This window comes from Dendropsophus ebraccatus, chromosome 12, assembly GCF_027789765.1.
Source record: "Dendropsophus ebraccatus isolate aDenEbr1 chromosome 12, aDenEbr1.pat, whole genome shotgun sequence".
NCBI lineage: Eukaryota > Metazoa > Chordata > Amphibia > Anura > Hylidae > Dendropsophus > Dendropsophus ebraccatus.
The window spans coordinates 14,890,478-15,178,835 of NC_091465.1; the positions used below are offsets into that span (position 1 = coordinate 14,890,478).

Sequence of the window (288,358 nt, forward strand, 5' to 3'; positions counted from 1 at the left end):
CACCCAGTGCTGTCCTGTAATAATATCCATCACCCAGTGCTGTCCTGTAATAATATCCATCATCCAGTGCTGTCCTGTAATATTATCCATCATCCAGGGCAGAACCTGTAATAATATCCATCACCCAGTGCTGTCCTGTAATAATATCCATCACCCAGTTCTGTCCTGTAATATTATCCATCATCCAGTGCTGTCCTGTAATATTATCCATCATCCAGTGCTGTCCTGTAATATTATCCATCATCCAGTGCAGAACCTGTAATATTATCCATCATCCAGTGCTGTCCTGTAATAATATCCATCATCCAGTGCTGTCCTGTAATATTATCCATCATCCAGTGCAGAACCTGTAATAGTATCCATCATCCAGTGCTATTAGATCAGCTCTCTCAGGGTTTGTCAGGTTTCCTCTTCTGTGATTCATGCTGCCCGCCAATGAAGTTGCAGCGGTGGCCATATTGGTTGTCCCCCAGGTAGAGGGGGGGGGGGGACACTAGATAGAGACCCTTCCAGGATTTATAAATTAGGGTTTGCTGGATGTCTATCCTGTACGGTGACGTCCGTCCTTACTCTCTCAGCTTACTGCATCTTCTATCTGTTCCAGTTTCTTCCTTAGTGTGTCTCATTGTACATTTGTTGCCGTTTTCCCGTTTTACAATTATATACGTGTGATGTAAATAAATATATATATATATATATATATATATATATATATAGTATCATAGGAACATGCTTTTCTGGGATTATGTTCCCATTTCTTTTGCTTCTAGATGAGGGTAAGTGCACATTGCTGAAAAGTGACGGACACTTCTTCATGCAATCCGCCACTCGCGCCCGCGCGTGTCTCCGCCCGTGTCATAGACTCCATTCTATGCACGGGCGGATTCCTTCCTCCTTCCAAAGTATGAACTTGATCATTCTTTGGAAGGAGGAAGGAATCCGCCCGTGCATAGAATGGAGTCTATGATACGGGCGGAGACACGCGCCCGCCGCAGTCCACGAGCGGGCGCGAGTGGCGGATTACATGACGAAGTTTCCGTCAGTTTTCAGCAATGTGCACTTACCCTCATTTAGAAGCAAAAGAAATGGGAACATAATCCCAGAAAAGCATGTTCCTATGATACTATATATATTTATATATATATATATATATATATATATATATATATATATATTTACATCCGCGAGTGGCGGATTACATGACGGAGTTTCCGTCACTTCTTAGCAGAGTGCACATACCCTAAATGTAGATTGTGAGTCCCTGCGGCCAGGGTCCTCTCTCCCTATGTACCTGTACATTTACATAACTTGAGTTTATTTTATGTTCCGTGTGTTAACCCTTTATTATACAGAGCTGAGGAATCAAGGGAGCTTTAAAGGGGTACTCTGGGCGGAAGGGCTTTTTTTTACTATGGCTGAGGAAGAAGTGGATAAAAGCAACATTGTTCACCTACCTCCCAGGCTCCAGCGTTGGGTCCCTGGGTTGCGCTACTCCAGTCTCTGGTCCTCGGACGCTTCCTGGTCTATGACTCTGCTTGGGATGTGACGTTTCAAGCCCGGTCAGCAGCTGTAGCAGGGTCCCGTCTCTGGCGCTGAATGGCCGAGCAGGCTTGAAACATGCCGTCTCATGCGGAGTTGTAGACCAGGAAACGGCGGAGGACTGGAGCAGCCTAATGCAGGACCCAGCACTGGAATCGGGGAAGTAAGTGTATATCGTTGCTTTCATCCACCATAGGGAAAAAAGCTCTCCAGGCCCGGAGTACCCCTTTAAGAATAAATGCTAATAATAACTGACAGACTGGTACATTGGAAGAGAGGTCCCCGCCCGGAGGCTAAGGCTAGGTTCACACTGCGTTTTCAGCATCCGTTTAACAGATTCGTTTTTTTTAACGTCCAGAAAAATAGGGTCAGCAACGTTTTTTGGTCCGTTTTGGTCCGCCAAAAAAAACGGATCCGTTTTTTTTATAATGGAAGTCAATGGAAAAACGGATGCACACAAATCAATCCGTTTTTTGCAATCCGTTTTTCATGCGTTTTTTGCAAAAAACGGATGCGTTAAACGGATGCTGAAAACGCAGTGTGAACCTAGCCTTACAAAGACCACGTGATAAAAGTGACGCAAGTCATATAAACCAGACTTGTACACTCACCGGCCACTTTATTAGGTACACCTGTCCAACTGCACGTTACCACTTAATTTCTAATCAGCCAATCACATGGCGGCAACTCAGTGCATTTAGGCATGTAGACATGGTCAAGACAATCTCCTGCAGTTCAAACCGAGCATCAGTATGGGGAAGAAAGGTGATGAGTGCCTTTGAACGTGGCATGGTTGTTGGTGCCAGAAGGGCTGGTCTGAGTATTTCAGAAACTGCTGATCTACTGGGATTTTCACGCACAACCATCTCTAGGGTTTACAGAGAATGGTCCGAAAAAGAAAAAACATCCAGTGAGCGGCAGTTCTGTGGGTGGAAATGCCTTGCTGATGCCAGAGGTCAGAGGAGAATGGGCAGACTGGTTTGAGCTGATAGAAAGGCAACAGTGACTCAAATAGCCAACCGTTACAACCAAGGTAGGCAGAAGAGCATCTCTGAACGCACAGTACGTCCAACTTTGAGGCAGATGGGCTACAGCAGCAGAAGACCACACCGGGTGCCACTCCTTTCAGCTAAGAACCGGAAACTGAGGCTACAATTTGCACAAGCTCATCGAAATTGGACAGTAGAAGATTGGAAAAATGTTGCCTGGTCTGATGAGTCCGATTTCTGCTGCGACATTCGGATGGTGGGGTCAGAATTTGGCGTCAACAACATGAAAGCATGGATCCATCCTGCCTTGTATCAACGGTTCAGGCTGGTGGTGGTGGTGTCATGGTGTGGGGAATATTTTCTTGGCACTCTTTGGGCCCCTTGGTACCAATTGAGCATCGTTGCAACGCCACAGCCTACCTGAGTATTGTTGCTGACCATGTCCATCCCTTTATGACCACAATGTACCCAACATCTGATGGCTACTTTCAGCAGGATAATGCGCCATGTCATAAAGCTAGAATCATCTCAGACTGGTTTCTTGAACATGACAATGAGGTCACTGTACTCCAATGGCCTCCACAGTCACCAGATCTCAATCCAATAGAGCATCTTTGGGATGTGGTGGAACGGGAGATTCGCATCATGGATGTGCAGCCGACAAATCTGCGGCAACTGTGTGATGCCATCATGTCAATATGGACCAAAATCTCTGAGGAAGCTTCCAGCACCTTGTTGTATCTATGCCACGAAGAATGGAGGCAGTTCTGAAGGCAAAAGGGGGTCCAACCCGTTACTAGCATGGTGTACCTAATAAAGGGGTTATCCAGGCTTAGACAAACATGGCTGCTTTCTTCTGAGTGTGAGGTTTTGCAGGTTTCAATTTTAATGGAAACAAATGGAGCAGACTTGTAATACCACACACAACCTGGGGACAGGGGCAGCGCTTTCTTTGTAAGAAAGTAGCTGTGCTTTTTGTAATCCTGGATAATCCCTTTAAGCTGTATTTACATGGCCTGCTATTATTATTATTACGGAGATGCCTGTTCGTTATAATCTTATTGCCTCCATGTTTTCTCTTATCCGCTGCTCATCTCAGTATAACAGGTGGCATTGTCTCTCCCGTCCGCCATCACCACCCTGGACCACTGAGTGGGGAGAGAGGCTGATTATCACTACGATTGCTGCCATCATTAATCCTCCTCCTCCTCAGTAAGCAGTCGATGCACCGGGGCTCTCCACGGTCTCTAGGGACCCCCAACACCTGCGACTATCCATCCCCTGCTGAACACCGGGATATTTATAACCTCTTGTTGGGAGTTTCAGGTGGAGACAGCACGGAGCACAGATTGATGGCTGTACAGTACAGTGCTGGGGAGGAGGGGCACTGACCACCAGGGAATGGGGGGGGATTCCAGATGACGGCCCTTTCCTGCATAATGTGGACCACCACGCTTTTGTGTACAATTAAAAAAAACGGATATGTTGCACTTTACATTTTTTTTTTTTTTTTATATAATGTACAAAATGTGTGAAAAAGCAAAGGTGACAGAGCCGGAACGTTCTGTATGAGGAAAAGGAAAAACTGATATCACTGAGAGATTCTGATGACAACACTTCCTGGTCCTGAATTCCTGAATCAGTGTTATCATAGGGCAGGGGTAGGGAACCTCAGCTCTCCAGCTGTTGCAAAACTACAACTCCCATCATGCCTGGACAGCCGAAGGCTGTCCAGGCATGATGGGAGTTGTAGCTTTTCAACAGCTGGAGAGCCGAGGTTCCCTACCCCTGTCATAAGATCACTGGGGCAGATTTGTCAAACATGGTGTAAAGTGAAACTGGCGCAGTTGTTCCTAGCAACCAATCAGATTCCACCTTTCATTTTCCAAAGAGTCTGTGAGGAATGAAAGGTGGAATCTGATTGGTTGCTTGACCATGGTGTAAAGTGAAACTGGCTCAGTTGCCCCTAGCAACCAATCAGATTCCACCTTTCATTCCTCACAGACTCTTTGGAAAATGAACGGATATGTGTGGGGACGATGATTCAGATACGCACAGGGGGGGAGATTTATCAAACATGGTGTAAAGTGAAACTGGCTCAGTTGCCCCTAGCAACCAATCAGATTCCACCTTTCATTCCTCACAGACTCGATGGAATCTGATTGGTTGCTAGGGGCAACTGCGCCAGTTTCACTTTACACCATGTTTGATAAATCTCCCCCACTGTGCGTATCTGAATCATCGTCCCCACACATATCCGCCAGGACCTCTGGATTGTGTATAATGGCAGCCAGACCGCCGCGCCATATCGCCAACATCTGTAGAAGCGTCATCAGTCATGTCCAGTCCACGGGCCCTGTAAGGAGCAATGAGCCCTACTATTAGTTACCTGAGCAGAATTGCTATTCTAGTCCCTGGGGAAGTGATTATCAGTCCCAGTGGGAGGTAATAGCGGCCATATTGGTTGTCACCCAGCTCTCCCAGCTGTGATAGTATGGCAGTGGAGGTGACTCAGGGTGGGATATTATAAGGGGGTACAGGGGGATACTCAGCAGCGGCTCCTGTGTGTGCAGTGGCGTCTCCTGGATGTGATGAGGCGGACTGCGGCTCGTGACTCGGGATAAAATGCTTTTGTTTTCCTGCATTACTGGCAGCGACAACTCTTCATACTGTGCTCAGTGATGGGGAAAATGGGAAATCATTGTAGAACATCGCAGAGCTGTGGAGGCGCATCCTCTGCTGCCGGCAGAATCAGGCATGATCAGAGTGGGGCCCAGTATCACCCAGCATAGACGGTGCACAGTATCACCTAGTATACACAGCGCACAGTATCACCTTGCATACAGATCACACAGCATCACCCTACATACACAGCGCACACAGTATCACCCTGCATAGAGTGCACAGTATCACCTTATATACACAATGCACAGTATCACCTTGTATACACAGCACACAGTATCAGGCTATGTTAACACAACGTAAGCTCCGCAGTAATCACGGCCGTTGTTGCAACGGCCGTGATTAGTATAGCACTTACGTTGTGCTGAAGGCTGAGAGAATCCCGGACGGAGTGTATACACATAGGGGGACATTTATGAAGTCTGGCGTTTTTTACGCCGGACTTATAAATGTCCCAGCATCTCCGGCGCTATGGAGATTTATGTAGAGGCGGACCGCCTCTACATAAATCCCGTGCGCGTCCGTGTGCACAGCCGAAAACCTGTGCCACCTGAAAGGTGGAGTAGGTTTTCGGCGTATCTTTGCGCTAAAAAAATGATAAATCGCGCGGACTCTGAGTCCGCCCCCCCCCCCCCGGAACGCCCCCTCCACACCCCCTCCCCTCCCCCCCCCCCGGCGTACTCGGCGTGAAGTGCCGATATGCGAATATTTTATTCGCAAATCGGCCATTTGCGAATAAAAAAATACGCAAATCGGCACTTTCCACCCAAAATCATCCGTACGACGGATGATACATGTTGCCCATAGTATACACTCCGGATGGGATCCCTAGCGGTGGCGTAAGAAACTGACATTTCAGTTTTCTGCGTCCGCTATTCACTGAATAGCGACTGCAGAAAACCTGTCAGGGAGTTCGGATGCGGGCGCTCACAGATTCCCCTGCATCCGAATTCAGTGGCGCTAAAGATCATCTTTTCTGACACTGGCCGGGTCACGTAACAGCCGGTCTCATACAAAGTGTGAACATAGTCTCACCCTGTATATACGATGCACAGTATCACCCTGTATACACAGTGCAAAGTGTCACCCTGTATATACGATGCACAGTATCACCCTGTATACACAGCGCACAGTATCTCCATATTCTCAGGTTGCTCTCAGTGAACAAGAACACTATTGTTGACAATGAAAACTCCATTCTAATCTACAGCTGAGGCACCAAGTCTGGACAATCCCCCCTCTCTACCTCAGACTGATAGGTAAAACCTGCACTGGTACATTGTAACAAAATATCAGGAAAGTTTTTGCATGCCTCATGTTAGGGTGAAAGTGTTTCTGGAAAAGACGTTAGATGTAGAAACTTCTGTACAGAGTCCCACACCCGCTCCCCTTATCTGCAGTCTCCTCTGCTAATACATCCCCCCCTCCCATTTGTTCCCTGCGCTTATCGGCCACTAACACAATACTGAGAAGCAGTTATTTGCTGGAAAATGGTGTAGCTATAGGTGGTACGGTGGTAACAGTCAGGGCAGGGCCGTATTTACCACAAGGCACCCTCGGTCCGGTGCCTAGGGCAGCACCTTTCAGGGGGCAGCAGCAGGGAGCACGAAACAACTTTTTAAAAAATGTTTTATTTTTTTTTGTCTTTTGTCATAGTATGGCGGTATTGGTCAGGTCTTGTATGGTGGTGTTATATAGTCACAGTATGGCGGTATTGGTCAGGTCTGGTATGGTGGTGTTATATGGTCACAATATGGCGGTATTGGTCAGGTCAGAGATAACAGTCAGGGGTGTAGCTATAGGGGGTACAGGGGTAACAGTCAGGGGTGTAGCTATAGGGGGTACAGGGGTAACAGTCAGGGGTCTAGCTATAGGGGGTACAGGGGTAACAGTCAGGGGTCTAGCTATAGGGGGTACAGAGCTAACAGCAACAACATAGAAGATATGGGTAGGGAAAAGACCACCTGCTCCATCTAGTCTGCAATTATATTATTTCCTTTCGTATTATCTTATGTAATATGTATACCAGGTAGGTTTACATTCCTTTATTGTAGATTTACCAACCACATCTGCTGGAAGTTTGTTTCAAGTATCAACTACTCTTTCAATAAAGTAATATTTTCTTGTGTTGCTCTTGATCTTTCCCCCAATTACCTCTGACTGTGCTCCCTTGTTCTTGTGTTCAGATTCTTTCCTCCAGAACCGTATGTAGCCCTTTTAAAAAAATATAAAGGTTTCCATCATGTCCCCCCTTTCTCTTCTTTCCTCCAGACTATACAGATTTTTCCTGATCTGTTTTATGCCTCACACCCTCCACCATATTTGTAGCCATCTTTGGACCTGTTCTATTTTATCAATATCTTTTTGTAGCTGAGGTCTCCAGAACCAATACCAATATATATATACAGCTATACAGCATACCATAATATCCAGAATATGATTTGCTTTCCCTAACACCTGGCTGCACTGGTGACTCATTCTATGGCTGACAGAATTACTGCCCCTAAATCCTTCTCCTTCTCTGAAGTCTTTGATAACACAGAACTGCCGATATGAAGTTCTGATTGAGGATCCCTTTACCTCTAATGCATTATTTTACATTTGGAGACATTGAACTTCTATTAAGGGTACAAACACACACACCGTATACGCAGCAGATAAGCAGCAAATACGCAGCAGATCTGCAGCAGATTTGATGGTGCAGATCTGATGCTGTGTTCAGTTATTTAGATCTAATCTGTTGTGTGTTTGTTGCGTATTTGCTGCGTATCGCAGCAGTAAATACGCTGCGTATACGGTGTGTGTGTTTATACCCTAAAGCTAAATCATGTTCCATATTACTGACACCTCCAGGAATATCAACCCTATTGCACATTATTGTGTCATCAGAAACAGACAAACCTTATCTACCTCCCAAACCTTCTCCAATATCACCACCCTTACCTACCAAACCTTCTTCTATATCACTATCCTTACCTACCAAACCTTCTTCTATATCACTATCCTTACCTACCAAACCTTCTCCTATGTCACTATCCTTACCTACCAAACCTCCTATATCACTATCCTTACCTACCAAACCTTCTCCTATGTCACTATCCTTACCTACCAATCTTCTCCTATATCACTATCCTTACCTACCAAACCTTCCCCTATACCACTATCCTTACCTCCCAAACCTTCTCCTATATCACCATCCTTACCTACCAAACCTTCTCCTATATCACTATCCTTACCTACCAAACCTTCTCTAATATCACCACCCTTACCTACCAAACCTTCTCCTGTCACCACCCTTACCTACCAAACCTTCTCTTATGTCACTATCCTTACCTACCAAACCTTCTCCTATATCACCACCCTTACCTACCAAACCTTCTCCTATGTCACTATCCTTACCTACCAAACCTTCCCCTATACCACTATCCTTACCTCCCAAACCTTCTCCAATATCACCACCCTTACCTACCAAACCTTCTCCTATATCACTATCCTTACCTACCAAACCTTCTCCTATGTCACTATCCTTACCTACCAAACCTTCTCCTATGTCACTATCCTTACCTACCAAACCTCCTATATCACTATCCTTACCTACCAAACCTTCTCCTATATCACCACCCTTACCTACCAAACCTTCTCCTATGTCACTATCCTTACCTACCAAACCTTCTCCTATATCACTATCCTTACCTACCAAACCTTCTCCTATATCACCACCCTTACCTACCAAACCTTCTCCTATGTCACTATCCTTACCTACCAAACCTTCTCTTATGTCACTATCCTTACCTACCAAACCTTCTCCTATACCACCACCCTTACCTACCAAACCTTCTCCTATGTCACTATCCTTATCTACCAAACCTTCTCCTTTATCACTTTCCTTACCTACCAAACCTTCTCCTATATCACTATCCTTATCTACCAAACCTTCTCCTTTATCACTTTCCTTACCTACCAAACCTTCTCCTATGTCACTATCCTTACCTACCAAACCTTCTCCTATGTCACTATCCTTACCTACCAAACCTTCTCCTATGTCACTATCCTTACCTACCAAACCTTCTCTTATGTCACTATCCTTACCTACCAAACCTTCTCCTATACCACCACCCTTACCTACCAAACCTTCTCCTATGTCACTATCCTTATCTACCAAACCTTCTCCTTTATCACTTTCCTTACCTACCAAACCTTCTCCTATGTCACTATCCTTACCTACCAAACCTTCTCCTATGTCACTATCCTTACCTACCAAACCTTCTCCTATATCACTATCCTTACCTACCACACCTTCTCCTATATCACTATCCTTACCTACCAAACCTTCTCCTATATCACGACCCTTACCTACCAAACCTTCTCCTATATCACCACCCTTACCTACCAAACCTTCTCCTATGTCACTATCCTTACCTACCAAACCTTCTCCTATGTCACTATCCTTACCTACCAAACCTTCTCCTATATCACTATCCTTACCTACCAAACCTTCTTCTATGTCACTATCCTTACCTCCCAAACCTTCTCCTATGTCACTATCCTTACCTACCAAACCTTCTTTGTTCAAGTCTTGTTCAGTGAGATTGTCTAGTGAAAAAGGCCCTTTACTTCAATTATCAATTAACTATCAGCTCTATATGCGGAACAATTGAAGGATTTCCTGAACTCCAGATGGGTGATATTCACAGCACCACCTTCATCCAACACTTTTGTGAGATAGAGAAATTGATGAGATTAGTCTGACATGATCTGCCTGAGTAAAGCCATGTTGGTTTGGATCCATCGAACTGTTGATTCTTAGGTGATATTTTGGAAGCATTTCTATAATTTTTTACTAATACAGATGTTAAGCTAACTGGTCTGTAGTTCCTAGGCTGTTCTTTACTACCCTTCTTATTAATGGGTAGAACACTAGCTGTTCTCCATACATCAGGAACATCTCCTGTAAGGGGGGATTGGTTATACAGATCCGTCAGGAAGGCAGCACAGATCAGACAGTCTGGTGTGGTACCTGGAATCACTTGTAGAACTCTTCACTGAATAATAGTGAAGCTTCATTTCCATATAACCGTATGCACCTTTATGTTAGAAATGTCCCTCAGTGATCATTACCCACCCCCTTCTTTAATCTCTGGGGGATATTACTGAGCACTGACATCCATATGACTTATGGGATCCTATACGTATATGAACATGTAGAATGTGATGAGACGTCCTGAGCTGTGTGACTGTTCAGGATGTTGCATTTCCGGTGACACTTCAGGATCTGTGAGGTCACAGGTGACTCCCCCCCCCCAGCTGTACCTCACAGGTATAGCTCACACTTGAGTCATCTCACTGTAAACATGGACACGTCTACAGAACGAAGTTCCCGTGCCAGGAGTGTCACCGCCCTGTGGCATGTGTGTCTCCTCCTTCACACCTTCAGAAAAACTCATGGCCTCAGGGAAGGTGAATGGACTATTTACATTGTGTAATTGGAGCTAAGTCGTCACATGTAAGTGTTATGGAGCTCAGTTTAGGCGATGGGGGAGGATTGTAGATACAGTGCATGCTATGCTCCTCACTCTGGGCAGTAAAACACTCAGAAAGGTGCCACTATGACAAAAAAATACCCCATTGTGTGTACACAACCTGGCAGACTAAAGAATGAGAAGGCTTAGGTGAGTTGTGGAGGTTAGTGATGGACACTAGTGAGGCAAATGGTTCCTCCACTAAATCCTGTGCTGTTATTATTTCCATTGAATTGTAAGGAACATTCTGGAACATTTGGTCTTGTACATTGCAGTCAGTGCACATTCCTTGCCTCTCGGTCACCATTGTGTTTAGAGAATATTCAATCAGTGACTATTGAAGAGAGACTGTCACCTTGAAGCGAACCTTCCACTCCTGAGACACTTCACAAAGATGGCCGTGACCTCGGCTACACTCCCGGCAGACCCTCAAAACTCATAGCACGTCCCCCTGTACAATGCATTCTCATCCTGCAGACACAATGGAAGGAAAAGTCTCTGAATCAGAGGAAAATCTATGAATCTCCATTAGAGACTAAAGCGATGGGTGCATTTACATTCTCTCCCGTGTTCGGATCAGTGGCAGGTGGTCTCTTAGGTTCCAAAAAGTCTTGTGTCCACTTTCCACCTCATCTTTAGTCACATCAGCTCTGCTTCTTCCATGGCATTCTAGTAAACACAGTGTGAAAAGTATTCCTTAAAAGGCAAAATAAAGCGTAGTCTACAATTACTAAAGTGTGTACGAATTCCTTAGAGAGTTCAAGATTTCAGCTTGCTGTAATTCAATGGTATCCTTTACTGTTTACTTCCTGGACTCATTACAATTACAGTACAATTATCTAGTCCTAGATATAGTCTTCTGTCCAAAACACTATACTCTGCCCCTTGTGTATCTATATCTTTATTAGCAAAACAACATGCTGGCTGGCCTAAACAGAAAACTGCAAAACAGCAAATGCTAAGACATGTGGTTAAAGATAGATATTTAGAGTTGCCTAATGCCCGTATTCCACAGGTCGTTTAGAGGAGCAAACGAGCGCTCTCAGCGCTCGTTTGCTCCTCGTTCCCCGCTTGCTGCCGCCGCTATTCAACGCGGCTGCAGCGAGCGGGTGAGTGCGGGAGGGGGCGGCGGGGAGCTGCGGGGGGGCTGCCCGGGGGATCGCTGATCGTCCGGGCAGCCCATAGGATATTCAACGGAGCGACGACAGCAGATCGCTGCTATATCAGTCGCTTGTTTTTCAACATGTTGAAAAACAAGCGACTGCAACGATCAGCCGACATGAACGATGTCGGCTGATCGTTGCACTCTATTCTACCGGACGATTATCGTCCATAGCGGCCGAATACGAACGATAATCGTTCCGTGGAATAGGGCCTTAACTGCTACAGAAAAAAATGAGGTTTTTAATATGGTATTGTGAACCATCCCACCATGATAAGGTGACCTCAGAGGGGTGGACCCTATACTGTACATTGGCCCCTCCTGGGCTAGTCACTGGGCATGCAGGATTCAGCTAAGCTTCAATGGGTGGGATGGGTGGAGTGCACAAACCAAGAGAAGGCACCCACTGCCCCCACATGCAAGACAAATCTTACGAGCAACACCTTGTTTAAAAAAAAAAAAGTTTTGTAACCGGGCCAACTCATGCATATGGGGGCCTTCTGACTCTCTTCCAGAAGAGGATATCAGGTGAGAAAGGGATCAGGCATTTTGGATTTCAGTTGCCTATTCCTTTTGTTCTCAATGAGAGTCCGGAGAACGTACAGGTGTCTTCTGTCTTCTTTTGGAACTATTGACTTCAATAAGGGCTGCGCTGCAATAACCCAGCGTCACCACTATACAATGAATGGGGCATTTATGTGTTTACATGAGTTAGCTTAGCTAGGCTAATAGGGTGGGCCACACACTTTTATAGCTAGCCATCAGCAATCTCTCATCAGGAGGTACACTGCCTAAAAGTAGCCTCTGAAACTTTTTATAGGGCAGTGGGAGAAACACTTTTGCTCCCTATTGTAGCAAGAACCAGCGTGACTTTTGTATCTGAGTACATATTTTTACACCTTCTTATACGCATCTTGTCAATGCTTCATAGAAGAATTAGTTCACAGGATCTTTGTCTACTTGGTTAGACAAGTTTACAGCACCAAGATGATTCCAACACAGAGGTTTCCGGCTCCCACTGGCCTCAACCAGCTTTATTTGCATCTCATTGTAAGGACATTTACATCAATAGTACAGAAAAATAAATCCTAGACCGTCTGGTAACTAACTAAACATGTCAATACACATTGACTACACAACGTACATTGGTCCCAGCCAATACTAAAGACGTCTACAGGCTGCTTCTACCTCTTTCCCAGCCTGGGATCCCTGAGTAAATTACATTTTCTTAATGAGCCTTCTCAAGTGGAAGCTAACAAGATTACAGCCCAAAGCCTGGACTTGCCCTATTAGATGGAATGGAACCTTCTCTTCCCGTTTCAGCATTTGACCATCCTCTTCCTCTTAAGACGTTTCATGTATCTTATTAAAGTTTACTTGTCATTACAGAAAACTGACAAGTCGCAGGCACACGATTTATTTCACAGGGTGCGGGGAGGTATTTAACCTGGTCAGTCTCTCTTGCTAGTACTTGGCAGGCCTGACGCTGTCAATCTGCAGTATGATGAGGGCAGGCACATATGGTGTTAGCAGACGGGTTCTCCGGTTGACAGTCCCTGTAGTAAGAAAAGTCTTAGCCAACTACCGTGTTTCCCCGATAGTAAGACACCCCCGAAAGTAAGACATAGTTGGACTTTCGGGGGCTGGGCTAAAGTAAGACATACCCCGAATGTAAGACATAGTACATAGGGCGGTATTTTTGTACTTTTATGTCCCTGCGCCCGTCCTGTCAGAGGCTCGCACGCGCGCGCACACACACACACGCGCGGCCCGGCACGAGCGCTGCACGTCATGTGCAGGGACGCCGGTATTGGTGCGGGAGCTGAAGGAGCAGCAGGGCCCAGGTGACTGCCCGCACCGCCCCCGTCTGGTCCAAGCGACCTTCCCCCCACCCCCCGTGCGCGCACCTGTCCGCCCTCTCTGAGGCCCCGTCCTGCCGCACCGTCCATGCGCCCACCACCCGTCCGGTCCGGCGTCCCTGCTCACTGAGGGGAGTACAGGACAGCCGCCCTCACGTGCTGCTGCTCCTCCAGCTCTGACATGGCCGCCTCCCTGCACACACAGGACAACGTGTGACAGCTGACCTGTCATCTCATCCCCTCAGTAACAGTACAGGATAGGAGGAATAATGGGCTGCAGCAGGCGGGATAACTTATAGCTGTGTGTGTTATCCTGCCAGCTGCAGCACATCCATTCCTCCTATGTTACAGTCCTGCACTGTTACTGAGGGGACTACAGTCATACACCCCTGTCCGCCCCCCTATACAGTCATACACCCCTGTTTCCCCCCCCCTATACAGTCATACACCCCTGTCCGCCCCCCTATACAGTCATACACCCCTGTCTCCCCCCCCTATACAGTCATACACCCCTGTCCAATATAAGACATACCCCAAAAGTAAGACATAGTGGGACTTTTGGGAGTAAAAAGAACGTAAGACACTGTCTTACTTTCGGGGAAACACGGTAGTAGAGGGACATCACAGTGAGGATTTACACGCTATGGTACTATGAATGGTTTTCTTCAGAAATCCTTGCTCCGGGCACCTCTATTGTCTTGTCCCCCCCCCCTCCCTGTTAATGGGCCTGAGACTGCATGAAGCTCCGCAGTCAGACTCCTGTACACATCCTTAGGGCCCTATTCCACACGACCATTATCGTTCGCATAATCGTTAACGATAAACAATCTCAAACAACCTGAAATCGTTCACCTATTTACACGGAACGATGATCATTAATTATGATTGTTCTTGCGGTCGTCTTGCTGTCGCTATTGCAAACGACCGAACGACGTCTTTTTCCATGCGAACAATTTGTGAACGAGCAACAATAAAAATAGGTCCAGGTCTTATTAAGCGATCAACGATTTCTCATTTGTCGTTTAATCGTTAATTGCTATTCAACAGAACGATTATTGCTTCATTCCAAACGATTTAACGATTATCCGAATGATAATCGTCCCGTGGAATTGGGCTTTTAGTACAAGGCATCGCAGCAGTGATTTCCAGTTCAACCCGGAGCACCTTCTCTCACTGTCGCACTGATACAAATACTCCATTGTGTGTACTGGGCTGTGAAAAAAAAGTTGCACAAACACAAGATGACTACAGGTGGAGGCCCCCAAGGTTAGCAGATCTCTTTACAAGAAAGCCTGGCCATAGACCAAAGGACATAAGAAATCTTGCATTTCTTTACTTCCTATGGAAATTCATCAGAAAAATGTCATGACTCAAAGAAGTCAAAGGGGTTTCCCAAACTTCCCTCAACAAAGATTGGTCATTGTGTAATGGAAACTTCAGTATCTTTATAATATACGTTGTTGTTTTTTTAAAATTATTCATACATTTTAGGGATAAGAGAACAGCAACACTTCTTGTTTAGAAGCTGATGGTTTGTTACAGTGTTAGGCTAAGTTCACACAATGTATGTAACGGAACGGCCAGTCTCTGAAAAGATCATCCCGGCCAGTACTGCAGTACCAGTCGAATGATTTCTAGCCCTGCAGTGTTCCGATGCGGATGCATCTGTGTGCGCACGCATCAGAACTCCCCACAGCACACTATGGAGCGAGTGGCCAGAGCCATTGGCTCTATAGTGTGCTCTGACAGGGTTAGCGGCTGCAGAAAACTAAAATGTCAGTTGTTTGCGGCGCCACTAGGGATCTTGGCTGGAGTGTATACTATGTGTATACGCTCTGGCCGGGATCCCATAGACGGCAAGGTAATGTATGTGTGAACATAGCCTTATCCTGCATTTCATGTACTAAACATCTTCACGTCGTCTATGTAATAAGCAAATAAAACCAACTTCCAGGAGTTAGCATGTACACTACACTGGCAATGCTTACAGTCTGCCCCCTGTAGGACAAACATAGAGAGCAGACATATTTTACACATGAGCTCTCTGCTGCCACCCAGAGGTGTTCATGAGCACTGCCACTAACCACTTGGCGAGATGCTCAGTAAGTTGGTTTTAAGTACTAGGTTGGAATTTGGCACAGATATGACACTGAGGTCACATGTTCACCATGTGAGTTGCTATTATAACAGGACACAGGCGGGAGGTGTTAGACGCCATATACACAATGCAGGCAGTGAAAGGGAGTTTTCCTCTGTATATATCCCCGCTTCACTGAACATGACACGCCATCCTCTGCCAAAATATCTCAGGAAATGAAGCGTTACTTCCGCTGCCATTGTTAGGTGACATCTCATCTGATATTTGGAGCATTGCTGCTGACCAGGACAATACTAGTGAGCAGGACGCAGGCAGTTCTGTCTGCCAGATGTCCACTATGGGCCATTACCTGCTGCATTAATTCCTTCACTGATGGAATATTTAATACTAAAATCCAATGAAGCTGTGTCTAGGGTTTTATTGCATCTCACAGACTGGATATACCCAGGGGTAGAGAAAGCAAGTGACCCTTGAGCATGAGGAAATGAAGAGGAAACATCAAGTTTCAGTCCTTATTTAAAGGCGTACTCCTTCAAATCAACAGATGCTAGAAAGTTATATAGATTCATAATTTCCTTCTATTAAAAAAAAAAAATAAAAATGTAAGGCCTTCCAGTATTTATCAGCTGCTGTGTGTCCTGCAGTCTGACACAGTGCTCTCTGCTGCCACCTCTGTCCATGTCAGGAACTGTCCAGAGCAGCAGCAAATCTCCATAGAAAACCTCTCCTGTTCTGGTCAGTTCCTGACATGGTCAGAGGTGGCAGTAGAAAGCACTGCGTTGGAATACCCCTTTAAAAGCTTTTAGGGTATACTGCCACTATTACCGCAAGATATAACAGACATTGGTCTCCGCATGCAGTAAACACAACAACATGCCTGGGGTCTGAACAGCAAGTATTCTTTGTGTAAAGTGTCCAAGAGAATGTATCACAGTGCTGACCCTATCACTATAGCACGCACAGTATGTCTACCCTTGTGACTAGCATTTGAGCCTTACTGGCTCTGTAGTCACAAAGAACAGGAAAGAAACATTATACCTTAAAATAGTCCGCAAAACACAATTGCGGTTAATTTTAGCTGCGAGCAGACACGAGGTGACGGATCTGCAGCTCAGCAATCAGGCGTACATTGTCCTCAGCAGTTTCTGCAGAGGACAATGGGATCAACATTGACTCATTTCTAGTGAAAATCACCATCCGACAAGAGCTTTCCGAACGAGCGAGCCAAAGTTACGATCCCTGAATGATCGGAGCGGCGTCATCAGTAATACCGCGCGCTCCGATTATAGCGAAAGTGATGGGGGAGGGTCATTAAAGGGGAATCTTATATTCACATTTTGCCACTTTTAGGGACCATTTTAAGGGAACTTGAGAAACAACGCTTTGCAAACCAAAGTACAGACTGTGACCCCATATCGGCAGCCAAAGTGTCTCTAATAACATTTCCGCATTTCGGCTGTATGGACATGGGCACAATTTAACAAATTTTTAACACCCGTATTATGCCAAAAGGGGCAGACCCCAAACAGGTCTGAAGATTATCACAACTGGGGCAGCAAGCAGGTCACACTTCTATTATAAAATCCCTTGAAATAAAGGTGTCCCACTGAGCCAACAATGCACATCAACACAGAGACTGAGGGCAATCATGGAGGTTCAGCCAGCGTTCATGTTAGACGTATGTTCAAATGCACTTACTAGGCTTTGCTTCCACTAGCCAGAATCCTGCTCCACACTGATGATGGGCAAATAACCCATAACAGCTATCCATGGATGGATACCTGGCTTGGGTATATCAAAGTCATCTTTGACTGTGGCTTGTTGGAAGGTGGTTTCCTTGACTGGAGATCCCTCTTGGCCCCGCTGTTCCTTCCCGGTAGAAGCTCTGACTAGTTCACTGATGTTGAGAAACAAGTGATGGTGTCTGCATTATTTTTGTATATTTGCATGTTAGACGTATGATCACCACTAGATGTCTCACTTCTGCTGTTCACTGCCTGTTGTTAGTAACAGCTAGAACAAGACAGAACAATGGAAGTGAGGATGGGGCTTAGCATGTGCTATGTGCAGAAGAAAGACGGACAACATGGTGTGGGTGCTTGCAAGCTGAGCGCCTCTGCTTTCTCTTTACCGTACCTAAAAGGTAAATAACGGCTTCCCTCTTTTATAACCACCCATACAGTTCTAGTCAGCTGTCCTTAAATACCAGTGTACCTACGGCTGTAAGTACACAGTGTAGCAGTGTTATCTTTTTTCTTTCTGCTAAAATAGAACCATGCGAAACCAGTGCATCAGTAACCCCTTCTTCCCTCCATATGCTGATAAGATTAACTTTTGTTTTGTCAGACTTTATGAAGCTGGACTTTCCCCGGGATAGGATGGTTCCAAATTGTGAGTTAGCAGCTGCAGTTCTGCTTAGAACTTAAAATCACAGACACGGACAGCTGATGTACATATCAGTAACATAAGTTGGGGAAGCGCCCCCTTTATTGTTTCGTGTTACCTTTTATAGACAACATATGGGGCGGTACTACTCATGCGCAGTGTATTCAAGTATTGGAAATCTAAAGGGGTACTCTAGCAGGGGGGCACTTTTTTGCTGGGACCGGGGAGGAGGTGGCTGAGGGAAAAGACATCCACTCACCTCCCCGGTTCCAGCGGCGGGTCCCGCATTGCGGCGCTCCGGAGGCGGGATCTGAGCGGACTTGAAACGGATCCCGCCTCCTTTACTGACTGGCTGAGCGGACCTGAGACGTCACGTCTCGGGCCCGCGCAGACACCAGGAAGCGGCCGGGTACCGGAGCGCCGCAATGCGGGACACGCCGCTAGTACCGGGGAGGTGAGTGGACGTCTTTTCCCTCAGCCACCTCCTCCCCGGTCCCAGCAAAAGTGCCCCCCCGCTAGAGTACCCTTTTAAAGGGGTTATCCAGTGCTATAAAAAGATGGCCACTTCAGAGACAACACAACTCAATGGAACTGAGCAGCAAAACCTCGTCCAAGCTGGAGACAAGAGTGGGACTGTCTCTGGAAGAAAGTGGCCATGTTTTTGTAGCGTGGGATAACCCCTTTACATATGCGTTCACATTCTTTTCTTCCTTCCAGACCATCTTTCTGTCACGCTCTGTTCATCTGCTAATTCAGAGACCTGTATATATAGGTGCAGTCCCACAGGTCACGGTGGCAGCAGGTAAAATCACATCACCTAGCCTTATCAATGCCATGGAGGTCTATATTGTGTAAATCATTTCCAGTATAATTGCCCGAAGGTCTGAAGAAGAGGTTGTTTCAACCTCAAAACGCCTTACTTTGTGCCAATAAACTTTTAGAATCTTCCATTGAATCTGGTGGCCACATACCCCCGCTACAGTCCCTGACTGCTTCCTGGTCTGAGTGGGGACCCGGGTCGTGATGTGTGTGGCGGGGCCCCACTACGGTCGTTGACTGGATGAGTGGACCTCACACATCACAACCCAGGTCCTCGCTCAGACCAGGAGGTGGTCGGGGACCGGAGCGGCGGTATACGGCCACGAGCGCTGGAGCGGGAGAAGTATCCTCCCCCCAGCACTTGCTAAAAATGGGTCTGGCCAGACTTCTCCTTTAAGGGTTAACCAAACAAATTTGTGCAGGGTCCCAGAGGTCAGACCCCCAGCAACCACTCATTTATCAGTTATTAGGTGGCAACTTTACCCTCCTCTATGCCACATAAGACCAGTATTATAGATGGACCCCAGGCACAGATATTGCCCCAATTGGCCCCCACATCCCGGTGGGGCCCCTCCTCATCAGCCCCTTATTACTTGTTATTTTCCCACTTCCTGCAGTTCCCCCAGCGTCCTGTAGGGGCGCATCGTCTCCAGTTCCAGTATACGTGCCCAAGTATCGTGCTCTCTGATTGGTCGACGACTCGTCTCTATACTCGCTATGGCCGACCTGAATAATATATAGATAATACGTGTAAAATCCCCGCTAACCCCGGTATACCGATCATTACCGACACAGTCCGGGCCCGGGGACCGGCTTCCGACACATTCACCGACTTTATAAGCCTACGTATAGACATAAACGTTGTTACTTCCTACGGAGACCGGGACCTATCAGCGGCCGCTATTCAGTGGTTGCTAGGCAGATTATGCTAATGCGGGGAAAGCCACCATCTCTGCAGCTACCATTCTGAGGTAAGGACGGGTTGGGAATTTCCATTTAAATAAAGAAATGTGAAGGCGGTAGCGGGGCGGCCCGGGCGCCGGGGGCTCTCATACACCCCGAGGTAGGTCGGGGAGCGGGTATAACCGGCGGCCACCGTGTCGGGCACCTTTCGGGTGATATTGGTTTCCTCCTCGTCCCGCTCTGTGCTGTGGGCTGGTGCCGGGGTTGTTGTCGTTTTAGTCCCACCCAAAATGGCGACACAGCTTCCTTCCCCTGTGCCCCGGGGCTGTGGGCGCCTCGGCCGGAGCATAGCGGCCGCTAGTGTCCGGGATGGGTGTCCCTGGTGCGGGCGGAGCGCCCGGCGGAGCGATGTGGTGTAGGCCTCTCACCCGGGGTCGCCCCGCCGCACAGCGCCTTGTGGTATCGTCCATCCCCCGCCCCCTTCGAGCTGATGGGACGCCGCATCTTACCCGCACCGGCCGGGGGGAGCTGCGGGATATTCGGGGACTGTGAGAGCGCTGCGGCGGGGATGAGGCGGGGGGCCCGAGCTGCTGTCCGGCCGGGAACGGTCCGGGCGGGTACATGGCGGCTCCGCTGTTGGTGAAGCGGCAATTGGGGCGGTGGGCGCCCCCAACCTGCCGGGTCCCCCCCACCCACCAAAAGATGGGGCTGACCGCTGCCTCACAGAGCCTTCCCGCCGTCCTCATCCTGTCAGCAGCAGCTCAGCTGTCACCAGGGGCCCAAAGTGTAGAACACCTGGGGACCATGTACAAATAGGCCCCTGCGTGTCGTGATAGAACATCAGGGACCCCATGTATCGTGATAGAAGATCAGGGTCCCCATGTATCGTGATAGAACATCAGGGTCCCCATGTATCGTGATGGAAGATCAGGGTCCCCATGTATCGTGATGGAAGATCAGGGTCCCCATGTATCGTGATGGAAGATCAGGGTCCCCATGTATTGTGATGGAAGATCAGGGTCCCCATGTATCGTGATAGAACATCAGGGTCCCCATGTATCGTGATAGAACATCAGGGTCCCCATGTATCGTGATAGAAGATCAGGGTCCCCATGTATCGTGATAGAAGATCAGGGTCCCCATGTATCGTGATAGAACATCAGGGTCCCCATGTATCGTGATAGAACATCAGGGTCCCCATGTATCGTGATAGAACATCAGGGTCCCCATGTATCGTGATAGAACATCAGGGTCCCCATGTATCGTGATAGAACATCAGGGACCCCATGTATCGTGATAGAACATCAGGGTCACCATGTATCGTGATAGAACATCAGGGTCCCCATGTATCGTGATAGAACATCAGGGTCCCCATGTATCGTGATAGAACATCAGGGTCCCCATGTATCGTGATAGAACATCAGGGTCCCCATGTATCGTGATAGAACATCAGGGACCCCATGTATCGTGATAGAACATCAGGGACCCCTGTGTATCGTGATAGAACATCAGGACCTCTGTGTATCGTGATATAACTTCAGGACATCTGTGTATCATGATATAACCTCAGGGCCGCTATGTATCATGATATAACCTCAGGGCCGCTATGTATCATGATATACCATCAGGACCTCTGTGTGTCGTGATGTAACATAGTGGTGGTCCCTATGTCTTGTGATGCAACCCCAGGGCCTCTGTGTCATGATATAAGTTCAGGGGCCCTATGTGCCATGGTGTGATCTCAGAGCCTCTGTGTGTGTCATGATATAACAGGGGTCACTCTCCATGTGGCCTCATATAAACCCAGGGCCTCTGGATATCACAATATAACCCCAGGACCCCTGTGTCACCTGTAGGAATAGGGGCCCTTGATGTCATTGCTGGCCCTATATCCTGCAGTCTAAGCATCTTCACAGGAACTGTCTGGCTCTCAGCCCTGTCCTGTCTGACAGCTGGTTGCTATGGATATCAGTGTTCCTTGTAACCAGCCTGGCACCACATACTTTTCTAAGTTCATACATGTGGGTGGTGAAGTCACTTGAGATGGAGTTCACCAACCAAATCTAAAAAATAAAAACATCCATTATACACAGTGTGGACCCAGCATTAGTGCATTGTGACCATACACTGGCTTAGAGACTCTTTCACCCATTTCTTAAAGGGAATCTGTGAGCTCCTGGGCCCTACCTAAGATGCTGGCCGTCCCCTGGTGAGCATGGTATCTTTTGGTAATTTGGAGTTGTTTGTGCCGCACATCTCACCACTCCTCCCTCTTCTTCATGAATAATCAATGCTGCCCGGCCTCCTACTCGCTCAGCTGTCAGCCAGTGTCTCTGATTGCAGATCAGTCCTCTGTAGGCAAGTTATGACTGAAAGAAACACTCAGAAATAGTTGAATCTCTGAGACCAAATGTGTTGGAGCTGTGGTCTAGGGGTATCTCTCCTGTCTAAAGACCACCAGCAGTTCATTCAATGGTTCAAATCCCCTGATGGGAAAAACCTTTTTTTTTCATTATTGTATCATTTTTAAGGTTATGTTTACACACAGTATTTCACAACCAAAACCAGGAGTGGATTGAAACTGCAGAAAGGTTATGTTCACACACTGTTGAAATTTAGTAATTTAATGGCAAATAACGGACATTATTTCAAAACAATGGCAATTACTTGCCATTAAATGGTGGCCATCCACTTCAACAGGGATTTGAACCAAACAATGAACTGTTGGTGGTCTCTAGAAAGGGAGTTGCCCCTAGACCACAGCTCCAACACATTAAGGATATAAACCCACACACCGTATATGCAGCGTATTTACTACTGCGATACGCAGCAAATACGCAGCAGATTAGATCTAAATAACTGAACACAGCATCAAATCTTCACCATCAAATCTGCTGCGTATTTGCTGCGTTTTTGCTGCGTATACGGTGTGTGGGTTTATACCCTTAGCGTTCAGAGATTCAACTGTATCTGAGTGTTTCTTTCAGACGTAACCTGCCTACAGAGGACGGATCTGCAATCAGAGACACTGGCAGACAGCTGAGCGAGCAGGAGGCCAGGCAGCATTGATTCTTCATAAAGAGGAGGGAGGAGGGAGTGATGAGGCGGCCAGAGTGCGGCACAAACAACTCTGTGAGAGTTCCTTACAGTTGGAGATGTGAGATTGTACTTAATCCACTGCACGGAAAATTACCAAAAGTCACCATGCTCACTAGGGAGCTGCCAGCTACAGCACACTGTCAGTACCTTAGGTAGGGCCCGAGTGCTGACAGATTCCCTTTAAAGTGTAACCATTTTAAGGGTAGCTTCACACGTACCGTATCGCTGCGTTTTTAACGGTGCGTCTTTAACGCTGCGTTTTTGCTGCGTTTTTTACATGCGCGTTTTTATTTTCACATGATTTTCATGTGAAAATCAAAACTCGCATGTAAAAATCGCACCAAAAATGCAGCGTTAAAAACGCAGCGATACGGTACTTGTGAAGCTACCCTTAAAACTTTTGACATGTCATAGCAACATGTCAGAAGTGTATATCGGTCGGGATCTAAATGCTGAGAACCCCGCCAATAGCTAGAACGAAGGGGCTGCCGTGCAGGAGTGTGCGCTCTGCCCCTTCATCTCTGCTACAGGGAGCTGAATCCTGTAGACTGCTGGTAGAGATGGCAATTCCGCTGCGAGTATGTAAGTGCATTGACGGGGAGGGGATCTGCATCAGATTTCGATGTGAACTCACAGTGGGAAATCCGCTGCAAATCAGTTACGTATGAACCTACCCTAAAATTAAAAAGTGAAGAAACTTTATAAATGGATGTCTGCCACTATCCTTATTTTGAAATTTTCCTTAAAAATGAAACATTTGTAATGTTATGTACACAGTGACCCCACCATCAGAATAGTGAGTGCAGCTCTGGAGTATAAGGGTGCGTTCACACCTACAGGATCCGCAGCAGATTTGATGGTGCAGATTTGATGCTGTCTTCAGTTATTTAAATGAAATCTGCTGCGGAGTGTGAATGTACCCTAATACAGGATGTAACTCATGATCAGTACTTGATAAGTAATGTATGTACACAGTGACCCCACCAGCAGAATAGTGAGTGCAGCTCTGGAGTATAATACAGGATGTAACTCAGGTTAAGTGGTGTATGTACAGTATATAAAGAAAAGTCAGGGCCCCAGCCATTCAGGTGAATTCAGGTGTTTCATTCTGTAAAAGAATGGGTTGTTCCGTAGAGCTCCCTGATACCTGGTACTGTTAGAGATTTACACTTCAGCAGCAGGTCCTTAAATTTCCTCCCTCCTAGATTTTTCATCATCAGCTGTGACTGATATTATTGAGAAGTAGAAGCTTTCAGAAACCAAAGCAGGAGACCATGTGAGGTCGCAGAGCAGGGTCACAGAGTTCTGAGGTACAAAGTGCAGAAAAGTCACAAGCACTTGCTGACTACATAACTGCACAGACCAAACCTTATCTTGCATTAAAATCAGCACAAAGACTGTCCTGGTGGTAGCTTCATGTTGTGGGTTTCTATGGCTGAGCAGCCGCATGCAACCCTAAAGAGGTAGGGTTGCAGGGTTGGCAGTGATTTTTTTTTTCTTTAATATAGATTTGTAATTTACTTCTATTTAAAAATCTCCAGTCTTCCCATACTTATCAGCTGCTGTATGTCCTGCAGGAAATGGTGTTTTCCTTTCAGTCTGACACAGTGCTCTCTGCTGACGCCTGTGGCCGAGACAGGAAAGGTTTTCTATGGGGATTCCTATAGAAAGCCTCTCCTGCTCTGGACAGTTCCTGTCTCGGCCAGAGATGTCAGCAGAGAGCACTGTGTCAGACTGAAAGTAAAAAAAACATTTCCTGCAGGACATACAGCAGCTGATAAGTATGGGAAGACTCGAGATTTTTAAATAAAAGTAAATTACAAATCTTTCTGAAACCAACTGATTTGAAAGAAAAAGATTTTTGTTGGACAACCGCTTTAAGGCTGGGTTCACACTACGTATATTTCAGTCATTATTGTGGTCCTCATATTGCAACCAAAACCAGGAGTGGATTGAAAACACAGAAATGCTCTGTTCAAACACTGCTGAAATTGAGTGGATGGCCGCCATTTAACGGCAAGTATTTGCTGTTATTTAAAAACAACAGCTGTTGGATTGAAATAATGGCCGTTATTTACTGTTATATGGCGGCCATCCACTCAATTTCAACATTGTGTGAACAGATCCTTTCTGTGTTTTTATTCCACTCCTGGTTTTGGTTGCAATATGAGGACCACAATACTGACTGAAATATACATAGTGTGAACCCAGCCGCCAATCTGTTATACCTGCAAATGGGGCAAACAGCGTATATACAGCTCTTCCCCCAGAGCCCACTCCCCATATAGTCAGATCAGAGACCTTTATACTGGCTGGAGATTGTACTGCATTCATTATATATTACACTGACGTTGCACTTCTCTACAAGTTATTAGTTTAATACATCCGTCTGGTTATTACCGCGCGGGTTTATGTGGGATTCAGCTTAATGTGTTCCAAGAGGATGAAAGTGAACTGTGCAGAGATAGAGGCGAGCGCTGCAAACCACAGGAGCCTGCTTTATTAGAGTGGTGGATGTGCTCAATAAATGTCTCCTCACCGAACATCACTTTATGTTGTTATCAGGCTTAGACACGTTGCAGGTCACGTGTGTCGTAGATCCCAGAGCATGGTATGTTGACTGTCTCACTCCTATAGATCCCATTCCTTATGTACAGCAAGAGACATGATTGGTGGTATAGATTAAGTTCCATCCACCAGAGCCTGATCCACACTGAGTGATACTGGGGTTTCTCAGGAGCCCCTCATCCAGCACAGCTAGGCTGGAGCCTCACCTTTTGGTCTGTTCTCTTTGAAGGCTATAACATCTTTTTGTAGTCACTGACAACTTTTTATATGTTGCTGCTCATGGTGAGACTAACAATTCCTTCCATACTTGTTATTATGTATTAAGTCTTCTTCCCCCAGTTCTCAGCTGCTGCTTCCTGCAGAAGACACACAAACCTGTGTGTGAGTTTTTCTCTCCGTCTCCTCCCCCCTTCCCTTCCGAGACGGCTGATGTAAACAAGTCCCTATCTGCAACTTTGTAATGCCGGGAGGATTAATCATGGTAAGTTCATCAGCAACTTGACCTCAGATTAACCCTCTCCGCATTAAAAAAGAAGCTACAAAGTTGCAGATAAAGCCGTCTTGGAAGGGAGGAGGGGGAAACGGAGAGAAAAGCTCACATACAGTTTTCTGTGTATTCAGCAGAGAGCAACAGCTGAGAACTAGGGGAAGGAGACTGAATAGATAACAATTAAGGAGGAAATTGTTAGTCTTACCATGGGCAGCAGCATATAAAAAGTTATGTTTGAGTGAAATACCCTTAAGGTGGTTGTGATGGTGTATGTGAGTCACAAGACTTGTTAGAAGAGGTTGGTCTGCATGTTACTGGTTACAGGGTTTTCTGTTATATTCCGGATGGTAGGATTAATAGTTTTCCATATGCATTCACTTTTTCATAGGACTTCTCTCCCAGCATGAGTGTTATGGCGGATGGTGCGCGTGTCTGTGCCGCCTGGATGTGGATATCTGAGTCCATCCTCTGCCTTTCTCCCTCTCAGCCATTTTCCTCCCATCTACTCTGTGGTGAGGAAATGAACGGCCATCCTTCCCGGCAGGATTTATGGGGAGGCGAGTAAGCGTGGCAGATGGAGAAAAATGAGCGAGTCAGACGGAGCACCTAGTGAAGATAAACCATGGCTGGGCCTGAGCATGAATCAGCCCCGGAGCGGCCTGTGCCTATAGACGGAGGGAGGCTTCATGGTTCAGGGGGCTGCCCCCTTCACTATATTGTATGTTTTATGGACAGAGACCATAGTACAGTCTACCTCAACCTGTAGCTTGCCAGTTGTTGCAAAACTACAACTCCCAGCATTCCCTGACAGTTCAGGGCAACAGAATCTTTCCCTTTTAATCTGATTCATTTCCACCATGATGTTTTATATATCCTCTGTCTGTACATACTGATGGATCCTCCAGCACTTGGTGAGCTCTTGCGCTCGGCTGCTGGTTCATTGTCTGCGGCCTCATCCATCTTGCGGCTCCTCAGATGATGCAGCAGTCAGGCAGGTGCAGCCGCAGTCTCTGTGTGGGAGGCTCCTAAAGGATTTGGGTTTTCTACGCTCGTCTGCTTATTGCTTTTTCATTCCAGTCATGATGTCTGCCATCCTGGGAGCCACAAACCAGCAGCAGCTTCCAGCCCTGGGCTCCAGCAAAGCTCCTGTACCTATATGTGTGCACTGCAGCAAAGCCAGTGCTGTATCCATCTCCTAACAGGAGCCCTCAGAGGTTCCCTGAGCAAGAGACAGTTCACATTACTTCTATATCAATCAGTCGCCTAAATGGCAGTTTCCTAATATACATTCTTTCCTCTTGCAAATCCACAAACTCCCAGCATGCCCTGCTAGCATTTGATGTGCCCATTGGTGCATTTTTTTCCCCCCAAACGTTGTCTCTTTCCATTTGTTGCAAATCCACAACTCCCAGCATGCCTTTAACAGCCTATGGCGCCCCAACCAGTGCATATTATTTACCAACCTGTGTCTGTCTTGGCTGTAGGGGCATGCTGGGAGCTGTAGTTTTGCAAGAGACGCAGGTTGGGAAACACTGATGTAGATGACTATTGTCTGCACTGAGCAGAACGATCTCTCCTTCCTCCTGGTGGATTTGCAGGGTAGTTTTCTCTATTCTGCTGGTGGATTTGCAGGGTAGTTTTCTCTATTCTGCTGGTGGATTTGCAGGGTAGTTTTCTCTATTCTGCTGGTGGATTTGCAGGGTAGTTTTCTGTATTCTGCTGGTGGATTTGCAGGGTAGTTTTCTGTATTCTGCTGGTGGATTTGCAGGGTAGTTTTCTCTATTCTGCTGGTGGATTTGCAGGGTAGTTTTCTCTATTCTGCTGGTGGATTTGCAGGGTAGTTTTCTCTATTCTGCTGGTGGATTTGCAGGGTAGTTTTCTGTATTCTGCTGGTGGATTTGCAGGGTAGTTTTCTCTATTCTGCTGGTGGATTTTCAGGGTAGTTTTCTGTATTCTGCTGGTGGATTTGCAGGGTAGTTTTCTCTATTCTGCTGGTGGATTTGCAGGGTAGTTTTCTCTATTCTGCTGGTGGATTTGCAGGGTAGTTTTCTCTATTCTGCTGGTGGATTTACAGGGTAGTTTTCTCTATTCTGCTGGTGGATTTACAGGGTAGTTTTCTCTATTCTGCTGGTGGATTTGCAGGGCAGTTTTCTGTATTCTGCTGGTAGATTTGATTTGTAGGGTGGTTTTCTCTATTCTGATGGATTTGCAGGGTAGTTTTCTCTATTCTGCTGGTGGATTTGCAGGGCAGTTTTCTGTATTCTGCTGGTAGATTTGATTTGTAGGGTGGTTTTCTCTATTCTGATGGATTTGCAGGGCAGTTTTCTCTATTCTGCTGGTAGATTTGATTTGTAGGGTGGTTTTCTCTATTCTGATGGCTTTGCAGGGTAGTTTTTGATCTCTCCTGGACGCACACAGTTTATATAATGGAATTGCTATGCATGCACTTCCTTATGAAGGTGGAGGCTCCTGCAGACAGACCTGTTTATATTGGGCATCTCTTGCACCTGCTTGCCAGCCCTCCGGGTCTGATCTATGGAGGGAAAAGAGCGCTATCTGCGTGTTAGTTTTGTGGTGTACCCTATGGCACCATTACTGAGCCATCATCCTCGCCCTAGCGAGCAGGTAAAGGGTGCATATAGCTATATATCGCAGCAGCAGCCGCCATAGCATCAGCAGCTTATCTTATTAGGGATCCATTTGCAGCATCCCGGCTCTTGTCGTCTTTTTGCTGTCAGCCCAAGTTTTGCATGAAATGGTGCGAGCGCGACCGCTTCTGTCCTGAACCAATCAACATCAAAAGAGTGATTAAAGGCGGCAGATGGAGTGGTTCTGCTCTGTACAGGAGACGCGCTGGTGGAATGAGATTGCAAATATTTCATCAAATATCAGGCTTTTCATCCTGAACCGTGTTCTACGCCGAGGTCTAAAAATAACAAGTCTTCACTCAATATAATCAAAAGCCCTTGTCAGATGGAGGCTCCCCGGCTGCTCATCACAATGGGGAACGGCCGGGAAGCTGCACTTGTTGTGTGAGATTAGGGAAATAAAGTTAGGAGATCCTGACAGTCGGTGCATCGCCGGGATCACATCTAACACACCGGTATTGGCCATGGCGGGGGACCGATATCTGATGCATCAGTGTCTGACCAAGTGTTCAGTACATAAAATTAACGTTTTCTACTGTCATTTCCTTTCATATCTGATAACAACAACTCCCAGCTTGCCCCGACAGTGTTCAGTGTTTCCCACCAATGCATTAAACTCTCCAGCTGTTGCAAAGCTACAACTCCTATCATGCCCTGACATCTGGCGGCATACCCCACTAGTGCATCATATTTCCCAACCTGTGGCTCTCCAGCTGTTACAAAACCACAGCTCCCAGTTTTCAGGGTATGCTGGGAGTCATAGTTTTGCAACAACTAGAGAGCTACCGTTTGGGGGACATTCCCCTGGTCCATCCAGCAAAGTTCCAGAGATGTGATTTACTTCTGTTTAAAAAAATCTCAACTCTTCCAGTACTTATCAGCTGCTGTATGTCCTGCGGGAAGTGATTTATTCTCTCCAGTCTGACACAGTGCTCTCTGCTGCCACCTCTGTCTATGTCAGGAACTGTCCAGAGCAGCAGCAAATTCCCATAGAAAACCTCCTCTGCTCTCCAGACTGGAAAGAATATGCCACTTCCTGCAGGACATACAGCACCTGATAAGTACTGGAAGACTTGAGATTTTTTAATAGAACTAAATTACAACTCTCTGGCACTTGCTTGAACCAGTTGATTTGAATAATAATTTCGCTAGATAACCCCTTTAAATGAATTTCACTGCATTCGCTTAGTTCTGTGGTATTTTATACCTCACTCTACTAGTAAAATGTATGTATACAAACCTGCAGCACAAGACAATAACTATGTTTGGGAAAGCTGGGTTGCAATATGGCTCCCATAGTGGTAGAGCTGAGGGAAAGATGATGGAATCCATTACTCTCGATTGGGCACTTACTCAGCTTTCTCGAACTCCTGTATGATGTCTGCTTATAGGACTGTAATGATGGAGGTAATATCATATGGCTGGGATGGTTTGGTTTCTGTAGATCTTCTTTGCAGTCTGATCTCACTGAATTTCACTCTTGCAGCCATGTTGCTGATACTGACTACACCGTGTACGACAGGAGACACTGTGGACAGATGAGATCCTTACATTCAGATCCCGGGCTGGAGAGAAGTCGCTAACTGGAAGCTTTTCATTCACAATGGATTCCAAGCAAGAAAGCCCTCATGTGTGGCCTCCAGCAGACGACCATACGCCTACTACCGCCCAGGTAACCATCCTCTTAATCACCTTCATTACATATTTTGTTTGTGGCATAAAGGGGACAGACTAGGAGAACTCACGCCTGCTTTACCCTGTAGATAGGATTTTAACCTTTTGTCTTTCTTGTTCTGCAGGTGCATCTAGTTCCTGATGGGGGAGCTGTGGCTCAGATAGTATACAGCAACGACCAGGAACGGCCACCACAGCAGGTGGTTTACACAGCAGATGGCTCCTCATTTACTTCAGTGGACGCCTCAGAACACACCCTAGTGTACATTCACCCAGTGGACGGGTCACAGGTATGGAGTACAGCAAACATGACCATGATTTCTATTTCCATTCTGTTTGTGGTTCCTTCTTCAAGATGCATCACAGGAAGAGTTGAGCGAACTTTGAACATGCTCGAGTTAGGGCCCTATTCCACCGGACGATTAACGTTCAGATTATCGTTAAATCGGTTGAATCTAAACAATAATCGTTCGGTTGAATAGCAGTTAACAATTAACGACCGAACGAGAAATCATTGATCGCTTTATAAGACCTGGACCTATTTTTATCGTTGCTTGTTCGCAAAACGTTCGCAGATTGTTCGCATTGAATAAGACGTTGTTGGGTCGTTCGCGGTAGATACGAACGTAATAGCGAAGAAAAAACAATTGCAAATACGATCATAAGTAATGATTATCGTTCCATGGAAATGAGTGAACGTTTTCAGGTCTTTCGCAATAGCGGTCGTTTGAGATTGTTAACGATTATGCGAACAATAATAGGGCCCTTAGTCTGAACCCGAGCGTGCAGCATTTGACAAGCGATTATCGCCTGTAATGGCCGATAATCAGACAAATACAGATAATAATCACTTGGTGTAATAGGACCTTTACTTGAGCATGCTCAAAGTTCGCTCAACTCGAACTAAACGTTTCTCTCGGCCGTCTTGGGAGTGGAGTGTACTGCCGTGCACTATCCCCAGCTCTATCACGCATATGCAGAGGGTCTCAGGAGCGAAACACAGAAAGATCAGTAACTTAACATGTTTGAGGAGATGTTCGACAGTAATGTTGTTAAAGTTTTACGTATATTAATATAAAAGCAATCTGTATTGTTATTTAGACTCTTTTTACGGACCAGCCCCAGGTTGCGTATGTCCAGCAAGATGCCACCACCCAGCAGGTAGTTAGCCTTTATTACCTCCTACTGGTTTGTGCACCATGTGAATATATATGTGTGTGTTGTCAGTGCTACAGGTCTGTATTACATCCTGTTTTATATTGCAGGTTACGGTGTTGCTTCCTGCATCACAGAGCATGAATGCTGCCAACCTGGCTATGCTCAGTAGTGTCCCCGAATCTGCTCAAACCATGACCTTTGAACCAGTGACACAGGTAAGGGGTCACAATAAGTGTTGAGCGTACTTCCCAAACTGTTCGGGTTCGGAAACATTTTCTGACCCTGAGTGCTTGGAATTTGACTCTCAGCATCTGGAGAAATTGAATTACGCCCTATGTGGACCCCCCACCAGAATTCGTGACGTCATCACAGGGGGGGATGCCTGTCCCGACTGATGGACTGGCCGCTCAGCCAATCAGTGACTGAAGCAGCGCCCCGCCCCAGTCACTGAGTGGCTGGGCGGCTGGTCCATCAACCGGGTCATAAGGTGGAGACCCCGGAGCCCAGCGTTGGTCCCGAGGCCGGAGGCTGGATTTTGAAAATGCCCAGACTTCTCCTTAAAAGTAGCTGTAAATGGTGACAGTTGTATGTGTCTTCTTCTGATTTACAGCCGACGTTGTCGGTGCATGATGGCAGACTACCTGTGGATAGTGTGGAAAGTACAGCAGACATGGCTGCACTGCAGAGCTCAAGTGCTGACTCTCAAGCAAAGGATGATGATGATGAAGAGGAAGATGATGATGATGAAGATGATGATGATGACGACGACGAAGAAGACGAAGATGAAGGGGAAGATTCAGATATAGATGAGTGGGAGCCAGATCCACCCCGACCATTTGATCCCAATGATCTGTGTGAGTTGTTACACTGCTGAATTATTTTAATTTACATAAAGCAATAGGAATGAGACTGTGTTGTATACGTTGTGTTCCGAAAGATGAGGCTGCGCGGTTATAATCGTTCAGCTGACTCCATGTATCTAACCTGTAACATGCCCGGTCTATCCGTGTCACTTTGTAACTTGTTGTCTTGTGTCCTGCAGGGTGTGAGGAATGCAATAACGCCCATCCCTCTGTGTGCCCAAAACACGGAGCCCTCCATCCAATTCCTAACCGCCCCGTTCTAACCCGAGCTCGAGCCAGTCTGCCACTAGTCTTGTATATCGATCGCTTCCTCGGAGGGGTTTACTCCAAACGCCGCATTCCCAAGCGCACACAGTTTGGGCCTTTGGAAGGACCTCTGGTTAAAAAGTCAGAGTTGAAGGATACGTACATCCATCTGAAGGTTGGTGACTATCTGTGGGGCACAGCAGCAAATAGCAGAGGGGTCTTCAATACATGTCCTGTGGGTTAGAAGACTTTCTGTTTTCTTTTCTATTTTATGATCTAGCAAAATTAGCTCCCCCCCACACACACACGTTCTGACAGATTAGATCTTATTGAAGTGAAATGGATCCATTAGAGGGAAACAGAAACATCTAACCTGCTGATATGTCCCTATAGTGCATAGGGCACTTAGGATAAAGGTCAGTCTCTTGCCTTAATCCTCAGCGCAGTTTTTTTAAATTTTGGAACAGATATGTAAATGAGGCAGTTCGGTGCGCTGGGGGAGGCGCTGGCACCCTGAGTGCACCGATCCGCCAATCTCACCCTTCTTATAAATATTGGGCCTGCACTTTTCAGTGACATCATGAATATTCATTAGGGGGGGAGGGTCAGTTAGGACAGATCGGTGCACTGTGGATAGTAGTCTCACTCCCAGTGCAACAAACTTCTTAATTAGCATATCTAATAAACTACAAAGTTCCCAAAAACTGCGCTGAGGATCAAGGTAAGAAACCAGTATTTATTAGCTGCTGTATGTCCTGCAGGAAGTGGTGAATTCTTTTCCGTCTGTAGAGCAGGAGATGTTTTCTATGGGGATTTGCTACCACTCTGGACAGTTTCTTTCACAAACAGAGGTGGCAGCAGAGAGCACTGTGTCAGATTGGAAAGGACAGCAGCTGATAAGTACTGGAAGACTTGAGATTTTTTAATAGAAGTAAATTACAAATTTCTGGCACCAGTTGATTTGAAAGAAAATTGGTCAGCTACCCCTTTAAGTCCATTCCTGTTCTTCTTTTTAAAGAAAATACACAGTCGAAATGCCATAGCAAAAAGCCTATCTCTCACTGCACAGTGGGGTGTAAAGCAATCCTTTAGCAATACAGAAGATTTACTTAACAAACTGTTTTTATTATTTAGGTTTTATTAAATAATTCCCTGGAGCCTCAGGAGACGTATCAGGAAGACCTGTGGTTTGATTTGTCTGAGGAAAGTCTCTGTAACTGGATGATGTTTGTACGCCCGGCGCAGAATCACTTGGAGCAGAACCTGGTGGCCTATCAGTACGGACAGCACATCTATTATACCACCATTAAGAATATTGAGCCCAAACAGGAGCTGAGGGTAGGAAGCCTCCTTGCGTAGGTGATTGGGAGCGTAGACACATAAGAAGCAGGGGGCGCACACTGTCTGTGCTTAATACTAGACAATATAGTGCTTAGAGCATGTACTGTGCAATAGACGGTTCAGCATTACAGATCTCTCAGCTGGGAGCAGTTTTATTACACCACATTAATCATTGATGTTCTTTCTTATTAGGTTTGGTATGCTGCCTCATATGCAGAGTTTGTAAACCAGAAGATTCACGACATTTCACAGGAGGAAAGGAAGGGTAAGCCGACACATGCATCTTCTCACATTTCTGAGCTCTCATTATAAGTGTTACGAAGTGTTGACTGAACCAGTGATCATGTACAGAAAACAGTGTGCGGCTTGTCCATATGGAGTATGTATTTGTAGACTTTGCCGGAAATAAGGATCCAACACACTGGTTCTGTCCTGCTGGAGATAAGCGGCTTCATGCTGCATATGCTTGGACAGCCAGGTCAGGTTTGCATATTAACCGAGTTGTCTCAAGATTTAACATTATCACCTATCCACAAGAACGAGTGATCTTTGGGTAAGGATCAACCTTCACCCATCAGCTACTTATCACCTATCCCAGGGATAGGGAACCTTGGCTCTCCAGCTCTTGCAAAATTACAAGTCCCATCATGCCTGGACAGCCAAAGCTTTAGTTTTGGCTGTCCATGCATGATGGCAGTTGTAGTTTTGCAACAGCACGAGAAACAAGGTCCCCATCCCTGACTTATCCTATATATGATTGCTTCCTTGGAGGTTTGTCTGCAGTATAATTTCAGCTTATATTATGTGTGTACATTAGGAGTGGGTAGTAGTCTGCGCAGGTGATTTATATTGTCCTTTAATACTTTAGTTCTGAGAGAGCAAGAGAAGAATTGGCCTTGTTATGAGTGCAATCGACGCTTCATGAGCTCAGAACAGCTGCAGCAGCACTTAAACTCCCACGACGAGAAACTGGATTTCTTCAGCAGGTGATTGCAAATGTTACTGTGATAACCTGTGATTTGTAGGGGTGGGGGGGTCATTAAGACTGGCATATCTGTACGCTGCTTTTGCGCCTCTCAGTACACCCGCCAAATCTGAAACTGCCGTGCAGCAGCCCAAGGAATGTACACAAGTTTAGGTGTAAATCATAGTACCTCAGGTGCAGAAGAAGGCCATGCCCCCTTAGTGGCTTGCCGTATCCCCCGCCCACCTGCCTGCCCATCAGACAAGCAGGGCATACTTTATCAAAAAAGTGTATATTTTTGTGCAAACCAGCTGTTCAGCGCAGAAAAGTGTAACTTTTTGCTGATGTACACCGGGTGGGGGGATGATAATACCCAGTAACTCAGGAGCTCTGAATCCGTTTAAATCTTGGTGCTACTGCACTGACACAGCTGCACGGATGTGTCAGTACAGTGGCGCGAAGATCTAAATTGATTCAGACCTCCCAGCATTATCATAAATGTCTTCCATGCATGTAATGCCTTAAGACCGGCGTCTCACGTGCCTGTTTTAAGTAATCCCCTGCCGGTCTATGGGGGCGCTTGTGCATACCTTTACATAAATCCCAGCCCATCTGAGCCTCCCATGTACCTTTAATGAAATCTGACTTTGCTCAGAGATGCCATGGATTGCAACTGCAATTTACTCTTGCATGCCGGCATAAATTGAGACAAATGTGGTGAGTGCCAAGGATACTCCCCTTAACGTTCACTGCAGTCTGCACCTGACACACAGAATGACCCCCATGTGTATGTATTCTATGTAGCTTGTGCAGATTACTTGTGTATTACTGGAGACGTTACACGTTGCTACGGGGGATATATTTTTTTTCTGTCCTACATATACAAGTCCTGTGCTGCTTGGTGTTCGAATTCAACTAAACAAATTAGTAATGTTCCATTACATGTATCTCTAAAATACAAGGGCGAAAGGACGTGGCCGAGGTAGAACAAGAAGGAAATTTGGACCCGGAAGGAGACCAGGGAGGCCTCCAAAATTTATGCGCTTGGACATTACAGGCGAACACAGAGAAAAGTGCGGACTTGGAAGTCAGGTACCTGTATAAAACGCTTCTAACACAGACATGCTTCTTATATGATGGCTCTAGATTGAAACGTGATGACGAGGCCTGGTTATTGTTATACACAGCACAAAATGCAGGTTAGATCAGAGCCAGGAATATATTGGGTAGTAAATATGGTTATATAATTGATGCTGCTGATTCTGTCATTGTAGCAGTAACGAGGAGCCAGCATCATGGTGACCAACATTGTCTCTTCTTAGATCAAAGCTTCTTCTGTCTCAGCCTCTGTTTCCTTCTGTTTCATTTTTGCTGTGTAGATTACCTTGAAGCTAATCTGTGCATACTTACCATGTTTCGGGGCGGAAGACACTTCTTTTTTTTGTATTCTTCTCAGCTCACAGGATTTTTTCTTTTGTCTTTCAGGACCTTTTGCACTTCCAGAACAAGCGGCCACAGTATGAGGACAGTAGTCCGTCCACGATCAATGGCCTTGACCAGTCAGGGCTTTCCTTGGGTCCAACAACGCAAAGTACCATGGATCCCCAGACAGAGAGCCAACTCCTACAGCCTGCTCCGACTGTGCAGCCCATACAAGCCACATCTCAAAGTTCCTTGACAGCCGAAGACATGCGAAGAGCCAAGCGTATTCGGGTATGAACCATGTTTTCTGGAAAATGATGCATCATTTGTAGCAACATCGAACAAAATAGCCTGTTGTTACTTCTCTTTTTACCTGCCCTGATCCACCACAGCTGCCGTTCACATGGCAATGGGATACTACTATGGCCAGAGACTGAATGAGCAGGCATTTTCTGCAGGGTCGATACCTCAGAGCAGGGACTGAGCTCCAATGCAATAGCAGGGTCCTGACAAACACAGGGGAACTGTACTATTGGCTATTCTTTAGGCCTATAGCGTTAAATAGAGAAACCGCACACGTCTGAGTATGGCGCCATTCTTCAAGGGGGACTCCCATTATTTGGATCAATGGGATCCCAGAACTTAGACCTTCACAAGCAGACAGTCATCATATATTATTTCTTTACTATAGATAGATGATGGGAATACCCCAGGCTGCCTGCTGTTTTTTTTTTGTCTGAATACATCTACAATTGTGTGTGTATATAAATGGCTAAGAACAGTGTTTTGCTAATAGAGCATCAAACCCCCTACTTCCCTTCTCACGTACAGGTTTTTATCGTGTAGCTTTATACCTCCCAGCATCAACCACAGCAGAGCTCACCGTATACTGTGGATCCCACAATAGCATTTTGCCCTCAGGCCAGCCTCAGCTCAGACTTGTTGTCACTGTCCCCAGACAAGTATACAGCTGTAACCTGTCTTTCTCTCTCCACATGCTGACCTGTCAGCTGGAGCTGCAGGTAGGTTGGAACATGTTCACCCACTATTTATAATAGTGAGGAAGGCCAAATCATAAGCACATTACATTCACTTTATTTAGTAGGTTTTCACGGTGCCTGCTCTGTCCACCGTTCACACCTCACTTCATTATCTGGTGCAGTTTTAAGTAATAAATACTTTTTCTCTTTTTTTTTTTTTTTGCAGAATGCCGCCCTGCAACATCTGTTTATCCGAAAGACATACCGACCATTTAAATGCCTGCAATGTGGGAAAGCCTTCAGGGAAAGAGAAAAACTTGAGCAACACTTGCGCTTCCATGGCCGTGACGGCAATTGTCCTCTGACCTGTGATATCTGCAACAAGGGCTTTATCAGCACCAACTCACTGGAGAACCACATGAAGTTCCATCTGGACCAGAAGACCTACTCCTGTATCTTCTGCACAGAATCCTTTGACCGCTTGGATCTATTGAAAGACCACGTGGCTGTGCATATAGTGGACGGCTGCTTCAGCTGCCCAACCTGCAAAAAACGCTTCTCTGATTTCATTCAGGTCATTTGCAATTTACTTTTTTTTTCTTACAGCAAATCCAGAACATAACTAAAATTGTTACCCTATGTTATAGGTTACGTCATATACTCATTGCTTCTTTGTGCTTTACCAGGTGAAGAAACACGTGAGGAGCTTCCATTCTGAGAAAATTTACCAGTGCACGGAATGTGATAAGGCCTTCTGCAGACCGGACAAGCTACGGCTACACATGCTCAGGCACTCCGACCGTAAAGACTTCCTCTGTTCCACATGTGGCAAACAGTTTAAGGTGATTGATTGTATATGAAAAGACCATGAGCCTCCAACCCAGTCATGGCAATGATTTCTCCCACTGTACACCCAAATTAAATTTTACTTTCTCTTCAAAGGGAAACTATCAGCAGATTTGTCCATACAATACTGATATCTCCCTTTAGCTGCATACCTTCTTTTCTGGCACCACTTTTGCTATATTTGCATGTCTAGCTGAATATGCATAGGAAGGCGGGCGGTGAGGAACACTCTAAGTGCCCCGAAAAAAAGCTTACATTTATTTCATATGTCATTTTCAAAAACGTCGGCGCCAGAAAAGGGAGGTAAGCGGCTACAGGGAGATAGCAGCAGCTTTGTATGGGCGAACCTGCTAATAGTTTCTCTATAAAATATATATTGGGGAATTTCTAAAGTTATTGAATATAATTAGAATAATAAAATTACACACTTTAGCTCCCTGTTCATCACAGGTCTCCAGCTGTTGCAAAACCACAACTCCCATCCTGCCCCAACAGTAGCTTTGCAATAGCTGGAGAGACACAGGTTGGGGTATAAGGTGTAGTAGTGGCATGTACCAGAGGCTGTCTGGGCCTGATGGAAGTTGTAATTTTGCAATAGCTGGAGAGACACAGGTTGAGAAACACTGCTTTACATGAAGAAACATTTAAGAGTAGACAGCGTCTGAAAGTCAACATGAAATCTACACAGGACTTCTTGATGTACATGAATATCAGAAACGGTCAAATAGAGCAAAGCCACTGCAGCAGCCTGACATGGTCTCACTCATGGTCTCTCTCAGTAAGCCATATTACACAGCACGATAAGCGAGTGCCGACTTGTCAGGACAGCACTTGCTTCCTCCTTGTTCCCCCACTCGCTGTCTGTGCACCAACCGGAGGGGGGGGGGCACGGGGAGCTGCGGTAGGGGCTGTCTTAGATTCTTAGATTGTCTGGGCTGCCCATTGAAGTCAATTATCCTAGTATGGACGATATTCGCTTGGTGTAATAGGGCCTTTGTACTCCCAACTACACACTACAGCTGGTAAAGAATTAGAGTTAATGAAGATTTCTGGTTATTTCAGAGAAAAGACAAGCTAAGGGAACACATGCAACGTATGCACAACCCAGAGAGAGAAGCCAAAAAGGCAGATCGCACAGGACGCACCAAGGCCTTCAAGCCACGCATTGCCTCTACAGACTACGAAAGCTTCATGTTCAAGTGTCGCGTGTGTATGATGGGCTTCCGGAGAAGGGGCATGCTGGTAAGGAAGATATGTACTCTACTTCTGGTGACTATTCTCTGTTGTCCGATCATTAACACTTACATGTTCCTGTTAAACATTAGGTCAATCATTTGTCAAAAAGGCATCCAGAGATGAAGATAGAAGAAGTTCCTGAGCTCACATTGCCCATCATCAAACCCAACCGGGACTATTATTGTCAGTACTGTGAGAAGGTAAGTCTTAATGTCTCTCTACATCATCTCAGCGTGGTAGAACGTCCTGACTAAATAGTAATCTTTCTGGACAGGTTTACAAAAGTGCCAGCAAGAGGAAAGCGCACATCCTGAAGAATCACCCGGGAGCAGAGCTGCCTCCTAGTATCAGAAAGCTCCGTCCTGCTGGGCCTGGAGAACCTGACCCCATGCTAAGTACTCATACCCAACTAACTGGGACAATTGCAACACCCCCAGTTTGCTGCCCACACTGTGCCAAACAATACAGCAGTAAGGTAAGATTGAGTCTCTCTTTTGACTGCAAATGCTAATGTGTTAGGCTGGAGCTGCATAGTAATAGTCCTCAGATACTTAATAGTCTGTGTTCACATATCTGACTCCTTTATTTCAGACCAAGATGGTTCAGCATATACGTAAGAAACATCCAGAGTTTGCCTTGTTGCCCATCAGTACACAGACCACCATGATTAGTGCAGCCCCCACAGTGCTGACAGCAGATGGCACAAATGGAGAAACCGTGGTGGTATGTAACTGGCATGTAATGTTATCAGTAAAGCATGAAGTAAAGCATGAAGATGCAGAATTCGCCTCTTTACTCACTGCTGTGCAGAGTATTGCATTACACAGCCCTCTAACCATCATATACATGTGTTTTCCAACAGACAACAGATCTTCTGACACAGGCGATGACTGAGTTATCCCAGACTCTGACTACAGAGTACCGAACAGCCCAGGGTGACTATCAGCGCATACAATATATCCCAGTGTCACAAGCAACAGCGGGCATGCAACAAGCGCAGCACATACAGCTCCAGGTGGTGCAGGTTGCTCAGGTAAGATCTTGTCCATATGCCCTCACTAAGGATACATTTATACGTTCTGTAGGCTGTCCGTAGCCGCGAACCCATAGCTACTGGTATCACTATGGTAGTGAATCCGTAGTTCTCAGCAACACACAGACTTATTTATTAGAGAATAGTGCTGCAATAGCAGGATAGCAGGTCTGTACCACAACCTGCCCCCTTTTTGCTCGAGGTTCGCTCATCTCTACACACAGCCCTTGCTACACAATTATTGAGCCATGTATTGGGGTCAGTTAGGTTACATTACTGATCGACTGTGTAATACAGCCCTAAGAGGTCTACTGGCATGATATAGTTCTGCTACTGTGTCGTGAATACACATACTGTATGTTAGTTTTTTTCTTTTACCTCCTGCTCAGGCTCCGTCACCCCATCAGACCCAGCATTCCACTGTAGACATGGGGCAGCTTCATGAATCCCAGGGATTCAGCCAGCATCACATCCAGGTTCAGCAAATCCAGGTGACTGAACCTCCCCCAGGCACTCAGGCCTCCTCTCAGGTGATCTGCAGATTCTTGCTCTAGAACAGTTTGAGCCTGTCCCGCCTCTCTACAATAATGTATTGATGGAGGTTTTTTTGCTTTACATCTCTCAGGTAGGGGCGCAGACTCTCAGTCCCTCATCACAGGAAGCTGAACAAGATGTCAGTCCGTCACAAATGCAGACCCCGACCTCCCAAACTCAGACCAACTCCACGGTGCAACATGCCTACCTTTCTAGCGGATGGAACTCTTTCCGGGGTTACCGTAAGTTGTTTGGGGGTAGACATAAGACTGTGTCTATTGTTCCTGGGTCCTACAACTATACAATAGAAGTATATTAGGCTTTTAGGTCAGCCATAATAGACTGATGAGCATGATGACCTCAGACACCAGGGTTCATTTATTTGTTGCTCAGTTTGCTTTGCTTTATCTTATAGCATCGGAGATCCAGATGATGACACTACCTCAGGGTCAGTATGTCATTACGGAGGCAGCTGTGGGCACCCCTGTTACTCCTGTAAACAGTGGGCAGGTTAAGGTATGTCTGTGCTAAATGTATCGCCCACTCCTTCTGGTAGACGTCATGTCCTTACACTATGTTTCCTCTTCTAGACACACTACGTAATCTCTGATGGCCAGACCGATCTGGAGATGAAGAAAGCCGCTGCTCTAACAGAGGAGGTGACAACCAACCAAGATCACCTGGAGCAAACATCTGCCAATCCATCTCAGACAACACAGTACATCATCACCACCACCACCAACATGAACGGGAGCAGCGAGATGCATATTGGCAAGCCCTGACGTGAGGCTGCACACGAATCACTACAGTGATGTCTCTTCAATATGTGTTCTGATGGCTCAGAGCGTGTTGCAGGGATGCCCTCAGGCGCAGGTTTCAGTCACATGACCTATGACAATCCATTATGTCTTGCTGCTTTTGAAGGATTCTTAACTATGACGATTTGCAGCAGTGATTGTCACACTGGAAGCTGTCACTTTATTTTGAGGGTTTCCAGGCAGCGATCTGCAGGTTGTCAAGCATGGCATCGCCTTGCCTTCTCTCATTCCATTTTCTCGGGCCTCCATAGCTGTACATAAGAAAAGGCAATGTGCTTCTATTGTGAGAGAACCAGTTCTGTGGACGTCTGTGAGATCCGGCCGAGAACACAGTGCAAACTGTACAGAATGTTTTTAGACAGTGCCCGATCATGTTATTAAAAGCAGAAAAGGACGGTCATATGGCTGCTCCTCGGGACTTACTGGAGTCACATGTTTAGTATTTGGAGGATTTTTTTTTTCTTCAGAAACCTGCAGGATGCCGAGAGCTCAGTTTTATCAACTGGCATTAAATGCATTTTCAGATGTTGGTGACCAAGGCTTCACTTACATGAGGTATTTGTGAGGTGCCACATTCCCCCATATATGTGATGAGACTTCTATGGGGAGCAGCAGTCGCTGTATGCGTGTTACTGACAATACACAACAGTTGCAGCATCTCCTGTGCTGTACTCTCGCTGACTGAACAGGGCACAGGTCAGTGACGGTCATGTAATAGGAACCTCCTGGCCCATCAGAGCCACTCTGCACTCCTTCTGCCTCCTTCCTGACAAGGTCCGGACATGATGCCATTTCTGTAAAATAATTTTATAGTCCTAGAATAATTGTAAAGTCTGTCCCCAAAGTGCAAGATACTGTGAAGACTCCGACCTCTAGAGCTCTGTCTACGACTAGGACACGAGGAAGGATGGGCGGAACTGGAAAGTGTTTTCCGTCTGTCTGAGGTGTGTCGCCGTTCTCCGTTTCTCAAACAGGAATGTATTTTAACAGTTGTAACAAGAAAAGTATGAAAACATATTCCTCTATTCCATGTGTTTTCAAGTATATTTATAAGTATTTATTTTTACCTGGGCCCCATCCTGCTGCATTCAATAAAAATTCTTTTCCATCATGGATTCGGTCCCTGACAGTCATTGTGATGTCTCCTTAAAGGGGTACTCCGGTGAAAAAAAAATTCTTTCAAATCAGCTGCTGTCAGAAAGTTATTCAGATCTGTAATTTACTTCTATTTTAAAATCTCCATTCTGTCAGTATTAGCTGCTGTATGTCTTGCAGGAAGTGATGTATTCTTTTCTGTCTGGCTCAGTGCTCTCTGCTGCCACCTCTGTCCATGTCAGGAACTGTCCAGAGCGGCAGCAAATCCACATAAAAAAACTAACCTGCTCTGGACAGTTCCTGTCATGGACAGAGGTGGCAGCAGAGAGTGCTGTTTCAGAGATGAGCATGTATGCAGACTAACAGGAGAAGTGGTGGGAGCTAGGCAGGTATACAGACTGAGGCTATGTTCACACTACGTAAAAGTACGGCCGTTGTTGCAGGTATGCAGACTGACGGAGGAGTGGTAGGAGGGGAACTAGGCAGGTATGCAGACTGACAGGAGGAGGAGTGGTGGGGGCTAGGCAGGTATGCAGACTGACAGGAGGAGGGAGTGGTGGGAGGGGAGCTAGGCAGGTAAGCAGACTGACAGGAGGAGGAGTGGTGGGAGGGGAGCTAGGCAGGTATGCAGACTGACAGGAGGAGTGGTGGGGCCTAGGCAGGTATGCAGACTGACAGGAGGAGGAGTGGTGGGGGCTAGGCAGGTATGCAGACTGACAGGAGGAGGAGTGGTGGGATCTAGGCAGGTAAGCAGAATGACAGGAGGAGGAGTGGTGGGGCCTAGGCAGGTATGCAGACTGACATGAGGAGGAGTGGTGGGATCTAGGCAGGTAAGCAGAATGACAGGAGGAGGAATGGTGGGAGGGGAGCTAGGCAGGTAAGCAGAATGACAGGAGGAGGAGTGGTGGGATCTAGGCAGGTAAGCAGACTGACAGGAGGAGGAGTGGTGGGAGCTAGGCAGGTATGCAGACTGACATGAGGAGGAGTGGTGGGGGCTAGGCAGGTATGCAGACTGACAGGAGGAGGAGTGGTGGGGCCTAGGCAGGTATGCAGACTGAGGAGGAGGAGTGGTGGGAGGGGAGCTAGGCAGGTATGCAGACTGACAGGAGGAGGAGTGGTGGGAGCTAGGCAGGTAAGCAGACTGACAGGAGGAGGAGTGGTGGGGGCTAGGCAGGTAAGCAGACTGACAGGAGGAGGAGTGGTGGGGGCTAGGCAGGTATGCAGACTGACATGAGGAGGAGTGGTGGGGGCTAGGCAGGTAAGCAGACTGACAGGAGGAGGAGTGGTGGGAGCTAGGCAGGTATGCAGACTGACAGGAGGAGGAGTGGTGGGGGCTAGGCAGGTATGCAGACTGACAGGAGAAGAAATTGAAGGACGTAAGACTGTGTGCAGACTGAGTAGTAGAAGGAAGGCTTGGAAGTACTCCCCAAACTTGTAGAAACATAGGTTTATTCTTTATATCACAATAAAATCCATGAAGACAGAAAAGCAGACAAAGACGCCCATCACATACGAGTGACAGCTGTTTTGTGCAAGCAGCGCTGCATCAGACTGAAATGGAGTACAATATCCCACAGTAGCCATGTGTTCTTGTCATTTGGCTAATAGTGAAGGTATGGCTCCTACCTTCATGCTCTGCGCCGTTCCCGTGCTGTTAAATGTGCCTGGTAAGCTGTAAGGAGCACTGGGGGTGTAGTTACTGCCCCTCTGAGCACCAATCTGACCGGGCCACCTCCATATATATATATATATATATATATAGGCTGGGTTCACACTACTGTTTTTTGTGCAAAAAAAGATTTAAAAAAGTATGCCTTTTGTGGGCATCCATTTTGATCCGTCTTTTTTTTTTTTTTTTTACTTCCATTATTAGAAAAAAAGGATCGTTTTTTTTTTTTTTTTTTTTTTTTACGGGCACAAAAATGAGGTTGACTACGTTTTCGTGTACATAAAAAAAAAAAACATCCCTTTTTTTTTTTATAATAGAAGTCAATGGAAAAATGGATCAAAACGGATGCCTACAAAGGCATACTTTTTTTTTTCCATGTTTTTTGCAAAAAACAGACAAAAAAAAACATTGCAAAAATGTAGTGTAAACCCAGCCTTAGAGGAGGACTCTAATGATTAAAAGGATACACCACTTCCCGCAGGACATACAGCAGCTTATAAGTACTGGAAGACTTGAGATTTTTTATTTTTTATTTTATAGAAGTAAATTACAAATTTCTGGCACTTTCTATCACTAGTTGATTTGAAAAAAATTTTTTTATTGGCTTCTGGATAAACTTCATCTGTGTTGAGTTGGTGAACTCGGCAAAAATAAAATTAAAAAAACAATGTCTGAATCATGTTTTATTTTATCACTTCAAAATTATGTTTTAATGACTCTTGGAAGGCCGGGATGGAGAATGAGGAGGTGGTGACCAAAAAATCACTGTGGTGGAAAAGGGTAAAAGTAACCAAGACAAATGCATGAAAGTAGAGATGTCTGTGATGCCCTAATAACCTTACACTGGAGGGCACAGATACACCCAATAAATGCCCCCAGCCCAGTTCACCCTATTACGATAGACATTAGTTACGATCGCTTACTCCATCTGATCCCAGCAAAACGAGGAATGATTTGGAATTACACTAAATAATTAGTGAACAAATGCGGAATTACAGCAGGCGATTAGCGATGATTTTAGGTTCAGATCTAAATGAACGGCGACATGAGAACGATTTTTGGATTGTTACCTGCAAACAAACAGGACGAAAATCGTTAAAATTTTCTGCGTGATAACCCCCCCCCCTGTAATAGGGCCCTTACTTTGCATCAGTATTTCCTCACCTGCCTAAAACTATTGCACAGTACTTGTATATATGACTTATGTGTTCAGTGTACGATCACTATGATGGTTTATCGCAAAGCATGCCGGGGATCCTAGGTAAGTTAGTGTATTTGTCAATGTTTTGCTAACTGGCGCCCAGACCGATTACTGTTGACCGCGGCATCTAGAGTTAGGGCCCTATTCCACGGGACGATTATCGTTCGAATAATCGTTAACGATCTCAAACGACCGCTATTGCGAAAGACCTGAAAACGTTCACTCATTTCCATGGACTGATAATCGTTACTTATGATCGTATATGCGATCGTTTTTTCTTCGCTATTGCGTTCGTATCTACTGAGAACGACCGAACGACGTCTTATTCAATGCAAACTATTTGCGAATGTTTTGCGAACGAGCAACGATAAAAATAGGTCCAGGTCTTATAAAGCGATCAACGATTTCTCGTTCGGTCGTTAATCGTTAACTGCATTTCAACCGAACGATTATCGTTTAGATTCAAACGATTTAACGATAATCTGAACGATAATTGTCCGGTGGAATCGGGCCCTTAGACAACCACTGATGGTGAGTGTCTGATGAATATACCAAATATACGCCCCATTAATCCAATGGAGTTCAGGGGTCCTGATAGGTGTAGTGTCTATTGTAGGGCCTTTAAAGGGGAACTACAGTGAAAAAGAACATGATACCAAGATCTCTAGAGACATGGACTGAGGTAAACATGCTGAATAATGTTTGAATCACCTGCAGCCAGGGGGGGTGCAAGAACATAAATAATGTATACTTACCCATCCCCATGTTCCCCAGTGCTGCTTACCAATTTCTGACAGCCGCCGGAGCTCCTGCTGCTGAAACGTCATGTACCTACCTGATGGATTGCCCACTCAGCCAATCAGCGACTGGGGTGGGACACCACTGCAGTCACTGACTGGCTGAGCAGGCAATCTCGGAGGAGCTGTGACGTTTCGGCAGCTGGAGGCAAGTACGGGACATACCTGGATGCCGTCTGAAAAGAATCGTTATGTAGACGACATCTGCACCAAAAAGTCCAGGGTTATTCTGATACATGTTTATTATATGAAGATGACACAATACTGCCGGCTATCACATGACACAGCACCGCCACCAGCTACAATATCAATCACATTGATCATTACTGAATATAAAGACATTATTGTCCATTATATTTACACTCCTTTGTTTCTATTTAGCAGAGTTTCCCCCTCTTTGTGCAGCCTGCAGTGTAAAGAATGGAGGGTTTCAATCTGGATGCATATATATGTTATATTATAGCCTGGTTCCTATGCCGATTATAGACGCCATGCTCCTCTTCTGCAGCAGGTCCAATTTTATCCAAAGCCTACTCCAATAGGTGCTGAAATGCTCCAGTTTATGTGCTTCAGCCATTTAGGCTTTTTAAGCTTAAACCGTCTCACATCTCTGGGACTCTCCTGAAAAAAAGAAACATATAATCCCTCATTACATGGTTGTTATCACTTTATCAACAAGCGTAGTCAATGAGAGTAGTCCAAGAATGCTTATCCGTGTGAAGAATTCCCTCCAGGATACAACCCTAACCTATCCCTGTCTGTAAGTAGGAAGAAGGAAAGTGAGAGCTCCTCCGGCCTGCACCCTGCTCTTGGGAATTGCAGTGCTAAAGAGACAATTGGGTGTTTTCCCACCACTGAGCTCAGCTGCTGTCAGGTCCCTACTACTACAGTCTGTTACAGGTCCAGGAATGAACTTGATCATTCTTTGGACGGAGAAAGGAATCCACCTGTGCATAGAATGGAGTCTATGACACGGGCGGAGACGCGCCCGCTCACGGACTGCGGCGGGTGGATTGTGTAACAGAGTTTCTGTCTCTATTCAGCAGCGTGCACATACCCTATGGGTGCGTGCACACTACGGATTCCGTCGCTCGTACCCGCACGTGGGGGCGCGCATCTCCGCCCGTGCCATAGACACTATTCTCTGCATTCCGCCAAAAGAAGTGACATGTCAATTCTTTCGGCGGAATTCCGCCGCGTGCAAGTACTAGGGAAGGAATCCACCGCGGGTCATACGCAGGAATTCCGTAGTGTGCACGCACCCTTATTGTGGATAGAGGACACTGGTCGAGCTGAGTAACCACAAGTCTAGGGACGTGTATTTTTTTTTTAACAATCCAAGTATTGTACCGTCCCTCTTGGGAGATCTATAACCATAATTCTTATCTGCAGTTGAGGGTTTTTCAACTCAATCCCCTTGAAATGAATGGAGCTGAATTGCAATACCACGCACAACCTGAGGACAGGGGTGGTGCTATTTTTTCAAGAAAGTGAAAAAGCAGAACTATTCCCTTTAATGTTTAGAGACTAGACGGCCATCATCCTGCAACCAGATCCGGCCATGTTGGAGTGAGGTTTTTGATGTGTCAATCATCTCAACCTTAGAGGTAGCAGTCCCCATGAGCTGATGACCCCCAATATTGTTACACCCTCTAATCTATATAGAAAACCAGCAGTGAAGAAGCTGAGGGCACAGATATTATTATTTCCTATAATTATAGTCTCACCATCTTTGCCCAGTAGATGTTGGCATTGCTGCAGAGAAGGCTCACGCTCATCCCCACGTCTATAGGGTTAGCTGCCTGCTCCGGTGTAACGCTATAGGTGATCTGATCATCACTTGACGGGTCCTGGGCAAATAATTGAGATGTGTTATACAGAGAAGAGTTAGAAAGTGAGTGAGGCAGATATTTGGTTGTGTCCCCTGCCCCCCTATAGTCGCAGCATTACTGACACTTACATTGGTCTTGGCATTATCCATCAGTGTGAGTATATCCTGTATAGATGGAATCTGGGACCTGTCCATCCTCAGCACACAACACACGTTGCTGCTTATCGTTCTGATCCCAATAAGATTCTATGTGGGAAAAAAGATATAAGTGCAAGATGTATATGCAAGCACAGTATATATAGGGTGGATTTTCTAGAGTACAGGGGATCTGGCTTCTCAGGATGCTCCCTACTTGGGGGGCTAGGTACTAGGCATAATACCTATAAGGGGGGGGGGGGCGGTGACTGTGAATACTGACTACAGGGGGGACCTGGTGACTGTGAATACTGCCTACAGGGGGGATCTGCCTACTATGGATACTATCTACAGGGGGCTCAAGCAACTAGGGATATCACCATGGAGGGGGGGGGGGACCGACTTAATGTGGCAAATTACCCTACTGCGGGAACTGTTGATATACTGGACTGACTTATCTACCACCGATGGAGGGACACCAAGGAGGGCATTTTTATAATATGGGGCACTATATGTGGGTAAAGGTAAGGAGGCAGGTGGAAGGATGTTGAAACCTAAGATGTTTATCTGGCGGGTTCTGGAGAAATGAGTCGTGGCTGTAATAAATCATCTTGAAAAGGTAAAGTGAATAAAGGAATCTGTGAAGATGTCACCTGAGAGTCACTGGATGTAACTGCATTGTAATCTCTTATAGGATCTACAGTGTCTGTGGTGGTAGTGGTCATCTTGTGGTCGTATCATTTAGGTATTATGTAGTAGTAGCATGGGTAATATCTTCATGTGTACAGCATTTTTTCTTTAGTAGCATATACATTTAAAACTTTACGTTTTGACGTCCGCATCTCACCCTCCTGTAATCATACAACGCGGTGACAGAATAATTTTTGCTGCTGACAAAAATGGCGGCAATGTTTTCTTGGTCGTTGACAGAAATTGTCTGCTGAACCTTCTGACCGTTTCTGTCATTTAGGATCAGCGTCACCATCTGCAGGAATAAAGGCGTCTATCAGCCACAGACTAGAAAAGTCCTGGGGATAAAGTAATAATTGTCTGTGCTCAGATTTCCTGCCGCCCCCTGTATGACTGGTAACACTCACCTTCTCCTCATGCTTCTGCGTCATGTAAACGCCGATTAATGTCGCAGCCGCAATGATCCCGATCAGCAGCACCACAAGTCCAAGACCCACAATGCACCACTTCCTGGACAATGGGCCCTGACCCTTATACATCTGTGAGAAGAGGAGAATACACGGGCAGATATCAATGATTTGTGAGATTTTCTTAGTACATATGAGGGTTATGCAATGGAACGGATCCAACTAGAGTAGAAACATGGCCTAGTCTGCATAGTAGTTCTGTGCATACTACCTAATACTACACGCAGAGTACCTAATACTACACGCAGAGTACCTAATACTACACGCAGAGTACCTAATACTACACGCAGAGTACCTAATACTACATGCAGAGCACCTAATACTATATGAAGTGTACCTAATACTATATGCAGAGTACCTAATATTACATGAAGAGTACCTAATACAACATGAAGAGTACCTAATACAACATGAAGAGTACCTAAAACTACATTCAGAGTACCTAATATTACATGAAGAGTACCTAATACTACATGCAGAGTACCTAATATTACATGAAGAGTACCTAATACTACATGAAGAGTACCTAATACTACATGCAGAGTACCTAATACTACATGCAGAGTACCTAATATTACACGCAGAGTACCTAATACTACACGCAGAGTACCTAATATTACACGCAGAGTACCTAATACTACATGCAGAGTACCTAATATTACACGCAGAGTGCCTAATACTACATGCAGAGTACCTAATACTACATGCAGAGTACCTAATATTACACGCTGAGTACCTAATACTACATGCAGAGTACCTAATACTACATGCAGAGTACCTAATACTACATGCAGAGTACCTAATATTACATGAAGATTACCTAATACTACATGCAGAGTACCTTATACTACATGCAGAGTACCTAATACTACATGAAGAGTACCTAATATTACATGAAGAGTACCTAATACTACATGCAGAGTACCTAATATTACATGCAGAGTACCTAATACTACATGCAGAGTACCTAATATTACATGAAGAGTACCTAATATTACACGCTGAGTACCTAATACTACATGCAGAGTACCTAATATTACACGCAGAGCACCTAATACTACATGCAGAGTACCTAATACTGGGCACTTTTTTGTTCACTATGGGGGACATTTATGATACAGAAAACAGAACAGGGAGGGGTCATCATCAAATAGCAACAATACTAAATTCTGCTCAAATAACAACCTTACACATGGAATATGTCAAATGTCCTATCAAATGATTTGTCAGCTTAGACCATTCCCACCATATGTGGGTCATTGTAGTCCTATCTCGCCCACACCTCCAACACAGCTCTAAAACCGTAATGCAGCAATGCCGGGACCCTGTAACACCTAGACAGTACCTTATAAATCTAGCTATAGAAGGTTAACCTCTTAAGGACGCATGACGTACCCGTACGTCATATGTCCACAAGAGGTGTTCAGAGCGGGGCCGCTCGACCCCACTCTGAACCGCCGCGATCCCGGGTGCCACGTGCCCGCTAATCAGGTAATCAGATGCAGCTGTCAAAGTTGACAGCTGCATCCGATTACCTTCTGCAGCCGTTCCCTGGTGTCTAGTGGCGGAGATCGCCCCCCCCGGGACGTTGTCCCGGAGGAGCAATATCCGTATCTTCAGCCGGCCGGGGTCTCCGCCAAGATGCGGCTGATCCTGACTCGGCACTCGTTTGGCGAAAGCAAACTAGTGCCGATCTCATTGATCTTTGCTGTATAAGTATACAGCAAAGATCTCAATGAGAGATCAGTGCACTTATACTAGAAGTCCCCCAGGGGGAATAACCTTAACCCCAGGGGGAATAACCCTAACCCCAGGGGAATAACCCTAACCCCAGGGGGAATAACCCTAACCCCATGGGGAATAACCCTAACCCCAGGGGGAATTACCCTAACCCCAAGGGGCTTCTAGTATAAGTGTAAAAAAAAAAGTGTTATTATTAGTAAAAAGCCCCCTCCCCTGATAAAAGTTTGAATCACCCCCCTTTTCCCATGTTATAAATAACTAAACATGTTTGGTATCGCCGCGTCCGTAATTGCCCGAACTATTAATTAATCACATTCCTGATCTTGCACGGTAAACGGCGTAAGCGCTAAAAAATTCCAAAGTGCAAAGTTGCGCATTTTTGGTTGCATCAAATCCAGAAAAAATGTAATAAAAAGTGATCAAAAAGTCGCATATGCGCAATCAAGGTACCGATAGAAAGAACACATCATGGCGCAAAAAATGACACCTGACACAGCCCCATAGACCAAAGGATAAAAGCGTTATAAGCCTGGGAATGGAGCGATTATAAGGAACATATATTTGTTAACAATGGTTTCAATTTTTTACAGGCCATCAGATAAAAGAAAAGTTATACATGTTGTTATCATAACGACTTGAGGAACATGCATAACAAGTCAGTTTTACCCCAGGGCGAATGGCGTAAAAACAAATAAAAGAAATGCGTTTTTTTTGTTCAATTTCACCACACATTGAATTTTTTCCTGCTTTCGCAGTGTACTTTATGCAAAAATTCAGCCTGTCATTGCAAAGTACAATTAGTGACGCAAAAAATAAGGGGTCATGTGGGTTTCTAGGTAGAAAAATGCAAGTGCTATGGCCTTTTAAACACAAGGAGGAAAAAACGAAAACGCAAAAATGAAAATTGGCCTCGTCCTTCAGAGGTTAAGGGCAGAGATAAAGTGCTTTCTCCCACTCTGAGGGTGAAAATGTCCGGTTTAAAGGGGTCGTTAATAAAAAAAAAAAGTTATTTTAAATCAACTGGTGCCAGAGATCTGTAATTTACTTTTATTAAAACATCTCCTGTCTTCCAGTACTACAGCTGCTGTATGCCCTGCAGGAAGTGCTGTATTCTTTCAGTTCTGATGCAGTGCTCTCTGCTGCCACCTCTGTCCATGCCAGGAACTGTCCAAAACAGCAGCAAATCCTGCTCTTACGACCGAAAAGAATACACCTCTTCCTGTAGGACATACAGCAGCTGATAAGTACTGGAAGACTGGAGGTTTTTCTGGAGAAAGTTATTTACAAATCTCTGGCACTTTCTGACACCAGTTGATTCGAAAGAAATTTTTAGAGGTGAAATACCCCTTTAATTCCCTTTCCCAACCAGGCTGGAAACCCAGCCTCTGACCAGGTATGGGCTCAGTCAAAAGTTTATATATGAGAGATACAGTCTGACTAGGCGCCTCTTTGCCACTCACCGTTCCTAAAAAGAGGAAGCTCCCTGTACAGATTACATTTTTGAACAGAGGTGCCATAATAATGTTGCAATTGTAAATACTGCAATCGGTTCTGTTCAGGGATCAGTGTTTCATACGTGAGTAATACTAATATTCTATATACTGTATATTATATTACTACTATTCTATCTGCTGCATATTATACTACTATTCTTCTATATACTGTACTTCATATTACTACTATTCTATCTGCTGTATATTATACTACTATTCTTCTATATACTGTATATTATATTACTACTATTCTATATACTGTCCATCATATTACTACTATTCTACATGTTGTATATCATATTACTACTATTCTATATACTGTATATTATATTACTACTATTCTACCTGTTGTATATCATATTACTACTATTCTATATACTGTATATTATATTACTACTATTCTACCTGTTCTATATCATATTACTACTATTCTATATACTGTACATCATATTACTACTATTCTACCTGTTGTATATCATATTACTACTATTCTTTTATATACTGTATATTATATTACTACTATTCTATATACTGTACATCATATTACTACTATTCTACCTGTTGTATACTATACTACTATTCTTTTATATACTGTATATTATATTACTACTATTCTATATACTGTATATCATATTACTACTATTCTATATACTGTACTTCATATTACTACTATTCTATCTGCTGTATATTATACTACTATTCTTCTATATACTGTATATTATATTACTACTATTTTATCTTCTGTATATTATACTACTATTCTATATTATGTATATTATATTACTACTATTTTATCTGCTGTATATTATATTACTACTATTTTATCTGCTGTATATCATATTACTACTATTCTTCTATATACTGTATATCATATTACTACTATTCCATATACTGTGCATCATATTACTACTTTTTCTATCTGTTGTATATGATATTACTACTATTCCTCTATATACTGTACATTATATTATGACTGCTCTCCTACATACTGTATGGTATAGGATTATATTCTTATATATGTCTCTTCTTACTTACAGGCAGCGTCGTATCGAGCTGTGCCGGCGTCTTCTTCTCCATGGCTGTTCTGAATCCTCTGAAATACAGGTGTATATAGGTAGCGTTTTCCTTTAGAAGGAACGTGGACTGACGCTTATCATAACATTTTTATTGCTAGATCCCTATACATGATATGAAATTCACTGAAAATTTTTAGAAGAAAATAAAAGAAGAGAAGGAGCAGGGAAAGGAAGAAAGGAGTGGAGGAACATTACCACGTAAAGGTGCATTTAAAGGAGAAGTCCGACCTCAGGAAAAACTGCAGAGCACAGGTGGACAAAACCAACTATATGACCTCTTCCTGTGCCTCTCCAGTGCTGGATCACCGCTCCGGGACCCCTGCTCCTCCGGAGTACAAGTATTTATAGGTAGAGATTTGTATCTGGTGTTTTCCTTTAGAAGGAACATGGACTGACCCTTATCTTAAAACTAATATTGCTTGATCCATATATATGATATGAAGTGAATTGAAAACATTTATATGGTAATAAAAGAAGAGAAGAAGCTGGGAAAGGAGACGAGGAGGAGAAGAGTGTGTGCTTAAGGTGTAAACCAGCTTGTTCACTGGCTGGTCTGATGTTTTGTGTGGCCCATACAATGCATGGCCGTCAGCTGTACAGGATGTGCGGCCAACAATAATGCATTACATGGGCCACACCAACAATCCAGTTTTCATTTGTGCTGGCCGCAATATCGAAAACCAGTGCTGATCAGAGTTCGGTGTTTGCTTGCTGTAGCCCATCGACCTGTGCAAAGAGGCCTTTACCCACAAGGTGTTCTGCAGATCAGTGTCCAGTCCTTGGCGTCCAGTAACTTAGCGTCCAATAACTAAAATCCAGTCATTCTCTTGTGTACAGAAGCCACATGTCTATTCAATGGTGTCCTGTGGTTCTATGTTCAAGCATTGGTGTCCACTGCATTATTGCCGGGCCCTGGTGTCCTTGTGTTTTTGTACTTACAAGTACAAGTCATTCATCACAAGATAAGTAAGCTAGGAGTTTCCTATTTTTGTCACCAAATTCAAAGATGGACGTATTTTCAGGAAGGAGCGATTTTTTAGTTTTCTCCTTCAGAACCACCAGTTCTGTCAGGCCCTGGTGACGGGGGCTCCTATAGGTAATGGAGGGGTCACCAGTAAATCTCCTCTCAGTCACCCCCACCTGCCTATAACATTAGATAGATTTGTTGTTGGGATTTTCTGATGTTTCGAAATGTTCCGAGATGGAGGAATTCAGCGGGTTGTGCAACATCCCTGATCTGTGTACACACTGCTAAAGCTATTACCATTTAGTTGGCTTATTATACCAAGCAAAAAGAATTGGCAAAGACTGCAAACAGTAACAGAAGAGGAGGAGAGCACAGGGTTAAAGGAGAAGTCAGGCGAAAATTTTTATTAAAGTATTGTATTGCCCCCCAAAAGTTATACAAATCACCAATATACACTTATTACGGGAAATGTTTATAAGGTGTTGTTTTCCCTGCACTTACAGTACTACTGCATCAAGGCTTCACTTCCTGGATAAAATTTTCACCAGACTTCCCCGCGGCCTTCCAAAACCCATCACTATATGTCCCCCAGGAAGAAAGTGCTGAGTGTGAGAGTATAACCTGGCTAAACCTTCCTATAGAACTGCAGCTGTGCACAGGGGGAGTGTGACACCTAGTCAGTAGGGGATCACAATAGGGGCGTTTCGGGCGGTAGCCCGGAGCCCTGAGCTCCTGGGGGGCCCATGACCACCCAAAAAGACTTATACTTTCACTGGTATATGATTGGCCTGTGATTGAGCAGCACCATGCAGGAGGGAGCCTGCAGTTTATCCAGGAGCTGATGAAGAACATGATACCAAGATGGCCGCTCTAGAGACATGCTGCAGCTGGGAGAAGGACTGAGGTAATGGTGGAAACAAAACAATGATTTTATGACACTACTGGTGTAAGGTTTATTGGGCAGTCACCTGTCAATCAGCAGCTGGAAGGCGGGGGGAGGGGTGTGGTAAGAATCCTATTCTCCAGCATATTAGGAGAACGGCTGAACAAAATCATGTAAGTAATACACCGATCTGTTCGGCATTTCTGTCACTAGTTTATGCTGCCCTCATTAAAGGCGGCATAAACCTAGTGACAGATTCCCTTTAATGTTTACAGACTAGACAGCTTGCGTTTTATGTATGTGTAATTGAATGTGATTGAAGTATAAAGCTGGCCGGGCCAGTATCGAAACCAGATTCTGCCAAGTTGAACTTTTTGAAGTGGCATTCATCTCAACCTTGGAGATAGCAATCATAAGCTGCTGACCAGCAATGAAGAAGCTGAGAGCACAGATATTACTACAAATATTACTATATCAGCTGGAGATTATAGTCTCACCATCTTTGCCCAGTAGATGTTGGCATTGCTGCAGAGAAGGCTCACGCTCATCCCCACGTCTATAGGGTTAGCTGCCTGCTCCGGTGTAACGCTATAGGTGATCTGATCATCACTTGACGGGTCCTGGGCAAATAGTATGCGTTATACAGAGAAGTCTTAGAAAGTGAAATCAGCTTCATGGCCGCCCACTCATGGTCTCATTATTTACATAGAAACTTATCTCCAGCTTAGGCCCCAATGATGCCGGATTAGAGGCATTTTACTCTGTATATAGAAAGGTGTCTCTGTTTTTCTTGTGGTACATGAGACCATTGAGTCCTGGGGCAGATATTAGGTTGCGGCCCCTGCCCCCCTATAGTCGCAGCATTAATGACATTAATGTCTTGGCATTATCCATCAGTGTGAGTATATCCTGTATAGATGGAATCTGGGACCTGTCCATCCTCAGCACACAACACACGTTGCTGCTTATCATTCTGATCTTCTGTTTGGGAAAAGGATATAAGTGTAAGATTTATATGCAAGCACAGTATATATAGGGTGGATTCCTAGAGGGTGAGGGCTTGGATACTAGGAGTGCCCCCTACAGAGGGAACCTGGCAACTGGGATAACTACCTACAGGGGGAATTGTTGACTAGGATGACTACCTACAGGGGAAATTGGCTACAAGGATTACCTGGCTCCCAGGAGGAGTGATTGCCTACTACGGACCTGTTGTAGCGTGCGGTGTTCCTTACACTGTCGTGGTGTGAGTCTCCCAGCACTGTGCACTATGATAAATGACATGATAAATTGCTATGATATGATTAAACCAAAACCCATGTAATAGGCAACCCCCCCAATATTGCCCCATGTAGTAGCCAACTCAACCAAAATTGCCCCACATATTAGCCAGCCCTCCCAATAGTACCCAAATAGTAGCCAGCCCCTCAAGTGTCCCATATAGTAGCCAGTCCTCCCTAATAGTATCATATAGTAGCCAGCCTTCCCCCATAGTCTCTTATATAGTAGCCAGTCCTCCCCAATAGTCTCTTATAGGCATGGACGAACCCAAACTCTCGGTAATGATTCCCGCTGTCTGCCCGCTCTGTGCCATAGCCATAGGCTGTATCCCAGTTTTCCAGGCGGTCCTCCCGCTGTATCCACCCGCTCCACAGAGCGGGCAGACAGCGGGACTCTGATGCTGAGCGTTCGGGTTCATACGAACCCGAACCTCAGAGGGTTCGGACGATCCCTAGTCTCTTATATAGTAGCCAGCCCAAAAATAATGGCACCACGGGCCAGATTTGGCCCGTGGGCCAGAGTTTGACATGACTGCTCTAGAGAGATGATTTTAATGGCTGGATGAAATCATCTGTGCCGAATAGAGGGGAAAAAATGAAGTGAATGACGTCACTGGATGTAACTGCACTGTAATCTCCTGTAGGGTCTATACTGGCTGTCGGTAGTGATCACGGTGTGGCGGTATTATGTAGTAGTAGCATGGGTTATAATAGTAGCATGTTTCTTTAGTAGCATATATAATTTGCTATTAATGCACTGAAGACACGCTCTGACGTCTACATCTCACCGTCCTGTAATCGTACAGTACAGCAGCAGAATAATTTTTTCCATTCACAAAAATAGCGGCAATGTTTTCTTGCTTGTTGGCGGAAATTGTCTGCTGAACCTTCCGCCCGTCCCTGTCATTTAGGATCAACGTCACCATCTGCAGGAATAAAGTCGTCTATCAGTCACAGACTAGAAAAGTCCTGGGGATAAAGTAATAATTGTCTGTGCTCAGATTTCCTGCCGTCCCCTGTATGACTGGTAACACTCACCTTCTCCTCATGCTTCTGAGTCATGTAAACGCCGATTAATGTCGCAGCCACAATGATCCCGATCAGCAGTACTGCGATGCCCTAGCCCCTGGGTGCCACTTCCGCAGTACTGGTGTTATGAGCGGGCAATGACCGGGGCAGCTGCAGGGGTTATACTTGTCACGGTATAGGCCTGAGGGCAGCACAGCTGTAGGGCCGGTCTGTGGAATCTGCGGGTGATGATGGGCATGCGATTCTTTGCTGCACCTAGTCAGGGCACCAGTTAGTGGACACCAATGCCAGGGTTCAGTAACAGCGGTTTTATTATAGATGAGGTAACTAGTAGCAACAGTTCTGTCCGGATGCAACCGGGTATATAGCAGGCTTTGGCAAATAAAGCAGGAGTGGTGCTGCATAGGCTGTGAGAATACGTGCCGGATGATGGGAGTAGGAGTATGAGAGAAATAGCGTTGCTGGGTAGTTTACTGGAGAAGAATACTTGCTGTGAATCCTTGTAGCGATGAGGAGAGATAACGGAATGACACCCAGATGAGAGAGAAGACTCCGGACACTTGAGCAGGCAGATACAGCCGAAGACTTGAACAAAGCAGAGCACTCGATCCACACTTCTAGTGGTGAAGTGGGAGCTGCAAAGAAGAAGTCCAACTCCTCTGAGGTAGGAGAGAGACGACACACACCCTCCTTGCTTGGAAGCAGGGGGAAAACCAACTTGTTAGGAGGAAGTGGGAGGTCACATGGTTGCTCCTGCCAGAGCTAGTCGGCCATTGGAGGAACCATGGTTACAGGGCACTGGCACGGTCACGTGATCAACAGCCTTGCATACCACTGTACAATGCAATAATACACAGGAATACATGAGAATACACATGAGAATGCACATTACCAGAGAATACTAGGGGAAAACCAGCAGCAGCTGCAGTGCAAACACTTACCAGAACAGGCATTGACACAGCAAGAGAAATGGCCATAATAGGAGTAGTAGTCCTTGCGTGTTCTGGGATACTGCAGTACCACAAGTCCAATACCCATAATCCACCACTTCCTGGACAATGGGCCTTGACCCTTATACAGCTGTTAGAGAAGAATACACCAGCAGAAATCAATTGTTATTAAACTGGATTTTTTATGTTATGCAATGGAATGGATCCAACTTCAGCAGAAACATGGCCTAGCACCTAATACTACATGCAGAGCACCAAATACTACATGCAGAGCACCTAATACTACATGCAGAGCACCTAATACTACATGCAGAACACCTAATACTACATGCAGAGCACCTAATACTACATGCAGAGCACCTAATACTACATGCAGAGCACCAAATACTACATGCAGAGCACCTAATACTACATGCAGAGCACCTAATACTACATGCAGAACACCTAATACTACATGCAGAGCACCTAATACTACATGCAGAGCACCTAATACTACATGCAGAGCACCAAATACTACATGCAGAGCACCTAATACTACATGCAGAACACCTAATACTACATGCAGAACACCTAATACTACATGCAGAGCACCTAATACTACATGCAGAGCACCTAATACTACATGCAGAGCACCAAATACTACATGCAGAGCACCTAATACTACATGCAGAGCACCTAATACTACATGCAGAACACCTAATACTACATGCAGAGCACCTAATACTATATGCAAAGTACCTAATACTACATGCAGAGCACCTAATACTACATGCAGAGCACCTAATACTACATGCAGAGCACCAAATACTACATGCAGAGTACCTAATACTACATGCAGAACACCTAATACTACATGCAGAGCACCTAATACTACATGCAGAACACCTAATACTACATGCAGAACACCTAATACTACATGCAGAGCACCTAATACTACATGCAGAGTACCTAATACTACATGCAGAGCACCTAATACTACATGCAGAGCACCTAATACTACATGCAGAGCACCTAATACTACATGCAGAGTACCTAATACTACATGCAGAACACCTAATACTACATGCAGAGCACCTAATACTACATGCAGAGCACCTAATACTACATGCAGAGCACCTAATACTACATGCATAGTACCTAATACTGGGTACTTTTGTGTTCACTATGGGGGGATTTATGAAGACCAGCATACTCGTACAATGGTCTTAAATTAGGCCCCGCACCCTTTTCCACGGCCGGATTTATTAAGAGGCACACGTCCGTAAGTGAATCCGGCCGGCCAGGTGCCCGACATACCAACTCTACACCTGCTTCCAGCATCTGTAGATTTGGATCATTATTTAGCTCTTCTCCACCTTGCTGCTTCCTTGGTGGGGGGGGGGGGGGGGGCATACAGCAGGCATACGCCAGGGAGAAGGGGTGAAACTGCGCCTTCGCCCTGGCGTACGTCTCGCGCGTGACTTTCATAAATGTCCCCCAATGTGTTTAATCACTATATACACTAAGTATCTGGGCACTGTATATAACTATTTATCTGAGCACTGTATGTAGCATTTATCTGGGCCCTATATAAAGTATTTCAGCACTGTATGCACTACATATCTGGGCACTGTATGCAATATTTTTCTGCACTAATTATTAGTGACAGCTTTCTCTTAACGCACACTCATCAAAGGAAATCTGTGAATCACTGTGTGTATATCATATTACTACTATTCTTCTATTTACTGTACATCATGTTACTACTATTCTTCTATTTACTGTATATCATATTACTACTATTCTTCTATTTACTGTATATCATATTACTACTATTCTTCTATTTACTGTATATCATATTACAGTGTTACCTCGGTTCTCGAACATAATTGGTTCTGGAAGGCTGTTCCAAAACTGAGCAGTTCGAGAACCGAGCTGTAAATTCCCATAGGGAACAATGTTAAACTGATTAATTGGTTCTTACACTCCGTGGGTCAGGTGCAGAGCACCCGGCCCACAGAGCGTAAGAACGCTCCATGTTCACAGGAACAGTGAGAGGCAGGAGCGGGCGGCTATTTAAACTTGCCGCCGCGCTCCTGCTCCTTTCAGCTGCGGGGGACACCTTGTAAAGAAGTGGGGAATCCCATTATAATGAGGGGAATCCCCGCTTCTTTACAGGGTGTACCCCGCAGCTGAGAGGAGCTGCAGCGCGGCGGCAAGTTTAAATAGCCGCCCGCTCCTGCCTCTCACTGTTCCCGAACACCTCTAACTGTCAGCTGAACATCAGTTCAGCTGACAGTTATCCCCCTGGTTTTGTTCGGATACCGAGCAAGACTTTAGGGGGAAATTTAGTTCGAAAACCGAATTGTTCGAATACCGAGGTTTTACTATACTACTATTCTATATACTGTATATTATATTATGACTATTCTATATACTGTATATTATATTACTACTATTCTATATACTGTATATCATATTACTACTATTCTATATACTGTATATTATATTACTACTAATCTATATACTGTAAATTATATTACTACTATTTTATATATGTTTATGTTTTGGTTTAAGAACTCACAGTTTTTCAAAATTGTGACTTGGTTTAAGAGCATTGCTTTGGTGTAAGAGCTCCCTGTAATGGGTGGGAGGGGGAGTGGGGGAGGGGCATGGTCTGCACAGGGTGGTCTACAGCTCTGTACTCTGACCCAGGAAGTCTCCCTCACCTTCCAAATCACAGCAGATCCACTTCAGGCTGGGGCTTACATCAGGGGACAGGACTGTGGAGGTAATCTCTCCATAGCTGTAACCCCTCTCTCCCCGGACAGAGAGTGCTGCATGTATGTGCCCACATCTGTCCTGCTCATTCCTTCATGCTCCCTGCAGTCTCTGTCCGCCCTTGTGTTTCCCATCCTCTCCATAAATGTAAAGTAACTTATAATATCAAATATTCTGCTGTTTCTGAATGTGTGTTTAATCTGTTTTACATGTTATTCAGAATAATAAATCATTTTTTGGGGGGTGTGGAACCGATTGTCTGCATTTCTATGATTTCTTATGGGAAAATTTGCTTTGGTTTAAGAGTGGATTTGCATTACAAGCGCGGTCCTGAAACGGATTATGCTCGTAATCCAAGGCACCAGTGTATATCATATTACTAATATTCTATATAGTGTATATCATATTAGTACTATTCTATATAATGTATATGATATTACTACTATTCTATCTGCTGTATATCATATTACTACTATTCTTCTATTTACTGTATATGATGGTACTACTATTCTATCTGTTGTATATGATATTACTACTATTCTATCTGTTGTATATGATATTACTACTATTCCTCTATATACTGTACATTATATTATGACTGCTCTCCTACATACTGTATGGTATAGGATTATATTCTTATATATGTCTCTTCTTACTTACAGGCAGCACCATATTGAGCTGTTCCGGCGTCTTCTTCTCCATGGCTGTACTGAATCCTCTGAAAAACAGGTGTATATATAGGTAGCGTTTTCCTTTAGAAAGAACGTGGACTGACGCTTATAACATTTTTATTGCTAGATCCCTATACATGATATGAAATTCACCAAAATATTTTATAAGGAAATAAAAGAAGAGAAGGAGCTGGGAAAGGAAGAAAGGAGTGGAGGAACATTACCAGTAAAGTATCAATGGGAAAAAAGTTATTGCTCTTAGGGACATTTATCAAACGTTCTTATTGTAAGGGTCCTATTACACTGGCCAATGATGGCTCAATCAATAATGTAAATAAGTGCCAATCTGTTAGATCGGCGCTCATTTAATGAGCCTATTGCACGGCTTGATGATCATTTAGCATGGGCTGTATATATATATATATATATATATTATTAGCGATGTCCATGCTCTCCATGCTCCTGGTCTTCTGCTTCCACCCGGTGGAGCGGCCAGTGATTGGCTCAGACAAGCCTCTGTGAAGCTACAGCCATGGCACCAGGGAGGAAGCGCCGCGTGTATCTAGAATAGAAGGAATAGAAATGCCAAGTCATTCATCACAAGATAAATAAGATAGGAGTTTCCCATTTTTGTCACCCAATTCAAAGATGGCCGCATCTCTAGGAAGAAGCAACTTTTTAGTTTTCTCCTTCAGAACCACCAGTTCTCTCAGGCTCTGGTGATGGGGGCTCCTATAGGCAATAGAGGGGTCACCAGTATCCTCTCTGTCACCCCCACCTGCCTACACCATGACATAGTTAGATCTGCTGTTGGGATTTTCTGATGTTGCAAAATGTTCTGAGATGGAGAACATCACCGGGTTTTGCAACATCGCTGACCCGTGTACACACTGCTGGATTACCATTTAGTTGGCCTACTTTACCAAGCAAATAGAATTGGTAGAGAATGCAGAAAGTAACAGAAGAGGAGGAGGAGAGCACAGGGTTAATATTCCTGGCGGCCTTTGAAAACCCATTACCATACATCCCACCAACCCAGTATATGCTAGTCTATGTGCGGACAAAATGGTTACCTATCATAGTGCCCCAAAATGGAGACAACAACACAATCTACAACAACTAGACTATGGGGGACATTTATTAAGTCCAGCGTTTTCTGCGCGGAGTTCAGTATGGAGATTTATGTAGAGGCGCACCGCCTCTACATAAATCCCGTGCGCACCAGTGTGTGCGGCAGGAGACCTATGCCAGCTCAGAGCTGGCGTAGGTTTCCTTATCATTTTTCGGCAAGAAAAATGATAAATAAAGCTGACCCAGAGTCCGCACCCCCCGTTCCGCCCCCTCCACGCCCCCCTGGCGAAGCTGTCGCAAAATGGCCAGATGCAAATATTTATTCTCAAAACGGCCATTTTAAGCCGGAAAAATGCAACTTTTTCTTTTGATATTTTCCCCCTATAACTCTATTGTGGGTTTTTTTAACATTTTCAAAATTAGAATTTCACTATTTCACAGATATTGGCACCACACAAGTCAATAAATAACATGTATCTCATGTCTACTTCATTCTGCCAGCAAGACTTAAAAAATCCCAATTTTAGGGATTAGTTCAGATGTGCAGTGGCTTTGAGGGGCATAACATTAGAAACTCCCATAAATCCTCACTAGTAAAAACTGCATTCCTTAAAGTGAATGCACCATGCTCAGCGCCGTTCTTTGGACGTGCACCAGCCCAACTCTATGCACAGATGCTACACCTGTTTTCAGGTTGTGTGTGGTATTACATTTTTCCAACAGTTAAAGGACCATTATTCTATGGGACTATATTAATACACACAGTGATCAGACGTCTCCAAGGAACCTGGGCAGTGAGAGTTATGTGGGATAATAGGCTAAGAACCATCTGAGCTGGTTACTGGACACATTGATGGTGAAAGTGAAGGAAGTGAAAAGTATAGGAACAGGGTCATTATTCGGGGTGTATAGTTTTAGTGCCCCCAATAATCAACAGTAAACAACAAAACATATTTTCAATGCATATGTCTTTAAATAACTCAACCGTTTTGGGTCCCAGTACAGAAAAAAAAAGAATAATGTCGAATGACCAATTTGGATTTGTGAGTGGAATTTTTTTTGCGGCTCGGAGGATCAGGAAGTTTCCTGAGCGCCATTTACTCTTCGTAAAAACATTGCAAAACCATAAAGCAAACACTCTCTGCTAAGTCAACACTATAATAAGATAAGATATCAAAATACTTGGAGCTAGAAAATGTGTTTATGAACCTAACCAGGAACAATCAGCTGTGATATTTATGTCCGATAAATTGACCTGGGTCAGAGGTATACAATGGACGAACCACCAACACATAGATTGGAGGGCTTCAGTTTATCCCATTGTACGTAGCCCACTCCCGGAAGGGAAGCTCCGATAATGTAAGGCCCCGTTCACACTATGGAATCGGCGACGAGATTTCATGCGGAAACCCCCTGTGTCGACTCAGTGCTGAATCCTTCCTTCTATCTGTTTGAATGGGATGGCTTGCCCGCCTTTGCTCTCCGCGCCTCATGTCGATTCTTTGAGTGGAGAGGCACGTACAGTGGAGGCAGGTGAGCCCTCTTATTCAAACACATAGAAGGCAGGATTCAGCACCAAGTCGACTTTCCGCATGACATGTCGGCACCAATTCCATAGTGTGAATGGGGCCAAACTGGGCCTAACTCTCCATACTAGGACAATCACATCAAGGTACAATTGCATCATCAGAATTACCACAAATGGGTCATTTGGATCTATATTTTTTTACTGCCCCTCCTTAGTTCCTGGGTGGTGAAACTGCTGACACCTGACACGTGGCACTCTATATTGTACGTATAACGTTACCTGCCTTCATGATGCCATAAGGATGAAAGGCCTTCCCGACAGCCCTGACTGCCATGACGGCCCCACCATTATGTTGTAGTCGGACCATAGATGACATATAAACTTAGTAAGTAATTTTCACAATATGGTAATGCGGGTTACAGAAGATTTCAGCACGGTATCAAAGGAACTCCGGACAATTTCTCCTATGCCTATTCACGAAAAAACTATTACTGTGCAAGACTTTAAAAATCTGCTTGTAAGGAGGATGAAATAGGTTGAAAATAGGTTCAGGCTGTATCTTATCAATATACAGGCAAAAAGGTATAATGAGATAGGCAGCAGGGCCCCTGTGGGCCAAACATAGTCCAACAGTGACTAGATTCTATTGCCCACATTCATATGTTTATTTTGAAGAGCTCCAAAGCTTAAAGGAGAACTCCAGCCTCGGGACACCGCTCCAGTCACTGATTGGTTGAGCGGCCAGTCCATCAGCCGGGCATTTTCCCCAATTCATTACGCTATCACAACCCTGGCAGGGATCCCGATGCTGTTTCCGCCGCTCACCGCGGGCATGGGGAAAGGTAAGTTCCTACTCCTAATCAAATCCCCCCCCCCCCCCCGCCAGCTGTCAGATTTTAAAAATGCCCGAACTTCTTCTTTAAAGCTCTCTTACACAAAGTGATTATCGGCCTTACTTGGCCGACAACTGAACGTTCAGGCCGATAATCATTTAGTGTAATAGGACATGCTAAAAGACAACAATAAGCACAATGTCAGCTGATGGCTTCAACATGCAGAAAGACCACAATACTGAGATCCCCTCCTGCTTTTCCCCATCTGGGCGTGTAATAGCACAGGCAGCGAGCAGGGGAACGAGGGGGAAGCGATCGCCGACCTGACAGGTTTTTGTCTGCCAAATTTAATCTGCCCTGTGTCCATCTGCAACTACGTTTGCTCCATTAAAGTCAACACAACAACTCAATCTGATTTTGATATAACCACAAGATATACACTAATATACTGTAGCTTTTATATACACATATAGGTATAACCTTCATGTTCTGTACGCTTTATTACCCTATAGCTTGAGAAATAAATAAAAGTACCAGATTGATGGAACTTCTGTATTCTGAGTAATTTTCCTGGTGTAACTGTGGTTGTGTCATACCGTCTCCTCCAGACCGGCCAACCATAACTCATATTGTTACCTTCATCTATATCGACAGAACCATAAGCCTCTTATAATGGGCTGTATATGGTCTGTAGTTTGGCAGCTTACAACTTCCCTTTTCTTTCTAAACTTCCTATTTTTTTGGTTTCTAACATATTGGGACATGGCCAATATCTGGTGTATAATAATTTTCCGTATCTGCCATAAGATCACTCGGCATTCTCTCATTCCTACTTGGTGTATCCACTAACCAACACTAAACCACCAGACACCAGGACTGGACACCGATCTGCTGGGCACCTTGTTGGGTAAGTGACTGCTCCAGATCTATTACACCTTGTGGCCACATTTAGGCAGTGACGGTTATTCACTCATCTCCATCATATGTGACAGCTGATCCTGTAATAACAAATGCAGATTACCACTTACAGATAACCCAGAACGTCTGCAGGGTCCATACTGCCATGGAGAAGAAAATAGCTGAACAGCTTGATATAATGCTGCCTGTAAGTAAGAAGAAGTATATATATATATATATATATATATATATATATATATATATCACTACCCAGACTAAGGACCTTTCACTTCATCAGTAATCCTGTCCGTAAGTGCAGATACATAACCATACACACTTGCACAGACCCATTGATTGCAATGGATGGATCACGGTCCATTTAAAGTGGTACTTTCAAATCAACTGGTTTCAGAAAGTTATATAGATTTGTAATTTCCTTCTATTTAAAAATGTCAAGTCTTCCCATAATTATCAGCTGCTGTATGTCCTGCAGGAAGTGGTGTCTTCTTTCCAGTCTGACACAGTGCTCTCTGCTGCCACCTCTGTCCATGTCAGGAACTGTCCAGAATAGGAGAGGTTTTCTATGGGGATTTGTTGCTCTGGACAGTTCCTGACATGGACAGAGGTGGCAGCAGAGAGCACTGTGTCATACTGAAAAAATATACCACTTCCTGCAGGACATACAACAGCTGATAAGTACTGGAAGTCTTGAGATTTTTAAATAGAAGTAAAATACAAATCTAGATAACTTTCTGAAACCAGCTGATCTGAAAGAAAAAGATTTTCACTCGATGATTCGGGGCAACTATGTATGTGTAAAAGGGTCCATAGAAATCAGTGTTGTCTGCAATTATGGATCTGATGTATGAAAGGGACCTGAGGCCTAGTACTATAATATCTCACACATCCACTAACTCTTATGATTTGTGCCGGTGTATTCTCCTCTTCTCACAGATATATAAGGGTCAGGGTCCATTGTCCAGGAAGTGGTGGATTATGGGTATTGGACTTGTGGTGCTGCTGATTGGGATCATTGCAGCTGCCACTTTAATTGGAGTTTACATGACGCAGAAGCATGAGGAGAAGGTGAGTGTTACCAGTGATACGGGGGGCGGCAGGAAATCTGAGCACAGATAATTATTACTTTTTCATCCATTATTATAGTCTATGACTGATAGACGTCCTTTATTCCTGCAGATGGTGACGCTGATCCTAAGTGCCAGAGACAAGACGAAACCTCAGCAGACAATTTCTACCAATGAGCGTGAAAACATGGCCACCGTTTCTGTCAGCGGCAAGAATAATTCTGCCACCGCATTGTATGATTACAGGAGGGTGAGATGTGGATGTCAGTATATAGAATATAACTGAAGGGCTAAGCAGTCCTATGTAAACAAGGCTAGATCACTGTATAACGGAGCAGTCTATTGAGATAGATAGATAGATAGATAGATAGATAGATAGATAGATAGATAGATAGGAGATAGATAGATAGATAGATAGATAGATAGATAGGAGATAGATAGATAGATAGATAGGAGATAGATAGATAGGAGATAGATAGATAGATAGATAGATAGATAGATAGATAGATAGATAGATAGATAGATAGGAGATAGATAGGAGATAGATAATAGTAGGTAGATAGATAGATAGATAGATAGGAGATAGATAGATAGATAGATAGATAGATAGATAGATAGGAGATAGATAGATAGATAGATAGATAGATAGATAGATGATAGATAGAAGATAGATGATAGATAGATAGATAGATAGATAGATAGATAGATAGGTAGATAGATAGATAGATAGGAGATAGATAGATAGATAGATAGATAGATAGGAGATAGATAGATAGATAGGAGATAGATAGATAGGAGATAGATAGATAGATAGATAGATAGGAGATAGATAGATAGATAGATAGATAGATAGATAGATAGATAGATAGGAGATAGATAGATAGATAGATAGATAGATAGATAGATAGATAGATAGAGTGTCGGACTGGGGTACCTTGGGCCCACCAGGGAATTTATTTCTAGGGGCTGACCCTACATATACCAGTTATAACCAAACCTTTGCACAGCGCTGTGTATGTGACCAGCAATGCTGGCTCACTGCTGGTAGCTTGTCAGCCACTCTATGCAAACAGTATAGGATGCCACATAAGTATATTGAAAGGAGAAGTCCCATTAAAGGGGACCTCCGGGTAGAGGTTAAAAAAAATGAAACTTCTGCAGAAGCATATAGCATTACTTACCTATCTATTCCATTTTTAAAACTACCAAAAATCCATTTGTTTTGGAGGTTTTGTTCTGTTTTGTGTTTCTACCTGTATTTTGTATTGTGTATTCTCTACCTGTAACACCACACAGCACGCTGTATTCTCTACCTGTAACACCACACAGCACGCTGTATTCTCTACCTGTAACACCACACAGCACACTGTATTCTCTACTTGTAACACCACACAGCACGCTGTATTCTCTACCTGTAACACCACACAGCACGCTGTATTCTCTACCTGTAACACCACACAGCACACTGTATTCTCTACCTGTAACACCACACAGCACTCTGTATTCTCTACCTGTAACACCACACAGCACTGTATTCTCTACCTGTAACACCACACAGCGCTGTATTCTCTACCTGTAACACCTCACAGCACACTGTATCCTCTACCTGTAACACCACACAGCACACTGTATTCTCTACCTGTAACACCACACAGGACGCTGTATTCTCTACCTGTAACCCCACACAGCACACTGTATTCTCTACCTGTAACACCACACAGCACGCTGTATTCTCTACCTGTAACACCACACAGCACGCTGTATTCTCTACCTGTAACACCACACAGCACACTGTATTCTCTACCTGTAACACCACACAGCACTGTATTCTCTACCTGTAACACCACACAGCACGCTGTATTCTCTACCTGTAACACCACACAGCACGCTGTATGCTCTACCTGTAACACCACACAGCACTGTATTCTCTACCTGTAACACCACACAGCACGCTGTATTCTCTACCTGTAACACCACACAGCACACTGTATTCTCTACCTGTAACACCACACAGCACACTGTATTCTCTACCTGTAACACCACACAGCACCCTGTATTCTCTACCTGTAACACCACACAGCACGCTGTATTCTCTACATATAACACCACACAGCACGCTGTATTCTCTACCTGTAACACCACACAGCACGCTGTATTCTCTACCTGTAACATCACACAGCACGCTGTATTCTCTACCTGTAACACCACACAGCACTGTATTCTCTACCTGTAACACCTCACAGGACGCTGTATTCTCTACCTGTAACACCACACAGCACACTGTATTCTCTACCTGTAACACCACACAGCACGCTGTATTCTCTACCTGTAACACCACACAGCACGCTGTATTCTCTACATGTAACACCACACAGCACACTGTATTCTCTACCTGTAACACCACACAGCACACTGTATTCTCTACCTGTAACACCACACAGCACACTGTATTCTCTACCTGTAAAACCACACAGCACACTGTATTCTCTACCTGTAACACCACACAGCACACTGTATTCTCTACCTGTAACACCACACAGCACACTGTATTCTCTACCTGTAACGCTGATATTGGAATAAAGTAAAGATATTTTTGAATTTTTTTTTCTTTTCATTTCCACGCACAAATTATGATCAAGCATCTTTTATCTTTGAAGTTGAGCCCCACAATAAGGCTCTGATCCTCTCTGCCATTTAGAATCATTTACTTGTGTTATTGCATCATTGTTGTGAATACGCTGCAGTACTGTAATGAGACTCCAACATGTGTGAACACAGCCCTAATTTCACTGCACACTTCTGCACAATTAGAGAAATCAGTGCAACACCTGCTTCTGGCCGGTCAGAGATGGTGAATCACTCAGGGGATTGGGGGATCCAGCCAAGCCTCCTGTGACATCACGCCCTGCCCCCTGTCTGCATCATCAGCCTGATCTCAACAGACACACACAATGTGAGACAGAGGCATGGAAGATTTGTCTCCTAAGGGAGGATAGCAGAAGGAGCAGGAGACAATGTGGATTTGCACAGGGGCCATTTTTTTTCACTTCCTGGATTTCTACCAGCTACCAGTGGGGCAGAACCATACAGATACGGTAATACATTGTATAGACACATATATTTACCTTTTAATGTATTTTTAATAGAAAACAAGTTTTTCTTATCCGGAGTTCCCCTTTAAACTGACAAATCTCAGGCACGCAGGAACATAATAACGAAAGTATACTTACCTGTACCCATGCCCTCGTATTTTTTTGCACTTACGCTGTTTACTGTGCATGATCAAGAATGTGATTGTTTGATAGTTCGGGAGAATATGCAAGCGGCGATACCAAATATGTTTATTTATTTCTATTTATAAAATAGGAAAAGGGTGGGAGGTATTTCAGTATGAATTTTGGGAGTCTATGTAGAACAGATGGTATAAAGTGGCCTCCATCATAACTATATGGGAAGGTATGGAGGTCATGGAGCAAAAAGAATAAAAACGTCGTGTGAACGAGACCTTAATATGGTGCATTTTTACACTGTCTAGTTTAAGTTTCCACTGTCAAGCTAATTGACTTCTCTATACTACTTTTGGGCATTTGTGCAGGTGATAGATCTGTGTAGCAGGCAGATGTCCAGCTTTATGACTCTGCAATATGTGATGGATCCCCAACTCCCCCAAGTTAAACCAAAGAACGCAAAATAAAGACACAACAGATTGTAATCAGGTGTCAAAGGGGCCCAATTTTATTTAAAATTACATGACACTGAAAATGGCAGACCCCCGACTCACGAAGAGTCACCCTCCAGCACTCAGGCGAGGAAAAACCCCCTGTGGGGGAAACCTCGAGGGAGCCATGGCTGGAGAGCTGCCCCTCCCCTGGGCTTAGAGGGTAATACCATACTATAAATATAATAAACTGGATGTGAGAGACATGAGGCTGCAATATCTGTCACCTTATTGATGGCTAGGCGGCTGTATCTCTTCTCCTTCACAGATCCAGGTCCCCTGCTAGAACCTCCAAATTTCATCAAGGGTAGGGGGCAGTAAATTAGTCAAACTCAAGGTCCTCTGGCGCATCCAAGATGGCACTGATCAGGGCGCGGTGCATTGCTTTATGGAACCTTCTTTATGACATCACACATATGACATCACAGTGCATGGTTGCCATGGTTACTGCAGGTAAACACATCTGAAGCATTAACCCATTAATGACTGGCAATGCGCTTTACTGCAGAGGTCACTAAACACACTTGTGACCAAGCAAACAGCTTATGGTTAGGCCACACTAAGAACACTAAATAAGATGGTTTGATGTGGCCCATAGCAACCAATCACAGCTCAGCTTTCGTTTCTCAAATTACAGCTGAACTGTGATTGGTTGCCATGCACAATTTAGACGGTCTAATCTGCCCATAGCAACCAATCAAAGCTCAGCTTTAATTTTATAAGAGCTTGTTAATATATGAAAGGTGATCTGTGATTGGTTGCTATAGGCGAATCAGATTGTGTTTTGTCATTGCTGTAGAATCTTATGATGATGATGATGATGATGATGATGACGACTGAAAACACATGACATCAAGCTTCCCCATAATGCTTTGCAGTCAGCCCTTCCTCTATACCTTCCAACTTTTTGGAGGGACACTTGTGGTTCACAGACATTTCCATACACAGTTTAGAAAACCACTGGTATACGGTTATATACGGCGGATTTGTTAACGTGAATGAGACAGCTGACAATCTGATTTTGTTGTATGTGGAAAGGGCAGCCAAAGAGTATTACTACATATCCCAGGCTGTCATAGGAAATCGGTGATCACCCGATTCAATGGAGAAACTGCACTGACTGTACAAAAGGGGCTGTCAAGTTGTTTAAAAGTAAAATTGTCCACAGTATTAAAGGGGTACTCCAGCAAAAAAAAATATTTCAAATAAACTGGTGCCAGAAATTTGTACTTTATTTCTATCAAAAAAATCTCCAGTCTTCCAGTACTTATTAGCTGCTGTATGTTCAGCAGGAAGTGGTTATTCTTTCCAGTCTGACACATTTATATCTGCTGCCAAAGTAAGTAACTGTCCAAAGTAAGTTCCTGGCATGGACAAAGGTGGAGGCAGAGAGCAATGTGTCAGACTGGAAAGAATACACCTCTACCTGCAGGACATACAGCAGCTGATAAGTACTGGAAGGCTTAAGGGGTTTTTAGTAGAAATAAATAAAAAATCTATATAACTTTGTGACACCAGTTGATTTGAAAGATTTTTTTCTTAGCTTGACATCCCATATCCTATGGATTTTAGGGGCACCACCTTGGGCCCACCTGGGAATTTGCTACCTGGGGCCCACCATACCTTACACCAGATATAATAAGCACCAAACCTTTCACATTACTATAGTGACTTTGCACAGAGCTGTGTATGTGACCAGCGATGCTGGCTCACTACTAGTAAATTGTTAGTCAGTCTATGCGAACAGCGTAACGTGCCACTTAAGTTTCTTGAAAGGAGAAGTCCCATGAAACTAACAAATCTCAGGTAGGCAGGGGGGTGCAGGAACATAATAAAGAAAGTATATTTACCCATCCCTGTGTCCCCGAAGGTCTTCCTTAATGTGCCCGCTCAGCCAATCACTGACTGGGGATGGACACCGCTGCAGTTATTGACTGGCTGAGCAGGCAATCCATCAGGTGAGTATGTGACATTGAGCTGGGGCCGTGACATACACAGAATCTGTTCAAAAATGACTGAAAAACTTCCAGCAGCTGTGGGAGAGAGCGCGTTCCAGGGGCACAGGGACTGGTGAGTATAGTTTCTTTATTATCTTCCCACACTCTACTGCCTGACTATCATTTGTTACGAGACTTCTGTCAGCTGTAATTCGCGTTCCAAACTGCTGACACTGTTAGATGCTGTTAGGTCAAGAAGACACATGGTACCTTACATATATTTGTCTGTGCTTCTATAGCATAGAAATTAGTTTTTATTCTCTGGTAGAAAGAGTAAGACAGGGAGGGCCACCTCCTGCCAGGGGCCCACCAAGGGGTAGGGCCCACCGGGGGATTCCCCTGTTCCCCTGTAGACCAGTCTGAGCCTGGATAGATAGATAGATAGAAAGATAGATAGATAGATAGATAGATAGATAGATAGATAGATAGATAGATAGATAGATAGGAGATAGATAGATAGAATAGATAGATAGATAGATAGATAGATAGATAGATAGATAGATAGATAGGAGATAGATAGATAGATAGATAGATAGATAGATAGATAGATAGATAATTAGGATAGATAAATGATAGATAGAAGATAGATAGATAGACTGCACTCACATTTCTATTTTGTTCCCACACAGAACCTCATTGGGATCAGGAAGATGAACAGCAAGGTGTGTTATGTGCTCAAGTTGGACAGATCCCAGACTCCATCTATACAGGATATACTCAGACAGATGGACAATGCCAGGACCCAAGTAAGTGTCAGCAATGCTGTGACTATAGGGGGGCAGGGGCCACAGTCCAGTAGTGGATTATAATAGGTCCTTTTAGGGCGGTAAAAGACTTTCAGTGGTGTACTGTCTCCTGGCTACAGTTCTGCCATCATTTGCAAAAAAAATACTGCTTTTTTACCGCAATTTTACACAAATCAGGGTATCATGACATTATCTATCCCGTACTATGAACACCATGCTAGTGCTGCCATCGTTACAGTGGGGTTTGGGGTCCAGGCTTGGTGAACAGCCCGGGGCCTATGGTAAAGTTAATCTGTCCCTGCCACAGTCACATCCTGGTCCTGTTTATATATATATTAACTCTTCTATTATTTTCTCAGAACGCATCCAGTAACACCCAGTTCACATACAGCATTATACCGGAGCGGAGAGCAGACCCTACAGATGTGGGAGTGAGCGTGAACACTCTCTGCAGCGATGCCGACATTTACTGGGCAAAACTGGTAAGACGCTCATGGAGATTTAGGTTTTCAGTCCTGGATTATAATGTCCAAGCTTTGTAGTTACATAGTAGTCGTTGCTCTTGCAGCCTGTGGTTCTCCAGTTCTTATTGTTTATTAAAAACTCCTGGTAAAGAGTGATAAACTGAAGAGTTATTCCCATTAGTCCACAGGGCTGTGGAGTGGAGGGGAGGGGAGTGGGCTGGGATTGTCAGGCTTAAAGGGGTTATCCAGTGCTCCAAAAACATGGCCACTTTCTTTCAGAGACAACACAACTCTTGTCTCCAGTTCAGGTGCGGTTTGCAATTAAAGGCGTTATCCAGCGCTACAAAAACATGGCCACTTTCCCCCTACTGTTGTCTCCAGTTTGGGTGGGGTTTTGAAACTCAGTTCCATTGAAGTAAATGGAGCCTAATTGCAAACTGCACCTGAACTGGAGACAAGAGAGGGGGAAAAGTGGCCATGTTTTTGTAGCGCTGGATAACCCCTTTAAGCTCCATTCACTTCAATGGAATTGAGCAGCAAAACCCCACCCAAGCTGGAGACAAGAGTGATGCTGTCTCTGGAAGAAAGTGGCCATGTTTTAGTAGCGCTGGATAACCCCTTTAAGACCCCATGACACTAAACAATAAGTTATTAGTAAAGCATTTCGGTATTTCAGTTTGTGTTTGATGATGACAAATAAATCACTTGAAAGTTACATTCGTTTTCATAACTGTGTTCTGAAATGAGGACAGAATAAAAAACGTGATTATTCTGAACAGCCAGCATGTTCACTTTAATGACATATGAGGATTTTGAGCCTGGGGTCATACAGACCCCATGGTACCAAAGCAGTGTTTTTTTTTCATGGTTCCACAGCAGGGTTAAGAATCTAACACCCCCCCCCCCCCCCCCACACACACACACACACCGCACACACACACGCACACACACACACACACACACACCGCACACACACACACACACACACGCAAACACACACACACACACACCGCACACACACACGCACACGCACACACACACACACCATAAGAAGAGATTTCTTGCCTCTTTCATATTTAGGGGGTGTTCATTGATAATATTCTCATCACTATATAATCGGAGATCGTATGTTTCTTTTCAGGTCACTCGTGAAGATGTGGGGCTGCTTGGATTGACCTTAACATTTACATTTGCTTTTTCGATTTCCATTGGGATTTGATGAAAAGAAAGAAACAAATAATACTGCAATGTGTCTATGATCTAAAACACGCTATATATATATATATATATATATATATATATATATTTATATGGTAATGCTGCTTCACTGGTTCATCCTCATGCTTTGCTTTTGCAACCAGCTTGATACCCTCCATGCTTTACCCTGCAGGCTGCATCTTTACAAAACAGAAGCAATAAATTGAATTATTGGGGGTGATTAATCAAACTGGTACTGGTTGCCCCTAGCAACCAATCAGATTCCACCTTTCATTTTCCAAAGAGTCTGTGAGGAATGAAAAGTGGAATCTGATTGGTTACTACCATGTTTGATAAATCTTCCCCATTGCCTTTATTTTTAGCTGTGATCAATGTGATTTATATTGCTGGCGGCGATGTGTGGGTACGCTTTCTTGCAATGTCATCTGATTTTATAAAATTACATTTATCTGGGTAAAGCTTCTTAAAAGGATCTTTCTTTGGAAATTTCTCTTGAGCACACCAGCACCTATTCCCCTGACCAAGTACCCTCTATGTCCTCCTCCCAGAAAACTTTCCTCTGGGTAGGATAGCTATGGTTAGCTTTATGTAGCCGGTATTGTGCACTGTGGGGTGAATCTGCAGTAACATGTATAGTATAGTCAGAGCACTGAGAGTGATTTCTGCTGGAGCTCTGGATTAGGCCTCATTCACACGTTCGGTGATTTTTCCGGGCCGCAAAACCTTCAGTTAATTTTTCTTTGTTCCGTCGAAAATTATGCGTAATTGCATCCGCGTAAAATGCGTAAAATGTGAACAGTGCTAGTTTACTTAGATTTGATCTGTGTTTTTTGATGTCCCCAAAAAACACAGATCCTACAGACTTCTATCGGTAATCCGTACCACAATCTCAATCCGCACTAGGACAATTTTTTTGCGGTACGGACTGCAGACTGTGTGAATAGCCCAATAGAAATCAATGGGCAATTAGTTGATCCCAGATTACAGATCGGCAATCACGGATGACTTTGATTAAGGCCATATACTATATTGAGTGATGCGGGAGCTTGTTTACCTCCCTGTCACCCTGAGTGGCATGGAGAAGCCATTGGGTTATACTGGCACATACTGCTTATGTACTGATGTCCCTGGGTACTGACAATTGAAATAGAAATTCTTTTTGACTGGTGTGCAGTATTAGGCTATATTCACACTGCGTATGAGTCCGGCCGCATTTTGTACGCCGCCGAACATGTGCGGCTGAAACTACGGGCGTGGGAAAAATCGACATGCGGACGGATGTGTACGAACCGCGAACATACGCCCGTAGTACAGTTATGCTTCCCTGGCTTGTTTCGAAGCGATCTGAAACAGGTCATTTACTTGGAAATCTTCGCCCAGCCCAATAAAACTCACAGAACCTTTTGGATCGAAAAATCAAGTTCAATTTGGCTGAAATAAGTACTTCGTACGGGACCGCATGGAAATCCACGGCCGTGAGTTGGAACATTTCCGTCCTCAAACAATGGTCTTGTTCATTTTTCACGGCGCTGCATACGATCCGGCCGTAAGCTCATACGTAGTGTGCACTGTGCGTATATCGTATACTTTCAAGCGAACGCATCAACCTCAAAACTATGTGCGTATATTCGTGGTTCGCACTACGGCCGGACTCATACGCAGTGTGAACATAGCCCTATGTTGTGCAATGTATGCAACTTTCTTGACATTTTCTCCTGTGTTTAGGAAGACACGGATGCAAGAATCTGGAGGCACCCTGCCTGACAGCTGACATTATTACTGAGGTGTAACAAATAAGAATTCATATGTACACATAATCTCTGTTGCTTATTGCAAAGACCATGTTTATTCTGATACATTTTTATGAACTCATTTGCCAACATAATACACACATCTATCACATGAGGTTGAAAATAAAGGTGTTAAAGCAGTACTCCGGAGAAAAACTGTTGTTTTCAAATAAACTGGTGCTAGAAAATTATGCAAATTTGTAGGTTACTTCTCTTTAAAAAAAAAAAAAAAAGTAGGTCTTCCAGTACTTATCGGCTGCTGTAGGTCCTGCAGGAAGTGGTGTATTCTTGCCAGCATGACACAGTGTTCTCTGCTGCCCTCTCTGTCCATGTCAGGAACTGTCCAGAGCAGGAGAGGTTTTATATGGGGATTTGCTATTGCTCTTTACAGTTCCTGACATGGAAAGAGGTGGCAGCAGAGAGCACTGTGTCAGACTGGAAGGAAACCCCCACTTCCTGTAGGACATACAGCAGCTAATAAGTGCTGAAGGACTTCAGTTTTTAAAGAGAAGTAAACTTAAAATCTGTATATAACTTTCTGATACCAGTTGATTTGAAAACAATTGTTTTTCTCTGGAGTACCTTTAAGTCAACTTAAGCTTTAAGGTTACAAACCCACTTGCCGGATCTGCAGCGAGTCTCCTTGCTGCGTTTTTGCAGGGAGACTCGCTGCAGATCCCGGCCCTATACTTTCAATAGCAGAGAAACTCGCAGCAGGGATGTACATCCCTGCTGCGATTTTGTCTGCAGCCCGCCCCATTAACCCCCCGGCCGCCGGACATTATACATTACCCGGTCCCCGTTCCTGCTTGCTTCGTGGCTCCTGGTGTCTTCACGGCCTGCCCGACCAATCAGTGCGCTGCGGCGGGGCAGCGCACTGATTGGCCAGGCGGAACGTGCCGGGAGCCGCTGAAGCAAGCAGGAGCCGGGATCAGGTAATGTATATCGCCCCCGGCCGCACGATCGCCCCCAGCCCTGCAGCCCCCGGCCGCACGATCGCCCCGCAGCCCCCGTGCGGCCGGGGGCTGCGGGGCTGCAGGCGATCGTGCGGCCGGGGGCTGCGGGGCTGGGGGCGATCGTGCGGCCAGGGGCTGCGGGGCTGGGGGCGATCGTGCGGCCGGGGGCTGGGGGCGATCGGGGCGGGCAGGATATACATTACCTGATCCCGGCTCCTGCTTGCTTCAGCGGCTCCCGGCACGTTCCGCCCGGCCAATCAGTGCGCTGCCCCGCCGCAGCGCACTGATTGGCCGGGCGGGCCGTGAAGACACCGGGAGCCCCGAAGCAAGCAGGTATGGGGACCGGGTAATGTATAATGTCCGGCGGCCGGGGGTTTAATAGGGCAGGCTGCAGACAAAATCGCAGCAGGGATGTACATCCCTGCTGCGAGTTTCTCTGCTATTGAAAGTATAGGGCCGGGATCTGCAGCGAGTCTCCCTGCAAAAACGCAGCAAGGAGACTCGCTGCAGATCCGGCAAGTGGGTTTGTAACTTAAGTCTTGCATTTTGCAAAGTTTTCTAGCCCTCCGGATGCAACCTGCAGGGTAAAGGATGAGGGTTTTATTCTGGTTGCATAAGCAAAGCAGAACAGGGTTTATGTTACACCTGGATTGAGCAGCTGTCTTAGTGATATTTATAGCCTGGTTCCGATGCCGATCATGTGTCTTCCCCATACATAAAAGCTGCAGGTGCTATTTCAATTGTTATTTGAAATTGAAATTGTAATTGGTTTGGTAGTTGTAGTTGTCGAACACGACCCTATCAGCACACACCGACTCGCATGTTCAGGATTCATCTGGAAAGAAACGGATATAATGATTACTAAATAATGTAGAATTAAGTGAGAGCTCAGCTGTGAGAATGGTAGAGCCCTAAGGAGCTCTCATCCCCCACCTATCTGTGTTCCGATTCAGTTCCACCCTGTGCAGTCTGTCTGCTTTCTACACTCACCATAACCCCCATGCCCCATGTTACTACATAGAGATTTGAAGTGAAGTCTTTCAAGTTCCAGGACGGTTCAGTGTACAATGATTAAGGACTATGTAAATGGCAGAACAAATTGAGCCTGACTATTCCCATAATCCCAGCTGCCTTTCTGTTTAGTCCCAGTTTTTCAGTGGCGACTAAACCCTGTAGGATGGGAGTTGGAGATAGGTCTTGCATATATATCTAGTATATATATATAGTTTAAAGGGGTATTCCACTCAAGCATAGCTTTTAATATGTTGCTGCCCATGGTGAGACTAACAATTCCTTCCGTACTTATTATCTATTCAGTCTCCTTCCCCCAGTTCTCAGCTTCTGCTTTCTGTTAAAGACACAAAAATCTGTGTATGAGATTTTCTCCCTGTCTCCTCCTCCTCCCCCTCCCTTCCTAGATGGCGGATGTCCCTAACTGCAACTTTGTAACAACTTTGTAATGCCAGGAGTGTTAATGACAGTAAGTTCATCAGCAACTCTTAACATTACAAAGAATCTACAAAGTTGCAGATACAGCCAGGGACTTGTTTACATAGCCTGTCTCAGAAGGGAGGTGGAGACAGAGAGAAAGGTTCAAACGCAGATTTCTGTGTCTTCAGCAGACAGCAGCAGCTGAGAACTGGAAGGAAGGAGACTAAATAGATAATAACAAGTACAAAAGGAATTGTTAGTCTCACTGTTGGCAGCAACATATGAAAAGTTATGCTTGAGCGGAATACCCTTTTAATTTATCAATCACAAGAAAATCAATTACTATGTTACTACATTAGCTGGAGCTCATAAACAGGTTTATAATCCCTAACCTCCATGAGCAGGCGTCTTACCGATTTTGCCCAGAGGATGTCAGTATTGTTGCAGAGAATGTTCACTCCCATCCCCACGTCTGCAGCGTCTGCTTTCTGCTCCGGTGTAACGATATACGTGATCTCATTGCCACTGGATGAGTTCTAAGCAAATAGTAAGAATGTTATACAGAGAAAAGGCTAAAAACTTACACCAGCTTCATGGCCGTCCCTGCAACAGTGTCAGATCATACCTTATGGGCTCCTCTATTTGGGAAGTGTAAATGAAAGCCTATTGTCGCCTATAATGTCCCATTGAAGCTGGATTCAAAGGATATTACTCTATACGATGAGCCAGAAGTCTCAGCACACCCATAAAGGGCCAGTTCACACGGAGTAAAACTGGCGACATTCTGTAGCAGAACTCTCCGCTGCGGAATCCCACCAGCCTCCGTGTCATACAGGCAGTCTATGGGAGGGCTCGCACCTCCTCTCTCTGCACAGAAGAATTGACATGTGAATTCTTTCAAGCGGAGAGAGGAGGCATGCGAGTCCTCCCATAGACTGGCAGTATGACACGTAGGCTGGTGGGATTCCACAGCGGAGAGTTCCACCATGGAATTCCACCAGTTTTACTCTGTGTGAACTGGCCCTTATTTCAGAATCCGAGCAAGTAATGGGTGAGGGGGCCTATTTTTTTAGGCTCTGTCTGGACCATGGCTGCCATCTTAAAAGCTGCTATATTGGATCAAGGCCAAATTTTTCCAATGGGAAGGTGGAAGTCAGACTTGCAATATCTCTTGTGGATCGAAAATTATCAAAAACAATTGGATTCAGCGCCTTTGGTTCTGGGATCAGCTGAGCTGTCCATGGTGCTGAACACAGAGCTGTCCACGGTTCTGAAGAGTGAGCTGTCCATGGCAGTGATTTTCAACCAGTGTGCCGTGGCACACTAGTGTGCCGCGACACATGGTCGGGTGTGCCGCGGGGAAAGTTCCCCAAACTATGGTGCCCCTGTGAAACAGGAGAAAACAATGGGGGAGAGAAACCTGGGGATGGGGGAGAAACAGGGGAGAGAAGCAGGGGGGAGAGAAACATGGGGATGGGGGAGAGCAGCAGGGGGGAGAGAAGTTTGGTGGAGAGAAGCAAGGGGGAGAGAAGTATGGTGGAGAGAAGCATGGTGGAGAGAAGCACAGGAGAGAAGCATGGAGAAGAGAAGTACAGGAGAGAAGCAGGGGGGAGAAGTATGGTGGAGAGAAGCACAGGAAAGAAGCATGGGGGAGAGAAGTACAGGAGAGAAGCAGGGGGGGAGAAGTATGGTGGAGAGAAGCACAGGAGAGGAGCGGGGGAGAGAAGTATGGTGGAGAGAAGCACAGGAGAGAAGCAGGGGGAGAAATATGGTGGAGAGAAGCACAGGAGAGAAGTAGGGGGGAGAAGTATGGTGGAGAGAAGCACAGGAGAGAAGCAGGGGGGAGAAATATGGTGGAGAGAAGCACAGGAGAGAAGTAGGGGGGAGAAGTATGGTGGAGAGAAGCACAGGAGAGAAGCAGGGGGAGAGAAGTATGGTGTAGAGAAGCACAGGAGAGAAGCATGGGGGAGAGAAGCACAGGGGGGAGAAGAAAACAGGCCCAGGTTTCACACTGAGTGAGTATAAATACATTTAGAATCTATATTATTAACTATATGTATAATATGTACTGTATTAGTGTAATTTTTTTGCCATTTTGGTTGGTGGTGTGCCCCGGGACTTTTTAAAGTATAAAAAGTGTGCCGCTGCTCAAAAAAGGTTGAAAATCACTGGTCCATGGTGCTGGGTCCGCAACACTGGTACATTGATGAAGAAGCACAATAGAGATTGGATAAAGGGACAGCAACCTAGAAAGTTATGATTGTACCAAGTCTGTATGTAACCATTCAAGGATTTGACCCCCTCCTGGTAGGAACTGGTAATACCTTGAGTTCTTGTACATGAGTGTGTACATGTGTGCCTGTCTCTGTCAGTCCTGCTCTGTACCACTGGGCCTAAGGCCGGGCCTAACTCCTCTCTAATCAGGAAACCTGCAGGCATATCACCCACACAGGACTAGGGGGCCCCGCCTATACTGAGACCAGGATGTGACTGTGGCCCCTGCCTATACTGAGACCAGGATGTGACTGTGGCCCCTGCCTATACTGAGACCAGGATGTGACTGTGGCCCCTGCCTATACTGAGACCAGGATGTGACTGTGGCCCCTGCCTATACTGAGACCAGGATGTGACTGTGGCCCCCGCCTATACTATACTGAGACCAGGATGTGACTGTGGCCCCTGCATATACTGAGACTAGGATGTGGCCGTGGCCCCTGCCTATACTGAGACCAGGATGTGGCCGTGGCCCCTGCCTATACTGAGACCAGGATGTGGCCGTGGCCCCTGCCTATACTGAGACCAGGATGTGACTGTGGCCCCTGCCCCCCTATAGTCACAGCATTGCTGGCACTTACATTGGCCTTGGCATTGTCCATCAGTGTGAGTATATCCTGTATAGATGGAGTCTGGGATCTCTCCATCCTCAGCACATAACATAGACTGCTGTTCATTGTCCGGATCCCAATAAGTTTCTATGCAGGAACAAGATATAAATGTGAGTGCAATAAATATACAAGGAGCGAATTGTATGTAGAGAGTATGCTGAATATTACACCTGGGTTATTATGATTTATATATGGAAACTATTGGAGTCCACATGGACTTCCACAAACGACATGCTGCAGTGTATTGTAAGAGCTGCGACATGCTGCAGTGTATAGTAAGAGCTGCGACATTCTGCAGTGTATGGTAAGATCTGCAAAATGCTGCAGTGTATGGTAAGATCTGCTATATGCTGCAGTGTATAGTAAGATCTGCAAAATGCTGCAGCGTATGGTAAGATCTGCAACATGCTGCAGTGTATGGTAAGATCTGCGACATGCTGCAGTGTATGGTAAGATCTGCGACATGCTGCAGCGTATGGTAAGATCTGCGACATGCTGCAGCGTATGGTAAGATCTGCGACATGCTGTAGTGTATGGTAAGATCTGCGACATGCTGCAGTGTATGGTAAGATCTGCGACATGCTGCAGCGTATGGTAAGATCTGCGACATGCTGCAGCGTATGGTAAGATCTGCAACATGCTGCAGTGTATGGGAAGATATGCAACATGCTGCAGTGTGTGGTAAGATATGCGACATGCTGCAGTGTGTGGTAAGATCTGGGACATGCTGCAGCGTATGGTAAGATCTGCGACATGCTGCAGCGTATAGTAAGATCTGCGACATGCTGCAGTGTATAGTAAGATCTCCGACATGCTGCAGTGTATGGTAAGATCTGCGACATGCTGCAGTGTATAGTAAGATCCGCGACATGCTGCAGTGTATGGTAAGATCTGAGACATGCTGCAGTCTATAGTAAGATCTGCAACATGCTGCAATGTATAGTAAGATCTGTGACAAGCTGCAGCGTATGGTAAGATCTGCAACATGCTGCAGTGTATGGTAAGATCTGCAACATGCTGCAGTGTATGGTAAGATCTGCAACATGCTGCAGTGTATGGTAAGATCTGGGACATGCTGCAGTGTATGGTAAGATCTGCGACATGCTGCAATGTATAGTAAGATCTGTGACATGCTGCGATCTGCAACATGCTGCAGTGTATAGTAAGATCTGGGACATGCTGCAGTGTATGGTAAGATCTGCGACATTCTGCAGCGTATGGTAAGATCTGCGACATGCTGCAGTGTGTGGTAAGATCTGCGACATGCTGCAGTGTGTGATAAGATCTGCGACATGCTGCAGTGTGGGGCTCACTAAGAGCTAACCCTCAGCTATTCTATGTGTGGTAGCCGGTAAGGTGCGGGGAGTTTTTGGTCGGTGGTCCCCCTGCCGTGTCAGCTGGTACGGTGAGTCGGTCTAGGGTCATGGTAGCCTGGAGCTGTATAGGACCCACCCCGGTGAGGTGTTTGACACCTCAATAACACCATTAAAGATTTAACCCAAGTGTACAGGTGTGTGCAGGTGCACAAGGAGTAGGCCAGAGTCCAATGCTTTAGAAGAATAAATCAATTTACTTGAGAGAACGTAGTGCAATACAGGGAAACTACTTTGGTGAAATACAGTCCAGTGCAATACAAAAAGTATGCTACAATCTTGCAAGTGACTCAGGTGCTCGTAGTTGAGGTCGAGATAAGGTGCTTTGGAGAAGTAAGAGCTTAGAGCGAGTAAAGGGGTTGCCTGAGGTACCAATGTAGAAGTGTACTGTGTCTGGAACAGTAGAGGTGTGTAGAAAAGATATAAAGAATACTCATACTCATGGATGAACTCTATTTTAACCGCCTTTTGCCCCCTACTTGTGGGCTACTCGTCCTAGGTGGGTTGTACAAGCCCCAGGCCAAGTTATCTGGGCTAAGCTGACTTCCAAGACTTCCCAGTCGTCTGGCACTGCGCAGTGGAATACGTAGACTTTCCATACTTTTTATTCCACTGGGGTCAGTTCATATGAATGCTGAGGTAACTGCCCTGCCCTGTTCCTAGCGTTGACAAGGTGTTCCCTATGCGGCTTCTCTCCCCCTCTAGAGTTCTAGCACTCCATAGCGGTTCTGTTGCTCATAAGGAAGAACTGTTGCTTGCTTGCATATTCTAGGAGCAACCTCCTGTGTTCTAGGAGGATGTCGTTTTTGGGATTTTAGATGTTTTTAACCTGTTTGTAGCCGGATTGAATAAAGCTATTTTTGTATCATATCTTAGGTGTGCGCCTCACTTTCATATCCTATGTTCTTCTTTCCCTCTTCAGTTCATGCTTGTATAGTTGAGTCCCTGTCAGAGGACCTGGCTTAACTCCAGCAGAGACTTGTCCTTTCTACAGGGATCCAACTAACCCTGCCTGTGATTGGTGGGCTGTGTGTGTGCAGAGAGAGAGCAAGCAGAAGATAGACTGAGGAAAGGTGAGAAAGCACATGCACCTGTGAGTGGGTAATGGACAACATGTGACACACAATAGTTAGCCCTTAGTATACTTCAGCTGTGCATAAAATAAGCTACATACAAACACAATAGTGACACCTAGTGAGAAAAACACTAACTGCAGTAAATACCTCATCCCACTTGTGTGAACCCAAGGTAGTTACCTTACTCAGGTGCAATACAGGTTTAGGTGCCCGCACCGGGTCACCACATATGTAGTGACAACTTACCCTCCTGTAATCATACAACACGGTGGCGGAATAGTTCCTGCTGCTGACAAATATGGCCGCCTTGGTCTCCTGTTCATTGACGGAAACTCTCTGTTGAATCCACTGCCCGTCCCTGGCGTTAAACGCCATCGTCACCACCTGCAGGAATAAAGAGGGTCTGTTAGCTATAAGCTACAAAAATGGGTGGAAAGAGTAAAAAATTATGTGTGGTAGGATTTCCTGCCATCCCCCGTATCACTGGTAACACTCACCTTCTCCGTATGCCTCTGCGTCATGTAAACTCAGATTAAAGACACAGCCACGATTAGCAGCACCCCAAGTCCAATACCCACAATCCACCTCTTCCTGGCCAATGGGCCCTGACCCTTATGCATCTGTAAGAAAGAAAAGAAATATTAGAATTATTAAAGTGGGTATGTGAGATTTTATAGCGGTATGTGAGGGTTACACAATGGAAAGGACTCCAGAGGGAGCACGGCCTGAGTCTGGGTGGTGGTTCTCTACACCACAAATATGAGGATCTAGTCCTCATTAAAGCGAATAATTTATTTTTCTATAACCTGGTCAGATCTGGCACATAATGGCAGTCCATTTTTCAAATTGGCGCTCGGTTCCCGCCATCTGCATTGGTTTCTTAATATACAATTAGGGACGCACCGGACGTGGGCCCGGCACCCCTAGGTCTCCGATATCTCCTCCCCGGGTGATGTACCTCCTTCAAAATCAAGTCTGGCCACGACACCAAGGGGATGGGATCAGGTTTGGCTCCAGGTTTTGGCGGGCCCTTGGGCAACAGAGCTCTAGTGGGGCCCTCAGCCATCCACACACTATGCACAGTCACTTGAGACACCACTAACATACACAAACACACATTACTGACACAGACACTTACTGACTGACACACATTACTTACTGACACACACATTACTCACTGACTGACACACATTACTGACTGACACACCGTTTTGCCCAGCCAATCTCCACACTGTAAATAGGTTGAGGACCTTCTGATCATGTGATCACCCTGCATTACAGTGAGCGGGCTGAACATCCGAACACCGGGCCCCCCCTCCAGCTCTGGGCCCCTGGAGGTGTTGGGGCTCTGGTACTTGTCCGGGTAAGCCCAGTGCTGATGCCGGCCCTGGAGGGGATATCAGTGAACTGGGCCCGCCTCCAGTGCATTGAGCTGCTCTAATATTGAGAAACCAGGAGAGGAGAGATGGGGTCTGGAGACCAAGCTTGGAAGAAAAGAGGAATAAGGACTGGAGACTAAGCCATCAGGAGAGAAAAGATAAGGAATGGAGACCAAGTTATCAGGAGAGAAAAGATAAGGAATGGAGACCAAGTCATCAGGAGAGAAAAGATAGGGACTGGAGACTGAGCTGCCAGAAAAGGAGAGAGAAAGGCTGAAGACCAAGCCATCAAGAGAGGAGAGAAGTGGTCTGGAGACTGAGCAATCAGGAGAGGAGAGATACAGGCTGGAGAAGGAGGAGGAGAGAAAGGGCATAGAGGCCAAGCTGTTGTTACATCTACTGTATATACAAGTACTTGTCTATTTACTGTACATAATTATATAATTCATATTGTTCTATGTGCTGTATGTATTATCCATATATGTAAATTTCACAGTATTATTACTTGTCTTTTATATATTGTATATTATGACTATTCTGTTATACACTGAATATTATATTATGTTATTACTATTATGAACTTATATACTGTGTTATACATGGTTATATTTCTCATATATGCCTCTTAGTACTTACAGGCAGGTTCATGTCGAGCTGCTCGGTCATATTCTCCATGGCTGTAGTGATGGATGCCGCTGGTCCTCTGGGTTATAGGTAGAGCTTTGTGTCCGGTGCTTTCCATCTTCAGAAACTTGGACCGAGTCTTATCATTCACTTGTCAAGGTTTCATAACATTTATACAGTAAGTAACCAAAAGACAAGAAGTGGCGACAAAGCTGATAAGGAAAGTGAAGGAGCATGAACGAATATACGGCATCACTGTCATTTCATCAAAGCCGGGAAGTGAAGTGTCCTACTGTGTACTTTGCCCATGTAACCCATGTACAGAGCCTGTGTATAAAGCTAAGAGAGGGCAATACATTGAGGCTGGGTTCACACTACATATATTTCAGTCAGTATTGTGGTCCTCATATTGCAACCAAAACCAGGAGTGGATTAAAAACACAGAAAGGATCTGTTCACACAATGTTGAAATTGAGTGGATGGCCGCCATATAACAGTAATTAACGGCCATTATTTCAATATAACAGCCGTTGTTTTAAAATAACAGCAAATATTTGCCATTAAATGGCGGCCATCCACTCAATTTCAACATTGTGTGAACAGAGCCTTTCTGTGTTTTCAATCCACTTCTGGTTTTGGTTGCAATATGAGGACCACAATACTGACTGAAATATACGTAGTGTAAACATAGCCTGAAAACGTATTGGCACTATAAGGATGTCATAAAGGATAGAATGTACACATATTTGGAATCACTGTGTACAGGAGAATGTTGAACAGAGCGGTGTATTACTTACATCATTCTGTTTAGCCGTTCCCCTAATATCCAGGAGAATAGGATTCTTGCCACACCCCTCCCCCCACCCTCCAGCTGCTGATTGACAGTTGACTGCCTATACACAGCATGGATAGATAACTGCCAATCAGCAGCTGGTGGGTGGAGTTTTCTGCTTCTCATGAATATCCAGGACTACTGGGCTCATGCACATAATGGAGAGGACTACTTACTGTCCATGTTATTAAGGAGATATCTCTGGATCAGCTGCGCAGAACAATGTAACTGATGCATCATTCTGTTCAGCTTCTCTGTCACTAGTTTATGCTTCCCTGAGATAGGACACCATAAACCTACTGACAGAGTCTCTTTAATGTTCACTCCCCTGCGTCGTATAGTTTACCATCCATTTCTGGGTGTCCATTGAATTATTGCTGGGCCGTGGTGTCCTGGGGGTCCCTGTTGTGCTCTGGTCATATTTCCTGCCACTATCACTGGCTACTAATCTCCCTATTTTATGCACAGAACACCACTCCCATCATCCCTGACCACAGGGCCTCACACAATCCTGGGTTCTCACATCTGGTGGGTGGCAGAGCTGTCACTGATACAATGATTCCACTGTTTGCAGATGTTTTTCCATCACACATATCTACAGGTAGAATCAGGATAACTCCTATCCGGTGCCCGAGACTCATCACTCATCAGACACAGCAAACAATAAGAGATTATCTCCGATTACCAGAGGAATAACAGAGACGCCGCACCCCAAACATCACCTACTCAATCCACTCACCCCACACAATGCGCCTCAACCCGCGCAAACTTATTGATGTACAGGGGAGGATGGAGGTTTCATAATGGGACATTATCCTCAGCGGCTCCACCTCTGACTGAAAGATTTCCTTTATATCAGTCAGTATAATAAGGATGTCATCTATGGAACGACTCCATCCCGATCACTTGAGCAAACACGACCATATATCTCCCACCAGTCTAGTAATAGACAAGCCAATATGGGGGCACAAGGGTTCCCCATCATAGTGCCCTAAAGTGGAGAAAACCCGCCCCACAAATTAATCAATCAATTATTAATTGAATGAGATTGCAGAACAATGCGGCAAACAATCTCTAAAGGCCGTATTACACGTAGCAATTATCGTTTTAAGATTTGCTATAATAATCAATTGCTGCCGATAAATAGCGATCTTGTAGCGAACAATTCTGCATTTATTACATTCACCAATTGTTGGTTGTTATGAACTATCGTTTTCACGTTATTATTCAGTCGTTAATCGTTCCTCAGGTCAGCCCATGTAGCATGTTTTATCTGCAAATGACTTATTACACGAACAATCAGCAAACTACCAGCGATAATTTTTCAACATGTTGAAAGACAGAAATGAACGATTTTTCGTTAATCGTTTGGTCGCCGGTCGTTATTAAACGGACAGATAATCATTCATTTTCAATCATTATAGTGAGTTTTTAAACGATAATCTCTCTGTGTAATAGGACCGATTGATGATAAACGATCCCAAACGAGATTGTTTATCGTCATCCTGAAATCGTTCACCATATTACACAGAATGTCGTTGTAACAATCGTTACTTTGATCGTTTACTCCATCTGATCCCAGAAAAAGCAAACAATGTGGAATTACACTGAACGTTTAGCGGACGATTAACGATGGGTCAGATCTAAATCAACGATCAATAGAGATGAGCGAACCGGGTTCGGTATTTGATTATCTGGGGCTACTGAACTTGGATAAAGCTCTAAGGTTGTCTGGAAAACATGGATACAGCCAATGACTATATCCATGATTTCCACATAGCCTTAGGGCTTTATCCAACTTCAGCAGCCACCGCTAAACAAATGCCGAAAGTTCAGGTTCGGATTGACTCGAGCATGCTCCAGGTTCGCTCATCTCTAACGATCAACGACACACAAACAATTTTTCGATCGTTGCCTGCAATTACACAGAACGGTTATCGTTTAAATATGAACGATATAACTATACTATAATGGTTTGATACTGGAATTTTCAACACTAGAAATGTGTTTCTTAGTGTCGTTTTCTTTTCAGCAATCCAGAAGAATCGGTTTGTAATATTTTGCTTGTTTGCCTTAGGCTGCAGTGATAGTTTTCATACCTAGATAGTGATATCTATTTTTTATGGTGTTGCTCTTTTATTTCCATTATAATAAAGTTAATTTTCCATTTTTCTTTTTTTTTTTTTAGTAGCCATAACTTTCTATTGACACATCCATATAAGGGTTTTCTGGTGGAGTAAGGCTGGGTTCACACTGCGTTTTTACAATCCGTTTAACATATAATTTTTATGGAAAAAAACAGATGCAATTGTTTTTCATCCGTTTGGGTCCGTTTTTCCTTTGACTTCCATCATTAAAAAAAAAAAAAAAAACAACGAAATGGATGCCTTTTTTTAATCCACCGTCAACACTATCCGTTCCAAGCGGATGACACACAATTGCATCTGTTTTTGTATCCGTTTCTCTATAAAACTTTCACTTTTATATGGTAAATGTAAAAAGAAGTGTTTTCCCCCAACCCCCCAACCCCCCGTCCCCCGGTCTTTTTAATAAAAACACTCTTTTAATCCAGGGTTGCAATGTCAATAAGGCAGGGCCGAGACCGTCCTTGCCCTAGGCCTGCAGCGCCTCTCTCTTCTTGCTGCCCGCCCCCTTCTTATTAACCATGCCTTGTAGCAAGAAGAGAGGCCCTGCAGACCTAGGGTCTAGGACCCGCCTCATTGACACTGTACCGCCAGATTAAAAGAACATTTTTGTAAAAAGGATCGCACTAGGAGACATTTGGACCCCGGGACAGAACATTGAACTACCTCTGCAACACAACGGTGCTAGTGATTTGGGGGGGGGGGGGGGTCGTGCTCTCATTGCTGCTTAATGATTCCATAACAGACTCTTCCTACTTGGCACAAAAAAATTCCAAAGAAGCAGAGAGTTTACCGGAGAACATATCCAAACTTGTTGAAGAGTCACCTGAAGGCGCCAATCGGTCCTCAAGGGTTTCTGGCAACACTCAAGTCCTTGAGTTCCTGTCAGTAAATCCTGCGTGATCCAGTCTTCATCAGAGACGCAAATTAACATTGTAAGTGATTTGCACAATGTGGGAAGAAGAAATATGCAAAGTAGCTCTCACTCCACCTATTCTAAGTAGCTTTCCCTTACATTTAATGCTTTGTCCCAATTCTATGCACAAGTCTTTTTCTCATTATGTGAATGTGCAGAACAAAACGGGAGCGGAACGGGTTCCTACTCTCTCTATGTTATCCAATGTTATCTAGCTTCGTGCCCCGGGGGATCTGTTTCTGGACTCTGGACCTGATAGGGATCCCATCCTCCCATAGTCTTACATCCTATTATACTTGAAAACAGTGACTATAAAATCCCCACAAAACTACTTGCGGCTCGCTACCCTCCCTCATTTACCCCTCACAATAAATCTGACACAAACCAGCTGTTCACAGTATCCGGAGAGTAATAGCTGCCACTGTTAATGCCCATGACCCTGACTCCCCTCTAAGCATGTTGCTGAAGCCCCTTCAACACAATCTGCCCATTGGCCAGAAGGGTTGGTTCCTTTGACAGCAATTGGTTAAGGAGCGGGAAAATGCTCGATCTTCGGATCATCACATCTTTTGTGAGGTCTTAATGACACCGTCCAATGAAAGCGGCCATCATTACAACAATGTGTGAACACAGCCATGTCTTATGTTCCTGCTATGAGTACATTAAGCAGGGAAAGTCAATATTTGCGCTGTCTATGTTAAGAGACTTGTGCTTTTCCCACTATGATCCCGTAGACTGTAATAGCACTGCAGATTTCCTGCAACCAATTTGGATCAACACAGTAGGGTTATAGATTGAACTTGATTAACTCTTTTCACTAATTTTTGAAGTGTACTGATCCTGAGTTACATCCTGTATTATACTCCAGAGCTGCACTCACTATTCTGCTGGAAAGGTCACTGTGTACATACATTACATTACTGATCCTGGACTGATCCTGAGTTACAGCCTGTATAATACTCCAGAGCTGCACTCACCATTCTGCTGGTGGGGTCACTGTGTACATAGATTACATTACTTATCCTGTACTGATTCTGAGTTACTGTACATGCTGTATTAAGCTATGTTCACACAACCTACATTTTTGTAACACCATGCCCTTTGTACAACGGCTGTGATTATTACGAAAATATATGTTACCTTGCTGTCTATGGGAGTGCATACACATAGTATAGGCTCCGGCCGGGAACCCGAGTGACGCCGCAAACAACTGACATGTCAGTTTTCTGCGGTTGCTATTCATTGAATAGCGGCCGCAGAAAACCCTGTCAGTGCACACAGGGGAGCGAGCAGCTCCAGCCGCAAGCTTCATAGTGTGCAGTGGGGAGTTCTGATGCGGGCGCGCACGGATGCAGCTGCAAAGATCATCCAGCCAGGTCATGGAACAGCCGGTCTGCACATGGCCTTATACTCCAGAGCTGCACTCACTATTCTGCTGGAGGGGTCACTGTGTACATACATTATATTACTAATCCTGTACTGATCCTGAGTTATATCCTGTATTATACTCCAGAGCTGCAGCTTATTCAGGGTCTTCACAAAGCTTACTGATTAATATTGTGGGAATTGTTACTTTTATACCAATAGATAGATAGATAGTGCGGTGATCAGGTCACTGACCCTCCACCTTTCTCTCTGCACATTGTCACCCTCTCCAGCAGGTTTGCAGTTGCTCCAGGTCAGGTGGATGTTGTCACCTGGGCTATTTTTACAGGTGCCTTCAGAAGGGTGTACCATACCAACACCCAGAGTGTGTCATCCCCCAGGAAGAGACAGCAGCATAGTGCGCCTTATATATAAAAGGAGAAACCAAACAACATGCAGGGATCCCCAGAACAGCCTCATATGCAGGTAAGGGATAGGCCTCTATCTATCCATCTATCTATCTATCTCCTATCTATCTATCTATTTATCTATCTATCTATTTCTCTATCTATCTCTCTATCTATCTCCTATCTATCTCCTATCTATCTATCTCCTATCTATCTATCTATCTATCTATCTATCTATCTCCTATCTATCTATCTATTTCTCTATCTATCTATCTATCTATTTATCTATCTATCTATTTCTCTATCTATCTCCTATCTATCTATCTCCTATCTATCTCCTATCTATCTATCTATCTATCTATCTCCTATCTATCTATCTATTTCTCTATCTATCTATCTATTTATCTATCTCATATCTATCTATCTATTTATCTATCTCCTATCTATCTATCTATCTATCTATTTCTCTATGTATCTATCTTCTATCTATCTATCTATCTATCTAGCTATCCCTCTGTCCCCTCCAGACCTCTCTACCCCCTCCAGACCCCTTTGTCCCCTCCAGACCTCTCTTCCCCTCCCCCAGACCCCTCTGCCCCCTCCAGACCCCTCTGTACCCCCCCCCCCCCCCAGTTTCCTCTAAGGGAAAATAATTTTAGAAAAATGAATTAGTAAACTTTTCCATCCTTCCCTTTTTCCAACAACTTCTATCAGGTTCCCATACCTTCTATCAGTTATTAGCTGACTGGTTTATTCCAAAGGTTTTTTTTTAACCTGGTGCTTTCCAGAAGTTGTAAAACTACAACTCCCATCATGCCTTTAGGGCTGGTATATAACAATGGTATATATCATCCTATACATTTTCCCCAGCAGTGGAGGAGGAGGGTGAGCAGCAGGGTATAATCTGTATAATCTCTGCTGTAATCCATAAACCACCCCGGCAGATTACACAGGGAAGAGACGCACGTCCGGTTATTCTGCGCAATTACTTATCTGCGGGGAAGGAAGAAGCCATTCATAAAGCTGCTAATAGTGTAATACATGCTAATAAACCTTACAGCACGGGGAGGGAACCTCGGCTCTCCAGCTGTTGCAAAACTACAACTCCCATCATGCCTGGACAGCCAACACTGTAGCTCAAACATGATGGGAGTTGTAGTTTTGCAACAGCTGGAGAGCCAAGGTTCCCTACCTGTGCCTTACAGGAATACAAACTGATGACTAGCAATATGGGGCGAGTGGGGTCTGTCCTCTGGGGTGGGGTCTGAGATGAGGCTCAGCTAAAGCTTTGGTTGTCCAGGCATGATGGGAATTGTAGTTTTGAAACAGCTGGAGAGCCCAAGATTCCCCCCATCTCTGCTTTAAAGGGGTTGTTCACCCCCAAAAAAATTCTTACAGAACAACTGGTGACAGAAAGTGCCAGAGATTTGTAATTTACTTCTATTAAAAAATCTCCAGTCTTCCAGTACTTATCAGCTGCTGTATGTCATGTAGAAAGTGGTGTATTCTTTCCAGTCTGACACAGTGCTCTCTGTTCATGTCGGGGAACTGTCCAGATCAATAACAAATCCCCATAGAAAATTTTTCCTGCTCGACTGGAAAGAATACACTACTTCCTGCTGGACTTACAGCAGCTGATAAGTACTGGACGACTGGAGATTTTTTTTAATAGAAGTAAACTACAAATCTCTGGAACCAGTTGATTTGAAAGATATTTTTTTTTGTGAACAACCCCTTTAATGGGACCATAATGGACAGGCTAATATTTCTACTGGGGGCTAAATTAATAAACATAGATGGACTTTTGCAGTGCACTATAATTACCATCATGCCTGGACATGTTTTGTCTATTCCAGGCATGATGGGAGTTGTAGTTCTGAAACAGCTGGAGGGCTGCAGGTTGTGCACCGCTGGTTTACTGTAAGGATAGGTGCAGAGCTCCAGGAAAGCTGAGTGACCACTCACAGGATAGGACATTGGTCTATACCCAGCTTTCCTGGCAGCAGATCCTCCCCGTCCTATTCATCATGAAGCATATTTAGAGGTAAATAACCATTATCACCAGTGAGGATCTGAGATGGGAGACTATGTATAGCAGAGAGGTAATGGCTGTTATTACAGAGTCCGGGCTGGGACCTCACCTAGTAATTACATGGGAGACGAGCGCTCCGGTGTGTGGGCCGCCACGTGCTGGACTCATTCTGGCAGCTCCTATTGTTATTATATCATCATTAAATTCTTATTTTGTTTCCTCATTTATGTATATTATTATTCGGTGACATTTTCTCCTCCAGCCTTCTGATAAAATGTCCGAAAAAAAGAAGACCTGGGCCTGGGCCATTGTAGTCCTCATGCTGCTGGCCATAATAGTCGTGGGGGCAACGCTGATTGGGGTGTACATGACGCAGAAGCACATAGAGGAGGTGAGTGCGGGTTACATGGGACTGCATCTACTGAATTATCTGTACTCAGAGATATCACTGTTTTCTGTGGTGTTCCATAGGACTGCAGGTCACATAACTACATTATCTGTACTCATAGTTATCACTGTTATCTGTGGTGTTCCATAGGACTGCAGGTCACATAACTACATTATCTGTACTCAGAGATATCACTGTTATATGTGGTGTTACATAGGACTGCAGGTCACATAACTACATTATCTGTACTCAGAGATATCACTGTTATCTGTGGTGTTACATAGGACTGCAGGTGACATCTACTACATTATGTGTACTCAAAGATATCACTGTGTTATCCGTGGTGTTACATAGGACTGCAGGTATCATCTATTACATTATTTGTACTCAGAGATATCACTGTGTTATCTGTGGTGTTACATAGGACTGCAGGTATCATCTACTACTACATTATCTGTACTCAGATATCACTGTGTTATCTGTGGTGTTGCATAGGACTGCATGTATCATCTACTACATTATCTGTACTCAGAGTTATCACGGTTATCTGTGGTGTTGCATAGGACTGCAGGTATCATCTACTACATTATCTGTACTCAGAGATATCACTGTGTTATCTGTGGTGTTACATAGGACTGCAGGGAACATCTACTACATTATCTGTACTCAGTTATCACAATGTTATCTGTGATGTTACATAGGACTGCTTGTTGTATCTTCCAGGTGGTGGAGATGGCCTTCAATGCTAAGAGCGGGGAGAAGGTGCAGCAGACGGTCATGTTGAACAGAGAGGAGAACCTGGCCGCATTTTATGTCAACACCAACAACATGTCGTCCACTATTCTGTATGACTACAATCATGTGAGTGACCCCGCCGTACTGCTCACAGCTGAGTGTTTGGTACAGTATATGCGGTAGCCTCCATACTGATCCATCATCTCACTATTCTGTATGACTACAATCATGTGAGTGACCCCGCCGTACTGCTCACAGCTGAGGGTTTGGTACAGTATATGCAGTGTAGATTCCATACTGATCCATCATCTCACTATTCTGTATGACTACAATCATGTGAGTGACCCCGCCGTACTGCTCACAGCTGAGGGTTTGGTACAGTTACAGTATATGCGATAACCTCCATACTGATCCATCATCTCACTATTCTGTATGACTACAATCATGTGAGTGACCCCGCCGTACTGCTCACAGCTGAGGGTTTGGTACAGTATATGCAGTAGCCTCCATACTGATCCATCATCTCACTATTCTGTATGACTACAATCATGTGAGTGACCCCGCCGTACTGCTCACAGCTGAGGGTTTGGTACAGTATATGCAGTGTAGATTCCATACTGACTCATCATCTCCATCATATTCTTCAGGAAATCATCGGCTTCAGGCGAATGGACAACCAGAAATGTTTAGTGCTGGATATGAACGGCGTGAACATCCCGTCCATGCACGACATCCTGAGGGTCATCAAACACTTCCAGAAACAGGTGAGGTCCCGCACCCCAAACCCTCCCCCACCCGCCATCCGCCAGGCTCCGCCTCTAACGTCCGCCATTCCTGCCCCCGCAGAATGCCACGTCTGACAGCGACTTATCCTACGACCTGGTGGAAGGATTAGAAGCCGACCGGACCAAGCTGGGGGTCCCCATCAATATCCTGTGCAGCGACGTCCCCATCTACTGGGCCACACAGGTGACTTACCCCGTATACTCAGCGCACAATATGGTCGGTGACATGGCGCCGTTTTTTGTTGTCATGTGACCTTAATCAGCGGTAGGGAACCTTGGCTCTCCAGCTGTGGCAAAACTACAACTCCCATCATGCCTGGAGAGCCAAAGCTTTAGCTAGGCATGATGGGAGTTGTAGTTTTGCCACAGCTGGAGAGGCAAGGTTCCTTACCCTTGCCTTAGATGATGGCAGCGAGGACGGGGAGTGTGCGGCAATTATTGGGGGAGATTTATCGACCATGGTGTAAAGTGAAACTGGCTCAGTTGCCCCTAACAACCAATCAGATTCCATCTTTCATTTTCCAAAGAGTCTGTGAGGAATAAAAAGTGGAATCTGATTGGTTGCTAGGGGCAACTGGGCCTATTTCACTTTACACCATGTTTGATAAATCACACCTATTATTTCAATTTTTTTGTGTTTCCTCAGAACATGTCCCCGCATCTACGCTGGAAGATCACGCTCAAGTTCAGCATATTCGGAGTAGATGTATCGTTCACCTACCACTCCTGATCGTCTCGCGCTCCTATTAGGGTTGTATCACGGGGCGTCAGCCGCGGCCTCGAGCAGGATGGAAACAGGTTAAGTGCAATTTTGGGACGGCAGCCATGACGGTTCCTCCCCCGCTCCCTGATAAGAGACCTATAGACTCTACTCTCCTTGCAGCATTTCAGTCGGGATTATGCGGGCGGCGCTGGCACCCAGGTGGCCCCTGCCCATATTTACATATCCAGGGTTATACTTGGCTCCTACGCATCATCACTTGCCGGACATGGGGCCCGTGACTAAGATGGATGGGCCACAAGAGAAACAACAAGCAATACATAATTCCAAATGCTTACGGGAGGCTTACAGACGCTGAGCTGCGACCAATGGCAGAGATGATGTCATCCAGATTATCACATGTTCTGGATTTACAGAATAGATTTTCAAATGAAATGGTGTCAGAAAGTTATACAGATTTGTAATTTACTTCTATTATCAGCTGCTGTATGTCCTGCAGGAAGTGATGTTTTCTTTCCAGTCTGACACAGTGCTCTCTGCTGCCACCTCTGTCCATGTCAGGAACTGTCCAGATCAGTAGCAAAACCCCATAGAAAACCTCTCCTGCCCTGGACAGTTCCTGACATGGACAGAGGTGGCAGCAGAGAGCACTGTGTCAGACTGGAAAGAATGCACCACTTCCTGCAGGACATACAGCAGCTGATAAGTACTGGAAGACTGAAGATTTTTAAATAGAAGTAGTTTACAAATCTATAGGATAATTTTTTACTCACCGTAAATTTTCTTTCCTGTAGTCCGAAGCAGCAGCACAAATGGGGAAGATCCTATCTTCCTGCAATGGTAGGACAGATGGTACTAATAAAAGATTGATTAGGAGCCCTATAAGAAGGCCATACAGACCCCTCCTCCTTGTGTCAATTCTAACGACAAAAAAATTTAAAATTCATAATAAAACTTAGTTAATAAGGCATTAAAACAATCAAGGTATGCTGCATAAATAATACTTTGTTTAAATCAGGGCGGGAAGTCTGTGCTGCTGCTTCGGACTACAGGAAAGAAAATTTACGGTGAGTAAAAAATTATCCTTTCCCTTACGTCCTCAGCAGCAGCACAAATGGGGATATAGCAAGCTATGAAAACAGACTAGGGAGGGCCATTACATTACAGAAGACAGAATGGCTGAGCCAAAAACTGGTTGACTCGTGAATATCTAGTCTATAGTGCTTGACAAAGGTATTGACGGACGACCATGAAGCAGTCCTGCATATTTGTTCCAAGGGTACAGATCTTTTTTCAGCCCATGTGGATGATATTGCCCTCATTGAATGTGCCTTGATTGCACCAGGTACCTGTAATCCAGCTTCTTGGTAGCATATGGAGATGACTTCCCTTATCCATCTGGACAGAGAAGCTTTGGATGACTTGCATCCTTTGTTTTTCCCTGCAAAGGATAAAAAACAAGTGGTTAGATTTCCTGAAGGAGTTTGCCCGTTCAATATACATGCTCCAAGCCCTTCCCACATCTAAGGGATGAAGCTCCTTCTCTCCCGTGTTGGCAGGAGTAATGGAATGTAACAATGGAGATGTGGAAGAGACTTTCACCCACCAGGCTTCAAACATCTTCTTTACCTTCAGGTAGGTTCTGTAGGCAGTTGTGGCTCTGGACTACAGAAGAGTGGTCACCACTTTGACAGCATATCAATTCCCACCTTGTTGACGGCAGTCAAGCTTCGGACAAGCCTGCCCTCTTGAGTTATTAACTGAGGGTATACAGAAGCCTCCAGATTATTCCTATGGAATTAGCGCCATGCTTTTAGATAATATAAGAGGCCATCATGAAACCAGAGACTTGCTACTTGCAAGATTTTTAGACTCTGCCCACACCTGGCAGGGACGCTGGGAGTAATCTCTGCTACTCTGTGTCAGTAGCTGGGGAGACTGGGAGAGTTCCCAGAAGATTCTTAGGCAGGGGGCTCACCATTGTGAACCATGCCCTCTTGGGTCAATAGGGGCAAATGAGGCTGACCAAGGCCCAACCTTGTCTCAGATTCTGCAAGACTCTGGGCTTTTTAGGAGTGAGGAAAAAAGGGTTTTCCAATTTGAACCTTGAATAGGAATAGGTCTATCCTCCATGCGATTTTCCAGAAAGCTTCTGGTCCAGAGACCGTTCCTCCGACAGGGTTACATCGCAGCATAGATTGCCAGCAGACAAAATGCCCCTGCCTCCAGTAGTAATACCACAGAGTTAGTGCCCCTATAAAGATCGATATGCGCCATCCTAGATGCGGTTTTGATCTTATACTGATAGCTTACCATAGATTGGTGTGCTGAAGTGGACTAGTATTCCCTTCATATGTTGGATGCCAGCAACATCTCTGATGGGGATTAAGGCTCCTTTGCCCGTTGCTCATACAAGCGCCCCACTGCTTGATATATCAATGGTTTTCTCTACCCACTTCATTGGGAGACTGCTGCCATTGAGCAGGAAAAAGCTATCCTTGTCTCTGGGTGTTATTTCCAGTGTAGACATAAGACCCAAGGGTATCAGATGAAGTGACAGCAACTGGGGAGTGCCGAGAACCCCGACTTGTGTCAACTTCTGTATTATCTCTGGAGGAAGTAAGTCACAGACTGGGGATCTATTCTCCTCCCTAGGAATTGTTCCATGCCAGAAACAATGATGAGCTTCAATTTTCTCAAACAGTCAAAGTACAATAGACATCAGCTTGGTGACTGTAGATGGAGCCAAGATGATTCCAGACAGAAGGGCTGTAACTTGAAAAGAATTCCAATTGCCTTGTACAAAGGGTCTTGATGTAAAGGAATATGCAGCTTTTGTCTGTAGACAGGTACATGCGGGTATACATGGCCAGATAACGTCCTTCTTCTAGGAGGGAACTACAGAGCATAAATCCTCCATACAACTGCTTTCTCTGAGGAGGCTGTATACAGGTAAATGCAGGTATACCTGGTCAGATAACATCCTTCTTCTAGGAGGGACCTACAGATCATAGATCCCACATACAGCACCTTTCTCAGAGGAGGCTGTATACAAGTATACACGGTCAGATAACATCCCTCTAGGAGGGACCCACAGATCAAAATTCAATATGGTAGCCTTTCCTATCATATAACACTGGTACAGACCTCTCTCATTATGGAAATAAATTGTCAGAAAAGACGTAGTCACCAGTTCTTGTCCCCATCCCCAAGGCCTCCGAGACGTCTGGTCCTTCTTGTGCAGGATTCTTTCCTTTACCTTCCATACTAGAATTCCTACGGAATGTGGAACAAAAGTAGAAGTTCCTTCTCTTATTAGACTGGGGCAGATAATGGACCTGATCATAAGAAAAAAAGGACTTTCATGAGAATGTCCAATACAGATCCAACTATCTTTATATTGGAGTGAACATCTGCCCACTTACAACGAAGGACCAGTCTCCAAACTGTGGGGATCGGGCAGCCAAGTATACTGCTCAGCTATAGTAATATAGACATTTATTTTATTTAATTTTTTTTTTTTTTTTTTTTTTTTTGAACAAGGTCTTTGTGCGTCTGAAGGAGCCATGACCTCGGACTCCATCCAGTTCAGCCTGTAGATTATCATTCAGATGTAAAATCTTAAGCAGTCATTGTCTCTTCTGAGAAAAAGTTGCAATCCACAAATGAATTCCTTGCCACCTGAAAGTGGAATCTTGCAGGATCTGTACGCCAAGAAAGCTTTTTCTCTAGAAGTTCTGTTACTAGAATCCGGCTACATCCAAGGATGGAAATTGTGCCAGACTGACCGGCTGACTAACAGACTAGTGCAGAGTGCCTGGAATCAGACACACAGGTGCACTGAATATGCAACCAGCAATCCTAAGGCGGTGTTCACACATAGCAGCTTCATAGCTTTACTGCATCCTTCAGTACACAGAAGCTCCATAGGGTCACTGCATCATCTGATATCAGTATTACAGAGTGTAACTAGACAGCAGGTGTACACAGTATTACAGAGTAATTAGACTGTAGGTATACACAGTACACATCCAGCATCTCTAAGGATGTAGCTTCATAGGTCACTGCATTATCTGATAACAGTACTAATCAGATAGTACACATCTACAATCCTAAGGCCATGTTCACACACAGTAGCTTTACTGCATTCTTAAATAGAAGCACTGGAGCAGCGCAAAAAAACTCCATAGAATCACTGCATCATCTGATGGCGGTATTAGGGAAAGTAATCAGATAGCAGGTGTATCCAGTACACATCCAGCAGCTCTAAGCATGTGCTCACACACATAGCTCCATATGGTCACTATATAATCTGATAGCAGTATTAGGGAAAGTAATTAGACAGATGTATCCAGTACACAACTAGCAACTCTAAGGCTGTGTTCACACACAGTAGCTTCATAGGGCACTGCATCATCTGATAGCAGTATAGTGAAAGAAATCAGACAGCAGGTGTTACACAGTACACTACAATTCTAAGGCAATGTTCACACACGGTGGCTTCATAACTTCACTGCATTCTTAAATAGCAGCACACAGAAGGTCCACATGATAACCATCATCTGATAGCAGTATTAGTGAAGGTAATTAAACAGCAGGTGTACATAGTACACGACTAAATTCTAAGGGTATAAACCCACACACCGTATAAGCAGTGTATTTACTGCTGCGATACGCAGCAAATACGCAGCAAACACGCAGCAAATACGCAGCAAAAACGCAGCAGATTATATCTAAGGGTGCAAACACACACACCGTATATGCAGCAGATACGCAGCAGATTTGATGCTGTGTTCAGTTATTTAGATCTAATCTGCTGCGTATTTGCTGCGTATCGCAGCAGTAAATACGCTGCGTATACGGTGTGTGTGTTTGTAACCTTAATAACTGAACACAGCATCAAATCTGTACCAACAAATCTGCTGCGTATTTGCTGCGTATTTGTTGCGTATCTGCTGTGTATACGGTGTGTGGGTTTGTACCCTAAGGCAGTGTTCACACACAGTAGCTTCACTGCATTCTTAAATGTCAGCACACAGAAGGTCCACATGATCACTGTATCATCTGATAGCAGTATAGTGAAAGTAAATAGACAGCAGGTGTATAGTATACAACTAACAATTCTAAGGCCGTGTTCACACACAGTAGCTTCACTGCATTCTTAAATGGCAGCACTGGAGTAGCACACAGACGCTCCATAGGGTGACTGCGTCATCTGTTAGCAGTATTAGTGAAAGTTATTAGACAGGAGGTGTATCTACCACTACACAATAACTCTAAGGCCGTGTTCATACACAGTTTTATAGCTTCATTGTATCATCTGGTAGCAGTACTATAGCAAGTAATCAGGCAGCAGGTGTGCACACTGCACAACTAGCAGCTCTAGGGTTGTGTACACACAGTTTTATAGCTTCACTGCATCATCTGTAGCAGTGCTATAGAAAGTAATCAGGCAGTAGGTGTGCACAATTAGCAGCTCTAGGGCTGTGTTCACATACACTTTCAGAGCTTCACTGCATCATCTGGTAGCAGTACTATAGAAAGTAATCAGGCAGTAGGTGTGCACACTGCACAACTAGCAGCTCTAGGGTTGTGTACACACAGTTTTATAGCTTCACTGCATCATCTGATGGCAGTACTATAGAAAGTAATGAGGCAACAGGTGTACACAATTAGCAGCTCTAGGGCTGTGTTCACACATATACACAGTTTCACAGCTTCATTGTAGCAGTACTGGAGAAAATAATGAGACAGCAGGTGTACTAAATACCCAACTAGCAGCTTTAAAGCTGTGTTCATGTATACACACTATAGTTACATAGGTCACTCATATAGTGAAGCAGTCTAACAGGACTTGCACAACCAATGTTAAAAAAAGTGAAAGACATTGAAACGAAACATTTGAGGCATAAAAGCCTCATACAACATATATATATATATATATATATATATACACATATATATATATATATATATATATATATATATATATCCAATGATCCACCTGACACACATGCCAGGCTTCCAGCTTAAAAGAAAAAACAGCATATCTTACCTTGCTGAAGTATCAAGAAACATTAGCAGCCGCCCAGGTGAGGACACAGGTCTGGCAGCACCATGATACTTACTGCAGCAGCTTCATGGCTTCCCTCACACAGCGGCTCAATACAGCAGAGAAGCTGAGTGATAACTCTACTAAAAAGTAAATAATCTCCTCTCTGATACAGCAGAGCAGGAAAAAACAACATTTCTATAAATTTCCCCTCTCCACACGACCATGTGGAAAGGAAGAATCTTTGGAAAGGAAAGTCAGACACAAACATAGGCCTGAGCCTGCTTCCCTCTCCTACCACCTGTCCCACAGGAGGACAGAAAAAAAACACAAGGAGGAGGGGTCTGTATGGCCTTCTTATAGGGCTCCTAATCAATCTTTTATTAGTACCATCTGTCCTACCATTGCAGGAAGATAGGATCTTCCCCATTTGTGCTGCTGCTGAGGACGTAAGGGAAATTACTTTGTGAGACTATTTGATTTAAAAGGAAAAAAAAATGGCCGGATTATCCCTTTAACTCTGACAACGTTGGGTTCTGGTCTGCAGGAATCCAGATTATTGGTGCTGGATTATTGGACTTTCCTTTGATGTAATGTTGCAGATGAGCCATCATGGCCGCCATCATTTGTCACCTTGTATTGGGTCTTTCTCTGTGGTGATTCATATAACAGATGTCATTGACTCTGAAAGTGAAAATCACCTATAATTGAATTTCCGCTTGTTGCGTCATTAAAGTTCTCTGTAATTTCTGTAATAATATAATATTATATAATATAATATAACTACTACTATTATTACTATATTAAATCTACCAGAGTGCATGCGAGCTGTCATGTGGATCTCTCTGCCCACTCCTCAATAGATGTATCACTGGGGCAATTGTTCTGTCCATCCTGAGCTTCCTGATTCATGAATAGAATGGCAGAACCTCAATCATGACTGACACACAGAGCAGTAGTAGAGAAGCAGCTTCACTTTCTGGACGGCTGGGGGACAGGTATCTATAAGACACAGGAAGGATGAGGGGAGGTGAAACAATGGAGGGAGTACTGTCCTATGTGCAGTGCTGAGTAACATCACCGGCTTCCTGTGCTTTATGGTTGGTTGATGATGTCATCAATGTTGCAGGGAGGGCAGGCTGGGATTGTTGTTGAGTACAGGACACCCCGCTATAGAGGACACTGAGCTCCAAGCGGAGCAACCATGCAGATAGTATAGTATTAGGGCCCATTCACACCTACAGGATTTGCAGCAGATTTGATCATTATTTAGTTACATTGATATCCACGGCATTAAAGGGGTTGTTCAGTAAAAAAAAAATTCTTTCAAATCAACTGGTGCCAGAGATGTGTCATTTTACATCTAAAAATTCTCAATTCTTCCAGTACTTATCAGCTGCTGCAGGAAGTGGTGTATTCTCTCCAGTCTGACACAGTGCTCTCTGCTGCCACCTCTGTCCGTGTCAGGAACTGTCCAGAACAGTAACAAATCTCTATAGAAAACCTCTCCTGCTCTCCAGACTGGAAAGAATACAGAATACACCACTTCCTGCAAGACATACAGCAGCTAATAAGTAATGGAGGACTTGAGATCTTTTTTTGTATAGAAATAAATTACAAATCTCTGGCACTTTCTGGCACCAGTTGATTTGAAAGAAAAAAAAATGGTGATCAACCCTTTTAAATTTATGGTGAGGATAGGAGAGAAAAGTGATGGCCGGTGTATGGGGACCTTTAGGCTCTGTTCCAACTGTGCGGCTTTTTCCTCCATATTTTAATTCTTTTTTAACAACTCATTTTGTGATGGGTTTGGAGGTAGATTAGGAGATTGTTCCCATTACCTGGGTCTACATCCAACACTGCAAGGACACATATTCTATTACTATGACTAGACTACTCTGCTTGTGAGAAACATGCAGCCCTATCTAGAAGCCCCCTCTAATATATTGCCAGATTATTAGGAGGGGAGTCAAATCTATCCGTGCAGTACACGAAAGCTGCCTGTAGATGGAGGCAGAGCTCTGCAGATCAGTGCGGTTGCGCAGTATCTCTAGCTGTAGTTGCAGTGAGCAAGCCAGCAGAGGGAGCCAGAATGTGAGGGAGTTTGTCCCCGGCCGGTTTCCGTACTGTGATGTCCGCTGTCAGGCTGTATGAGTGGAGCGGCTGCAGTCACGCAGGTAACAATGACACGTTGTACACACTGCAGCGACACGGAGCACAAAGGGCGCCTAACAGCGACAATTCTACCAACCTCACAGAGGTAACAGAGAGAGAGAGACACAGGGGGACACGGTACACGTGATACAGTAGAATACAATGGTATCACAACTATATACTGCAGTATATGGCACACACAGGGACACTACCAACCACACACAGCATACAGTACAGGGGACACTACCAACCACACACAGCATAACAGTACAGGGGACACTACCAACCACACACAGCATAACAGTACAGGGGACACTACCAACCACACACAGCATACAGTACAGGGACACTACCAACCACACACAGCATACAGTACAGGGGACACTACCAACCACACACAGCATAACAGCACAGGGGACACTACCAACCACACACAGCATAACAGTACAGGGGACACTACCAACCACACACAGCATAACAGTACAGGGGACACTACCAACCACACACAGCATACAGTACAGGGGACACTACCAACCACACACAGCATAACAGTGACACCACACAGGGGACACTACCAACCACACACAGCATAACAGTACAGGGGACACTACCAACCACACACAGCATACAGTACAGGGGACACTACCAACCACACACAGCATAACAGTACAGGGGACACTACCAACCACACACAGCATAACAGCACAGGGGACACTACCAACCACACACAGCATAACAGTACAGGGGACACTACCAACCACACACAGCATAACAGTACAGGGGACACTACCAACCACACACAGCATAACCGCACAGGGGACACTACCAACCACACACAGCATAACAGTACAGGGGACACTACCAACCACACACAGCATACAGTACAGGGACACTACCAACCACACACAGCATAACAGTACAGGGGACACTACCAACCACACACAGCATAACCACACAGGGACACTACCAGCCACACACAGCATAACAGTACAGGGGACACTACCAACCACACACAGCATAACAGTACAGGGGACACTACCAACCACACACAGCATACAGTACAGGGGACACTACCAACCACACACAGCATAACAGGACAGGGGACACTACCAACCACACACAGCATAACAGTACAGGGGACACTACCAACCACACACAGCATAACAGTACAGGGGACACTACCAGCCACACACAGCATAACAGTACAGGGGACACTACCAACCACACACAGCATACAGTACAGGGGACACTACCAACCACACACAGCATAACAGTACAGGGGACACTACCAACCACACACAGCATAACAGTACAGGGGACACTACCAACCACACACAGCATAACAGTACAGGGGACACTACCAACCACACACAGCATAACAGTACAGGGACACTACCAGCCACACACAGCATAACAGTACAGGGGATACTACCAACCACACACAGCATAACAGTACAGGGGACACTACCAACCACACACAGCATACAGTGACACCACACAGGGGACACTACCAACCACACACAGCATAACAGTACAGGGACACTACCAGCCACACACAGCATAACAGTACAGGGGACACTACCAACCACACACAGCATAACAGTACAGGGGACACTATCAACCACACACAGCATAACAGTACAGGGGACACTACCAACCACACACAGCATAACAGTAAAGGGGACACTACCAGCCACACACAGCATAACAGTACAGGGGACACTACCAACCACACACAGCATAACAGTACAGGGGACACTACCAACCACACACAGCATACAGTGACACCACACAGGGGACACTACCAACCACACACAGCATAACAGTACAGGGGACACTACCAACCACACACAGCATAACAGTACAGGGGACACTACCAACCACACACAGCATACAGTGACACCACACAGGGGACACTACCAACCACACACAGCATAACAGTACAGGGGACACTACCAACCACACACAGCATAACAGTACAGGGGACACTACCAACCACACACAGCATACAGTACAGGGGACACTACCAACCACACACAGCATAACAGTACAGGGGACACTACCAACCACACACAGCATAACAGTACAGGGGACACTACCAACCACACACAGCATAACAGTACAGGGGACACTACCAACCACACACAGCATAACAGTACAGGGGACACTACCAACCACACACAGCATAACAGTACAGGGGACACTACCAACCACACACAGCATAACAGTACAGGGGACACTACCAACCACACACAGCATACAGTACAGGGGACACTACCAACCACACACAGCATAACAGTGACACCACACAGGGGACACTACCAACCACACACAGCATAACAGTGACACCACACAGGGGACACTACCAACCACACACAGCATAACAGTACAGGGACACTACCAACCACACACATCATACAGTGACACCACACAGGGGACACTACCAACCACACACAGTATACAGTGACACCACACAGGGGACACTACCAACCACACACAGCATAACAGTACAGGGGACACTACCAACCACACACAGCATACAGTGACACCACACAGGGGACACTACCAACCACACACAGCATAACAGTACAGGGGACACAACCAACCACACACAGCATAACAGTACAGGGGACACTACCAACCACACACAGCATACAGTACAGGGGACACTACCAACCACACACAGCATACAGTGACACCACACAGGGGACACTACCAACCACACACAGCATAACAGTACAGGGGACACTACCAACCACACAGGTGCACAACATAACACAATGACAGCACACCACCACACATGTGCACAGCCTAGTGTAGACACAGGTAACAATAATATCACAATGTAACACAGCGTACACACAGGTAGCAATGACAGACTTCGGCGTTACACACATGGTAACAGCGCTATCTGATGCCCTATATGTTACATACACTACACCACACTAGTAACACTATACACGCAGCCACACACACAGCTGGAGCACCCTGCACCGCCATATGGTGCACAGCATGACAGACTAATGACTCACACTGACACGTGTCTGTTCCTGCAGGCTCTGCTGCTCTTCTTCTCTATCACACTGTTGTGTATCACCGCAGTCCACGCCAGCCGCCCCATTGTTTATTGTTGCAGCACAGCAGCTAACCACCCCCCCCTCCCAATACTTACAACGTTGTGACCCCACAGTACTGGTGATGTGTTTCCCCAGTAGTTGCAACAGTAACTGAACCCCTGACACCTTTCCTGCAGTGCCATCTGCTTCCATTCCCCCAGTAGTTGCAGTGCCATCTGCTTCCATTTCCCTAGTAGTTGCAGTGCCACCTGTCCTCATCCTCCCAGTAGTCGCAGTGCCATCTGTCCTCATCCTCCCAGTAGTCGCAGTGCCACCTGTCCTCATCCTCCCAGTAGTCGCAGTGCCATCTGTCCTCATCCTCCCAGTAGTCGCAGTGCCATCTGCTTCCATTCCCCCAGTAGTCGCAGTGCCATTTGTCCCCATTCCCCCAGTAGTCGCAGTGCCATCTGCTTCCATTTCCCTAGTAGTTGCAGTGCCACCTGTCCTCATCCTCCCAGTAGTCGCAGTGCCATCTGTCCTCATCCTCCCAGTAGTCGTAGTGCCACCTGTCCTCATCCTCCCAGTAGTCGCAGTGCCATCTGTCCTCATCCTCCCAGTAGTTGCAGTGCCATCTGTCCTCATCCTCCCAGTAGTCGCAGTGCCATCTGTCCCCATTCCCCCAGTAGTCGCAGTGCCATCTGTCCCTATTCCCCCAGTAGTCACAGTGCCATCTGTCCTCATTCCCCCAGTAGTTGCAGTGCCATCTGCTTCCATTCCCCCAGTAGTTGCAGTGCCATCTGTCCTCATCCTCCCAGTAGTCGCAGTGCCATCTGTCCCCATTCCCCCAGTAGTCGCAGTGCCATCTGTCCCCATTTCCCCAGTAGTTGCAGTGCCATCTGTCCCCATTTCCCCAGTAGTTGCAGTGCCATCTGTCCCCATTCCCCCAGTAGTCGCAGTGCCATCTGTCCCCATTCCCCCCCAGTAGTCACAGTGCCATCTGTCCCCATTCCCCCAGTAGTGGCAGTGCCATCTGTCCCCATTCCCCCCAGTAGTTGCAGTGCCATCTGCTTCCATCCCCCCAGTAGTTGCAGTGCCACCTGTCCTCATCCTCCCAGTAGTCACAGTGCCATCTTTCCTCATTCCGGCAGTAGTTGCAGTGCCATCTGTCCTCATTCCCCCAGTAGTCCCAGTACAGTCATTCCCTATTCCCCCAGTAGTCACAGTGCCATCTGTCCTCATTCCCCCAGTAGTTGCAGTGCCATCTGTCCTCATTCCCCCAGTAGTTGCAGTGCCATCTGTCCCCATTCCCCCCCAGTAGTCGCAGTGCCATCTGTCACCACTCCCCCAGTAGTCACAGTGCCATCTGTCCCCATTCCCCCAGTAGTCGCAGTGCCATCTGTCCCCATTCCCCCAGTAGTTGCAGTGCCATCTGTCCCCATTCCCCCAGTAGTTGCAGTGCCATCTGCTTCCATCCCCCCAGTAGTTGCAGTGCCATCTGTCCTCATCCTCCCAGTAGTCACAGTGCCATCTTTCCTCATTCCGGCAGTAGTTGCAGTGCCATCTGTCCTCATTCCCCCAGTAGTCGCAGTGCCATCTGTCCCCATTCCCCCAGTAGTTGCGGTGCCATCTGTCCTCATTCCCCCAGTAGTCCCAGTACAGTCATTCCCTATTCCCCCAGTAGTCACAGTGCCATCTGTCCTCATTCCCCCAGTAGTTGCAGTGCCATCTGTCCCCATTCCCCCAGTATTTGCAGGGCCATCTGTCCTCATTCCCCAGTATTTGCAGTGCCATCTGTCCCCATTCCCCACCAGTAGTCACAGTGCCATCTTTCCCCATTCCCCCAGTAGTTGCAGTGCCACCTGTCCCCATTCCACCCCAGTAGTCACAGTGCCATCTGTCCCCATTCCACCCCAGTAGTCACAGTGCCATCTGTCCCCATTCCCCAGTAGTCGCAGTGCCATCTGTCCCCATTCCCCCAGTAGTCGCAGTGCCATCTGTCCCCATTCTGCCAGTAGTTGCAGTGCCATCTGTCCCCATTTCCCCAGTAGTTGCAGTGCCATCTGTCCCCATTCCCCCAGTAGTCGCAGTGCCATCTGTCCCCATTCTGCCAGTAGTTGCAGTGCCATCTGTCCCCATTCCCCCCAGTAGTCACAGTGCCATCTGTCCCCATTCCCCCCAGTAGTCACAGTGCCATCTGTCCCCATTCCCCCCAGTAGTCGCAGTGCCATCTGTCCCCATTCCCCCCAGTAGTCGCAGTGCCATCTGTTACCATTCCCCAGTAGTCGCAGTGCCATCTGCTTCCATTCCCCCCAGTAGTTGCAGTGCCATCTGTCCTCATTCCCCCAGTAGTCGCACTGCCATCTGTCCCCATTCTCCCAGAAGTCGCAGTGCCATCTGTCCCCATTCCCCCCCAGTAGTCGCACTACCATCTGTCCCCATTCCCCCCAGTAGTCGCACTACCATCTGTCCCCATTCCCCCCAGTAGTCGCAGTGCCATCTGTCCCCATTCCCCCAGTAGTTGCAGTGCCATCTGTCCCCATTCCCCCAGTAGTCGCAGTGCCATCTGTCCCCATTCTACCAGTAGTTGCAGTGCCATCTGTCCCCATTCCCCAGTAGTCGCAGTGCCATCTGTCCTCATTCCCCAGTAGTTGCAGTGCCATCTGTCCCCATTCCCCCCAGTAGTCGCAGTGCCATCTGTCATCATTCCCCCAGTAGTCGCAGTGCCATCTGCTTCCATTCCCCCCAGTAGTTGCAGTGCCATCTGTCCTCATTCCCCTAGTAGTCGCAGTGCCATCTGTCCCCATTCCCCCAGTAGTCGCAGTGCCATCTGCTTCCATTCCCCCAGTAGTCGCAGTGCCATCTGTCCCCATTCCCCCAGTAGTCGCAGTGCCATCTGTCCCCATTCCCCCAGTAGTCGCAGTGCCATCTGTCCCCATTCTGCCAGTAGTTGCAGTGCCATCTGTCCCCATTCCCCCAGTAGTCACAGTGCCATCTGTCCCCATTCCCCCCAGTAGTCGCAGTGCCATCTGCTTCCATTCCCCCCAGTAGTTGCAGTGCCATCTGTCCTCATTCCTCCAGTAGTCGCACTGCCATCTGTCCCCATTCTCCCAGAAGTCGCACTACCATCTGTCCCCATTCCCCCCAGTAGTCCCAGTACAGTCATTCCCTATTCCCCCAGTAGTCGCAGTGCTATCTGTCCCCATTCCCCCAGTAGTTGCAGTGCCATCTGCTTCCATTCCCCCCAGTAGTTGCAGTGCCATCTGTCCCCATTCCCCCCAGTAGTCGCAGTGCTATCTGTCCCCATTCCCCCAGTAGTTGCAGTGCCATCTGCTTCCATTCCCCCCAGTAGTTGCAGTGCCATCTGTCCCCATTCCCCCAGTAGTTGCGGTGCCATCTGTCCCCATTCCCCCAGTAGTCCCAGTACAGTCATTCCCTATTCCCCCAGTAGTCGCAGTGCCATGTGTCTCCATTCCTCCAGTAGTCGCAGTGCCATCTGTCCCCATTCCCCCAGTAGTCATCACCTGCTCCCATTGCTTAGTAGTAGTTGGAGCGGTGTCTCATTCCTCTAGCAGTGGAGGAGCCGGCTGCCCTCAGTAGTTGTGGAGGTGAATGTTGGCCGGTGTTTTATACCCCACGTCCACCCTGTCCTATCTCTGCATTTCTTTACTGCTGTCTTTGACCTTTGCTGCACTAATAGTTCTGTTCATCCTGATCTTCCTGGTTCATGAATAGTACCAGAATCACAGTGAACACAGACACACAGGGCACAAGACAACATGGCAGCGGGGTAGTAACATGGCAGCTGCGTGCATAGGACAGAGATACATTGCCTGGTGCAGAAACTCACATCCAATGTTTTTTTTTTGGGGGGGGGGGGGGGCACCATGTTGCACCATGTCCCATTATATTTATATTTGCATCGCCTTGTCTCTTTCTCCTTCTTTACATCCGGATGAGAAAATTAGAGTATTGTGAAATGTCCTCTATTAAACCAGTGTTGTGCAATCTGTAGCGCTCTAGGTGCGTCAGGACTACAAATCCCAGCATGCCCCGACAACCTGCATGTGCTCCCCAATCTATGGCTCTCTAGCTGTTGCAAAACTACCACTCCCAGCATCCCCTGACGGCTTGCATGTTTATCCCAATCTGTCAATCTCCCGACTATGATTCCCAAAGTGCCAGGACATGCTGGGAATTGTAGTTTCGCAACCACATATATATATACACACACACGCACGCACGCACACACACACACACACGCCAAATATTACCAATAACACCAGCATAAAGGAAGAGAAAATAGTCTTACCATACATATTACCGCCATACTGTTACTGGCCAAATCCTGTATACTGAGACCAATATTACCAGTATATAGGAAGGAAATATTACCACCACAACCTCTACCATCACCACCATATTGTTACTGGCCAAATCCAGTATACTGAGACCAATAAAACACACAGTACCAGACAGCAAGTAACAAATAATTTCACCACATACTGACTAACACTGCCACATACCGACTAACACTAGCACATACTGAATAACACCGCCACATACTGACTAACACCAACGCTGCTACTAATACCACCACCACATACTAACACCACCGCTGCTACTGACTAACACTACCACATACTGACTAATACCACCACATACTGACTAACACAACCGCTGCTACTGAATAACATCCATTGTACACAGACCACTATCACCTCATCCAGTCATATAGAGGCTGATGCAGCTGTACACAGGCTCTGTACTCCATATACATTACAGTGCAGTTATATCAGGTGACTCACAGGGGACCTCTTCTCTGATCGGAGTTCTTCCCTTTTCATCTTCTTCTCCATCTGTCCTGGGCCGTTATGAGAACTTCTCCGAGCCACGAATCCACAGAATCTGCCAAAGAAACATATTAGGCTCCTCACTCTGGCACCATCCTCATCTGTATACACACTGCACATCTGTATTGGCCCCTGTACACCCTCATTTAGTAGGTAGGCTGACTGTATGTGACCCCCCCTTATAGTATATGCCCTCCACTGTGCAGCCTCCTTATAGATGCCCCCCCATGTTGCCCCCCTTATAAATGGCCCCCTCTCCCCCTATGTTGCCCCCCTTATAGATAGCCCCCTCCCCCCCTTATAGATGGCCCCCTCTTCTCCCCCCTTATAGATGGCCCCCTCTCCCCCACCCCCTATAGATGGCCCTCTCTCCCCCTCCCTCCTATCGATGGCCCCCTCTCTACCCCCCTCCTTATAGATGGCCCCCTCTCTTCCCCCCCCCCTCCCTATAGATGGCCCCCTCTCCCTTTCCTCCTATAGATGGCCCCCTCAACCCCCCCCTCCTCCTATAGATGGCTCCCCCTACACCCCCGGCAACAGCGCATCAGCCGGGGGCAGACGGAGTCGGCCTCTTGTGGCCGCAAGCAAAACAATGCTTGCGGTCACAAGAGTGGCTGATGGAGGGGCCTTGGGGGTCCTGTGGGCCCCCCCTTGTGGTGGGCTGGGTCGCAGCGGCGACCGCTGCGACCCTGGTAGTTACACCATTGTACAACTCCCATCATGTGCTTTCAGGACTGGACTGTCTGGGGGTCAGGGATGGGGAACACTCGGTGCTCCATCTGTTGCAAAACTTCAACTCCCATCATGCCCTGACAGCCTTCGGATTCCAGTACTTATTAGCTGCTGTATGTCCTGCAGGAAGTGGTGTATTCTTTCCAGTCTGACACAGTGCTCTCTGCTGCCACCTCTGTCCATGTCAGGAACTGTCCAGAGCAGTAGCAAATCCCCATAGAAAACCTCTCCTGCTCTCTAGACTGTAAAGAATACACCACGTCCCTACAAGTTCTGGAAGACTTGAGATTTTTCAATAGAAGTAAATTACTAATCTCTGGCACTTTCTGTCACTAGTTGATTTCAAAGATTTTTTTTTTTGCTGAACTATCCCTTTAATATTGGGAAGATTGGAGTCGAGCAGCAGTTGTAAACGCCAGGAGCTCTGAGCCCCCTATAATGTGCCCATTGTCCCCTTCCTGCTTATTGCTTGCCGTGGCCTTGTAGTAATAACTCCCAGCCCCCACACCTGCGTCTTTGGGGTCTCCTGGCCGCCACGTTCACCTGTCCCATCACCTGTATATCCTACTCTGTATACTGATGGATGAGGATGTGAATCCTTAGGCAAACTTGCACTTTGCCTGGCAATAAGCGGCATTAACACAAGGTAAACAGTGGGTGGTGAGGGGGGCACCCGGGTCTGTGTGCTGGAGACAACAGGAATGACACAGGGACCCAGAGTCCCTGAGCTATAGCAAAGCTAGATTGGTGATCACCCAGCTTTCCCAGAATACTGAATGGCATCTGATTACTTTCCCATACAGAAGCTGGCAGTGCATCACTGTATACCTAGACAGGTGCCATTCAGGCCTCTGGGAAAGTTGGTTGACAGTTTTGTCCCGTAATGACGGCCATATTGGTAAAAATAAATAGGATTCCACTGTGGGATGGTCCAGTTCCTTGGGGCCAATGTGGTGTTAACACATCTTCTCAGAATATCGCACCCCTATTTAAGGCTGGGTTCACACTGCGTTTTTGCGATCTGTTTTATTGCGAAAAATGAATAAAAAAACTGATGCACACATATACATCTTTTTTTTTTTTTTTGCATAAAAGGAATGAAAAAAAAAAAACGATTGCAAAAACGCAGTTTGACCCCAGCCTAACCTGTTCAGAAGACTCCAGATTATACGTTTCCTAATTGCCAATAGTGACTGTAATACACAACGTACCGTCACCGCCCACTATGACATCATCATGTAACACCAGATAACCCGCATGGAGGCCGCACCAGTCACACAATACCTGGAAACAAGAGCAATACAGTTTACAATCCTAATAATTGCAGCAAGTCAGTAAGTTAAGCCGCTCGGTATCTGTGTATCCAGATAAAGGATCCTATAAGCCCCCATGTCAGCAGCTTCTTTCTCCAGTTATTGCCCTGGGGCAGCCTGGAGACCCAACGGGTGTTACTAGCACCGAACCTCTGTGTACTTTGGTGCCCACAAGTGCCAGTAGTGCACCTAGGGGCAGGAGTGTCCTGTGTAGAATTCACATAGGATGATATCAGGAACATGATGTGATGGTGTCAGGTGGTCAACACCCATTGGGTCTCTAGGCTGCCCCAGGGCAGTAACTGGAAGAAGAAGCTGCAGGCATGACGGTCTATAGGATCATTTACACAGATACTGAGCAGCTACAATTATTAGGATTATTTCCAGGTATTGTTTGACTTGTGCGGACTCCATGCTGGTTCTCTGGTGTTACGTGATGATGTCATAGCGGGTGGTGGCGGTACGTTGTTTATGTCCGTCGTCTATCACACTAACATTCCTGCTGTGATTAGGAAACGTGTTACCTGGAGTCTTCTGAACAGGTTATATAGGGATGCGATATTCTTGGCCTGTAAATAAAGATGGAGATGTGTTGGCACCACATCACTCCCGGGGATGGACTCTCTTGTCATTATGATTGCAGTGATACCGGTGCAGTTACCGGGGGGGGGTACACTGATAAGTACTGGATTGTGTGTCCGCCATGTTGGCTGTCATCCAGCTTTTCTGCATTACTGACAGGTATAATTGTCATGTGCCATTCAGGGGTTTAGGAAAGCAGGGTGACAACTTGAAATGTACTGGCAGCCATATTGGTTGTCACCCAGCTTCCCCATTAGCAGATAGTGTTATGGACTCTGCCTGCTGCTCCCAGTACACGTCTCTCCCCACATTATATCCGGTCATTTTATAGGTCCGCTGTGTAGGCAGCTGTCAGACCTTCTATGGGAAAGAAGAAGTAGCCGCTCCATAAAAACCGGTTCTATCCGACACAATCACATCGGTGTGCGCACTGATCCATATAAGGCTGTGTACACACTGCGCTGCTTCTCCTTCCTGCCCCATCCTGCTGGCAGCGACTCAGTAAACTCTGCGCGTTCGTCTGCATTTCACGCTGATGCTAATAAGTACATATAACACACCAATACTGACGCTAATAAGTACATATAACACACCAATACTGACGCTAATAAGTACATATAATACGCCAATACTGACGCTAATAAGTACATATAACACACCAATACTGACGCTAATAAGTACATATAATACGCCAATACTGACACTAAGTACATATAATACACCAATACTGACGCTAATAAGTACATATAATACACCAATACTGACGCTAATAAGTACATATAATACGCCAATACTGACGCTAATAAGTACATATAACACACCAATACTGACGCTAATAAGTACATATAATACGCCAATACTGACACTAAGTACATATAATACACCAATACTGACGCTAATAAGTACATATAATACACCAATACTGACGCTAATAAGTACATATAACACACCAATACTGACGCTAATAAGTACATATAATACACCAATACTGACGCTAATAAGTACATATAATACACCAATACTGACGCTAATAAGTACATATAACACACCAATACTGACGCTAATAAGTACATATAACACACCAATACTGACGCTAATAAGTACATATAATACACCAATACTGACGCTAATAAGTACATATAATACACCAATACTGACGCTAATAAGTACATATAACACACCAATACTGACGCTAATAAGTACATATAACACACCAATACTGACGCTAATAAGTACATATAATACACCAATACTGACGCTAATAAGTACATATAACACACCAATACTGACGCTAATAAGTACATATAATACACCAATACTGACGCTAATAAGTACATATAATACACCAATACTGACGCTAATACTCATCGGTGTATACTACTAATATGTCCTGAGGAACCAATAATAATCACATCCATGTGACGATATCACAGGAATAAATCACCAGAGCCTGACTATTATGAAGTCTTGAATTCTTTTTATTAATTTGTCTGACTTCACGTTCCAGTGGCTGTGCGGGCTGTGTAGGTGTGCGGGCTGTGTACTGTAGGTGTGCGCTCACCCAGCCGGCTCTCCTCCTGTCTGACGCCACGTTTCCTAACGTAAGGAATGCCAGATGCCAGCTCCGTGAGCCGTGATTTATTCCTTCACATGGATAGGATATTGTCACATGGATGGGATTATTATTGGCTGCTCAGGACATATCAGTATCATATACACGGGGGCAGTAGTTATCATTATAGGAGGGCACACAGGGGCAGTAATCATCATTATAGGAGGCTACATAGGGGCAGTAGTCATCATTATAGGAGGGTACACGGGGGCAGTAGTCATCATTATAGGAGGGTACACGGGGGGCAGTAGTCATTATAGGAGGGTACACGGGGCAGTAGTCATCATTATAGGAGGGTACACGGGGGCAGTAGTCATCATTATAGGAGGGTACATAGGGGCAGTATTCACCATTATAGGAGGGTACACGGGGGCAGTAGTCATCATTATAGGAGGGTACACGGGGGCAGTAGTCATCATTATAGGAGGCTACATAGGGGCAGTAGTCATCATTATAGGAGGGTACACGGGGGCAGTAGTCATCATTATAGGAGTGTACACGGGGGCAGTAGTCATCATTATAGGAGGCTACATAGGGGCAGTATTCACCATTATAGGAGGGTACACGGGGGCAGTAGTCATCATTATGGGAGGGTACATGGGGGGCAGTAGTCATTATAGGAGGGTACACGGGGCAGTAGTCATCATTATAGGAGGGTACACGGGGGCAGTAGTCATCATTATAGGAGGCGGCACAGGTACAGTAGTCATCATTATAGGAGGGTACACAGGGGCAATAGATAATTTGTGGGGTGGGGGGAGGGAGGCGGCACAGGTGCAGTAGTCATGTCTCCCTCTGCAGTGATTCCTCTGTATAGTAAGTGCCCCCTCCCCCCAGCCCATAAATGACTCCGCTCCTATTGTTCCACCTCTTGGCCGCTGTTAGTTCCTCTTACATCATCTTCTCAGACAGATCTGAGCTGTGAGCAGACAGAACCGGTATATAAGCTGAGTGTCCACTCACCTGAGCACAGCTGCCAGACACCTGCCGCTCACACCTGTGTGTTACGTCCTGATCGCCCTGGGCCTGCCATAGAGGACGCCCGTATGGTCTGTGTACAAGTGTATGTCATTTCCATTACTCCACCTGTCCTCTACATTAGATTGTAAGCTCTTGTGCCCTGTCTGGCTGCATCTGTTCATTGTTCTTAAAGGGACGGCTCACCATCTCCCTGTTTCCAGGATTGAACTGGAACAAGTTGGAAATAACAGGAAAGTTATCACAATGCAGCGACGATTGTTTCATGAGAAAAATGTCCAACGTGTTTTCTGCAGTTTTTTGTTTTTTTTGGGGGGGAAGGGGGGGCAAAACATTTTTAAAACTTTTTACTTGTTATTGTTTGTGATTTTCTTGTTGCTTTCAAAATGTCTGCTTGCTGTCAGTGGCTGAAAACTAGAAATGGAAACTTCTCACAGCTGAGGGTTTGTTGCGGTTGCGTCCAGTCTAAACAATCCTCCTTGTTTCTGTTAGATGGTGCGAGGACGGTGCTGAGGCTTTGATGGTGTTTTTGTTCTTTGCAGGGTGTTGATGATCTGAGCGCTCGCCCCGTCAGGAAGTGACCGGCACAGTAAGGTAAACACCACGCTGCCGCCACCGCCGCTCTAAGAATGTCACCAATGTGTAGGGCTGCCCGGGGTCGCCACTTCCCGACTCCCGCCTGTGCTGCCATGGTGACGGCTGCTTCTTGGCTGCCCTTCCTGGCAATCACTGCTATCTTGGAAAACAATCACATTATAGCCCGGAGACTGTTCTTTTAAATTTTTTTTTTTTTTTTTAACATTTTCAGTATATGATCACAAAGGAAGCTCTGTAGGCGCTCCACGTGTGGACGCAGGATCCGCCTCAGTGTAGATCAGGCTCAACGTCCCTGACTACTTCACTGCTGAAGTTTACTGTAGTTTCTTAGGGCCCAGATATTCCAGCCAGCGTCCTGGCAGCCGGTGCGGTGAGTCTGTGGAGGATGGCGGAGTAGTGGGGGAGCAGCACCGGTGTAGCATTGGGGTCAGGGGAAAAGAATTAGGCTCCAGGAATAAGGACGGAGATACATTAGGGGAAGGTTTATATAGAAGATGAACACTGTGAGTGCTGTATGCCAGTGTCCCCCAACCTGGGGCACTTCAGCTGTTGTAAAGACTACAACTCCCATCATGCCCTGGCTGTCAGGGCATGCTGGGAATTTAAGTTTTGCAACAGCTGGAGCACCTCAGGCTGGGGGACACTGCTGTATAGTGTAGAGTTGGGGTTGTTTTACATTGTGTCTTGTTTCTTACAGTTGATGGCTTCTGCTCTGAACCTGAAGTCGGAGAGACTGATGCTGATAGAAGACGGCATTCCCCTAGCCAAGAAGCCCAGGTAACTAGTCACACTTCATATAGATCTTCTCAACCTGCAGCATCATTATCACCCCTTCCACCTGCAGCATCATTATTACCCCCTCCACCTGCAGCGTCACTATCACCCCATCCACCTGCAGCATCACTATCACCCCATCCACCTGCAGCATCACTATCACCCCATCCACCTGCAGCATCATTATCACCCCATCCACCTGCAGTGTCACTATCACCCCATCCACCTGCAGCATCATTATCACCCCCTCCATCTGCAGTGTCACTATCACCCCATCCACCTGCAGCATCATTATCACCCCATCGACCTGCAGCATCATTATCACCCCATCCACCTGCAGTGTCACTATCACCCCATCCACCTGCAGCATCATTATCACCCCATCCACCTGCAGCATCACTATCACCCCCTCCACCTGCAGTGTCACTATCACCCCATCCACCTGCAGCATCACTATCACCCCCTCCACCTGCAGTGTCACTATCACCCCATCCACCTGCAGCATCATTATCACCCCCTCCACCTGCAGTGTCACTATCACCTCCTCCACCTGCAGTGTCACTATCACCTCCTCCATCTGCAGAATCACTATCACCTCCTCCACCTGCAGTGTCACTATCACCTCCTCCATCTGCAGAATCACTATCACCCCATCCACCTGCAGTGTCACTATCACCCCCTCCACCTGCAGTGTCACTATCACCCCTCCGCCTGCAGTGTCACTATCACCCCTCCATCTGCAGCATCATTATCACCCCCTCCACCTGCAGCGTCACTATCACCCCCTCCACCTGCAGCATCATTATCGCCCCCTCCACCTGCAGTGTCACTATCACCTCCTCCACCTGCAGCGTCACTATCACCCCCTCCACCTGCAGTTTCACTATCACCCCCTCCACCTGCAGTGTTATTATCGCCCCCTCCACCTGCAGTGTCACTATCACCACTCCACCTGCACCTAGAGTCACTATCACCCCCTCCACCTGCAGTTTCACTATCACCCCCTCCACCTGCAGTGTCATTATCGCCCCCTCCACCTGCAGTGTCACTATCACCACTCCACCTGCACCTAGAGTCACTATCACCCCCTCCACCTGCAGCGTCATTATCACCCCCTCCACCTGCAGCGTCATTATCGCCCCCTCCACCTGCAGCGTCACTATCACCCCTCCACCTGCAGTGTTACTATCACCCCTCCACCTGCAGTGTCACTATCACCCCCTCCACCTGCAGCATCACTATCACCCCCTCCACCTGCAGCATCACTAGCACCCCCTCCACCTGCAGCGTCACTATCACCCCCTCCACCTGCAGCATCACTATCACCCCTTCCACCTGCAGCGTCACTATCACCCCCTCCACCTGCAGAATCACTATCACCCCCTCCACCTGCAGCATCACTAGCACCCCCTCCACCTGCAGCATCACTATCACCCCCTCCACCTGCAGCATCACTATCACCCCTTCCACCTGCAGCATCACTATCACCCCCTCCACCTGCAGCGTCACTATCACCCCCTCCACCTGCAGAATCACTATCACCCCTTCCACCTGCAGCATCACTATCACCCCCTCCACCTGCAGCATCACTATCACCCCCTCCACCTGCAGCGTCACTATCACCCCTCCACCTGCAGTGTTACTATCACCCCTCCACCTGCAGTGTCACTATCACCACTCCACCTGCACCTAGAGTCACCTAGACTCTAGTCACCTAGAGTCACTATCACCCCCTCCACCTGCAGCGTCATTATCGCCCCCTCCACCTGCAGTGTCACTATCACCCCCTCCACCTGGACTGTCAATATCGTCCGCTCCATCTGCTGTGGTGCTGGCTTCTCCCCTGTGGGTGGCAGCAGAATAGAGGACATCATCAAGGTCGAGTAAAGTCAGACCCAATCCCTTCCCCCCAAAATAAGAAATAATGTCCCTACGATTTACTATAAAACTAGTATCTGTATGCATGGCTGTGCTATAGACCTGCTGTACAGCACTATGTGGCAGTAGTATTAACGATTTTTATGGAGTTAGAGTGAACTTGCTGTGCAGCACTATGATGTAGCACTATATGGCGGTAGCATTCAGAATTTGTACAGCTCTTCTATAAATTTGCTGTACAGCACTATCATGTAGCACTATATGGCAGTAGTATAATACAATACATATATATATATATATATATATATATATATATATATATATATGGCACTGCTATGAACTCACTGTACAGCACCATCATGTAGCACTATATGGGAGTAGTATACATTTATACTGCACTGCCATGAGCTTGCTGTAGAGCACCATGATGTAGCACTATATGACAGTATACATATATATGGCACTGCTATGAGCTCTCTGTAGAGCACTATGTAGCACTATATGGGAGTTATATACATTTATATGGCAAAGCTATGAGCTTGCTGTACAGCACCATCATGTAGCACTATATATCAGTAGTATACATTTATATGGCACAGCTATGAGCTCGCTGTACAGCACTATGATACTTTTATACTGCACTGCTATGAGCTTGCTGTAGAGCAGTATGATGTAGCACTGTATGGCAGTAGTATGGCACGGGATGATAGGAGTTGTAGATTTGTTTTCTGATGTTTTTCACCTTTGCTGTTTTGCATGGGTTAAAATGACAGAGAAGGCGGCCAGAGAAAGAAATGCCTCCCCCCCACCCCCATACCAGGAGCGCAGACCCTGCCAAATCTCCAGTCTGTGGTCCCCCTCCAGTGTCGGTGTGTAATCCCTAGAAGGTACAGTCCGCTCCTCACAGATCACTAAGCACTAAGGTCACAGCATGCGCAGACGCCCTTATCCCCTGTGAGATGGGAACGTATTCCCGCTGGGATGAATACTGGAACTTATACAGGAAATACAGCATAGACCATGGGTCTCCAAACTGCAGCCCTCCAGCTGTTGCAAAACCACAATTCCCATCATGCCCGGACAGCTAAAGCTTTTGGAGTTGGCTGTCCAGGCATGATGGGAAATGTAGTATTGCAAGAGCTGGAGGGCCGCAGTTTGGAGACCCATGGCATAGACTTTACAAGCTTAAATGCTCTGTGCTGCTGTGCACCCTGATGCTTTGACTATGTATGTAAAGCTGTCCAGGCATGATGGGAATTGTAGTTTTGCAACAACTGGAGAGCCAAGGTTCCCTACCCCTGGTATAGAGGGTTGTGGGGCTGATTTGAGGTCCGCAGACCCTGTCTGTCACCCAGTAACTCTCCCATCTGAGGTGCTAATGTGTACAGATCTGATTAGATGTGTGTGTATATATATATATATCATGTATTCGCTCTATGTCCCTTCTGATGTCCTGGACAGGGACTGGTTAATGTGTAAGCCGGACGTCTGCTGCATGCGGAAACACAATGAAATCCTCGCCTGGCCGTTCTCATGCTCCCATAGGCCTGACTCCTCCAGGTTCACGGACTGCAAGCTTGTTCCTGCCATTTCTATCTGTCATCTGGGCTCCCTGATGGCGCTGTCCCAGCCCCAGTAGATGACACGGTCACGGATAAGAGGAGGGAGAGGTCCTCCGTGGCTTTATGTGCAGTTTGCACCAGATCCATCAAGGTCTCAGTTGTCGTAAAGTAAACTCACTAATATATACAACTCCTACAAATTGGCAGATATATGGTGACGTTGATGCAGATGATTATTTCACTCCACGCAAGGTCATGTGTAATATCTTAGTAGTGCAGCCTCAGACACTGGACCTGTAACTGTCAGATCCCCATTGCTCTGGTGTCCCCAGTGTCTCAGTAGTGCAGCCTCAGGCACTGGACCTGTAGCTGGCAGATTCCCATTTGTCTGGTGTCCTCAGTGTCTCAGTAGTGCAGCCTCGGGCCCTTATCGATCAAATATCTAATTGTCTGGTGATGTAATAAACTGTATGTGATGTCACTTCCTGCTGAGTACATTGCAGGGATGTACCATTCTGTGTCTGGGGGAGTGGCGGGGCACCTCTTTAGGGTACAGACAGTGCCAGTCAGTACCTGGTGCATTAGAATGTATTTTTGTTCTCCAGGAAACTCTTACCAAGCCTAAAGACTAAGAAGCCCCAAGAGCTGGTGCTGGTGATCGGAACCGGTATCAGTGCGGCTGTAGCACCACAAGTGCCAGCGCTGAAGTCCTGGAAGGGGTTAATCCAGGCTCTGCTCGATGCTGCTAATGACTTTGATCTTCTAGAAGAAGAAGAGAGCAAGAAATTCCAGAAGTGTCTCCACGAAGACAAGAACCTGATCCACGTGGCCCACGACCTCATCCAGAAGCTGTCTCCGGTCAGTGATATACCGTATACCTGTATACTGGGGTCTATGAGGACCATGTGACTGCTCTGTATACTGGGGCTATGAGGACCATGTGACTGCTCTGTATACTGGGGATTGAGAGGACCATGTGACTGCTCTGTATACTGGGGGCTATGAGGACCATGTGACTGCTCTGTATACTGGGGGCTATGAGGACCATGTGACTGCTCTGTATACTGGGGTGTATGAGGATCATGTGACTGCTCTGTATACTGGGGTCTATGAGGACCATGTGACTGCTCTGTATACTGGGGGCTACGAGGACCATGTGACTGCTCTGTATATTGGAGACTGAGAGGATCATGTGACTGATCTGTGTATTGGGGTCACAGGGATCATGTGACTTAGGGGGGTTCCCTGAGTTCTCTGTGACTTTTCATTGTGCATCCTGATTCATGTGTCGCCCTCCGCTTTCTCCTTGCAGCGCACCAGTAATGTCCGCTCCACCTTCTTCAAGGACTGTCTCTATGAAGTCTTTGATGACCTGGAGTCAAAGATGGAGGACTCAGGGAAGCAGCTGCTACAGTCGGTGCTGCAGCTGATGGAGCACGGCGCCCTCGTCCTAACAACTAACTTCGACAACCTGCTGGAGATCTACGCAGTACATCAGGGAAAGCAGCTGGAATCCATAGACCTCACCGACGAGAAGATGGTAAATGTCAGTATAGTGATAATCTAGGGATGTATATGTATACTGGTTATGTAGCTGTGTGTACTGGTTATATACACTATATAGAGGCCATTTCTTAGGGGCCTTTTACATGACTTAAGAGGCTTCTAACTGGCCTCTCTTCCAGTCACCCTGCCACCCTCACAGACAGGCAGAGAGCCATGACTAGTCACAGCCCAGATGACTAGTTGCCAGCTCTCCCCCTCCCTAGCCCAGAACACATGGTAAAGCAGTGGCTTACCCAATCTATCGGGCGCTGCTAGAAGCTTTAGAACTGAATTCCTAGTGATTGGTTTGCTTTAAAGGGAATGTGACATCAGACAATGATTTATTGTATAAATAATGTTTTCATGGTAAACATATTTTTGTGAATTTTTGGTAAAAAATTTTCTAATTTCCCATTTTTCTATCTATAGAATAAAATAATCCTGAGATCTTGCAGTTCACATTCTCACCGCTCGGGCTAAAACTAAGCTGAGACTTCCTGTTGTGTCTGTGGTGATAAGAGGAGGCTGCTGTAAAGTGATCTGTACGGCATTGCAGCATCATGTGACACCAGTAGATAGAGGAGACAATAGCAGCGCCCTATGGAATGACCTCTTCACAGGTCACAGAGGACGCTCAGTAATGTTTCACATTCATCTCAAGGGGACAGAGTCTATTGTCGTCTATGTCCACGAGTCTTGCTGTAAAGCATGTCACTAAATGCTGTTAAGAACAGCCCTGAAAGATGTCCTCCCCCCAAATAGTGAACCAAAAAATAATATAAACTACAGTCAGGAAATAGAAACCGATAAGAATAAAAAAGTTTTATATCTGATTCTAATTAGTAAAAGAAAATTTAGGCGACACATTCCCTTTAAGAGCTCACTGATAATGGATTAGAATAGAGTGCGGAGGGGGACCAAACATTCGGCCATGTAGTGTCACTCCTGGTACTGTGTATATGTATACATGTATATGATCTGTTATAAGGGACCATCCCCCCCCCCCCCCCCCCCGTCCTCTGGTTACCAGGTACTTGAATGGGCTCAGGAGAAGAAGAAGCTAAGCGTCCTGCACATACACGGCGTCTACACCAACCCCAGCGGCATCGTCCTGCACCCTGCCGGATACCAGAACGTTCTCAGGAACACCGAGGTTATGGTAGGCATCACCCCACACGCACCACATAAGACATTCATATATTATCCATAGGTTCTGTCCATCCACCTTGTGGTCGGGTTCTAGAACACAGACAAGTCTAAGCTGAGAACCTATAGGATCACATATAGACTGTGGGTGTGATGGACATGCTGTTTACATTACTGTGTCCTGAAATACTCTGTGCTGCCTGTCACATGCAGCCATACATGTCACTATCTCTCCCAAGATTATAGTGTCCTGAAATGCTCTGTACCTCCCACTCTTATATCTGTTGGTTCCAGAACTATTCTTTTGACCTGACCTTAGACCCCTGTGCTCTCTGACCTCCGCACACAAGCAGATAGGTGACTACTCCCACTACCACCGTGATTAATATAACATCATATTCCTCCTGCAGAGGGAAATCCAGAAGCTGTACGAGACCAAGTCCTTCCTGTTCCTGGGCTGCGGCCGCACCGTGGACGACACGACGTTCCAGGCCTTGTTCCTGGAGGCGGTGAAACACAAGTCAGACCTGGAACATTTCATGCTGGTCCGCAGGGAAGATGTGGACGAATTCAAGAAGCTGCGGGAGAACATGCTGGACAAGGGGATTAAGGTCATCTCCTACGGCACTGAGTACTCTGACCTCCCCGAATACTTTGAGAGGCTGGCAAACGAAATCTCCACAAAGGGACGCACAGGTACGGCGCATGCTCAGTGTCGCCATTCACTGCTTGTGTAGGGGATCTGCAAGTGGAGCTTGCTGTATTGAGTGCAGCTCTGGAGTATAATACAGGATGTAACTCAGGAACAGTAATGTATGTACACAGAGACCTCACCAGCAGAATAGTGAGTGCAGCTCTGGAGTATAATACAGGATGTAACTCAGAAACAGTAATGTAATGTATGTACACAGAGACCTCACCAGCAGAATAGTGAGTGCAGCTCTGGGGTATAATACAGGATGTAACTCAGGATCAGTAATGTAATGTAATGTATGTACACAGTGATCCCACCAGCAGAATAGTGAGTGCAGCTCTGGAGTATAATACAGGATGCAACTCAGGATCAGTTATGTATTGTATGTACACAGTGACTTCACCAGCAGAATAGTGAGTGCAGCTCTGGGGTATAATACAGGATGGCACTCCGGATCAGTAATATATGTACATAGTGCCTGCCTTCTTTGGAGATACATACCATATGTATGTTGAAATCAGAGGTGATCAGTAGGATGCACAGATCACAAATCACTTCCATATCTACATGACAAGGTTCAGTTTACATAAATCGCTGTGTGAGTTGGTTTGTTTGCATAGTCTGGATGTGTCTGAGGTCACAGGGTCCTGTTGTACTGTTCACCTTTGTGTCTGGTTTTATGTCATCGTAAATAATTCTGCAGTTACATTGTGGTCCCTTGATGATAGTCGCCTCTAATCATATAGTTATTACTTGTTTCCGGAATGCTGATGTTGGGGCAGTAATGCTTGGTATTGTAGTTCTCTAGCACTGAGCAGCGCTGGTTGTGACTCCAGATGGGAAGTCCTACCCTGACCATCCTGCAGGTATTAGGCCTCAGCATAGGAGAAGAGTTATTCACTGCAGACATTCCCGTCAGGTCTGGTAACATAATGTTAGGACGGGGGAGGTGGATGAACGTCCTATGTCAGTAAAACCTCATCATTATACTGAAAGGCTCCTCAGCTTTCTACTAGACAGTTTCCATGTCACTTCTTCTGCTTGCAGCCTGTGAATATTAACATTTGCTTACAGACCTTAAAGTGTAACGTCATTTATATGTCAGTTTGCAGAAATCCATAAGTATCACTAGGACAAGGGATTTTAAGAATCAAAAAGGGATTTTATTAAGCAAAAAAGTTTCCCTCTTTACTCAATAAGCTACCCCCCACCCCCTCACTTCAGAAGGTCTATGGAGTGGGGGAGGGGGATGAGGGAGCAGGGAGAGGAGAAAAGCAGGGCTATACAAAACAACATCCTACAATCTTCTCTCACCAGGCTCCGAGATAAGCACTGACCTTTATGACCTGTGACTCCAGCGTTTTATGTACCCAGTCTCCAAATTGCGCAGCTGCTTGTCTGCTCTTCCTGCTTACTCATCCCCCTCGACCCCCTCCATAGGTTATAATGGACTCAGCAAACCCATTGTTACTTTGCTCCTTTGCCTGACAATAAGCAGATAAGTGAGGGGAAAAGGTAGGAAAGCAGCTTTTTGAGCACAGAAAGAGGCTTTTTTGCCCAATAAAACCTATAAGAGAGTTTCTTAAAATCGCTTGTACTATCACTTGATTTCTGCAAAAAAATTTAAAATGACAGTTCCACTTCAAGCAGTTCACAGCTGAATTTTTGTTACAACGTAAAAGTATAGGATTCCTAGATTTAGCTATATGTAATTATGTAAAAAGTAGCAGCTGTTGGGGGGGGGGGTCCACCTGTGGTGACTCAGTGGGTCACCTGAGCTCTGTAGTCCTTGTCTGTGGTGGCAGCATGGTCCTTCCTCTTCTGGATTGGCGTACACCGGAGCGTCCATACAACACTGTGCGGCTCTCGGTCACCTCATCATTTCCACTCCTGGCTGCATCTGCGTTGCGGTGTAAATAATGCAGCCGGACATTGGATCCCCTCACTCGCAGCTCCAGCAACATTTACCAAAATGAAGTGACTGCAATTGATTTTCTATGGCAGAAGCTGCAGTCTGTGCAACAAGGATGAGCGGGGAGCACTCCCAGAAACATGGCACCAACCCTGAAGATTGTAACTGTAGGGAGGCAGAAGAGCGAGAAGCCATAATGCCCCCACTGTCGCTGGATCTACTCAAACTTTAGGGGTAACAGTCAGCCCCCCTCGGCTTCATGACACAAGAATGTTCTTTTGATAGTGAAATGGGTTGCATTAAAGTCAATAAAAAAAAATGACCGTTGTTCACACGTATTGACAAGTGAAATATTTCTGGCCGTTGTGCATTGATTTCAATGCAACAACGTCCGTTGTTTTTGAATGCCATATCATGGCTATTGTCCGTACCTTGTGTGAACATAGCCTTGGTTTGTATACAAAGATTCATCGTTCACATCGTGCTGGACACTGGCCCTTTAAATGGTTACTATTAGAGCTGAGCAAATCAGATTTGTTTCGCTGCCAGCTCCGTGCAGAGTATATTGCCCGGGAAGCGCCATACCGTAGCTATATCCAGGGCGGTATCCTCCCTCTGAATGAAGCTGGACGAAAGTTTTGATGGTCAGACCCGCATCAGTCACTAGAACAGTTGGAGGAGAGTTAATATAAAAGTTGTCTCTTGCAACAATGAGATGGTTGCATCCCCTGGAGATCACTACAAATCATGAAGTGGATGAGGATCCTGCAGAGCATCACACCCTTCATTCAATCAGGACAATGGAATTACAGCTGAACCCTAACTAGAATAAAAAGCCGATATCTGTCGGATCATTCTGACTCCCAAGTTACCTCCAGTGGGACCTAAGCGTCACTCGTCACATCATCTTGGTCGCCCGTAGAACTCTTGAATGCCATAGTAGACATCAAACACACAGACTCTTCCTCCTTGCAGCCGTCTGTCTCTAGTTTCTTGTCTTTGTCTTTCTTGTGCTGATCTTTAGCAGTTATATCTGTTTCTGGGAAAGCTGGGTTAATACTTATGTCCATCCATACACCTCCTAGCATTCTTATAGCCCTGAACGGTGTGTATGCCTATTGCAGTGATTAGAGATAAGCGAATCTACCTCTGAAGAGCGTTTTATGAGCCCAGTCTCCAAACTGCACAGCTGCTTCTCTGCTCTTCCTGCCTACTCATCCCCCCCTCCATAGGTTATAATGGACTCAGCAAACCAGTCGTTACCCAGCATTCTTATAGCCTTGAGTGGTGTGTTTGCCTATTTCAGTGATCAGAGATGAGCGAATCTACTGTAGGAATGAAGCGAAGCACTTCGTTCCTATTGGGATTCTGCTCATCAGGCTGCAAGGCTTTGAAGTCTGCTCTGCTCCGGGCCGTTCCTGCCCCAGGTGCTGGGAAAAAATGGATCCAGTCCTGGGAAACTTCTCCCAGTTTCCTAGGACTGGATCCATCTTTTCCCTATAGTAGCCATATTGGTTGTCAGACATGTATTGTTTACCCCCTCCCCCACCTATTGTTTACCTTGCATTATTTTTAATGTCTTCACATTACCATTTTAGGGCAGTCACATGGTCAAGAGATATGCAACAAGGATCAGGTGGAGTCTTGGGAAAATGGCAGAAACTGGTCCCTCGATTCAAGGGAGAACCCTGAGAACTCTACAACAGACAGGTCAACCCAGACAGATCGAGGATGCCCAGTACCCATTATGCCTCAGTGTACAGAACCAGCTCTGCCCAACTGTCAGCAGAAACCCTCCCCACAGCTGCCACCTTCACTCGACAGCCGGGCCCTATGGACGGAGCAGCTGAGGAGCTTCACGGCTGGGCAGGAAGGATTACGGAAAGGGATCATGGCCAAGGTGAACGCAATACACTTAGACTTGTGCCAGCTCGCCATGGGCATTAACCGGAACAGCACAGTGTTTAAGAAGCTCTTAAAGGTGGAGACCGAAAGGAACTATCTACTCGCTCACATGAACACCAACATCAGCAAACTTGCTGCCAGCTTACACCTACTAGCGATCCAGCAGAGCGATAACCCACAGGAGCTACAAGGCGCGTTCGATGCGCAAATGACAGCGGCTGAAGAGACCACAGCCGGACTGTCAACCTCTCCTCCCTCTCAGTACCGTTACTACATGCGAGCAAGAACTGCGCCCCCTTCTGCCTTAAACTACAGCTCAGAACTGAGGCCGACACCGGCAAAGAGAGGACGGAAATAAAAACATTTTTCATGAACTGTTTTTTTTTTCCAATAAAAGTTTTTGTAATTTATAGGAAAATCCGGAAATTCCTTATATTTATGTTGTAGCATTAAAGGGTTTGAAAATTGATCTCAGATTATTTCTTGGATGAGACAGATGGGATATAGGGCTAAACAATGGCAATGCTTATGGGGGGGGGGGACTAACACAGCTGCATCTTATTGTTTATGAGCACTTGTGGAGGGCGATGGCAACTGATCTGGCTAGGAATCGATCCTTGCAGATCACACAATGCTGAATGAGCACTAAAATGTTTGAGTACTCAAGTAACAAATCCCACTGAAATGAACAGGACACTCGAGCATTTAACCTGGTAGAGCAGAGGGTGTCTGGTTCACCTAGTAACCTATTGCATTTTTGTATATTTTGTCCCTTTTAGGGATGTATAAAACCATACATATTAGAAATATACAAAAATTTGAAAGAAAAAAAAAAAGTAGTACATTACTACAAGAACTCTGCCAGTAATTGAGCCTGTCTGGCATACTGACTCTCGTTCCTCTCTCATCCTCAGGTAACAGCACATGACCGCCCGCACTCCCTGTGATGTCAGACTGGCCAAGGACATGGCTGCAGCACGAGAGTCTTTGCAGGAAGACGAGCAGTTGTCAGCATGGAGGACAGGCACACTAGTGCGCTGTACGTGACGCCGCCTGGCGCTGGTGGCGTCGGTCTTGTCAGACGGCTTTTTTAGCTTCTTTGGCTGTACCAGCATTTGGACGCACTCTCATTTTCTACGTTTTGTTTATGAATCATTTCATACAAGTTACTGTTGTGGGATCCGCACATCTCGCCCCACACGGACGCTGCTCCTGTAATGTTTACATGTAACACTGAGACAAGGTTCTCGCCGTATATTGTACAGACCTGTGTGAGGCGCAGTGTCCAGTCCTGTGTAAATAAGTCAAATCAATCTCTATAGGTTTTGTACCTCTTCCTTTTCAAGATCTTAGTAAACCTAATACTTTTCACAGCTGAGGGTTTGTTACAATAGATCCAGTCGAGCTTACAGTGGCTGATCTCTCTCATGTTATATTTTACCTGCACAGATACACTGTGGGCTGTTCACAAAGGATTGTTCAGACTAGATGAGACTGCAACAAACCCTCAGCTTTCAGCCACATTCCTATTAGATCTGGAAAATAGTGAAGAAATGCAGCACAGAAAATGTTACAAAGTTGCAGAACTCTATTATACCATGATTAAAGTGAATGTCTGGCCTTAAGCATTATCTCCTCATCTGTGCTCCATATCCTGGATTATACAATGCAAGAACAGTATGCATTGAGCTCCCCCTAGTGGTGACTGTAGGTACAATACCGAAACCACTAAGAAAATGTTATCAGCTACATCATCATCACCCAGCAACAGATACACGCAAAATGGGGCAGAGCTAATGACCAATATTCACTGGGTAAATACATGCAGAGGAGCGAAAAAGATGCTATGACCTATCAAAACGACAACCAATAATAAATCGTTTTGAGAAACAAAAACTGAGCTGTGATTGGTTGATAAATCTGGGTCTGTGTCTTCAGAGCTGCGCTCGATCTACAGCAGCTGCATATAAATAAAAGCTTCAGGAATAAGGCTGGCTACTGTATGATCAGAGGAACCAGGAGCCCCCTATAGTAACCATGAGGTAATGACAGGAATGGGGTGCCCTATAAAAGGAAATGAAGGTAATGATAATTTAGTTAACTGGTTACAGAGTTATATAGTAACTGTTCAGAGCAGGAGCAAATCCCCTAGAAAACCTCTCCTGCTCTGGACAGTTCCTGACATGAATAGAGGTGGCAGCACAGAGCGATGTGTTAGACTGAAAAGAAAACACTACTTTCTGCAGGACATACAGCAGCTGATAAGTACTGTATGACTTAAGATTTTAAAATATAAAATTACAAATCTGTATAACTATCTGAAAGAAAGAGATTTTTGCCAGAGTAGCAGAGACAGGGAACCTTCAGTCCTCTAGTTGTTACAAAACTACAGTTCCCATCATGCCCGGACAGCCGAAGCTCCAGACATGATGAGAATTGTACTTTTCACCAATGCTGAAGGCCAAAAGGTTCCTCATCAATTTAAAGGGCTGTACCTCCCCCAAAAACATACTATACCATAATAAAGCGCTCCTCTTAGGCTCTTTGAGGTTTGCAGCCCCCCTGCAGGAATAACTCACTCATACAGAAGGGTTATTTAAGAAATTTATTCTCTTATAAATAGGTTTTACTCTTTACATGGACTGATCCATATATTGCACGTCAGCAGAACATGGCGCCACTAGACGATGGATGAGCGGAAGGAGGGGTTACTGAGCAGAGCCCCCCTCCTCATGTGAGCGGGTGGTGCAGAACACACAGGATATGGGAGATCTGCCAGTAATATACTGAACAAAGCGCCCCCTGGAGGTAGCCGCCACCTGTCACTGCGCTAAGAACTGCTAATTGTCGAGGTGTGAGGCGCTAAGTGCCTGGTGCCTCAACATTTCACAGGTTTTTAACACAATGCTGTTGGGGCTGCCTCCTGTGCGGGCGAGTGACAGGAACATGTAAGGGGCCCTTCGGTGACATGGAAATGAAGCAATTGCTGCATTATGGAAGCTCTGCAGCCTTCTATTCTAATTTTTCCACTCTTTTCTAGGTGAACTAAACACTCCTGTCCATGGCCAAAAACTGAAAAATTAATACCACAATTGTATCCAGCCTATACAATCCTCTATGGGGTAAGCACATCAGGTGCAGGTAAGCGTCATCTCTACCACTCATAGGACTGTATAGACTGGACACAACTGAGCGAACCCTCAGCGGTGAGAATTATTAGGCAAATACTAAGTGTCTGTGTGTACACAAGGATGTTTCCATTCACTGAAAGCATGCAGAGAATTAAAAAAAAAAAAAAATTATATATAATCATTAAAAGCATAATTGTATACACTGGTTCCAGGTGTCACAACCAAAAGGTGTCCCTAACAATAAATTAATGCTATTTTTTTTACATAAATTATATTAACTGTATTGGGCTGTGGCAAGCCACACCCCTCCAGCTAAACCCCACCCACTTTTCAGCAGCTTTTAAAAAAAGTTTCTCAAAGCAGGAATGCACTGAAAATTGCTTATTCCTGGGAGGAAAATGGTACAAAGCTAAACAACTCTTGACCACGATAAAAGCTTTATTCACATGTCACCGGAAGACCCCTTTAAGGGATTGCAGATTTCATTTAGCAGCAATATAACAATACGGTGATGGTCAGCGCCACCTGCAGGCCAATCATGATGTAACAGCTGCTGCCTGAAAACATTTTGTCAGTGCGCCATCATCTGGCAGGAGTCTGACAGGCAGGTGTGTTGGAGCCTCCTGTGGGGCCTTGGGACGGTGTAATGTCCAAACTTAGAATTCCAAATAATCCAACTTCCTCATTTGTCTTGAAGATGCCAGATTATAAGGGGGCACAAGACCTAAATATAATTCCAATAAACTATATAGCTCTGTTGCAGTGCGCACCAACCCTGACTCTAGTAGTTGCAAAACTGCAATTCCTATCATGCCCTGACATGATGGGAGTTGTTATTTTGCAGCTGCTAGAGAGCCACAGGCTGGTGACTGCTACTCTCAAGCTGAGGAGTCAGGCAGCAGACTGTAAACATCAGATTATAATACGGCGAATATAAACCATGAAAACCTGGAACACTAATGGAGAGATAGCTGCACGTAGACGTCACTTAGGCTTTCATCAGCGCGGCCACAACGGCTCTGACATTCAGACTGCGCAGGTCGCAGTAGGTCTGCCCTGTGCCCACAAACACAATGGGCTGCCCGGTGATGTATGTCATGGAAATGGCAGCGCCCACCTGCAAGAGAGGAACAAGAGGTTAGAAGTGCGTCCCCCCCAATGTAATTGCAACAAATTAGGATTGTTACAGCCTTTCAGTGGAGTCTAGGAGAGGGGAGGATGTGTGCAGCTGTACTTAAGGGTAGCTTCACACATACCGGATTTGCATCGGTTTTCACGCTGCGAGTTTACTGTGAAATCCGCTGCAAATCTTGGTACTGTGATCTTAAATGGGGCCCCTTTAAGCCCCCCTTGCAGCATGCTGGCCCCTTTAACCCCCCGCAGCATACGTTACCTGTTTGGCACCACAGCTGCATCTGAGGCTCCTGGCTCCTGTCGGTCCTACTCAGCTGCAGGGGGTTAAGGGGGCGCTCAGCAGCTGAGTGTATGCAACCCCATTAAAGATCACAGTACTAGGAGTCGCAGTGTGAAATCCACTGCGAATACGGTATGTGTGAAGGTACCCTGACGATGGAAGTTATTTTACCAGATTGTGGTTTTATTCCTTAAATGAGTTGTCCAGTTTAGAAAACCTGTCATCCTACAGCCTATATAAAGTAATAGACTTAACAGAGGGGATGTCCTCTGTTTAGCAGACAGAAGAGTGGTTACAAAGTGTCTCTCTCTGAATGTCCTCTCCTGCATTACACACAACCATTTTATATAAAGAAGGTGTAGTATTTTATTCCCCCAGTGGTGGCGCTGTAGGGAAATTAAACACTTACTGCCCGCTTTCTTCACAGATTATAACTGAACACTGGGAGCTCCACTGAGAGGGTTATAATAGAGGAACCATTCTACACAGTAGGGATTATCCAAAGTGGGAAGTCCCTGCCAAGTGTTTATCACCTACTCCCAGAATAGATGACTAAATGGGTACTTTTCAATGAGAGGGGAAAAAAAAAAAAAAAAAAAAAAAGGGTTCAGCACATCAATGGATTTACCTTGTCATCAATTGTGTCAAACTTGGTGAGCACGATCCCATCGATGAGTCGCGGCTTCTCCGACATAGAGTGATCTGCCAGAGCCTTGTTAAACTTCACCTGAAAATAAATAATAATAAATCCAAGATGATCAGTCACTCCAGTTTTCCAGAATGTTATTGATAGCCGATCAGTAGGGATCAGACTCCCAATAAGCTGATTAAAGAGAATCCTGCATTTCTGCTAATGCTGCAGCCTCTACACTTCCCAATCAGTCACAGCTCCATGTACGGGGTAGTGGCTGTACCTGGTATTGCAGCTCCTCTCAATTATGTGAATGGAATGAGCTGCAATACCAGGTACAGTCACTACTCCATGTAGAGAGCCGCGACTGATCGGAAGTAAAGAAGCCGCCGCATTGGTACAATTACAGAGGCCCCTTCAAATCAGCTCATTGGCCAGCAGGCAGACCCCCACTGATCAGACCCATCCTGTATGGAAAGCCATATAAGAGGTCATCCAGAACAGATCTAACTTAAAAATGACTGAACAGTCTATGTGAAATCCTACATCATGACACAGAAGTAATGCGTAACACCCTACCAGCTGATCTACTGCCTCATTGCCGACCAAGGCTTCTCCAACAAACAGGACGAGGTCCGGCATGTTGACAGCGATGAGCTTGGCCAGTGCGGTCATCAGGGGAGCGTTGTCCTGCATACGGCCGGCCGTGTCCACCAGCACCACATTAAAGCCCTGATTCCGAGCTGCACAAAAACAGAGAGAAGCGAGATCAACCGAAAGGGGTCTGGTTGCTGTGGACCCAGTGTGTGACAGATGAAGTCAATGACTACGAGCCACGAATGCCAATTTTCTGACAAAGAAGTTTTCATTCACTGAAAGACCTGGAGTGTCCCTTCAATGTTAATATCCTGCTGAAGGGGCTCACCATAAGATATGGCCTCCATGGCTATCCCTGCAGCGTCCTTGCCGTAGCCCTTCTCATAGAGCTGCACCATAGTGCGCCCGCTGTGCTTCTCCGGAGGGTGCAGGGAATTAAGGCGTCTGGTGTGAGTGCGCAGCTGCTCCACCGCCCCGGCTCGGAATGTGTCACAAGCTGCAATGAGTACGCTATATCCGTTCTCTATCAGCCAGAAGGAAATCTGTATCCGAGACAGAGGAGACAGTTATCAATGGGGGAGAGACAGGAGGAAACTCCCAGCACTCTTATTTACTCACTTTGGCCAGGTTGGTGGACTTCCCCACTCCATTCACCCCACAGAAAGTGATGACGTATGGACGACGCATGCGCTGTGACTCCATCACATCACGCAGCACATCCACACGTCGCTTTGGCTGCAAGATTTGCACCAGGGACTCCTGTAAAGCCTGTTTCACTGCAGACGTCACAGCTGATGGGAAGAAAGGGGAGAGAGAAGGAGACGTTAACATAACCTAAGTATACAGTGAGTGCAGCTCTGAAGGATGTGAATGCAGGATCAGTAATGTAATGTATGTACACAGTGACCCCACCAACAGAGCCAATTTCGATTTTTGAGTTTTAGTTTTTTCCTCCTTGTGCTTAAAAGGCCATAGCACTTGCATTTTTCCACCTAGAGACCCACATGAGCCCTTATTTTTTGCGCCACTAATTGTACTTTGCAATGACAGGCTGAATTTTTGCATAAAGTACACTGCGAAACCAGAAAAAAAATTCAAAGTGTGGTGAAATTAAAAAAAAAAAAAGCATTTTGTTTATTTGGGGGAAACGTGTTTTTACGCCATTCGCCCTGGGGTAAAACTGACTTGTTATGCATGTTCCTCAAGTCGTTACGATTAAAACGATATGTAACATGTATAACTTATATATTATCTGATGGCCTGTAAAAAATGTAAACCATTGTCAACAAATATACGTCACTTAAAATCGCTCCATTCCCAGGCTTATAGCGCTTTTATCCTTTGGTCTATGGGGCTGTGTGAGGTGTCATTCTTTGCGCCATGATGTGTTCTTTCTATCGGTACCTTGATTGCGCATATACGACTTTTTGATCGCTTTTTATTACAATTTTTCTGGATTTGATAAGACCAAAAATGCGCAATTTTGCACTTTAGGAATTTTTTTGCGCTGACGCCGTTTACCGTACGAGATCAGGAAGGAATGTGATTAATTATTAGTTCAGGCGATTACGTGTGCGGCGATAGCAAACATGTTTGTTTATTTATTTACTTTTATTTATAACCTGGGAAAAGGGGGGTGATTCAGACTTTTATTAGGGGAGGGGGCTTTTTACTGTTAACATTTTTTTTTTTAACTTTTACACTTATACTAGAAGCCCCCCTGGGGTTAGGGTGATTCCCCCCTGGGGTTAGGGTTATTCCCCCTAGGGGACTTCTAGTATAAGTGCTTTGGTCTCTCATAGAGATCTCTGCAGCATAGATATGCTGCAGAGATCCATGAGATAGGCACTCGTTTACTTCCGGTTGCTGCAGCCGGAAGTAAACGAGTGCCGAACCGGGGACGGCGCCATCTTTGAGCGGTCCCCGGCCGGCTTCAGAAACGAGATCGCTCCTCTGGGATAACATCCCGGGGGAGCGATCTCCGCCACTAGACACCAGGGAACAGCTGAATCCGGTAATCGGATGCAGCTGTCATGTTTGACAGCTGCATCTGATTACTGTATTAGCGGGCACGGCAATCGGACCGTGCCCGCTAATACCTACGGTCCCGGGCTACAAGCGGCACCCAGGACCGCCGCGGTTCAGAGCGGGGTCGCCGCGCGGCCCTGCTCTGAACGTCCTTACCGGCATCAGGGCGTAAGTATACGCCCGATGTCGTTAAGGGGTTAATACAGGATGTAATTCAGGATCAGCACAGGATATGCAGTGTATGTATACAGTGACTCTACAGTCGATGATGATGATGATGATGATGATTCACTTACTTGAGAAAGTTCCCATGACTTTCCCTTCCAGTCTCTTGGCCACAGAATCACACAGTTGAAGAGCGATATCCGCGGCTACATTCTTTGCTGCAATAATCACAAAAATGTGAGAAATTACTAATCCTTGTCCAGGAATGTTTCTGCTCAATGCCTTGTAGGTTTTTTTTTCCTACTGGCTCAGACATATATTTGTCAGGCACATTATTCACCTGTGACTTGTGTCATGCTCCACACCCAGAGGCCCTGAGCATAACGTGCTGCAGCCTCCAGAGAGCCAAGGCTAACGGTACATGACATGTGATAGCTAACAGGGATTGCTCTTACTCTAAAAAGCAGATGACAATATGCCATACCATTCTGGACTCCACAAATGCTGGGTGACAACCCTACGGGAACTGCAGGCGGTCAAACTTACAATGAACATGTAGATTTATAGGTGGAGATTTATCAAAGCTAAAAAGGGGGAGTTTACAGTTTATACTTTACACCCATATATAAATCTGAGCCATAATGTCTTTTAGTTTCTCACCAATGAGATGATCCTTCATCTTCTCTAGAACAGGTTCCATGTCATCCAAGGTTAAACTTTTAGCCCCCACCAGGCCCTTTAACATCCCAAACATTCCTCCAAAGCTGCTCTTCTTGGCACTGGAAAAAAAAAAAAAATACACTGGTTAGACCGCAGAACAGATGGCCCACTCCCAGCCATTGTTATGGACATGTGGGGGTACCTGGGCTTGGCAGCAGATGGAGCAGCCCTGGTTTGGACAGAGGGGACGTCTTCTTCTTCCTCTTCTTCGCTGCTGCTATCATACTCCACATCCGGGGGGTTTCCGGACATACCAGTGGGGAATCTCTGAAAGACAAAGCGGAGCAGAAGCTGCATTACATAAACTGTCCCCAGTAACCAGACGGGTTGTTATACCTTTATCTGTGTTATTAAACGCAGACATCTTTTATATAGAACTAGGACTGAGTTACTATATACAGCAGCCTCATAACCGGGGGTCTCACCAGTGTCTCTAGGTCATCGTTGAACACTGCTGTCTCCTCAGAGTTGCCATTGGTGGTGGGATTGCTGTAGTCTAGCTCTTTGGTGTTGGACGGTCCCAGCTCCCACCTGCGGGGCTGCTTCCCTTTCTCCTTCTGAGTCTCCGGCTTTGGGGATTTGCTGTGGAAAGAAAGTAAAACTCTACTTGTGTTCAAGTGATGGCATGACTCCTAGCCCTAGGACCCCCATCCATCTAAAGCCCCCACCTGGCCTTATCCCCAGTCTTCATTCTCTTCTTGAAGAACTCCTCTCGCTTCCTCTGTATGGCCTCCTCGGTGGTCAGCTCCTCCTTCTCCACAGCAGGTGCGGAGGCGCTGGTCTTAGCTTTATTTGAAGTAATGGCTTCTGGTGCGATGTCTGCAAACCAGATATGAGACAGAAGTATGAGAAGGCGCCCATAATACAGGCAGACCCTCCACACGTCATTCTAGACCTCACTATTGCACCTTCTGCATTTGTCTCATACTTTCACAAAGTTACATGAAGGTGGATATGGCTATGAGCAGCCCCTCAGGACAACTGTTTTTAGGTGCTTTTAGGTGATATCAAGGACCAGATATTTCATCATTCTGGTGGTATAATAACGTTTCCTGTCTGGGTGACAAATTTCAAAGGTTGATACCAATGTGAAAATCACACTTTCATGTAAAATTGCATGAAGGCGTCTCTGTATGTACTGCAATATGGGGAGTAACCGTTTGATAGGATGTCAGGTGTATGCTAGTAGTGAATGGGTTAACCTTCAGGACTCACTCTCTTTCTTTGAAGACTTGTTCTTCTTATTGTTCTCCTTTAGTTTCTCTCCCGGCTTCTCGATCATGGACTTCACAGTCTTCTTTGACTTCTCCGACTGTTCGAAGGTCTTCATGGCGGCAGGGGGCCGAGCTTTGCTGCTCTCCTCCGCTGCCCTGTAAGTCAGCCAAAGCACAGGATATCAAATCTGTATAATGCAATGTCCAAAAATCCCAAAAGATCTTGACACTGGCGGCCCTGGACCCGAGGGATGGCCCCATTGTGCAGTGTGCAGCTACTGGACCCGGCCCCCTTAACTACACTACAGTGACAACCAACCATCGGGGAGCCAACATTAACGCGGTCCCAACATACCTGAGGAGAAAGTCAAAATCATCCTGGAAATCAAAGGCTTTGTTTAATAATCCCAGGGTGCCATTCTGCTGGATCTGATTACGGTATTTATCCCGGAATTCTTTATGGACATCGTCTATTAACTTGTCCACATACGTCAGGGTTAAAATCTTCTGGTAACCCACCTGCGGAGACAGGAGATGACACACAAGAGTTAATCCAACCCACTTATATAAGGTCCCCCATTATAAAGTTGCCCCCCCCCCCCCCACCAAATACAGTGTCTCAGGATGAACAGAACATTGGCATCCACAGGACACTGCATTGTAGAGGACACAGACTTAAAGTTAAACATACAACAAATATCCTCTTTTAATAGAGCCGCCATACGGTAGAGTGTTATACATCCTGACCATCAGCATCGTGCCATTGAACTTCTTAGGTGATGAATTATTGGCCCATGTTAATGGGATCACGTTTCAACATACATCAAACAGAGGCCCTGACCAGTCTGTTCTGCCTCACCCTGGAGACATCTATAGGATAAAAATGGGGGATTGTTAAGGTGGGGAAGAAAGGAAAACTCACTGCCACGTTGCTGGAGCCCATCCATCCATGGAATGTTTCTCTTATGGCTCTACCAGTCATTGCTCCCACCTAGCCAGAATCCTGCTCCACACTGATGAGGGGCAACACCCCGAAACAGCTGTATGTGGATGGATACCTAGCCTTGGTTTTTCCCTTGTCATTACACTGACTTATAGGGCCACTTTATTTGGTGGTTTTGATGGTTTTCCTACAGGAGCTGCCACTTGGCTGGGTCCTTCCCAGAGGGATATCTGGCTAGTCCTGTGTTTTGAGACTCTTCAATGAGGCTCCATGGGCTCTTCTTTTGCATATTCATGTTTCACAGGGTGCAATGCACCGAGGACTTCACTGCATTGAGCGCTTTCACTAGCAGCCGGCAGTGTTATCGTTTGGCTGGTCTCCCTGAGATCAGCAATCTGTCTCTCTTATGGCATCCATGTCTACTTTTGTGGGTGATGTATCGTCCTGCTGACTATCTCCTTCCACCATAGAAGGAAACAGCTGTCATGGAAGGAAAAAAAATGGTTCGCCATAATGCTTATATAGGTCCTACTGCCCATATGTCCATCCACTGGTAAGGGGTATCTTTCTCCACAGGGGTCTGGAGCCCTTTCTCTTGATTACACTATCACTTTATAGTGAAATGGTGGCCCTGGTAGTCTAACCCTGGTGTCCAAGACAATTTGACCACTGCATTTTCCAATCCACTGTAGATTCACAGGAAAGGGGGGGGGGTGTATTGCCGCACTCTGAATCCATAACAAAAGATTAGATGGTTAGGGGGCACTTATTGTATATGATGGGATAAACCCTTGTGTGCAGTCAGAGATGCCTTACCACAAACACCAGCTCAAACTGGTTGTCCAGCTTGTACTTGAGGGTAAGGGAGTCATGGTTGTAGCAGTTGCTGCCGCCTCTCTCCTGCAGAGACAGAAAAACACAATGAGGAAAGTCTATCAGGTTATTTAAGCTTTGGATCAGAATAGATCAGAATGGGGCAACCCCCACCCCCCAGAGTCCCTATACTACAATCAGATGTCCTCTAAACATCTTCCACAACTGGACAGTGTCACCCCATCACTCTGGTATGAAGCCAAAAGTGCTGTGCCCCTTATCCTACTCTGTGCCAGTCCATGACCCCATCTGGATCCCCAACATTTCACCTATGGTCATCTCTTTGCCGACACCCTAGTGCTTACTATTTAGGGTCACATAAAATCAGAATCCGTCAGGACCTGGACCCCAAGTGCCACCATATGGAGAGCGGACACATGACCTATATACCACAGGCCTCACAATCTATCTTGCCATATGTCCAGACATGACCCCACCACCACCACCCCACCGTGTGCATGTCATACCTCTATACCGCCATTCTGTATTCTCAACATGAACCTAGAAGTATCAGAACCCCCAGATGTCAGTATATGTGAACCTAGAATCCTACAAGCTTCAGGAGAGAGACCCCATATTGTGAACATGAACCCCAATACCCCAACATGACTTCTATGTGGGCGTACAGCAGCCTTAATACCTCATATACTAACAGACAGCCCATATTATCATGACTGGGATCCCGAAACCCCATATCCATGTCCTATATCCCTACAGAGCCCCTTTAACATCCTGGTGACATGCTGACAGACTCCCATATTGTGCCTCACCTCCTATGTCCTGATAGGCCCCAATACTCAACATAGACCCCCCCTATACGCCTGTCTCACCTCCTATATCCACCATAGGCCCCTATATTCACCATAGACCCCCCCATACATCTGTCTCACCTCCTATATCCACCATAGACCCCCCTATACGCCTGTCTCACCTCCTATATCCACCATAGCCCCCCCCATACACCTGCCTCACTTCCTATATCCACCATAGGCCCCCCATACACCTGCCTCACCTCCTATATCCACCATAGGCCCCCATATTCACCATAGACCCCCCCCATACACCTGCCTCACCTCCTATATCCACCGTAGGCCCCCCCATACACCTGCCTCACCTCCTATATCCACCGTAGGCCCCCCCATACACCTGCCTCACTTCCTATATCTACCATAGGCCCCCCATACACCTGCCTCACCTCCTATATCCACCATAGCCCCCCCAAACACCTGCCTCCCCTCCTATATCCACCATAGGCCCCCCTATACGCCTGCCTCACTTCCTATATCCACCATAGGCCCCCCATACGCCTGCCTCACCTCCTATATCCACCATAGCCCCCCATACACCTGCCTCACCTCCTATATCCACCATAGCCCCCCATACACCTGCCTCACCTCCTATATCCACCATAGCCCCCCATACACCTGCCTCACCTCCTATATCCACCATAGCCATCCATACACCTGTATCACCTCCTATATCCACCATAGGCCCCCGTATTCACCATAGACCCCTCCATACACCTGCCTCACCTCCTATATCCACCATAGGCCCCCTATACGCCTGCCTCACTTCCTATATCCACCATAGACCCCCCCATACACCTGCCTCACCTCCTATATCCACCATAGCCCCCCATACACCTGTATCACCTCCTATATCCACCATAGCCCCCCATACACCTGTATCACCTCCTATATCCACCATAGCCCCCCATACACCTGTATCACCTCCTATATCCACCATAGCCCCCCATACACCTGTATCACCTCCTATATCCACCATAGCCCCCCATATTCACCATAGACCCCCCCATACACCTGTGTCACCTCTTATATCCACCATAGCCCCCCCATACACCTGTATCACCTCCTATATCCCGATAGCCCCCCACATTCACCATAGGCCCCCCTATTCACCATAGGCCCCCCCATACACCTGCCTCACCTCCTATATTCACAATAGACCCCCCCATACACCTGTATCACCTCCTATATCCACCACAGCCCCCCATACACCTGCCTCACCTCCTATATCCACCATAGCCCCCCATACACCTGTCTTACCTCCTATATCCCGATAGCCCCCCATACACCTGTCTCACCTCCTATATCCACCATAGCCCCCCATACACCTGTCTCACCTCCTATATCCACCATAGCCCCCCCATACACCTGTCTCACCTCCTATATCCACCATAGCCCCCCATACACCTGCCTCACCTCCTATATTCACCATAGGCCCCCCATACACCTGTCTCACCTCCTATATCCACCATAGCCCCCCATACACCTGTCTCACCTCCTATATCCCGATAGCCCCCCATACACCTGTATCACCTCCTATATCCACCATAGCCCCCTCCCATACACCTGTCTCACCTCCTATATCCACCATAGCCCCCCATACACCTGTCTCACCTCCTATATCCCGATAGCCCCCCATACACCTGTCTCACCTCCTATATCCACCATAGCCCCCCATACACCTGTCTCACCTCCTATATCCCGATAGCCCCCCATACACCTGTCTCACCTCCTATATCCCGATAGCCCCCCATACACCTGTCTCACCTCCTATATCCCGATAGCCCCCCAGCCCCCATACACCTGTCTCACCTCCTATATCCACCATAGCCCCCCATACACCTGTATCACCTCCTATATCCACCATAGCCCCCCATATTCACCATAACCCCCCCCCATACACCTGTATCACCTCCTATATCCACCATAGGCCCCCCATATTCACCATAGCCGCCCCCCCCATACACCTGTCCCACCTCCTATATCCCGATAGCCCCCCACATTCACCATACCCCCCCCCCATACACCTGTATCACCTCCTATATCCACCATAGGCCCCCCATATTCACCATAGCCCCCCCATACACCTGTCTCACCTCCTATATCCACCATAGCCCCCCATACACCTGTCCCACCTCCTATATCCACCACAGCCCCCCATACACCTGTATCACCTCCTATATCCCGATAGCCCCCCATACACCTGTCTCACCTCCTATATCCCGATAGCCCCCCACATTCACCATAGCCCCCCATACACCTGTCTCACCTCCTATATCCACCATAGCCCCCCATACACCTGTCTCACCTCCTATATCCACCATAGGCCCCCCATATTCACCATAGCCCCCCCATACACCTGTCTCACCTCCTATATCCACCATAGACCCCCCCATACACCTGTATCACCTCCTATATCCACCATAGCCCCCCATACACCTGTCCCACCTCCTATATCTACCACAGCCCCCCATACACCTGTCTCACCTCCTATATCCACCATAGCCCCCCATACACCTGTCCCACCTCCTATATCCCGATAGCCCCCCATATTCACCATAGCCCCCCATACACCTGTCTCACCTCCTATATCCACCATAGGCCCCCATACACCTGTCCCACCTCCTATATCCACCATAGCCCCCCATACACCTGTCCCACCTCCTATATCCCGATAGCCCCCCACATTCACCATAGCCCCCCATACACCTGTCTCACCTCCTATATCCACCATAGCCCCCCATACACCTGTCCCACCTCCTATATCCCGATAGCCCCCCACATTCACCATAGCCCCCCTATACACCTGCCTCATGACAGGCAGCCCACTATCACGACTGGTTCCCCAATACTCCTCATGTTCTCTCAGCAGACAAGGTCAGGAGCCTATTATCCCCCCTCTTTCTCGCCCACTATAGTGCGGCCCTATTCCCCGTCAGGTGACCGATTCCGGCACACAGCGCCCCCGGGCGGTTACCTGCAGGATGACTGACCGCAGCAGCGCATTGACCGGGCCGCTGAAGGAGCCGCGCACCCCCTGGAAGCACCAGAGCACGATGCCGCCTTTACTGAAGATAGTGAAGAAGTCCAACATCGTCCACCGTCCGGAGCGCACACAGCTCGTCACTCACAGCCCCGGGACACGTCAGAGAAACACCGGGGGAGAACGTCACTTCCGTCTGTACCGGAAGAGGAGGAGGATTCTGTCAGATGCACCCGCCGCCATGTTCGTACACCCATCACAGCAAACACCTCCCTCTAGCGGAGACTGTGAAATCTACACTGCTCCTCGATGATTGGCTGTCAGAGGGTCGCCCCTTGATGACGTCACGCATTGTGAAAGTCCTCTATCTGCGGGAGCAGAGCAGGGAGCTGTCAGTGCTGGGCTGCTATGAGTGCAGGCAGGGTGCTCCTAGCCCGGGGGGGCCCTATCCTGGGGGCCACAGCATGGACACACAGGAGCCTCAGGACATCCACAGCCTTACTGAAGCCGGACGACTTCACCAAGAGTAAGTGCAGCCTCCACTGTGTGTCCATGTGGCTTCTATGAGAGATGTATCTGTGTGATCTGCCTACGTCATCAGTATATATCATCCATGCAGGGATTATTACAGATCCTATACTATATGTGCATGTAATATATACATAATCACTGGGGATATCATCGCCATATAATGTCACCGTATAAGTCGCCTTATGATCCCAGGAACCGCGAAGAAGGACGCGGCCTGTGCTATTATATCCTAACACCCCCGCCAATAACCTGTAATATCCGTATAATAATAGAAGATCTGATCCAGGGGTCGCTGGCCATCTATACAGCCCCTACACACATTGTCACCCAGCTCGCCCAGGCCTCTGAGCGGCCAGCCTGCCACATTAGCAAAACATTGATGTATCGCTATGTAACTAATGAGAATTACATGGCAGAACTGTCACCCAGCTTTCCCAGGAACAGAGAGAACAATGTAGGAAGGGGAGAAGGGCTCTGAGTATCATATCCACAGTTCTGTGTTGGCAAAGACTTCAGAAGAGAAGGATTTAGGGGCAATGATTTCTGACAGCCTTAAACTGAATCACCAGTGCAGCCAGGGAAAGAGAATGGTATGCTGGGGTGTGTATATATATATATATATATATATATATATATATATATTATGCTGGGTTGTATATGTAATGCAATGCTGGCCTGTATATATATATTTGTGTGCTGGGCTGTATATATATATATATATATATATATATATATATATATATATATATATAAGCAGTTGGGAAGACAGCGTCCTTCGTGAATTAAAAAAAGTTTCTTTATTTAGCCATATGCATACACAGAAAAAATCACGACGTTTCGGCTCCTCTAATACATCCTGAGCCTTTCTCAAGTATCAGGCTCAGGATGTATTAGAGGAGCCGAAACGTCGTGATTTTTTCTGTGTATGCATATGGCTAAATAAAGAAACTTTTTTTAATTCACGAAGGACGCTGTCTTCCCAACTGCTTTTTTCTGGATTATGTGCTGGGTATAAGCCAACCCAGCTGAGGACTGTGCGTACATAAAGGGATTCCGCTGCTTCCACAACGAATTAAAATTATATATATATATATATATATATATATATATATATATATATATATATATAATGGTACTCTGGGCTTTATATATATATAATGGTATGTTGGTCTGCATATATAATAGTATGCTGGGCTGTATATATAATGGTATGCTGGGCTGTATATATATAATGGTATGCTGGGCTGTATATATAATGGTATGCTGGGCTGTATATATAATGGTATGCTGGGCTATATATATTATAATGGTATGCTGGGCTGTATATATATAATGGTGTGCTGGGCTGTGTGTATATATAATGCAATGCTGGGCTGTATATATATAATGGTGTGCTGGGCTGTATATATATATAATGGTGTGCTGGGCTGTATATATATATAATGGTGTGCTGGGCTGTATATATAATGGTATGCTGGGCTGTATATATAATGGTATGCTGGGCTGTATATATATAATGGTATGCTGGGCTGTATATATAATGGTATGCTGGGCTATATATATTATAATGGTATGCTGGGCTGTATAGTTATAGCTATAACCAGTAGGAAGCAGAAAATGGACCACATGGGGATAGTGCGGATGTTTACTGGGGATGAGTGACATGATGTGTCAGTACTTCTGGAGCCAGTACCCTTCTGCCCGTCACACTTGATTAACCCTGCGCAGCGGTCTGTTACCCGTTACCTCTGCTGACACTGCCAGCGTAGATGACTGCGCACAGGTTATCTCAGGTTAATAATACATAGTTGTGATTACACCCATAATAAAACCTCATCAGCTGTTTATATAGCTGTGTCATTAGTCACATCATGCATTATTGACTTCCCCCTGAAATGCTCTGTGCTGCGGGAGAATATCCACTCATCTGTTTATATAGAAGCCCCGCCCACTGTATGACATCACTAATGTAATATAATAGTAATACAATGATGTGTGATCAGCCACACACCTAATACTACAGGAACAGCTATTCATCTATTACTGCTGACAACCAGCTCCTATATCATGTCTGAGAGGTAGTCACAGCCCCGCCCCCTGTATGACATCACTGATATATCGTAGTAATATAATGATGAGATCCACACTCTTTATATTATAATACCAGCTATTACATCCATCTTCTTCCCCCAGGCATGTCCAAGGAAATAGATAAGTTTCACAAGAAATTGAAGGAGGCTCTGCCTGGCAGTGATTGGTCCCCATCGAAATCCACGGACCATCTACCTCCGGACCACGCCGACATTGTGATCGTTGGGGGCGGAGTCATGGGCTGGTCAGTTGCCTATTGGTTGAAGAAACTGCAGACCAAGAGGACAGCGTTTAACGTCCTGGTGGTCGAGCGAGACACAACCGTGAGTTATGTCCCCAGATGAAGTCTATAGGGAGAGGATACAGGTCATGGGTGGGATCTGTCCACCTCGTATATATGTAACTTCTGGAGACCCTCTGACTGGTATATCAGGCAGTATGTGTGTAATATGTATCATCCACATAAATAGCTCCCCTCTTCTCCTGCCAGGATTATTCCACCATGTGCTATACCCTTTATATACTATAACGTATCTCACACCATGTAATGTTATTTAATAACGCCCTTTCTTGTTCTCACCTTGTAGTACTCTCACGCCTCCACCGTTCTCTCGGCAGGCGGCATCCGGCAGCAGTTCTCCCGACCGGAAAACATCCAGATGTCGCTGTTTGGAGCCCACTTCCTGCGCAATATCAATGTAAGACATCAGAAAGTGAGGTAATAGGACGATAGGCACAGTATATCCACCTTGTATTGTTCTCCAGAGCTGCAATCACTATTCTGCTGGTGGGGTCACGGTGTATATACATTACATAACTGATCCTGAGTTACATCATGTATTATACTCCAGAGCTGCACTCACTATTCTGCTGGTGGGGTCACTGTGTATATACAGTGCCCACTTCCTGCGCAATATCAATGTAAGACATCAGAAAGTGAGGTAATAGGACGATAGGCACAGTATATCCACCTTGTATTGTTCTCCAGAGCTGCAATCACTATTCTGCTGGTGGGGTCACGGTGTATATACATTACATAACTGATCCTGAGTTACATCCTGTATTATACTCCAGAGCTGCACTCACTATTCTGCTGGTGGGGTCACGGTGTATATACATTACATAACTGATCCTGAGTTACATCATGTATTATACTCCAGAGCTGCACTCACTATTCTGCTGGTGGGGTCACGGTGTATATACATTACATAACTGATCCTGAGTTACATCATGTATTATACTCCAGAGCTGCACTCACTATTCTGCTGGTGGGGTCACTGTGTATATACAGTGCCCACTTCCTGCGCAATATCAATGTAAGACATCAGAAAGTGAGGTAATAGGATGATAGGCACAGTATATCCACCTTGTATTGTTCTCCAGGGCTGCAGTCACTATTCTGCTGGTGGGGTCACGGTGTATATACATTACATAACTGATCCTGAGTTACATCATGTATTATACTCCAGAGCTGCACTCACTATTCTGCTGATGGGGTCATTGTCTACATACAGTACATTACATATCCTGTACTGATCCTGAGTTACATCATGTATTATACCCCAGAGCTGCACTCACTATTCTGCTGGTGGGGTCACTGTGTACATACATTACATTACATATCCTGTACTGATCCTGAGTTACATCATGTATTATACTCCAGAGCTGCACTCACTATTCTGCTGGTGGGGTCACTGTGTATATACATTACTTATCCTGTACTGATCCTGAGTTACATCCTGTATTATACTCCAGAGCTGCACTCACTATTCTGCAGCCTCACAGCTGGAATCCCACCATCCCCTTCTTGTTCGGTGTCTGTGCTTACTCCAATGATTCTGGGAGAGTTTGGACCATTTTCTGTAGAGTTTTGTGACTGGAAGATACTAGTTGTGCCCCCCCCCCTACATTATTAGAGCACAGCTGTTGTGTGGTGTCTGTCCACAAGCTTGCTGACTGTTTCCAGTTACAGGCAGCAGAATTATCAGTGCAGTCATAGTAACACTAATTTCTTGCCCCCTCTAGTGGTGTGCGGTTGGGTTGGCGCAGAGTTTTTCTCACCCCCCTCGCTTCTTTTTCCAGGATCACCTGGGTGTTATGAATGAAGACCCCATTGACGTTCAGTTTAACCCCTCCGGATACCTCTTCCTGTCCAGTGAGAAAGGAGCGCAGATCCTGGAGGAGAATTACCGAGTGCAGAGGTACGGACGCGTCACTGGTCACAGATCCGGCTGTAAATCTAGGCCCAGTAATATGCCTGAATGTGCTGTCACTGAATGGACTTGTCACAGCTGAGGGTTTGTTACACTTGTATCTGATCTAGACCATTCTTTGTCGGCCACACACAGCAGCAGCACTGATCTCTCAGGGTCTGTGGAAAGCTGGGTGCCGCCTCTGTACGCAGCAATGGACTTTGTAGTATGAAGCTGTTTTGCGCTGTCATGCTGTTTTTGTTATGGGTCATGGCTTTTCCTTGCTAATAGATCACGTGAGTCTAGTGATCGGGGTAAACGCCAAAAAATTGTGGATGGGAGCCGAGCTGTTAGTCACTGGGTAACAATCCAAACGGCTTCCATAGAGTTGTTACTCAGCTTTCCCAGCAGACTGAATGGTAGACCTGCTTAGTTATACACCTCCCTATTAGTGCTGCTTAGCTAGGTGGTCACCCCAATATCGGCACCTAGATGAATTGTCACCCACCTTTCCCAGGAAAGGATAGAAACTTTGATTGTTTTGATGCTGATTCCTAATCTTTACTTACACTCCAGGGAACAAGGAGCCAAAGTGTCGCTGCTCTCCCCGGATCAGCTCAAGAAGAAGTTTCCATGGATCAATACGCAGGATGTGGCGCTGGCGTCCTATGGTAAGACGCTGCTCAGATCTGTTCTGGATTATCAGATTCTGGATTACAGGAATTACAGCCTGTTCTGTTACCAGGTCTGGAGAATGAGGGCTGGTTCGATCCCTGGTTGCTGCTGAGCGCACTCCGGCGTAAGGCTCTGTCCATGGGCGTCCTGCATTGTCATGGAGAGGTGGCAGGTGAGTGTCCCATGTGTACAAGTGTCAGTTCTCACCATTGTTTGTGTAGGAACAAGAACAGTCCACATCTATTCTACATAAGGTTCTAAGAAGCTGTTGCGGACAAAAATCTTCATAAAAGGAAAATATTAGTCAAACATGTGCAATATCATTAGTGACCACTGGGTGTGCAGTGCTCTATTCACTCTGTATCATAGAGACTAATGCTACGTTTACACTGAGCGATAATTCGCCCAATTGATCGTTTAACGTTTTTTAAGCAACGATTTGACTTTTATAACAATCAGCGTTTGAATAAATCGTTAGAAAAATCATTTGAAAATTCGTAAGAAAAATCGTTATTGCGATCGTTTTTAAAATCGCTTAAGCCCATCTTTTACATAGGGTAAATCGGTGAAAGACTGTTTACACCAAGCGGTCTGCGAATTTTCAGCGAACGACTAAGAACATGTTGAAAGATCAAAATAAACGATTTCTCGCTCGTCGTTTGATCGTTTGCTGTGTTTACACGGTACGATTATCGCTCAAATGCGATCGTAAACGCAGCATTATATGTAATTTGCACTGATTCGATTGCTGCAACATTTCCCAGAATGCTCTGCTCCTAATGTACACCTGTCTTGTTGCCAGGATTTGACTGCGCCACACAAGAGATGATAACGGAGGACGGGGATCCGGTGAATTTTAAAACAATCAAGCAAGTCGTTGTGCGTATAAAGAGGCGTCATCCATGTTGGCTTCAATCATGCACTTTGTAGTTTAGTTTTTTTTTCACTTTCCCATTCTGGATTTTCTTGTGTTTTTATTTTTTTTTTTCATTCCAGGTACAAATGCAGAACAGTCTGGAAAACCAGCCGGTGGAATGTATGGCGGTCATCAACACCGCCGGCGCCTGGTCCTCCAAAGTGGCAGAGATGTGCGGGATCGGCAGCGGGAACCCCGGCTCCTATGAGGAAATCCGACTCCCCGTGGAGCCCAGAAAAAGGTGTCATCATCCTCGTCCGTCAAACACGGCGCCATTTATATAGCAGCCTCCCATATAACCATGAAGATGCCTTATAATGTTCATGTGTGACTTCTCTTTTAGGTACGTCTACATGTTCCACTGCCCCAATGGTCCCGGCCTGGACTGCCCGCTGCTGATTGACAGCTCGGGGGCTTACTTCAGGAGGGAGGGGTTGGGGGGAAACTACATCGGAGGCCTCTCTCCCCCCGAGGTAAGTGGTGGCCGTGTGTATGATGGCAGCAGTTCGCTATGAAAACCACCGGTTACAATGTCCTTTCCTTCTCCACAGGATGAGGAGCCGGACCCCAGTAATCTGGAGGTAGACCACGAGTATTTTCAGCAGAAGGTCTGGCCACTTCTGGCGCATAGAGTGCCAGTGTTCGAGTCCTTGAAGGTTAGTGCTCGGTAGGGGGCTGGAGCAGATTTTTCCAAGAGGTCTGGATTTAGTTAGGGGTCTGCTCTACCACCTGGAGTTATTTAGGGGTCTGCTCTGCCACCTTGAGTTAGTTAGGGGTCTACTCTGTCACCTGGACTTGGTTAGGGGTCTGCTCTTACACCTGGAGTTAGTTAGGGGTATGCTCTTACACCTGGACTTGGTTAGGGGTCTGCTCTTACACCTGGAGTTAGTTAGGGGTCTTCTCTTACACCTGGACTTGGTTAGGGGTCTGTTCTTACACCTGGAGTTAGTTAGGGGTCTGCTCTGCCATCTGGAGTTAGTTAGGGGTCTGCTCTTACACCTGGACTTGGTTAGGGGTATGCTCTGCCACCTGGAGTTAGTTAGGGGTCTACTCTGTCACCTGGACTTGGTTAGGGGTCTGCTCTTACACCTGGAGTAGTTAGGGGTATGCTCTGCCATCTGGAGTTAGTTAGGGGTCTACTCTGTCACCTGGACTTGGTTAGGGGTCTGCTCTTACACCTGGAGTAGTTAGCGGTCTGCTCTGCCATTTGGTTTTGGTTAGGGGTCTGCTCTGCCACGTGGAGTTAGTTAGGAGCTCTGCTCCGGGGTCTGATCTTACTTAGGGCTCTGCACAGGCATCTGGATTTAGTTGGGGTCTGCTCTGACATCTGCATTTAGTTCTGGATCTATTTAAGGGTTTCCTCTGTGGTCTGGATCTAGTTAGGTGTCCGCTCCATCAGGGAGAGGGTCAGCCACACATTGTAAGCCGATCAGTATTCCATTAGTCCAGGTCTCTGGGTGTAGAAGCTTCTATTATGTGTTAGTAAGATGCACAATGTGTATTCTACCATTATATAGACTGGGTACAGACCTTTTCAGGGTTTCACTCGAGCTGCTGATCCTGCATCTTTCTGGGTTGACCCCCATATTCCTGTAATAATGCGGCGTCCTCCCTGCAGGTGAAGTCGGCCTGGGCCGGGTACTACGACTACAACACCTACGACCAGAATGGCATCATTGGGACTCACCCTCTGGTGCCGAATCTCTACTTTTCCTGCGGCTTCAGTGGCCACGGCTTACAGCAGGCTCCGGCAGCTGGACGAGCCATCGCAGAGTTAATGCACCACGGCCGTTTTACAACGTTGGATCTCAGCTCTTTCGGCTTCGAGCGTTTTATTTTCCAACAACCCGTCCTAGAGAGGAACATTGTGTGAGGTGAGAGGGGGAACGTCAGGAAGAATCTTACAGCTCCTAGGCTCGGATACAGCAATGTTACATCTTATTCCATGTTCTTACACAGTTCCATATGTGGGATGAACCTTTTCCTTTGTTCATCCTGAGCTTCCTGGTTCACAAGTAGAATGCTAGAAGTATAGTAAAGACTGACACTGAAACAATTCCCATAGTTTATTGCAGCACAGCCAACACTAAGGGTCCGTTTACTCTGACGGATTATCTGCCAAAGATTTGAAGCCAAAGCCAGAAACCGACATCAGGTCATAAAGGAAAGCCTGACATTTCTGGCTTTGGCTTCACATATTTGGCAGATAATCTTTCTGTGTAAATGCACCGTTAGAGAAGACGGGTAATGGATGTATATGCCATTCAGGGTCTGTGGAAAGAGTTAAATGACTGATTTTTCTGGGGAAAGGGGTACTCCGGTGAAAATCTTTTTCTTTTAAATCGACTGGTGTCAGAAAGTTATTTAGATTTGTAATTTACTTCTATTTAAAGATCACCAGTCTTCCAGTACTTATCAACTGCTTTATGTCCTACAGGAAGTGGTGTATTCTTTTCAGTCTGACACAGTGCTCTCTGCTGCCACCTCTGTCTGTGTCAGAGGTTTTCTATGGGGATTTGCTGCAGCTCTGGACAGTTCCTGACGTGGAATACACCACTTCCGGCAGGACATACAGCAGCTGATAAGTACTGGAAGACTGAAGATTTTTAAATAGAAGTAATTTACAAATCTATATAACTAGTTGATCTAAAAGAAAAAGATTTTCACTGGAGTACCCCTTTAATTTGCTGCAGCATTCATAGAGGTTTACAACATTTCTTGCCTATAGAGTGGATACGGGAGAACAGGGCCGCCGCCATATCAGGAGACGGGACGCGCCAATGTCCGCTGCTGCTCCAGGAGATCAAACTTGGTGTCATAATTACAATAAAATGAGAGAAAGATGGAGGCCGGACGGAGAAGTCATCGCTTTACGGTTCCTTTAATCGTCATTACAAATCACAGACCTCATATCAAACGTCTCTGAATGTGTTTTTTTTTTTAAATAATTCTTATGCTGCAATTTGTAATTAAAGGGGAACTACCAGAAAATACCACCTGCGACTCATCAGCTGTTGCAAAACTACAACTCCCAGCATGCCCTGACAGCCGAAGGCTGTCAGATCATGCTGGGAGTTGTAGTTTTGCATTAGCTAGAGAGAGGCATTTTAGCAATCGCTGACCTACAATTATATCTCAGTTCACCAAGTAATAATGTATCCCTATGACAACACTTCCTGTCCCTATGTGGTCTTATTGTAATCGTTTGTCCGAGCACTTATTGTACTATTTGGGATTCACATCGATTGCTACAATTGGTCTGATAACACGGACGTGCCAGGAAGTGTTGTCATATGGAATTTCTTTGAACTGAAAATGTACGGGTGCTTTAATAGAGAATAATTCTTGCTGGTTCCCCTTTAAGGAGACACAATATACATATACAATATATTTTTTTATGATCATAAAATCTTTTTCCTGGACCCTGTGTGTGTTCTGGTTATTGCAGAATATGGGTCAGGTATATAATAGAATACTATGATCTATATTCTAAGAGATGAAGAGTTTCTGGATTATCAGATGCCAGACTATAGGAAGCCGGGGGTCACACACTGATGATGTCACAGTCACTCACATTACATCAGAGGCCTGACCAGATAAAGTGCAAGATCCAAACTTACATTGTGGGGGTCTTGCCAGAAATGGCATATTTTTCCTGTCTAAGCCCCGCCCTGTTGTCAGATTACTGTAGGGTGTAGTGTTGTGTGCTGCAGAATAGAGACCTCTTAGGAATCTAATAAAGTTACAGCTTTCTCCATCTATGTATACAGTAGATGCAGCTGCAGCGCTTGTGATAGTATGAGCGGCAGGACTATGGTTGGTTCACAGAGCAGCTGGGTCTAGGTGGAGCTGCCAGTGACCCCAATCATATCCGCTGGGCTGGGCTGGACTGGATCTAGTAGAACCCAGTCAGCAGGAGAAGAATATATGGCCTGGTCATAAAAAGGAGTTAGGAAAATATAGCCGCTTCTTTCCAGAAACAGTGCCACTCTTGTCCTCAGTTTGGGTGCAGTATTGCAGCCTAGTTTTATTAGAGTGGATGGAGCTGAATTGTAATACCACACACAACCTGAGGACATGGGTGGCGCTGTTTTTTTTTTTGTTTTGTTTGTTTTTTAAGAAGGCAGCCATGTTTTTCCAATCTTGGATTACCCCTATAAGGGTATGAGCACACTACTGAATACGCTGGCAACTTCCAAGCGGAGTCGGCCCAGCTTGAAGTTCTGCCTTCCCATGAACTCAATGATATTCTCAAACAGAATCCACCATCCGCCCAAAGGAATGTGCACATACCCTTAAAGCGGTTATCAAAAAACATGGCCACTTACTTCAAGAGACAGCGCCACTCTTGGGTGCAGGTTTAGTAAAGGGTCCATAAAGATTAACTAACTGACAGATTATCTGCCAAAGATTTGAAGCCAAAGCCAGAAACAGACTATAAACAGAGATCAGGTCATAAAGGAAAGACTGAGATTTTTCCTCTTTTCAAATCCCTTCCTGGCTTTGGCTTCAAATCTTTGGCAGATAATCTGTCTGATAATCTTTCTGTGTAAATGGACCCCGACCCCGTTCCATTGAAGTGAATGGAGCTTAATTGCAAACCCCACCTGACCTGGAGACAAGAGTGTTGCTGTCTGTGGAAGAAAGTGGCCATGATTTTCTAAGGCTGGATAACCCCTTTAAGCTGCACCAGGTGAAGATGTGATGACTTTTTTAGGGTGTATCCAGACTAGACAATCCTCTGTGAATTAAACATCAGTACTAAAAAAACAAAAAAACAACATAGCTACTTTCTTCAAAAAAAAACAGCACCACACACTTCCCTGGTCATCCATGGTATTACACCTCCATTCACATCAATGGAACTGTGCTGCCATACCATTGGTATACTGAGGATGAGAATGTCGGTTTCCAAATATCTATTTTCTAATCCTTATTTAAGCTGTATGATTCACAGAAACCTAACAAATCCTATTAATTGCATTCAAATCCAGATAAAAAAAAAAAAAAAGAGGACTACCATGGTAGAAAGTTGTGCTGTGGCCGTTATTTCAAACTTTAACATTTCACAGGATTTTTAATTTGCTTTTATTTGAAGGTAACAGTTACAAAAGCTCAGTAAAATAAATCTCCCTCCCCCACTGAACCATAAGTTTAACCATAAGGGGTAATTTCTTTAAAATCTAGTACTTATCAGCTGCTGTTTGTCCTGCAGGAAGTGGTGTATTCTCTCAAGTCTGACTCTGCTGCCACCTCTGTCCATGTCAGGAACTGTCCAGAGCAGAAGAGATTTTCTATGGGGATTTACTGACATGGGCAGAGGTGGTAAGTAAAGAGCACTGTGTCAGACTGGCAAGAACACACCACTTCCTGCAGGACATACAGCAGCTGATAAGTACTGGAAGTACTTTTAGATTTTTAAATATAAGTAAATTACAGATCTATAACTTTTTAACACTAGTTAATTTCAAAGAGAAAAAACTTTTCGCTAGAGTACCCCTTTAAGTAGCATAGAAATAAAGTGACAGTACAGTGCATCTCTTCCTGCAGCTGCCGTTATTGCACTGGGTTACATTATACAAAATCCACACCTTGCAGTTTTGAAATGCTAAAAGACGATTGTGTGACCCCAACCTTAGCTTAAAGGGGTTATTCAGAGTTTGAGAAGACGTGGTTGCTTTCTTTCAAAAACAGCACCGACTTGTCCTCAGGTTGTGTGCCGTATCACAGCCCAGATCTATTCACATCAATGGAGCTAAACTGCAATACCACACACAAACTGAGGACAAGATGGCGCTGTTTTTTTTTTTTTTTTAAATCCTGAATAGCCACTTTAAGAGAACCATGGAGTATCCATTAACAAGTCCCTGAATACCGGAGGTTCTAGATATACACCCCCAACAAACACCATTATAATATACAGAAAGGCACAGCCTCTATAGCAGGGGTAGGGAATCTTGGCTCTCCAGCTGTTGCAAAACTACAACTCCCATCATGCCTGGACAGCCAAAGCTAAAGCTTTGGCTGTCCAGGCATGATGGGAGTTGTAGTTTTGCAACAGCTGGAGAGCCAAGGTTTCCTACCCCTGGTCTATAGAATCAAAGTGCATGTCCCTATATATCCACCACACAACAGAGAAGAAGCAGCAATGATAGTATGGCCGTTCACTGTAACAGTAAGGACTATAACCGCAGCCGCCATGACCGCATGAGGGATAGAGGGGCTGCTCTGCGTTCGCTTTCAGTTCCCGATGCTGTGAGGTCGGTCATGCCTCGCTCCACCCGGCATCGCTTCCTCTTTCAGCTCCGGCCCCGGTTACTTCTTCTTTAAGAGCTCGGCCACAGAGGGCGCTTTCCTCTTCACGCCTGGAATAAAAGATTTCATTGTGACTGTCTACGGGGGACCCAGAACCACATGGACAACCTACAGAGCACTCTATACAGACCTGACGTCTCCAGTATATGACCACCCCCTCCACCTCTGCACAACTACAACTCCCAGCATGTCAGCCACTGGGGGGGACAAACACTGGAGATCACAAATAACCTTAGTTTAGCCTTTAGGGGGGTTTAAGGGGGTTTCCAGTCTGATGCAAATAAAGCTAAATATATGCATGATGAAACAGACTTTGTAGCCTGCTACACAAACATGTAAAAAGAAAAAAAATTAAAGTGACAGTAACGCTTTAATAGACCTACTTGCTGTCAGTAAATACAAATGATCTTGGCTTAAAGGGAGAACCAGAATTTTATTTTATTTTATTTATTTTTCTCAACTTTATTTATTTATTTATTTATCAACTGGTGTCAGAAAGTTATATAGATTTGTAATTTACTTCTATTTAAAAAATCTCCAGTCTTCCAGTACTTATCAGCTGCTGTATGTCCTGCAGAGAGTGGTGTATTCTTTCAAGTCTGACACAGTGCTCTCTGCTGCCATCTCTGTCCATGTCAGGAACTGTCCAGAGCAGGAGCAAATCCCCATAAAAAAACTTCTCCTGCTCTGGACAGTTCCTGACATGGACAGAGATGGCAGCAGAGAGCAGTGTGTCAGACTTGAAAATACACCACTTCCTGCAGGACATACTGCAGCTGATAAGTACTGGAAGACATGAGATTTTTTAAATAGAAGTAAATTACAAATCTATATAACTTTCTGACACCAGTTGATTTGAAAGAAAACAGTTTTCACCAGAGTACCCCTTTAGGACGATCAAGCAGGACTTATAGAAAAAGAACTTTAGCTTCATCTCTATGTGTCCAATTGGAGGTCAAATCTGCTGAAGACTGTGGAAAAGGGGCTGTATAAAGAGATAAGACTGATCTCAGGGGAACCCCAATGGTAAGAGGAGGAGGAGTAAAGCCAGCAACCAACTAACTCCTCCGCCATGCTTGTTCTCAGGTCTGGGGAACTTGGCGTGGTTTTTATTACAGGCAGATCAAGGCAAGAAGATGCTGGAGGACAGAAGGTGGAATAGGGCTAGGCCAGGGAGAAGCTGGAGGATACACAGAGACATGGGAGACACGTCTGTGCAGGCCAACGAGAAGCAGGAGGATACACAGAGATATGTAAGAGATGTCTGTGCTGCACAGTGAGGAGCAGGAGGATACAGAGAGGCATGAGAGACGACTGTGCTGCACAGCAAGGAGCAGGAGGATATGCAGAGAGGCGTGAGAGATGTCTGTGCAGCACAGCAAGGAGCAGGAGGATACGCAGACATGGGACAGATGTCTGTGCTGCACAGAGAACAGGAGGATACGCAGAGACATGTGAGAGACATCTGTGCTGCACAGGGAGAAGCAGGAGGATATGCAGAGACATGTGGGAGATGTCTGTGCTGCACAGCGAGGAGCAGGAGGATACAGAGAGGCGTGAGAGATGTCTGTGCTGCACAGCGAGGAGCAGGAGGATACACAGACATGGGACAGATGTCTGTGCTGCACAGAGAACAGGAGGATACGCAGAGACGTGAGAGACATCTGTGCTGCACAGAGAACAGGAGGATATGCAGAGACATGTGGGAGATGTCTGTGCTGCACAGTGAGGAGCAGGAGGATACACAGACATGGGACAGACGTCTGTGCTGCACAGAGAGAACAGGAGGATACGCAGAGACATGAAAGAGATATCTGTGCTGCACAGGGAGAAGCAGGAGGATACAGAGAGGTGTGAGAGATGTCTGTGTTGCACAGAGAGAAAAGGGGGATACATAGAGACATGTGGGAGATTTCTGTGCAGCACAGCGAGGAGCAGGAGGATACACAGACATGGGACAGATGTCTGTGCTGCACAGAGAGAACAGGAGGATACATAGAGATATGTGGGAGATGTCTGTGCTGCACAGCGAGGAGCAGGAGGATACAGAGAGGCGTGAGAGATGTCTGTGCTGCACAGAGAGAAAAAGGGGATACATAGAGACATGTGGGAGATGTCTGTGCTGCACAGCGAGCTGCACAGCGAGCTGCACAGATGACACATACTATATAAACTTAGAAGACCCCTTTATTCCTATACATCACAGCACATGTTCTCACCCTTCTTGCTTGGACTTTCGGACTCTCCGCCGCTCCCCGACCTCCGGGCGTACGCGGCCTTCATCCGCTGGATGTTGCGTTTGTGTACAGTCTCGTGCTCCACTATGGGTTTGGGGTAGTCCTTCCCAATGATACAGCCGGCCCGCTCCTGCACGCTGCGGGGACTCTTCCACGGCTCATATATGTACTCAGGTGGAAACTTCTTTAATATCGGCAAATATTTCCTGTCAGATATGGGATGGAGGCGTCAACGTTTTTGGTTTTTTTTGCAAAACTACAACTCCCATCATACAATGACAGCCACAGAATGAATATGAAGAGCCTGGTGAGCCTCATTTAAGTCTCAGACACAGGCCGGCAGTGTTATGGCTTGGCTGGTCTCCCTAAGATCACAGAATGAGGAATGAGCATTGTCTGCTGGCTGGGTATGATGGGAGATGTAGTTTGAGGGCAGCTAGAGAGCAACATGTTGGATAACAGGAATCACCATACTCCGTCAGGGCATGATAGGAGTTGTAGTCCTGCCACAACTGGAAAGTCACAGGTTGGTGATCCCTATTCTATAGTGCATTCAAAAACTAAGTAGTATTAGGTGTTCTCATATTTTAATGGGGTACTCCAGCTGATTTTCTTTTTCTTTCAAATCAACTGGTGTCAGAAAGTGCCACAGATTTGCTTCTATTAAAAAATATCCAGTCTTCCAGTACTTATCAGCTCCTGTATGTCCTGCAGGAAGTTGTGTATTCCATCCAGTCTGGACAGCAGTAGAGGTTTTCTATGGAGATTTGCTCCTGCTCCGGACAGTTCCTGTCACAGATAGAGGTGGCAGCAGAGAGCACTGTGTCAGACTGGAGAGAATACACCACTTTCTGCATGTCATACAGCATTTGATAAGTACTGGAAGGCTTGAGATTTTTTTTTTTTTTAAAGAAGTAGAAGGAGTCTCCCTTTAAGGCTCTGGACATATATAAGAATGTTTGAGCTCCTCATACTCACTTTATGTAGTCTCCATTTTTGTCAGTCTTCTTCCCAAACGCCACCGGGGAGTAAACCCGAAAGAATTGGTGAAAGAAGGCGCTGGCCGAGAGCCACATCCAATTCCCAGCATTCAGCGCCCAGTCAGCATCCAGCAGCAGCTCCTCAAATACCTGTGGGAAGAGAACATAGAAGTCAGGGTACCCGGCTGCTCCCCCAGGGATATGTCACCCCAGGACCATGCACATCAATCCTGCTCCACCATGTATGTGTCACCCTGGGACCATGCACATCAATCCTGCTCCGCCAGGTATATATCACCCCGGGACCATGCACATCAATCCTGCTCCACCATGTATGTGTCACCCTGGGACCATGCACATCAATCCTGCTCCGCCAGGTATATATCACCCCGGGACCATGCACATCAATCCTGCTCCACCATGTATGTGTCACCCGGAACCATACACATCAATCCTGCTCCGCCATGTATGTGTCACCCTGGGACCATGCACATCAATCCTGCTCCTCCAGGTATATGTCACCCTGGGACCATGCACATCAATCCTGCTCCGCCATGTATATGTCACCCCGGGATCATACACATCAATCCTGCTCCGCCAGGTATATATCACCCCAGGACCATGCACATCAATCCTGCTCCGCCAGGTATATATCACCCTGGGACCATGCACATCAATCCTGCTCCACCATGTATGTGTCACCCGGAACCATACACATCAATCCTGCTCCGCCATGTATGTGTCACCCCAGAACCATGCACATCAATCCTGCTCCGCCATGTATATGTCACCCCAGGATCATACACATCAATCCTGCTCGGCCATGTATATGTCACCCTGGAACCATACACATCAATCCTGCTCCACCAGGTATATGTCACCCCAGAACCATGCACATCAATCCTGCTCCGCAATGTATATGTCACCCTGGAACCATGCACATCAATCCTGCTCCGCAATGTATATGTCACCCTGGGACCATGCACATCAATCCTGCTCCTACAGGTATATGTCACCCCAGGACCATACACATCAATCCTGCTCCGCCAGGTATATGTCACCCCGGGACCATGCACATCAATCCTGCTCCGCCAGGTATATGTCACCCGGGAACCATACACATCAATCCTGCTCCGCAATGTATATGTCACCCTGGGACCATGCACATCAATCCTGCTCCGCCAGGTATATGTCACCCTGGGACCATGCACATCAATCCTGCTCCGCCAGGTATATGTCACCCGGGAACCATACACATCAATTCTGCTCCACCAGGTATATGTCACCCGGGAACCATGCACATCAATCCTGCTCCGCCAGGTATATGTCACCCCGGGACCATGCACATCAATCCTGCTCCGCCAGGTATATGTTACCCCGGGACCATGCACATCAATCCTGCAACCCCCCCACCCCCCCAACTATGAAGCGACTGCACTACATCACACAGCTGCACCTGCTCTGACCTTCTGACCTTCCTCCCACGATATCCACAGATCCCCACGAGTCAGAAAACAGGCGACGGCGTGCCGAGCAAGATGGTGGATCCAGCCCTCTGTCCTCAGCTGAGTCATGATGGCATCTATGAAGGGAAAACCGGTCCTGGCCTGCGGGAGGTCGACAGACAGGTGGTCAGCATACGACCTAACTTCTATAGCAGGGGTTTCAAAGCTGCAGCCCCCCAGCTGTTGCAAAATTACATTTCCCATCATGCCTGCACAGCCAAAGCTTTACTCACCTCAGTCCACGCCTGCAGATATTCCTTGTTCTCATCCCAATCCACCTGGCAGCACACAGAGTTTCCTACCATCTTGTCAAAGTTGGGGATCCCTGCCCCCGCTACATAGTAGAACTCCCGCCACAGCAGCTGACCATGGAGCGATACAGGGGGAGACGAGTGCTTCTTCTGTGCAAATGCAAAAAAAGAAGGAAAGTCAATGTCATCGACAAGGAGGTGTCTGATCTGGTCTCATAAGGGGGTCCCAATGAGAGACATCCCCACCACAACCACCACCATCACTATCACCTTTAAAGGAGTTGTTCACAAAAAAAAGGTTTGTTTTTTTAAATCAACTGGTGCCAGAAATTTGTAATTTACTTCCAATTGTTTCCAGTCTGGAGAAGAGGAGAGGCTTTCTATGAGGATTTGCTAGTGCTCTGGACATGGACAGAGGTGGCAGCAGAGAGCACTGTGTCAGACTGGAAAGAACACACCACTTCCTGCTAGACATACAGCAGCTGATAAGTACTGGAAGAATGGAGATTTTTTAATAGAAGTAAATTAGAAATCTCTGGCACTTGCTGGACTAGTTGATCTGAAAAAAAAAAAAAGTTCAACAACCCCTTTAGGTATCCTAAAACAGAATATGGATTCATTCTCCTATTAAAGTGACCAGCTCACCCCATGATAGATCTCCACCAGTTTCCAGTAAAAGGTCCGTGCGGACAGACACCCGAATTTCATATAAGGGCTCAGCACTGTTGTACTGGGAGTTAGAGAGTTGGGTTCAGTGTTCGGTTTCTGGAAGTTACAGACCCAGGCCTAAAAGAAGAGACCAATAGAGATACAGGTGATGTTCAGCTTTGTATATTAATCTGTATATATCTACAGTGGCGACCAGACAGCGAAATCCGGCATCTGACCGGCTGGAGATGGTAAACCTAAGGTCTCCTCACCGTCCTCTTCATGTGCAGATCCAGCCGCTGCAGGGCCTCGCTCTCCCCTCCAGGGTACAGGTGGGGGCCAAGCTTGACGGGGTCTTGTCCGAGCTCTTCTAATGTAGGAATCCCATATACCTTATCATAAGACGTCTTCCAGGGTGTGCGGCAATCTGGGGAGAATGGGGGAGTCAAAGATGGTCCCCTCTGTCCTTCACTGCAAGTAGCTAAATGCATCACCTCCATGTGGCAACCAGATCATAGGCTCCAGCCATTGCCCCAGTATAGACACCCCACTCCTCTTCTATTATATACTGGTAAGTGTATATTATATGCAAGAGAAGGTTCACTAAATTATATGCACTTATCAATATATCCATACACAGAATGGAGGAGAATTTTTACCAAGTAGATCATGCGTGGGGGCGCTGTTGCATTGAAGTCTATGTAAATATCTTTCCATCTACAATGGTGAAACATGGTACTGCAACTCAAAGGGGGAGAATTATCAAACATGGTGTAACGTGAAACTGGCTCAGTTGCCCCTAGCAACCAATCAGATTCCACCTTTCATTTTCCAAATACTCTGTGAGCAATGAAAGATGGAATCTGATTGGTTGCTAGGGGCGACTGAGCCAGTTTTACTTTACACCATGTTTGATAAATCTCGTCCACAGAGGAGGCCGCCGCTCTCTAACACCATCTTGTGTGCACACTGCGGAGAGCTGCCACGTGATCCTCCCCTCTCTCCCATCATCTGTATTTCGAGGATCTGGGAGAATTTTATGGCAGATTTTTTTTTTTTTGGCTGCTTGGTTTGTTTGTACCTTTCATGTTTTCTTGAGTTGGGGCCGGACACGGACGCTTCGGAGGACCAATAGAGGATAAGACTGTTTGTAAGCGGACGTAGGTCAGGGGGGGTTTGCCATTGTTTTCAGCGATCACTCTGCAAGAGGGGAAAAAGGGGTCACATGACATAAGCCGAAAATATAGGGCATTTTACTGCTAAAATAACAAGGGGGCGCTGCTGTACCCACCTGTCCACATCATACAGGGTATTGGACACCCTCTGGATGACCTCCACCTTGTGCTCGGCTGCTATCTTCTCCACCTCCGCATCCCGCTGCCGCGAGTACGGCTCGGTGTCCACCTCGAAGGTCAGACGCGTCACCTTCCACTTCCGGAAAAGCTCCGGGAAGACTTCGGGTGGTTTTCCTCTGACCACAAACAACCTGCACAGAATACAAGGAGCAGAGAATAAAGAGTCGGACAGAACAAGCCCTGCCCACGAGGAGCAGCACAAAACAAGCCCCTCCTACGAGGAACCGCATAGAATACAAGAAGCAGAGAATGAAGAGTCGGACAGAACAAGCCCCACACACTAGGAACAGCACAGAACAAGCCCCACCCACGAGGAGCTGTACAGAATATGCCCCGCCCACAAGGAACACCACATAACAAGTCCCGCCCATGAGGAGCCATCCGCTTACAGGGGTCACTAGGCTCTACCTGGAGTTGATCTTCTTCAGGTTTTCATCCAGATCCTTCAGAGACTCGATGAGGAATCTCCAGCGGTTGACGCTGACTTTCATATTCCTGGGGAACCAGGGATCCAGAATAAAGATGGGGTGCAGCTCTTCGCAGTCCTTCATGGCTGCCAGCAGGGCGGGGTTATCATGGAGGCGGAGCCCCTTCCTGAACCAGTGGATGGAGCGATGTGGCATGGTGGCTGCAAAAGAGGAGACCAATCAGACTGTAGAGGAAGATGCTGGGAGTAGTAGTAGTAGTAGTGTGGAGAGGGGTAGGTAATTAGATGATACAGATGTGGGGAGCAGTAGTGCAGAGAATCCTGGGAGTATTACTGTAACCTTAATGGGTATCAGTGTGTGGTACTAGAGGATGATGGGGGTGATAGTAGTGGTGAGTGTGGTGGGCATTACTGTAGGGTACGTAAAGGATGGTAGAGTAATTATAGCACAGTAACAATGGGGGTGGTAGTGCAGCATTACTAAGTACTGTAGATGGTGATGTGCCAGTAATAGGAGAGTATCCTTACTGGGAGTGTAGGATGATAGGAGTAATAGTAGTGGTGAAGCATGACTGCAAAATAAGGAAAGAATGGTTTAGTAATAGTAGTAGCGCAGCATTACTAAGCATCACTGTAAGATATGTACAGGATGATGGGGGTAGCAGTAGTAGTACAGTCCTATAGTGTATAGGTGTAAGATATGTACAGGATGATTGGGGTAGCAGTAGTAGTACAGGCCTATAGTGTATGGTAAGTACAGGATGATGGGGGTAGTAGTAGTAGTACAGTCCTATAGTGTATAGCTGTATGGTAAGTACAGGATGATGGGGGTGGTAGTAGTAGTAGTACAGTCCTATAGTGTATAGATGTATGGTAAGTACAGGATGATGGGGTAGCAGCAGTTGTGCAGTCCTATAGTGTATAGCTGTATGGTAAGTACCGGATGATGGGGGTGGTAGTAGTAGTACAGTCCTATAGTGTATAGCTGTATGGTAAGTACAGGATGATGGGGGTGGTAGTAGTAGTAGTACAGTCATCCTGGCATGTGGCTGGCACTGGACCTAGAGGCTATCCGGGATAGTCGCCCTTCCACATGGGTTTGCTGGATAAAAAGTTGCCACCTAGAATGTTTATAAGTCTGGCGCCTGTATGCTGGATGGTAAGTATGGCGGATTACAGGATAGATGGCGGAAACGATAGGGTGATAGTAGTAACATTACTAAGTAGGATGATGGGGGTGATAATAGCCAGGTATAGAGTAGTAGTAGAGGAGCAGCAGAGGATGATGGGAGCAGTAACTGTGGGGTAACAATACAGAGTAGGAGTGGATGATGGGAGTAATAGTGGCAGCATTATATACCACCAGTGTAGGGTCCCTGGAGGATGACGGGGGTAGTAGTGAGGAGGTGCTCAGTGTCAGTGGAGGAGGCAGCAGGGTGTAGTGTCTGTCTGTACCGTGTCCGGTGATCCGGCTCAGTCCCCGCTCTCTGTCCGCTGATCCGGCTCCGCTCTCTGTGTCCGGTGATCCGGCGGGGTCTCGTCTGTGCTCCGGGCCTCACACGGTTAAATCACGTTACATAAAAAAAAAGTTACAAAACATTCCACGCCCCCGGGGGAGGAGCTTCCGCTGGAGAGACCAATAGCAGCGCGCCGCACTAGTCACACCCCGGCTGTTAACCCTATACACCCTGGAGGCGGCGCACGTGGGGAGATGACAGAACTCTGAAATCGGCCGATGTAATCGCCGGAAGATTGTCCGGGATCTGAGTCGCTGTCCTGAATAATATGTGACAATAGTATTGTAATATAACTGTATGCACGGTCACCCTCCTGTTACCCGGTGATGGGACGATACATTGGATCACAGTGGTACCTTGGTTTTAGAATAACTTGGTTTAAGAGCATTTTGTTTAAGAGCTCACAGTTTTTCAAAATTGTGACTTGGTTTAGGAGCATTGCTTTGGTATAAGAGCTCCCTGTACTGGGTGGGAGCAAGTGTGGGGGAGGGGCATGGTCTGCATAGCGGGGTCTACAGCTCTGTACTCTGACCCAGGAAGTCTCCCTCACCTTCCAAATCATAGCAGATCCACATCAGGCTGGGGCTCACATCAGGGGACAGGACTGTGGAGGTAATTTCTCCATAGCTGTAACCCCTCCCTCCCCGGACAGAGAGCGCTGCATGTATGTGCCCACATCTGCCCTGCTCATTCCTTCATGCCTCCTGCAGTCTCTGTCCGCCCTTGTGTTTCCCATCCTCTCCATTACTGTACAGTAACTTATAATATCACAGATTCTGCTGTTTCAGAATGTTTGTTTCATCTGTTTTACATGTTATTCAGAATAATCATTATTTTTGGGGTGTGGAACCAATTGTCTGCATATCAGTGATTTCTTATGGGAACATTTGCTTTGGTTTAAGAGTGGATTTGGATTACAAGCATGGTCCCGGAACGAATTATGCTCGTAATCCAAGGCACCAGTGTATTTTGTTTTCCAGCTTCTTTCCTCTAATTCTTCCTTAGAAATCAGAAAGTCTGTGTTATACCTGGTGGGCGCAGTATGTAGTGTTATACCCGGTGGGCGCAGTATGTAGTGTTATACCCTGTGGGTGCAGTATGTAGTGTTATACCCGGTGGGCGCAGTATGTAGTGTTATACCTGGTGGGCGCAGTATGTAGTGTTATACCCGGTGGGCGCAGTATGTAGTGTTATACCCGGTGGGCGCAGTATGTAGTGTTATACCCGGTGGGCGCAGTATGTAGTGTTATACCCGGTGGGCGCAGTATGTAGTGTTATACCCGCTGGGCGCAGTATGTAGTGTTATACTCGGTGGGCGCAGTATGTAGTGTTATACCCGGTGGGCGCAGTATGTAGTGTTATACCCGGTAGGCGCAGTATGTAGTGTTATACCCGGTGGGCGCAGTATGTAGTGTTATACCCGGTGGGCGCAGTATGTAGTGTTATACCCGGTGGGCGCAGTATGTAGTGTTATACCCGCTGGGCGCAGTATGTAGTGTTATACTCGGTGGGCGCAGTATGAAGCGCTATACCTTGGGTACACAGTATGTAGTGTTATACCCGGTGGGCACAGTATGTAGCACTATACTCGGGGGGCACAGTATGTAGTGTTATACCCGGTGAGTACAGCATGTAGTGTTATACCAAGTGGGCACAGTATGTAGCACTATACCTTGGGTACACAGTATGTAGTGTTATACTCGGTGGGCACAGTATGTAGCACTATACCTTGGGTACACAGTATGTAGTGTTATACTCGGTGGGCACAGTATGTAGCACTATACCTTGGGTACACAGTATGTAGTGTTACACTCGGTGGGCACAGTATATAGGGTTATACCCTGTGGACGCAGTATGTAGTGTTATACCCGGTGAGTACAGCATGTAGTGTTATACCAAGTGGGCACAGTATGTAGCACTATACCTTGGGTACACAGTATGGAGTGTTATACTCGGTTGGCACAGTATGTAGCACTACACTTGGGGGGCACAGTATGTAGTGTTATACCCTGTGGGCGCAGTATATTCAAATGGTCTGTGTTGGATATAGAAGAAAATAGAAAGTGAAAGATTGCAGTCAGAGAAGACGTCTCCTGTCAGTCAGTGAATGTACATGCTGGCGGTGACTGATCAGTCCTGTACAGGTAAGATCTGCAGTCAGGTGACAGCTGGCAGCACTCCTCTTTGGTAGATACTTCTGCCATTGCTCAGGTCATTGGAAGGTGCAATTTTTGTTGTTTTACCTAATACAAATTTACATGGCATCTGCTTGGTGCTGGGTTTCTATACTGTACAACCTGACTAGGCTGCACATGTCTGTAATACTGAGCGTGCCCATATAGATCTATAGGATGAGTGTAATATGAGGGGGGGTATATAGTGTATCCGTATGATCCAGGTAGGGAACATGTTAAACATTTGACCCACATCTGGATTTGTGCTGTAGAAGACGTCTTACTACATAGTTCAGGCTCTGATCTTAACTAGTACAATATAGCAGAGCTGACAGTGTGCAGGATACCCGGCTGTACATGTGAGCAGGAGGGAGGACATTGTGGGACTTAGTACCTCCCAGTGACTTCCTCCAGAGTCCGGGCCTCCTCCGCCTGTGCCCTGTGCACAACTAACAAATCCGGCCCTGGGGAGAATGACGGAAAATACTGAAGATTCCTGAGCAACAAACAGGTGACAAACTCTTCTCTGTGCTGGATGGGGAACACCATAGGGTACAGACTGGCAGGATCAGGATGGGGAACACCATAGGGTACAGACTGGCAGGATCAGGATGGGGAACACCACAGGATACAGACTGGCAGGATCAGGATGGGGAACACCACAGGGTACAGACTGGCAGGATCAGGATGGGGAACACCATAGGGTACAGACTGGCAGGAGCAGGATGGGGAAGAGCATAGGGTACAGACTGGCAGGATCAGGATGGGGAACACCATAGGGTACAGACTGGCAGGATCAGGATGGGGAACACCATAGGGTACAGACTGGCAGGATCAGGATGGGGAACACCACAGGGTACAGACTGGCAGGAGCAGGATGGGGAAGAGCATAGGGTACAGACTGGCAGGATCAGGATGGGGAACACCATAGGGTACAGACTATCAGGATGGGGAACACCATAGGGTACAGACTGGCAGGATCAGGATGGGGAACACCATAGGGTACAGACTGGCAGGAGCAGGATGGGGAAGAGCATAGGGTACAGACTGGCAGGATCAGGATGGGGAACACCATAGGGTACAGACTATCAGGATGGGGAACACCATAGGGTACAGACTGGCAGGATCAGGATGGGGAACACCATAGGGTACAGACTGGCAGGATCAGAATGGGGAACACCACAGGGTACAAACTGGCAGGATCAGGATGGGGAAGAGCATAGGGTACAGACTGGCAGGATCAGGATGGGGAAGAGCATAGGGTACAGACTGGCAGGATCAGGACTGTATACACTGTATGGTACAGACTGGCAGGATCAGGACTGGATACACTGTATGATACAGACTGGCAGGATCAGGATTGGGTATACTGTAGGTTACAGACTGGTAGAATCTGGATTGGGTATACTGTAGGGTACAGACTGAAAGGATCAGGACTAAGTATACTTTGGGGTACAGACTGGTAGGATCAGGACTGGATACACTGTATGGTACAGACTGGCAGTATCTGGATTGGGTATACTGTAGGTTACAGACTTGCAGAATCAGGATTGGGTATACTGTAGGTTACAGACTGGCAGAATCAGGATTGGGTATACTGTAGGTTACAGACTGGCAGGATCAGGATTGGGTATACTGTAGGTTACAGACTGGCAGAATCAGGATTGGGTATACTGTAGGGTACAGACTGGCAGGATCAGGATTGGGTATACTGTAGGTTACAGACTGGCAGGATCAGGACTGGATACACTGTATAGTACAGACTGGCAGGATCAGGATTGGGTATACTGTAGGTTACAGACTGGCAGGATCAGGATTGGGTATACTGTAGGTTACAGACTGGCAGAATCAGGATTGGGTATACTGTAGGTTACAGACTGGCAGGATCAGGATTCGGTATGCTGTAGGTTACAGACTGGCAGTATCTGGATTGGGTATACTGTAGGGTACAGACTGGCAGTATCTGGATTGGGTATACTGTAGGTTACAGACTGGCAGTATCTGGATTGGGTATACTGTAGGTTACAGACTGGCAGGATCTGGATTGGGTATACTGTAGGGTACAGACTGGTAGAATCTGGATTGGGTATACTGTAGGGTACAGACTGAAAGGATCAGGACTAAGTATACTTTGGGGTACAGACTGGTAGGATCAGGACTGGATACACTGTATGGTACAGACTGGCAGTATCTGGATTGGGTATACTGTAGGTTACAGACTTGCAGAATCAGGATTGGGTATACTGTAGGTTACAGACTGGCAGGATCAGGATTGGGTATACTGTAGGTTACAGACTGGCAGGATCAGGACTGGATACACTGTATGGTACAGACTGGCAGGATCAGGATTGGGTATACTGTAGGTTACAGACTGGCAGGATCAGGATTGGGTATACTGTAGGTTACAGACTGGCAGAATCAGGATTGGGTATACTGTAGGTTACAGACTGGCAGGATCAGGATTCGGTATACTGTAGGTTACAGACTGGCAGTATCTGGATTGGGTATACTGTCGGTTACAGACTGGCAGAATCAGGATTGGGTATACTGTAGGGTACAGACTGGCAGTATCTGGATTGGGTATACTGTAGGTTACAGACTGGCAGTATCTGGATTGGGTATACTGTAGGTTACAGACTGGCAGGATCTGGATTGGGTATACTGTAGGGTACAGACTGAAAGGATCAGGACTGAGTATACTTTGGGGTACAGGCTGGCAGGATCAGAATTGGGTACAAGCGCACATTTGACTCTGCGCATCCCACACAGAGCGGCCTCTTATCTGTGCTTGACCTTATCTGATGATAGTTGGAGGTGAATGATCTCAGGCCATGTGGCAGAACCAGTTCTTAACCCGCCTGTGATACGCCGGGCACAATAGGGCGCAGCCGCTGTCACCTTGGGAATGACGAAATGATTCACTTCTATAGAGGGAAGCGATGACTTCTTCCTCTGTTATGTGTCAGTCTGCTCCGCTCCGCTCTCTGCTAGTGTGAGTATTCCATGCAGATGTGTAAGAATGCTCACAGCAGCACAGAGTGTGTGAGGAATGATTGCATTATAAATCTTTATCTGAAGCATTATAAATCTTTATCTGAAGCAGGTAACAGGTACAAGATAAGTATGAAGGTAATGATAGTGAGGACAGAGCAGTGTGTGACGGGGCAGTGTGATGATGTGAGGGGGATATGGGTCTGCAGGATCCTCCCAGGAGCACAGAGTATTTCAGGAGAGTGATGATCTTGTGAAGAAGCAGTGACTTGTCAGCTTGTGATGGCGGTATTATAGTATCACATCGACCTGTATATTTCCAGCTGGATCCCATGTGCCTGGCATGTCACTGGAACACACAGCACAGCATGGCTGGATAGAACGTGTGAAAGAGGCATCTAACACGAGTGTGAACGCAGCCCTATACTGCCCCCCTAGCTCACTTATTCTGACACCTCTGTGTAATATTTGATCTCTCATTTGTGTTCTATTATTTACAGGACATTATTCCTACATGGTTCAACCAGAAGATTACACAAAGAGGAATGTCTGGTAAGTCAACGTTCAACATCTAAAGAGATAGGCAGATATAGCTTTTAGGGTTTCGGGAAAGCTGGGTAACAAATCGCATGGAGGTGTAATAGAGACATTTAGGTACCTGGGAAAGCAGGGTTGCACTTTATGTACTGGATGGCACAATGAGTGTAAACAAACAGTTGCACCAATGCTATATAGCATATATATACACATACAGATAAACAGACTGGCATTTTGGACTCAGCTTTTGGACTCTCTTCCTTCATTGCTTACCTGAATTTTGAGTTTTTAGGGTTAGCGCATAGAGAGATATCAGGTTGTCCCCTGCCGAATATGGACTGAGGAGGTTTTCTTCGTTTTTTTTTTTTTTTTTTTGGGGGGGGGGGGGGGAGCAGATCTCCGGCTTTATGACTCTGCAAATTGTGATGGACCCCCAACTCCTATACACAATTAATTTAAACAAAGAACACAAAATAAAGACACAACACATTGTAATCAGGTGTAAAATGGTAACAGTTTTATTGAAAATTACATGACACTGAAAAAAATGGAAGACCCTCGACTCACAAAGAGTCACCCTCCGGCCCTCAGGCGAGGAAAAACCCCCTGTGGAGGAAACCTCGAGGGAGTTGCCCCTCTCCTGGGCTTAGAGGGTTATACCAATATAACAGTTTAAGAAGGTGTGTGAGAGATCTGGCTGCCATCTGTCACCTTATTAACGGCTGGGTGGAAGTACCTTTTCTCCCAGATCCACATCCTCCTCTAAAGACTTCATTAAAGGGGGTAGTCTAAAGCACACAGACCCTTTTTCCCTGCTAGAACCTCCAAATTACATTACCAGTAGGAGAGAGTAAAGTAGTCAAGCTCAAGGTCCTTAGGCACATCCAAGATGGCACTGATTCAGGCAGGGTGCCCTTCTTTTATGGAACTTTCTTTATGACATAAGTAATTGTCCTCACAGCTCATGGTTGCCATGGTGCCTACAGTGAGCGAAAGCATTAACCCTGTAATGACTGGTGATGCACTTTACTACAAAGGTCGCTAAACACTTAGGACACCAAGAACACTAAATAATAAGAGCTGTAAATGTGAGATACTCGGGACCGGCCCTGTAACCAGCACATACCCCCACATACGGCCAAAGAGGGACACATGGTCCCTTACACCACACAAATACAACCTGCACACACCCTACAACCGCTCTGTCACTGTCAGTGACTGAGCTACATACAGCGTCTGCGGTTGTCATGGTGATGCTGCCACTAAACATGGCCACCATTTTGCAGAACCTTGTGCTATTGCCCTTACATCATATGGCGGAAGCATGGCAGAAGGACTATGTGTAAAAGAATCTTCGTGGGCAGTTCAACAGCAACTACAGACACCAAGTGTTATCCTCGGCACCTGCTATAATTGCATCAGGTCTCCTGTATTGCAAAGATTAAAAGCAGTGGGCAAGAATAGCTGCATGCTGGGGTAAAACCTGCAACGCAGATCACCTTTTCTTATGGGCTTTGATTGGTTGCAATGTTAGGCCATGTTCACACTGTGTATAACACTGGTTGTTCTGTGACCCGGCCGGGTCACAGAACGGCCAATGTTAATGAAGATCACCCCTGCCGATACTTCAGTATCGGCCGGATGATCTTCAGGATTTCATATCACGACCGTTGGTGCAAATTGGCCGTGATTAATATGAAACTTACATAGTGTGAACATAGCCTTACACTGCAACAAGTATCTCCCTGGTGACGTCTTCTCATGTCTCATATCACAGTCGTTTACGTCTCTCTCTTTTTTGTTTTTAACCATCTCGCCCAGGTCATTACTCTTCCATGCAGAATCTTCTAGAAAAATATATTCGGTTTATTGCTCCAGCATATATAGTATTAGGCCTTTTCTTTGCTCCCATATATTAGTTAAGACCCCTCTCTTCCCCCATACGGTAGTTAGGTCCCCTTTGTGCCCCAGTATTGTAGTAAGGCCCCTTCTGAGCATCCATGTAGTAGTTTTATCTCCTCTGTGCCCACATATAGTAGTTATGCCCCCTCTTTGCATGCATACAGTACTTGGGCCACCTCTGTGCCCCCATATAATATAAGGACCCTCTGTGCCCCCAATTGTAGTTAGGCCCCTTTGTGCATATATATAGTAGGAAGGGCCCTAATAGGTAACATCCCCCCTGGTAACTAACCCCCTCCCCCAGTAGGTAGTATCTATCATGTAGGCCTCCTCGCTGTAGGTAGTCCCCCCAGTAAATGGTATCCCACATATAGGTAATTCCCCACCCCACCACTGAAGATAGTTAGCCTCCTGGGCCCTGTAGTAAGCCTCCACCTGTAAATATCATCCCCCATAACGATACCCTCCCCCCCATGTAGGAATCCCCCATTTGAAATATAAACAAAAAACACCTATAGTCACCTGTGTCCTGCAGTCCACTGGTGTTTCCTCTACTTCCCGCTCTGGAGGCAGCATTTGAGTGACAACACTTGAGCGTGACATCTCTGGAGGAGAGAGCAGCAGGGATAACACTGTCTGCATCCGCAACATTATCTCTCAGGGTGGGGAGCCAATGGCTCCTCGCTCTGTCAGTGCACCACATTTAACTGTAAGTGTTCATTACGAGGAGCAGGAAGCCCAGGCCCTTGTTTTGGCCCTGCCACTAACACCATGGATGAGTGAGTAGCTCTATCACTCATCCGTCCCAATATTGCCTCATGTAAGCAGTCTGGCGGCATGCACCCACTGATCACACATAGCTAAGGCCGGCTATAAGCATCATTACAATGCTATGAAAAGGCTGGGTATTAAGGGGTTAATTGCTGGAGTTAGAACTACCACTCCCTCTGACAAACCAGGCCCCTATGTGTAATATAGCACTCTATCGATTTTGTTAGTCGTCATGCTGAATACAATGCACCATAATTAGATGTAAAGGGAATAACAGCAGCTGCTAACACAATTATAGGACCGAGACTGGGACTACATCCAGAGAGTGCAGATACACTGCTTTTATTGTACTCCAGAGATGCACATACATATACTCCGATAGATATACATATACTCTCATACACATACATATACTGTAATACACATACATATACTCTGATAGATATACATATACTCCCATACAGTTACATATACATATACTCTGATCGATATAAATATAATCTGATAGATATACATATACTCTCATGTACATTCATATACTCTGATATACATATACTTTGATAGACATACATATACTCTCACACACATACATATACTTTGATCGATATACATATACTCTCATACACGTACATATACTCTGATATATATATATACAGTATGTATATATATATATATATATATATATATATATATATATATATACTCTGATAGATATACATATACTCTCATGTACATTCATATACTCTGATAGATATACATATACTTTGATAGACATACATATACTCACACACATACATATACTTTGATCGATATACATATACTCTCATACACGTACATATACTCTGATATATATATATATACACAGTATATATATATATATATATATATATACTCTGATAGATATACATATACTCTCATATACATACATATATTTATATATATATTATATTCTTATACACATACATATACATACACATTTTCCACAGTACACTAAAATGCTGTGAACATACACTGGATAAGCAGGTAGAAGCAAGGAGCTGTGAGATCTGCAATCTAAGGAGGACACTATGAGGAATATGAATACTGTTGTGGATGTGTATGACCTGTCCATAGCTTCTTCTTTCATCTGTAATTTTAAGGAACTATTTTTTTCATTTCCATAGGTTTTGGGAAATGGGTCCGAGGGAAAGTAAAATCAAGTCACCCCCCAAGACTCCTACGAGATCAGATCGTGGGAGCGGAGCCACTGCCATGATCGGCCGCCGCAGTATCCCAATGAGGACAATGCAGCCATCGGGCTCTGAGCCTGTCCCTGTGTGGCCGGAGAGGAGCGTGCGCTGGGAGAGGCGGTATGACGTCTACATCTGTCACAGCAGGGAGGACGCCGACTGCTCCTATGCTATGGAGATGCTATCAGACCTGGAGCAGCAGCCGGAGAAGTTGCGCTGCTTCCTTCCTATGAGGGATATGTTGGTGGGGAGTCCTGTATCCTCAGAGATGTGCAGCGGCTTAGAGAGCAGCCATTGCTGGGTGATGCTGCTGACCCCGCATTTCCTAGCTGATGACTGGTGTAAATACCAGATGCACCAGTCCCTTGCGCAGGCGCCATGCTCCGATGGGCGCTTAATCCCGGTTCTGATTGGGCTGACATTTGCACAGTATCCACCGGAAATGAAGCACATGTACGCCTTCATGGGAGCGCTGAATGATTCCAGCGTGTTCGCTAAGGTCAAAGGAGCCATATTGACATGTAAGTACAAAGTTACCCCTCAGCTTTATACATCTATGAGTGATGACAAGCTATGTAAAGAGCTGCGGAATAATTTGGTGCTTTATAAATGTTATAATATTATTATTATTATTAGCCAGCACTAGGGGGAGCTCTTACTGAGCTCAATTATAAGTCTGTCTTCATTATTCTGGTGAATATATTGTTTTTTTAACATTTATACATTGCAACACGGCCTCTCTGCTGCCATCAATGGCTGTGTTGAGAACTGCAGGGATGCACAAGTTCTGTCCCATCACAGTTGCCTATCGCTAGCACCGATGCATGTGGCAAGTTAGCATCAGAATAGACATTACACTTGGGGAAGCTGTGTGCATCACAAGCATTGTAGCCAGGCACAGTGTAACAGGACGAACAGGAATAACTCGCTTACCGCTAGCTTTCCTTCACTGTGCAGCGGCTGTAGCGCTAGTGACACAGGCTGTTTCCTTACTGTAGGGAAGGCTCAGTATCTGAATGCAGCAACGCTAGCGATATGTAACTAGCAGGACCAGGATATGAGAAGTCCTGCAATTCCCGACACAGCCATTGGTGGCAGCAGAGTGGCTAATTCATATAGTTCTTAATTCATTGTTCGGTCAATGACCACATAGTGTACAGGCAGTGAAGTAGCAAAGTGGCCGCAGCAAACCATGAGGCCCCCCAATCCCGTAACCCTGGTCTTGGTGGTACTCTTCCCTCCAATCATCCCAGCTGTGAAGCACGGGGGAGGGGGCATTGGAGTTACTTTGCTGCCTCAGGGCCCAGATGCCTTGAGATAATTGAGGATATAATGAATACATAGGGACAATATAATTAGATTTAATGCAGTATGTCCTGCAGGAAGTGGTGTATTCTCTTCAGTCTGACACAGCGCTCTCTGCTGCCACCTCTGTCCATGTCAGGAACTGTCCAGAGCAGGGGAGGTTTTCCATAGGGATTTGCTACAGCTCTGGACAGTTCCTGCCATGGACAGAGGTGGCAGCAGAGAGCGCTGTGTCAGACTGGAAAGAACACAGCACTTTGCAGAGTATGCTCAGTCATGTTTACCAGTCATGTCATCATCTAGGTGATACATGCGCTTTAAACAAATATTTGCAACTTTCTGCATTTTCAGATCTAAAAAGGATGATAACTGTTACAAGTGACCAGATTCCTGCATATTCACCAAGTAACAGGACCCCTGAAAGTAGAGAGAGCTCCGAGACCCCTGTAGAAACCAACCAGGAGGAAAGCCCAGTTACTAAGGAGAGCACTAGTGACATGTCCTCAAAAAGCCAAGAGATCCAGGAGACCATCAGTGACATCTCCTCAAAAAGCCCAGAGATCCAGGAGACCATCAGTGACATCTCCTCAAAAAGCCCAGAGGTCCAGGAGACCATCAGTGACATCTCCTCAAAAAGCCCAGAGATCCAGGAGACCATCAGTGACATCTCCTCAAAAAGTCCAGAGGTCCAGGAGACCATCAGTGACATCTCCTCAAAAAGTCCAGAGGTCAAGGAGACCACCAGTGACATCTCCTCAGAGATCCAGGAGACCACCGGTGAAATGTTCTCAGAAATCCCAGTGACTCAGAAGACTACCAGTGACATGTCCCTAAAAAGCCCAGTGACCCAGGAGACCACCAGTGAGATGTTATCTACAAACCCATGGACAGAGGAGACCCCCACTGGAGTTTTATCAAGAAGCCTATTGTCACAAGAGAGCGTCAGTTACAAGTCCTCAGGGTGGTCAGTGACCAATGAGACAACCAGGGAAGTTTCATTAAGAGGCTTTGGGTTAGAGGAAACCCTTGATTATGTGTCATTGGGAAGCTCTTTGACTGGACTGGAGACCACCAGTGAAATGCCAATAAGAAGTCCTGTCATTGGACAGATGACCACCATTAACATGTCCTCTAGAACCTCAATGATGGAGGAAACCATCAGTGACATGTCCTCAAGGAGCCCAGTGACCCAGGAGACTCCTAGTAAAGTATTGTTAAGAAGTTTAGTGTTAGATAAGACCACCAGTGACTTGAGAAGCTCTATGGCCACACAAGAGAACACCAGTAACGTGTCCATGATAAGGTCTGTGATCGGGCTGAAGACCACAAGTGATGTGTCCTCCAGAACCCCAATGACAGAAGAGACCAACAGAAGCATAGTGACCCAGCAGACTACCAGTGACATGTCTATGAGAAGCTCCATAATCAGACAGGGGACCTCCAGTGATGTGTCTATGAGAAGACTGACTCAAGAGAGCAATAGTGACATGATCATGAGAAGTTCTCTGATCAGACCTGAGACCACCAGAGACATGTCCTCAGGAAGCCCACTGACCACCAGCGACATGTCCTCAGGAAGCCCACTGACCACCACCGACATGTCCTCAGGAAGCCCACTGACCACCAGCGACATGTCCATAACTAGTTCTAGGCAAGAAACCTCCAATGAGCTGAATTTGTCCCCACCACTTATCAATAATACAGACATCTGTACAGACTGCATCGCCCCTGCCCCCAAGGACTCGTTCAGCAGGGAGTCACGAATTGACACAAGTGATTCTGGTGTTTGGTCAATGACTATGGACCTTCATACAGACTGCATGAGTGACGATGAAACAGCGAGCATGCACTCACACAGTCGTATGGATGAGCTTACATGACGGAACTCTACTACATGTCCCCAAAAACAGTGTTTTCCAAACTGCTGTCCCAAATGAAACCTAAAGCCAGGTGCTGGGAGCGGCCACACAGAGGTTATTAGAGGACGGGGCTACTTTACATAGGACGCCTCATAGACCAGTTAATAATCTATAAACAAGCAACTTTCTTGTTGGCTTTTGACACATTTTTAGCTTTTGTTTGATCTTAAGTAGATGGAGGGGTAGTCTGGCTCCGCCCACTTTACGTCTTACAGTTTCTAGGGGGCGGTCCAGACTACTCTACAGCACCCAGCTCTGCTGCAGAATATTCTCCAGATCTTCTGCACACTACATTATGGAGCTGCTGCTCCAGGCATTATTAGTAGAACATAAGACTGGAGCGCCCCTTTAAGATTTTTTTATGACTGTACTGACAGTGTATGCTGTAATAAAGCTGCTATTTATATATCAGTTCTCACATTGTGTCCATCGGTATAGATTGTTATTAGAGATGAGCGCAACTCGAGGATGCTTGAGTCCGATCATTCAGCATTTGAATACCGGTGGCTGAAGAAGTTAGATGCAGCCCCAGGGAGTCCGGGAAAACATGGATATAGCCTATGGCTAAGAGATGCATCAAAGGCTGTCAGGGCATGATGGGAGTAATACTGTATGTGGACAGTCTCCAAGGTGATGATCAAGGAGACTAAACCAGCACTCACATAATGGCTGCAGAATCTTCCAGAATTAGATGGGAGGGATGACAGGGAGACGTGGTGCACCGTGCAGATTAGTGTGAGGCTTTATAAGCTGGACACTGAGCTGAGACATGTCACCGTGTGACCGCAGCCGCTGCTAATGTGAACCCTGGAAGATTGTGCAAGCATTACGTGGGAGCCGGCCCGCTGCCTCCACCCAGTGTTCCTGAAAACCCCTGAAACACTCTGGTGGTTTTCTAGAGAATATTTCACTTTCTATCATGTGAGGCGGGTGTGGACGAAAGGGACTTTTCTGCATCACGTTCTATTTTAGGCTGTGAAGGTTCCGGATCCGCAGCATCAGTGAATCAGAGAACGCTACAAAAACAGAAAAATGAGCCTTCCAAAATATATGTGTCATAGCTCCTCTATGCGTCATCGCTGCTCTATAGTGATAGGAAGTATACCCAGTGATGTCACAGCTCCTGTATAGTTATAGGATGTATACCCAGTGATGTCACAGCTGCTGTATAGTGATAGGATGTATACACAGTGATCTTACAGCTCCTGTATAGTTATAGAATGTATACACAGTGTTCTCACAGCTCCTGTATAGTGATAGGATGTATACACAGTGATCTTACAGCTCCTGTATAGTGATAGAATGTATACCCAGTGATGTCACAGCTCCTGTATAGTTATAGGATGTATACCCAGTGATGTCACAGCTCCTGTATAGTGATAGAATGTATACCCAGTGATGTCACAGCTACTGTATAGTGATAGGATGTATACCCAGTGATGTCACAGCTGCTGTATAGTGATAGGATGTATACACAGTGATCTTACAGCTCCTGTATAGTTATAGAATGTATACACAGTGTTCTCACAGCTCCTGTATAGTGATAGGATGTATACACAGTGATCTTACAGCTCCTGTATAGTGATAGAATGTATACCCAGTGATGTCACAGCTCCTGTATAGTTATAGGATGTATACCCAGTGATGTCACAGCTCCTGTATAGTGATAGAATGTATACCCAGTGATGTCACAGCTACTGTATAGTGATAGGATGTATACCCAGTGATGTCACAGCTCCTGTATAGTGATAGGATGTATACCCAGTGATGTCACAGCTCCTGTATAGTGATAGGATGTATACCCAGTGATGTCACAGCTCCTGTATAGTGATAGGATGTATACCCAGTGATGTCACAGCTACTGTATAGTAGTAGGATGTATACCCAGTGATGTCACAGCTACTGTATAGTGATAGGATGTGTACCCAGTGATGTCACTGCTGCTCTATAGTGATAGGATGTATACCCAGTGATGTTACAGCTCCTGTATAGTAGTAGGATGTATACCCAGTGTTGTCACAGCTCCTGTATAGGGATAGAATGTATACCCAGTGATTTCACGGCTCCTGTATAATGATAGGATGTGTACCCAGTGATGTCATCACTGCTGAATAGTGATAGGATGTATACCCAGTGATGTCACAGCTGCTGGATAGTGATAGGATGTATACCCAGTGATGTCACAGCTACTGTATAGTGATAGGATGTGTACCCAGTGATGTCACAGCTGCTGGATAGGGATAGGATGTATACCCAGTGATGTCACAGCTCCTGTATAGTAGTAGGATGTATACCCAGTGATGTCACAGCTCCTGTATAGTAATAGAATGTATACCCAGTGATGTCACAGCTCCTGTATAGTGATAGAATGTATACCCAGTGATGTCATAGCTCCTGTATAGTGATAGGATGTATACCCAGTGATGTCACAGCTCCTGTATAGTGATAGGATGTGTACCCAGTGATGTCAAAGCTCCTGTATAGTGATAGAATGTACAGCCCAGTGATGTCATAGCTCCTGTATAGTGATAGGATGTGTACCCAGTGATGTCACAGCTCCTGTATAGTGATAGGATGTGTACCCAGTGATGTCATCACTGCTGAATAGTAATAGGATGTATACCCAGTGATGTCACCGCTGCTGAATAGTGATAGGATGTATACCCAGTGATGTCATAGCTGCTGAATAGTGATAGGATGTGTACCCAGTGATGTCACAGCTCCTGTATAGTGATAGGATGTATACCCAGTGATGTCACAGCTACTGTATAGTAGTAGGATGTATACCCAGTGATGTCATCACTGCTGAATAGTGATAGGATGTATACCCAGTGATGTCATCACTGCTGAATAGTGATAGGATGTGTACCCAGTGATGTCACAGCTGCTGAATAGTGAAAGGATGTATACCCAGTGATGTCACAGCTGCTGAATAGTGATAGGATGTGTACCTAGTGATGTCACAGCTGATGAATAGTGATAGGATGTATACCCAGTGATGTCACAGCTGCTGTATAGTGATAGGATGTATACCCAGTGATGTCACAGCTCCTGTATAGTGATATAATGTGTACCCAGTGATGTCATCACTGCTGAATAGTGATAGGATGTATACCCAGTGATGTCATCGCTGCTGAATAGTGATAGGATGTATACCCAGTGATGTCACAGCTCCTATATAGTAATAGGATGTATACCCAGTGATGTCACAGCTCCTGTATAGTGATAGAATGTATACCCAGTGATGTCACAGCTCCTATATAGTGATAGAATGTATACCCAGTGATGTCACAGCTCCTGTATAGTGATAGGATGTACCCAGTGATGTCACAGCTCCTGTATAGTGATAGAATGTATACCCAGTGATGTCACAGCTCCTATATAGTGATAGAATGTATACCCAGTGATGTCACAGCTCCTGTATAGTGATAGGATGTACCCAGTGAATATGGTGAATATTAGTGGTGAGTTGTTCAGGACATGGAGGCTGGAGACTGGCTGCCTCTATTGCACACACAGCAGAATCTGCTTTATATCTTTCCTTATTCTCTCAGAAGTCGTCCCAGGATCATGTAGAAGTCGGAGTCGGTCCCTGATAAAATTAAGGAGTCGGAGTTTCAGCTTACTGATCCCACATCCCTCCTTCAGACTAAAGTCTCTTCAACACAGGCCACACACCAGGCCTTACATCTACACCAGCCGACATCTTCCTCCAGCCATATTCCCGATTGCCAAAGGGCAAGTGTCCACACTGTTGTGCAGCTCCCCTTGTGTTCCCTCACTGCTGAGTCTCTCACATTAGTTCCTAGTTACCACCATCTGCGGTTTCGTAGACAAACAGCTCCCCCTCCTATACCTCCAAGTACTGCAACTCAGCATGCGTGACCGGAATGATGAAATATAGGTTGTAACCCTCAGCAACAAGTTATAGCATCACATTTTGGGTCAGTAAGTGGTTAGGCCCATACACTTTAAAGAGGTTGTAAAGGATTAGAAAAACATGATGGCTTTCTTCCACAAACAGCACCTCTCCTGTCCTCAGTAAGGATGTTCTACTGAAGTGAATAGAGCTGAATTGTAATACAACACACAACCTGAAGACAGAATCTCTACACTGGTTGCCTGGTCGCATACAAACAAATGGATCAAAAAGTTATATTTTCCTCAAAATTGTACCAATAAAATCAACAGCTCATTCTAGAAGAAAAAAAAATCCCCTCCTCCTTTCCTCTTCTCAGGTATTGTAACTGGGCTCCATTTACTACAGTAGAACTAAGCTGCAATACCTATACCACACACAAACAAGAGTTGTGCTGTCTCTGGAGGAAAAATCAGCTATATTTTTGGCAATCCTGGAGATTCTTGCATTTCACCAGTCACACACTAGGTGGCGCTATTACACGTCTCTTTAATATCACTTAAAACTCCGTGCAGCAGATGGCGCTGTGCCCTGGCAGTACTGCGCATGCTCCACACTACAATGGCTCAACCCGGGGAGAAGAGGAAGCGGGAAGATGAGGTTGAGAATGGGGGCGCCGGGGACACCGAGGCCTCTACGGGAGCGGAGCATCCCCTCTCCGGGTTCCAGCTCAAAAGTGTCCTGAGGGAGTCAGCGAGAGATAAGACTATCTTCCTGCACGGACAGGTACCCGGGGGAAGGAAAAGGTGGTTACACCTGCACTGGACCGGGGCAGAGGGGGGCCGTACCACGGTGTAGGGGGCGGGGAGGACTGTACCATTCTCACATAGGGGTGTAGACACAGACATTTAAGCTTCATATAGTGATTAATGTTAGACGATTGTTATACTGTATTATTATGGCAGTGTTATCTGTGCAGATTGTTTGGGTTTTTTAAATTTTGACTATTTTTCATTAAGAATAATGGGATGTCTTAAAGGGACACTACACTTAAATGCCATTTTCATTTTTACACTAATACTATCTATTGTTCCCTGTTATCTGCCAGTATTCTGTATGACGCTCCCGGTGACCCAGTGTTACATCTCTTGGCCTCATTACCGTCTACTGTTCTCTGTTATCAGGTCGGAGGTCAGGGGCAGAGCGCTGAAGATGCAGTCGTCATCCTGGAGAGGGCGCCCTTTCAGGCGGAGACAATCCCTCGCCTCCTCTGTGGTGATCCGGAGCTGAAGCTTCAGCTGAAGAACGACATCTACAGCGTCTACCAGCTGAATCCACCGCCGGAGCTAAACGGTGAGGATATGGCTGGGAGGGTGCACTACATGTACCAGGGGCTGCTGACATACTGGATAATTACCATAGCGTCTTGTACCATGATCAGCCATTGGCTCATAGTTGCCCAGTGCTCAGGCCACACACCCAGATGCATCCGCCATGCTTTCTCTATTAGCCATTGAGCACGCTCTATGCGTGTGCGGCTCCTGCAGGTCACGGCGGGGATGGCGTATGCTCATTCACTGCTGCAGAACTACAGTTCTCCTTTATAGAACATGTATATCAGCACACGGACTCCTCTCCCAGCCTATGTGCTTAGCGTACAGGACGTCACTGGGAGTGCATGATGTGGTGATGTCGCAGGTCATGTCATGATCTCTTGATCGCATCCTTTGAACAGGCATCAAAATCATCGGTAGTCGCCCACAAATCTTTCCATGTAAACAGGAATGTGAGGATGGTTGTTGTGGAGTCAATAGGTTGTAAAAACGATTCATTGCGCCTTTAAAAGCGGTATTGCCGCTGATTGGTGCTCCCTTACCATGCACATTAGGGTAATGTAAAAGGATTGGCTGAAACAGCCGATATCACTCCGTGTAATAGGGCCCTAAACTGCCTTTTACACTGTCCGATTATCGTGTAAAAAATTGTTTAAACGTAAGCGATAATCTTCGGGTGTAAACGCGGCGACGATCAAACTACGAACGAAAATGGTTCGTATGTCACTGATCTCATCCTATGAGCTAAAAATACATTGATAATTGCTCTGTGTAAACGCTCATCGTTCAGAGTATACAGAAACAAACGCAATTACGAATATTCACAGTATATGAAAGCAAATTACGTTTGCAGTAATGCTTTATCAGAGAAATGTATCTTCTCGTCTAAATGCCCTTTGTTTAAAAGAAAAAAATCATTTCTTGTCCTTCGCTAAACAAGCGATTAAGCAATTTATCTGTGCATGTAAAACGGCCCTTAGGGCCTTATTACATAGGACGATTATCGTGCGAAAAATCGTTACATCGTTTGAATTTAAACAGTAGTCATTATGTGTAATTGCAGGCCACGATTGAAAAATCGTTTGTATGCCGTTAATGGTTGATTTAGATTTAAACCTAAAATCATCGTTAATCGTTCGATAATTGTTCGTTCCTAATTGTTTTGTTGCAAATCGTTTGTTCGTTCGCTCAAGTTCCGCATTTTTTCACTAATCGTTCAGTGTAATCGCACATTGTTCGTTGTTTTGCTGGGATCAGAAGGAGTAAACGATCGTAATAATGATCGTAACTCACGACTATCGTTCTGTGTAATATGGTGAACGATTTCAGGTTAACGCTAAACAATCTCGTTTGTTTAGCACAGAAAGGATTGTGTAAATTAGATGTAACTGTAACAACATCTCAGCTGTAGAAAGTTTTAGGCCTGTACAGGTTTCCGGTGTCTAAATGTGAACAAGAAACTTCCTCTTTGCCTACTGTAAGCGGAGATGCTAAAAATCGTGAAAATAGTGAGACTTTATAGTGTGACGGTTGTGAAACAATTGATTGAACACTAGGTGGCGCCATCACATCACCGCACTATGGTATACTGTATGTAGAGCAACAAAAAGATGCTTTAAATTTATAATGGAACTACAAGTCCCAGCCACTGGCCAGACTGTTACTTAATGGATCTTAAGAGTCGTTTATGTTTTGTGCCAACTCTCTACTGGGCCGGTTAAGATTTTGGAAGAGAAGAAATGGCTGTAAATATAATTAGGACCATGTTGTGTGCTCTGTGCATGGTGTGGCAGTCACGTGAGTCCCCCGTTCCTTGTGTGATGGTTATGTAAGTCCGCCATGCATTCTGTGATGGTCACGTGAGTCCACCGTTCATTGTGTGGCGGTCACATGGTATGCTCAGTACGTATAGTTTAATAAGTGACACTTTTGCTCCTGTCCCCCGTTATCCAGAAGTGAAAACCACCATCATCCGACCGGCAACTGAGAAACACATCAAGAAATATGTGCGTCAGGAACTTTGCCTCATCCAGGAAACGGGCGAGGATTATAAGAACATCACCCTGCCCTTCATCGAGTCTCAGAGCTTCAGCATCCAGGTAACCGTTCATGTACAGACCTGATATCCAGCATGGACTGTAATACATCTCGGACCCTACTGTGACCCAGCCTGCCTAGTCATACAGTCATGGATCCCTCTCTCCCTTGCTGTTCTAAGCTGAGTAACCACACCAATGAAGTGAGGCTACATTAGTTGCCACTGATCGAACGTGTCTGAGTAACATTTAACAGGGACTCAGGTACTTCATTTAGTAGGGATCAGCACCTTATGTCTTGGATAGGTTTGTTATCAATCAATACTTTTAGATTATAATTAGAAAAGTGCCAGTAGATATTAATGTGTGGGGGCGCTGTTGCATTGGTTTTTATGGAATTAGTCTGTTCTGTTAGTGTTGAAAAATGGTACTGCAGCTTATGTACAGATGGCCCTTTGTAATAAGTCCAGGGAACACATTGTTACCAACTATCAGCTGTGAGAAGTATTAGTCCAGGACAGGAAAATGTTTCCAGTCGCTGAAGCAAGTAGCAAGGAATTATATATTGAGGTTGCAGAAGTTATATTTTGCCTTTTTCTTTATTTGGTTCCAGTGGGTCTATAATATCCTGGAGAAGAAAGCGGAGGAGGATCGGATCGTCCATGAGAATCCAGACCCGGCCGTCGGCTTCATTCTCTTACCGGACTTCAAATGGAACCAGAAACAGGTCTGTGAGCTCTAGGAGTGATTTAGTAGCCGTGTGAGAGGGGAAGTGCTGGTTTTGGGATTGGGAAGTGGGGGTCACTACGCCTATCACTGACCCCAGTATCGCCTCTATATCTCCTATGTAGTAAGGATGACCTCCTGTAAACGTTCACATGTGTTTGGAGGATGACTTCCACTAGTCTGTGATAATATAGGAGTTGTCACAGCTCCACCCCTCTTAGCGATAATCACACTTATTCTACCTGTTGAGTGTACACAGTGAAATGCATGAATAACTTATAGAAACCTATCATCACTCAATGTATCCATAGACATGTACAGGGTAAAAAGTGACATAGACTAGATCCAGGACTCCTTAGGGCGGCATCCAACTTCTGCAGCTGCTGGGGGTCAGATGGCGAGCGCTCAGGTTCAGAGAACTTGCCGAACAGTAGACCTTTTCGCTCAATGCTACTGATGACAGGTCAAAATGTTACTACATATGTACATAATGTGAATGAAGCTGTATACGTTTCACATATACACTAAGCTTGCAGTAAAATTGCAGTGTGAACGACCTCCTAAAGGGGTAGTGCAGCAATTTACTTTTTCTGATTAACTCTCGTTACAAAGTAATATAACTTTGTAATGTGTGAAAATAAGCTGTCTGACCCCATAACCTCCTGTGTGTGTCTGTTTTTTTATTTTATTTTATTTTATTTTTTTTTTTGGGGGGGGGGGGGGGGGGGGGGGGGGGCGGCTCCTTTTAATGCAGTTGCTGAACACTAAAGGGGCACTCCAGCACATAAAAATCTTTAAATCATCTGGTGTCAGAAAGTGCTGGAGATTTGTAATTTACTTCTAATTAATCTCAATCTAATTAAAAAAAAATCTCAAGCCTTCCAGTACTTATCAGCTAATGTATGTCCTGCAGGAAGTGGTGTATACTCTCTATGAGACGTTTTCTATGGGAATTTGCTACTGCTCTGGACAGTTCCTGACATGGACAGCGGTGGCAGCAGAGAGCACTGTGTCAGACTGGAGAGAATATACCACTTCCTGCAGGACATACAGCAGCTGATAAGTATGGGAAAACTGGGGATTTTTAATAGAAGTCAATAACAATTCTATGTAACTTTCTGACACCAGTTGATTTGATTTGCTGGAGTAACCCTTTAACGTGATTTTGGATAATAGTCGGTGACTTTTAAAGATCACTCTACCCAGGACTGTGCGTCTTGTCCCCTCATCCGCGTGTCTGGGTGGACTTTCCCTATAAATAGGTCACCACCCCATCTGCAGCGCTATATACTGTATTGTGTTGGGGCCACAATACACAGAAGATCTTCTAGAACTCTTTCCCGCTCTCTGTTCAGTTTCCGCTGCTCACAGATATTTCTGGCTTCTCTGGAAATGAGTCAGCGCTCGGCACAATAACCTCGTTCCACCTGCACTTTGTATCTAAGTGTTTGGATAAAGAGAGAAGTCCCTTCAATAAGTCCCCCCCCCCCCCCCCCCCCTTCATAAGAAGCTATTTAAAGGGGTTACCCAACAGCCTTAGGGTGCAATGTTCTGCCACACAGTGCACGTATTGGTTGTGCAATTGTGCGGCCAGAAACTGCATTGCAAAACAATAGCAACACACCCCACTACCGGAACACGTGAGCCCAGGGAAGATAACTGCAGGAAATGTTATAAGCAGAAGGTTCACCCACTGCTCCATCACAGATGCCCTGGTGGTCTCCACCGGTCTTTGTTCTTCCTGTAACAATGACATCATCCATATGACCTCAGCAGAGATGCAGCACAAATGACATGTGACCTCCCCGTGATTGGCTGTAGCGGTTACTCTGATTACATGACCACCTGTGCAGTGGCGTTAGAGCATCAGGGGGGTTTGCAGGTGAATAACCCTTATTCTCTATCGGTAAAGTCCGGCAAAAATTTTTATTAAAGAATTGTATTGCCCCCCAAAAGTTATACAAACTAACAATATACACTTATTATGGCAAATGCTTATAAAGGGCTTTTTCCCTGCACTTACTACTGCATCAAGGCTTCACTTCCTGGATAACATGGTGATGTCACTTCCTGGATAACATGGTGATGTCACCTCCTGGATAACATGGTGATGTCACGACCCGACTCCCAGAGTTGTGCGGGCTGTGGCTGCTGGAGAGGTTGATGGCAAAGAGAGGCTCAGTGTCCCTCTAGTGCCCTGTGTCCCTCAGTGTCCCTCTGCCATCATCCTCTCCAGCAGCCACAGCTCTGGGAGTCGGGTCGTGACATCACCGTGTTATCCAGGAAGTGACATCACCGTGTTATCCAGGAAGTGACATCACCGTGTTATCCAGGAAGTGACATCACCATGTTATCCAGGAAGTGACATCACCATGTTATCCAGGAAGTGACATCACCATGTTATCCAGGAAGTGAAGCCTTGATGCAGTAATAAGTGTATATTGGTGATTTGTATAACTTTTGGGGGGGCAGTACAATACTTTTAATTAAAAAAAAAATATCGGACTTCTCCTTTAAAGGGGTTGTTCCCCCCCCAAAAAAAGGTTTTCTTTCAAATCAACTGTACTGATCAGCTGCTGTATGTCCTGCAGAAAGTGGTGTAATATTTTCAGTCTGACACAGTGCTCTTTTCTGCCACTCTCTGTCCACATCAGTACCAAATCCCCATAGAAAATCTCTCCTGCTCTCCAGACTAGAAAGAATACACCACTTCCTGCAGGACATACAGCAGCTGATAAGTAGTGGAAGATTTAAGTTTTGTTTTGTTTTTAATAGAAGTAAATTACAAATCTCTGGCTCTGGTTGATTTGACGGAAAAAAAAATAGCATTTCCTGCAGTTAGTTTCACTCTTGGACGACTCTGAATTCGTTTTTGGAATGCGGGAGGAAACCAGAGAAATGCATTAAGTATGGCCTGGAGGGAGCGGCGCACTGGCCGTGACCGACCTACAGCTAGATGATAGAACTTAATGAGTCACCTATAAAGTATGCAAACACTTATATATACAGACGTGATAGAATATAAATCAGTGTATGTCTGTGGGAATGTCCCTTTAAGGGCTTCATGGACCTGTAATTGTATCATGAGGAACTGCTAGAGCACAGGTGTCAAACCACCTGCCGCCCTCCAGCTGTGGCAGAACTACAATTCCCATCAAGCCTGGACCGCCAAAGCTTTAGTTGTCCAGGCATGATGGGAATTTTAGTCTTGACACAGCTGGAGGGCGGTAGTTTGACACCTGTCTCCTAGAGAGAGACCTTATAGTTGAGCCTATAATATTAAAGGGGTTGTTCACAAAAATAAAATCAGTTGCTGCCAGAGACTTCTAATTTACTTTTGTTTAGAAATCAAGTCTTCCAGTACTTATCAGCTGCTGTATGTCCTGCAGGAAGTGGAGTATTTTTTCCAGTCTGACACAGTGCTCTCTGCTGCCACCTCTGTTCATGTTAGGAAATGACCAGAGTAGTAGCAAATCATCATAGAAAATCTCTTTTGCTTTCCAGACTGAAAAGAATACTTTACTTCCTGCAGGATGTACAGCAGCTGATAAGTACTGGAAGACTTGAGATTTCGAAATAGAAGTAAATTACAAATCTATATAAATTTCTGCCACCGGTTGATATAAATTTTTTTTTTTTTTTTTTTCTGTGAACTACCCCTTTAACCATTTATTCTCCAAGAATGTTAGGGTTATATTCAGAGAGTGAAGGGTCCGAGTGCAGTCTTGTATTTACATAGAGCATTTATTCGTGCGCAGTAAGGGTTATGTCAGGCTTTCCTCATCTATCAGTAAGCGTCAGCTCTTGTGTCTAGTTGTGAATGGTTCGGTTTCCACAGTCTATGATCCCCCCCCATTCTCCTGCCCGGGCTCTTCTCTCTTTCATGTGGTCGCTGGGAGCCGCTCTGTACAATGACGCTGTGTTCGGCAGGGTTGAGGCTGTGAATTCCTGGGATCTGGTTACCGCAGAGAAGTCATATGGGACACGGGCGGGACAGACAATAGGAAACCAGCAGAGATATAGGGGTCTAGTCCAGATCAGATGACAGACCCCCCTACCTTATATCATCCTGTCCTAACCATGTGACCATCTGTGCTGCAGTCCAGCTTTCCTAGAATCAAAGCATCTATCACTCTATAACCAGGCCGATCAGGACTCCAGGAAAGCTGGGTGACTACCTCAGTGATTGTAGCGGACTTGTCGGTTGTCAGATACAGTAGGGTAGGGAACCTTGGCTCTCCAGCTTCCAGGTTCCCTACCCCTGAGATACAGGTATGACAGGCTGTGGAGCAGGTAGGATGGTCCAGCTGTTCTGGCTCACTTAGCGTTAATAGGTGTCCTGAGAGCAGACCGGCGCTGACGTCCTGCGCCGTACGCAGCTGAAGCGTGCTCAGGTTTCCTCAACGAGGATGAGAGATTTAATATCTTCTGTGTTTGCGTTCCCTGGAAATGTCCTTATCTGCGGCCGCGATGATCCCGCTCACTAATAGTCGTATCACGTTCAGCATCCAAACAATGAGCCAAAGAGGACACGTCCAGGAGATGCAGAGATTACACGGGGGGGAGGGGGGGAGCAGTACTTTCCCACCTGGATGAAGCTGATAGTTCGGCCAATACAGCTATTCACACTCCCTCTGCATCAATGGGGACTGTAATGTAATAACCCGACCCGTAATACAGTCCCCAAGTATCTGAGACGGGTAAGGAGAAACTTCCGGGCTCAACCTGTATTGGGGCCCCTGACTGCAGTGTGTAGTTATGATTCTGGTGCTGTCCTATGTGGCCCCCGGGGCCCCCTCAGATATGTGAGTGTTCATTGTTCCCGCTTCATTGTCTTGCAGGTAGATGATCTGTACCTCATCGCCATCTGTCACCCACGCGGCATCAAGTCCTTACGAGACCTCAGTGGGGATCATCTGCCGCTGCTAAAGAACATCCTGCAGGAGGGGCAGGTGAGCGTGGTGGGGGGAGGCAGGGGCGGCTTTCATATCCTAAGGGGCTGGGTCTTTTTTTTTTTTTTTTTTTTTATAAACTGGTGTCAGTTATATAGATTTATAATTTATCTTTTTTTTTTTTTTTTTTTTTTTTAAATCTCAAGTCCTCAGGTACTTATCAGCTGCTGTAAGTCCTGCAGGAAGTGGTTTATTCTCTCCAGTCTGACACAGTGCTCTCTGCTGCCACCTCTGTCCAGAGCAGTAGCAAATACCCATAGAAAACCTCTCCTGCTCTGGACAGTTCCTGACATGGACAGAGATGGCAGCAGAGAGCGCTGTGTCAGACTGGAAAGAATAGGTATGATAAGTACTGGAAGACGGGAGATTTATATATATATGTAAATTACAGATCTCTATAACCTTTTGACACCAGTTGATTTGAAAGAAGCGAAAAATGTGTTCCCCTTTAAAGCATACATTCTCTATGAATAGGTGACTGTGTTATATGTCTGTATATACACATCATAGGGGGAGATTTATCAAACATGGTGTAAAGTGAAGACAGTTTTACTTCACACCATGTTTGGTAAATCTCCCCTATTATATCTATATGTTTTTGTTTCTCTTAGGCGGCCATCTTGAAGCGGTATGGAGTCCAGGGTAACCAGCTGCGGATCTACCTTCATTACCAGCCCTCCTATTACCACCTGCATGTACATTTCGTAGCTCTAGGACATGAGGCGCCGGGGATCACAGTGGAACGCGCCCACCTTCTGAGTGACGTTATCCAGAATCTAGAGCTGGACCCTCAGTACTACACCAAGCGCACCCTGACCTACGCCCTGCGGGCCGACGAACCGCTGCTGCAGAAATTTAAGGAAGCCGGGAGATGCTGAGATGGTGTCTGCAGAGGGTTTTTCTTTTTTGTAACTTTTTTTATCGTTCCTTTTTTACATTGTTTTTAAATTGTTAGATTTATTTTTTTTTTCCCTATTATTATGATGTCACACAAAGCCACCGTCCTTTATTTTATAGCCTGGTAAACGGGACCTGTCCTCTCCAAAATGTCTTAGAAGACGATCTTCCATTCCTCTGTAATCCCTCCTGGAAATTTTTGCTTAAATTATCAACTATATGGTAGCAGTTGGGGGCGGGGGGCATAAGTATACAGTCTGTATCCAGTCAGTGCGGATTCTCTGTAGGAACACCCCTCCTAAAAGGGGGAATGAGAAGGCCCAGCTGTCAGTCTATTCATAGTTTTCCAGGAGGTATAACAGAGGAACAGCAGCAGGTATTCTGGGAATTGATATATCGTTGACAATATGTGCTTAGTAAACGAGTGAGTGGAGACGCTGTTATTGTTTACTATTGTTATAGTGTTTTTTTTTTTTTTTACTTTTTATACAATAAAGACCCTAAAATGTTTAATTATAACAAGAATTTAAAGTCTGATAAATGATCCCAAAGTAATCGTGGATGTGCAGCAACTGGAAGTGTTAGGGCTTATTCCCAAATTCCATAAAACACGGATCGTACAGACGGGTAAGCACTGTAATGCACTCTGTCCCTGCCCGGCATGATGTATCAATATGATGCCAGGAGCTGGGAAAGTGTTTGAATGTTCACGGCACTGTGATGGCATAGCCGCGTGGCTGTTCCATTACAGTGGCTCAAAGATTTAAATGCTCCTGGCATCATATTGACACACGTTGCCAGGCAGGGATAAAGTCCACTACAGCAGTTACTTGGGTGGAACCTGCAGATTTTGGGTTCTTCCCCTCCCTTTGCTGTTCTTTGATTTACGTGCATGGTAAGTGGCAAATCCAATTCTGACATCTGCTGTGATGTCAGAGGTGTCCTGTGTTCTATTCTGTGATGTCAGAGCTATACTGCATTCTCTGCTGGGATGTCAGAGGTGTCCTGTGTTCTATTCTGTGATGTCAGAGCTATACTGCATTCTCTGCTGGGATGTCAGAGCTGTCCTGTGTTCTCTGCTGGGATGTCAGAGCTGTCCTGTGTTTTCTGCTGTGATGTCAGAGCTATACTGTGTTCTCTGCTGTGATGTCAGAGCTATACTGTGTTCTCTGCTGTGATGTCAGCTGTGTTTTCTACTGTGATGTCAGAGCTGTGTTTTCTACTGTGATGTCAGAGCTGTGTTTTCTACTGTGATGTCAGAGCTGTGTTTTCTACTGTGATGTCAGAGCTGTGTTTTCTACTGTGATGTCAGAGCTGTGCTGTGGTCTCAGCCAAAGAGATGCGTCTTTCTACTTCTGCTGCTCCTTCTCCTCCCCTCAAGTAATGAGAAACTGCAGCTGCATCCACCTCCTCTCCCCTCCTCCTTATATTACAGGTGTAAAACTCAGGCTCTCCAGCTGTTACAAAACTACAATTCCAATCATGCCTGGACAGCTAATGCTCCGCTGGAGGGCCTGAGTCTGACACCCCAGCTCTAGAGCAAGGAAGGGGAATCTGCAGCTTCAGCTGTTGCAAAACTACAACTCCCATCATGCCCTGACAGCCAGAGAGACTCAGACCTCTTAATAGTTTGGTGCACCTTTGGTTATCCCTGTGTCTTTGGATAGAATTCTATGGCAGCTATGCGCTACCATAGACAAATCTATCATATTTATGCCAATTTCTGGCATAGTAAATAGTAAGAATTGCTCATTTTTGGCCTGTAATCCAATTGGGTAACGCTGATCTTGACTGTACAGAGTTGTAACTATCTCTGCTGTATGAAAGTGTCTCCTGCACCCTCCTCTGCCCATAGGGAGGGCACCAGTATTCATCTCCTAGCACTGGGGACTAAAGCTATACACACTAACATCCATCAAAATCAATAGATGTCAATATCAAGTGCAAAGGGGCTGTGCATCCAGATCAGCACCCTCCTCTCCTGAAATACTCTGCGCCACTTGGCCGACGCTCGTCTTTGTGACCTTTTAGTTTTTCTTCGTTTCCCCTGATGTTGGGCGCTCTATATTGATTGACATTAGTTGTTTTCTATAGAGGTTTCCTTCCTGTCGATTTCCGGCAGAGACATGAAGAGTCCATTAGTCTTATTCATTACAGCAAATTAAATATGGTAAGTAATGGCTTCCTATGTCGTCTTCCTGTAACACGGATCAGGACGTGAAGCCCCCAGAGCAGCGTTAGGATGAGGCTGAAATCATATTATCTGTAGTTTAAAGGGCCTCTACTACCAGAATCCACAAGTCTAAGAGGTTGTCACAGCCCCGCCCACTTTAATATTGTAATAATACTATATGGCTAAATCAGGAGTGTCAAACACAGGCCGTCCAGCTATTGCAAAACTACAATTCCCATCATGCCTGGACAGCCAAAGCCAGGCATGATGGAAATTGTAGTTTTGCAACAGCTGCAGGGCCTGAGTTTGACAGCCCTGATCTAAATGGATTTTCCATCATCCCTTGTATACAGGCCTTAGTGGCATACTGTAAATGGATCAGAAAGCTGTGCGTACCCTCCGACCCCCGGCCTCTTATACCTGTGCTAACGTATACAGAGAACCGCTATAGGCTAACAAGCAATGTATCCCAGCGGCGGCAGCTCAGATACACGGTCAGATGGTATCAGGCGCCGCCGGCTCAGGATATAGTAGCGGGTGGAGGCTTCTTGCACTTCTTTTCTTTATCTTCTTGGAAATTAAACTTTGAGAAGTGGATCCATTACTCAAGTCCTGATGAATTATTCATTCTGTGGTATCGCTGTCTCCTTTCCCCAATGTCGTCATCACTTCTCCTTGGAGCTCAGCACCAGGCCGAAAATCTTTGTCCGTTATGTGACTGTATTGGTGATTCTGTTGTATATAGTTCACTATCAATTACCTATGTATTCAGTTTATTGAATATATAATTCCTTTAATATAGAGTGTTACAGTCTGCAGCCTCTATGGTCAATCCCCATAAATAACTTTCCCGCTCTGGACAGTTACTGACATGGACAGAGCAGCAGAGAGCACTGTGTTAGACTGGAAAGAATACATCACTTCCTGTAGGACATACAGAAGCTGATAAGTATGGAAAGACTTATGTAATCTTACGTAAATTACAAATCTATGATGGTAGTTTGGCAACAGCTGGAGGCTGGCACAATAATATCACTACATTACACCGCCTGCACCATGGCAGGAAGAATATACAGTTGCCCGGTATGGGAACAGGGACAGGGTGAGTTTTCTAATTCAACCTGGAACTCACATTTCCCTGTTCCCACGCCGGGCAACTGTATGTTCTTCCTGCCATCAATTTTCACTGAAATAAAGCTACCTACATTCCCACCTATCTACCAACCCAGTTACTCACCCTTACCCCACTCACCAACCTAACTAACTAATCCATCCACATTAATGGGGCCCTACCTAGCGACACTTACTATATGAGGGTTACCCACCTACCTAAAATATGAAGGTCATACTTATATACACACGCACAAGGGTATATCTACTATAACTGTATGGGGACAGCGTCTCCTCCTATAACGCTGTTTCACTTTTCTGAGCTACTGGCCCTTTACAAACTGCCTCCCCCCTCACCACCATGTACAATCTGCTCCATTGTTACCAGGTGTATTCAGGTCTGTACGACATGGATAAGGGATACACCTGATGGTATCCCTGTATCCGAGCTGTTGCTGAGTACCCCTCCCCCGGATGCACCATTGAACCCCCTCGCTTTTATGCTGTTCTTCCCCCTCCTCTCCCTCTATAGAACCCCCCCTCTCCTGTTACTGTCTCTATGGGATCTGACGAGGAGCACCATTAGGTAGAATTGCTGTTCAGGAGTCTGGGAAAGCTGAGTGGATTCCTCTGAAGGAAGGGCTACTTGCTGTATTGGTTATCACCCAGCTTTCCCAGAACCAGATATAACTATAGAATGATGGATTATAAAGAGATACTGGGATCTTATGGGGACGTGTTAGTGAAGGTGTATGGCCGCCGTTATAGCAGCTTGGGATCTCCTGTCATCCACATTACATGGAGAAAGTTGCAAGACGTCTCGGATGTACCTCATGGATTGTCTTACACCTGACACCGCACTGCTACCAAGTATCGGCGACTTTCACCTGCAAAACCTGAAGAGACGTCTCAAGAAACCGAATACGACTGATAACAGCAGCGGCGAAATGTACCTGTATCTAAGCCAATTGTGTGATACTCTGTGCTGAGCTGTGTATCTACGCTTAGGCCCCGTTCCCACTGAGCAAAGCTAGCGGAATTCCGCGACGGAATTGTCCGCCGCGGAATGCCGTTAGCCTCCCGCTCATAATGGGACTCTATGGGAGGCGCGCGCTCCTGCCCTGTCCGCGCTGAAGAATGAACATGTTCATTCTTCAGCGCGTATAGAGCAGCAGCGCGCGCCTCCCATAGAGTCCCATTATGAGCGGGAGGCTAACGGCATTCCGCGGCGGACAATTCCGTCGCGGAATTCCGCTAGCTTTGCTCAGTGGGAACGGGGCCTTATACGTCATACTGTCTGCTTAGTCACTCTATTAAATCCTATCATGAGGTATTGTCCACTTAGCTGTTGTATCTAATCATATGTGTGATACTGTCTGCTGAGCTGTGTATCTAATCCCATCACATGTTAAACTATACGATGAATATTTGTATTTAAAGGGGTTATCCAGCGCTACAAAAACATGGCCACTTTCCCGCTACTGTTGTCTCCAGTTTGGGTGCCAGTGGCGGATTAAATGTACCCTGGGCCCCGGGCTGTCCACCCAACCTGGGCCCCCCCCCCCAGTCAATTCGCCCACATTATAATCTGCTACTGCGTCCCCCTCCCCCCCCCCCCCCCCCCCACTTTCCCCAATAAACACTGCCTGCCTCCCCTCCCTGCTGGCCCCAATAAACATAATGTTTGGTCCCTTGCTGCTACCCCCAGTAAGCATTGCCCACCCCACCTCCACTGCCCCCAATAAACATATCGCCACCTCACCTGGTCCCCTGATGTTGCCCCCCCCCCCCCAAGGTCACAGCAGCACAGAGGATGTCAGGAGAGGAGGGTGCTGATCTTATAGGAGAGGTCCAAGCAGCACAGAGGATGTCAGGAGAAGAGGGTGCTGATCTTATAGGAGAGGTCCCAGCAGCACAGAGGATGTCAGGAGAGGAGGGTGCTGATCTATAGGGGAGGTCCCAGCAGCACAGAGGATGTCAGGAGAGGAGGGTGCTAATCCTATAGGAGATAGTCCCCCTTTATAGATGGTCCCCCTCTTTCCCCCTCTATAGATGGTCCCCCTCTTCCCTCTCCCCCCTTATAGCTGGTCCTCCTTTCCCCCCTTATAGCTGGTCCCCCTCTTTACCCCTCTATAGATTGTCCCCCTCTTTCCCCCCGTATAGATGGTCCCCCTCTTTCCCCCTTATAGATGGTCCCTCTCTTTCCCCCTCTATACATGGTCCCCCTCTTTCCCCCCTTTATAGATGGTCCCCCTCTTCCCCCCTTATAGATGGTCCCCCTCTTTTCCCCTTTATAGATGGTCCCCCTCTTTCCCCCTTATAGATGGTCCCCCTCTTCCCCCCTTATAGATGGTCCCCCTCTTTTCCCCTCTATAGATGGTCCCCCTCTTTCCCCCTTATAGATGGTCCCCCTCTTTTCCCCTTTATAGATGGTCCCCCTCTTCCCCCCCTTATAGATGGTCCCCCTCTTCCCCCCCTTATAGATGGTCCCCCTCTTCCCCCTTTTATAGATGGTCCCCCTCTTTCCCCCCTTATAGATGGTCCCCCTCTTCCCTCTCCCCCTCTTTCCTCTCCCCCCTTCTAGCTGGTCCTCCTTTCCCCCCTTATAGCTGGTCCCCCTCTTCCCCCCCCCCCTTATAGCTGGTCCCCCTCTTCCCCCCCCCCTTATAGCTGGTCCCCCTCTTCCCCCCCCCTTATAGCTGGTCCCCCTCTTTCCCCCCCCTTATAGCTGGTCCCCCTCTTTCCCCCCTCCCTTATAGATCGTCCCCCTCTTCCCCCCCCCCCCTTATAGCTGGTCCCCCTCTTCCCCCCCCCTTATAGCTGGTCCCCCTCTTCCCCCCCCCCCCTTATAGCTGGTCCCCCTCTTCCCCCCCCCCTTATAGCTGGTCCCCCTCTTCCCCCCCCCCTTATAGCTGGTCCCCCTCTTCCCCCCCCCTTATAGCTGGTCCCCCTCTTCCCCCCCCCCCTTATAGCTGGTCCCCCTCTTCCCCCCCCCCCCCTTATAGCTGGTCCCCCTCTTCCCCCCCCCCTTATAGCTGGTCCCCCTCTTCCCCCCCCCCTTATAGCTGGTCCCCCTCTTCCCCCCCCCCCTTATAGCTGGTCCCCCTCTTCCCCCCCCCCCCTTATAGCTGGTCCCCCTCTTCCCCCCTCCCCTTATAGCTGGTCCCCCTCTTCCCCCCCCCCTTATAGCTGGTCCCCCTCTTCCCCCCTCCCCTTATAGCTGGTCCCCCTCTCCCCCCTCCCCTTATAGAAGCCCCCCTAGTCAGTAAATAACACACAAATAACAAAATATAACTCACCTACCCTGCGTTCCCCCGTCGATCCTCTCTCCGTCTGCAGTCTCCGTCTGATGCGCGGCTGCCGGGGGTGTCCCGTCCTCTCCCCGGCAGCGCGCGCATCACACAGCTCCTAGTGCCGCCTGGGCCCTGACTTCCGGTACGTGCGCTCCCAGTACCGGAAGTCAGGGCCCCAGGCGGCACTAGGAGCTGTGTGATGCGTGCGCTGCCGGGGAGAGGACGGGACACCCCCGGCAGCCGCGCATCAGCCGGAGGCTCTTGTGACCGCAAGCGAAACAATGCTTGCGGTCACAAGAGTGCAGTGGCGAGGGGAAGGGGGCCTCCCAGGCGGCATTATAATGTGGGCGGCGTGGCATGGGCCCCCCCGGAGCCTCGGGCCCCGGGCGGCCGCCCAAACCGCCTACATTATAATCCGCCATTGTTGGGTGCGGTTTTGAAACTCAGTCCCATTGAAGTAAATGGAGCTTAATTGCAAACCACACCTGGAGACAAGAAAAAGGGGGAAAAGTGGCCATGTTTTTGTAGCGCTGGATAACCCCTTTAAGCCCATCACGTATGATACTGTTCCCTGAACTGGTGTATCTTATTCTATAATGTGATACTGTGTGCGAAGTAGCTGATCCTATCTTGTGTAATACTGTCTGTTGAGCCACTGTATCTAAGCCCATACTGAGTAATACTGTCTGTTGTGCCACTGTATCTAAGCACATCATGTGCTTTACTGTCTGTGGAGCCACTGTATCTAAGCCCATCATGTGTGATACTGTATGCCGAGCTGCTGTATTTAAAGGGGTTGTCCAGCGAAAATCTTTTTTTTTTTTTAAATCAACTGTGTCAAAAAGTTATATAGATTTGTAATTTACTTCTATTAAAAAATCTTCAGTCTTCCCATACTTATCAGCTGCTGTATGTCCTGCAGGAAGTGTTTTATTTTGTCTGACACAGTGCTCACTGCTGACATCTCTGGCTGAGACAGGAACTGTCCAGAGCAGGAGAGGTTTTCTATGGGGATTCATATAAAACCGAGACAAAGTTCCTGTCTCGGCCAGAGATGTCGGCAGAGAGCACTGTCTGACTGAAAATAAGACAACACTTCCTGTAGGACATACAGCAGCTAATAAGTATGGGAAGACTTGAGATTTTTTATTAGAAGTAAATTACAAATCTATAAAACTTTCTGATATCAGTTGATTTGAAATAAAAAGATTTTTGCTGGAAAACCCCTTTAAGCCCATCATGTATAATAATTTTTGCTAAACTGGTGTATTTAATTCTATCGTGTCATACTGTCATACTGAGTTGTTGTATCTAAGCCTATCATGTAATACTGTCTGTTGAGCCACTGTATCTAAGCCCATCATGTGTGATACTGTCCGCTGAGCTGCTGTATCTAAGCTTCTTGTATGATACTGTCTTCTGAGCTGCTGTATCTAAGCCTCTGATACAGCCTCTATGAAGCTCTCACATCCCCCCTCAGGTGATGATAATGTCGGAGTCCTGGTTCTCAGTAACATCTTCTCCCACACCCCTTTATTTTGGAGGTTTCTATCACACCTGGCCGTTGCCGCCGCAGCGGATGATGATGGAAATATTTTGGCCGTGGTTATACACAGCTGATTCAGGGATTTTTATCAGAATGAATGTGTCGTCTTCCCGCTGAGATCTCAGACAGGAGATGATGCCGGGACAACACCAGCAGAATAATAATAATGGTGGAAAGGGTTAATCTAGGGACCCCCTAATATGTAGCTACCAGATATACAATACAGGGGCCACAAGGTGCTGCAAGTGGCACCAGCATAGAGGGCCCTCACTCAACTCGAAGCCCACTAGAATCTGAGCCTAAAGGGCCCCTCCGACCAGCTGCACAGAGTGGGGTATTCAAATATGTAATTTTTTTATAGTATAGTTCTATATAACCCATTAGTTAGCGGTAGTGTTCTAGTATAGTTCTATATAACCCGTTAGTTGGCAGTAGTGTTATAGTATAGTTCTATATAACCCCTTAGTTAGCGGTAGTGTTATAGTATTGTTCTATATAACCCGTTAGTTAGCGGTAGTGTTCTATATAACCCGTTAGTTGGCAGTAGTGTTATAGTATAGTTCTATATAACCCGTTAGTTGGCAGTAGTGTTATAGTATAGTTCTATATAACCCGTTAGTTGGCGGTAGTGTTATAGTATAGTTCTATATAACCCGTTAGTTGGTGGCATTATTTTAGTATAGTTCTATATAACCTGTTATTAGTTGCAGTATTATAGTATAGTTCTATATAACCCGTTAGTTAGCGGTAGTGTTATAGTATAGTTCTATATAACCCGTTAGTTGGCAGTAGTATTACAGTATAATTCTATATACCCTGTTAGTTGGTGATATTATTACAGTATAGTTCTATATAACCTGTTAGTTGGCGGTAGTATTACAATATAATTCTATATACCCTGTTAGTTGGTGACATTATTACAGTACAGTTCTATATAACCTGTTAGTTGGCGGTAGTATTACAATATAATTCTATATACCCTGTTAGTTGGTGACATTGTTACAGTACAGTTCTATATAACTTGTTAGTTGGCGGTAGTATTATAGTATATTTCTATATAACCTTTTAGTTGGCAGTAGTATTACAGTATAATTCTATATACCCTGTTAGTTGGTGATATTATTACAGTACAGTTCTATATACCCTGTTAGTTGGCGGTAGTATTACAGGATAGTTCTATATACCCTGTTAGTTGGCGGTAGTATTACAATATAATTCTATATACCCTGTTAGTTGGTGACATTATTACAGTACAGTTCTATATAACCTGTTAGTTGGCGGTAGTATTATAGTATATTTCTATATAACCTGTTAGTTGGCGGTAGTATTACAGGATAGTTCTATATACCCTGTTATTGGCAGCTGAATGTAGAGCAGGAATAGATAGATATTCCCTGTAAATTATCAAGTCAGTAGTTCAGCATATTTCAATAGACTTTTATGAGCCATAGATGTGTCCAGTGTTGTTGTCACTTCCCTTCCCCCTTTATATCACATCCATTACCCTCATCCGCTGGCAGAGGAGAGGCTCCCGCCTCAGACACGAGGACACATAATAGTGGAGAGGTATTTGGCACAGACGACATATTGACATTTTGCAGGAAATTTCTTGTATCACAGATGATAAGTATTTGCAGGCAGCGCTGCAGTTCCATATCCCCCCTCCCCCATCCGATCTGCTTCTCTGGTGCTGCATCCACCCTCTGCAGACATGTCGGGGTATTTCAGGGTGGATTAGTGAGGCCAGGACTTGAGATGGGACTGTCATGTGTGAGTGGTCGTGCTGAGCGTGCTCGCTGCTGCCAGGACTGTGGATTATCAGACAAGGAGACGTTATAATGAGCTCTTGGCAGTAACATTGCGCCCCTGGTTCTCACACAGATAAGACGGGCCGCCCCTGGCTCCGGGCAGCACATCCTGGATACAGCTGTTGGCACAAGGAATGCCGAGCTTCTGCCCATAATCCTGTAACAAGGTGTCCAGAACGCAACACAGTAACCCATCTGTTCCCTGGCGTCATCCCCCCAACACCGCCACCAGCTATAGAATTAGAGGGGGTTCACACAACAGTTCTCATGTGGAAAAATCTGACAGATTTACCAGAGATTCCATGGATGATATGTGAGACAGACAATAAGGTTTAGATATGTCTGTGCCTCACATATGATGGAGTCGCCCCAGTCAATGGCCGATATACAGATATCTGTATAGGGATATCTGTGCGGAATTAGTCAGATTCATAAATTACGTTACCAAAAAGAATAATATCAGAGAGGCCGATAACAGTGTACAATGTGCCAGAATCTACATGAAATGTATTCTGTGTGAACATGACCTTATTGATGGCGGCAGAAATAACTGATTATTAGAGATGAGCGAACCCGAACGTTCGGTGTTTGATCTATCATCTATCATCTAATATCTATCTATCTATCTATCTATCTATCTATCTATCTATCTATCTATCTATCTATCTATCTATCTCCTATCTATCTATCTCCTATCTATCTATCTATCTATCTCCTATCTATCTATCTATCTATCTCCTATCTATCTATCTATCTATCTATCTATCTATCTATCTATCTATCTATCTATCTCCTATCTATCTATCTCCTATCTATCTATCTATCTATCTCCTATCTATCTATCTATCTATCTATCTATCTATCTATCTATCTATCTATTATCTATCTATCTATCTATCTATCTATCTATCTCCTATCTATCTATCTCCTATCTATCTATCTCCTATCTATCTATCTATCTATCTCCTATCTATCTATCTATCTATCTATCTATCTATCTATCTATCTATCTATCTCCTATCTATCTATCTATCTATCTATCTATCTATCTATCTATCTCCTATCTATCTATCTATCTATCTATCTCCTATCTATCTATCTATCTATCTATCTATCTATCTATCTCCTATCTATCTATCTCCTATCTATCTATCTATCTATCTATCTATCTATCTATCTATCTATCTATCATCTATCTATCGGGTCTGGTAGATACATGTACTCTCCAGGCTTTGCACAGTATATAACCTGTGTGCTGGGATTCTGATTTCTGGGCCATTTTGGCAGCACCTGTCCCCGGCCCCATCTGTGCTCTGTATAAACAACCAGCTCTTTGTCTGTTCTGTGCGGAGCTGCATCCCCCCCTTCCCCGCCTTCCCTTGGAGAATCTTGGAGGAGAATGTTCTGACCCCTCATCCTATTGTAGAGTGTCACTAATTTCCCAGCATTATACCTGCCGGGACGCCTGGTACCTGCCACCTGACATGTGAGACCCTGCTGCCCTTGGTACCCGCTGGACCGGGACGTGACTGAACCAGGCTTTACATAAATTTTACATTAACACATTGGACTCCCCTCAGGGTGTTCCTATTCTTTTTGGCTGCATCTTATCTATTCCTGGGAAAGTTGGGTGATAACCAATATGGTCACCATTCCAACTGGCACAAGCCGTATCACTCAGCTTTCCCAAACTCCTGAGGGGCAACTTATCCACTTATGCAATGATTCATCTCCGGCCTGAGGGACAATGGTCGCCCTTAAAGTGATAACTTCCTATGTTATAACTGGACATTAAAGATATTCAGTGGTTGAGGAAATCCGCTCTCCTGATGGACACAACCTGACGGAATGCTACATTGTGTCCTCCGGCACCGCAGTGCTACATTGTTGTCCTGCATATTCTCATAGACCTAACAATCATCTCTGGCATTTCGCACACCATTAACTCTTTAGTTGCTTTTGTTATGAAATCCCATCCCTTTATCCATCAGTCTATACACGCCTAGAAAATGGCAAAAGGGTCAGAAATCTGAAAGGAACTTCTGCTTGGGAGCTCAGAAATATGCAAGTGTCCGCAGGGTGTGGCCAATCACCTGAAGTGTCCACAGGGCAGAGCCAAATTAGCTGTCCTACCTATAGAGAGTGACAGACTGCCTTAAGTGCCCATAGGGCTGCGGCGATTGTCTTAAGTGTCCGACAGGGTCAATAATCTGAAATGACCTATGGGTGTGATTGATCACCTCAAGGGCCCACTGGGTGTGACTGATGACCTCATGTGCCCACTGGGTGTGACTGATGACCTCATGTGCCCACTGGGTGTGACTGATGACCTCATGTGCCCACTGGGTGTTACTGATGACCTCATGTGCCCACTGGGTGTGACTGATGACCTCATGTGCCCACTGGGTGTGATTGATCACCCCAAGTGCCCACTAGGTGTTACTGATGACCTCAAGCACCCCCTGGGTGTGACTGAGCAGGTCATGTGCCCATTGGGTGTGACAAATTGCCTCAAGTGCCCTCAGTGCAAGGACAATCACCTCAAGTGCCCATAGGGTGGGGGCAAGCAAATCACGTGCTGCACTGTGTCTCTCCTTGTCCACGGCGTGGGTTGAGATGATGTCTGACTTGTCCTCTCTAGTGGAAGCTTAACACTGCATAGTGTTGAGTGGAGTTACTGGAGAAAAAACTGTGTCTAGGTACATGTGTCTTGCCTCTACAGAGTCTACAGACAAAAAAGCCTACATTTCCTCTACCCATGTGACTTCCTTCCTACAGCGCATGTAAGGTGTGCTGTGAGTGGGTGAGGAGTGTGTATGTGAAAAGCAAAGAGAAAGATGATAGGTGAGAAGAAGAAAGAACTCTCATTGACGTACAGATACATGTGACACACAGATAAACAATAACCCTTTGAGTACTATAGCTGTGCAATAACTGAGTATTCATACTTGCAACAACGACATCTTGTGGTGAAATTCAGGGACTACTACATCACCACTCTCACTTAAAAGTACAGGCTTTTACGAAGGGTGTAGCCAATAGCAACACCGGTGGTGGGAACCACAAATACACGATCAGGAGACTTACAGGATGCGATCTGTGTGACCAGTGAAATGCATTTTCTTTTGACAGGTTCATCATCTCTCATTACCCAGAAGCCCCTGCTCCATATAGCCTGAGTCCTGATGCTGTAGCCTGATAATTGATAGGATCCCTCAGCACCTCAGGGCGACTCCTGTGTGAACATGTCCAGTTGTACAGAATTTTCTCCTAAAATGTTAGGTTTCACTGGAAATGACCAAGACATTCCACTTTTATGGTATTTTCTTCTATAGTGTTTATAGGTGCCCAGCACTTATAGCTGCCACCCCACAGAGGTTGTCACCCTGACATCCACACACCCTGAATACATCTGAATTGTTATACCGTGTATCTTCCACTTCTTCATCTCATGTTCTTGTTTTGTTGCTGACTTCACTGTGTTCTGTATTAAAAAACCAGGAAGATCAGGATGAACAGGAGAACCTCTGAACCCCTGAGAGTCGCCCCCATAGTCATTTCATACTTTAGTTGTGAAGCCAATCACAGCACGACACAGCATACTCCTCACAACTATGCCATAGTACTGTATTGAAGAACATACACTTGGCTGGATGGGCTGGCATTGGGCCAGCCTGATGATTTACACAATACAGTACTAGATGGCAGAGCAGGTTACTGATGCACTGGATTTGCAAGGTCTTATGTGGTAGGGGTTTGATTTAATTTTGGTGGGTGATACATCAGTCACACATGTTACTACTAAACTCATTGGGTCAGTGGTGTTCTGTGCCTCATTTATCACATCAGAATCTCCCTGAAAGACGTGATGTGGCTCCCCTCCCTCCAGTGATACTGATGCCCCTTCCAGTAATATGTTTGCCCCAAATTCAGTGATATCTATGCCCTCCCCAATGGTATCTATGCCCTCACCAGTAATATATTTGTTCCCCTTTCTCCAGTGATATCTGTGCCCCCCTCTCTCCAGTGATATCTCTGCCCCCCTCCTCCAGTGATATCTGTGCCCCCCTCTCTCCAGTGATATCTCTGCCCCCCTCCTCCAGTGATATCTGTGCCCCCCTTCTCCAGTGATATCTGTGCCCCCCTTCTCCAGTGATATTGATATCTGTGCCCCCTCCAGTGATATCTGTGCCCCCCTCTCTCCAGTGATATCTGTGCCCCCTTCTCTCCAGTGATATATGTGCCCCCTCATCCAGTGATATCTGTGCCCCCTCATCCAGTGATATCTGTGCCCCCTCATCCAGTGATATCTGTGCCCCCTCTCTCCAGTGATATCTGTGCCCCCTCTCTCCAGTGATATCTGCGCCCCCCTCTCTCCAGTGATATCTGTGCCCCCCTTCTCTCCAGTGATATCTGTGCCCCCCTCTCTCCAGTGATATCTGTGCCCCCCTCTCTCCAGTTATATGTGCCCCCCTCCTCCAGTGATATCTGTGCCCCCCTCCTCCAGTGATATCTCTGCCCCCTCATCCAGTGATATATGTGCCCCCTTCCCCAGTGATATCTGTGCCCCCCTCTCTCCAGTGATATCTGTGCCCCCTCATCCAGTGATATCTGTGCCCCTCCCCTCTCCAGTGATATCTGTGCCCCCCTCCTCCAGTGATATCTGTGCCCCCTCATCCAGTGATATCTGTGCCCCTCCCCTCTCCAGTGATATCTGTGCCCCCTTCTCTCCAGTGATATCTGTGCCCCCCTCCTCCAGTGATATCTGTGCCCCCTTCTCTCCAGTGATATCTGTGCCCCCTAATCCAGTGATATCTGTGCCCTTCTCTCTCCTGTGATATCTGTGCCCCCCCTCTGCAGTGATATCTGTGCCCCCCCTCCTCCAGTGATATCTGTGCCCCCCCTCTCTCCAGTGATATCTGTGCCCCCCTCCCCCAGTGATATCTCTGCCCCCTCCTCCAGTGATATCTGTGCCCCCCTCCTCCAGTGATATCTCTGCCCCCCTCCTCCAGTGATAGTGATATCTGTGCCCCCTTCAGTGATATCTGTGCCCCCCTCCTCCAGTGATATCTGTGCCCCCTCCTCCAGTGATATCTGTGCCCCGTCTCTCCAGTGATATCTGTGCCCCCTTCCTCCAGTGATATCTGTGCCCCCCTCCTCCAGTGATATATGTGCCCCCTTCTCTCCAGTGATATCTGTGCCCCCCCTCATCCAGTGATATCTGTGCCCTTCTCTCTCCTGTGATATCTGTGCCCCCCCCCTCTGCAGTGATATCTGTGCCCCCCTCCTCCAGTGATATCTGTGCCCCCCTCTCTCCAGTGATATCTGTGCCCCCCTCTCTCCAGTGATATCTGTGCCCCCCTCTCTCCAGTGATATCTGTGCCCCCTCTCTCCAGTGATATCTGTCCCCCCTCTCCAGTGATATCTGTCCCCCCTCTCCAGTGATATCTGTGTCCTCCTCTCTCCAGTGATATCTGTGCCCCTTCTCTCCAGTGATATATCTGCCCCCCTCCTCCAGTGATATCTGTGCCCCCTCATCCAGTGATATCTGTGCCCCCCTCCTCCAGTAAAATCTGTGCCCCCCTCCTCTAGTGATATCTGTGCCCCCCTCCTCCAGTGATGTCTGTGCCCCCTCTCTCCAGTGATATCTGTGCCCCATCCCCCAGTGATATCTGTGCCCCCTCTCTCCAGTGATATCTGTGCCCCATCCCCCAGTGATATCTGTGCCCCCTCTTCCAGTGATATCTCTGCCCCCCTCCTCCAGTGATATCTCTGCCCCCGTCCTCCAGTGATATTGATATCTGTGCCCCCTTCAGTGATATCTGTGCCCCCCTCCTCCAGTGATATCTGTGCCCCCTCCTCCAGTGATATCTGTGCCCCCTCCTCCAGTGATATCTGTGCCCCCCTCCTACAGTGATATCTGTGCCCCACTCTCTCCTGTGATATCTATGCCCCCGTCCTCCAGTGATATCTGTGCCCCCTTCTCTCCAGTGATATCTGTGCCCCCTTCTCTCCAGTGATATCTGTGCCCCCTCATCCAGTGATATCTGTGCCCCCCCCCTCCTCCAGTGATATCTGTGCCCCCTCTCTCCAGTGATATCTGTGCCCCCCTCTCTCCAGTGATATCTGTGCCCCCCTCTCTCCAGTGATATCTGTGCCCCCTCTCTCCAGTAATATCTGTGCCCCCTCCTCCAGTGATATCTGTGCCCTCTCCTCCAGTGATATCTGTGCCCCCTCCTCCAGTGATATATGTGCCCCCTTCTCTCCAGTGATATCTGTGCCCCCTCATCCAGTGATATCTGTGCCCTCCTCTCTCCTATAATATTTGTGCCCCCCTCTCCAGTGATATCTGTGCCCCCCTCCTCCAGTGATATCTGTGCCCCCCCTCATCCAGTGATATCTGTGCCCTTCTCTCTCCTGTGATATCTGTGCCCCCCCTCTGCAGTGATATCTGTGCCCCCTCCTCCAGTGATATCTGTGCCCCCCTCCTACAGTGATATCTGTGCCCCCCTCCTACAGTGATATCTGTGCCCCCTCTCTCCAGTGATATCTGTGCCCCCCTCTCTCCAGTGATATCTGTGCCCCCCTCACTCCAGTGATATCTGTGCCCCCTCTCTCCAGTGATATCTGTCCCCCTCTCCAGTGATATCTGTGCCCCCCTCCTCCAGTGATATCTGTGCCCCTTCTCTCCAGTGATATCTGTGCCCCTTCTCTCCAGTGATATCTGTGCCCCCCTCCTCCAGTAATATCTGTGCCCTCCTCCTCCAGTGATATCAGTGCTCCCTCCTCCAGTGATATCTGTGCTCCCTTCTCTTCAGTGATATCTGTGCCATCTGTGCCCCCCTCTCTCCAGTGATATATCTGCCCCCCTCCTCCAGTGATATCTGTGCCCCCTCAAGTGATATCTGTGCCCCCCTCCTCCAGTAATATATGTGCCCCCCTCCTCCAGTGATATCTGTGCCCCTTCTCTCCAGTGATATCTGTGCCCCCCTCCTCCAGTGATATCTGTGCCCCCCTCCTCCAGTGATATCTGTGCCCTCTTCTCTCCAGAGATATCTGTGCCCCCCTCCTCCAGTGATATCTGTGCCCCCATGATATCTGTGCCCCCCCTTGATATCTGTGCCTTCTTTCCAGTAATATCTGTGCCCCCTCTCTCCAGTGATATCTGTGCATCCCTCTCTCCAGTGATATCTGTGCCCCCCTCTCCTCCACTGATATCTGTGCCCCCCTCCTCCACTGATATCTGTGCCCCCCTACTCCAGTGATATCGATGCCCCCCTACTCCAGTGATATCTGTGCCCCACTCTCTCCTGTGATATCTATGCCCCCGTCCTTCAGTGATATCTGTGCCCCCCTCCTCCAGTGATATCTGTGCCCCCCTCTCCAGTGATATCTGTGCCCCCCTCCTCCAGTGATATCTGTGTCCCCCTCCTCCAGTGATATCTGTGCCCCCCTCTCTCCAGTGATATCTGTGCATCCCTCTCTCCAGTGATATCTGTGCCCCCCTCTCTCCAGTGATATCTGTGCCCCCCTCTCTCCAGTGAAATCTGTGCCCCTCTCCTCCACTGATATCTGTGCCCCCCTCCTCCAGTGATATCTGTGCCCCCCTACTCCAGTGATATCGATGCCCCCCTACTCCAGTGATATCTGTGCCCCACTCTCTCCTGTGATATCTATGCCCCCGTCCTTCAGTGATATCTGTGCCCCCCTCCTCCAGTGATATCTGTGCCCCCTTCCTCCAGTGATATATGTGCCCCCCTCCTCCAGTGATATCTGTGCCCCCCTCCTCCAGTGATATTTGTGTCCCCCTCCTCCAGTGATATCTGTGCCCCCCTCTCTCCAGTGATATCTGTGCCCCCTCTCTCCAGTGATATCTGTGCCCCCCTCCTCCAGTGATATCTGTGCCCCCTCTCTCCAGTGATATCTGCGCCCCCCTCCTGCAGTGATATCTGTGCCCCTTCTCTCCAGTAATATCTGTGCCCCCTCTCTCCAGTGATATCTGTGCCCCCCTCTCTCCAGTGATATCTGTGCCCCCCTCCTTCAGTGATATCTGTGCCCCCTCCTCCAGTGATATCTGTGCCCTCTCCTCCAGTGATATCTGTGCCCCCCCCCTCTGCAGTGATATCTGTGCCCTCTCTCTCCAGTGATATCTGTGCCCCCCTCCTCCAGTGATATCTGTGCCCCCTTCTCTCCAGTGATATCTGTGCCCCCTCATCCAGTGATATCTGTGCCCCCTCATCCAGTGATATCTGTGCCCTCCTCTCTCCTGTGATATCTGTGCCCCCCTCTCCAGTGATATCTGTACCCCCTCCTCCAGTGATATCTGTGCCCCTTCCCCCAGTAATATCTATGCCCCCCTCCTCCAGTGATGTCTGTGCCCCCCTCCTCCAGTGATATCTCTGCCCCTTCCCCCAGTAATATCTGTGCCCCCCTCCTCCAGTGATGTCTGTGCCCCCTCCTCCAGTGATATCTGTGCCCCCGTCCTGCAGTGATATCTGTGCCCCCCCGTGATATCTGTGCCCCCTCATCCAGTGATGTCTGTGCCCCCGTCCTGCAGTGATATCTGTGCCCCCCCGTGATATCTGTGCCCCCTCATCCAGTGATGTCTGTGCCCCCTCCTCCAGTGATATCTGTGCCCCCCTCCTCCAGTGATATCTGTGCCCCCCTCCTCCAGTGATATCTGTGCCCCCTCTCTCCAGTGATATCTGTGCCCCTCTCCTCCAGTGATATCTGTGCCCCCCTCATCCAGTGATATCTGTGCCCCCTTCTCTCCAGAGATATCTGTGCCCCCCGCCTCCAGTGATATCTGTGCCCCCTCATCCAGTGATATCTGTGCCCCCTCCTCCAGTGATATCTGTGCCCCCCTCCTCCAGTGATATCTGTGCCCCCTCTCTCCAGTGATATCTGTGCCCCTCTCCTCCAGTGATATCTGTGCCCCCCTCATCCAGTGATATCTGTGCCCCCCTCTCTCCAGTGATATATGTGCCCCTTCTCTCCAGTGATATCTGTGCCCCCTCCTCCAGTGATATCTGTGCCCCCCCTCCTCCAGTGATATCTGTGCCCCCCTCCTCCAGTGATATCTGTGCCCCCCTCCTCCAGTGATATCTGTGCCCCCCTCATCCAGTGATATCTGTGCCCCCCTCCTCCTGTGATATCTGTGCCCCCCTCCCCGGTACCCCCTCCTCTCCCCGGCCATGCTGTCAGTCTGATCGCCCCCCTCCTCCTCCTCCTCCTCCGGTCTCCTCCCCCGGAGCCGCCGCGTTCTGTACCCTCCTCTGGGCTGCCCAGTCTGCAGGCACCGAGTACCCGGGAGCGGTGAGTACCGAGCTGTGTGCAGGGGACCCGGTGCTGGAGCCTGGCACTGCCCGCTCCCCGCTACCTATTGTTCTGCCGGGCGGTGCCAGGACAGCAGCTGTAGCGCCTGGCATCAGTGCTCGGAGCCCGCAGGATGGCATGGCTGCCGGGCGGTGCGGGGGGCGCAGTGCTGCAGACCTCCGTGCCCGGGGTATGATGCCACCTGTAACGGCCCCGACCCGGCCAGATGGCTGGAGATGGGCCCGCAGGATGGCAGGAGATGCCTGTGTGTATGGGCACTGGGTGTATATACTGTATATGTGCACTGGGTGTATATACTGTATATATATGTATGGGTACTGGGTGTATATACTGTGTATGGGCACTGGGTGTATATACTGTATATATGTGTATGGGTACTGGGTGTATATACTGTATATATGTGTATGGGTACTGGGTGTATATACTGTGTATGGGCACTGGGTGTATATACTGTATATATGTGTATGGGTACTGGGTGTATATACTGTATATATGTGTATGAGTACTGGGTGTATATACTGTATATATGTGTATGGGTACTGGGTGTATATACTGTATATATGTGTATGGGTACTGGGTGTATATACTGTATATATGTGTATGGGTACTGGGTGTATATACTGTATATATGTGTATGGGTACTGGGTGTATATACTGTATATATGTGTATGGGTACTGGGTGTATATACTGTATATATGTGTATGGGTACTGGGTGTATATACTATATATATATGTGTATGGGTACTGGGTGTATATACTGTGTATGGGCACTGGATGTATATACTGTATATATGTGTATGGATACTGGGTGTATATACTGTATATATGTATGGGTACTGGGTGTATATATGTGTATGGGTACTGGGTGTATATACTGTATATATGTGTATGGGTACTGGGTGTATATACTGTATATATGTGTATGGGTACTGAGTGTATATACTGTATATATGTGTATGGGTACTGGGTGTATATACTGTATATATATGTATGGGTACTGGGTGTATATACTGTATATATGTGTATGGGTACTGGGTGTATATACTGTGTATGGGAACTGGATGTATATACTGTATATGTGCACTGGGTGTATATACTGTATATATGTGTATGGGTACTGGGTGTATATACTGTATATATGTATGGGTACTGGGTGTATATACTGTATATATGTGTATGGGTCTGTCCAGTGTGTGCAGTGCAGGGCTAGTCTGTCCGGTGGGTGCAGTGCATGGCTAGTCTGTCCGGTGTGTGCAGTGCATGGCTAGTCTGTCCGGTGTGTGCAGTGCAGGGCTAGTCTGTCCGGTGGGTGCAGTGCAGGGCTAGTCTGTCCAGTATGTGCAGTGCAGGGCTAGTCTGTCCAGTGTGTGCAGTGCAGGGCTAGTCTGTCCGGTGTGTGCAGTGCAGGGCTAGTCTGTCCAGTGTGTGCAGTGCAGGGCTAGTCTGTCCAGTGTGTGCAGTGCAGGGCTAGTCTGTCCGGTGTGTGCAGTGCAGGGCTAGTCTGTCCGGTGTGTGCAGTGCAGGGCTAGCCTGTCCGGTGTGTGCAGTGCAGGGCTAGTCTGTCCGGTGTGTGCAGTGCAGGGCTAGTCTGTCCGGTGGGTGCAGTGCAGGGCTAGTCTGTCCAGTGTGTGCAGTGTAGGGCTAGTCTGTCCAGTGTGTGCAGTGCAGGGCTAGTCTGTCCAGTGTGTGTAGTGCAGGGCTAGTCTGTCCAGTGTGTGCAGTGCAGGGCTAGTTTGTCCAGTGTGTGCAGTGCATGGCTAGTCTGTCCAGTGTGTGCAGTGCATGGCTAGTCTGTCCAGTGTGTGCAGTGCAGGGCTAGTCTGTCCAGTGTGTGCAGTGCAGGGCTAGTCTGTCCAGTGTGTGCAGTGTAGGGCTAGTCTGTCCAGTGTGTGCAGTGCAGGGCTAGTCTGTCCAGTGTGTGCAGTGCATGGCTAGTCTGTCCAGTGTGTGCAGTGCATGGCTAGTCTGTCCAGTGTGTGCAGTGTAGGGCTAGTCTGTCCAGTGTGTGCAGTGCAGGGCTAGTCTGTCCAGTGTGTGCAGTGCAGGGCTAGTCTGTCCGATGGGTGCAGTGCAGGGCTAGTCTGTCCGGTGTGCGCAGTGCAGGGCTAGTCTGTCCAGTGTGTGCAGGGCAGGGCTAGTCTGTCCGGTGTGTGCAGTGCAGGGCTAGTCTGTCCGGTGTGTGCAGTGCAGGGCTAGTGTGTCCAGTGTGTGCAGTGCATGGCTAGTCTGTCCAGTGTGTGCAGTGTAGGGCTAGTCTGTCCAGTGTGTGCAGTGCAGGGCTAGTCTGTCCAGTGTGTGCGGTGCATGGCTAGTCTGTCCGATGGGTGCAGTGCAGGGCTAGTCTGTCCAGTGTGTGCAGTGCAGGGCTAGTCTGTCCGGTGTGCGCAGTGCAGGGCTAGTCTGTCCAGTGTGTGCAGTGCAGGGCTAGTCTGTCCAGTGTGTGCAGGGCTAGTCTGTCCGGTGTGTGCAGTGCAGGGCTAGTCTGTCCGGTGTGTGCAGTGCAGGGCTAGTCTGTCCGGTGTGTGCAGTGCAGGGCTAGTCTGTCCGGTGTGTGCAGTGCAGGGCCAGTCTGTCCAGTGTGTGCAGTGCAGGGCTAGTCTGTCCAGTGTGTGCAGTGCAGGGCTAGTCTGTCCAGTGTGTGCAGGGCTAGTCTGTCCGGTGTGTGCAGTGCAGGGCTAGTCTGTCCGGTGTGTGCAGTGCAGGGCTAGTCTGTCCAGTGTGTGCAGTGCAGGGCTAGTCTGTCCAGTGTGTGCAGTGCAGGGCTAGTCTGTCCAGTGTGTGCAGGGCTAGTCTGTCCGGTGTGTGCAGTGCAGGGCTAGTCTGTCCGGTGTGTGCAGTGCAGGGCTAGTCTGTCCGGTGTGTGCAGTGCAGGGCTAGTCTGTCCGGTGGGTGCAGTGCAGGGCTAGTCTGTCCAGTGTGTGCAGTGTAGGGCTAGTCTGTCCGGTGGGTGCAGTGCAGGGCTAGTCTGTCCAGTGTGTGCAGTGTAGGGCTAGTCTGTCCGGTGTGTGCAGTGCATGGCTAGTCTGTCCAGTGTGTGCAGTGTAGGGCTAGTTCATTTTTTAAAGAATCTGTGAGGGATGAAAGGTGGAATCTGATTGGTTGCTAGGGGCGACTGAGCCAGTTCTACTTTACACCATGTTTGATAAATCTCCCCCAATGTATTCAGTATTTGCAGGGTATCCAGTGTGTTCTGTATATGCTGTGTATCCCTTATATGCATTGTATCCAGTGTATTTAGGATATGCAGTATACCCAGTGTATGCAGTGTGTTCAGGATATGCTGTGTATACAGCATATTCTGAATATGCAGCGTTTGCAGTGTATCCAGTGTACCCAGTATATGCAGTGTATTCAGTATATACAGTGTATCCAGTGTATCCAGTATATGCAGTGTATCAAGTATATACAGTGTATCCAGTGTATGCAGTGTATCCAGTATATGCAGTGTATTCAGTATATACAATGTATCCAGTATATGCAGTGTATCCAGTATATGCAGTGTATCCAGTATATACAGTGTATCCAGTGTGTTCACTATATGCAGTGTATCCAGTATATACAGTATATGCAGTGTATTCAATATGTACAGTATATACAGTGTATCCAGTGTGTTCACTATATGTAGTGTATCCAGTGTATTGAGGATATGCGTTGTATTCTCTGTATCTAGGATATGGTATATAATGAGAATAGGACGTGTAGGCAGTGTTCAGTGAGCCCAGTGTATATACAATGGTGGAGTATATGCAGTATATCCAGTGTATAATGAATAATAATATTAATACCAGCAATAATGATGATGATGATGTTCCCTCCGCCCATCCTGTATCCTGCCTGTGACCCCGGGCCTGGCCGTTCTCATGTGGGGGGTGTTGATCAGTATGAGTATCAGTATATTATAATGTCCGGATGATGTCCAGGAACCTATTACTGATCCACCAATATACAGAAGATATGGGGGGGGGGGGGTTTCTGTGTGTAGGTGCGAGGACCACAGAGTGATGTGAGGGACCCCTGAGGAGGGAGAATGAGGATGATAATAGTTTATAGTCGGCGACCACACTGTGACCCAGACATGTCGTAGTATCCATCTCCCATTGACTTACATTATAAAGGAAACAGATTGCTACGTATACAAACAAACATGGAAAAACATGAAACCTAAACGGTGAGAGGTGCAGAGAAGCCAGCGTGAGGCGGGCCCCAGGCTGCACATTCTCCACTCTGGCAGCTACTCCCGGCCTGCAGCTCTCTGCCTGGCAGCGCTGTCTGACAGCTCTCCTATCTCTACCAGCAAGTAGAATCTTCTGCAGGGATTTCCCTTCTATAGAAATGCACTTGGCTGCACTACAACTCTCAGTATACCTGAGATGATGCTGATGCAGGTGCCCACCATGCCCGGTGCAGGGCGAGGGTCACATGTAGGGGTTACATGTATGGCAGCCATATTCTCTCTGTGTTCGGTATCTTCCCTCCCTCCCTGGTCAGCCTGCAGGCACTGTGTCATGTGTGTGCACTGCTGAGATAGCACCGGCCCTCAGCATTATATACGTTACGTAATCAGCAGAATCAGCCATCACCCCCTCCCCCGCATTCTCCTACCATTGGGTGGGGGCTGACATTTCTGATCATTGGCTGTGATCCGGTGACTGATCCCAATAATCTGTGATCCATCATGTAAACCTGTATGTAAACCTATCCCAGGGTATAAATACTATCAGATTTCTTATTGCTCTGATGCATCTCAAACAATAGAGATGGAGAAGCTGATGTGATGGTCCGGGCTAAGGCCTCGTGCACACCACCATGTTCTGTCAGGAATTGCAGATCCATAGTCTTTGGTATTTCCTGACAACAGGCCGTAAATATGGTCCGTAAACCATCAGCAGTGCCTGCAATATTTCCTGGTCTGGAAAGATAAAGAAGAGCCACCAAATGGAAGCTCAAGATGTCTCCTAGCAACACGGAACCTGGAAATCCAGAATTCCGGATGCTCCCATAGACTTCTATGGGCTCACGTGTGCCGCCATTGCAGACAAAAATAGAGCTCATATTCAACCAATCATGCTCTCGGGCTGCGTAGGTCATCAATGGATTGTTATTGCGGACTATTTACTTCATATTCTAATGGATAAACCCCATAATGCTCGTCAGCTTTCATAAAATCCAAAACTTGAATTCACATTTATCATAAAATGGCCGACGCGTTTCGGACTGAAAGGTCCTTAGTCGTGGCTTTTATCCCAGTGAATCAATACAGGAGGATAAGGCATCCGGTCAAGATCAGCATAAGGATGGGAACAGTGCCGAGGAGGAAGCTAAGAGACATTCCTTCATCCACAGCACTATAGGGGACTATCAGCAAGTTAGATACTAGATGCAAGTTAAAAAAGAGATGTACTTACTTGTCCAGGCTCTCCCGGTGTCCTCCGGCTTTGTTCCTGTGGTCCCTGCTCACCACAGCCGCCTTGTTGACTTCTGATCCTGTCTCTGAAGTGACAGGTTGCATAGCCAATCACTGGCTACGACAGTCCCCAAGGCGAAAGTCCCTAGGGAACACAGGAACAAGGCAGCGGGACACCAGGGAGCCGGTACAGGTAAGTATAATCTTTATATATTTTTTTCTTTACCCAAAACATGTCGCCCCGCACCAGTTATCACACCAGTTATGTTCCAAGTCTTTATTACACGAAGTGATAATCTGCCGAATTGGCCTGATTCTGCAGATTATCACTCCGTGTAATGGCTCTCTAACCCCACAAAGTCAACAAGTCTAAAAGGATTTGAGGGGACTTAGGATTCTGGAGCGGGAATAGAGGAGGCTGGAGGGGACAGAAAAGTCTGGAAGGGACAGAAGAGTCTGGAGGGTATAGGGGACAGAGGAGTTTGGAGGAGACAGAAGAGTCTGGAAGGGACAGAAGAGTCTGGAGGGTATAGGGGACAGAGGAGTTTGGAGGAGGGCAGATGGGTCTTGAGAGGGGAAAAGAGGAGCCTGGATGAAGATAGAGGAATCTGGAGAGAACAGGAGTCTGGAAGGTGGGGACTGAATAGTGAGTCTCCCTTTAAGTGTACATTTTTTTAAACCATTGGAAAAATACATAAAGAATTGGTAGCAGAACCGTCTAGCGCATAGAAAGCGTTGCCTGCGCGTCGCTGTTACATCTCTCCATCTTTCCTGTCTTGTTAATCAGGAAACAGATTCTAATGTGTAGAGGTCTATGAGCTGCAGCTAAGAAAACGAAACCAGTCAGGTTCTCAGATCCGGCGTGAAACTTCACAACGGTGAAAACACTTACAGGACTTTCCATTTTACGCCTCAGGAAGTATTGGCGTACATTTCACACCTCACTGCCCCTATATCTACGCAGAGTTTCATAGGGTAAAGTAGTCTGTCTTTCCTAGAAGCCCCCAGTCACCTGATTGTAGAGTGTGCCTCAGAGGTAGTCACAGCTCCGCCCCCTGTATGACATCACTTATATAATAGTAAAATAATGACATTATTATCAGACATGAGACCCACCACCTTATATTACAGAAACAGCTATTCATCTATTACTGCCGACAACCAGCTCCTATATCATGTCTGAGAGGTAGTCACAGCCCCGCCCCCTGTATGACATCACTGATATAGTAATATAATGACATTGTGATCACACGAGATCCACACACTTTATAATACAGGAACAGCTATTCATCTATTCAATGGAGAGAAAAAACAGACATGGCCGCGCGTCCACAATGCTTATGACTGACCATCTGCTTCTCAGCAACATTTACTACTAACATCTGGAGTTAGTTACAATTTGATCATAAGGCATAAGCCCAAACACTACGTCAAGGTTCCTGATAAAGTGTGGCTCCCTAACTTAAAAATGGCGCAGCCCCACGCAGCGACAACCACCGCGCCAACTACTCTGCAGGAGGGAGCAGCCCAGTTGCCTAGCAACCCCATTGCTGACAGACATAGCCCCCCTGACATTGTGAGCAGACATGAGATCCACACACCTTATACTACAGGAACAGCTATTCATCTATTACTGCTGACTACCAGCCTGTATATCATGTCTGAGAGGTAGTCACAGCCCCGCCCCCTGTATGACATCACTAATATAGTAATATAATGACATTGTGATCAGACATATGACCCACACATCTAATACTACAGGAACAGCTATTGATCTCTTAGTGCCGACAACCAGCCTGTATATCATGTCCGAGAGGTAGTCACAGCCCCGCCCCCTGTATAGGCTTAGCTTACATGATATTTGAAGCTTCTTCTGTATATTACTTTCATGTCCCTTTAACCGCCTATACGTTAGAGAACAGGAAGTTTTGGCGGTCCTGGAGGAAACAGACAGTCAGGCAGTAACGCCCTGTAGAGAGCTTCTTTACATTCTGAGCACTTTACATTCTTGGCAAATTTGTCATTTCCTGATGTATCTGGAGAGGTTTATTCTGTACCGTACACCGGCGGGGCGGTCATAGGGCGGCTTTCTATCACCTGAGGCAAGTCATATCCTTGATCCAAATACCCTGACCAGGTTAAAGGGGCTATTTGGCGCCCCCCCCCCCCAGCAGTCACCCCCCATTACCTCCCCCTAACTATGCCCCCGCAGAGGGCGGCTACAGGTGCGACACTGTCACTGTTTCTATTCGTAGTATTATCTCCCAGCATTCCTCAGCCCAGACCTCAGGTCACCTCTATCACTGTTCAGCCTGATCTGCCTGGTTCATGAATAGAATGTCAGGGCTGCAGTGAGGACTGACACGCAGTTGTTACAGCATAAGAGAAGAACAAAGGGAGACGTGTACCATGTTATTACAGGTGTGTAGGTATAACATATTACTGGTGACTGGCCCTGTGGACAGTGTATGGACGATGTTTGCACTGATCAGCATGGACAGCTCCTCGCTGACTATTCTACCAATATCATTGGTATCATTGTCCTATGTCTTGGCTGGAGCTTCCGCTTATCAGTCGCCCCAGTTTACCTGACTCATTGCAGCCATTGATAATCACAATACAAACGCAGATATCACCGCCCGCCGCCCTTATCTTATCTCCGCAGTCATGAAATGCAGCGCAGCATCCGGCCAGATTCCTGCCATGGCGGCCGGCTGACATTAGATTTTAGTATGCTAGGGGGGTTTGGGGATTTTCTTACAAATTTTTTATGATAATTTTTATTTTAATGAAAAAAAATAAATGGATAAAAAAACATGCAATTGTGTGCATCTATTTGGATCAATTTTTCCATTGACTTCCATTACAAAGAAAAACGTTGTCCACATTTTGTGGACGTTAAAGGTAACCATTTAAGGGTATGTGCACACTGAGGAAAAGGCGAGGAATTCAGCTTGAAATTCAGCTTGAAATTCCTCCTGTAAAATATGTACAGAGCAAAGTCCCATTGTGTTCAATGGGTTTTCTGCTCTGTTGTTCACACTGCAGAATTTTCTGCTGTAGATCTGCTAGAGGAATCCTATAGAAGTCAATGGGGGGCTTAAATTCTGCTTGAATTCTGCCTGAAAACTTTCTGCTTCAATTCCTCGAGAATTGCTCAGTGTGCATATACCCTTAAGGGCGGAATTCCGTCAGCTGTCCGCCCGCACATCTGGGCGCCTTTCCTGACGGCCCCATAGACACCATTCTATGGGGCGGCGTATTCCGCTATACGCTGAAAGAAGTGTCATGTCACTTTTAGCGTATCGCGGAATACGCCCGCCCATAGAATGGTGTCTATGGAGCCGGCGGAAAAGCGCGTGCCCGTGCGGGCAGACAGCTGACGGAATTCCGCGGACATTGTCCACGAGAATTCCGTAGTGTGAACCCGCCCTAAGGGTGGGTTCACACTGAGGAATTGAAGCAGAAAGTTTTCAGGCAGAATTCAAGCAGAATTTAAGCCCCCCATTGACTTCTATAGGGTTCCTCTAGCAGATCTACAGCTGAAAATTCTGCTTGGAAATTCTGCAGTGTGGACAACAGAGCAGAAAACCCATTGAACACAATGGGACTTTGCTCTGTACATATTTTACGGGAGGAATTTCAAGCTGAATTCCTCGCCTTTTCCTCAGTGTGCACATAGCCTATGGGCGGCTTCACACTATGGAATTCTCGCGGACAATGTGCGCGGAATTCCGTCAGCTGTCCGCCTGCACGGGCACGCGCTTTTCCGCCGGGTCCAGACACCATTCTATGGGCCGGTGTATTCCGCGATCCGCTGAAAGAAGTGACATGACACTTCTTTCGGCGTATAGCGGAATACGCCGGCCCATAGAATGGTGTCTATGGGGCCGGCAGAAAGGCGCCCAGATGTGCGGGCGGACAGCTGACGGAATTCCGCGGACATTGTCCGCGCAAATTCTGTAGTGTGAACCCGCCCTAAGAATGGATACATTAAATGCACTGCAAAAATGTTTTTTGCAGTCCATGTTTTCATCCATTTTTTTGTATTGGTGTGCATCCTTTTTTCCGTTGACTTCCATTATAAAAAATAAAAGGCTCAAAAACCGGATCAAAATGCACCTGGTTTTTTAACACACACGAAAATGTGGTTGAACACGTTTTTGTGTACGCAAAAAAAAAGGATGCGTTTTGAACCGTTATTTGATCCTTTTACTTATTATGAAAGTCGATGGGAAAACAGGTCAAAACAGATGCACACAAATGCATCAGTTTTTTATCCATTTTTTGCATAAAACGGATGAAAAAAATGGACTGCAAAAACCCAGTGTGAACCCAGCCTTATTAGAATTATTTTTCTGCAAAACAGCACCACTTTTGCCCATAGGCTATTCCTGGTATTGCACTTCATCCCCATTCTATCAAATGAGACCGAGCTGCTATACCAGTCAAGTGTGGCGCTGTTTCTGGGGTGAAAAACCCCAGACCCTCTCCCAATGCAAATGGAGGGCCAAAGGTTCCCCAACAGAAGAACTGGAAGTTTGGTTGGATGAGTGGGCATGATGGGAGTTGTGGTTGTTGCAGAAGAAACATAGAATGAGTTGTCAGTACTTGTAGTAGGAGAGTTTGGCGTTTGACGCTTTCTCCCTGTAAACAGATGATTTCATATTCTCGCTCAGATCCCGGCAGGCGGCAGGCTGGGCGCTGTCCTGATCTGGCTGCCGCTTCCACCTGCCGCTGCCGTGCCTATCACTTTGTCTTTTTAATCCTTCAACTTCTGGAAACTTTTACAGCTGGAAACGTCTTTCATGTCACATAAAAGGCTCGAAGGCGGCCGATCTGGGGATCTTTTTTTTTTTTTTTCTGTGTTCTTTATAGAACCTGGCCGAGGTTCAGGCACAAATCTGAAATAGACATAAAAACTATCGGATACGGTAATAACAGGCGCCGCTTCCTGGCAGGCGGCACAAAGATAAGTAAGAAAGTGACCGTATCATAAAATATCGCCATAAACATGGCTGGGGGGAGAATGGTGGATGCCCATAGCATCGTTTCTCTTACACAGTCATGTTTTCCCAGTTGTTTGTCCACTAGGTGGCAGTAGTTTACAAATCTGATGAGCACTGGTCATACCCTGTGATGATGCTGTCAGTGCAGTTTTGGATGAGTCTATGGGGGTCCCTCTTCACCCCTGTTTTTTTGGGGTGGGATCTGGTTCTTTGCACTGTTATAACCGCTCTCAGCACTGGGACCTGATGTACTGGGATCAGCACCAGCAGCCGGAGCTGTTCCTTGCACGGAGCCTCCATTCTCCTTGGTTGACTCCAGCACAGTGTGTGGTGACCGCAGCTCTGGAGATGACATCATGCACATCTGGATGACATGACACAGGGAGGGCCCGGACAGATTGCCAGCATTGATCTGAGTGCTGGGAGCCCGCTGTTATACGACGACCGTGCAGTAAAAGGAGCAGCTACCTGCACCCTCAGAGGATGCCCTAAAATGCGGAGGAGCGCCCCCTCCTGTGTGATCCTATTGTGCAGTGTCCTCCAGTTCTCGGGGGCAGCTGCAGTGTAAAGCATGGCTGGCTTTACATTGCCTTATTTTTTCGGAAAAATGGCAATAAAAACTAACGGTTCTATTACACAAAGCGATTAGCGGCCATGTTTGGCCAATTAGCGGCCATTACGGCTGATAATTGCTTTGTGTAATAATAGGCAACGATCAGCTGACTTGCATGATGTCGGCTGTTCGTTGTCTTTTATTGTCTCTCATAATTTTAAAAGACCAATGATCCGGATAGCAACGATCTGCTGCCGTCGGCCAGAGTAATAGGAGCGGCTGCCGCCGGTACGTTCTATGTGCTGCCTGGACAATTTAACGATCAACCGAAAAGCCCCTCCACAGCTCCCCTCCCCGTGCTCTTACCCGCAAGGAACGAGCGGTGAACCTTACTGCGACCTGTGTGTTGGGTCTCATTTAACCCCTTCCTTCTGGAGCGGGCACATTCAGGTTGACATTTTGACCTGAACAGTCCATATTCGGGAAAAAACGTGACCGAAAAAAACGCCCAAATTAAAAAAGTTTAATTCACACAAGTCAAAAGCTCCACAAAATAACGCAAAAAAACAAACAAAAATAAAACAAAACGCCAAACAAGAAGGATGTGTGAGGGCACCCTGATTCTGATTGTGGTTTCATCCAGGGATCTGCTATTCTGTTTCTTCTGGGTATGCTGAGACTTGTAGTGTCACCGCAGCTGCATATCCATAGGTTAGACAGTATATTTACAAGCCAGAGTGACGGCCACCATTATAGTGCAGGTGTTTATATGTGGTGGAGCATCTCCTCCTCCATGGCCGGTTGGTGACATATTCACTTCTCCTGTATACACAGCGCCTCTGTATCTTCCCATCCTCTTCCTCTATTGCTTCTTAAGGCTCAGCTGATAACTGTTATCCATTTTCTTCTTCCCTTCTGGAATTTCCTTCCACGGCCGAGCGCAGCCTGATGTTGTTCTCTCAGGAAGTCAGACAATGGAACGTGTTTCCAGGCCTGGTGATGGTCTTCACACCCGGAGGGCAGATGATGGGGCTCAGCAGTGTGATATATGGGATCTGGCGCCATGTGGCGGATAGATGGGATGGTGGGGGTTATTGTTCTGATTCTGAATTATACAGAGCAGAGGTCGATTAGAAATACAGGCTCCTTTATTATCTCTTCTATTGGATCATTATTTTGTAGAGCTGTAAGATTTTCCAGGGTGGGACGGCCAGCTTAAAGGGAGACAAAAGCAGCCATACACTTCAGAGTGTTATCAGCCAAATATCCTACAGCCAACTTTCAAGACCCCGCATGCACTTTCACACCCAACTGAGCGTGCGTTTTGAATGGGGAAATGGGAATAAGCTCCTGCCAGACTCCTCTGTTCCCCTAAATTCCTCTGCCCCTTCCAGACTCCTCTGTCCCCTCCAGACCCCTCTGTTTCCCTCCAGACCCCTCTGTTTCCCTCTAGATTCCTCTGCCTCTTCCAGGCTGCTCTTTTTCCCTCCAGACCCCTCTGTTTCCCTCTAGATTCCTCTGCCTCTTCCAGACTCCTCTGTTTCCCTTTAGATGCCTCTGCCTCTTTCAGGTTCCTCTTTTCCCCTCCAGACTCCTCTGTTTCCCTCTAGATGCCTCTGCCTCTTCCAGGTTCCTCTTTTCCCCTCCAGACTCCTCTGTTTCCCTCTAGATGCACCTGTCTCTTCCAGGCTCCTCTGTTTCCCTCTAAATGCCTCTGCCTCTTCCAGGTTCCTCTTTTCCCCTCCAGACTCCTCTGTTTCCCTCTAGATGCCTCTACCTCTTCCAGGTTCCTCTTTTCTACTCCAGACTCCTCTGTTTCCCTCTAGATGCCTCTGCCTCTTCCAGACTCCTCTGTCTCCCTCTAGATGCCTCTGCCTCTTCCAGACTCCTCTGTTTCCCTCTAGATGCCTCTGCCTCTTCCAAGTTTCTCTTTTTCCCTCCAGACTCCTCTGTTTCACTCTAGATGCCTCTGCCTTTTCCAGATTCCTCTGTTCGCTTCAGACTTTTCTGTTCCTTCCAGACACCTTTGCCCCCCTCCCAATTCCCTCTTCCCCCTCCACAGTCCTTTCCTCCTTCAGTCTTCACTGCCCCCTCCAGAATAGGCTTCCAGGCTGCTCTTTTCCCCTCCAGACTCCTCTGTTTCCCTCTAGATGCCTCTGCCTCTTCCAGACTCCTCTGTTTCCCTTTAGATGCCTCTGCCTCTTCCAGGTTCCTCTTTTTCCCTCCAGACTCCTCTGTTTCCCTCTAGATGCCTCTGCCTCTTCCAGACTCCTCTGTTTCCCTCTAGATGCCTCTGCCTCTTCCAGGTTCCTCTTTTCCCCTCCAGACTCCTCTGTTTCCCTCTAGATGCCTCTACCTCTTCCAGGTTCCTCTTTTCTCCTCCAGACTCCTCTGTTTCCCTATAGATGCACCTGTCTCTTCCAGGCTCCTCTGTTTCCCTCTAAATGCCTCTGCCTCTTCCAGGTTCCTCTTTTCCCCTCCAGACTCCTCTGTTTCCCTCTAGATGCCTCTACCTCTTCCAGGTTCCTCTTTTCTCCTCCAGACTCCTCTGTTTCCCTCTAGATGCGCCTGTCTCTTCCAGACTCCTCTGTTTCCCTCTAGATGCCTCTGCCTCTTCCAGACTCCTCTGTCTCCCTCTAGATGCCTCTGCCTCTTCCAAGTTTCTCTTTTCCCCTCCAGACTCCTCTGTTTCCCTCTAGATGCCTCTGCCTCTTCCAGATTCCTCTGTTCGCTTCAGACTTTTCTGTTCCTTCCAGACCCCTTTGCCCCCCTCCCAATTCCCTCTTCCCCCTCCACAGTCCTTTCCTCCTCCAGTCTTCACTGCCCCCTCCAGAATAGTCTCCATTGAGGCTCCTGTGTCCCCTGTAGCTTCCTCTGTCCTCTTTCTGTTACCTGTAGACTTCTACCTCCCCTTAAGACTTCTTCATGTCTTTTCAGACTCCTCTATCGCCCTTCAGACTCTTCTGTCACCCCTACACTCCTCTGGCAGCAGCAGCATGTCTCTTATATAAAAAATATATAATGTGGAAATCCAGTTGCGCCATCCTTCTCTCCCCTGATATCAGCTGTAGGGGAAGAGCTGGGAGGCCCCATTTACCTCAGAGGGTTGACCAGTCCAGTTTAATTGGTGGACATTAGAGATGAGCGAACCTCGAGCATGCTAGAGTCCATCTGAACCCGATCATTCGGCATTTGAGTTGGATAATGCTCTAAGGTTGTCTGGAAACCTTCGCTCATCTCTAGTGGACATCAATCTAATGTATATAGCCAGGTACAGTAGTGTCTTATTTGCTCTGCTGGTTAATCCAAGCCATTGTTCCCAGTAATCAGGCTGACTGTAAAGGATTACAGAATACTCCCATGATCTCTGTCCAGAGACATTAACAATATGTGTCTAATGTGTGACTATGTGACTAATAACAGCCGCTCCCCTTCACATATTTATATAAGAACAAATGGCAAAAATTGTAGTTTTTTACTTGACCACCAGAGGTCAGCAGCACTAACATGGACTCTTTAGCATCTCATTTTATGTCCTGCTGTGAAACTAGTTGTCCTCTCATTATGACTAAAGCCCCTATTTCACAGAAGGAGCAAACGAGCGTTCTCAGCGTTCCCCGCTCGCTGCCACCGCTATTCAAAGCGGCAGCAGCGAGCGGGTGAGTGCGGGAGGGGCGGCGGGGAGCTGCGGGGGGGCTGCCCGGGGGATCGCTGATCGTCCGGGCAGCCCATAGCATACAGCAGAGTCTGCTGCCGATGCTCCTATTCAACGGAGCGAGGGCAGATCGCTGCTGTATCAGTCGCTTGTTTCTCAACATGTTGAAAAACAAGCGACTGCAACGATCAGCCGACATGAACGATATTGGCTGATCGTTGCACTCTATTCCACGGGACGATTATCGTCCGTAGCGTCCGATATCGGCCGAATACGGACGATAATCGTTCCGGGGAATAGGGCCTTAAAGATTGAAACTTGATAAGAGGATTTTCACTTACAAAAGTATGGAAGGACTGGGGAAGCAAAAACACCCTTATAGTCCAAAGCTTTTAATGGTGGAAATGGTTGTCGATCGCAGAAAGAAATTAACCATAGTGATAGAAAATTATACTCACCTGCAGCAGCCATACCAATGTGTACTGGTCCCCGATGCTCATCTCTGGTTCCCGTGATGAGTTGACCCCGTAAGAACTGCTGGTTAGCCAATGACTGGGCACAGTGGTGACCTGTATCAGCCAGTGATTGGCTGAACGGGGTCAGAATGTCACAGTAATCAGGTAGCAGTGCTGAACAATGAAGACGTCAGTACGGCAGCTTTGGGGAATCAGGACAGGTGAGTTTATGAGCATATTTTTCTATTACCCTTAAGGCCCTATTACACAAAACGATTATGTGCCTTACTTGGCTGATTACTGGCTATTCAGGACGATAATCGTTTTGTATTATAGGACATATTAAAAGGCCACAATCAGCTGACAGGCAGATCATGTCAGTGATGGTCTGCTGCTAGTCACTCCGTGCAATAGGAGCGTAGTCAGCAGTGAGTGAATGAAGGAGAAGTGAGTGCTAAACTGACAGGTTGGCACTCGCTTCCCCCTCATTATCATGCCATTTAATATGACCTCTGTTTTAATTATTTTATGGGGCTGAACAATCCCTTTAAGCTAAACATACATATAAGGTCTGTTGACTGAACAAGCATTTGGCTTCTAGCGATCACTTCTTATCGCTCCATACACATACCTGTTTGGCTCACCCAATTATTCATGTTTCCTCAATAGGGAGAGGATAAGAGAGAGGGGGTCTTCCGCCCCCTTCAGACCCCACTGTTCTCCTCCTCCTGCTATAGCGATCACTGTATGCATTGTAGGGACTGGCTTTATACATATACCTTTGAGAAAGAGGGTCATTTTACAGTGTTCGAACTTTAAGAATGCTTTAAGGATTCAGAACCATTAAATAACATCTTTGCCCCAATGTAGACCCCATGGCGGTCCCTTATATATGCAAACACTTTTGCTCGTGACCCTATCAGGAGCCGCATACACAGAACCGGCCTCATTCCCTCTCTTTCCATCTTTAGAGTGGTGTTGGATACACAAAAAGTAGCCATCTTGGTGCCCGCAGCGTGCAGCACTGCCATTTCTAGGGAAGCCTGTACGGTTTTCATCTGCTGGAATCAACCCAGAGCGTGAAAGTCTTGTTTACGAAACGAGAAAACGTCTTTAGATTTTTATCTAAGATTTTCTCAAGAATTGTTTAAATAACCACACCCAAGTAGGAGAGAAGATGGCGACCTCCTTCCACCCCAGCCATGGGACCTTGTGATTCTGAAACTCCAAAATCTTAAAGGGATTAACCAGTTGTTATTTCTCAGTTCTATTGCTGTCAATAGAGCCCAGCTGTAATACCACACACCACCTGAGGATAGTTGTGGCCCTGTTTTTGGAAGAAAGCAAACTTTTTTTTATTTATTTATTTATATGCTGGATAAGTAGCTTTAAGCTTTAAGCCACCAGAATTGTCTACCTTGAATGGGTAGTTAGATTGGCAGTCACCCTATGCCCTATGACAAATTTATATATGTGTTCCTTAAAGGGTTATTCCCATCTCAACTAATATAATTATACTTTTTGGAATCATCAAGGGAAATATTTTAGCAAATACTAGCATTAAGAAAACTGGTATGCTGCTCTTTTCCTCCTTTTTAGGTCGCTGACCACCACTCTGCTCTAAAAGCAGTGGTTCGGTTGATAAATGCGTATATATATATATATATATATATATATATATATATATATATACATATATATATATATATATATAATCTCAATACATCTGCATTCTACTATACATACACCAGCCATTCCACTGCTTTTAGAGCAGAGTGGTGGTCGGTAACTTGGACAAAGAGCTGTCAACTCTGGGAGGGAAATAGCAGCATATCAGGAGGAGGACACAAGTTTGCTAAATTAATGAGATGAGAATACCCCTTTAGGCTATGTTCACACTACGTAAAAGTACGGCCGTTGTTGCAATCGGCAACAACAGCCATACTTTGTACGCCTGTGAACACTGCCTGTTCTTCTATGGGATCCCAGCCAGAGCGTATACACATCATATGCGCTCCGACCGGGATCCCATGCGGACCCGCAAATAACTGACATGTCAGTTTTCTGCGGCCGCAATTTAGTGAATTGCGGCCGCAGAAACACCTGTCAGTCCACACAGTGAAGCGAGCGGCTCCGGAACGGCCGGTCCTATACGTAGTGTGAACATAGCCTTAAAGAGCAATTCCATCTATTTTATGTTAACAACTAGATGGCACGGTTCATTGAGTGTGAGTGACATCTGGGCAGCGAAATCTTCACAGTCCAGGCATAAGAATTCTCTTTGGCACCATTTTCAGCATTTCTCAAGTTTCTTGTTATTATTCAGATGAGACAAGAAACTTGGACATCTTATATTCCAGTCACATCCAGAGCTGCATGCATAATTCTGCTGGGTTCTTACAGCCCCCTGCTGGTTGGGTGTCTGTATAGCACCTAGTCTGCAAGTTTTTAGGTTAGGGATGAGGAATCTTCGGCCCTCCAGCTGTTGCAAAAATACAATTCCCATCATACCTGGACAGCCAAAGCTTTAGCTTTGGCTGTCCAGGCATGGTGGGAATTGTAGTTTTGTAGTTCCTCATCCCTGATAGAATAATAAAAAGTAGTACAGAGAAAGTAGTAGTGCTGAACGTTATTATAGGATCTTAGCTAAGATGTTGCGGTAGGACTGTCATCGCAGCTCTGACTGACTCCGAGCAGAATTGTGAACACAGCTCCGGATGTAACCAGAGAATAACACATGAGATACTGAAAGATCAGCACAGGACATGTGAAGGGTTTGCTTTAAATATTTCCTCCTGAATGTGCAGAATATGAATCTAATTATCTGTAATCGGCAGCAGATTATGGCGATGGAGTTTATAGAGCAGATTTCTCTAAATGGAACAAATCTTGTGGCGTAGAAAGAACCAAGGAGCTAATTCATTCTGCATGGAAGTTCATTTCTCCTGTCAGGAATAAAAGAAGAAAGAAAAACTTCTCTTCAGAATTAGTCATTTCCTTCTTGAAATAATATGGTTTATATTAATAACCCCAAACTCTGGGGAGAGCGAGGCTGAAAACGCTCAATTATCTTTATGTACCCCTCCCCCAAAATGGGCAATGCAACGTTGTATTTGTATAATACTGTCCCCTATGGATAGAGATACAAGTATTATAATACTTCCTTCTCTGTACAAATATATAACTACTATAAACACTGCTCCTATATACAAGAATATAACTACTATAACACTGCTCCTATATACAAGAATATAACTACTATAACACTGCTTCTATATACAAGGATATAACTACTATAACACTGCTCCTATATACAAGAATATAACTACTATAATACTGCCCCTATATACAGGAATATAACTACTATAATACTGCTCCTATATACAAGAATATAACTGCTATAATACTGCTCCTATATACAAGAATATAACTACTATAACACTGCTCCTATATACAAGAATATAACTACTATAACACTGCTTCTATATACAAGGATATAACTACTATAACACTGCTCCTATATACAAGAATATAACTACTATAATACTGCCCCTATATACAGGAATATAACTACTATAATACTGCTCCTATATACAAGAATATAACTGCTATAATACTGCTCCTATATACAAGAATATAACTACTATAACACTGCTCCTATATACAAGAATATAACTACTATAATCAGCACAAGCCATTGAGAAAGTAAAAACCAGCGTCACTCACCGGGTTAATGCAGTGATGGTGATTTATTGATAAGATGTCATCATGCAGGCGACTTCAGGGCAGGGGGAGACAGGTCCAAGGGTGCTGTGCACCGTGGCTACAGCCGTTTCGCGGGCTAACTTTCCCGCTTCATCTAGGAGGCTATAATACTGCTCCTATATACAAGAATATAACTACTATAATACTACTCCTATATACAAGAATATAACTACTATAATACTGCTCCTATATACAAGGATATAACTACTATAATACTGCTCCTATATACAAGAATATAACTACTATAATACTGCCTCCTATATACAAGAATATAACTACTATAATACTGCCCCCTATATACAAGAATATAACTACTATAATACTGCTCCTATATACAGGGATATAACTACTATAATACTGCTCCCTATATACAAGAATATAACTACTATAATACTGCTCCTATATACAAGAATATAACTACTATAATACTGCTCCCTATATACAAAAATATAACTACTATAATACTGCTCCTATATACAAGGATATAACTACTATAATACTGCCTCCTATATACAAGAATATAACTACTATAATACTGCTCCCTATATACAAAAATATAACTACTATAATACTGCTCCTATATACAAGGATATAACTACTATAATACTACTCCTATTTACAAGAATATAACTACTATAATACTGCTCCTATATACAAGAATATAACTACTATAATACTGCTCCTATATATAAGAATATAACTACTATAATACTGCTCCTATGTACAAAGATATAACTACTATAATACCTATGGCTGATACTAGTGCCTCTAGGCTAAATCAAAAACACATCAGAATTTTGTGTATGAATTGATCAAGCCATACTGCCCCATGTACCTCGTGCCGGTATCTGATACACATGGGTCCCTACACTAAGTCTACACCGTGCCAGTCAGTGGCCACCAACCTCGCAGGCACGCACAGTCAGGGAACGGGGGCCATGGGACGGCCCTGCGACCCCCATGCCACAGGACCAGACCCAAAAACACCACACCAGAACCCGGCCAGCATCGCCGGCAGAGAAGGTCGCCCCCAAACAGCACAAGTCTGAATGAGGTATTGCACTCACCATAGCTGCTACAGACAGAATGGGGAAAAAACAGGAGGGATTAAAACCATGTGCACTCAGGTGTCTTCTGCTAATTGCGGTCATGTGGGTCTCACCAGGAGGAGTGCAATACACGGAGAAAAGAGAGAAACAAAATGCGGTTCAGGGAAAAAAGTGTAATACCATATCCATACTTGTGTCGTTTGGGGGCAGCCTTCCCCGCCGGTGGTGCTGGCTGGGTTTTGGTGGGGCTTTTTGGGTCTGGTCCTGTGACATTGGGGTTGCAGGGCCGTTCCATGGCCTCCCTTCCCTGCACGCTTTGCGAGGTTGGCGGTCGCTGACCGACACGGTGTGGAGTTAGCGTAGGGACCCGTGTGGACCAGAGGACCTGCGCGGTGGTACACGGCGCAATATGGCTTGATCAATTCATATACAGACACTCTGGTGTTAATTTTTAATATAGGCCTAGCGGCATTAGTATCAGCCATAGGGTGCGTGCACACTGAGCAATTCTCGCGGAATTCCGCCCGAATTCCGCCATAAAAAGCGGGCGGAATCCGCGTGGAATTCCGCCCGTGTAAATGCAACATTGCTCTTTCTATAGAGAACAATGGGATTTCCGACTGCCCGTGCACACAGAGTAAATTTCCGTCCGGAATTCCGCGCAGATTCCGCGCAGAATCCGCATTCCGCCCGAAGAATGTACATGTCAATTCTTTGGGCGGATTCCGCTAGAGGAATCCTATAGAAGTCAATGGGGTTTGAATTCTGCTGGTAATTCTGCTTGCATTCCGCTTGATTTCCGCGCGGATTCCGCTCGAATTCCGCTCAAATTCCGCCCAAATTCCGCTTAAATTCTGCCAGAGCAGAATAGGCGAGGAATTTCAAGCAGAAATCTTTCAGCTACAATTCCTCGAGAATTGCTCAGTGTGCAAGGGCCCATAGATGGGATGTGCAGCGGTTCCATTCTCTCCAGTTCGTGTTTTGCAGTTCTCCCTCTCTGAACAGCTCGCACTCCTTCATAAGACCCACATGACCAAAATTAGCAGGATATGCCTGTGCTCACATGTCTGGACCCTATGTCTTCCCCATTCTGTGAGAGCAGCAATGGTAAGTGTTATACCATATCCATACTTGTGTCGTTTGGGGGCAGCCTTCCCCGCCGGTGGTGCTGGCTGGGTTTTGGTGGGGCTTTTTGGGTCTGGTCCTGTGACATTGGGGTTGCAGGGCCGTTCCATGGCCTCCCTTCCCTGCACGTGCACGCTTTGCGGGGTTGGCGGTCGCTGACCGACACGGTGTGGAGTTAGCGTAGGGACCCGTGTGGACCAGAGGACCTGCGCGGTGGTACACGGGGCAATATGGCTTGATCAATTCATATACAGACACTCTGGTGTTGATTTTTAATATAGGCCTGGCGGCATTAGTATCAGCCATAGATGGGATGTGCAGCGGTTCCATTCTCTCCAGTTCGTGTAACTACTATAATACTGCTCCTATATACAAGACTATAACTACTATAATACTGCTCCTATATACAAGAATATAACTACTATAATACTGCTCCTATATACAAGAATATAACTACTATAATACTGCTCCTATATACAAGAATATAACTACTATAATACTGCCCCCTATATACAGGAATATAACTACTATAATATGGCTATGAAAAAAATACTATAATATGGCCCCCTCTGTGGAGGAATAACATGTGTATAGTAGCTGCGTTCACCTTCTCTCCAGCTGACAGCTACTCGTTTGTCTTTCTGTTTGGCAGTAGACCAGGATGTGGAGTTAATATTTGTCTGATTTTCCGTCACAATACGAGTGTAATTTGCCTTCATGTCAGTGTCGGTGAGGAGCCGCCTCGGTATCCTGCGGCATAGACATAATATTTACCATCACGCTGCGTACGCCGTACATAATGAGGGATGGCGGTATATCTGCTGGAACCTATATTCTCTTTAGAAGCTGAAGGAGAGTTTTGATGATATAGACCCCCGCTACTAAGCAATCCTGCAGTACCTCCAGACCCAGGCAGGGGGCACTGTTACTCCTATTGGGGTCCTCTGTTTAGGTCTGAGGCCATATAAAAGAGAAGCTTTTGTGATCTGTATTGATTGTCTATATCTCCTTCAGGTCTATACATGGTGGAAACTGACCCTCAAGTCTGCAAACATTTCCATAGACTATCTGGAACTCACCGCAGGACCTAGAACCTTGTAACCACTGATCCATCAAGAACCATCCATTGCTTCTTCAGGACTGGTGCTTGCCAACCATCGCTCTCTTTGACAAGGATATTAGAACCAATGTCCGCAGCCGAGGACTGCACTGTCCGTGACCCGGACCCTGGACCCACAGTCATCTAACTGGAAATACTGGGCCCCGGGGCCCTTATACCTCCACAGTTACCAAAGCCGCTGCTGTGATCTAGAACCTGTGCTTCATCTTGGACTTGAACCCCAGGGCCATCTCTCCATAGGAAAGGTAAATGCTGGTCAAATTAAAGGGGCTTTCCACTATAGATAATCCCTCTTACTCCATTCCACCATCCATAAGGTGATGGGACCTCCAGTGATTGGCTGTGCTGTAAGGGTTACTGCAGCGCCACCAGTGGCCAATGGAACGATTACATGTTCCCCGTTAAAATTATTGGTCTGACTGTGTAATGCAGGGGTAGGGAACCTTGGCTTTCCAGCTGTTGCAAAACTACAACTCCCGTCATGCCTGGACAGCCAAAGCTTTAGCTTTGGCTGTCCAGGCATGATGGGAGTTGTAGTTTTGCAACAGCTGTAGAGCCAAGGTTCCCTACCCCTGGTGTAATGCATAGATAAGTGAGGTCTTCCAGGGAGAGGTGCTCTTAGTAGCCCATCTCTTCTTCAGACATTTGATGGGTAGGATGGCGGCATACACAGTGGTCGCTGACTACCTGCCCCCTGGGGATCATCTTGTCAGCCCTGAGCTGTTAGATCCGCCGGGCTGTGTGGGTAATGGGCCAACAATCATGGAAAACCATCCATTACATTATGAGAGATGAGAACATGTTTCCCTGCAGTGCGGAGTAACCAGCATCATCTGGAGAGGCTCCGCACCCTAACCACATGACACAGGCCAAACGATGACATCATTACTGGTTTGTCGACATCATCCATTGTGAAATGATTCAGGTTCCTGATGTTGTGAGTGAAATCAGTAATATGAATCATTGTGTTCAGCATAGGTGATCATCTATTCATGTGTGTAATAATGTGTAATGGTCTATAGAAAGAAGCTGGCTGAGCAGAGAGGAGGGGATGATGAGAGGGATGGGATGATGAGAGGGATGGGATGATGAGAGGGATGAGAATAAAGACAGGAAACTGAGACTTGTCCAGTACATGGAGATATTCACAATCATCGATCCCTTGTCACTGTACAATGTAGATCAGTGCCTCTCTGTGCGGCGCCCCCTAGCTGCTGGTGAGGCACAGCTGAGGAGGCAGTTTTATTAAAAGTGATTACAATTTGCAAAGTCCTGTCCCTGTCTCTGGTTTAGGAACATTATTGACCAATTTTGTTCTTATTTTAACATTATACAGAGATGAGGAGAGAAATGAAGGGTAGACCGAGCAATAGTTTTTAACCTTACATGGACTTCCACCACAGATGGTGAGTCCCAGGTATCCTCTTGGTCAGTCTGGTGAGGATCCGGCATCCTATTGATCATTCTGATGAGGCCCTGGCATCATATTGATCAGTCTGGTGAGGATCCGGCATCCTCTTGGTCAGTCTGGTGAGGATGCGGCATTGCTTTGCTTTGTTGGTTGAGTCTCTAGTATAAAAAGTAGCGCTGATGTAGACCATAGATTTGTGGGGATTATACAAGGTAGATCATGGATCCCTGATGATTATACAATATAGACCATAGATACAAAAAAAGATCATAGATTTGTAGTGACTCTATAATATAGCTCCTATATGTCAGGTGGCTATACAATGTACACCATACCTTTATACAATGTATCCCTGGTCACCATATAATATACATGTGGATTAGTCGTGACTATATAATGTAGATAGATCTCTGGTGGTCACTATATAATTTACATAGATCTCTGGTGGTGACTATATAATGTAGATAGATCTCTGGGGGCTGTACAGTGTAGATCATGGATCTTCTGACTATAAAATGTAGATTATAAATCCCTGCTGATTATATAATGTACATTATGGATTTGAGGTGACTTTACAGATCATATATCTTTGTTGTCTATATAATGGAGATGATAAATATCTGGTGATTATACATTATAGGTCATAAATCACTGGTGACTGTATAATGTAGATCATGGCTATGATTATACAATGTAGATCATAGATATCTGGTGATTATACTATATAGGTCATAAATCTATGGTGACTGTATAATATAGACCATAGATCTCTGGTGATTATACAGTATATAGACCATAGATACCTGGTGATTATACAGTATAGACCATAAATCTGTGGTGATTATACAGTATATAGACCATAGATACCTGGTGATTATACAGTATAGATACCTGGTGATTATACAGTATAGACCATAGATCTTTGGTGTCTGTACAATTTAAACCATAGCTTTGTGGTGATTAAATAATATAGATTTCTGGTGATTATACAGTATAGACCATAGATCTCTGGTGATTATACAGTTTAGATACCTGGTGATTATACAATATAGACCATAGATCTCTGGTGATTATACAATATAGACCATAGATACCTGGTGATTATACAGCATGGACCATAGATCTCTGGTGATTATACAGTATAGATACAATATAGACCATAGATATCTGGTGATTAGACAATAGATCATATATCTGTAGTGATATGGGTATGTAAGGGATAGGCAGGGATTATCTCGCTATCTTCCCTGTCTGCACTATAACATAAACTGTATATAATGCTCTGTGCCTCTGCGGCTTTGTATACAGTTCGCAGTCTGGTTCGCACTGCCAGCGCTGTGTAACCTGATCACATGGCAGACAGATGCCAGCGCCGGCTCTCTCCCACACACACAGCTCGGCTGGCATAACACGACGTCCTTGAAGAATTCCTGCATTTTGTATCTAACCAAAGCCCAAGTTAGGAAATGATCCTGACGGAGACTTTTCCAAACCGTCTGCACTTTCATTGCCTGAAATAAATGTCATTGCGCCAGTTTTCATCACCGAGGGTGAAATCATCCCGGAGCGGCTGTAACCGGCTGGATGCTGAATGATGCTGCTGTCTGCGAGAGGGAAACAGAGCGAATTGGGAAATAGGATTTATGCTGACGTTGTAAATATATATAGACATGTGTGTGTGTGTGTATATATATATATATATATATATATATATATATATATATATATATATATATACAGGCAGGACTACGATAAGGGGTACATATTGCTATTATGCGCCATCCCTTTAATATTTTATTGTGTTCTTTATATGGTTTGTACAATTATCATTGGAATCCCAGCACTGGGACTGGGAGGTGTCAGATCATCAGCTTTCACTGCAGTTATCACTTGTACCTGTAGGTGGCAATGTTTCCGCTTTGATTCTTGGAGCACAGTGTTCCCTTTCTTGTGGCTCTCCAGCTCTTGGCCATCAGGGCATGGTGGGAGTTGTAGTTTTAACAACAGCTGGGGAGATTTATCCGCCTTGCTGCGTCTTATTGAGGAGGTGATTCATGGAGAAGTCGCACCCCTTAATCCTCCATAATCTGCACCAATTCTGGTCTCATTAAGTCAATTACTATTTTGTTTATGACTAAAAGGAAAAAAAAACATCAGCTAAAATTATCTTCATGGTTACATTGACGGGAAAGTGTTGCATTCCTCATGCCTGATCTGTGGGTTTTGGTTTCAGCTCCCGAGTTAAAAATCGAAATGAGCCCCACGTGCTAGATTTATGAGGGGATCCTGACAATGTGGATGGGATCTGGCAACAGCCGATTGGTCAGTATCTCCAATGGGGAAAGAAGGATCAGTCAGGCTGACACCTTTCCCATATAGAAAAGATCAGAGGGACATACAGCAGTAGATAAACGGTTATTTATACAAGGGTCAGCTGCCCTGAGCTTTATGGATGGTCAGATTAGAGGAAAGCCTTGATTTACCTTTGGGGAACAGTGTGGATCACCTATATCCCGCATACTGCAAGTATACAGCGCAGGCATTCTCAGGCTCTCTCTCCTGCACATAGCACATTGTTAACCCTACCCCCACTTCTGTAATATATCTTGATCTTTAACACAAGCCGATCATTGGCCAGGAGCATTGCTATTGTTATCACTGTCAGACGCACATCTCCCTGTGTAAATGTGCAACCAATAGCAAAGGGAAACTGACAGCAAGGATATTCATATATCTGCGCTATCAGTTTCCAGATCACACAAGCAGTGAACACATACATACATACATACATACATACCTTCTGTGCTGCTGTGCGATCCGGCATCCCTCTCTCTGGCTCTCCATCTTGCTCTCTGGTCCGGTGTATCTTCAGGCCGCCGCCTCCACCAGATTGATTGACTGTTGGAGGAGGCGGCAGCCTGAAGATACACCAGTGGCTGGAGAGCGGGATGCCGGATCACACAGCAGTGCAGATGGTAAATATACACTGCTTGTGTGATCTGGAAACTGACAGCACAGCTATGCATATATCAAACAAGAAACAAGAATCGTTCATGCGCCCGCCACTCCACCTTCTTACCGATCAGCACAAGTTTGCGTCCGAGACATCTTTGAGTGTGATAGAACCTTAGCTGTTACTAGAGACCGAAATCCCCAGACAACACGGGGTGGACGGCAGATTGCGGAGAAGTGAGACCCCTAATGGTCAAAATTTTAGAGCAGTTTTTCTAGGGGTAAGGAATCATTTTTGGTTAATGTAATGATTAATAAATAGGTAACGGATTACATAGGCTATCACACAGAGGATGGCTTAAAATAACAGTGGTAATTTAATATCTATCAATCATCCTTGCCTTTTGGCAAGTAGCCCAGCAGTAAGCTGGAGATGGTCAGGATAGGTTATCAGCCTCTGGATTTACACAAGTATATCATCAATCACTGACGGTGAGCTGTCACCCTGTAAATGGTGAAGAATTGAGATATAAAGTTACCATCTCATTATACAGCAATTATCTTATCGTGGACAGGAGCGGCTCTATATAAATAACTATTCAGGAACTCCTTTCTTATTAATCAGGTATTCTTTCTCATTAATGTCATTGGCCGGTGATTATGATCAATTGTTCGCAATGTGTCACCAGGGCTTGGCAAATAATTGGGTTAATCAGTCTGGATTATTACAACATTCCCTGGGATCAGCTGTGAGATGTGGGAATCCGGCTACAGTGTAATGTCTATGAGGGGAAACAAGGATAGGTGGGATAGCTTGTTCACCGCCGTTACAGGGTCTCACTGCCATAAAGTGCGGCTTGGCCTGTACAATGGGTGGGTAGGTGGTCGGTGTCACAGTAACATCCACATGATGACAGGACATTAGGAGGGAGATTTATCAAACTGGCGTAAAGTAGAATTGTCTTAGTTGCCCCTAGCAACCAATCAGATTCCACTTTTCATTCCTCCGAGAGTCTTTGAAAAATGAAAGATGGAATCTGATTGGTTGCTAGGGGCAACTAAGACATTTCTACTTGACACCAGTTTGATAAATCTCCCCCTAGGTCTTCAGCAGAACATTGCCCGTCATACTGTCCGCGCCATCTTGTCTTCTCCCCATAGGGCATTATGGGGCACGTGATCCATCAGAGCAGAGGACTTCCTTCATTGCTCATTGTAGACATATTAAGGGGGTGGACAGGGGTCTTCAGAGTTTCATATACACAGCGAGCTGCAATGTCTTTGGGGTCTGACTGCTTTCTATTATAGCTGGCTTTGATTTTTCAGCACTTTGCTTTACAGCAGCTTTCTGTGGGATCGAACCAAAAGGGCCACTTCATAAACCATAAAACTGACTGTTCTGGTCATGCTCTGACCCAGCCGTCCATATGTCCCAGTGCTGGTCATTTCCGTCTAATATAACCCACCCCTGAGAGGCGCCATTGTCACCAGGTTATCATGTCAGTGGTTTCAGTGTTATAACTGGGGTCTGTAGAAAGCTGGACGACAACGTCTATGCATTCAGTATTAGGGTCCATTTACACAGTAAGGGTGGGTTCATACTGAGTAATTCTCGCGGATAATACCCGCGGAATTCCGTCGGCTGTCCGCGTGCACGGCCGGCGTATTCCGATATCCGCCGAAAGAATTGACATGTCACTTCTTTCGGCGGATAGCGGAATACGCCAGCCCATAGAATGGTGTCTATGGAGCCAGTGGAAAGGCGCGCGGCCGTGCACGCGGACAGCCGACGGAATTCCGCTGAGTTTATTCGTGAGAATTCCGTAGTGTGAACCTACCCAAAGATTCTGCCAAAGATTTGTAGCCAAAGCGAGAAACAGACTATTAACAGGTACCAGGTCATAAAGGAAAGACTGAGATTTCTCCTGTTTTCAAATCCATTCCTGGCTTTGGCTTCAAATCTTTGGCCGATAATTTGTCAAATAATCTTTCTGTGTAAATGACCCTTAGTCGCCACCCAATATAAAGTGTTAATAAGCAGTAAACACCGCGGGCTCGGCTCTGCTATTCCACCCTCTGGGTGCTGGTGACGTCAGGAGACCACAAGAGCCTGAGCACAGGATGTGGTGAAGCTGCCGTAGGAAAACATGTACCAACTGCGGTGGCCTGACATCAGGGCCTGATCTTATCCGGAAGCTTAATAACATACAAATATATAAGTGTCATAAGACTGACAGCCAGTGCCGTCCACCATTATAGTGTCAGAAAAGCATAGCTGCTTTCTTCCAGAAACAGCGCCCCCTTTGTCCTTAGCTTGTGTGTGGTAGTGCAGCTCAGTTCCATAGAAGTCAATGAAGCCTAATTGTAATACTACACACAGCCTGAGGACGGTGGTGGCGCTGTTTTTGGAAAAAAGCAGCCATGTTTTTCTCATCCTGGATAAGACCTTTATAAAAACACAAGATGGATTACCAGCTTCATTTATTATTTAGAAATATAAGATGGAACAACCTAAAAGCAGCTGCAGCCATAGCAGAAATAAGCAGCTAGCCTACTTGTTGATGGTTTCCAATTCATACATGTGTGAACCTACTTTGGACTACCCAATCAATTTTTTTAGCTGAAAGTGGGCATAGGGGGTGGGGGAAGCCCAGCACCAAATACTGGGGAGCTGTCTATTGATTTCAATGGATTTGTTAGGTCCTCTAGAGCAGGGATGGGGAACCTTCGGCCCTCCAGCTGTTGCAAAACTACAATTCCCATCATGCCTGGACAGCCGAAGCTTTAGCTTCGGCTGTCCAGGCACGATGGGAATTGTAGTTTTGCTACAGCTGGGTGGCCGAAGGTTCCCCATCTCTGCTCTAGAGCAACAATTGCCCTACCAGATCTAGCGCAAAGACTACTACTACTCCCATCATTGTATCATCAGCCCCAATATTTTCCCTGCATCCTCTGCATGCAGGGTCCAGTCAGATTATGGGTTGGGGGGGTGACTTGATTTGTCTCACACTTTGCAGCCCCCCCTCTGTGCACGTTGTGGAGACTGCGCTGCCTGATAAAGTATTCCAGCAATGTGGGGGACGAGCGGTGCGGCTGGAGGCTCCAGCTGGGGATGAGGCGTGATGTCATCAGAGCTCGCCCATCAGGGTGCGGTGCTAGAAAAATATCACATTTATTTGGCAGACAATTAATAAGTAGGTTAACCATCGCTTGGCCGGAGCCCTGCAACCTGGTCACCACCAGCCACTACCCATTCCTCATTAACCCTCTTAATAACCCAGACATTTTAACTCTTTTTGATTTTTCCATTGATACCGCTTTTTTTTTTTTTTTACAAGTACAAGGTACAAAGACCTATAGCTGGCTTTAGGGTGCCTTTACACTTCCATCTTTCCCGGTATCCCCATACACATTCAGCCAGCTTATATTTGGCCACTATTGCGGCCATCTTTATTTTGGTGTATTTTTTTAATGCACCTTGCTCACCGTTTTTCCTTCTGTGACTCCATTGATGCACACGGTGTGATGGAGACGTATGCAGATTCCTAATAATCGCCGGACAGTATTACATATTTATATATCATCGGCTGTCTCATCGTACGGCTGATGGGTGATCTGGATGCTCTAGGACATTCTCCCTATATATAAACAAAACACTTAAAGGGGTACTCTGGCGAAAATCTTTTTTTCCAAATTAACTGATGGCAGAAAGTTCTATAGATTTGTAAATTAGCTCTATTTAAAAATCTCCAGTCTTCCAGTACTTATCAGCTGCTGTATGTCCTGTAGGAAGTGGTATATTCTCTCCAGTCTGACACAGTGCTCTCTGCTGCCACCTCTGTCCATGTCAGAAACAGCCCAGAGCAGCAGCAAATCCCCAGAGAAAACCTCTCCTGCTCTGAGCAGTTCCTGACATGGACAGAGGTGGCAGCAGAGAGCACTGTGTCAGACTGGAAAGAATACACCCCTTCCTGCAGGGCTGCAGCTGATACGTACTGGAAGACTGGAGATTTTTAAATAGAAGTAAATCACAAATCTTTATAACTTTCTGCCACTAGTTGGTTTGAAAGAAGAAAATTTTTGTCGTAGAACCCCTTTAAGTCCATATTACAGTCTATGTCAGGAACTGCCCAGAGCAGGAGAGGTTTTCTATGGGGATTTGCTACAGCTCTGGACAGTTTTTGACATGGACAGAGGCGGCAGCAGAGAGCACTGTGTCACACTGGAAAGGACACCCCACTTCCTGCAGGACATACAGCAGCTGATAAGTACTGGAAGACTAATGATTTTTAAATAGAAATAAATTACAAATCTATATAACTTTCTGCCACTAGTTGGTTTGAAAGAAGAAGATTTTCGCCGGAGTACCTCTTTAAGTCCATATTAAACGGCATGATTAGGGGGAAGCGAGTGCTGTCCTGTCAGATCAGCGCTCTCTTCCCTCTCGTTCTCCACTTGTTGCCAATGTTATTACACGCACAGACAGCAAGCGGGAGGGGCTGCCCAAACCATCCTTAGATCATCCTTGCTTCCCATTGAAATCAGTGGAGGTCTGCTGCTGCCACTCCTCTTACATGGTGTGATGCGCAGAACACCGTCACTGACATGATTGTGCTGTTTCAAAGACCACGATCAGTCGACAGCGTGCATGTTGGCCGATCATGGTCTTTTAACATGTCCTATTACACAAAACGATTATCAGCCAGAAAGTCCGATAATCGTTTTGTGTAATAGGGCCTTTAATGTTACAAATCATTACAATATCATCAGACATGCCAAAAGATATATATTTAAAGTTATGTGGATTTGTAAATTGCTTCTATTTAAAAATCTCCATTCTTCCACTACTTATCAGCTGCTGTATGTCCTGCAGGAAGCGGTATACTCTTCCCAGTCTTACACAGCGCTCTCTGCTGCCACTTCTGTCCATGTCAGGAACTGTCCAGAGCAGCAGCAAATCCCTAGAAAACTTCTTCTGCTCTGCACTGTTCCTGACATGGACAGAGGTGGCGGCAGAGAGCATTGTGTCAGACTTGAATGAATACATCACTTCCTGCAGGACATACAGCAGCTGGTAAGTACTGGAAACTTGAGATTTTTAAATAGACTTAAATTAACAGTTTGTATAGGTGTCCCTACATTTTCAATAACAATAGTTCAGACGACATCTCTCCCATCCTCTCCACACAAAGTCGGCATGGCTGATCGTTCCTGCGTTCCCTTTGGAGAGGGGTAAGTCACAGCCAGTTAATCCCTTCCAGAGCAATGTGGTTGGGAAATCAATCACTGTTGACCCTTCTCTCCACCAAAACCATTTGTCGGTGGAGAGTCAGGAGACCCCATACACCTTATACTGACAGTGACAGGTTCGGTTAACTTTAATATAAGGTGTATGGCATAAGCGAAATTTGGGGGGTGCAGTGGCTCCTGGGCCCACACTGGCAGGGGCCCACTGAGGTCTCAGAGGCTAATGCTATTTCTTTTGCAGACAGCCTGCAGAGCGATGAGGAAGGACCTGTGGTGACGTCATAAGGGGGCGGGGCTGAGAACTGGAGAGGATTCTTGTGGATGAAGGAACTGTGGTGATGTCATGAGGGGGCGGGGCTGAGAAGATGCTGGTGCATGAAGGACATGTGATCATTGTCCTCTTATATCTCCTCCTGTAATGTGATAGATAGATAGGAGATAGATAGATAGATAGATAATAGGTAGATAGATAGATAGATGGATAGATAGAAAGATAGATAGATAGATAGGAGATAGATAGATAGATAGGAGATAGATAGATAGATAGATAGATAGAGTATGCTTGAGAAAGGCGGCGGAGGCCGCAGAAACGTTGCATCAGACTCGCCTTGCTGTGTTGCACTGTTTACTGCTGTTTTTGGATATGAAATAAATCACAACGTTTGAATTCTAAGCTGTGCTGTGGGTAATTCCTTGCTATATACAACAGGCTCCTGGTCAAAGCCGTCCCTGCTGGCACTCGGATCCACTACTGGTATAGTGCTACCTATATACTGTGATAGATAGATAGATAGATAGATAGATAGATAGATAGGAAATGGATATCTTGCAGCTCATCACATATCTTGGATTGTACATGTATGATCACCCCTTTGAGGCTATGTTCACACTGCGTATGTTTCTGCACGTAGTTTTGAGGTTGATGCGTTCGCTGGAAAGTATACGATATACGGCCGCACAGTTCACACTACGTATGAGCTTACGGCCGGATCGTATACGGCGCCGTGAAAAATGAAAAAGACCATTGTTTGAGGACGGAAATGTTGAAACTCACGGCCGTGGATTTCCATGCGGTCCCGTACGGAGTACTTATTTCAGCGTAATTGAACTTGATTTTTCGATTCAAAAGGTTCTGTGAGTTTTACTGGGCCGGGCGAAGATTTCCAAGTAAATGACCTGTTTCAGATCGCTTCGAAACAAGCTAGGGAAGCATAACTGTACTGCGGGCGTATGTTCGCGGTTCGTACGCATGTCGATTTTTTTTTTTTTCCCCCACGCCCGTAGTTTCAGCCGCACATGTACGCCGGCGTACGAAATGTGGCCGACTCATACGTAGTGTGAACATAGCCTTAATGTCTAAAAACATATTACCTATACCACTATTATTTTTAGGCAAAGATAATCTGGTTAAAAGGGTTCTCCAGAATTGAGAAAAAAAAACATAGTTGCTTTCTTCCAAAACAGCGCCACCCCTGCTCTTAGGTTGTGTGTGGTATCACAACTTGGCACTATTCACTTCAGTCGAATACCACACAAACTGAGGACAAGAGTGGTGCTGTCTGTGGAAGAAGGCAGCTATATTTTTCTAATCTTAAGCACTTTAAATTTTTTTGTGGTTCTATATGTGAAATGTACAGAAGCCTCTTACACTGCTCTTTATCCTTATCCACTATGAGTAATGTAGAAGAATATTCCCTTTATTATTCAGAAAGCCTTGTCACCTGCTGAGGTTCCCTATGGGTAAGGTTGGTTGGGGGCCCACTCAGACTCACTCGCCCCCCCAAGGCTGAACCCCTAGCTACGCCCCTGGTGTATGGGCATCTTAGGGAGGTTGTCCATCCAGGACCCCTTTTTTCAGAATGCCTGGGGAAGGGTGGGTGAGAAAAATAACATACACTTACCTCCCTGGCTCCTGCCCTTATTCCGCCGCTCTGGTCCCCAGTGTGTGGCTGCTTCCGGGGGTTTGAGACGTGACATTGCAGCCCCACTCAGCCATTTATTAAATGTAGCGGCGTGCCAACTATGTAACGGACCTGCTAAATCACATCCCAAACCCCGGAGGCGTCCACACACTGGGGACCAGAGCAGTAAAACATGGGCAGGAGCCAGGGAGGTAAGTGTATGCTATTTTTTTTTTCAATTACACCAATATAATCTCTTAGGCTTTGTTCACACAACGAAAATACAGGTGTAAATATGATCATTATTTATGGCCGTAATTATTAAAATACAAACATATTTTCACCTCGAAAAACGTTGTGTGAACTTAGCCTTATTATGTTTTACCACTCGTAAGAAGGAAGTAATAAACGCCCAACACCAGCCTATTATGGCCCCCAAAACGTTTTAATTTTTCTCTGCCCTCTGTCAGGGCTGGCTTCTCGATCCTCTCTGACTCAATCCCATCGACCTGCAGGTGACATGCGAGACCTTGTAAAAGTCCCTGTTAGTCCCTATGTTGATCCTGGAATGTAAGAGACAATGAGTTGCTATAAAGGACATCAATCAGATGACCCATTAGCTACACATCACCAAGGCCAATCCTTTAATGATGGTGACCTGATTTGGCAGAATGGTTTTCCTTCCCATGCTCAGTAGTTGTGGATTAGATGAGAGCAGCCATATATATACAGTGTGTGTAATGTCTTGCTGATCCCTCTCCCCTCTCTCAGCATTGCAATGAAAACTGCAGTTGCATCCCCCTCTTCTCCCCTCCTCATGTATTTACTGGTTAGGACATGGGTCTCCAAACTTCAGCTGTTGCAAAACCATAATTCCCATCATGCCCATACAGCCAAAGCTTTGTATTTGGCTGTACAGGCATGATGGGAAATGTATGTATTGACACGGCTGGAGGGCCCCAGTTTGGAGACCCATGGTTTAGGATATGCAGAGTATCTCTCATGTGCCACTTTTTAAGGTAGCTTGCTTTCAAATTATCGCCTGACATTAAAGTGGTACTCCCACGAAAATCTTTTTCTTTCAGATCAACTGGTTTCAGAACGTTATATAGATTTGTAATTTAATTCTATTTAAAAATATCCAGTCTTACCTTACGTTTCAGCTGCTGTATGTCCTGCTGCCACCTCTGTCCATGTCAGGAATTGTCCAGAGCAGCAGCAAATCCCCATAGAAAACCTCTCCTGCTCTGGACAGTTCCTGCCATGGACAGAGGTGGCAGCAGAGAGCACTGTGTCAGACTGTGTTACTTGTTCTAGGCTACTTAAAGGGACAGTGTCATCAGAGAATAACTTATTGTTTAAATAATGTTTTTATGTTAAACATATTTTTAAGAATTTTTGGTGTTTTTTTGGTTTTCAAATTTTCTATCTGTATAATAAAATAATCCTGAGATCTTGTAGTTCTCATTCTCACCTTTGGGGCTAAAACTAAGCTGAGACTTCCTGTTGTGTCTGTGGTGATAAGAGGAGGCTGCTGGAAAGTGATCTGTACAGCATTGCAGCATCATGTGACACCAGTAGATAGAGGAGACAATAACCGCTCCCTATGTAAGGACCTCTTCACAGGTCACAGAGCGTGCTCAGTAATGTCTCACAAGGGGGCAGAGTCTATTGTCGTCTACGTCCATGAGCCTTGCTGTAAAGCTTATCACTAAATGCTATTAAGAACAGCCCAGGCAAGATGGCCGCCCCCATAACAATGTACAAAAAGGCAAATAAAAGAAATTATAGTCATAAAACAGAATCAGATTATAATAAAAGAACAAGTTTTAGTATCTGACTCTAATCAGTAAAATAAAATCTAGGTGACACATGATTCTGGGTGGGGATGTGGTAACTATAAGGAAGAAAGCAGTCATAGCCCTCACTTGTTTCGGAGGTATTTTCTAATCCTGCTCTTGTTTTGTTGTAGATCAGCGAGATGTGGGTCAGACGCTCCGGCGGCCATTAAAATACGGTAAGTACCGGCAACGCAGCGGGGGGTTTGGCCTATATTGACATGTATAGGAGCGCCATAGAGGGCTCTTATACGTCACCCAGAGCCCTGACTGATCACTTATACATTGGCGCCGACCCTGAACCGCTCAGGCTTGTGGTAAAGCTAGGTAACCAGACACAACATTACAATAGACGTCTTTTACAGTCGTTCTCTATTATGGGAATTGCTTACAGCTTGTGTTCAATATTTGTTTTGTGTAAAACATGAACTATCGCTTTCAATGTGGGACAGGGATGCGGCGCCCTGTTAAACACACACAGCGGCCAATAAAAGTGAGCAAACATAAACATTTCCTGCCCTGGGATCATACATAGTGTGACTGTGAAAGGTGCAGAGGTGTTATTGTGGGGAACATCATCACATTAAGCATTAACGTTATGGCGTGCGGCCAGCGGTAACCTAGTGTTCTTGATAGGGGCTGCGGCACTTCATAAAACACTCAGCGGCTGATAAAACCGAGGGAACAGAAATGGCTGCAGTGCCGGAGGTATATAAGGAAACTTATTTAAACAGTTTTTTTTATCCAGGAACAGCGCCACTCTTGTCCTTAGTTTGTGTGCGGTATTGCAGCTCAGTTCTATTGTCATCACATTGTGGTTTGAGATAACAGATTACTGGGAGGGTCGAAGACTGAGCAGTCACAGTGCACATTGTAGGTGGAGGTGGAGGGTCAGGGACTGTAAACCTTAGACAAGGACCGCAAAGGTAATATTTTCCGAAATATTACCTGTACCACGTGCCCCACCTGAGCGGGAGATTAGGGGGGTAAATAAATCGCTCAAGGGGGGTTTATGTTAATGGAGAACTGGACTGGTTTCCTACACCTGATTGGGAAGGGGGCAGCTGTGCTGGGGGAGAAGATGGTTATGAGTTTGGAGGAGTGTTTAAAGGGGTTTTCTTTCAAATAAACTGGTTTCAGAACATTATATAGATTTGTAATTTACTTTTATTTAAAAATCTCCAGTCTTCCAGTACTTATCAGCTGCTGTATGTCCTGCAGGAAGAGGTGTATTTTTTCCAGTCTGACACAGTGCTCTCTGCTGCCACCTCTGTCCATGTCAGGAACTGTCCAGAGCTTGAAAGGTTTTCTATGGGGATTTGCTGCTGCTCCGAACAGTTCCTGCCATGGGCAGAGGTGGCAGCAGAGAGCACTGTGTCATACTTACTGCAGCTGCTAAGTATAGGAAAGTGTGAGACTTTTAAATAAAAAGTAAACATGCATATCTATATAACTTTCTGAAACCAGTTAATTTGAGTACTCCTCTATGGGGGGAGGGCAACTACCAACTAAAATATAGTGTGGATAGTCATCTACACCCCCCCCCCCCCCCCCCGTCCTCTCTATACACACGAACATTCAGTCACTATTGGCTCCTGTGTAATGTGGCTAAAGGTAAAGTTTTACACTTGGGTCATAGAGATAATCTGGACAATAACATGCTAATAAAACACTGGGTAAGGGTGCGTTTACACAGAAAGATTTATCTGACAGATTTTGGAAGCCAAAGCCAAGAATGGATTTGACAAGAGGAAAAATCCCAGTCTTTCCTTTATGACCTGATCCCTGTTAATAGTCTGTTCCTGACTTTGGCTTCAAAGATCTGTCAGATAAATCTGTCTGTGTAAACGCACCTTAAGATTTCTTCAGAAAAGGACCTGGAGGTTATGGTGAATAATAAACTAAACAATAGTGATCAGTGCCAGGCAGCTGCTGCCAAGGCTAATAAAATCATAGGATTCATCAAAAGAGGCATAGATGCTAAAGAACAGAGTTTTGCCTCCTTATAAATCACTGGTCAGACCACACATGGCATAGAGTCCTGTATATAAGAAGAGGGAGAGGAGGGCGACCAAGGTCATTACGGGAATGGGTGGTTAGGCCCCTATTACACGGGGCGATCAGCTGGAGCAAGCAAGCGCTGACCTGTCAGGTCAGTGCTCGCTTGCTCCTCATTCACTGCTCGCTACTGGCGTTATTACACATGCTGACAGCGAGAGTCATCCGGGGAGCCCATAGGAGATAGCGGTGGTCTGCTGCTGCCACGCCTTTTCTGTGGTGCAACGCCAGCAGTTGGCTTTTTTAGGCTGATCGTTGCAGTTTCAGCCTGTTGAAAGACAACGATCAGCGACATCGTGCATGTCGGCTAATTGTTGTCTTCTATTACACAGAGCTATTATCGGCCAAATACAGAAAAGGACAGGTTATCAAGCTTGGGGCTATTTCATTATCTGACAATCAGAATAAATTCCTGGACCAACATCCTAATCATAGGATGTTGATCCAGGGATTTATTCTCATTGTCAGATTTGCATACCTCCCAACTGTCCCGGATTCCGCGGGACAGTCCCGTTTTTGGGGTGCTGTCCCGCGGTCCCGGAGCGGCCCCCCGTGTCCCGCAGTATATGTGGGCCCCAGTGAAGAAAAACAATAAATCAGTAACTCACCTGTCCGCCGGTCCCAGCAGCTCCTCTCCCGGCAGAGCGCGCACTCCCATCATCCTCCAGGGCGGGCAGCGGGGTACAGAGACACTGACTGTACCGGAAGTGACCTGCAGCCTCCATCATGAATCACTTCCGGTACAGTCAGTGACTCTGTACCCCGCTGCCCGCCCCGGAGGATGACGGGAGTGCACGCTCTGCCGGGAGAGGAGCTGCTGGGACCGGAGGACAGGTGAGTTACTGGTTTATTGTTTTTTTTTCGCTGGGGCCACACTAATGGGGGGATTGGCTACTCTGTGGGGCGCTATATGGGGGATTGGCTACTATGTGGGGCATATATGGAGGTATTGGCTACTATTGGAGGCACAATATGGAAATTGGATAATATTTGGGGCACGATATGGGGAATTGGCAACTTTGTTGGGCATATATGGGGGGATTGGCTACTATGTGGAGCACTATATGGGGGGATTGACTACTATGTGGGGTACTATATGGGGATTGGCTACTATGTGGGGCACTATATGGGGATTGGCTACTATGTGGGGCACTATATGGGGGCATTGGCTACTATGTGGGGCACTATATGGGGATTGGCTACTATGTGGGGCACTATATGGGGGCATAGGCTACTATGTGGGGCTCTATATGGGGCATTGGATACTATGTGGGACACTATGTGGGGGATTGGATACTATGTCGGGCACTATATGGGGGATTGGATACTATGTGGGACACTATGTGGGGGATTGGATACTATGTCGGGCACTATAATGGGGGATTGGATACTATATAGGGCACTATTCAGTCAGCAGCATATGGTGACTGTAGGGGAGTGGCTATGGAGGGTTGCTATGGGGGTGTGGCTATGGAGGGTTGCTATGGGGGCGTGGCTATGGAGGGTTGCTATGGGGGCATGGCTATGGGGACCGTGGCGCACATGTCCCTCTTTGCTCTTTGCAAAAGTTGGGAGGTAGGGATTTGGAAAGGGATTCTTCTCCCTGCAATGGGACAATTGGCATTTTCTTAACCTTAAAGGGGTTGGCCACTTTATAGTAAAATTTCTCAGTGTACAGTAGTATAGTGCTCTGTGGTGAGTCTGTCCATAAGATGGCCGACATGGTGGAGCATATGACCATGCCCTGCCCCTTGTGTCCACCATAGGCATATACAAGCTCAGTGGTGGACACAGGGGGCGGGACATAGTCACATGCTCCTTCATGTTGGCCATCTTTTGGACAGACTCACCATAGAACAGGACAGCACAGCCTGGAGGAGAGGAGCCTGATTTTAGCTCTATGAGGTACACAGGGGGCTGCTGTCAGTAAGGGCTGTGAGTACAATTACTAATACTGTACACTGAACTATTTTACTATTAAGTGGCCAACCCCTTTAATACCTATGTAACTATCTAAACATATTTGGGCTGGGTTCACACTATGTATATTTCAGTCAGTATTGTGGTCCTCATATTGCAACCAAAACCAGGAGTGGATTAAAAACACAGAAAGGATCTGTTCACACAATGGTGAAATGGATGGCCGCCATTTAATGGCAAATATTTGCTGTTATTTTAAAACAACGGCTGTTATATTGAAATAATGGCCGTTATTTACTGTTATATGGCAGCCATCCACTCAATTTCACCATTGTGTGAACAGAGCCTTTCTGTGTTTTTAATCCACTCCTGGTTTTGGTTGCAATATGAGGACCACAATACTGACTGAAATATACATAGTGTGAACCCAGCCTTGAACTGTTTTGGTGCTTTGGTAACTTTTGTTTGCTGCACTACATTTTTTGTGGAGCAGTGCAGTTACCATCTGCCCCTGGAGGGGAGGAGGTGGTATTGCAGCCTGTGGGGAGGCTTATAAGGAGTGGTCCCTATCACAGTGCATCCTTGTGAAGTGACCTGTAATTTGATGTCTGGAGGTTTATCACATCCCTTCTGTACACCTGGGGCTGACAGCTCTGCTGTTCATTCTTGTCATGTTTGATCGGTTCATGTACAGTGTTTGTACAGGATATGCCTGTATGCCTGGCAGGTAACAGAATGCCTAATATTCATGTAAGCAAATGGTAGTATACCAGAGATTGAGACCCTGGAAAACAAAAGGGACAACAACACAACTCCTCCTCAACACAAATCAGTTTAAAGGGGTACCCCAGCGTCGGTATATAGAAATAATAAAGATGTTATACTTACCTCTCTATACTCCCCCAGTGTCCTGCTGCTGTTTCTCTGCCACCGAACCCATCTCTGCAGTGACAGCCCGCTCAGCCAATCACTGACTGCGGCCTTGTCTCTTTCTCGGTGTTATTACTCATAGGGATAGTGGGGGGCGACCATAACAAGAGATATTTGTCTCATTACAGAGCTCTCAGAACGGTACGGATGGCGTCCCCATGACAACACCACCTGCTTAGTAGTGTCATCATGATAACACCGGGAGTTGTAGTTTCACAGGTTGCAGACAATTGACCTAGGGCATGGTGAGAATAAGGTTTATTGGAGTGCGTCACATGGGGCGGGAGCATTGCTGCTTCGTGCATATGGGTTTTGTTTGTTCTTAAAGTATTTTTATTAAACTAAATAAGACTTATCTTAACAGTCAGTCATACTCAGGAGTAACGCGGACGTGGGTTAAAGAAGCAAGATTATTTATGAACTCATCTGCAAATGCAATACAGAAGAGATTTTATTGCAAGGCCTCCTATCAAGAAGATAGGGGAAAGTTTACTGAAACTCTCCACTACTTAAAGTGAATGTATCATCAGCTACATCAGGTTTTTTATATGGACAGACTGGTGTCGGCGTGGGTATGCCGGTGTCACTGCCCTTTTTTTTTAACTGGCGCCTGGTTGCCGTGCTGCGTGCCGGTCGATTACTGAGCACTGGCCAGACATGAAGCACTGGAGTCCCCCAGTATGACAAACCCCACTCCCCTCTGTGACGCAGCTCCATTGATTTTAATGGAGCTGCCTCACAGAGGGGAGGGGGATTCATCACACTGGGGGCTGGCGGGCCCGCCCCCAGTGCTACATGCCCGGCCGGTGCTTGGTAAAAGGACTGCGGGACCAGCATCTCCGCAACGGCACTGGTCTGTTCATGTAAAAAACACCAAGCAATTTACATAGTGGTTCATTCGCTTTAAAGGGAACCTGTCACCCCCCCGTGCCGGGGTGACAGGCTCCCGACCCCCCGTTAGAGACCCCTATACTTACCTCATCCCGCCGGGTCCCGCTTCTGGATTCGGTCGGGTCCCGGAGATCTCAGCCGCTGCAGCCCGGCGCGCGCGCTGACAGATGAGTCCAACGCTCATAGAGAATGACGGAGCGCTGGACTCTCCTGTCATTCTCTATGGGTGTTGGACTCATCTCTCAGCGCGCGCGCCGGGCTGCAGCGGCTGAGATCTCCGGGACCCGACCGAATCCAGAAGCGGGACCCGGCGGGATGAGGTAAGTATAGGGGTCTCTAACGGGGGGTCGGGAGCCTGTCACCCCGGTACGGGGGGTGACAGGTTCCCTTTAAGGCCATATTACACGACACGATATAGTGAAGGAAGATCAGTGCTCACTTTCTCCTTGTTCCCCAAATGAGTGACGATCAATAAGATTGGCGCTCACTTGCGGTGCCTTAACTAACAAATCAAGCTGCCGGGCTGCGGATTCCTGTACTGTTTGTGCTGCCTGGGAAACTGACAGCACAGCCTGGGAAACTGACAGCCTACACTAAACAGACGATCGGCCGCAGATTAGGCAGCTCTTTTGGCCTCTGTAGGATAATAGGGGTCTATGGATACGATTACTGACTCTTTCCTGACACATACCATAAACAGGCAAAGTGATACCAGCCTTAGCGCAACACGTTCAGAGAACAGACAGTCCTCTGCATCAGGTCCTGTGATGATAAACATTGCATATTCGTGTCAAACCAACGACTGTGTATGAATATGGACGCGTTCTCCGTTATTGGAAGAACTGTGTGTTCTTGAAATGCGTTGGACTTAAAGGGGTTATCCAGCGCTACAAAAACATGGCCACTTTTCCCCCTACTGTTGTCTCCAGTTCAGGTGTGGTTTGCAATTAAGCTCCATTTACTTCAATGGAACTCAGTTTCAAAACCCCACCCAATTTGGAGACAACAGTAGGGGGAAAGTGGTCATGTTTTTGTAGCGCTGAATAACCCCTTTAAAGTAGATCATGATTTTTGGTCTCCACCGGTTTCCACCTCCATCTTTCGTAGATCCTGCAAATTTCCCCCCATTACAATCAATATTAGGCGCAGCCCCTTTAAAGTGTAACTGTCATGTTTTTTTTTATTGCAGAAATCAGTAGTATAAGCGATTTTAAGAAACTCTGTAATAGGTTTTATCAGCGAAAAAAGCCTCCTTCTGTACTCAAGAAGCAATCTCCCAGCCTCCCCCCCTGACTTCTTATATGTGCATTATCAGGCAAACACGTCTTCATTACAGATAAGCCAGTGAAGACGGGCTCTGCTCTCTCCATTGTAAGCCTATGAAGGGGGGAGGGGCTGAGGGAGATGAGGGAGCAGGAAGAGGTGACATGAAGGTCAGCTGTTTGTAGACTCTCTGGGCACCTAAACCGCAGGATTCTGGGGTCAGAAAGGTCAGCGCTTATCTATGAACTTACTGAGAGAAGATTGCAGGGTGTTGTGCTGTGCAGGACTGCTCCGTGCTCAGTCACTCCTAACAGCCCCTCCCCTCTCCATAGCCACATAATGGACACAGAAATCCTGCTTCATTTGATGTGAGGGGGGAGGCTGGGAGATTGCTTTTTCAGTACAGAAGGAAACACTTTTAGTACATAAAACCTATTACAGAGTTTCTTAAAATCGCTTGTACTGTTGATATTTAATGTTTTCAGAAAAATGGCCCTGAAATGACAGTTACGCTTTAAGTTCACCTACGCCGCTGATATCACCTGTCAGTAAAGCGTTGCTGCCTAACGCAGCTCCCCGGAGTCCTCAGATAATCATCGCTAACAACAGACGATCTGCCAAGTCCCAGGGGAGTCTGGTGTCAGCTCAGCGCATGTTACATTGTGTCTGGCTGACAGCTCTGGAATGTGTGGGACATTAATGGTGCGCGGTGACACAGGTGCCATATACTCATACTAGGTGTCTATATAGGAATGGTAAGACAACAGGGATCCTGACATCTCCTGATAAAATAACATTATATAATTAATCTATATTAACGCCTCCATCCCCAGCATCCTGTGCCATTGTGATCTGGGATGGGTGCCACTATAAGTGTTATAATCTGGGCTGTTCACAGAGACTTGTGCAATATGCCAAGGGGCATCACCCTAAATCAATATAAAGTGTGTGTATTCATCAGGGATCAGGTCTCCTTCCTGGTTATGTATTATCAACACACTATAATTTTGGCTTTACCAAGACTTCCACAGTGTTTTCTTCTGGTCTCTGCAGGACATTATAGAGGACATGGTCTCTGCAGGACATTATAGAGGACATTATAGAGCAGTACTGAATAGTGTAGGCTTTTCCCCCCATCACTGGGGAGGTATATCAGTACAAGATCTTTCAGCAGTTTTTTCGATTAGGCCATTCTGTGTGTAGGAAGCGCACGATTATATAACTTGTATATGGCATCTTTCACTAGTTTTGTCTCCATATACTACACACACAGCTTTCTAGCACACCCTGAAAGAGGCAGAAGCAACATAGAGGACATTATAGAGCAGTAGTGAGTAGTGTTGGCTTTGAATTCAGGACGGGGGAGGTTTATCACAACAGTTTCTCTCTAAGGGCCATATTCCATGAAACGATTATCGTTCAGATTGTCGTTACGTCATTCAAATCTAAGTGATAATCATTCGGTTGAATAGCAGTTAACGATTAATGACCGATTGAGAAATCGTTGATCGTTAAATAAGACCTGGACCTATTTTTATCGTTGCTCGTTTGCAAATCGTTCGCATTGAATAAGACGTCGTTCGGACGTTCGCAGTAGTGACGAACGCAATAGCGATGACAAGACGACCACAAGAACGATCATAAGTAACGATTATCCTTTCATGTAAATGGGCGAACGATTTCAGGTCTTTCACAATAGCGGTCGCTTGGATTGTTTATCGTTAACATTTATGCGAACGATAATCGTCCTGTGGAATAGGGCCCTAAGCCTCTGTCTCCCTCTGTAACCTCTCCTCCTTCCCCTTACATAGACTTCTATGTGCAGCTGTAACTTGATCCCTCAGTGATCTGAATTAAGGAAAGTAGCCTGACAAGATGTATGTCTGTCATTTGTTAGTTTTATGGGACTTCTCTTTTAAAAACTGGAAGTTTTGCGGAGTTGAACATAGCCTTATGTGCAATGGGATCCCGGCCGGGGCGTACACACATCGTATGCGCTCTGGCCGGGATCCCATGTGGCGCCGGAAAAAACTGACATGTCAGTTTTCTGCGTCCGGAATTCACTGAAAGACCTGTCAGTTCACACAGTGAAGCGAGCGGCTCCGGCCGCTTGCTTCACTGTGGGCTATGGGAAGCTCTGATGTGGGCGCGCGCGCACAGATTTTTTTGAACCAAAGCCAGGAATGGACTATAAATAGAGAACAGGTAACAAAGGAAAGACTGAGATTTCTCCTCTTTTCAAATCCGTTCCTGGCTTTGGCTTAAAAAAATCTGTCATTTAATCTGTTGGTGTAATAGGGCCCTAAGTGTGTACTGATCTGCTAGATCCGCGCTCGCTTACAGAGCCTATTAAAGGGCTTATCCGGGTAACAAAAACAATTTTATAAATAATCCCCCTTAAGGGAGTGACAGATTCCCTTTAAATCTGGATAGGTCACAGTTTTACTGCGGGTGAATGTCACTGTAGGGTTCTAGCGTGATGCCAGGAAGTTGCTTGGAGGCTCCTCCTGGTGCCCATACCAAGCGAGGCTCATATAGGATACAATAATATTTGTTTTGCTATACTGGTTTCTGCCAAAGGCACAGATTGGGATCCGCTGTGCTGGACAATGAGCGCTTTGTGGCAGATGCACCAGAGTTACCGCTCTGTCCTCTGCTCTCATTTACAGTTTGCCAAGTTTCTTTGTTATGATGTAAAATACACATTATTACCTCTATGAGCCAATCCTCTCCATCAAAATACCGAACATTGTCTGTCAACCATCCTATTGATATGCATGGATCACTATACAGCGGTGCAGATATTGCACAACAACACAGACATATTCATGTTCTGTACCCGCTCCGCAGATGTGCCACCAGGGAGAATAACCCTGTAATCCAGCTTTAAGCGTTAGTGAGCGTCTCCTTATATATATATATATATATATATATATATATATATATATATATATATATATATATATATATATATGTCTCTATATTTATATACAGTATGATAAATAAAAGCTAGGCCGTGATTGGCTGCTACAGGACAGCGTGATAATCTCCATCTTTCTGTGTCTCTGAAGCCTGAGAATGTTGGGACCCCTGTAGGAGCTGTACTTGCCGCATTTTCACTCCCACAAGTGATCCTATCTCTCTGGTTTCTCTTTCTCACCACAGTTTTTCCTCTGGATCTCCCTCCCTGCAGTCTCTCCTGTTCTTCTCCCTCCCTGCAGTCTCTCCTGTTCTCCCTCCCTGCAGGCTCTCTTCTTCTTCTCCCTCCCTGCAGTCTCTCCTCTTCTTCTCCCGCCCTGCAGTCTCTCCTCTTCTTCTCCCGCCCTGCAGTCTCTCCTCTTCTTCTCCCTCCCTGCAGTCTCACATCCTCTTAGGTGTATCTGGAGCTCCTGCCAACATGGCCGCCCCAGACAGTGGTAATCCTCCGGCCTCATAAACCCCTTGAGTCACTTGTTTCTGTGAGACATCTCTGCACTGCCCGGCCTGTCCGGCAGCTGGGACTTGGCATGGGTGCCAGGCAGGTGGCAGGGTGCCCGGGCTCTCATGTGGTCACTCAGTGATGATTTCAGAGTGTTTTATATGGTGAGAAATTGCCTGTAAAACGAAAGAGGGTCCAGCAAAGACCAAAGACTGCGGCCGTAGACATGAGCTCAACGCCAAGGTGATCCTGCAGAGTATCGCACTATATGTGTGACAGTGTCTGTCCTAGGCTGATGTGTTGTTACATTGTGTTTGTGTAGATACATTCTATCAGAGCATGCAGAGTATCTCTCTTTATCTATGAGCATATCACACTCTCTCCCCTGTGCTGATGTGTCGTTACAGTGTGTCAGTGTAGATACAGTCTATGGCTATGTTCCCACAACGTAAGTTTAGTATTAATCACAGCCGTGGTTCCCAATCTTCAATAACGACCGTGATTAATACTAAACTTACGTTGTGCTGCAGCTAGAGGGAATCCCGGCCGGAGTGTATACACTCTGTATACACTCCGTCCGGGATCACTAGCGGCCGCACAAAAAACTGACATGTCAGTTTTGTAAGGCTGCTATTTAATAAATAGTGGCAGCACATCCCTGACAAGTCACACAATGGAGCGTGCGGCTGCGACTGCACGCTCCGTTGTCAGCTATGGTGAATTGGGATGCGGGCGCACACGGATGCACTCGCATCCCAATTCAGCACAAAGGAAGATCATCTGGCCGGCACTGCGGTATCGGCCGGGATGATCCTCACAAACACTGGCCGTTACTGCAGAAAATCATTTTTTCTATCCTCCTTTTTTTTCTTCACTATATCTTTATTGGGGATCCGCAAAAAAAAACAAAAAACGTATTACAATACGGAAGACACTATGGATGCAAAACGGACGATTTTATGCGGATTGCAGATAAAAATGATAGGATCCAGATTTTCATCCTTGAAAACAAACGGAAGTGTGAATGTAGCCTAACGCTATTAAAGAAACGCATCAAAACGCATCAGTTGCTTTTGTGTCTTCCGTATTGTAATCCGCTTTTTTTTTTTTTTTTTTTTTGCAAAAATGGATGAAAAAAGTGGATTGCAAAAACATAGGGGGAGATTTATCAAACATGGTGTAAAGTGAAACTGGCTCAGTTGCCACCAAGATCCGCTGCAGATCCTGCCCTGTACATTCAATGGCAGACAATGGCGCCGACTGAGTGTATATATCACCTGGTCCCCGCTCCGGCTTCCTTCGGGGGATCCCGGCACGTCCCGCTCGGCAAATCAGTGTGCTGCCCCGTCGCAGCGCACTGATTGACTGGTCGGGACATAAGACGTCGGGAGCCCCGAAGCAAGCCGGAGCGGAGACGGGTAACGTATATGCTCCGGCGGACGGGGGGTTAACGTGGACTGCAGACATACTCCCAGCGGGATGTGCATTCTGCTGCGAGTTTGTCTGCCATTGAATGTACAGGGCAGGATCTGCAGCGGATCTCACTGCCAATTCGCAGCGAGAAATCCGCTGCGGATCAGTTACGTGTGAACCCACCCTTAGGGAATATTATAAGTGTGGCTGAAGAAATGAGCTTTTAGGGCGCTCGCTCCTAAGTTTGTGGTCGGGTACTAGGGCCCTTAGGGTCTTATTAGACAAAGCAATTTTTTGTTTTCACCAATTAATACTAAACAATTACAAATGGTCGTAGTTACGATTGTTCATATATTCTAGTATAAGAACCACTGGAATAGGGCTGGGTTCACACAATTGCATCCGTTTTTCCATCCATTTTTTGGCAAAAACAGATGAAAAAACAAAGTGTGAACCCAGCCGAATGAAAGAACGATGTGTCCATACACCAAAAGATTTGTGAACGATTAACGATGATTTTACGCTCGGCTCCAAAAATTCCATCAATGACACACGGACGAATTTCCGTTAGTCGTTCGATCGTTGCCTGCTTATAGTACAGAACAATTATAATATGAACTTTTTTTTTTATATGGGGCTATGGGCACATCGTTCTTTCCCTGTATACATAGGCGGCCTGTCAGATAGGTATGTCAAAGGTATGGCGAGTGTCGTCTTTAACCCTTTCACGTACATCAGCAGTACTGGAGCAGTGTACCTGCCTAGTGGGAGGGTCCTACCCATCCCCCCACCTCACTTACCTACCCACTTTCCTTTGTGAGACACCAGAGGGGGGACTATACGTGCGGATTGGTCGGTGAGCGGGGAGCTGGAGGAATATAGGGGCCGATCTGGCAGGTTCAGCAATGATGAGTTATGGCTGGAAAATAAATAATTTCCTTTTGCACTACATTCCTTATGATATGCTGCCGAGCCAGAACAACAACCCTCATCAGGAAACTGCTGATAGTGACAGCTCTGTGATTACAGGTAAAGTAGTAGATAAGACCTGCAGTCCTATGTAACATCACATATAACATAGTGATAACTCTGTAAGTAAAGATAATATAGTAGATGTTCCCTGCAGTCCTATGTAACACCACACATAACACAGTGATATCTCTGAGTACAGATAATGTAGTAGATGTGACCTGCAGTCCTATGTAATACCACAGATAACAAAGTGATATCTCTCTGAGTACAGATAATGTAGTAAATGTTACCCGCAGTCCTATGTAACACCACAGATAACAGTGATATCTCTGAGTACAGATAATGTAGTAGATTATACCTGCAGTCCTATGTAACACCACAGACAACACAGTGATATCTCTGAGTACAGCTAATGACCCTGAAATGTGCGTTGGGGTGGGGGCTGTGTGTGGACGCCATACGTTGTTACTGATTTACAGGTACCGCTCCAAGACTGTGTGTGATCCCCTTGTGCATGAGCGTTCTCTGTAATTATATATCTACTTGTTTCCATGCACTATTAGGTTATGTGCACACTACGGAATCCGCGCGGATCACCCATGGTGGATTCCGCAACTCGCCCCACTCACGGGCGCACGCCTTACTGTCTATGCCATAGACTCCATTCTATGGTCGGACCGATTCCGCCGTCCGTCCAAAAAATGAATCTGCCCGACCATAGAATGAAGTCTATGGCATGGGCGGTAATGCGTGTGGCCGTGAACTGGGGCGAGTTGCGGAATTCGCAGCACTTGATCCGCCGGGATTCCTTAATGTGCACATACCCTAATGCTGCTCTGCACCTGCACTGTATGCATACTGATACTTGTAACATACTAGTAGCCCACACATATTGGCCTTCCTTTTTTGTTGTATTATGTATCATCAGTTGCGGATCGTTGCGGATGTTTTGTCACGTTGTTATTAATCAATAAAATTTTCTCTAATTTGATGTAATTTTGAGTTTTTCAGCATTTTTTTTTTTTAGCTCTATTGCTAGAACCTATTACTGTGACAATTCCACTATAGCAGTGACTCATTTAATGTTCCTGTTTAGTGGGCCTCTGAGTACAGATAATGTACTAGATGATACCTGCAGTCCTATGTAACACCACAGATAACACAGGGATAACTCTCTGAGTACAGATAATGTAGTAGGTGTCCTATGTAACACCACAGAGTAACACAGTGAGTCCAATGTAAACACACACAAAATTCAATTGCGATTTTCTTTATATGAAAATTCAAATCTTACATTTTGTAAACATTTCACCACTTGTGTAAAATTCGCAGTAAATGAGGAAGAAATATAAAGTCCAAGGCTCCGTCTGAGCACGGCATGTGAACACGGATGTTCCATCAAGAATTTAATCCGAATGGACAAATAGAGCTCGGACTGAGCCTTGGACTTTATATTTCTTCCTCATTTACTGCGAATTTTACACAAGTGGTGAAATGTTTACGAAATGTAAGATTTGAATTTTCATATAAAGAAAATCGCAATTGAATTTTGTGTGTGTTTACATTGGACTGACACGTTGGGGTGGCAGGCCCTTTAATTACACGCACTAAGATAACTCGAGGAAGAGGCAGCGTTATTTTATAGTATTAGTAGATGTCACCTGCAGTCCTATGTAACACCACAGATAACACAGTGATATCTCTGAGTACAGATAATGTAGTAGATACTACCTGCAGTCCTATGTAACACCACAGATAACACAGTTATACCTGTCTGAGTACAGATAATGTAGTAGATACTACCTGCAGTCCTATGTAACACCACAGATGATATCTCTGAGTACAGATAATGTATTAGATACTACCTGCAGTCCTATGTAACACCACAGATAACACAGAGATACCTGTCTGAGTACAGATAATGTAGTAGATGTCCGCTGCAGTCCTATGTAACACCACAGATAGCACAGTGATAACTCTCTGAGTACAGATAATGTAGTAGATACTACATGCAGTCCTATGTAACAGCACAGATAACACAGTGATATCTCTGAGTACAGATAATGTAGTAGATTATACTTGCAGTCCTATGTAACACCACAGATAACACAGTGATATCTCTGAGTACAGATAATGTAGTAGATGTGACCTGCAGTCCTATGTAACACCACAGATAACACAGTGATATCTCTGAGTACAGATAATGTAGTAGACACTACCCGCAGTCCTATGTAACACCACAGATAACAGTGATATCTCTGAGTACAGATAATGTAGTAGATGTTACCTGCAGTCCTATGTAACACCACGCATAACAGTGATATCTCTGAGTACAGATAATATAGTAGATATGACCAGCAGTCCTATGTAACACCACAGATAACACAGTGATATCTCTGAGTACAGATAATGTAGATGTCACCAGCAGTCCTATGTAACAGCACAGATAACACAGTGATAACTTGCTGAGTACAGATAATGTAGTAGATACTACCCGCAGTCCTATGTAACACCACGCATAACAGTGATATCTCTGAGTACAAATAATGTAGTAGATATGACCAGCAGTCCTATGTAACTCCACCAATAACAGAACTAGCTCCGAGTACAGATAATGTTGGGGATTTTCCCTGCAGTCCCTCAAAGGATGTAGTACTGGCAGGAGGTGACAGCTATGAAGGCTGACGTGCTGTATGGTATGTGGTGACTGCACAGGGCAGCATTCTTCCCGTTTGTATTTTTCCTTTGTGGTGGTGTTGGGGTATATACAGAGCGGTATACATACTTCTCAGCCATTCAGGAGAAAGTCAGGGTTTTCCCGCAGCACAGAGTATTTCAGGAGAGCAGTGAGGAAGGGATCTCTTCATTCTTTCTGTATGATCACCACATTGTTGGTTTTGTTTCATCACTATCAGTACGAATGTCGATCATCAGACGGATCAGCCGCTTTTAGTTTTCTTTTCATGACCTGTCGGGGCTGAGATCTGAGATTATAAAGCTGCGGCTGATCCGACTGTGACACAACTACTCCCTCAGGACTCCAGATCCTCCTGATGCTGCTGTTTGCAGATAGATCTCTATGACTATTTGCGATAGCACAGTGGGATACTTGTCAGCGGAGACGGCAGGCAGGTAAGACAGCAGCAAAGTGCTGGGTGATGGGGGAAAATATGGGGGGGGGATGGGGGACAACATGGGGAGATGGGGGACAACATGGGGGGGATGATGGCGGACAACATGGGGGTGATGGGGGATAACATGGGGGGTGATGGGGACAATGTGTGTGGGGGTGATGGGAGATAATATGGGGTGTGATGGGGGACAACATGGGGGGGATGATGGCGGACAAAATGGGGGGTGATGGGGGGTGATGGGGACAATGTGTGTGGGGGTGATGGGGGATAACATGGGGGGTGATGGGGGACAACATTGGGGTGATGAAGGGATGTTATCTGTGGTATAATATACTCCTGATATACTATATACTAGGCAGCAATAGGGGTGCAGTGGGGCTGTGTTTGAAGAACATGTGTGAAGAACCTTGTAGCACGCTTCACTCTCTGGCTCACAGTCACACTGATTAAAGTTAATGAGCGCCATAGATTATAATAGAGCCGTATTCTGTAATCCATTGGACTGTATGCTGAGCCAGGGAATAAAGCTTGCTGCCGCGTTCACACAGGGGCGGATAAGCTGAAGAATTTCTGCAGAGAATCTTTGCATGTATGTTTTCAGTACCAGCAATGTGGAATATAGAGATCCATACTGTATCCGTGTAATAGAGAGTCTTGCCGTTACCAAATACCAGTAGAGATGGAGTATTATCACTTTAAATATTACCATAATCTCTTACCGAACAAATACGTTATACTAATATTACCAATAATACAATGTCATAAGCGACGACTATTACTGCCACAACGTGAGCATCACATCACCCCAGTATGTATTCCATACTAGCTTACGATGTAGCAGAGCTGACGTGCGCATGGTGTAGCTATATGCTGCATATTGGAGATCTGTTTACCTGGGATGGGAGGTGTAGTGTGGGTTTAGATCTCCGCTTGCTGACTGTGAGTGGAAACATTCTAGCTCCATCCAGACTCTAAGAACATCCATACCATTTGCAATATACAGAGCTGTGACACAATGAAAGGTACATATGCCTGCATTCACTGACAGCAAGCAGAGATAGAAATATAACTTTTCATACAAGAAAAACCTAGGCTCAGGGACACATATAAGTCTATGGAAGCAGCACAGGTGCATGGAGATGATGTAGATAATGTCTCCTGGGGCTGGGATACTAAGTAAATAGACAGCTAACCCGAGCCTCAGTCTCCCAGTCCAGGCATGGCTCCTGCCGCCATCACTCTGACAGCCGACACAACTCTCCTACTGATACCAGGATCTATCAGTCTGTGCCTATACCAAGACTTCCACTCCCAGCACTGAAGCTGTTCCACAAGCTGTTCTACCAGGACTCCTCACATTTTAATATCCAATTCATGATGAGTCTGATGAAGGTCGTATAGACCGCAACGTTATTTTATATCTGCTTTACCAACTATGCAAATAAAAACTACTTTAAAACTCAGTGCAGAGTACCTACTGCACTATGTCCTGTGACTACAAAGGGAGGGGGAAAGAGAGAGCTGAGTGTGGTCAGAGTGGACCCAGAGTAGAGGATTTTAGACATCCAGAGGGGATTAGAATGAGAATAAAAACAGGGAAAGGGCAGAAGATTTTTTTAAAGATTTTTTAAATTTCATGACTGCAGTGCCTCTTTACTTGCTATTTTTCTGAGGTTCCATTTTGCTGTCAGTGAATGGAAATATACAGTGGCTGAAAACCTATACAGATGTAATACTCTCCATATCTGTTTGTTACATTTGTATCCAGACAATCCTCTATGAGCTAAACATAGCACAATTCCCTGCCTGACCCAGCGGTTGTTACAGTGTATCAGCATAGATACCTCATCTGTGTGTAGATACATTGTATCAGTGTATAGCGCAGCATAGAGACCTAAGAGGACTGTCTATACTGGAAATGCTGATCCAGTCAATGGGACAAAGATACATTGAAGCTGGACAACTATGTACCGGGGCCTGCACCTGTCCTCTGTAGAGACCGGGGCCCCAGGGTAATATGGGCCCAGACCTGACAATGCACCTACTTCTGATTTATTACTATGTCTAATAAGACTAAGGCTATGTGCACATCATTGTTTCCTAATACATTCAGGGTATACATAGGCAACTAGTCAAAAAGGAATGCCAACATATACAAAAAGGAATGCCAACATATACAAAAAGGAATGCCAACATATACAATAGTGTATTGGCATTGTTCTTACATGTGATAACGAGTCTCCACGAGCGTCTTTTTTAACCCCTTACACTTACATTAGCAATACTAGAGTGACCTACCTGCCTAGTGGGAGAGAACTGCCCCTCCACCCAACCCACCAGTTGTGTGAAACACATGGAACAACCACCCTCATCAGGGAATTGCTAATAGTGATACTTCTGTCATTGCAAGTATACCTGCTGTCCTACGTAACATCAGGTATAGTACACAGTGACATCTCTGAGTACAGATAATGTAGTAGGTGTGACCTGCAGTCCTATGTAACCACAGATAACACAGTAATAACTCTGAGTACAGATAATATAGTAGATGTAACCTGCAGTCCTATGTAACACAACAGATAACACAGTGATATCTTAGTACAGATAATGTAGTAGAAGTGACCTGCAGTCCTATGTAACACGACAGATAGCACAGTGATAATTCTCTAAAGCCCCTATTACACGTGGCAGCAGCGAGCGGGTGAAAGCCAGGGGGGCTGCCCGGGTGATTGCTAATCATTCAGACAGCCCATAGCATATAGCAGTGGTCTGCTGCCACCGCTCCTATTCCACAGGGCGATGGCAGCAGATCGTTGCTGTATGTCGGCTGATCGTTACCTTCTATTACACGGGACGATTACCGGCTGAATACGGCTGATAATCGTTCCGTGTAATAAGGCCTTAAGTACAGATCATGTAGTAGATGTGACCTGCAGTCATATGTAACACCACAGATAACACAGTGATATCTGAGTACAGATAATGTAGTAGATGTCACCCGCAGTTCTATGTAACATTACAGATAGCACAGTTAACTCTCACAGTGTAGGTAATGAAGAAGGAGGTGACAGGTATGACGGGGTTGATGTGCTATATAATATGCAGGTGCTGTAGGGACCTCTACACAGGTCAAAATTCCTCCGTTCAAAAGTTTGGGGTCACATTGAAATGTCCTTCTTTTTGAAGGAAAAGCACTGTACTTTTCAATGAAGATAACGTTAAACTAGTCCTAACTTTAAAGAAATACACTCTATACATTGCTAATGTGGTAAATGACTATTCTAGCTGCAAATGTCTGGTTTTTGGTGCAATATCTACATAGGTGTATAGCGGCCCATTTCCAGCAACTATCACTCCAGTGTTCTAATGGTACAATGTGTTTGCTCATTGGCTCAGAAGGCTAATTGATGAATAGAAAACCCTTGTGCAATCATGTTCACACATCTGAAAACAGTCTAGTTCGTTACAGAAGCTACAAAACTGACCTTCCTTTGAGCAGATTGTGTTTCTGGAGCATCACATTTGTGGGGTCAATTAAACGCTCAAAATGGCCAGAAAAGAGAACTTTCATCTGAAACTCGACAGTCTATTCTTGTTCTTAGAAATGAAGGCTATTCCATGCGAGAAATTGCTAAGAAGAAATTGAAGATTTCCTACAACAGTGTGTACTACTCCCTTCAGAGGACAGCACAAACAGGCTCTAACCAGAGTAAAAAAAGAAGTGGGAGGCCGCGTTGCACAACTAAGCAAGAAGATAAGCACATTAGAGTCTCTAGTTTGAGAAACAGACGCCTCACAGGTCCCCAACTGGCATCTTCATTAAATAGTACCCGCCAAACACCAGTGTCATCTACAGTGAAGAGGCGGCTGCAGGATTTTGGGCTTCAGGGCAGAGTGGCAAAGAAAAAGCCATATCCAGGACTGGCCAATAAAAGAAAAAGATTAAGATGGGCAAAAGAACACAGACATTGGACAGAGGAAGACTGGAAAAAAGTGTTGAGGACGGATGAATCCAAGTTTGAGGTGTTTGGATCACAAAGAAGAATGTTTGTGAGACGCAGAACAAATGAAAAGATGCTGGAAGAATGCCTGACGCCATCTGTTAAGCATGGTGGAGGTAATGTGATGGTCTGGGGTTGCTTTGGTGCTGGTAAGGTGGGAGATTTGTACAGGGTAAAAGGGATTCTGAATAAGGAAGGCTATCACTCTGCACCGCCATGCCATACCCAGTGGACAGCGCTTGGTTGGAGCCAATTTCATCCTACAACAGGACAATGACCCTAAACACCTCCAAATTGTGCAAGAACTATTTACAGCAGAAGCGGCAGCTGGTATTCTATCATAGGTAATGGAGTGGCCAGCGCAGTCACCAGATCTGAACCCCATTGAGCTGTTGTGGGAGCAGCTTGACCGTATGGTACGCCAGAAGTGCCCATCCTGTGGGAGCTGCTTCTAGAAGCGTGGGGGGCAATTTCTCCAGCTTACCTCAACAGATTAATAGCTAGAATGCCAAAGGTGTGCAATGCTGGAATTGCTGCAAAAGGAGGATTCTTTGACGAAAGCAAAGTGTGATGTAAGAACAATGTTATTTCAAATACAAATCATTATTTCTAGCCTTGTCAATGTCTTGACTCTATTTTCTATTCATTTCACAACATATGGTGGTGAATAAGTGTGACTTTTCATGGAAAACACAAAATTGTTTGGGTGACCCTAAACTTTTGAACGGTAGTGTGTGTGTGTGTGTGTGTGTATATAATTATATATATATATATAGTGGACATGTGACGGGAAAAGTGCTCGAGGGGATGTACATCTCACCTAGGTTAATACATAGCGTGAGATGGTGAGTCCAGGAGGCATCGGTGCTCAGCAGTGTTATGCTGCTGAGCTATTATTTATTATTGCCGGGCCTGGACTTACATGGAATGGCAGGTAGGTTTTGGTAGTGGGACTTGCCATTCCCTTCCCCCGATCCAGTATGGGTTTTGGGATCAGGTGAGCTCTGATCCCAATCAGCCTGAGAAGGCAAAAGGTGTGCTCAGTGTACAGGTCCTTGCTCTCAGACAGGAGTAAACAGCCTGCGTGGTCTGTTTGGTGAGAGCTGGGAAGACAGCCACTGCTGGGGCCTGTTCACACCCCGCAATACTGCCAACTGAAGTGCCAGAGAGGTAACCTGCTTTGTTAGTTAGCGCCCAGACGGGCAAGACCTTTTTGTTTTGTTCTTAAAGCACAGTGTTGCTATATTTCTGTTATGGACTGTTTATGCTGCAAATAAACGCCAAGCTGTTATTTTACAAGTCCAAGTCTGCTGTGAACTGTGTCCAAACACACCATCCCCCGGGAAGGTCCCTACAATATATATATATAATATATATATATATATTCAGACACATAGAATTTTTGTTTCATAACTATCAATGTGGATGTCGATCATCAGACGGATCAGAGTCGCTTTTAGTTTTCTTTGCATGACCTATCGGGGCTGAGATCTAAGATTATAAAGCTGCGGCTAACTGTGAGTCTGATCAGACTGACACAACTACTCCCTCAGGACTCCAGATCCTCCTGACGCTGCTGTTTGCAGATAGATCTCTCTGACTATTTCCTATAGCCTCAGCGGAGGCAGCAGGCAGGTAAGAGAGCGGCACAGCGCTGAGTGATGGGGGACAATATGGGGGATGGGGGGTGATGGGGGACAACGTGGGGAAGATAGAGGAATATAACATTCATATAGCTGTCATAAAATATACTACTGATATACTGGGCAGCAATAGGGGTGCAGACAGGCTGTGTTTCTGCGTTTTGTACAATCCTAGATGAAGAATGTAAGATGCACATTTATTATTTATGTAGTTTTCACTGCCCTAGTATTGTAATAACCACAAGAAAGCACCCCCCCCCCTCCAATACTGCCCCAGTATTGTAATAACTATCAGAAAGCCCTCCATCCCCCCGTCCCCCATACCAAAAGCAATAATCCACCAAACATATTTTTTATCTTTGCCCACAATATGTGCAGAATTACAGACCGCAGAAGTCATTAGGGTTACTGTTGTGCTGCATTTGACTCCTTGCAGCTGAAGAAGTTGGATGCAGCCATAGGCCATGTCCATGTTTTCCTTGCAGCCCTAGGGCAGCATCCAACTTACATGAGGTGCTTACATGATCTGGTAATATCTACCATGGCCATCTTGGGAAGGCCTATCAGGACCCCATGATCGCATTGCCGGGGTGCCGGTTGGAACTCTAGGTGTCACAATCTTTATTGATCCATAGTTAGAGAGTTAAACTGCCTGTCACATCAAATACAGATCAGTTCTGTTTTGTGATTGTATTTTAAGAGATGTTTTTGTACTAAATTTTTGAAATAAATAAAGTTAAAAGAAAAAAATACAGATCAGTTCATCCCTACTCTTATCCCTACCACTGTCCCTTCCTACTTGGACTATCTGCCCCCATCTGCATAAGGGTCTCTACACTGACTGTGCATGGGGCTTATACTATACAAGCGATGTCAGACAGCTTTGTCAGGAGCGGACAGGCATAACAGCAACACATTCAGGAATCAGAGAAAAGTTAGTACAGAACCAGAACAAAACGAGTAAGAGAGTAACGTCAAGTCTAAAGGCAAAGTACAAACTAGACCCTATTTCATGGGTTGTTTAGAGGAGCAAACGAGCGCTCTCAGCTCAGCACACACACACTCTAAACAGCACATTGGTTACATACACACACACACACACACACACAAATCAGCACATTACATACCCACACATATGACCACATTACATACATACACACAAACACACACATCAGCACATTACATACACACGCACACACAAAACGGCCCACTACACACACACACAAATTGGCACATTACATACACACACATACATTACATAGTTAATTACATAGTTAATACGGTTGAAAAAAAGACACATGTCCATCAAGTTCAACCAAGGAGGGGATGGATACAGGGAAGGGGGAGGGATGATAGATAAGTGGCACATTACAGTCACACACACACAAATCAGCACATACCGACAGTACATACCGACACGTATGACCACATTACATACATACACACAAACAAACAAACACACACACACAAATTGGCACATGACATACTCACACATATGACCACATTACATACATACACACACACACACACACACACACACACACACACACACACACACACACACAAACAAATTCGCACATTACATACGCACACACATTACATGGGTGCACATGGGGAAGCTCCAATAGGACCAGTGACAAGTATGACAGTCAGGAAGATGCAGTGTGTAGTTATGCTGAGCCAGGCTTCTAAACAGTGGGGTTGCCTGGGCCCCCTTGATCCAAGTTTGGTCCTGAGGTTATTATCACCACTATTGCCCTAATAACAGTCCCAGTAATATCCATGAAGTGCAGCAGGGTGAGAACATCCCTTGGGCACATGTAATGTTGTTATTGTACTAGTGTTACCTGAGGACAAGTCCAGTCTGGGGATTTCTCCTTTTGCGGAGGGAAAATGTTCTGCTGATTGTTTTTCTCCCCATGTGTTTGTCATTGGTGATGGCATCTGAGTGCAGGACATAAGTCTCCTCTGTAGGATTCATTCCATTTGTGCAAAGAAAAACAGGTCAAAAAGACCATCCAGAATCAACTACAGTGCTGCCTCCATAACTAAGAAAATAGGGGAATATATAACTCTGGCTTAGGCCACCTTTACACTGTTAGTTTACACTGGGATCTTGCACTAACTAAAATGCCCCCCGTGTAAGCCACACCCCTTTTGCAGAGGCCACTCCCCTTATGGAACATACCAGAAAAAATGTGTGACATATAAATAAGCTTTGTTTTTTTTTTTTTTCAGAAGGAAACATTCATTTTCATGAGAGTTCGTCTGTTCCACCGTCTCAGCTCAGCCGTCTTATTTATCAGATCCTTCCCAAAACTGGTAAGACAATAATAAATGAATTATAATAATGTAAATCACCAAGATGTAACGAAATACAACTACTATAAAACTGCTTCTATATACAGGAATATAACTACTATAATACTGCTCCTATATACAAGAATATAACTACTATAATACTGCCCCCTATATACAAGAATATAACTACTATAATACTGCCCCCTATATACAAGAATATAACTACTATAATACTGCCCCCTATATACACTAATATAACTACTATAATACTGCTCCTATATACAAGAATATAACTACTATAATACACGAACTGGAGAAAGTGGAACGGCTGCACATCCCATCTATGGCTGATACTAATGCCGCTAGGCCTATATTAAAAATCAACACCAGAGTGTCTGTATATGAATTGATCAAGCCATATTGCCCCGTGTACCACCGCGCAGGTCCTCTGGTCCTCTGGTTGATTTTTAATATAGGCCTAGCGGCATTAGTATCAGCCATAGATGGGATGTGCAGCCGTTCCACTTTCTCCAGTTCGTGTTTCACAGTTCTCCCTCTCTGAACAGCTAGCACTCCTTTTATAAGACCCACATGACCAAAATTAGCAGGATATGTCTGTGCTCACATGTCTGGACCCTATGTCTTCCCCATTCTGTGAGAGCAGCAATGGTAAGTGTAATACCATATCCATACTTGTGTCGTTTGGGGGCAGCCTTCCCCGCCGGTGGTGCTGGCTGGGTTTTGGTGGGGCTTTTTGGGTCTGGTCCTGTGACATTGGGGTTGCAGGGCCGTTCCATGGCCTCCCTTAACTGCATGTGCACGCTTTGCGGGGTTGGCGGTCGCTGACCGACACGGTGTGGAGTTAGCGTAGGGACCCGTGTGGACCAGAGGACCTGCGCGGTGGTACACGGGGCAATATGGCTTGATCAATTCATATACAGACACTCTGGTGTTGATTTTTAATATAGGCCTAGCGGCATTAGTATCAGCCATGGATGGGATGTGCAGCCGTTCCATTCTCTCCAGTTTGCGTATAACTACTATAATACTGACCCCTATATACAAGAATATAACTACTATAATACTGCTCCTATATGCAAGAATATAACTACTATAATACTGCTCCTATATACATGGATATAACTACTATAATACTGCTTCCTATATACAAGAATATAACTACTATAATACTGCTGCTATATACAAGAATATAACTATAATCCAACAAGGGAAGAAGGTCTGAGTTAGCACCAGAGTCCAATGTTATGTCATGTACACCCGTGAGCTAGGACATGTCTGGTAAGGATAGTAGGCTAACGGTGTGCAGCATAGGCGTGCTAAGCTGTAACAAGAGTATATGTAATCCAACGAGGGAGACAAAGAAGCTTGCACTCACCAAAAACCGCTGCGGTATAAGTCCGTTTATTTCGTCTAGATAGACCGAAGTGGGGAGGGGAAGTGGAAGCAGGGGCGTCCGGTGGCTACAGCCGTTTCACGTGACTGATCACGCCTCTTCTGGCCTGGGGACGTCACTGCTATGGGGGAGGGTGCTTAAATAGGTAAACAACCAATACAAAAATGTGTGCTTATAAAACATTAAAAACAACATTTAGACACCTAAAGAAAAGGACCAAAGTAGTTTCTTTCGTTCAGACCTGCAGGCCCTACGGCGTTCAGCCGACTAATCCAAATAGTCTCTCTTTGCAAAAGTCTTTGGTGCCGATCTCCTCCTTCTTTTAATGGGTGTACTCTTTCTAGACCCACGTAATGGAGGACTTTCGTGTCGCCTCCATGCATCTCCTTTACATGGGCAATAAGTCTAGGGACACCCTTCCCCCACCTCACAGAATAACAGTGCTCTTTGTATCTAATGCACATTGCCCGTTTTGTCTTGCCGACATAAAACCGTCCACATTGACATACTATTGCGTAAATAACGAAGGTGCTTTTACATGTAATTAATTCTCTAATATAGCACTCAACACCGTTGATTCTAATGTAAGCTACTTGCAGCATCTGATTGCAGTATGCGCACTGTCCGCATTTTTTATTTCCTGCAATACATTGGCTGCTGAGCCAATTTTTATTAGCAATAGATGTATTAGGGGAGATCTTTTTTCTTTTGAGTATATCTCCTAGAGTATTATTTCTCCGATATGTGATCAATGGTTTTAAAACCGCAATACTTTTAAGGTCAGGATCAGACTCTAAATAATGCCAGTGACGTTTAATGCTTTCCCTGATGCAATTATTCATTGCTATATTTTGGAATGAGAAAGCAAATCTCTTTTGTGTATTTCTATTACTTTTCTTATTGTACTGTAACAACTGAGTTCTGTTTTTGTGTTGGACTTTCTCTCTGGCTTGGTGGATAATTTCTGTGGGGTACTTTCTGTCTTCTAATCTAAGGGTTAATTCATGTGCTTGTTTATTAAATAAATCTTCAGTGTTATTTATTCTTTTTAGTCTCAACATTTGACTGTAGGCAGTGGCGTAGCTACAGGGGTCGCAACGGTCGCAGTTGCGACCCGGCCCGCCAGCCAGGGGGGCCCGGCTGGGCCCCCCATGCCACCTTGCTGTGTCCCCGAAGCTGCTTGCAGTGGCGCAGCTACCACGGTCGCGGCGGTCGCCGCCGCGACCGGGCCGCTACCAAGGGGGGGCCCGCGAGGCCCCCCCTTGCCACTGCACTGCTCCCCTCCCACTCCCTCTTGTGACCGCAAGCAATGTTTTGCCTGCGATCACAAGAGGCAGGCTGGGACGGGGCCGGCTGACGTGCGGGGCTGGGAGCATCAGGTAGGCAAAAAGACAGGTCCCGCGAAGCTCCGCCCCCTCCGCGGGAAGCCCCGCCCCCGCCGCGAGAAGCCCGCCAGCGCGCGTGACTAGAAGACTAGAGGAACCATTCAGGTGAGTAAAGATTTTTTTGTTTTAAAGGACATGATGGGGGGTGTAGTGGTATGAGGATGGAACAAGAGGATGATGGTGGTGTAGTGGTATGAAGATGATGGAACAAGAGGATGATGGGGGTGTAGTGGTATGAGGATGGAACAAGAGGATGATGGGGGTGTAGTGGTATGAAGATGATGGAACAAGAGGATGATGGGGGTGTAGTGGTATGATGATGAAACAAGAGGATGATGGGGGTGTAGTGGTATGAGGATGGAACAAGAGGATGATGGGGGTGTAGTGGTATGAAGATGATGGAACAAGAGGATGATGGGGGTGTAGTGGTATGAGGATGGAACAAGAGGATGATGGGTGTGTAGTGGTATGAGGATGGAACAAGAGGATGATGGGGGTGTAGTGGTATGAGGATGGAACAAGAGGATGATGGGGGTGTAGTGGTATGATGATGGGGGTGTAGTTGTATGATCATGGAACAAGAGGATGATGAGGGGTATAGTGGTATGATGATGATGAAACAAGAGGATGATGGGGGGTGTAGTGGTATGATGATGAAACAAGAGGATGATGGGGGGTGTAGTGGTATGATGATGAAACAAGAGGATGATGGGGGTGTAGTGGTATGAGGATGGAACAAGAGGATGATGGGGGTGTAGTGGTATGATGATGGGGGTGTAGTTGTATGATCATGGAACAAGAGGATGATGAGGGGTATAGTGGTATGATGATGATGGAACAAGAGGATGATGGGGGGTGTAGTGGTATGATGATGAAACAAGAGGATGATGGGGGGTGTAGTGGTATGATGATGAAACAAGAGGATGATGGGGGGTGTAGTGGTATGATGATGAAACAAGAGGATGATGGGGGGTGTAGTGGTATGATGAAGGAACAAGAGGATGATGGGGGGTGTAGTGGTATGATGAAGGAACAAGAGGATGATGGGGGTGTAGTGGTATGATGATGATGGAACAAGAGGATGATGGGGGTGTAGTGGTATGATGATGAAACAAAAGATGATGGGGGTGTAGTGGTATGATGATGAAGGAACAAGAGGATGATGAAGAGTGTAGTGGTATGATGATGGAGGGCAGGAGGATGAAAGGGGTAGTAGTATGGTGATGAAGGGGCAGGAGGAGGGGACAACATGGGGGGCATCTGTAAGGGGGATAAAATGGGGGGCCATCTATATGGGGGATAACATGGGGGGCATCTATATGGGGGATAACATGGGGGGGCATCTATAAGGGGGAAACATTGGGGGGCCATCTATAAGGTGGACTACATGGGGGGTGTATACAATAGGGCATGCACAGAGGGGGATATGTACTATAAGGGGATCACATAGTGTCAGGGCTAGCTACTAAATGAGGGTGTAAAGGGGCCAATACAGATGTGCAGTGTGTATAGAGATGAGGATGGTGTCAGTGTGAGGAGACTAATATGTCTGTCTGGCAGATTCTGTGGATTCGTGGCTCAGACGTTCTCATCATGGCCCAGGGCAGATGGAGAAGAAGATGAAAAGGGAAGAACTCCGATCAGAGAAGACGTCCCCTGTGAGTCACTTGATATAACTGCACTGTAATTTATATGGTGTATAGAGCCTGTGTGGAGCTGCATCCACCTCTATATGACTGGATGAGGTGATATTGGTCTATGTACAGAGGATTATATTCAGTAGCAGTGGTGGTATTAGTCAGTAGCAGCAGTGGTGTTAGTCAGTATGTGGTGGTATTATTTGTTGTTATCTGGTACTGTGTTTTATTGGATTTAGTATACTGGATTTGGTCAGTAACAATATGGTGGTGAGGGTTGTGGTGTGGCAGTAATATTTCCCCTTGTGTACTGGTAATATGGGTCTCAGTAAACAGGATTTGTTTAGTAACAGTATGGCGGTAATATGTACGGTGATAATATTTCCTGTATACTGGTATTATTGGTAATATCAGTCTTGAGATATATATCTACCAATAGCATCGAGAAAGGGGGGGGGGGGGCCCAAGTTGACCTCTTGCACCAGGGCCCAAGAGACATTAGCTACGCCCCTGACTGTAGGGGATACTATTTTTTTGTTTGTTTGGGATGTGAACTATCATAGTGCAAGATGGAGTTGGTTGCTTGAGGTTTACGATAAACTGAGGTTATAATTTTATCGTCTATTATTTGGACCAAAACGTCCAAGAATTCTAATTGTTTATTGCCAAACTTGCTAGTGAACATCATATTGACTCCATTTTTTTCATTAAGATATTGCACAAACTCACTAAATTGCTTTTCTGTCCCTTCCCAAATAATAAAGATGTCATCTACATAACGAAAAAAACTTTTAATGTGACAAATGAAAGGGTTAGAGGTTGAAAAAATAATCCGTGTCTCTAAATAAGCCAAAAATAAATTAGCATAGGTGCATGATACGGGCGTACCCATCGCAGTGCCGACGTTCTGCCCGTACCATGCACCCTCAAAAGTGAAAAAATTATTAGTAAGGATGAATAAAAGCCCCTCTCTAACAAAATGTCTAATGTTAGAGGGATGGTTAGTAATTTCCAAGATCCTGTCTATTGCCTCTACACCCGCATCGTGAGGGATGCGGGTGTAGAGGCTTTCGACATCGATCGAGGCAAGTGCACAATCCGGGGAGAGGTGAATCTCCTCCAAAGCAAGCAAAAAGTCTGTAGAATCTTTGAGATAGGTAACGAATCCGTCCAGTAAAGGACGTAGAAGCCAGTCGAGGTATTGAGAGATACCCTCCGTGACCGACCCGATCGCAGAAACGATCGGTCGTCCGGGGGGTCTCTCAATACATTTATGGACTTTGGGCAAAAAATACCAATTTGGTGCTCTAGGATTCTCCATTAAAAGCTTCTCAGCAGTTTTTTCTGTAATTGCTCCTTCTCTAACATGTGTATTGAGCAGGGTTCTAAGTTTATCAGTTACCTTTTTTGTAGGGTCTTGACTGACCAACCTATATACAGACTGATCGTCTAGCTGTCTGTGTGCCTCGTGATTGTAGTAACTAGAGGAGAGGACTACAGTTGCGCCTCCCTTGTCAGCTCTAGTTATAGTGAGATCGGGTCTCTTTTTTTAACCAGTTAATGGCTTTCTGTTCTCTTTTAGAGAGATTGTCGGGACTTTTAGGGTATATGAGAGCGCGTACATCTTGCATAATGGCCTTAGAAAAGCAATCAACCGCCCCACCTGGGGCAATGGGTGGGGTAAATGTAGTAGACGATTTACCTCCTGTAAATGGAGTATCGTCTTGGGTAATAGCAGGAGTATTGGATGCATTATGCTCTAAATTAGCTAGCATATATACACACTCATTTTCTTGTGCAGAAAAATCACTAGAAACAATAAAACCTAGGGGCCCAATGGTACATCTTTTGTTCAGAGTTATCATGCTTGTTAAATGATTTATTTACAGAAAAAAACTTGTGTAAATTAACTCTCCGTAGAGCTTTATGAAGATCTATTTCAAAGGTCGATATGGAAAAATCCTCCACCACGCCAAAGTTCAGACCCTTAGAGAGAACCTCTAAACAGTCCGATGATAACTGTACGCCAGAGATATTGAGGACATTATTCTCAGTATTCAGTCTCTCCATGACACATGTTTGTATGGTCTCCTTCCTCGCCATCCGCTCTTTCCTCTTTTTGCCACCCCTCCGGGTGCGTCTCCTAAAGGGGCAGCAGATTTAGTGGCTTGATTAGGGTTTCTGGCGGATCTCCCGGTGGAGTTTTCATCGGAGAGGCTGGTGTCTGAATCTGTTGTCCAGAATTCAGACGGTATCTTGCGTTTTGGTCTCGGGCGTTTAGATCGCTTAGTGTGCCAGTCAAATATGCGGTTTGTTTCATAATCACTTTTATCTCTGAGAAATTTATCTCTTTTTTTTTTTTTCTCTTTTATTTCAATTTGCAGTAGTAGCAGTTTTTTATCTAGTTTCTTGTTGAATGTGGCAACATAGGTTTCTGAAGAGCGGGTTTTATGCTCTAATCGGGCTTTACAGAGGTCAGCTGTGATAGCTTCGTATTCGGCCCGGTTACGTTTAAACACTAATTGTAGCAAGTTCATAAAGTGTATGTTGTGTGCTTCTTGCCACTCTTGTATGAACTCTTCGTCATCATCGTATTGTGCAGGGTTTTTATACGTCCTTATCCCTCTCGGCACCCGATTGCTATCAACATAGGATTGTAAGGAGTTGGTCGTCCAAAACAATCTAGTCTCTTTTTCCGCTAGAGAGAAAATTTTATGTTCAAGGGCCTTGATACTCATCAACTGCAAGTCATGTTTCACATTGCAGGACGTAAAGAACGCCCCTGCATTCTCCCTCCCCACATGAAGAGCCTCATCCTCATTAATATTCTCTGTGTCCATATTCACTTCCATGGGTAGTATAGCTTTAAGACAATGTGCACGTACTCAGTATAAAGAAAAAACAGCAAGTCCAAATCCAACAAGGGAAGAAGGTCTGAGTTAGCACCAGAGTCCAATGTTATGTCATGTACACCCGTGAGCTAGGACATGTCTGGTAAGGATAGTAGGCTAACGGTGTGCAGCATAGGGGTGCTAAGCTGTAACAAGAGTATATGTAATCCAACGAGGGAGACAAAGAAGCTTGCACTCACCAAAAACCGCTGCGGTATAAGTCCGTTTATTTCGTCTAGATAGACCGAAGTGGGGAGGGGAAGTGGAAGCAGGGGCGTCCGGTGGCTACAGCCGTTTCACGTGACTGATCACGCCTCTTCTGGCCTGGGGACGTCACTGCTATGGGGGAGGGTGCTTAAATAGGTAAACAACCAATACAAAAATGTGTGCTTATAAAACATTAAAAACAACATTTAGACACCTAAAGAAAAGGACCAAAGTCGTTTCTTTCGTTCAGACCTGCAGGCCCTACGGCGTTCAGCCGACTAATCCAAATAGTCTCTCTTTGCAAAAGTCTTTGGTGCCGATCTCCTCCTTCTTTTAATGGGTGTACTCTTTCTAGACCCACGTAATGGAGGACTTTCGTGTCGCCTCCATGCATCTCCTTTACATGGGCAATAAGTCTAGGGACACCCTTCCCCCACCTCACAGAATAACAGTGCTCTTTGTATCTAATGCACATTGCCCGTTTTGTCTTGCCGACGGTTTTATGTCGGCAAGACAAAACGGGCAATGTGCATTAGATACAAAGAGCACTGTTATTCTGTGAGGTCGGGGAAGGGTGTCCCTAGACTTATTGCCCATGTAAAGGAGATGCATGGAGGCGACACGAAAGTCCTCCATTACGTGGGTCTAGAAAGAGTACACCCACTGAAAGAAGGAGATCGGCACCAAAGACTTTTGCAAAGAGAGACTATTTGGATTAGTCGGCTGAACGCCGTAGGGCCTGCAGGCCTGAACGAAAGAAACTACTTTGGTCCTTTTCTTTAGGTGTCTAAATGTTGTTTTTAATGTTTTATAAGCACACATTTTTGTATTGGTTGTTTACCTATTTAAGCACCCTCCCCCATAGCAGTGATGTCCCCAGGCCAGAAGAGGCGTGATCAGTCACGTGAAACGGCTGTAGCCACCGGACGCCCCTGCTTCCACTTCCCCTCCCCACTTCGGTCTATCTAGACGAAATAAACGGACTTATACCGCAGCGGTTTTTGGTGAGTGCAAGCTTCTTTGTCTCCCTCGTTGGATAACTACTATAATACTGCTGCTATATACAAGAATATAACTACTATAATACTGCTCCTATATACAAGAATATAACTACTATAATACTGCTCCGATATACAAGAATATAACTACTATAATACTGCCTTCTATATACAAGAATATAACTACTATAAGGCTGGGTTCATACTACGTATATTTTAGTCAGTATTCTGGTCCTCATATTGCAACCAAAACCAGGAGTGGATTAAAAACACAGAAAGGATCTGTTCACACAATGTTGAAATTGAGTGGATGGTCGCCATTTAATGGCAAATATTTGCTGTTATTTTAAAACAATGGCTGTTTTATTGAAATAATGGCCGTTATTTACTGTTATATGGCGGCCATCCACTCAATTTCAACATTGTGTGAACAGGGCCTTTCTGTGTTTTTAATCCACTCCTGGTTTTGGTTACAATATGAGGACCACAATACTGACTGAAATATACGTAGTGTGAACCCAGCCTACTTCTATAATACTGCTCCTATATACAAGAATATAACTACTATAGTACTGCTCCTATATACAAGAATATAACTACTATAATACTGCTCCTATATACAAGACTATAACTACTATAATACTGCTCCTATATACAGGAATATAACTACTATAATACTGCTCCTATATACAGGGATATAACTACTATAATACTGCTTCTATACACAGGAATATAACTACTATAATACTGCTCCTATATACAGGGATATAACTACTATAATACTGCTCCTATATACAGGAATATAACTACTATAATACACGAACTGGAGAGAATGGAACCGCTGCACATCCCATCTATGGCTGATACTAATGCCGCTAGGCCTATATTAAAAATCCGTATCAAAAATACAAAAAGTGTCTCGTGTGAACCAAAATTCAAGTGCCTTATATATGTATGATCCGCACCGGTGATGTGCACTCTCAGATATCAGGGCTGCCACTAGCCCGTACACATGCAGTCTTATCAGAAAAAAGTGCTGGAGTGCCGTGTAATTACATACGATATTGTTGTGTTTCCTTATATTTCAAACAAAGAAAAAAGGTAGACTCACGTTTCAGTTGCTTGATTCTGTTCGTTTATTTCAAACGTTTCCGCATGGTGGATCCATGCTGGTAGCTAGTGGGCTCTTAGGTGTGCATAGAACGGAGTGGGCGTTCCTACTGCCGTGACGCGACGTTTCGGGGCGGACCCCTTACTCATGCGTACTGGCTAGTGGGACGTGCTCCTTCTTATTCACCTTAGCCCGACCCTATTCGTGTCGTCATTCAGACAAAGGTACAATTTATTCTTAACATGGCATTTCATTACATGTAAATAATCATAACTGATAGTGAATTCATTTGTTAGCATAACCATCAGTACTTGTTTATATTATGTTGGCCAAGCCTAAGATGTAGAAAGTAAGCCGGGCTTACTTTCTACATCTTAGGCTTGGCCAACATAATATAAACAAGTACTGATGGTTATGCTAACAAATGAATTCACTATCAGTTATGATTATTTACATGTAATGAAATGCCATGTTAAGAATAAATTGTACCTTTGTCTGAATGACGACACGAATAGGGTCGGGCTAAGGTGAATAAGAAGGAGCACGTCCCACTAGCCAGTACGCATGAGTAAGGGGTCCGCCCCGAAACGTCGCGTCACGGCAGTAGGAACGCCCACTCCGTTCTATGCACACCTGAGAGCCCACTAGCTACCAGCATGGATCCACCATGCGGAAACGTTTGAAATAAACGAACAGAATCAAGCAACTGAAATGTGAGTCTACCTTTTTTCTTTGTTTGAAATATAAGGAAACACAACAATATCGTATGTAATTACACGGCACTCCAGCACTTTTTTCTGATAAGACTATATTAAAAATCAACACCAGAGTGTCTGTATATGAATTGATCAAGCCATGTTGCCCCGTGTACCACCGTGCAGGTCCTCTGGTCCACACGGGTCCCTACGCTAACTCCACACCGTGTCGGTCAGCGACCGCCAACCCCGCAAAGCGTGCACGTGCAGGGGAGGGAGGCCATGGAACGGCCCTGCAACCCCAATGTCACAGGATTTTTGGTTTTGGTGTGGCATTTTTGGGTCTGGTCCTGTGGCATGGGGGTTGCAGGGCCGTTCCATGGCCTCCCTTCCCTGACTGTGCTCGCCTGCGGGGGTGGTGGTCACTGACCGGCACAGTGTTGACTTAGTGTAGGGACCCATGTGTATCAGATACCTGCACGAGGTACATGGGGCAGTGTGGCTTGATCAATTCACATACAGAATCCTGATGTTTTTTTATGCAGCCGAGAGGTACTAGTATCAGCCATAGGTGTAAGGTGCAGCACTCTTTTTCTTCCCTGAACCATAACTACTATAATACTGCTCCTATATACAGGGATATAACTACTATAATACTGCCCCTATATACAAGAATATAACTACTATAATACTGCTGCTATATACAAGAATATAACTACTATAATACTGTCTCCTATATCGAAGAATATAACTACTATATAATACTGCTCCCATATACAGGGATATAACTACTATAATACTGCTCCTATATACAAGAATATAACTACTATAATACTGCTCCTATATACAGGAATATAACTACTATAATACTGCTCCTATATACAAGAATATAACTACTATAATACTACCCCCTATATACAAGAATATAACTACTATAATACTGCTGCTATATACAAGAATATAACTACTATAATACTGCCCCCTATATACAGGAATATAACTACTATAATACAGCTCCTATATACAAGAATATAACTACTATAATACTGCTTCTATATACAGGAATATAACTACTATAATACTGCTCCTATATACAAGAATATAACTACTATAATACTGCTCCTATATACATGGATATAACTACTATAATACTGCTCCTATATACAGGAATATAACTGCTATAATACTGCTCCTATATACAAGAATATAACTACTATAATACAGCTCCTATATACAAGAATATAACTACTATAATACTGCTGCTATATACAAGAATATAACTACTATAATACTGCTCCTATATACAAGAATATAACTACTATAATACTGCTCCTATATACAGGGATATAACTACTATAATACTGCTCCTATATACAAGAATATAACTACTATAATACTGCTCCTATATACAGGAATATAACTACTATAATACTGCTCCTATATACAAGAATATAACTACTATAATACTACCCCCTATATACAAGAATATAACTACTATAATACTGCTGCTATATACAAGAATATAACTACTATAATACTGCCCCCTATATACAGGAATATAACTACTATAATACAGCTCCTATATACAAGAATATAACTACTATAATACTGCTTCTATATACAGGAATATAACTACTATAATACTGCTCCTATATACAAGAATATAACTACTATAATACTGCTCCTATATACAGGGATATAACTACTATAATACTGCTCCTATATACAGGAATATAACTGCTATAATACTGCTCCTATATACAAGAATATAACTACTATAATACAGCTCCTATATACAAGAATATAACTACTATAATACTGCTGCTATATACAAGAATATAACTACTATAATACTGCTCCTATATACAAGAATATAACTACTATAATACTGCTCCTATATACAGGGATATAACTACTATAATACTGCTCCTATATACAGGAATATAACTGCTATAATACTGACCCCTATATACAAGAATATAACTCCTATATTACTTCACCGAGATATAAATTGTCTTTTTTTTTTACATTGTTCGGGGTAAAGATATGATGAATTTCTTGAAAACCGACAGTCTTCTTACTTAAGATCTCTCTCTGATAAGAATTTCTCTAGAAATGTACCGTGACACTAGTTTACTATTTCTGTGTGAATCTGTCATGTGATGCAGGACTATACAAGTCATACTGTGCAGCAGGTAATGAGAACTGCTGTGAAGAAGTTATACTGGAATACCTTGAATGTAATGGATGTTGGGAGTGGTACTATATATAGGTAGTAATAATAATAGTACATATAGGGAGAGATTTATCAAACATGGTGTAAAGTAAAACAGGCCCTGTTGCCCCTAGCAACCAATCAGATTCCCCCTTTCATTCCTCACAGACACTTTGGAAAATGAAAGGTGGAATCTGATTGGTTGCTAGGGGCAACTGAGCCAGTTTCATGTTACACCATGTTTGATAAATCTCCCCCATAGTATACAGAGAGAAAATCAGAGATTAGGGTATGTTCACACTGAACAAATACAGCGGAATTTGTGCCGTGCTCAGCGTCCTACAGTGAGTGAATGAGAGGGCATGCGCTCTCCCATAGATGGGCAAAGACACACTGAGGACGATTTGCTCAGTGTGAACATACTCTTACACAGTACACACATGTACCCATCAAGTCATACAGGAGGAGTGAGGGTCCTACTGGGAGAGGTTTGGTGCACAGGTATAATGGAATACAATGCAGTTTCTAACAGTAGTGCTGTGTTCTGTTAGGCTCCGTTCACACAGAGTAAAACCTGGCGGAATTCTCCGCCGCGGAATCCCACCAGCCTCCGTGTTATAATGACTCGCTCGCCTCCTCTCTCGGTGTCTCTGCAGGTCCGTTTTGGGCGGATTCCACTAGAGAAGTCCCATAGAAGTCATTGAGGCTTTGAATTTTACACTTTCCGCTTGCAATCCACCAGAGCTGAAGAAGAGGAAATTTCAAGCAGAAAATTTTCCTCTTCAATTCCTTGCCTATTCCTTAGTGTGAACATACCCTAAGTTTGACAAGCTGATATTGAATGAATTGTACTGACCATCAGAAGTTACACTGACTGCAATACAATAGTACTGAGCACCTTTGTGCTGTTAGGGAAGTTATACTGTGTAATCTTGTATATCGGATACTAGGAGTTTGGGCAAGTTTTCTCACTGTGACACCTTGTATCAGTGTCCCCTTGTGATGAGAGGATGGGTACTCAGCCGTCTTCTTCCTCCTCTGATACTTATACATAGTGAAGTGGCCATTACTGTACGTCATGACCTATAAAGTGATCTCAGGGCGTGGAGCGACATACTGGAAGCAGGAAAGAACTCTTTTATTTGCAATAATAAATTTACATTTGCTTAAAGTGAAAATCTTTACTTTTAAATCAGCTGGTGTCAGAAAGTTATATAGATTTGTAATTTACTTCTATTTAAAAATCTCAGGTCCTTCAGTACTTATCAGCTGCTGCAGGAAGTGGTGTCTTCTTTCCAGTCTTACACTGCTCTCTGCTGCCACCTCTGTCCATGTCAGGAACTGTCCAGAGCAGCAGCAAATCCCTATAGAAAACCTCTCCTGCTCTGGACAGTTCCTGACATGGACAGAGAGGGCAGCAGAGAGCACTGTAAGACTGGAAAGAATACACCACTTCCTGCAGCAGCAGCTGATAAGTACTGGAAGACTGGAGATTTTTAAATTACAAATCTATATAACATTCTTTCTTTGCTAGAGTAGTGCTAAAGCAGTTGTTCTGCCATACACCTTGAAAGTTATAAACGTACAAGGACGAGGAGCAGCTGATATCAGTCACATATAATATAACGTCTCTGGAGGTTATATCAGTGCCGGAGCATTATAAGAGGAGCAGCTGATATCAGTCACATATAATGTCTCTGGAGGTTATATCAGTGCCGGATCATTATAAGAGGAGCAGCTGATATCAGTCACATATAATATAATGTCTCTGGAGGTTATATCATTGCCGGATCATTATAAGAGGAGCAGCTGATATCAGTCACATATAATATAATGTCTCTGGAGGTTATATCATTGCCGGATCATTATAAGAGGAGCAGCTGATATCAGTCACATATAATATAATGTCTCTGGAGGTTATATCATTGCCGGATCATTATAAGAGGAGCAGCTGATATCAGTCACATATAATATAATGTCTCT

At 45.8% G+C, this 288,358-nt stretch overlaps 11 protein-coding genes and 2 long non-coding RNA genes across 28 annotated transcripts; 9 read left to right on the forward strand and 4 right to left on the reverse strand.

Annotated features, from left to right (window-relative positions):
* Positions 1 to 19,752: 19,752 nt before the first annotated feature.
* On the forward strand, positions 19,753 to 43,502 carry PRDM10 (PR/SET domain 10). Of its 2 annotated transcripts, XM_069946481.1 has the most exons (23): positions 19,753 to 20,023; positions 30,247 to 30,432; positions 30,560 to 30,724; positions 31,536 to 31,595; positions 31,700 to 31,807; positions 32,203 to 32,446; positions 32,635 to 32,876; positions 33,836 to 34,039; positions 34,235 to 34,307; positions 34,911 to 35,028; positions 35,969 to 36,098; positions 36,492 to 36,719; positions 37,635 to 37,982; positions 38,095 to 38,250; positions 39,317 to 39,496; positions 39,580 to 39,690; positions 39,765 to 39,965; positions 40,082 to 40,213; positions 40,353 to 40,523; positions 40,913 to 41,053; positions 41,149 to 41,299; positions 41,473 to 41,573; positions 41,648 to 43,502. In XM_069946481.1, the coding sequence occupies exons 2-23, from the start codon at positions 30,364 to 30,366 to the stop codon at positions 41,837 to 41,839; spliced, it is 3,525 nt and encodes a 1,174-aa protein (XP_069802582.1). In that variant the 5' UTR covers positions 19,753 to 20,023; positions 30,247 to 30,363; the 3' UTR covers positions 41,840 to 43,502. The 2 variants fall into 2 exon arrangements, with proteins under 2 accessions (XP_069802582.1, XP_069802581.1); XM_069946480.1 differs by lacking the exons at positions 19,753 to 20,023; positions 30,247 to 30,432; positions 30,560 to 30,724 and having other exon boundaries at positions 31,542 to 31,595.
* A 5,827-nt stretch (positions 43,503 to 49,329) lies between these two features.
* On the reverse strand, positions 49,330 to 62,702 carry LOC138768957 (surfactant protein C-like). Of its 4 annotated transcripts, XM_069947054.1 has the most exons (5): positions 62,602 to 62,702; positions 59,173 to 59,311; positions 54,032 to 54,089; positions 49,701 to 49,832; positions 49,330 to 49,588 (listed from the first exon to the last, which is right to left on the reverse strand). In XM_069947054.1, the coding sequence occupies exons 3-5, from the start codon at positions 54,071 to 54,073 to the stop codon at positions 49,418 to 49,420; spliced, it is 345 nt and encodes a 114-aa protein (XP_069803155.1). In that variant the 5' UTR covers positions 54,074 to 54,089; positions 59,173 to 59,311; positions 62,602 to 62,702; the 3' UTR covers positions 49,330 to 49,417. The 4 variants fall into 4 exon arrangements, with proteins under 4 accessions (XP_069803155.1, XP_069803156.1, XP_069803157.1 ...); XM_069947055.1 differs by lacking the exons at positions 59,173 to 59,311; positions 62,602 to 62,702 and adding an exon at positions 54,823 to 55,534; XM_069947056.1 differs by lacking the exons at positions 59,173 to 59,311; positions 62,602 to 62,702 and adding an exon at positions 54,819 to 55,534.
* On the forward strand, positions 52,815 to 54,568 carry LOC138768959 (uncharacterized). Its single transcript, XR_011359188.1, has 2 exons — positions 52,815 to 53,079; positions 54,034 to 54,568. It is a non-coding gene; the product is annotated as an uncharacterized lncRNA (long non-coding RNA).
* LOC138768958 (gastrokine-2-like) lies at positions 58,870 to 76,641 on the forward strand. The gene is made up of 8 exons (XM_069947057.1): positions 58,870 to 58,895; positions 62,604 to 62,670; positions 67,075 to 67,149; positions 67,896 to 68,027; positions 68,139 to 68,276; positions 74,371 to 74,487; positions 74,847 to 74,969; positions 76,093 to 76,641. Exons 3-8 carry the CDS (start codon positions 67,108 to 67,110, stop codon positions 76,168 to 76,170), a joined length of 630 nt encoding a protein of 209 aa, XP_069803158.1. The 5' UTR covers positions 58,870 to 58,895; positions 62,604 to 62,670; positions 67,075 to 67,107; the 3' UTR covers positions 76,171 to 76,641.
* A 2,841-nt stretch (positions 76,642 to 79,482) lies between these two features.
* On the reverse strand, positions 79,483 to 87,829 carry LOC138769353 (surfactant protein C-like). 2 transcript variants are annotated; one of them, XM_069947765.1, is made up of 6 exons: positions 87,696 to 87,829; positions 86,178 to 86,300; positions 85,927 to 86,064; positions 83,202 to 83,318; positions 80,760 to 80,882; positions 79,483 to 79,750 (listed from the first exon to the last, which is right to left on the reverse strand). In XM_069947765.1, exons 2-6 carry the CDS (start codon positions 86,199 to 86,201, stop codon positions 79,652 to 79,654), a joined length of 501 nt encoding a protein of 166 aa, XP_069803866.1. In that variant the 5' UTR covers positions 86,202 to 86,300; positions 87,696 to 87,829; the 3' UTR covers positions 79,483 to 79,651. The 2 variants fall into 2 exon arrangements, with proteins under 2 accessions (XP_069803866.1, XP_069803867.1); XM_069947766.1 differs by lacking the exon at positions 83,202 to 83,318.
* A 5,489-nt stretch (positions 87,830 to 93,318) lies between these two features.
* On the forward strand, positions 93,319 to 98,601 carry LOC138769580 (surfactant protein C-like). The gene is made up of 6 exons (XM_069948148.1): positions 93,319 to 93,426; positions 95,642 to 95,770; positions 96,491 to 96,628; positions 97,150 to 97,266; positions 97,349 to 97,471; positions 97,934 to 98,601. The coding sequence occupies exons 1-6, from the start codon at positions 93,394 to 93,396 to the stop codon at positions 98,015 to 98,017; spliced, it is 624 nt and encodes a 207-aa protein (XP_069804249.1). The 5' UTR covers positions 93,319 to 93,393; the 3' UTR covers positions 98,018 to 98,601.
* A 7,535-nt stretch (positions 98,602 to 106,136) lies between these two features.
* On the forward strand, positions 106,137 to 131,819 carry FAM118B (family with sequence similarity 118 member B). Of its 9 annotated transcripts, none has more exons than XM_069947041.1 (10): positions 106,143 to 106,237; positions 119,268 to 119,422; positions 119,880 to 119,931; positions 120,632 to 120,711; positions 123,360 to 123,473; positions 124,754 to 125,006; positions 125,461 to 125,694; positions 126,724 to 126,852; positions 127,250 to 127,535; positions 131,044 to 131,819. In XM_069947041.1, the coding sequence occupies exons 4-10, from the start codon at positions 120,635 to 120,637 to the stop codon at positions 131,706 to 131,708; spliced, it is 1,758 nt and encodes a 585-aa protein (XP_069803142.1). In that variant the 5' UTR covers positions 106,143 to 106,237; positions 119,268 to 119,422; positions 119,880 to 119,931; positions 120,632 to 120,634; the 3' UTR covers positions 131,709 to 131,819. The 9 variants fall into 9 exon arrangements, with proteins under 9 accessions (XP_069803145.1, XP_069803142.1, XP_069803148.1 ...); XM_069947047.1 differs by having other exon boundaries at positions 125,461 to 125,688; XM_069947045.1 differs by having other exon boundaries at positions 119,268 to 119,408.
* A 3,082-nt stretch (positions 131,820 to 134,901) lies between these two features.
* On the reverse strand, positions 134,902 to 147,046 carry SRPRA (SRP receptor subunit alpha). The gene is made up of 14 exons (XM_069948350.1): positions 146,850 to 147,046; positions 143,010 to 143,093; positions 141,606 to 141,769; positions 141,252 to 141,406; positions 140,705 to 140,855; positions 140,462 to 140,618; positions 140,179 to 140,303; positions 139,977 to 140,095; positions 139,448 to 139,534; positions 137,742 to 137,914; positions 137,452 to 137,665; positions 137,106 to 137,269; positions 136,524 to 136,622; positions 134,902 to 135,598 (listed from the first exon to the last, which is right to left on the reverse strand). The coding sequence occupies exons 1-14, from the start codon at positions 146,964 to 146,966 to the stop codon at positions 135,470 to 135,472; spliced, it is 1,938 nt and encodes a 645-aa protein (XP_069804451.1). The 5' UTR covers positions 146,967 to 147,046; the 3' UTR covers positions 134,902 to 135,469.
* A 162-nt stretch (positions 147,047 to 147,208) lies between these two features.
* On the forward strand, positions 147,209 to 156,682 carry FOXRED1 (FAD dependent oxidoreductase domain containing 1). Of its 2 annotated transcripts, XM_069948353.1 has the most exons (12): positions 147,209 to 147,381; positions 149,580 to 149,800; positions 150,065 to 150,175; positions 151,560 to 151,678; positions 152,246 to 152,340; positions 152,415 to 152,516; positions 153,147 to 153,223; positions 153,341 to 153,501; positions 153,604 to 153,733; positions 153,812 to 153,916; positions 154,879 to 155,134; positions 155,989 to 156,682. In XM_069948353.1, the coding sequence occupies exons 1-11, from the start codon at positions 147,264 to 147,266 to the stop codon at positions 155,131 to 155,133; spliced, it is 1,494 nt and encodes a 497-aa protein (XP_069804454.1). In that variant the 5' UTR covers positions 147,209 to 147,263; the 3' UTR covers position 155,134; positions 155,989 to 156,682. The 2 variants fall into 2 exon arrangements, with proteins under 2 accessions (XP_069804454.1, XP_069804455.1); XM_069948354.1 differs by lacking the exons at positions 147,209 to 147,381; positions 149,580 to 149,800; positions 150,065 to 150,175 and adding an exon at positions 150,775 to 150,793.
* A 2,642-nt stretch (positions 156,683 to 159,324) lies between these two features.
* Positions 159,325 to 168,659, reverse strand: LOC138769719 (cryptochrome-1-like). 2 transcript variants are annotated; one of them, XM_069948351.1, is made up of 11 exons: positions 168,434 to 168,652; positions 166,960 to 167,179; positions 166,488 to 166,682; positions 166,278 to 166,396; positions 165,469 to 165,623; positions 165,194 to 165,334; positions 164,531 to 164,698; positions 164,259 to 164,399; positions 162,791 to 162,942; positions 161,795 to 162,018; positions 159,325 to 159,625 (listed from the first exon to the last, which is right to left on the reverse strand). In XM_069948351.1, exons 2-11 carry the CDS (start codon positions 167,172 to 167,174, stop codon positions 159,576 to 159,578), a joined length of 1,560 nt encoding a protein of 519 aa, XP_069804452.1. In that variant the 5' UTR covers positions 167,175 to 167,179; positions 168,434 to 168,652; the 3' UTR covers positions 159,325 to 159,575. The 2 variants fall into 2 exon arrangements, with proteins under 2 accessions (XP_069804452.1, XP_069804453.1); XM_069948352.1 differs by lacking the exon at positions 161,795 to 162,018 and having other exon boundaries at positions 168,434 to 168,659.
* Positions 168,660 to 171,082: 2,423 nt separating this feature from the next.
* TIRAP (TIR domain containing adaptor protein) lies at positions 171,083 to 181,545 on the forward strand. The gene is made up of 4 exons (XM_069947301.1): positions 171,083 to 171,180; positions 174,161 to 174,212; positions 178,034 to 178,620; positions 179,756 to 181,545. The coding sequence occupies exons 2-4, from the start codon at positions 174,175 to 174,177 to the stop codon at positions 181,282 to 181,284; spliced, it is 2,154 nt and encodes a 717-aa protein (XP_069803402.1). The 5' UTR covers positions 171,083 to 171,180; positions 174,161 to 174,174; the 3' UTR covers positions 181,285 to 181,545.
* Positions 181,546 to 184,868: 3,323 nt separating this feature from the next.
* On the forward strand, positions 184,869 to 195,589 carry DCPS (decapping enzyme, scavenger). The gene is made up of 6 exons (XM_069947339.1): positions 184,869 to 185,968; positions 186,367 to 186,535; positions 188,470 to 188,615; positions 189,166 to 189,279; positions 194,120 to 194,230; positions 194,842 to 195,589. The coding sequence occupies exons 1-6, from the start codon at positions 185,789 to 185,791 to the stop codon at positions 195,106 to 195,108; spliced, it is 987 nt and encodes a 328-aa protein (XP_069803440.1). The 5' UTR covers positions 184,869 to 185,788; the 3' UTR covers positions 195,109 to 195,589.
* An 18,709-nt stretch (positions 195,590 to 214,298) lies between these two features.
* On the forward strand, positions 214,299 to 273,843 carry LOC138769793 (uncharacterized). Its single transcript, XR_011359308.1, has 4 exons — positions 214,299 to 214,372; positions 236,424 to 236,774; positions 250,013 to 250,057; positions 273,760 to 273,843. It is a non-coding gene; the product is annotated as an uncharacterized lncRNA (long non-coding RNA).
* The last annotated feature ends 14,515 nt before the right edge of the window (positions 273,844 to 288,358 follow it).

Coding starts and splice junctions, on each gene's coding strand:
- PRDM10 (XM_069946481.1), top strand. CDS start 30,364: ATGGATTCCAAGCAAGAAAGCCCTCATGTGTGGCCTCCAGCAGACGAC. Junction 32,447..32,634: donor ATTTGATCCCAATGATCTGT/GTGAGTTGTTAC, acceptor TGTGTCCTGCAG/GGTGTGAGGAATGCAATAAC. Junction 34,040..34,234: donor AGCCCAAACAGGAGCTGAGG/GTAGGAAGCCTC, acceptor CTTTCTTATTAG/GTTTGGTATGCTGCCTCATA.
- LOC138768957 (XM_069947054.1), bottom strand. CDS start 54,073: ATGGAGAAGAAGACGCCGGCACAGCTCGATACGACGCTGCCT. Junction 49,833..54,031: donor AGCTCGATACGACGCTGCCT/GTAAGTAAGAAG, acceptor CTCTTCTCACAG/ATGTATAAGGGTCAGGGCCC. Junction 49,589..49,700: donor CGCAGAAGCATGAGGAGAAG/GTGAGTGTTACC, acceptor TTATTCCTGCAG/ATGGTGACGCTGATCCTAAA.
- LOC138768958 (XM_069947057.1), top strand. CDS start 67,108: ATGGAGAAGAAAATAGCTGAACAGCTTGATATAATGCTGCCT. Junction 67,150..67,895: donor AGCTTGATATAATGCTGCCT/GTAAGTAAGAAG, acceptor CTCTTCTCACAG/ATATATAAGGGTCAGGGTCC. Junction 68,277..74,370: donor CATTGTATGATTACAGGAGG/GTGAGATGTGGA, acceptor GTTCCCACACAG/AACCTCATTGGGATCAGGAA.
- LOC138769353 (XM_069947765.1), bottom strand. CDS start 86,201: ATGACGCAGAGGCATACGGAGAAG. Junction 86,065..86,177: donor CGCAGAGGCATACGGAGAAG/GTGAGTGTTACC, acceptor TTATTCCTGCAG/GTGGTGACGATGGCGTTTAA. Junction 80,883..83,201: donor TGGACAATGCCAAGGCCAAT/GTAAGTGCCAGC, acceptor CTATTTGCTTAG/AACTCATCCAGTGGCAATGA.
- LOC138769580 (XM_069948148.1), top strand. CDS start 93,394: ATGCAGGGATCCCCAGAACAGCCTCATATGCAG. Junction 93,427..95,641: donor CAGAACAGCCTCATATGCAG/GTAAGGGATAGG, acceptor TTTCTCCTCCAG/CCTTCTGATAAAATGTCCGA. Junction 95,771..96,490: donor CGCAGAAGCACATAGAGGAG/GTGAGTGCGGGT, acceptor TGTATCTTCCAG/GTGGTGGAGATGGCCTTCAA.
- FAM118B (XM_069947044.1), top strand. CDS start 120,635: ATGGCTTCTGCTCTGAACCTGAAGTCGGAGAGACTGATGCTGATAGAA. Junction 123,474..124,753: donor CGGTGTGTAATCCCTAGAAG/GTACAGTCCGCT, acceptor TTTGTTCTCCAG/GAAACTCTTACCAAGCCTAA. Junction 125,695..126,723: donor CCGACGAGAAGATGGTAAAT/GTCAGTATAGTG, acceptor TCTGGTTACCAG/GTACTTGAATGGGCTCAGGA.
- SRPRA (XM_069948350.1), bottom strand. CDS start 146,966: ATGTTGGACTTCTTCACTATCTTCAGTAAAGGCGGCATCGTGCTCTGG. Junction 141,770..143,009: donor AGTTTGAGCTGGTGTTTGTG/GTAAGGCATCTC, acceptor CTGTCTCCGCAG/GTGGGTTACCAGAAGATTTT. Junction 140,304..140,461: donor ACGATGACCTAGAGACACTG/GTGAGACCCCCG, acceptor TTTGTCTTTCAG/AGATTCCCCACTGGTATGTC.
- FOXRED1 (XM_069948353.1), top strand. CDS start 147,264: ATGAGTGCAGGCAGGGTGCTCCTAGCCCGGGGGGGCCCTATCCTGGGG. Junction 151,679..152,245: donor GAGAATTACCGAGTGCAGAG/GTACGGACGCGT, acceptor CTTACACTCCAG/GGAACAAGGAGCCAAAGTGT. Junction 153,734..153,811: donor GAGGCCTCTCTCCCCCCGAG/GTAAGTGGTGGC, acceptor CCTTCTCCACAG/GATGAGGAGCCGGACCCCAG.
- LOC138769719 (XM_069948351.1), bottom strand. CDS start 167,174: ATGCCACATCGCTCCATCCACTGGTTCAGGAAGGGGCTCCGCCTCCAT. Junction 166,683..166,959: donor CTGAAGAAGATCAACTCCAG/GTAGAGCCTAGT, acceptor TATTCTGTGCAG/GTTGTTTGTGGTCAGAGGAA. Junction 159,626..161,794: donor CGAAAGTCCAAGCAAGAAGG/GTGAGAACATGT, acceptor CTTTTATTCCAG/GCGTGAAGAGGAAAGCGCCC.
- TIRAP (XM_069947301.1), top strand. CDS start 174,175: ATGGTTCAACCAGAAGATTACACAAAGAGGAATGTCTG. Junction 174,213..178,033: donor TACACAAAGAGGAATGTCTG/GTAAGTCAACGT, acceptor TCATTTCCATAG/GTTTTGGGAAATGGGTCCGA. Junction 178,621..179,755: donor CAAAGGAGCCATATTGACAT/GTAAGTACAAAG, acceptor CTGCATTTTCAG/ATCTAAAAAGGATGATAACT.
- DCPS (XM_069947339.1), top strand. CDS start 185,789: ATGCTCCACACTACAATGGCTCAACCCGGGGAGAAGAGGAAGCGGGAA. Junction 185,969..186,366: donor CTATCTTCCTGCACGGACAG/GTACCCGGGGGA, acceptor CTCTGTTATCAG/GTCGGAGGTCAGGGGCAGAG. Junction 194,231..194,841: donor ACATCCTGCAGGAGGGGCAG/GTGAGCGTGGTG, acceptor TGTTTCTCTTAG/GCGGCCATCTTGAAGCGGTA.